The sequence below is a fragment of the Tursiops truncatus genome, chromosome 2 (genome assembly GCF_011762595.2).
Source record: "Tursiops truncatus isolate mTurTru1 chromosome 2, mTurTru1.mat.Y, whole genome shotgun sequence".
Taxonomy (NCBI): domain Eukaryota; kingdom Metazoa; phylum Chordata; class Mammalia; order Artiodactyla; family Delphinidae; genus Tursiops; species Tursiops truncatus.
The window spans coordinates 154,606,199-154,894,556 of record NC_047035.1 but is presented as its reverse complement, the minus strand read 5'-3'; the positions used below and the strand labels follow the sequence as shown (position 1 = coordinate 154,894,556).

Below are 288,358 nucleotides of genomic sequence, written 5' to 3'. Positions count from 1 at the left end.
TGACTTACTTCAGTCTGTATGACAGTAGGTCCTTCCACATCTCTACAAATGACCCAATTTCATTCCTTTTTATGGCTCAGTATTATTCCATTGTATATATGTACCACATCTTCTTTATCCATTCGTCTGTTGATGGACATTTAGGTTGCTTACATAACCTGGCTATTGTAAATAGTGCTGCAATGAACATTGAGGTGCATGTGTCTTTTTCAATTATGGTTTACTCTTGGTATATGCCCAGTAGTGGGATTGCTGGGTCATATGGTAATTCTATCTTTAGTTTTTTAAGGAACCTCCATACTGTTCCCCATAGTGGCTGTATCAATTTACATCCCTACCAACAGTGCAAGAGGGTTCCCTTTTTTCCACACCGTGTCCAGCATTTGTTGTTTGTAGATTTTCTGATGATGCCCATTCTAACCAGTGTGAGGTGATACCTCACTGTAGTTTTGATTTGCATTTCTCTGATAATTAGTGATGTTGAGCAGCTTTTCATGTGCCTCTTGTCCATCTGTGTGTCTTCTTTGAAGAAGTGTCTATTTAAGTCTTCTGCCCATTTTTTGATTGGGTTGTTTCTTTAATATTGAGCTGCATGAGCTGTTTATATATTTTGGAGATTAATCCTTTGTCTGTTGATTCGTTTGCAAATATTTTCTCCCATTCTTTTTTTTTTTAAGGGCATTTATGCATAGGATAAACTTACATTTATACTATTTATTTATACTAAATGAATATATTGCTCTGCAATATTTTCTCCCATTCCAAGGGTTGTCTTTTCGTCTTGTTTATAGTTTCCTTTGCTGTGCAAAAGCTTTTAAGCTTCATTAGGTTCCATTTGTTTATTTTTGTTTTTATTTCCATTACTCTAGGAGGTGGATCAAAAAAGATCTTGCTGTGATTATTGTCAGAGTGCTCCTCTTACGTTTTCCTCTAAGAGTTTTATAGTGTCCGGTCTTACATTTAGGTCTCAAATCCATTTTGAGTTTATTTTTGTGTATGGTGTTAGGGAGTGTTCTAATTTCATTCTTTTACATGCACCTGTCCAGTTTTCCCAGCACCACTTATTGAAGAGACTGTTCTCCGTTGTATATCCTTGCCTCCATTGTCATAGATTAGTTGACCATCGGTGTGTGGGTTTATCTCTGGACTTTCTATCCTGTTCCATTGATCTATATTCTGTTTTTGTGCCAGTACCATACTGTCTTGATTACCGTTGTTTTGTAGTATAGTCTGAAGTCAGGGAGCCTGATTCCTTCAGCTCCATTTTTTGGCCTCAAGATTGCTTTTGCTATTTGGGGTCTTTTGTATCTCCATACGCATTTTAAGATTTTTTTGTTCTAGTTCTGTAAAAAATGCCATTGGTAATTTGATAGGGATTGCATTGAATCTGTAGATTGCTTTGGTTATTTTAGGCATTTTCACAATATTGATTCTTCTAATCCAAGAACCTGGTATATCTCTCCATCTCTTCGTGTCATCTTTGATTTTTTTCATCAGTGTCTTAGTTTTCTGAGTACAGGTCTTTTACTTCCTTAGGTAGGTTTATTCCTAGGTATTTTATTCTTTTTGTTGCAGTGGTGAATGGGACTGTTTACTTAATTTCTCTTTCTGATCTTTCATCATTAGTGTATAGGAATGCAAGAGATGCCTGTGCCTTAATTTTGTATTCTGCAACTTTACCAAATTCATTGCTTAGCACTAGTAGTTTTCTGGTGGCATCTTCCAGATTTTCTATGTATAGTAACATGTCCTCTGAGAACAGTGACACTTTTACTTCTTTTCCAATTTGTATTCCTTTTTTCTTCTCCAACTGCCGTGGATAGGACTTCCAAAACTATGTTGAATAATAGTGGCAAGAGTGGACATCCTTGTCTTGTTCCTGATCTTAAAGGAAATGCTTTCAGTTTTTCATATTGAGAATGATGTTTGCCAGGGGGTTGTCATATATGGCCTTTATTATGTTGAGGTAGTTTCCCTCTATGCCCACTTTCTGGTGAGTTTTTATCATAAATGGGTGTTGAATTTTGTCAAAAGCTCTTTCTGCATCCATTGAGATGATCATATGGATTTTCTTGATCATTTTATTAATATGGTGTAACACATTGATTGATCTGCATATACTGAAGAATCCTTGCATCCCTGGGATAAATCCCACTTGATCATGGTATATGATGCTTTTAATTTGTTGTTGGATTCTGTTTGCTAGTATTTTATTGAGGATTTTTTGCATCTATGTTCATCTGTGATGTTGGTCTGTAATTCTCTTTTTTTGTAGTTATCTTTGTATGGTTTTGGTATCAGGGTGATGGTGCCCTCATAGAATGAGTTTGGGATTGTTCCTTTCTCTGCAGATTTTTGTAAGAGTTTGGGAAGGATGGGTGTTAGTTATTCTCTAAGTGTTTGATAGAATTCACCTGTGAAGCCATCTGGTCCTGGACTTCTGTTTGTTGGAAGATCTTTAATCACAGTTTCAATTTCATTACTTGTGATTGGTCTGTTCATATTTTCTATTTCTTCCTGGTTCACTCTTGGAAAGTTATACATTTCTAAGAATTTGTCCATTTCTTATAGGTTGTCCATTTTATTGGCATAGAGTTTCTTGTAATAGTCTCTTATGATGCTTTGCATTTCTGTGGTGTCCATTCTAACTTCTTTTTCATTTCTAATTTTATTGATTTGAGTCATCTCCTTCCTTTTCTTGATGAGTCTGGTTAAAGTTTCATCCATTTTATTTATCTTCTGAAAGAACCAGCTTTTAGTTTTATTGATCTTTGCTATTATTTTCTTTGTTTCTATTTCATTTATTTCTGCTCTGATCTTTATGATTTCTTTCCTTCTACTAACTTTGTGTTTTCTTTGTTCTTCTTTCTCTAGTTCCTTTAGGTGTAAGGTTAGATTGTTTACTTGAGATTTTTCTTCTTTCTTGAGGTAGGATTGTATTGCTATAAACTTCCTTCTTAGAACTGCTTTTGCTGTATCCCATAGGTTTTGGACCGTTGTGTTTTTGTTGTCATTTGTCTCTAGGTATTTTTGATTTCCTCTTTGATTTCTTCAGTGATCTCTTGGTTATTCAGTAGTGTATTGCTTAGCTTCCATGTGTTTTGGTTTGTTTTACTTTTTATTCCCTGCAATTTATTTCTAATCTCATAGCATTGTGGTCGGAAAAGAAGCTTGATACACTTTCAATTTTCTTAAATTCTTTGAGTCTTGATTTGTGACCCAAGATGTGATCTATCCTGGAGAATGTTCCATGTGCACTTGAGAAGAAAGTGTAATTTGCTGTTTTCAGTTGGAATGTCCTATAAATATCAATTAAATCTATCTGGTCTCTTGTGTCATTTAAAGCTTATTGTTTAAGCTTTCCTTATTAATTTTCTGTCTGGATAATCTGTCCATTGGTGTAAGTGAGGTGCTAAACTCCTTGTGTTACTGTCGATTTCCTCTTTTAAAGCTGTTAGCATTTGCCTTATGTATTGAGGTGTTCCTATGTTGGGTACATATATATTCATAATTGTTATACCTTCTTCTTGGATTGATCCCTTGATCACTATGTAACGTCCTTCCTTGTCTCTTGTAACTTCTTTATTTTAAAGTCTATTTTATCTGATATGAGTATTGCTGCTCCAGATTTCTTTTCATTTCCATTTACCTGGACTATCTTTTTCTATCCCCTCACTTTCAGTCTCTATGTGTCCCTGGGTCTGAAGTGGGTCTCTTGTAGACAGCATATATACAGGTCTTGTTTTTGTATCCATTCAGCCAGTCTGTGTCTTTTGGTTGGAGCATTTAATCCATTCACATTTATGGTAAATATTGATATATATGTTCCTATTACTATTTTATTAATTGTTTGGGGTTTGTTTTTGCAGGTCCTTTCCTTCTCTTGTATTTCCCACTTAGAGAAGTTCCTTTAGCATGTTGTAGAGCTGGTTTGGTGGTGCTGAATTCTCTTAGCTTTTGCTTGTCTGTAAAGCTTTTGATTTCTCCATTGAATCTGAATGAGATCCTTGCTGGGTAGAGTATTCTTGGTTGTAGGTTCTTCCCTTTCATCACTTTAAATATGTCCTGCCACTCCCTTTCGGCTTGCAGAGTTTCTGCTGAGAAATCAGCTGTTAACCTTATGGGAGTTCCCTCGTATGTTATTTGTCATTTTTCCCTTGTTGCTTTTAATAAGTTTTCTTTGTTGTTAATTTTTGTCAATTTGATTACTACGTGTCTCAGTGTGTTTCTCCTTGCATTTTTCCTGCCTGGGACTCTCTCCACTTCCTGGACTTGGGTCGCTATTTCCTTTCCCGTGTTAGGGAAGTTTTCAGCTATAATCTCTTCAAATAGTTTCTCGGGTCCTTTCTCTCTCTCTCTGCTCCTTCTGGGACCCCTATAATGCAAATGTTGGTGTGTTAAATGTTGTCCCAGAGGTCTCTTAGGCTGTCTTCATTTTTTTCATTCTTTTTTCTTTATTCTGTTCCATGGCAGTGATTTCCACCATTCTGTCTTCCAGGTCACTTATCTGTTCTTCTGCCTCAGTTATTCTGCTATTGATTCCTTCTAGTGTATTTTCCATTTCAGTTATTGTATTGTTCATCTCTGTTTGTTTGTTCCTTAATTCTTCTAGGTCTTTGTTAAACATTTTTTGCATATTCTCCATCCTTGCCTGCATTCTTTTTCCGGGGTCCTGAATCATCTTCACTATCATTATTCTGAATTTTTTCTCTGGAAGGTTGCCTATATCCACTTCACTTCGTTGTTTTTCTGTGGTTTTATCTTGTTCCTTCCTCTGGGACATAGTCCTCTGTCTTTTCATTTTGTCTACCTTTCTGTGATTGTGGTTTTCATTCCGAACGCTGCAGGATTGTAGTTCTTCTTGCTTCTCCTATCTGCCCTTTGGTGGATGATGCTATCTCAAGAGCTTTTAAATACATTTATTTAATTCATTTATTTTTCCTCTTTAGGAGAGAGATGCCAGATCCTATAACCTGCTTACATCCTGGTAGCAGGGCACTATATTTTCACCATACCTGCATGCCTAACACAAAGTTGTCTTTCAAATAATGCCAATAATTTTGATCAAAAGAACAAAAGGGTGGCTTCAGATATAGTATATAGGATATTGTGTTTTATAGGAAATACTGGGGTGGCGAAAAATTCATTTGGGTTTTTATGTAAGCTGTTATGGAAAAACACCAACAAACTTTTTGGCCAACCCAATATATATATGTATTGGGTTGGCCAAAAAGTTTGTTCTGGTACAGGACACAACCTGGACTTGGGTCTGGCATCTGAAGTAGAGTGCAGTCTCGTGGGACTGAGCCCTTTAGCTGTGGAATCTGATGCCATCTCCAGGTGTCTGAGAATTGCTTGTTGGTGAGGAGAAACCTACACACACACACCCACACAAACACACCCACGTATTGGAATTGGGCCCAGGAACCTAACTTAGTGTTCTTCTTGGGAATACAGATATATTAGTTTACTAGGGCTGCCATAACAAAGTACCACAAACTGAATGGCCTAAACAATAGAAATTCATTTTCTCATACCAAAAAAAAAGAATCAAGAAGCCCAAAATGGAGTCATTTGCTCCCAGGAGAGTAAACCAAGATTTCACTGCAGTTTCAACCTCTCCCAGGAATGTGACATTTAAACAAACAATCTGAAATTTCCTGATGAGCACCAGTGAAGTAATCCACATAATAAAACCCCTGCCGTTTCCTTTCCCCCAAAAGATGAGCTGGCCTGAAATAATTCTTTTTCTTTTGCTGATAATTCCCTTGCCCCATTCTCCCTCTGCCTATACAAACCGTCCTCTTTGTACAGCTCCTCAGAGTATTTCTCTACTTGTGTTGGGAAGCTATCCAATTCATGAATCATCAAATAAAGATAATTAGATCATCAAATTTACTTGGTTGATTTTTGTTTTTTAACACTCACAGTTACAGAGGATCAAAGTCCAATATAAAGGTATCAGCAGGGTTGGTTTCTTCTGAGACCTCTCTCCTTGGCTTGTAGACAGCCATCTTCTCTCTGTGTCTTCACATGGCCTTTTCTCTATGTATGTCTGTGTCCTAATTTTATCTTCTTATGAGGACACCAGTCATATTGGATTAGTGCCCATCCTAATATCCTCATTTTAATTATCTCTAAGCTCCCTTTCTCCAAATACAGTCACATTTGGAGATACGGGGGAGGGGTTGTTAGGACGTCAACATATGAATTTGAGGGACAGATACAACGAATTCTATAACATCAGGTTTTTGAGGAGGACTGTTGACTGATGCATAAGGTCCTTTTATTTCTTTTTGAAAGTGATGGAAATCCTACATCTACGAGAAAAGATGTTGCCTAGCAGAGCTAAGTATTATTTGGCCTTGCCTTTAAATGTCATCCTTGGAGACCAAAATCCTCTTGGAAGATTGCAAGAAGAGACATATATGTTTATTTAAATTTGTAGACAATTTCTGCAGGCCTCTTCTTTGTGTAAGAGATCTTTATGAAAGAACATCGATATTCCTGTTGACTCTCCTTCAACACAGCATTTGTGGAAGGCAGAGGCTTCCAGGAGAATGCAATTTACCTCATTCCCTGCTGGAACACACAGCAGGTGTTAATTACTTTGTTATTTCAATTGATCAAAATGCCCCTAATGCCACAATGATTCTGGGCACACTTACCAACGCTATTTTCCTCCCATTTATTTAAAAGGCCTGCCTTGAGTGTCTGTTCAGCCAAAACTGTGTTCCAAATTGGTACTGGCAAATTCTTACCAGAATATAAAATGAATTCCCAGAGGTGACCCTCAGTTATGAATTCCTGACACTAATTGCAGTGAGATTATAAGGAGGAGTTAATGTTGATTCTATCACAGGACAAAAATCATATCATTTGAGACCCTAGAATTTGCCCCTTGCACAAATTGGTGCCATTTTACCAGTCCATGAGAAAAGACATAAAGGTTTCAATTTCCTGAATAGTGAGTGAGTGAGTGAGTGAGTGAGTGAGTGAGTGTGTGTGTGTGTGTGTGTGTGTGTGTGTGTTCTGTTCAGGAGGCACTTACTAAATAGAACTAATTTAGGGCCCCTTGAAATTTCTGTGATTTAAATGCATGAACAACAGTTCATGGGGCCAGCCACTCACTCTAATAGGGGAGGCTATTGCTGCTGCTTCCTTTACCCAGTGAACAAAATGATTCTGGGTTGATATTTTATCCACTATAATCTTGGGAAAGATCAAAAGAAACTGTGCAAATTCTGTTCAAGTCCTTTGAAATTAAAGCAATTAAGGTTCAGGTCAAAAAAAGGTGGTCCTGGAAGTAATGAGTCGAGGTTTTCACAACCTTCTACTTGAGTGACACCTAGAATGTCCTGGTGTCACTCTGACCCTCGGCTGTCTCTGTTCCATGGTGATCAAGCACCACCTGATATCTACATAGTGCTTTATAGTTTAGAAAACACAGTGAACATTTGATGCTTCCAGCTAATCAGCACTGGAGACAGGGAAGGCTTGTTAGTACTACCATTTTTCATATGAAACTGCTGAGGCTCAGAGATGTGATTTGCTCATGGTTACACAGCCAATGACTAAGGAGACAACGCTTGTTTCCTGAAGGTAGAGGGGGAAACCAGATGTGCTTCTGATATCTCCTCCTGCTCCATGATCTGTGGTTTTATTTAAAACATAAAGGCCAACTTTTGGAAAATTTGCAATCACTAGCAAACAAATACTAAAGCCAAACAGCATTTAGCCATACTAAAGAGATCCAAAGATAACATACATAATTTATATCTCCAGACAATACAAATCCTATTTTGCTTCCTCATAAATTCATTTGAACAAACAAAATAATATGGTAAAACAATCTGAAGTGTTGAGTTTCTATTAGGTACTCAATATATGTTGGCTGAATATAAAACTAATAAACCTATTTTTTTCTCATAAAGTTTTTTGGTTTCTTTTTGGGGATTTTACTCTAGATTTTTGCTTGTCTGTTTTTCCTCCAGAACTGCTCTCCTTTTAGCATGCTCCATGAATCATTATTTGAGGATTTACAAGATCCCTGAAATGGACCAGCATTGGGTGAAACCGTTTTCAGGACTAGGAAAAGAAACAGCTTCCAGATCTACGTTTAGAACATTATCAATTTCCAAGAAACCTTATTGAAAACCTAGACAAACATCCGGGTTTCAGAATAAATATTATGTGAGTGGTAGCTTTAGATGAATTATCCTACCATATCTCAGTGCTTTTGGTCACTATATATATTAAATGGTATTTCTCTAAATATTACTCTGTAATTATGTGCATTCTTGTAAGCACTTTTAAGGCAAAATCCATTAATTCCTGGGTTTTTCACTCTTTCCCACTAAGGCATGTGGCAAGGGGCACTGCAGGGGGCAGTTTAAAGAAAGTGGGCTTTGGGAATGAAAAGAATTGAGGACAGTCTCAGAGAGACCTCTAAGAAAACATCAAACGCACAAACGTTCGAATTATAGGGGTTCTAGAAGAAGAAGAGAATAAGAAAGGGTCTGAGAAAATATTTGAAGAGATTATAGTTGAAAACTTCCCTAACATGGGAAAGGAAATAGTCAATCAAGTCCAGGAAGAACAGAGAGTACCATACAGGATAAAGCCAAAGAGAAACATGCCAAGACACATATTAATCAAACAATCAACAATTAAGTACAAAGAAAAATATTAAAAACAGCAAGGGAAAAGCAACAAATAACAAACAAGGGAATCCCCATAAGGTTAACAGCTGATCTTTCAGCAGAAACTCTGCAAGCCAGAAGGGAGTGGCAGCATATATTGAAGAGACGAAAAGGAAAAACCTACAACCAAGATTACTCTACCCAGCAAGGGTCTCATTCAGATTTGATGGAGAAATTAAAACCTTACAGACAAGCAAAAGTTAAGAGAATTCAGCACCACCAGGTCAGCTTTACAACAAATGCTAAAGGAACTTCTCTAGCAAGAAACACAAGAAGGAAAAGACCTACAAAAACAAACCCAAAACAATTAAGAAAATGGTAACGGGAACATACATATCAATAATTATCTTAAACATAAACGGATTAAATGCTCCAACCAAAAGACATAAACTGGCTGAATGGATAAAAAAACAAGACCCTTATATATGCTGTCTACAAGAGACCCACTTCAGACCTAGGGACACACACAGACTGAAAGTGAGTGAATGGAAAAAGATATTCCATGAAAAAAGGAAATCAAAAGAAAGCTGCAGTAGCAATTCTCCTATCAGAAAAAATAGACTCTTAAATAAAGACTATTACAAGAGACAAAGAAGGACACTACATAATGATCAAGTGATAAATCCAAGAAGATATAACAATTGTAAATATTTATGCATGCAAAATAGGAGCACCTCAATACATAAGGCAAAGGCTAACAGCCATAAAAGGGGAAATCGACAGTAACACAATAATAGTAGGGGACATGAACACCCCATGTTCACCAATGGACAGATCATCCAAAATGAAAATAAATAAGGAAACACAAGCTTTAAATGACATTAAACAAGATGGACTTAATTGATATTTATAGGACATTCCATTCAAAAACAACAGAATACACTTTCTTCTCAAGTGCTCATGGAACATTCTCCAGGTAGATCATATCTTGGGTCACAAATCAAGCCTTGGTAAACTTAAGAAAACTGAAATCGTATCAAGTATCTTTTCTGACCACAACGCTATGAGACTAGATATCAATTACTGGAAAAAAACTAAAAAATACAAACACAGGGACGCTAAACAATACACTACTAAATAACCAAGAGATTACTGAACAAATCAAAAAATACATAGAAACAAATGATAATGAAAACACGATGACCCAAACCTATGGGATGCAGCAAGAGCAGTTCTGAGATGGAAGTATATAGCAATAAATTCCTACCTCAAGAAACAAGAAATAACTCAAATAAACAACCTAAACTTACACCTAAAGCAATTAGAGAAAAAAGAACAAAACAACACAAAGTTAGCAGAATGAAAGAAATCATAAGGTCAGAAATAAATGAAAAAGAAATGAAGGAAACAATAGGAAACATCAATAAAACTAAAAGCTAGTTCTTTGAGAAGAGAAACAAAATTGATAAACCATTAGCCAGACTCATCAAGACAAAAAAAAAAGAAGACAAATCAACAGAATTAGAAATGAAAATGGAGAAGTAACAACTGACACTGCACAAATACAAAGGATCATGAATGATTACTAAAAGCAAATATATGCCAATAAAATGGACAACTGGGAAGAAATGGACAAATTTGTAGAAAACACAAACATCGGAGACTGAACCAGGAAGAAATAGAAAATATAAACAGACCAATCACAAACACTGAAATTGAAACTGTTATTTAAAATCTTCCAGCAAACAAAAGCCCAGGACCAGATGGCTTCACCAGTGAATTCTATCAAACATTTAGAGAAGAGCTAACAACTATCATTCTCAACCTCTTCCAAAATATACCAGAGGGAGTAACACTCCTAAACTCATTCTATGAGGCCACCATCACCCTGATACCAAAAGCAGACAAACATGTCACAAAAAAAGAAAACTACAGGCCAATATCACTGATGAACATAAATGCAACAATCCTCAACAAAATACTAGCAAACAAAATCCAACAGCACATTGAAAGATCATACACCATGATCAAGTGGGATTTATCGCAGGAATGCAAGGATTCTTCAATATATGCAAATCAATCATTGTGACACACCATATTAAAAAACTGAAGGATATAAACCATATGATCATCACAATAGATGCAGAAAAAGCTTTTGACAAAATTCAACACCCATTTATGATAAAAACTCTCTAGAATGTAGGCATAGAGGGGAACCTACCTCAACATAATAAAGGCCATATATGACAAACCCACAGCCAACATCATTCTCAATGGTGAAAAACTGAAACCATTTGCACTAAGACCAGGAATAAGACAAGGTTGCTCACTCCCACCGTTATTATTCAACACAGTTTTGGAAGTTTCAGCTACAGCAATAGAGAAGAAAAAGAAATAACAGGAATACAAATTGGAAAAGAAGTAAAACTGTCACTGTTTGCAGATGACATGATACTATACATAGAGGATCCTAAATATGCTACCAGAAAACTACTAGAGCTAATCAATGAATTTGGTAGAGTAGCAGGATACAAAATTAATGCACAGAAATCTCTTGCATTCCTATACACTAATGATGAACAATTTGAAAGAGAAATTAAGGAAACACTCCCACTTACCACTGCAACAAAAAGAATAAAATACCTAAGAATAAACCCACCTAAGGAGACAAAAGACCTATATGCAGAAAGCTATAAGACACTGATGAAAGAAATTAAAGATGATACAAAGAGATGGAGAGATATACTATGTTCTTGGATTGGAAGAATCAACATTGTGAAAATGACTATACTACCCAAAGCAATCTACAGATTCAATGCAATCCCTATCATACTACCAACTGCATTTTTCTAAGAACTAGAACAAAAAATTTCACAATTTGTGTGGAAACACAAAAGACCCCGAATAGCCAAAGGAATCTTGAGAAAGAAAAATAGAGCTGGAGGAATCAGGCTCCCAGGCTTCAGACTATACTACACAGCTATAGTAATCAATACAGTATGATACTGGCACAAAATTAGAAATATAGATCAACAGAACAAATTAGAGAGCCCAGAGATAAACCCACTCACATATGATCACCTTATTTTTGATAAAGGAGTCAAGAATATACAATGGAGAAAAGACAGCCTCTTCAATAAGTGGTGCTGAGAAAACGGGACAGCTACATGTAAAAGAATGAAGTTAGAACACTCCCTGACACCATACACAAAAATAAACTCAAAATGGATTAAAGACTTAAATGTAAGGCCAAACACTATTAAACTCTTAGAGGAAAACATAGGAAGAACACTCTATGAAATAAATCACAGCAAGATCCTTTTTGACCACCTCCTAGAGAAATGGAAATAAAAACAAAATAAACAAATGGGACCTATGAAACTTCAAAGCTTTTGCACAGCAAAGGAAACCATAAACAAGACGAAAAGAGAACCCTCAGAATGGGAGAAAATATTTGCAATTGAAGCAACTGACAAAGGATTAATGTCCAGAATTTACAAGCAGCTCATGCAGCTCAATATCAACAAAACAAACAACCCAATCCAAAATTCATCAGACCTAAATAGACATTTCTCCAAAGAAGATATACAGATTGCCAAAAAACACATGAAAGAATGCTCAACATCACTAATCGTTAGAGAAATACAAATCAAAACTACAATGAGATATCACCTCACACCAGTCAGAATGGCCATCATCAAAACATCTACAAGCAATAAATCCTGGAGAGTGTGTGGAGAAAAGGGGACCCTCTTGCACTGTTGGTGGGAATATAAATTGATACAGCCACTATGGAGAATAGTATGCAGGTTCCTTAAAAAACCTAAAAATAGAACTACCATATGACCCAGCAATCCCACTACTGGGCATACAGCCTGAGAAAACCATAATTCAAAAAGAGTCATGTACCACAATGTTCATTGCAGCTCTATTTACAATAGCCAGGACACAGAAGCAACCTAAGTGTCTATCGACAGATGAATGGATAGAGAAGATGTGGCATATATACAATGGAATATTACTCAGCCATAAAAAGAAACAAAATTGAGTTATTTGTAGTGAGGTGGATGGACCTAGAGACTGTCATACAGAATGAAGTAAGTCAGAAAGAGAAAAACAAATACCGTGTGCTAACACATATACATGGAATCTAAAAAAAAAAAAAAAAAAAAAGGCTCTATGAACCTAGGGGAAGGACAGGAATAAAAACAGATGTAGTGAATGGACTTGAGGACACGGGGAAGGGGAAGGGGAAGCTGGGACGAAGTAAGAGAGTGGAATGGACATATATACACTACCAAATGTAAAATAGATAGTTAGTGGGAAGCAGCTGCATAGCACAGAGAGATCAGCTCGGTGCTTTGCGACCACCTAGAGGGGTGGGATAAGGAAGGTGGGAGGGAGATGCAGGAGAGAGGGGATATGGGGATATACTTATGCATATAGCTGATTCACTTTGTTATACAAGAGAAACTAACACACCACTGTAAAGCAATTACACTCCAATAAAGATGTTAAAAAAGAAAAAAGAATGTGGGCTTTGGAGTTAAAATACTTGAATTTGAGTACTAGGTCCTCAAATTATCACATATGTGACCATGGGCAATTTGCATAACCACGGAACCCGTTTCTGTTTCCAAAAATAAGGGTGATGACTAAAATAATTCACAGGGTTTTGACTTATTTGTAATCCAATGACTCCAAGATGAAAGAGATCTATATGTACAAGACCTATACAAATGTTAGTTCCGATGTCAACAAACCCTAAGTATTTCATCTTTAAAAGTGTTTAGTTTTCCTTTTGGGTACATGGATTTGTTATATGTCAAAGCATCCTTCACAGCTTGGTATGGCTATATGACTAAGTTATGACTAATGGAATGGGCAGAAAGAGACAGACAGTACTTACAGGTCTAACTCATTAAAAATTTCCCATATAAGCCTCTTTCTATGTAGCTGCTTTGATATTGATGCCCGGAGTAAACTTGGAAGCTTTGTATTGAAAATGGTGGAGGCTTCAACAGCCTGGGTACCTGCATGCCTTCATGGGACAGAGACCCCATCTCATCCTGCTACCAACTGACTTCACAAAAGTAGGAATTAAATCTCTGTTTTGTTAATGCATTGGTACTTTTTAGTTTATCTGGTCCAGCAGCTATCATAGTCCTAACCAATACAGAATTAGTATTAAATGTTAGCCAATATCATTTTCTTCCAATATCTGTGATTATTTTCAGCTTATCAAATATGATAAGTCATCAATAATGATAGTACAATCACTCATGCAGTACAACAGTGTCCAGGTATCTATAAAATCTCCCATATAAATCTCTGGCTTAGCTGGTCATCCTTTTACCCTGTACAGTTATTTGTGCATCCTGGATGCTTCAGTGATCTTGCTTTCAGATTTGCTCATGAGGCAAATTGTTGCATGTTCTGGTTACAGTGTGAACCATCTCTTCACTCTTAGGCCAAGCGATTTGTACTGCATGTATCACAATGTCATAGGACCTCCATAGATGTTTCAAAAGATTTGCTATAAATCTATGGACTCTCAGTTACAGCAAAAATATAGCTTTCATATTAATAATAAGTTGGCCTCATACTTGCCCTCATGATTCTCACTAAGGGTCCAGGTCCTTTAAGGGTCCTTTAAGGAAACTCTTATTTAATTTTTGAAGCCCACAGGATACACACAGGGGAATCTGATGTGGAACTGACAGCCCCAGCAGCGCTGATTACTTCAAGGCGTGGACCACAACTGCAGCAAAGGTGATCAGCAAGGCTCTCCTAATTCATTCCACACCACACTGATCAAAAGATTATCTCTAGCACCCTCTCAGTGCTGCCAAGCTGTTTTCCTTTGCAATTGCTTTCATATTTTCTTTGAGCTGGTATCTTTTATCTTTTATCCTAGTTTTGTGCCTGTTTCTTTTATCTTGAACACTTAACTTATGGCTCCTGATTTATGTTTATCACTCCATCTTGCCTTGTACAGAACCTGAACAAATTAGGAACTCAACAAAGGGATATCGTTTATCTTCTGATGTGAATATAACAAGAATTGCTACACTTTGGCACCTGAGCCATGGTTTTCAAAGCACATTCACATACCTCATGCACCCTAACTCTGTGAAACCAGAGGGGCAAGATTTCCATGTACAGATGAGGGTGGCTTATATAAGCTAAGAAGGTCAATCACTCTTTATGCTTCCATGACAAATAAGTGGCAGATCTAAACCCAGCTCCATGCTTTCCTAGGTTTCCAATCTAGGTTTCTTTCTACGGAATCACACATAGCAACTACAACATTCAAGCCATCCTGGTGATGATAAGGAGATAGTCCTTATCCGGAAGGGGCCATGGTCATATTGGTGTCTTACAAATATCATCAAGAATAAAGATGGTCAATAAATGAGAGAGCTAAGTCTTGCCCCTAACAGCCTATTTTGAATATTTTTGAATGAGTACTTTTCCTGACTAAGCAAGATTTTCTGTGGTAACTTGATCAAACAAATGTAATAGTTGGCCCTGAGTAGGGCAGCCATGGTCACCTGAGTCAGAGTCACAATCTTTTAATCCAGATGTTGAAATGAGGTTTCATCTGTGTGCAGAAAGATGTCGGGACTCTTCTTCTAAAATGAAGAAGATTATGATGGAAGACAGTCCTAACTGAAAGAACCTGGAGTACTGAAGAGATTACAAGAACATTCTGTATGACTTGTCAGAGACTGCCAGCTCGATAGCCAAAACTTGTTGACCCCTCCTTTGGGCTTAAGGCTAGACTATATCTCTAAGTCTTCCAGGCAGTTAGATGTGTTCACATGAATTAGGGCCCTCAAATGGAATGTAAGCAAGAATACTGTGTGCCACTTCTAGGTCTGATCCATAACATCTCATCGACTGTGGACCACTATGAGTTTTCCCCATGAGTAGCCATGAGATGTAAGGAGCTTGGATCACATGGAGGAGAACATTTCGGTCAATCTGATTAATTCCATGTCTGGGTTTCTTTGTTATTTCACCCTACCTTATTTTAATGACCTAATATAAGTGGTCAACAGAGGTATATAAAATAGTAATGAAGAGAGAAAAACAAACAAACTATTATTGGTATTCCTGAAGGCAATGATTGGTACTCCTGAAGGATCAAGCCATAGAAAGAAGTTTTAAAAGGAAATTGGCTAATAGAATAAAGCATCAGGAGAGACCTCCAAGATGGCAGAAGAGGAAGACATGGAGATCACCTTCCTCCCCACAAATACATCAGAAATACATCTACATGCGGATCAACTCCTACAGAACACCTACTGAATGCTGGCAGAAGACCTCAGACTTCCCAAAAGGCAAGAAAATCCCCACATAACTGGGTAAGGCAAAAGAAAAAGACAAAACAGAGACAAAAGAGTAGGGATGGGACCTGCTCCTCGGGGAGGTAGCTGTGAAGGAGGAAAAGTTTCCACAAACTAGGAAGTCGTTTCACTGGTGGAGACAGGGGTGGCAGCGGGGGTGGGGGGAACTTCGGAGCCACAGAGGAGAGTGCAGCAACAGGGGTGCAGAGGGAAGTGGAGAGATTCCCACACAGAGGATCCATGCAGACCAGGATTCACCAGTCCCAGAGGCTTCTCTGCTCACCCACCGGCTGGGACAGGTCGGGGGTGGGACCTGAGGCTCTGGTTTCATCGAAGGTCACATCCCACAGAGACAACTGGGGTTGGCTGCGTAAACACAGCCTAAAGGGGGGTAAGGCACCACAGCTAGCCAGAAGGGAGTCCGGGAAAAAGGCTGGACCTGCCTTAGAGGCAACAGAACATTGTTTTGGGGTGTGTGAGGAGAGGAGATACAGAGCACTGCCTAAACAAGCTCCAGAGACGGGCACGAGTCATGGCTATCAGCGCGGACACCAGACAGGCATGAAATGCTAAGGCTGCTACTAAAGCCACCAAGAATCCTGTGTGCGAGCACAGGTCACTCTCCACACTTCCCCTCCTGGGAGGCTGTGCAGCCCACCACTGCCAGGGTCCCGTGATCCAGGGACAACTTTCTGGGGAGAACACATAGTGCGCCTCAGGCTGCTGCAAGGTCATGTTGGCCTCTGCTGCCGCAGGCTCACCCCGCATTCTGTACCCCACCCTGCCCCTGGCCTGAGTGAGCCAGAGCCCTCTAATCACCTGCTACTTTGATCCTGTGCTGTCTGGGAGGGGAACAGACGCCCTCAGGCGACCTACACGCAGAGGCAGAGCCAAATCCAAAGCTGAGCCCCGGAAGCTGTGCGAACAAAGAAGAAAAAGGTAAATCTCTCCCAGCAGCCTCAGGAGCAGCGGATTAAAGCTCCACAATCAACTTGATGTACCTGCATCTGTGGAACACATGAACAGACAATGGATCATCCCAAAATTCAGGTGGTGGACTTTGGGAGCAACAATATATTTTTTTCCTTTTTCTCTTTTTATGAGTGTGTATGTGTATGCTTCTTTGTGTGATTTTGTCTCTATAGCTTTGATTTTACCATTTGTCCTAGTGTTCTGTCTATCCATTTTTTTTCTTTGTTTGTTTACTATAGTTTTTAGTGCTTGTTATCATTGGTGGATTTGCTTTCTGGTTTCGATGCTCTCCTTTTTCTTTCTTTCTTTTCTTATTTCATTTTAATTTTATTTATTTATTTATTTTGTTTGTTTGTTTTGCGGTACGCAGGCCTCTCACTGCTGTGGCCTCTCCTGTTGCGAAGCACAGGCTCTGGATGCAGAGGCTCAGAGGCCATGGCTCACGGGCCCAGCTGCTCCGTGGCATGTGGGATCTTCCCGGACCGAGGCACGAACCCGTGTCCCATGCACCAGCAGGCAGACTCTCAACCACTGTGCCACCAGGGAAGCCCTATTTTTAATAATTATTTTTTATTTTAATCATTTTATTTCATTTTATTTTTTTCCTTCTCACTTTCTTCTTTTTGACCTTTTTTTTTTTTTTGCAGTATGCGGGCCTCTCACTGTCACGGCCCCTCCTGCTGCGGAGCACATGCTCCAGACACGCAGGCTCAGCGACCATGATTCACGGGCCTAGCCGCTCTGTGGCATGTGGGATCTTCCTGGACCGGGGCACAAACCCATCTCCCCTGCATCAGTAGGCGGACTCTCAAATACTGCACCACCAGGGAAGCCCTTTTCTCCCTTTTATTCTGAGCCATGTGGCTGACAGAGTCTTGGTGCTCTGGCCGGGTGTCAGGCCTATGCCCCTGAGGTGGGACAGCTGAGTTCAGGACATTGGTCCACCAGAGACTTGCCAGCTCCACGTAATATCAAACAGCAAAAGCTCTCCCAGAGATCTCCATCTCAAGGCTAAGACCCAGGTCCACTCAACAACCAGCAAGCTACAGTGCTGGACACCCTATGCCAAACAACTAGCAAGACAGGAACACAAACCCGTCCATTAGCAGAGAGGCTGCCTAAAATCATAAGTTCAAAGACACCCTAAAACAAACCAACGGACGCGGTCCTGCCCACCAGAAAGACAAAATCCAGCCTCATCAGACAGAACACAGGCACTAGTCTCCTCCAAAAGGAAGCCTACACAACCCACTGAACCAACCTTACCCACTGGGGGCAGACACCAAAAACAATGGGAACTACGAACCTGCAGCCTGCGAATAGGAAACCCAAAACAAAGTAAGTTAAGCAAAATGAGAAGGCAGAGAAACCGACAGCAGATGAAGGAGCAAGGTAAAAAACCACCAGACCAAACAAATGAAGATTGAAAATGAAACAAATACACAGTTTACCTGAAAAAGAATTCAGAGTAATGACAGGTAGGATGATCCAAAACCTTAGAAATAGAATGGAGAAAATACAAAAAATGTTTAACAGGACCTAGAAGAAATAAAGAGCAAACAAACAATGATGAACAACACAATAAAATAAATTTAAAATTCTCTAGAAGGAATCAATAGCAGAATAACTCAGGCAGAAGAACGGATAAGTGACCTGGAAGATAAAATAGTAGAAATAACTACTGCAGAGAAGAAAAGAAAAAAGAATGAAAAGAATTCAGGACAGTCTCAAAGACCTCTGGGACAACATTAAATGCACCAACATTCGAATTATAAGGGTCCCCGAAGAAGAAGAGAAAAAGAAAGGGACTGAGAATATATTTGAAGGGATTATAGTTGAAAACTTCCCTAATATGGGAAAAGAAATACTTAATCAAGTCTAGGAAGCACAGAGAGTCCCATAGAGGATAAATCCAAGGAGAGACAGGCCAAGACACATATTAATCAAACTATCAAAAATTAAGTACAAAGAAAAAGTATTAAAAGCTGCAAGGGAAAAATAACAAACAAGGGAATCCCCATAAGGTTAACAGCTGATCTTTCAGCAGAAACTCTGCAAGCCAGAAGGGAGTGGCAGGACATATTTAAAGTGATGAAAGGGAAAAAAAAACTATAACCAAGATGACTCTACCCAGCAAGGGTCTCATTCAGATTCAATGGAGAAATTAAAACCTTTACAGACAAGCAAAAGCTAAGAGAATTCAGCACCACCAAACCAGCTTTACAACAAATGCTAAAGGAACTTCTCTAGGCAGGAGACACAAGAGAAGGAAAAGACCTACAATAATAAACCCAAAACAACTAAGAAAATGGTTAATAGGGACATATATATTGATAATTACCTTAAATGTAAATGGATTAAATGCTCCAACCAAAAGACACAGACTGGCTCAATGGATACAAAAACAAGACCCATATATATGCTGTCTACAAGAGACCCACTTCAGACATAGGGGCACATACAAACTGAAAGTGAGGGGATGGAACAAGATATTCCATGCAAATGGAAATCAAAAGAAAGCTGGAGTAGCAATTCGCATATCAGACAAAATAGACTTTAAAATAAAGACTATTATGAGAGACAAAGAAGGACACTACATAATGATCAAGGGATCAATCCAAGAAGAATATATAACAATTGTAAATATTTATGCACCCAACATAGGAGCACCTCAGGACACAAGGCAAATGCTAACAGCCATAAAAGGGGAAATCGACAGTAAAACAGTCATAGTAGGGGACTTTAACACCCCACGTTCACCAATGGACAGATCATCCAAAATGAAAATAAATAAGGAAACACAAGCTTTAAATGATACATTAAACAAGATGGACTTAATTGATATTTATAAGACATTCCATCCAAAAACAACAGAATACACATTTTTCTCAAGTGCTCATGGAACATTCTCCAGGATAGATCATATCTTGGGTCACAAATCAAGCCTCTTAAATTTAAGAAAATTGAAATCATATTAAGTATCTTTTCCGACCACAACGCTATGATACTAAATATGAATTACAGGAAAAAATCTGTAAAAAATACAAACACATGGAGGCTAAACAATACACTACTTAAAAACCAGGAAATCACTGAGGAAATCAAAGAGGAAATCAAAAAATACCTAGAAAAGAATGACAATGAGAACACGATGACCCAAAACCTATGGGATGCAGCAAAAGCAGTTCTAAGAAGGAAGTACACAGCAATACAATCCTACCTCAAGAAACAAGAAACACCTCAAATGAACAACCTAAAAAATAATAATAATAACCTAACCTTACACCTAAAGCAATTAGAGAAAGAAAAACAAAAACCCCCAAAGTTAGCAGAAGGAAAGAAATCATAAAGATCAGATCAGAAATAAGTGAAAAACAAATGAAGGAAACAATAGCAAAGATCAATAAAACTAAAAGCTGGTTCTTTGAGCAGATAAACAAAATTGATAAACCATTAGCCAGACTCCTCAAGAAAAAAGGCAGAAGACTCAAAGCACCAGAATTAGAAATGAAAAAGGAGAAGTAACAACTGACACTGAAGAAATACAAAGCATCATGAGAGATTACTAGAAACAACTATATGCCAATAAAATGGACAACCTGGAAGAAATGGAGAAATTCATAGAAAAGCACAACCTTCTGAGTCCGAACCAGGAAGAAACCGAAAATATACACAAACCAATCACAAGCACTGAAATTGAAACTGTGATTAAATTCTTCCAACAAACAAAAGCCCAGGAGCACATGCCTTCACAGGTGAATTCTACCAAACATTTAGAGAAGAGCTCACACCTATCCTTCTCAAACCCTTCCAAAATATAGCAGAGGGAGGAATACTCCCAAACTCATTCTATGAGGCCACCATCATGCAGATACCAAAACCAGACAAAGATGGCACAAAAAAAGTACACTACAGACCAATATTACTGATGAACATAGAAGCAAATGTCCTCAACAAAATACTAGCAAACAAAATCCAACAGAACATTAAAAGGATCATTCACCATGATCAAGTGGGGTTTATTCCAGGAATGCAAGGATTCTTCAATATACACAAATCAATCAATGTGATACATCACATTAACAAATTGAAGGATAAAAACCATATGATCATCACAATAGATGCAGAAAAACTTTTGACAAAATTCAATATCCATTTATGATAAACACCCTCCAGAAAGTAGGCATAGAGGTAACTTACCTCAACATAATAAAGGCCATATATGACAAACCCACAGCCAACATTGTTCTTAATGGTGAAAAACTGAAACCTTTTCCACTAAGATCAGGAATAAGACAAGGTTGTCCACTCTCACCACTATTATTCAACATAGTTTTCGCCACAGCAATCAGAGAAGAAAAAGAAATAAAAGAATCCAAATTGGTAAAGAAGAAGTAAAACTGTCACTGTTTGCAGATGACATGATACTATACACAGAGAATCCTAAAGATGCTACCAGAAAACTACTAGACTAATCAATGAATTTGGTAAAGTAGCAGGATACAAAATCAATGCACAGAAATCTTTTGTATTCCTAGGCACTAATGATAAAAAATCTGAAAGAGAAATTAAGGAAACACTCTCATTTACCATTACAACAAAAAGAATAAAATGCCTAGGAATAAACCTACATAAGGAGACAAAAGACCTGTATGTAGAAAACACTGATGAAAGAAATTAAAGATGATACAAGCAGATGGAGAGATATACCATGTTCTTGGATTAGAAGAATCAACATTGAGAAAATGACTATACTACCCAAAGCAATCTACAGGTTCAATGCAATCCCTATCAAACTAGCAATGACATTTTTCACAGAACTAGGACAAAAAATTTCACAATTTGTATGGAAACACAAAAGACCGTGTGTTTCCACGGTCCAATGGATCCACAGATTGCCAACAAACACATGAAAGAATGCTCAACATTGCTAATCATTAGAGAATTGCAAATCAAAACTACAATGAGGTATCATCTCACACCAGTCAGAATGGCCATCATCAAAAAATCTACAAACAATAAATGCTGGAGAGGGTGTGGAGAAAAGGGGACCCTCTTGCACTGTTGGTGGGAATGTAAATTGATACAGCCATTCTGGAGAACAGTATGGAGGTTCCTTTAAAAACTAAAAATAGAACTACCATAGGACCCAGCAATCCCGCTACTGGGCATATATCCTGAGAAAACCATAATTCAAAAAGAGTCATGTACCACAATGTTCATTGCAGCTCTATTTACAATAGCCAGGACATGGAAGTAACCTAAGTGTCCATCGCCAGATGAGTGGATAAAGAAGATGTGGCACATATATACAATGGAATATTACTCAGCCATAAAAAGAAACAAAATTGAGTTATTTGTAGTGAGGTGGATGGACCTAGAGTCTGTCATACAGAGTGAAGTAAGTCAGAAAGAGAAAAACAAATACCGTTTGCTAACACATATATATGGAATCTAAAAAAAATAAAAACAAATAAAAACAAATGGTTATGAAGAACCTAGGGGCAGGACAGGAGTAAAGACGCAGTTGTAGAGAATGGACTTGAGGACAGGGGGAGGGCCTCAGGGTAAGCTGGGACGATGTGAGAGATTGGCATGGATTTACATATACTACCAAATGCAAAATAGATAGCTAGTGGGAAGCAGCCACATAGCACAGGGATATCAGCTCCGTGCTTTGTGTCCACCTAGATGGGTGGGATAGGGAAGGTGCGAGGGAGGCGCAAGAAGGAAGAGATATGGGGAGGTATGTGTATGTACAGCTGATTCCCTTTGTTATAAAGCAGAAACTAACCCACCATTGTAAAGCAATTATATTCCAACAAAGATGTTAAAAAAAAAGAATAAAGCATCATTTCAAGAGATTCCTATGTTTTCCATTTATTTGAATAATGAGATATTACCATTTATCATCCAGGCAAGTAGCTGATTTTAAATACAAGAAAAGGAGATTGAAGTTCTATTATCTTCGCAAATACCTCAACATTTGGTCTAAAGCTATCTGTATTGAAATGCGTGAGGTTCTCTCCTAAATAATGATCATGACTTCCTATGACTAATTTGAAATATTAAGAATGATTTATGACATTTATAAAAGGAACAGAATCACTCAAATGTTGAATTTGTTAACATTTTCCATCATATCTACACATCTACTTTGTTTCATAAATATTATAGCATAGCTAGCTATGCACCTACCTTCTTATACACCTACTTGTCATAGGCTCTCTAATCAGACTACTTGTGTTAAAATCCAACTATGTCACTCATTAGCTCTGTGATTTTAGGGAAGCTGTGTAACATTTCTTGTTTTTATCTGTCGTGACATTAAGTGAATTTTTGCATGTGGCAGTGATGGATATGCACTGCTCAGAAATCCCTCTTCAGGGAGCAAAACTGAGTGATGGTTCCAGCTGCTGATTTCCTAGATCCACTCCTGTGCTCAACAAAGGTACTAATGCAGATCCAATGCCTGCAAGATGAGGAACACCTTTGATGGGCAACTTTGGCTTAAGGGTTCCCCTCTTCCTGGCTGGAACGTTCCTAGAACTGCCCTACAGTTTGAGATTCTTCCTACCCAATCTCCTGCATTGCTGTCTAAAGGTTCCTCCTGTTTTCTTTAGCTACCTCCCCTTTAACCTTCACAGCTGTTTTCTAATAAATCTCTTGCATGTCTAATCCCATCTTGGAGGGTCTAGAGTAGCATAATGCATGTGAAGGGCTTAGCACAGAGTAAGTGCTTGATTCATATTGACTAGTATCATTCATATACTTTTATTCATCACATAGCATAAGCACAATGGTAAAATGGCAACCTCAAGGGTAGGGAGGACTCAGAGTACACATTCAAGATTAGGGAAAAACATGTACAATGTTAGATAATCTCATATCATAGTGTAATGACATTGTCACTTAAAATAATATGGAATATAAAAAGCAACAAACAATATACAAGGGCTGGTTTGGATTAGAGTATGATTTGGATTAATTTTTTAAATTTTACTTATGTAAATTTAAAATCATAAACTTAGAGATGTGGATTTATATTATCCCATATTTTTTGTGGGATCTGGGAAAAAAGGAGACAAGATAAAAATAGTATGAATGAAAAAACTCCTTCTTAAATAAACAAAGAAAATAGAGCATGTTATTCCATTTGTGAATTTTTAATATCAGACAGACACTCATTCTAATATTTAGGTTGACCCCAAGCACAGTCTAATGCTATGTGATTTGGGGGCAGGTATTAGGGGACAAGTCAAAGGATGAAGGTTTGTGATCCTGTTACTGGGCTACTTAAGGCTTAAGTGAATATATGTGAATATTTTATTAATGAACAATAATAAAGTACAACTCATGTACAGAAGTGCTATTAAAACTTGTTTAAGAAGACTAGTTCAATACTAAAAGCAATAATGGTAATTAGCACCATTTCTCAATTACCCACCATGTGTCAGGCATTTTATGTAAGTTATCCCATTAAATCCTCTCAACAACACTGTGAAGTCTGCTATATATTTATGGGTGATCAAGCTGGGACATAGGCTACATGAGAGACCCAGAGTTTTAACCTGGGTTTAACTGAGGCCAGGGCCTTTGTTCTCAATCACTGGGGCAGTGGGGGTCCACAGTGGATGCAGCCTGTAATCCAAGCAAATGACTTGTCAGGAAAGACAATGTTAAGGGAGAGAAATTTTGAGTAGTTACCATATGCTGTAGCTTCACTGAAGGAAATACAGAATCCAGGATTCCAAGTATGGACTAGAGAAGGGAGAGCAAAGACACAAAATAGAAAGAAAGCAAACCATGTGTATGAGAGAGAAAAGTAAACTGGCCTATCGGTATGAGAAGCTCTGTTTGGGGACTTAGGGAGAGATGAGGCGGTGGAAGTGGAGGGGAACGGAAAAGTGATGAACAGCCTGAAAAGCAGGAGGCAGATGCGACCCCTGCTGTTTAAGGGACTCTGCTCTGACAGTTATAGGTCCTGGTTTTGTTCATTTCCAGGGCCTGGAATTCTGGCATGAGGGCATGACACTGGTTGAGGGGCAAAACTCTGGAAATGGAAAGCATGGAGTGAATCAGAAAACAAAAAGTCTACAGAGGAAGCACTAGGTATAAGTGGGTGACATCATGTAAAGGACACGAGGAAGAAAGAAGTCAGTCCCTGTCCGCTATCACATACTGGTTCCATGCCAGACATAGGTATTACAATACTGGGAAGTCAGGAAATGTTGTCAATGGACAGAAGCAGTAACAACCAAACTTTACAGCCCTGCTTTCCCCGTTTGTCAAAGACGTTGGGTGGTTTATGGACGGTCTGCCTGGGAACAGGAGGCTGAGGTGGATGGTCTGAGAGGACACCATCCAGGTGTAGAATTACCTGCCTCCGTGAATATAGCAAACAAAGGGACCTCCGTTCAAATCAGAGCCAATCAGAATTCAACAATTAGGCACCTAAGAAGCCTGACAGAGGAGTTTTGCAGTTGCTCCACACCCCATCCTTTTCCAGAGCAATAGCTAATACCCCATGAAGAATATTGGGTGTGCAGCCATCTTCTCCTTGGGCACCACTGTGTTTTTCTGCAGCTCAAGTTGGCCTCCGTGCTCACAGCTAACAGTCAGAGGCGAGCACACTGCTGCCAGCCAAATGGCTGGCTAATCAGCGTCTATTATGTTCTAGAAAGCAACAATGATGTGCCTCTTAAAATTTTTCCACTGACACACCTACCATCTGACATCGTACAATTAGCCCTGCTCTCTTGGAGTCCATGGTAGCAGCAATATCACCACATCAGAGAAATCATTATTTGAGTTTCAGAGCAGCCCGTGTAAACACAGAGTTCCTCTGCCCTTCTAGGGCAAAGGATTGAGGGTGTTAGTCTTTATATTGTCCAAAAGTGTTAATTTTCCAGAGCATTTTCTCTTATGAAAACCATGGTGCTATATTGTCATCTGATCCCTTACAATTTACCCTACTGGGAAATGTTACCCCTTCAAGGAACTGAGGAAATGGTACCTTGCTGAGTATTTCTTTGTATGTTAAACCAGAGAAGAATATCTATTTGGGGAACTCTGTGACATTTCAGTTCACCAGACAGTCATACAGAAAACCTCCATGACATCTCCGAGTGTTCTACATTCTCACATCTTATCCCCAGGCTAATGTCTCCTACTCCCTGCTATAAACACACACACACACACACACACTCAGAACACAGAGACACAGACATGCACACAGATAAACAGATACACAGACACAGAGACACACAGAGGCACACACACACACAGACACACAGGCACACAAAGGCACACAGACACGCAGACACACACTAACAGACACTCACACACAAAGATGCCAGACCCAAGTCCAATTCAAAATAGGACAGAAAGGACAATACTACAAAGGTAAACTCCTAGAAAAAAGTGATAGATAAAGGTCTCAAGCATTCAAAGCAGGCAAGAAACTGGGTATAAATATTATGAATAAAATTCTAATAAATGAAAAAAATCAGGGCTCATGGTATACTATGTACAAATGTTGTTTTGAACAATGAAGACAGAGCATAAGAACGTGAGTTCTTAGACTATTCCAGATATATACTTGTCAGGGGCACGGAAAACAGCCAGTGGTGAGCAGGCTTAGATAAAAGCTTTCTTGAGCTGTGAACTAAACCACGGTGTTTCTCCAGCAGGATGTTTGTGGAGCAGGAGGCAATACATTTGGGGAGCCCTGTTCACACACCGTGTACTCCTAGTGGCGATGCAAAGCCACTGGTGAGGGGCAACTGGCAAGCACGGGGAGGGAATTAAAGGTTTTAGGATAATGTAAGATATTCCCTCTGGTGCTGGTTTTATAACCAGGGAATAAGAACATTTCCACCTTTCTCCAATCTGTGTTTATCCATCTGTAGTCTCAGGAACTTACACAAATCTCCTGCTGCAACTTCAAAACAAACGAAAAAAAAGCAAAAATCCCCTGAACCTTAGATACTAAATTATTTCAATAGCTGTTTTTGTTGTTGTTTTGGTGATGGTGGGTACTCATTTTTTTTCTACTTCAGCTGCTGCTCTGAAACCCGTCATATTTCTTGGGAGGTGCCAAGGGAACAGTTTCTGCTGAATTTCCAGCTGGAACTTTTAGGAATGAAAATGTCCCAGTATGCTATTTCTAGTCTTGTTTTGAATCAGAATTGACTAAGAATATGGACTTTCAGATTTTGGCAAAAAAAAAAAGGAAGACAGAAAGAAATCTTTACATTGAAATACTTTAAGGTTTTCCAAAGACTTACCTACTTGTTTGGGGTGGGAGATGGCGGCTCCTGGTCAGGCAAAAGGTCTGTTGACTCTTTTGTATGATAGAAATGTTTCAAATGGACTTGTTTCCTACATAAGTGATGCTTCTGAAATCACACCTCCTGATTTCCCACAGTCAATGGCTTACATTTATGTATTAGAGTATCTTAAAGCACAGGAGATTTCTTTTTTCTTTTATAATAGCACAGACTTTCTCAATGTAAAGGTAAACATGCTTGAAGAAAACAATGGAATGTGAAGACCTGACATCAATGTCAGCACATCTTCTAACGAGCTTTAACCATGGCGACTGCCATACCAATGAGACCACCTGCTCCAGGCAGACAGATGGAGGCCCTATGGGGGTCATGGCTCCCCTTGTAAAGAAAGCTGGAGTCACATACGTGCACGATTTTGGCAGGAAAAAAACCCACCAAGTCATTGACAGTTCACAGAAGATGGTAGTGACTTTGTTAAAGAAACATCAGCCATCCCAGCTTCCTGACTCCCTCTATTCCCCATCATTTCAGGGGCTGGGCAGCCACATCCTTAGCACATTTGCCTAAGAAGAATAGGATGAGAAATTAGCATTCTCAGAGGCTCTGGCAATCATGCGGATGGAATGTACACTGGGGAACGAAAATAAAACCCAGAGCAGTGCTTCTATTTGGATCCATACTCTACTAATCGCAGCCATATAGTAGTGATGGATTTTGGATGGTTGAAGACAGCACTGAAAGGGAGAAAAAATGTGACACCAAGAAAGAGCTTAGATGAGAAAAAAACGGGCACATTGGATAGAAATTCTATTTTTAGGACTGTGTATGGGTGAGCTATACTATTAGGAGATTCTTAGGAGATATACTTAAGGAAGAAAATTTGTAATTTTAGGGGAATAAAAATATGCTGTGTCCTAGCAAACATGTCAATAAAATTCACATTAAAATGTGAGTACAGAAGGTGGGAATGTAGATTACTCTTGGTCCTATACAAAGCATAGCTTTATTTTTATGTTAATGTTTGAGTTTCAAAGACTTTAAAATCCCTTTTCATTTGTTTTGGAAGCCATATTTTTGCTCATTAGAAAAGTTTTGACTGCATGTATCATATCAATAATGAATAGATAAATTCATTCACTAACTCGTTCATTCATGCATTCGTCCCTTCACTCATGTCTCCACTATGGTGCAGGATCCTGCAGACCGTTTAGAATTAATGGTTCCCACTGACTAAATACCTTGAACATTCCCCCCCAAAAAACGAAAATAAAAAACAAAGAACAAAAACCTCAACTCATTTCCAAACATTCTGGAGAAGGAAGAACACCCCCCTATCCCCACTTCCAGTTGAGAATTCTCAAAAGAGGCTGTGGGTATAAAACAAAAATATATGGTTCCTAACTCCCAGGAATGAAGAGTCAGGTGGGGAAATAGATGTGCATGTGTAATCATTTCATAGATGTGTCATGACTCAGTCTTCTTGTCCTTTTAAAAACTTCTGTGCAATAATCAGTTTAGAGCCCGGCTCTTCTCTTCCCTGAGCTCAGCCTGTGCTCCCAGAGCCTTGGTGTGAAGGTGGGTGGGGTATGTGCCAGACAGCTGGGGCAGCAGAGGGCCCCTTATGGCATTGACTTTGGGGGTCTGGCTGGTTCCATCTGGTGCTGATGGCCTCTACTGCAGGAAATGTGTCCAGGTAGGTGGTGTGTGTGAGTGATTTGGGGGCAAGCTATACCACCTCAGTCTGTATCTCCCTGGCTGAGGAATTCCTTGTCAGAGAAGCAGCACAGACTCTCTTCAGCCCTGCTAGCTGCTCACATTCCCAACCTCTCACCTAGGCTGGGTTTCCCAACCTTTGCCAGAGTAGTCATCCGAGCATCTACAGCTCATGCTCGTCTCTGTCTCCGGGCTCCTCCATGTGGAGCCATAGGAACAAAGGAGGCCCTCTCTCGAGACTAGAGTGACTAAGGAGATATGATGATACATGCCATGTCATATAGTAACCTGGACTGAATCCCAACAGAATGACATTAGATAAAAGCAAGTACGATCTGAATAAAATCTGGAATTGAGTCAATCAACACACACTGATCCGATGTTGGTTTCCTCATTTTTTTAACTACACCATGGTAATGAAAGATGTTTACCTTAGTGGAAACTGGGTGAGGGGTCTATGAGAACCTGCAGCACTATCATTGCAACTTTTATGTCAATCTAACATTATTCCAAAATAAATGCTCTAAAAAAATTAAGGAGAGCAAAGAACAAAGCTTAAGTCAATAGTGGGGTAATGGCCTTATCAGAAAGGATTTTATATGTCGTGTATGAGACACCTGAAGAATGTTGGTTGGAGGAGAAACATGGTCAGGTTTTTTAATCCCAGAAAGATTAAATCAGAAGCTGTGTGGAGGAAAGGATTAACAGGGAGCTGAGAGCCAGAGAAGGAAGGGTGGTGTGAACAGTTTAAATGCAGAGTTTCAACAAGAAGGTTACTGCAACAGTCTGAGAAAGAAATCATGTGAGCCTGTGTGGGAGAGTGTGTGTGAGTGAGTGAGTGAGTGAGTGAGTGAGTGAGTGAGTGAGTGTGTGTGTGTGTGTGTGTGTGTGTGTGTGAGAGAGAGAGAGAGAGACAGAGAGAGAGAGAGAGAGAGAGAGGGAGGGAGGGAGGGAGGGAGGGAGGGAGGGAGAATGTATACATGCATGGCAGGCCACATCAGAACAAAGACATTTCTTGTCAAATTCTGCAAAGAGCAGTATATATAATACACTTTATAATAAAAATGAAACGTAGATCATTGTTTCTATTTGGTTGTATTAGCTCTAATAGGATAAGTTCAGTTGTTTTAATGCTTTTTGAAGAAGCAGACAAAGGAAACAGCTTCATCTGATTTGGAAACAACATTGCAGATTTGGCATTAAAAAAAAACTAGATTCTTGTCTTCAATCAGCTCTTTGCTATGTAATCTTGATTTAATCACTTCAATAGGACAAGTTTTTTCCATTTCTAAAACAAGCAGATTGAAACAGAACGCCTTTGATTTCTGAGATAGCTATCAGAGATGTTGCAATGAAACAACTACATTTGGCAAATTATTGGATTAGAAGATGATTAATAAGTTTCCTCCCAGGCCTAAGGAGAGAATTAGTACTTGTCGAGTGCTTGCTAGGCTAAAAACGTTTTTTATCATTAATGATTTTTTTTTTTATCTTATGAAAGTAATTTTGGCCTAAACAACATAAAATTACCTCATTAACAAGAATTCATTTCAAACTTTGCTATCTTTTAAAATTTCTATGACTTTCAATATGAAGATCTAGGACTTCAGCATTTCCAAGCAACGAGACTTGTTTTGTACCTATGAAAGTGTTTGCAGTATTAAAATTGTTCATAAAATACTTTTAATGCTTTAAGACTTCTGAGAAAGAAATCAACCGTGAAAAAGTTAGACGGGCTCTTTTGCAATAGATGTTCACAGCCAAAATGTGGATGAAATTTTATAAGCCTGCATTAGTGGTGTGTGTGTGTGTGTGTGTGTGTGTGTGTGTGTGTGCGTGTGTGTGTGTGTGTGTGTGTGAACTACTTTATTACTAATACAAGTAAGACATTTATTTGATAAGGCAACAGTGAACAATTTGACACATTTAAGAAAATGTCCAAGCTGAGAAATTTGATGTAATTTTGGGGGGACAGGACACCAAGTAAATAAAACTTTTCTATTAGTTAAGTACACCCATGCATTTCTTTCCTGAAGCCAGCATGTTAATCACATGTTTACACTTCTCTGACACATCTATTTCCTATTGCTTCTAGTTCCTAAATATTTCAGATTAGCTTCTTTTGACATTACAAAACGACCTCTTTTATAATTAAAAAAATAGACTGAGCCTTATAAATATTTACTTTTTAAAATGTATAGTGTAGTTATTAATGAGCTCTCATTGGCAATTCAATCGTTTTTGTACAATGGAATTCTTCCCCACAGTGTATAACACTTGATGTTGCACCAGAAATCTTACTGTGGATCCTTTAAAATAAAAACTCATTATTAGCCCAGGACAGATAAACATACATGACTGCAATTAAGTTTAGTTATATTTTAGGGTCACAAAGGAGGCCCTCAGACATAACAGAAAGAAAATCTTTGCAAGATGTACATCGCAGGTTCGTAAGTGACTTCTACCACCTGCAGAAATTGTTGGAGGGAGAGAGTGCTTTGGCCTTGCCTTTTATATTAGAGGGGTAAATCTAATTCTGATCTGTCAGAAACCAGTGAAGCTCGTTTCTACTCAGCATTGATTTGGCTCTGTTTCAATTTGTGCCATTATTGAATAGCTTCTTCACTTTTAATTTTATGAGATTTAGAATGTTGAAAGCCCACATCAAACATGAAAGAGGAAAAATGTTGTATGATTACAGATATAACTCAGCAGAACACACTAAAATTTGCATATGACCTGAAAAGGGAACTTGATATTTGAATGACTTATTCTGACAGTTTTAGAGAAATAGAGAAGGCAACGGACACCTCAGTTGGGGCCATATCCTCATACCCCGTTTTAAATGAGTACTACAGAAATATTCCCACAGATTCAGTTTTGCCATAACCCAGTGCTTTAAGTGCAGCTTGCCGAGATTTCTTTCTTAATTGCATCCCATTCTGTTCTGTAAGTATTAAACCAATACTTACTTTTCAACTATTTTGGGAATCTTCCAGGTGTTCATCAAACAAGAAGGAAGGCGCTGTCTCTGTGAGATGCATCCCTACTTGTTCCTATGGTGGCTTTTAGTCACTGGGACAGCCTTGACTTTTACTTTTGTGTCCATGACCCATATGATAAATGCCACCTGAACAGAACAAAAAAAAAAAAAAAGGAAAGAATAAATGGAACACGATATTAAAGAAACATTTTAAAGGTATCTAAAAAGACCAAGCAACATTTTTGCTTTTTTTTTAAAAATATAACATCAGAACTCACAGTCCCTGATCTTCCAGCCTGTTATTTCAGACCACTGAGCCATGCTGCCTCTCGTAATAAGTGGACAAAGATTTAGAAATGCCTTTGCAGTGTGAGGTGACTTCGGAAAATATATTGTATCTAGAACAAAGAAGCAATGGTGCCTCTCTAATCGATCTTGTTACCACCACTCCTTCAATCTGAGGGCCACTCCTTTCATGTCATTGAAAGGCTATGCAGAGACTCCCTTCTAATGCTGGCAGAGCATAAATATATAGCTGGTTTCAAAAATAAAACATAAAATTCCTGATCTGATTTATACACATACCCTGAGTGTACAAGAAAGTTTCATTTCAAAATTAACACATTTTTAAATGACGGAGAAGGAATGTAGGTTGTGAATACAAAAAAAGAAGAAATTAACATAAAAGCATTACTCCTGATATATAATTATTATTTTTTTAAGATGTTGGGGGTAGGAGTTTTTATTAATTAATTTATTTATTTTTGCTGTGTTGGGTCTTCGTTTCTGTGCGAGGGCTTTCTCTAGTTGCGGCAAGCGGGGGCCACTCTTCATCGCGGTGCGCGGGCCTCTCACTATCGCGGCCTCTCTTGTTGCGGAGTACAGGCTCTAGACGTGCAGGCTCAGTAGCTGTGGCTCACGGGCCTACTTGCTCCGCGGCACGTGGGATCCTCCCAGACCAGGGCTCGAACCCGTGTCCCCTGCATTAGGAGGCGGATTCTCAATTGCTGCGCCACCAGGGAAGCCCTATAATTATTTTTAATATATTGAAAGATACTTGGCAAATATAGGTAGTTGCTCAAGTTTTCTCTCTGACATTCTAGAAATATTGGTTTCTTTCCTAGGATAAAAATTAAAGAATATTAACCATCAAACATAGTGGCTTTTCCTGAGTTTGAAACTAGTAACTGTGTCCTCAGAGTCAGCGTTTTCCAAAGGGTACACCAACTAGCCTTACCTACCCATGAATTCTTAGTAAATCAAGGCATCATCTCTTAGTTTCAATTTTCTGAGGTAGGTAGATGCAATTCTTCACTACCCTCAAAGCCTTCCTTTTACACATACCGACACTCAAACCAAAGCGTATACATTTGATTTTGTGGGAAAGAGGGATCACACTCATTCTACAGAGGATTTGATGTTATGCCTCTTATAAACAAATGTACATCTCAGATTTCATATTTATTTTCAAAGTCTATGATGTATAAACTACACGGTTAAACATTCAGGAGGAAATAATTTTATTAGCATTGCAAAAGTACACACTGTTATGAATAAGCCTGTGATTTACTTTCTTCTGCTTTCTACATGATTATAATATATTTAGTAATAAAATATGTATCCTCCATATAAGAAGCACTTATCTAAAGTAGATTCCTGTTAATTGAGTTGACCCGTAAAAGTTTTGGCAACATTTTTGTAAAGTTTGAGATTTATTTTTCTTCTGTCACTGTCCAAAGAATAGAATATCCAAAAATTAGAATATGCTTTGGTAATTTTTGATGTTTAATGTCAGTGGAGACTGAAAAAAAAGATTATAGGAATTTGTCCTAATAGTATCAATAGACAAATGTCCAGTGAACTTTCTCTCTGTGTTCCATTGCATAAATGTGATCTGCTAATTTGAATTGGAATTGAACAAAATTCAAAGTGTGAAAAAAACGGTAAGAATTATACTTAGAATCACTCAACTGAGCTTAATAAAATTTAAAAATTTCATTCATAAGACCTCCAGAATAAAAGATAAATAGTAATTTTGTTCAGAAGTCATTGCTAGATGAAACAAAGCATCACTTCAATTGAAATCACACCTAGAGATAAAGTGTTAAATATTACACAAATAACAGGTTTCTCTAATACTATGTTGCCTACTCTACTGGTCTGTGATGACACTGAAGATGCAAAACTGGTTAGACTGCAGTAATTGCCATGGTAGTTCTCAGTGCTACTCAGCAGGTTGGCTGGTTTTGTTCCTTGGGGACACACAAGATTGTGCTTCCCTGATCCTGTGAGGTGCAGTGACCATGTGACTTGTTTCCACAATGAAATGAGGGCACTGATGAATAATTCTCCAATTCCCTCTTCTCCTGGGTCAGAGATTGTACACTCCCGTGTTAATATGGAGGAATGACAGAGAGACCGGATGGAGGCTCTCAGTCCTGGAGACCAGGCATAAGATAGTAGAGGAGGAGAAAGAAATATACCTTCACTGTGTTAAGCCACTGAGATTTTGACTCCTTAATTAAGGTTCTTTAATAAAACATGCCTAGCTATTCCGATGGATATATATCTGCTGCCTTAAATAAATAGCTTTAAAAGGAAAGCAAGTTTGCACATTTTCTATTATACAGATCAAGCAAATCCCTATGTTGACCTATGAAGTTCATTCTCAAGGGGGAATGGCATATTTTTTCATCTTCTAGAATATCACCCAAAAGTATTTATGAGGACCTTGATGACAACTGAGAAATGGGTTTCTTTCTGGTTTACAGAGGCCATGAAACAATTTACTGTAATTATGGCACTAATTTACCTTTCTGAGACTTCTCAAAATCAGTGTTATGGTATATTATGGTAATTTCTCTGTTTTTCTCTTTCAGCCTTTCAATCTGCTCTCAGGAGCTTTACTGGACAAGCCTAAAGATATAGTGGGGTGTATTGCTATAACTTCGGAGATTTTATATATATATATATAATATATATATAATATATATATTATATATATATATGTGTGTGTGTTTCAAACATCCACTGGATCATTAGAAAACAAAAAACACAGGAAAAACTCTGATAGATTTTCCACATGATAAAAATCTACATAGATGAATATAATTTTAGAACCAAAAGGAAAGACTTTTCATTTGCAAATGAAAGCTTGCAGAAGTTGAATAAAATAACACAATGGATAAATTTCACAACTTTTAAAGCTTTGCCTCTACTGCATTTAATCCATCAGCACTCAAATCTAGAAATATTGCCTGCCTTTTTGCAGATGACAATAATGTGGCACAGAGTTTTTCTAACTAGTTTGTACTGGAAATAAACATCATATTTGGACTTCACATTCAAGGCAGACCCCAAACCTCCAAGTTATAAAAATAGAAGTGATCTTCTGTCTCTGCTCCCTGCCCAAAGAATACGGCTATGGTATGCGTGGGCTTAATGGAATCCCTGAGGGTTTCTAAATAACTTTTGAAAATTAATGAGCTTATAGAAACTCATATTTCAATAATTAACATAGAATTTTAGAGCTTATTCCACTATGCCTCATGAATGAAATTTTAGGTTAATGAACCTAATAGACTATTATCAATGGGTCAAATAGTTTCACAGATGGTTCAGTGGGAAAATCTATCAAGTGACTGTCATTTTCCTTATTGTTTGTTACATCAAAAATGGAATTTTTTTCTATAGTCAGATGCAAGTTATTTTGTGATGCGTTACCATTTAAAATAAGCAGTAGTGTCTTGTATTTTCACCAACTCTTTTCCCATAAAGCATCTTTACATGTAGCACCAGGCAGAAGAGTTGAGATCAGTGTGTAGATCCATCAACTGCTATATTATTTACACTGACTCCACCAAAGTCAGGTAGAAAAACAATGCATGAAGTCCCCAAGAAGCTCTAGAGAATGCAGATGTAATTTAAACCTTGTATTACTAACCCCAATTTTTCTCTTCATAACCTTAGCTGCTATCTGCAGGACAACCATGCCCACTTTCCCTAAAAACTAACACCAAACCAAAAATACCTCTTCCCAAGAACTTCCCTCAAGATGGATCAATCAGTCACAGTCCTGAATATATATTCCCCCTCTCTGGTTGAACCCTGACTGATCTGTCTGTCTTTATATCTATGTATTTATGTATCTATGTTTCTATCTATTGGTCCGTCTGTTTATCTATATCTCTAAATATGTATCTATACACATGCACACACACACATATAATACAATACACACACATATTTATGAGGGAGGGAGACAGACACACCCAAAAATACTCATTGCAAGAAATTTGCTTACACAACAATTGTGAGCATCTGAAATCTGTAGGCTAGGCCATGAGGAAAGAATTAAGGGAATAGCATGGGCAGGTTTGAACTCACAGGCATGGGTAGAAACTGCTGTCTACAGGCTGCATTTCTTCTTCTTGAGAAAGCTTTAGCCTTGCTTTGAAGGCCCTTTAACTGATTGAATCAGGCCCCACATAGTATCCAGGATAATCTTACTTACTTAAAATCAATTGATTAGAGATTTTAATCATATCTACAGCAACACCTACGTTAGCACTTTCTTGAATAACTGGGTACTGCAGCCTACCCAAGTGGACAGAGCAAAAAAGCAATCACAGTGCCCACAAACTGTTTGCTTTATATTTTCCTTTTTTATTAGCCTGACCGTAATTATTTATTGGTTATAGCGATGTTTAAAATGTAAGGAAGTCCAAACGTCAAGGCACAAACATTGAATCATGCTTTGAACAATCTCAGTTGGAACTTTTCTTCCATTTAGTTAAACATTAACTCTCTACTTTTTGTAATGACAAACATACTCAGGTTTTTCTATTTATTGTGTCTATTGATTTTAAGGATTTACAGACCTGTATATTTTTACTGACCTTTTCATATTAATTCACTTAATTTTTTCCCCCCTTTGGCTGCATTGGGTCTTCGCTGTTGTGTGTGGGCTTTCTCTAGTTGCAGCGAGCGGGGGCTACTCTTTGTTGCGGTGCATGAGCTTCTCATTGCAGTGGTTTCTCTTTTTGAGGAGCACGGTCTCTAGGCGCATGGCCTTCAGTAGTTGTGGCTCGTAGGCTCTAGAACATAGGCTCAGTAGTTGTGGCACACGGGCTTAACTGTTCCGCAGCATGTGGGATCTTCCTGGACCAGGGATGGAACCCGTGTCCCCTGCATTAGCAGGCAGATTCTTAACCACTACTGTGCCACCAGGGAAGTCCCTAATTCTCTTAATTTCTAACTTGCCTTTATAATTTTTATTTCCTCATATATGGTAAAGTTCCCTTCTGTTCAAAACTACACAGCCAGCTATAGGTAAAAGATAGACAGGAGAAGTCATCAGGTTGAAATAAAGAAGGAGCTGGAAAGGTATGCTGAAATTTGTAAGTAAATTAAAATGTCAATAGTATCATAAAGATTTATATGAAACATAGTTATTAACAAGACTGATTCATCAAAAAACTGAATCAGAATGTACAGAAAAGCAATGGTAGAGAAATAATGGTTATGAAAGGTAAAACATGCAGAACCAAACTATAAAGATTTTGTATTTGTTTGATATAAGGAAAAAAACATTTGAGAAGACGCAATAGTCAAAGAACTAATGGATTTAATATTACCTGTTTGTGTATAAAAATTGTCAAAGAAAGATTTGTGTATAAAAATTGATAGGATTTATCATCTGCCAAAAAAATCAATAAACTAATATGAACCCGATATAATTACAAAAATATTTAAAGAGGCAAAGAAAGAATGCTATCAATAGCTAAGTAGTAAAAACAGTTTACACCCAAAGAAACAAAATTAGGCAGGTCTCTCACACTTTTATACATCATTAAAACTTGAAAAGAAAATACAGAGGGAAATTATCTATAGTCTTTTTAGCAAAATAAATTGGAAATCACATTTTATACCTATTGGATTCCTTTTTCTATAAATGCATGGAAAAGAATACTGTAGATATAATACTGTCAACCGTTCCTTAAAATAAATAATCAAAATAAAAATTGGAAACTTCACATGGAAGATGGCAGAGACAACCCAGAGTACAAAGTCTCCATTTTTCAAACTGATAAAATTACACACACAGAAAGATATAATAAACTTGTAAAAATATACACCAGCAGTAACAGAGCAAACAAAGAATTAAAATCTAATGTCAGATTTCTGCAAGCATACTTGATAGAATAACTGGTACTAGGCTTTCTCTCAGTCTGGCAAAAAATATATGAAGTAACTATTTTCCGGCAGAGCAAGACTGTGATTCTGAGGAGAAGGAAAACATCTGAGATAAGTTTTGTATCTGACCTGGCTTTGTAACTGGGGTGCTTTCCTGACTACAGCAGAGGATGGCGGAGCCCCACCAGAACGTAGTGATCTCACTAGGCTGAGGAGGCAGTGATGAGAGTATAGGGTTCAGGTTGTTGGAAGTCTGTCATGGGATTAAATCAAGATTTGGTGGAACAATCTGGGGATGATGGAGGAGTGGAGATTTTGTGTAGGGTATATCAAGTCTGCTGACCCAGTGAAAATGATTGCCTGGGAAGTTATGATTGACCTGCAAGTCATGGGGGGTGGGTTTTCCTTTTTCATGTTGCCTCAGAGGATTAATGATATGAGTCATGGTCAGAACTGGCTGACCTCAAGTTTGTAGGAAAAAACCTACAGCAGTGGTTCTCAAAGGGTGGTCACCAGGACAGCGGTACTGTATCAACTGTGAAATGCTAGAAATGAAAATTAGTGGGTCCCAGCCCAGACTGACTGAAGCAGAAACTCTGGGGTTAGGACCCAGCAATCTGTGTTGTAACAAGCCCTCCAGGTGACTGTAATGCATGCTCAAGTTTGAGAACCACTGGTCTCTGCAACCTCAGGGTGTCTGGGAAGGGGACTCTGAGAGCTCTCGATTTATTTGTGGTTCTGAAAGGGACTCTGAGGGACAGTCTAGGAGATGACAGCTGTTGGCAGCAGGTCAGGAGACAAAGCAGTGGATTTTCTTATGATCTTCGAGCAGAAAGTATTAAAATACATTATGAGGGATCATCTATGTTAAAAAGCTTGCTGACATCCACATTTTGTTCAGCTGTATATATACACTCTCGTCTAATTAAAATATTGCTGTCACAGATTGAGGGCTGATAGCTGTGGCATACAAAACACTTCAGGTTGACATGGAATTTTCATTCATTTATTCAAAACATATTTGAGAACACACTGCATGTCAGATATTACAGGCAGTAAGCACTCAAAATTTAACAATAGGTCAATTAAAGAACCCCTTATGTTCTGGAGGACAAAAAAAAGAGTCAAACAAATTATTACAATGCAATAGCAGGGTTAACTACTATTTTAAAAAGACTGCAAGGTCTATAATAAGGAGAGAGCAATGTAAGGTACCTGGTTGAGTGATACAAGTTTTAATACAGTAGGGTACGATTGAGTTGAATCTTTTTTAAAAATTTTTTTTAAATTGAAATATAATTGATGTACAATATTATATGTTACAGTATAGTGTTTGAATCACAGTATAATACAGTGATTCAAAATTTGTTAAGATTATACGCCATTTACAGTTATTATAAAATATTGGCTATATTCTCCATGTTGTACAATATATCCTTGTAGCTTATTTGATACCTAATAGTTTTTACCTCTTACTCCCCTATCCCAATATTGCCCCTCTTCCCTTCCCTCTCCCCAGTGGTAACCACTAGTTTGTCCTATATATCTGTGAGTCTGCTTTTTTTTGTTATGTTCACTAGTTTGTTGTATTTTTTTTTAGCTTCCATATATAAGTGATATCATACAGTATTTGTCTTTCTCTGTCTGACTTATTGCACTTAGCATAACACCCTCCAAGTCCACCCATGTTGCTAAAAATGGTAAAATTTCCTTCTTTCTTATGCCTTAGTAGTATTCCATTGCTTTATATACCACATCTTCTTTATCCACTCATCTGTTGATGGACACTTAGGTGGCTTCCATATCTTGGCAATTGTAAATAATGCTGCTATGATCACTGGGGTGCATGTATCTTTTTGAACTGATATTTTTGTTTTTTTCAGATATATGCCCAGGAGTGGAATTGCTGGGTCATATGGTAGCTCTATTTTTAGTTTTTTGAGAAACCTCCTTACTGTTTTCTACCGTGGCTGCACCAATTTATGTTCCCACCAACAGTGCACTCTTGCACACCCTTGTTCCCTTTTCTCCACATCCTTGCCAACATTTGTTATTTGCATTCTTTTTGATAATAGCCATTCTGACAGGTGTGAGGTGGAATCTCATTGTGGTTTTGGTTTGCCTTTCCCTGATGATTAGTGATGCTGAGTATCTTTTGATATGCCTGTTGGCCATCTGCATTCCTCCTTGGAAATATGTCTATTCAGTTCTTCTGCCTATTTTTTTTAATTGGGTTATTTGTTTTTTTGATGTTGAGTTGTATGAGTTGTTTATGTATGTTTGGTATTAAGCCATTAACAGTTATATCATTTGCGAATATTTTAATATTTAATACTTAATTTTAATTGCAAATATTTACTGAGAAAACGTTTTCCAAGTAGAAAAGTTGAAGAAAATCAAGTAAAACTGCACGTGCAAAACAAAAGTTGTATTATAAGATATGTAATATGGGTTGGAAAGCAGGATGTGTGTTTTTGAAGTAAGTTTTAAAAAGTAAATTGGGTCAGTATATGTGCCTAACACATGCTTTAGAGACACTGAAAACCATCTTAGTTGGTGGTGGTGTTTCATTTCTAAATACTCTGGTTGTATTTCCTACAAGCAAGGACGTTCTCCTGAAAATACAACCAGAAAAATCAGGAAAGTAACAATCAATACAATACTACCATCTAATCCTCAGAACCCATCCAATTTTTTCCTTTACAGCAAACAGGCCATGGCCAGGAGTACGTGCTGCATTTAGTTGTCATTTCCTTTTAGATGCCTTCAATCTGGAAGAGTTCCTTAGTCTTCCCTTCATTTCCTTGACTTCTGAGGAGCATGGGCCAGTTATTGTATAGAATGTTTCTCAGCTAGGTTCTCCCTGATAGTTCAGTGTGACTATAGTCAGGTTATGCATCTTTGGTGGGAATTTTACTTAAGTTATATGGTTTTCTCATTCCATTTTATAATGTGGCACACATGATTTTTTTATATGTCTCCAAACTGCCAAACTTGATCTCTTCATGTAGGTGGCATCTTTTCTACTGTAAAGTTGCTTTTTCATCACTATGTAATTAATATTTTGTAGTAAGGTATTATTTATAGACATGTATATCTCCCATTCCTTATCAAATTTTAGTATGTTCCAGGAATACTATTTACTGCTGTTTTATTCTGTTGGTTATAATTTCTTCTTATTTATTTAGATGCTCAAGTGGTTCTAGATTTGACCAAAGGGAGCTCCTACAAGCTGGCCCTTGTGTCCTTTTACCTGTTCCTGACATTCTTTGAGCATGCACCTCTTTAGTTTTAGAAACAAGATATTCTGAGATTATCTTACAATTTCTCTTACCCATACCTGGAATCAACCTCGTTCCTTCAGGGGAAAATAATATCTATTACCCAAGATCCAAGCACTAGGTCTGCTAGTAGTTATTCAGGTATTGCTGCTCCCAGACCCTTTTAGTGGACAGAGTTAGAAAACACATGCGTAAATATATCTGTGTATGTATATGCATACATGCACACACATAATACTTTCACACATTTACATCTCTACTCTGGACCTACCCATATATCTTGAGATCACACCAACATCTCCAATTCCAAATTACCATCACAGGGCTCATTCCTTTTTTTGTTGTTTTTGTTCTTTTTCTCTCTTTTCCTCTTTATTTGTAATTCTCTTCTCTGGCACTGATGAATATGACTCTCATTATCCTTATTTACTTATTGGATTAATCTTCCTATAGGTACCAGTCTCTTTTTGCCATCAAGTTGTCCCCACTAACCCCACCAGTACCCTCTTTTAGCCTACTCTGGCTCCAGCGCCCTGCATGGACCACCACCACCCACGAGCACAAAGCCGTCTCACCCGGCCCTGGGCTCAGAAACACTGGGCCAGGCCGGTCCCTGAGAAGAAAGCCCCGATCACTCTTCCTGGGCTTCAAATCTCTGTGGTGGGCAGCCTTTCCCCAGGTCACTTTCCTCACCTTGCTCTGACATTGGGAAACAGGATCCCCTTCCTGGTCCTAGACCCATGCAGACTGGCTGGCACCTCTCACCCCTGGTCTGCCTCTGCACACCTTACACGTAAATGACTTATTCTTAACGCTGGGCTCTCACATCCTGTGGCTGGGCTGCCCCATACTGCCAACAAGCCCTCACCTGCTCACTCTCCAACACCCACCTCGGGGCCACACGGATCCTGCTTCCCACCCACACATCTTCAGGGCACCTCTGCCCGCCAGGCATCCTCACCTTGTTAGCTTTAGGAGTGAATTTTCAAGAAGAGAAATAGATAAATGGGAAGGGTAAGAGGAGGAATAAATAGGAAGAGAACGAGAACGAGCATTAATGTTTGTAAGTGGAGGAAATGATACAGTGGATTGAATTTCAGAGGGAAGAATCTGGTTGAGGATTTGGGGTTGGAAATAATTCAAGGATAAAGTAAACAATTCTTATTGCAATAAACTTTTAACATTCAAAAGATAGTTCCTGAATGCTAAAGAATCCCCAAATTAATAAATATGAAAATGTTTGCAGAGACTCCTACCTTCTCCTGCTGGACAGTATAGAACATTGCTTAAGTACCCTGGCTTTGGAGACAGGCTTGAGGAGAAATCCCCACTGCCACTTACTAACAGTGTGATCTTAGACAAGTCACATAAGTTCCCCAACTTTCAGTTTTCTCATCTGTAGAATGAAGATAACATCACCTATCTTATATAATTATTATAAGAACCAACTGAAATAACATCTGTAATGTATGCCAAAGCACTTTGCACAATCTTGGCATAAAAACTCAATAAATTTTAGCTGGTAAAAAAGAAAAAAGAGAGAGATGCATTTGGAAATAATAACAGGGCTGGTTCTGAAGCCATAAGGCTAATCAGGTCAGTTTTGACAAATCTGCGTTACTGTAGTACATCAGGTGACGCTGACAGGAGTCTGAAATATGACTGTGACAGCAGGATCATTAAAAAGGAAAAAAATAAATATTTTTGAGGTTGAAAGAAATTGATAATTAATTAGGTAATCTTTAAATAAGGGATATGAAAGGGTCACACTGACATTGAGTTTAAGCTCCAGTTTGGAATCAACAGAAGGTGATATTCAATCATTTGGGGATCTTCACCTACATAATCCTTTCTTTCACCCTTCTCCAATGTTCAGTCTAGCCTCTAACTTACCTAAGAGTATTCTTTTAGATTTGTGCTCTTTTTTAGATGCACACCTACCATGTGCATCTCAAATTTTAGTATGTCCTTTAAATTTCTCATTATAGAACTCTCAGATCAGTAAAAATTCATCAGATATCTATCTTCTCAAAAGATATAATCTTTTTTATAAGCCAAATCTTTCATTTTGTTCTTAGAGACCTTATCTGCTGTCATATCTTTTCTTCAATATCATAGTAATGATAAAACATATATAGTAATGATCTTGACAAAGTATGTGTCTACCTGACTTTATAGCACTATCAGAATCATGAATCACCAGTAGATCACAATATCAATAGAAATCAGGAAAAGTAACACCCCTAAAGTTATTTAAATTGCAGCAGAGTCAGCAATCATGAACTTGAATGTTATTTAAGCTACCAAACTAAGCATTTCTCTCAGAAATGGCTTCTATCCAAAAAAAAAAAAAAAAAAAAAAAAGGCTAAAGTGAACATCAAAGGGTGAAATAGAAAACAAAAAACAGACCCTGATTTTTAATCAAAGTTTTGAAACATGCAAGGGAAGACAAGTCTATACCACCAATTTCTTTTTAATTTCTTGTTCTTGTTACAATATCCATACATTATTATCAGCAGAGGCAAAGCCAAAACCTCTAAGTCATGGAGGACTCCTCCTCACTGGAAGTAATAAGACACATCCAATTCCTTCCCCAGTGACAGTGCCTTAAAAAAAAAATCAGTTAATACATTTTGGACAGAGGAATCTATAGAATCTAGGGAAAGCTTGGGGAAAAAAAATGAATATTTGGAACTTCTTGGGCTATAACATTGGCCTGAAATATCAATAGACATCTTTTCATATGGTTTCATCATTCCTTGCTTTATTTTCAATTTTCTGCCATTAAATTTTTATTTCCCAAGTCACATTAATACCTGACACATATGAAGTGCTCCTTAAGTGTTTGCAGCTTAAACAAATTTGGCATCCTTTCCTCTCTTTCCATAATTGTCATAAAGGCAGTACAAAATTCTGTTAATATAGAGATAGAAGGTTCTAATATGGTAGATCCCTCCTTATGAAGTCATTTATTCGTGAGCTTATTGAGGGTCTGCTGTCTTCAAAGAACTGGGCATAAATTTGGACAAGAATAAAATGATTGGTTATAAAGGGCTTTATTTTCAAAGAATATTTAATATCATGACAGTGATAAGACATGGAAATTCACCTGTGTATTAGAACTATGTAAATGTTAGAAATTTATGTTAGGATGTAGAGAAGGAAGAGAGGAATCAGTGTAAGTTAAACTGTCATGAAAAGAATCATTACTGAGTGATAATCACTTTAAAATACCTGCATTTGCTGATTTGGATTTCTAAAAGAAGAGATAATAGCCTCACATACTCATACGTTTCACATATTATTCTTTCTTAGACTTAGTTGTTACATGAAAAATTTTCTAGCAACCTTGAAATCATTACATAATGATTTAAGTCAACAATGTTGTGTGATGGGTAGAACCTATGTAGTGCAGCAGAAACAGAAATAGCAGAAATTCAGACTTGGCATTCAGGGCCTTCCATGAGTTCAATCCATCCTCCTTTTCTAGCTCTATCAGCCAGTATTCCTTGTGGCAGAGATAATGCTATGTGTTCAACACAACATTTGCTTTTACTCTTGCACACACAGGAAGATGTCATTTCCCTAACCTCCTGGCTTCTAGATGGTACCGTGTGTTAAGTCCTGGTCGACGGAATATGGTCAGAAATGATATACAGTGCATCCGGGCCTGCTCTCTAAGACCTTATGAATGATAATTTTTAATTTTAATCTCTGACTGTGGGCCAGCTGAACTCTTTGCAGAGACATTAGAAAAGGATGTCATATCAGAACTGAAGGACCCAGGTTTCCTGGGTCGTCATGTGTAATGCTGCCTGCAAAACAACTCATGGAACTGTGATGTGAACAAGAAATAAATTTTAGTTTGTTAGGCCACTGAGATTTGGAATTGTCTGCAAAAACTAACATTGATTACCGTTTTAAACACATCTATGTACGTACTGGACTTTTTCTGTTAATATGGCATGCCTCGTGTATTCCTATTCCCACATACTCTTCTGATGTTCAGCTGGGTTACGTTCCCCAACATATCCACTTCCCAATATTTTGCAGATACTTCAAGACCCAAATCAAATATTAGCTTCCCATAGATTCCTTCTCCCTCATTTCCAAAAAGATTAAATCTCACACTCCATTGAACTTCTGTAATCTTTCTTCTAGCACTTATAGTAAAATTTGTCATATGCTACTTATGTACACATTACCCGAGATTCTAGATCTGTTTGATGGTGTACATTCAGTGTCACATTATTATTCTGTATTTCCACAAATAGGTTCTAAAATGCAAATATTTGTTGAATTTGTACACAATGTTTTTTTGACTTAAAAGTATGACAGAATGGGTAGCCCTAGGGTTTTAGCCCTATTAAGCGAAGTTAAGATATTTAGGCTACTGTATAATTGTATTTCTGGTTGTACACATTATTAGAATATTTTCTAAAGCATCTCCCTATAACAAAAAGAGTGAAGCAAGACTATATCTAACTGGATACTTGAAGGTAAAATGAAGGATATGAAAACTATTATCATGATCAGAGAGCTACCACCATAAAGTTTATAGGGGGATCTGAAACAAACCCGAGGCAAATGCTAAGAGAATATTAAGTAATTCAAACACTAGCACCATGAGTGGTTAAGGCTGCAGTCTCCAAAAGTGTGAAACTGGAATTTTAAAATAACTTTGTAAAAAGAGAAAATGTTCTATTTTTAGATTAAAAAAATTTGGATAGTCACTTTCTGCAAACTGTTTCTTTTAGGTAAATCCTTGGTGCTGTCCTTAGATTCTTATCGTAAAGCACCTTCCCTGCCATTCAGGTCCTGATTTCTGTCTCCTGGCAAAACTTCAACTAGACCCAGGGACATTTCTGACTCATAACCATATGAGCATTTCTTTGTATAGTATCTATTAGTTAATAATTTTTCTTGGTAATCTCACTTGATCTTTTTCTCCTCGATAAATTTTGTCCTTGATTAATACAATGTTCTCAATACAATTAAAATTAATACAATGTTTAATACTAAATTCATCTGAAAGAAGTTATTATTTTCTAATTGACCTCTCAATTCAGAAAAAGGAAGTACACTGGATTTATTGTTTTTTTGTAACAGGAGTAATTCAGTCTCTTATAACTAAAGCAATGGGTCGAGGACTCCACATCCTCCTCGCTTTCCCAACAGACGCAAACACAGAAAGAAGACACATGTCTGAGATAAGAAAGCAACTTGGGACACTGGGTATATTTCTGAATAACTGGATGTACTGGGTTGGCCAAAAAATTCATTCCGGTTTTTCCATACCATCTTATGGAAAAACCCCAACGAACTTTTTGGCCAGCCCAATGTCTCTGCTTCCCACTTGCCATCACCCACTTACAACTTAGATGCAAATACACTGGGCGAGGTGGCACGTTCCTTTAAATGCACATTTTCCAAAAAAAAAAGGTAAAATGAAAGAATTTATGCTTGTCAAAAGAATTTCAGATAACAGTGAGGAGAGAGGTAAAGTGGGCAAAAAGATGCTGCTCTTGGAATTTCTGCCATTAGAACACAGGAAGCTCCCAATTTTTCAGACTCTCCATTTAATGCATATATTGGTTTCCAAAGTCTTATTTTACATGTTTACATAGTATAGAGAGTGCATAGCAGCACATATTAATAGCAAAGAATATGACAATGTACATGAGTTTTGTGATAGCATATTTGTATTAATTTTAGGTGCTATGTTTTTACTTTAGCTATGGAAAAATGTCTTCCCATACATAGTCTTAAATTTGTATTCTTGCATTCAGAAAATAACTTCAGGGGGCTTTCATTGCCCCTACATTGCCACTACAAGAGACATGCAACACCCTTTAAATTATACGATCTCTAAATCTTGACAATGAAAGGTTATAACATGAATATATTTTTTCCATTCAAAGACTGAAAATATGCTGCCATGGATTGATCTAAGTAACGCTATTTCAAACTCCTTACAATGGCATTAAATTCTATAAACCTTCTCCTCCTAAAGAATTTCAATTATGTTAGATTAAAAAAGCCCATTTCTATGTGGGATGAGAAGAGGCATAAAAAATTGTATTCATCTCTGAATTCTGGGGAAATGTGGAAATCAACACAAGATTCTTTGTCAGCAAAGAACACACTGTATATCCTTATGTTTAGGATTGTGAACACCAAGCATAACTAGTCTTCAGATGGATTCTTACCACAGATACAGTATTTTATTCTCTTCTATTTCTTTTCTTTTTTTTTTTTTTTTTTTTTTGCGGTATGCGGGCCTCTCATCGCTGTGGCCTCTCCCGCCGCGGAGCACAGGCTCTGGACGCGCAGGCCCAGCGGCCATGGCTCACGGGCCCAGCCGCTTCGCGACATGCGGGATCCTCCCGGACCGGGGCACAAACTCGCATCCCCTGCATCGGCAGGCGGACCCTCAACCACTGCGCCATCAGGGAAGCCCTTTCTTCTATTTCTTAATGCCAGGACCCACAAAGGCTTGGTTTGGTTATGAGGGACCTACTTTATTTCTAATTAGAATTCTATATCAAGAATGAAATACTAAAGAAATACACCCAAGTGCTTGAGAACCCAGATTCTGAAGTATCATTGATCTGGGCTGGAACTGAGACTTGTCCATCCTTCTGATAACCTTGATCAAGTTAACAGTGTGTCCTTCGGTAAGTCGTTTGATTTCTCTGAGGATATGTTCTCAGCCATAAATGTAAAGAACAACAGTATCTTTCTCTCAATTTACTGTCAGAATAAAATGGTATAACAGAACATTTACTTCTGGCTAGGATGTAGAATTTGGCAGGAGAACAACTCCCCCATTAGAAACAACTTGAAAAGCCAGATAATACACAGCAATCATCTGTAAAGTCACCACACACTGTGGAGGTAATGAGGACTAGAGGGATTAAGCTACAGAGTGGGGAAAACCTCTGAAGGCAAGCTGGGAGTATAGAGCTGATGTTCTCTTGGGGACATTTCCTGATTCTTTATGTGGACTAGAGTTTGAGAATCTACATTTCTTTGTACACAATGTCCAATATTTAATAATCACAAGATATACAAAGAACTCATACAACTCAACATCAAAAACAAAGCAAACCAAAACAAACAACCCAATTTAAAAACGGGCAGGGCTTCCCTGCTGGTGCAGTGGTTGAGATTTATCATGGTGATCTTTTTTTTTTTTTTGCGGTACGCGGGCCTCTCACTGTTGTGGCTTCTCCCATTGCGGAGCACAGGCTCCGGACGCGCAGGTTCAGCGGCCATGGCTCACGGGCCCAGCTGCTCTGCAGCATGTGGGATCCTCCCGGACCGGGGCAGGAACCCGTGTCCCCTGCATCAGCAGGCGGACTCTCAACCACTGCACCACCAGGGAAGACCCATGGTGATCATTTTGAAATCTATAGGAATATCAAATCACTATGTTGTGTACCAGAAACTAACATAGTGTTGTAGGTCAGTCATATGTCAAGAACAAACAGACAAGCAAGCAAGCTAATGGAAAAAGAGGTTAGATTTGTGGCTACCAGCTGCTGCTGCAGGGGCGTGGGAATTAGATGAAGGTGGTCAAAACGTACAAACTTCCAGTTATAAGATAAATAAGTACTAGAGATGTAATGTACAACATGATAAAGATAATTAACACTGCTGTGTGTTATAAATGAAAGTTATTAAAAGAGTGAGTTCTTACCTCAAGGAAAAAAATATCTTTTTCTTTCTATTTCTTTAATGTTGAATCTATATGAGAAAACGGATTGTGGTCATCATTTCAGGATGTATGTAAGTCATGTCATGTTATATACCTTAAACTTATACAGTGCTGTATGTCAATTATATCTCAACAAAACTGGAAAAAACCCACATGGTTTAAAAAAAAAAAGAAACAGGAAGGTAAATGGAGTTAATATGTTCTAAGGTTCTATCATTACAGAGATTGTAAAAATATTGTAATATTCTAAAAATATTTTTAAAGAATATATCAAAGATACATGTTGTAGGGCTTCCCTGGAGGCACAGTGGTCGAGAGTCCGCCTGCCGATGCAGGGGACACGGGTTCGTGCCCCGGTCCAGGAGGATCTCACATGCCGTGGAGCGGCTGGGCCCGTAAGCCATGGCCACTGAGCCTGCATGTCCGGAGCCTGTGCTCCGCAATGGGAGAGGCCACAGCAGAGGGAGGCCCGCGTACAGCAAAAAAAAAAAAAAAAAAAAAAAAAAAAAAAAAAATACATGTTGTAATCTCTAAGTAAGAACTAAGGAATGATTGAAAAATATTTACTGACCAAAGGGAAAATAAAATAATTATAAAAGTTTCATTAGCCCAAGGAAAGTAATGAAAGATAAAGTGAGTCTACAGCCAGTGGGTCAAATTTTGTAAAAAACAGTGAAATGACAGATATAAACTTAACTATGTCAGTAATTACATTAAATTAAATGGAATAAATTTTTCAAGAAAAAGACCAACATTTTCAGACTAGATTAAAAAGCAAAACTTAATTATATGTTGCTTACAATATACCAACCTTACATATAAAATACAGAAATGTTGAAAGTAAAAGGATAGAAGTAGAAGTATATAAACACTAACCAAAGAAAAACTGATATGTGCATATTTAGTAATATAAAACATAGTAGATGTTCAAGCAAAAAGAAAACAATACTAGAAATAAAGAGATACCTTTCACAATGATAAAGAATTTAGCCTACAGGGAGTATTTCAAAGTTCAAAATCATCATTCACCAGTAATTCTTTTAAAACATATTGAACAGATTTTGGTGAATTAAATTGAGAAACAGAAAAACTCACATTCAAATAAATCTCCCAATCATGGAGATTTGAATATATCTCCTACAAGGACTAGCAGGAAAAACAGAAAAACATCAGAAAGAATAGAGATCTGAGAAATACAATTCAAAGTGTCTATCTAATTGACATTTATGGAATCTTGCACCCAACAAATAGAGAATTTAATTCTTTTTTAGCATATGGAATACTTACTAAAAATTTATGAAAATTATATGCTAGATCATAAAACAAACCTTAACAAATGTTAAAAGACAAAAAATTTAGATTACATATTCTGTCTTTAGTGGAATTGAGCTAGAAATTGTTAACAAGAGAATGAATGAATGAATACAGATAATTCTCAATTGCTTGGAAATTAAACAATACACTTACATATAACTCATGGATTAAGAGAAAAATAAAGGAAATTCAGAAATATTTTGAACTAATGATAAAGAAAAATACATCAGTGCTCAGAGAGGAATTTATAGCCTTATATTCATATATTAGAAGCAGTGACAGTCTAAAAAAACCAATGATATAAGTTTATGTATCATGAAGTTAGATAAAAGAACAGCAAATAAACACCAAGGAAAGTAGAAGTAAGGAATAGGAGGAGAAATTAACAAAATAGAAACTAAATGTGTAATAGAGAAAACTAACAAAGCAAAAGTTAGTTGTAGGAAACTATAGAAAAAAAGCAATAGCCCCTTAGCAAAACTGACCAAATAGGGTGATGGGGGAAAATAACAGATTAGTGATTATAGGTTAAAAGGGGGAGGGGCATCTATAATGAGGAATGAAAAACTGAGCATCACTTCATCAGACATTAACTAGATAATAGAAATAATATTATAAACAATTTAATGTAAATTAACTTGAAAGTTTAGATAAAATTTATAAATTGTCTTAACAAACAGAACTTACCCTAGCTGAAACAAGTTTCAAGAAATTGAAATTCTGAATACTACAAAACCTATTAGAGGAATGGAATCTGTTACTTACGACTTTTCCATAATGAGAATCCCTACGCTAGTTGACTTCACTGGTCACTTATCCATCATATTTAAAGAAGAGGTAAGTCCAAACTTATCCCAGTTCTTTCAGAGAATAGATGTGTCAGTTTGGGTTCCCTTAAAAGCACTTTTGTGGATGATGGTCTGCTCTGTGAATGATGGATCTTAAAACAATTGTTGGTTTTCAGGGTTTTTTTGTTTTAGTTTTTTCTCTTGTTGTGAGAATGAGGGTGATGACTTCCATGTTCTTAACATGTCAGACCAGAATCTACAAGTTGTTGCTTTTTAAATTATGTAAACATATTACATAATACACATATGCGCATGTATTTAAGGTGTATATATAATAAAACAAAGACTTATTTTAAGAATTCTGAACCAATACAATTAAACCTAGGTATAAGTGAATCTTAACATCTCTTATTTTCGACATATGAAAACAAATTAATTCCATTTTTATAGTAATGTTTACATGATGAGTATTTCTTCCTAACTTACACTAAATACCTCTCCATGTTCATAATCAATCAAAGTCTTGGAGGGATAAATATATTTTTCCCTGGAATGTATAAGATATATATAATATTATGTACTTTGTTCTTCCTTAAGTCCATTATTCGCTCTGAGTTTACTAGCTTCTAATTGTGTTAGCTTGCTGTTCTTCTCCTCCACAAAATAAGGTTAGACACCTACCCTGCCAGACTCACTCTGCCCTCTCCAATAAAAGAAAGATAACTTCCTTCCAATATCTTTTCTGTCAACTCTGAAACTCCTGTTATCCAGCAACAACCCCACTTTTTCCATTCATATCAAGACCCTTATGGTTTCTAGGGAGCATCAGAGGGGTTTCCTTTCCTGCTGATTATAACTCAAAACCCTATACTATTTCTGGCTCTATGGAGACCCAGCAAAGTGTCTTTCCTTTGCGCATCTCAGGCCCTTTTGTATATTCTGTTGTTTTTGCTGTTAAAAAATATATCATGGTGTTATTTGTCTTTCTACATTTACACACATTCAGATATTTATGTGTCATGTAGCTGCAATGGGGAGACCATTTTACCCTAATTACATTGACAAGCCTCTGTCAACTAAATTAGCAGAGGCAGCTCAACTGATTGATTTGCCAGTAAGTAAATACACATACCAGTGTGGATGTTGACACAGGTAACCCCATTTCCTCAACATAGGGTGGTTATCAATGTGTTTTGGTGTAAATAAGCCTTAAGAAGTGGTTAATTTTCCGTATTTCTCTTGTGTTAAGTGCCCTTCTTAAGTCTGTTCTCCATAATATATTCTCTGTAACACAAGCGTCTTAAAATTTGCAACAGTGGAGGAGCAACCAAGATGGCAGAGTAGAAGGACGTGCTCTCACTCCCTCTTGAGAGAACACCAGAATCAAAACTAGCTGCTGAACAATCATCAACAGGAAGACACTGGAACTCAACAAAAAACATACCCCACATCCAAAGACAAAGGAGAAGCCACGATGAGACGGTTGGAGGGGTGCAATCACAGTAAAACCAAATCCCATAACTGCTGGGTGAGTGACTCACAGACTGGAGAACACTTATACCACAGAAGTCCACCCACTGGAGTAAAGGTTCTGAGCCCCACGTCAGGCTTCCCACCCTGAGGTTCCGGCAATGGGAGGAGGAATTCCTAGAGAATCAGACTTTGAAGCCTAGTGTGAAGTGACTGCAGACCTTCGACAAGACTGGGGGAAACAGAGGCTCCACTCCTGGAGCGCACACACTAAGTAGTATGTGCATCGGGACCCAGGGGAAGGAGCAGTGACCCCAGGGGAGACTGAACCAGACCTACCTGCTAGTGTTGGAGGGTCTCCTACAGAGGCTGGGGGGGAGGCTGCAGCTCACTGTGGGGACAAGGACACTGACAGCAGAAGTTCTGGGAAATACTACTTGGAGTGAGCCCTCCCAGAGTCTGTCATTAGCCCCAACAAAGAGCCCAGGTAGGCCCCAATGTTGCGTTGCCTCAGGCCAAACAACCAACAGGGAGGGAACTCAGCCCCACCCACCAACAGTCAAGTGGATTAAAGTTTTACTGACCTCTGCCCACCAAAGCAACAGTCAGCTATACAGACCACCAGTCCCTCCGATCCAGCCTCTTAGATAGCCTCATCCACCAGATGGCAGACAGCAGAAGCAAGAAGAACTACAATCCTGCAGCCTGTGGAACAAAAACCACATTCACAGAAAGATAGACAAGATGAAAAGGCAGACGGCTATATACCAGATGAGGGAACAAGATAAAACCCCAGAAAAACAACTAAATGAAGTGGAGATAGGCAACCTTCCAGAAAAAGAATTCAAAATACTGACAGTGAAGAGGATCCAGGATCTCGGAAAAACAATGGAAGCAAGGGTCGAGAAGATGCAAGAAATGTTTAACAAAGACCTAGAAGAATTAAAGGACAAACAAACAGAGATGAACAATACAATAACTAAAATGAAAACTACACTAGAAGGAATCAACAGCAGAATAACTGAGGCAGAAGAACAGATAAGTGACCTGAAACACAGAATGGTGGAATTCACTGCTGCAGAACAGAAAAGGAAAAAAGAATAAAAAGAAATGAAGACAGCCTAAGAGACCTCTGGGACAACATTAAACGCAACAACATTCGCATTATAGGGGTCCCAAAAGGAGAAGAGAGAGAGAAGGGACTAAAGAAAATATTTGAAGAGATTATAGTCGAAAACTTCCGTAACATGGGAAAAGAAATAGCCACCCAAGTCCAGGAAGCGCAAGAGTCCCAAACAGGATAAACCCAAGGAGAAACACACCAAGACACATAGTAATCAAATCGGCAAAAATTAAAGACAAATTATTGAAAGCAGCAAGGGAAAAACGAAAAATAACATACAAGGGAACTTCCATAAGGTTAACAGCTGATTTCTCAGTGGAAACTCTACAAGCCAGAAGGGAGTGGCATGATATATTTAAAGTGATGAAAGGGAAGAACCTACAACCAAGATTACTCTAACCAGCAAGGATCTCATTCAGATTCAATGGAGAAATCAAAAGCTTTACAGACAAGCAAAAGCTAAGAGAATTCAGCACCACCAAACCAGCTCTACAACAAATGCTAAAGGAACTTCTCTAACTGGGAAACACAAGAGAAGAAAAAGACCCACAAAAACAAACCAAAACAATTAAGAAAATGGTCATAGGAACATACATAGCGATAATTACCTTAAACGTGAATGGATTAAATGCTTCAACCAGAAGACACAGGCTTGCTGAATGGATATAAAAATAAGACCCATATATATGCTGTCTACAAGAGACCCACTTAAGACCTAGGGACACATAGAGACTGAAAGTGAGAAGATGGAAAAAGATATTCCATGCAAATGGAAATCAAAAGAAAGCTGGGGGCTTCCCTGGTAGCGCAGTTGTTGAGAGTCTGCCTGCTAATGCAGGGGACACAGGTTCGAGCCCTGGTCTGGGAAGATCCCACATGCCACAGAGCAACTAGGCCCGTGAGCCACAACTACTGAGCCTGCGCATCTGGAGCCTGTGCTCTGTAACAAGAGAGGCCGCAAGAGTGAGAGGCCCACGCACCACGATGAGGAGTGGCCCCTGCTTGCCACAACTAGAGAAAGCCCTCACACAGAAACGAAGACCCAACACAGCCAAAAGTAAATAAATAAATTAATTAATTAAAATGTGAAAAAAAAAAAGAAAGAAAGCTGGAGTACCAATACTCTTATCAGATAAAATAGACTTTAAAATAAAGCCTATTACAAGAGACAAGGAAGGACACTACATAATGATCAAGGGATCAATCCAAGAAGATATAACAATTATAAATATATATGCACCCAACATAGGAGCACCTCAATACATAAGGCAACTGCTAACAGCCATAAAAGAGGAAATTGACAGTAACACAATAATAGTGGGGGACTTTAACACCTCATTTATACCAGTGGACAGATCATGCAAAATGAAAATAAATAGGAAACACAAGCTTTAAATGACAAAATAGACCAGATAGATTTAGTTGACATTTATAGGACATTCCAACCAAAAACAGCAGATTACACTTTCTTCTCAAGTGTGCATGGAACATTCTCCAGGATGGATCACATATTGGGTCACAAATCAAGCCTCAGTAAGTTTAAGAAAACAGAAATCATATCAAGCATCTATTCTGACCACAATGCTACGAGATTAGAAATCAATTACAGGGAAAATAATGTAAAAAACACAAACACGTGGAAGCTAAAAAATATGTTAAAATAACCAAGAGATCACTGAAGAAATCAAAGAGGAAATCAAAAAATACCTAGAGACAAATGACAATGAAAACACAACGATCCAAAACCTATGGGATGCAGCAAAAGCAGTTCTAAGAGGGAAGTTTATAGCTATACGAGCCTGCCTGAAGAAACAAGAAAAACCTCAAGTAAACAATCTAACCTTACACCTAAAGGAACTAGAGAAAGAAGAACAAACAAAACCCAAAGTTAGCAGAAGGAAAGAAATCATAAAGATCAGAGCAGAAATAAATGAAATAGAAACACAGAAAACAATAGCAAAGATCACTAAAACTAAAAGCTGGTTCTTTGAGAAGATAAACAAAATAGATAAACCATTAGCCAGACTCAAGAAAAAGAGGGAGAAGAATCAAATCAACAGAATTAGGAATGAAAAAGGGGAAGTAACAACTGACACTGAAGAAATACAAAGCATCATGAGAGATTACTAGAAACAACAATATGCCAATAAAATGGACAACCGGGAAGAAATGGACAAATTCTTAGAAAGGTATAACCTTCCAAGACTGAAGCAAGAAGAAATAGAAAATATGAACAGACCAATCACAAGTAATGAAACTGAAACTGTGATTAAAAATCTTCCAACAAATGGAAGTCCAGGACCAGATGGCTTCACAGGTGAATTCTATCAATCACTTAGAGAACTGCTAACACTCATCCTTCTCAAACTCTTCCAAAAAACTGCAGAGGAAGGAACACTCCCAAACTCATTCTATGAGGCCACCATCACCCTGATACCAAAACCAGACAAAGATACTACAAAAACAAGAAAATTACAGACCAATATCACTGATGAATATAGATGCAAAAATCCTCAACAAAATAAGAGCAAACACAATCCAACAACACATTAAAAGGATCATACACCATGATCAAGTGGGATTTATCCCATGGATGCAAGGATTCTTCAATATACACAAATCAATCAATGTGATACACCATATTAACAAACTGAAGGAGAAAACAAAAAAGGATCATCTCAATAGATGCAGAAAAAGCTTTTGACAAAATTCAACACCCATTTATGATAAAAACTCTCCAGAATGTGGGCATAGAGGGAACCTACCTCCACATAATAAATGCCATATATGCCAAACCCACAGCAAACATCATTCTCAGTGGTGAAAAACTGAAAGCATTTCCTCTAAGATCAGGAACGAGACAAGGATGTCCACTCTCACCACTATTATTCAACATAGTTTTGGAAGTCCTAGCCATGGCAATCAGAGAAGAAAAAGAAATAAAAGGCATACAAATTGGAAAAGAAGAAGTAAAACTGTCACTGTTTGCAGATGACATGATACTATACATAGAGAATCCTAAAAAGCCACCAGAAAACTACTAGACCTAATCAACGAATTTGGTAAAGTTGCAGGATACAAAATTAATGCACAAAAATCTCTTGCATTCCTATACACTAATGATGAAAAAACTGAAAGAGAAATTATGGAAATACTGCCATTTACCATTGCAACAAAAAGAATAGAATACCTAGGAATAAACCTACCTAGGGAGACAAAAGACTTGTATGCAGAAAAGTATAAGACACTGATGAAAGAAATTAAAGATGCTACCAACAGATGGAGAGATATATCATGTTCTTGGATTGGAAGAATCAATATTATGAAAATGACTATACTACCCAAAGCAATATACAGATTCAATGCAATCCCTATCAAATTACCAATGGCATTTTTTATGGAACTAGAACAAATCATCTTAAAATTTGTATGGAAACACAAAAGACCCTGAATAGGCAAAGCAGTCTTGAGGGAAAAAAACAGAGCTGGAGGAATCAGACTCCCTGACTTCAGACTATACTATAAAGCTACAGTAATCAAGACAGTATGGTACTGGCACAAAAACAGAAACATAGATCAATGGAATAAGATAGAAAGCCCAGAGATAAACCCACGCACCTATGGTCAACTAATCTATGACAAAGGAGGTAAGGATATACAATGGAGAACAGATAGTCTCTTCAATAAGTGGTGTTGGGAAAACTGGACAGCTACATTTAAAAGAATGAAATTAGAACACTCCCTAACACCATACACAAAAATAAACTCAAAATGGATTCGAGACCTAAATGTAAGACCAGACACTATAAAACTCTTAGAGGAAAATATAGGAAGATCACCCTTTGACATAAATCATAGCAAGATCTTTTTTGATCCACCTCCTAGAGTAATGGAAATAAAAACAAAAATAAACAAATGGGACCTAATGAAACTTCAAAGATTTTGCACAGAAAATGAAACCATAAACAAGACAAAAAGACAACCCTCAGAATGGGAGAAAATATTCACAAACGAGTCAACGGACGAAGGATTAATCTCCAATATACATAAACATCACATGCAGCTCAATATTAAAGAAACAAATAACCCAATCCAAAAATGGGCAGAAGACCTAAATAGACATGTCTCCAAAGAAGACATACAGATGGCCAAGAAGCACATGAAAAACTGCTCAATATCACTAATTATTAGAGAAATGCAAATCAAAACTACAATGAGGTATCACCTCACACCAGTTAGAAAGGGCATCATCAGATAATCTACAAACAACAAATGCTGGAGAGGGTATGGAGAAAAGGAAACCCTCTTGCACTGTTGGTGGGAATGTAAATTGATACAGCCACTATGGAGAACAGTATGGAGTTTTCTTAAAAGACTAAAAATAGAATTACCATATGATCTAGCAATCACACTACTGGGCATATACCCAGAGAAAACCATAATTCAAAAAGACACATGCATCCCAATGTTCATTGCAGCACTATTTATAATAGCCAGGTCATGGAAGCAACCTAAATGCCCATCAACAGACGAATGAATAAAGAAGTTGTGGTACATATATACGATGGAATATTACTCAGCCATAAAAAGGAATGAAATTGAGTCATTTGTTCAGACGTGGATGGATCTAGAGACTGTCATACAGAGTGAAGTATGTCAGAAAGAGAAAAACAAATATTGTATATTAACGCATGTATGTGGAACCTAGAAAAATGGTACAGATGAACCGGTTTGCAGGGCAGAAGTTGAGACACTGATGTAGAGAACAAACATATGGACACCAAGGGGGGGAACTGTGGCAGGGTGGGGATGGTGGTGTGCTGAATTTGGCGATTGGGATTGACATGTATACACTGATGTGTATAAAACTGATGACTAATGAGAACCTGCCATATAAAAAAACAAACACACAAATAAAAAATAACAACTAATACTAAACTTTCTTTGGGTTATTTGTATGGAAATATGTTAATATAAATATTTCAGACATTACATGAAATTTCTAAAAATCTTATATGTTCTGGTATAATGTCATAATTCTAGTTATTACTTTAAAATGTGTATCTCAGAAACAACTAAATTTCCTTGTCAATTGCATTATTATGAACTTTCATCAAATCTTTAACCGTGGTCATTTTTAAGGCTTTTGTCATTACAGACAGTTCTGGGTGTACTCTGATGCTTTCGCAAAAATGTTCCTATAAAAGGGTTTCATCTTCAAGGAATTCATGGAAAAGACTCTTGACAAGTACAGGTTTCTGGTAACTGACTATACTGCTGAACTGAATGAATAAGCATTTTCAGAACTCTAATGGAAAACTGATGAATTCATAAAAGTGCTAACAAAAGATCAAGATGAAAAAAAATTAATTACATGGGACTGAGTGAACTGATGAGGATGATTATAATTTTTGTGACTTTGTTTGAATAAAAAAAAAATCCCACAAGGACTGAGAGGCAAAAAATATACAAATCACTTTTCACTGCAAAGTAAAGGAGCTGTTACAGTGGAGGATTACTGGACTGAATGTCAATATTATGACATAGTATGAGTGTGTTTCGTGTTTGGTAATTGCAATCATTGTTGCTTTTGTTGTGGTCTTCCATTTACAATGCTTGGTGTCAGTTTATTTACCTGTTGTAAAAATAAAATACAGTGTGTGTGTGTGTGTGTGTGTGTGTTGTGAAAAAAAAAGAAAAAGGAAACTTAAAAAAAAAATTTGAAACAGTACAAAAAGCCATCCGGTATTTAATGAGCCTGTGTTATATTGTGAGAGATTGTTGGTGAATGGAAGTTTACTACTCTGACTAAGGGAAAGAGTTGAGTTTCGGATGTCCATTTTAGCAGATGTGTAGGGTTTTTGAACAGATGTATAATTTTCAGATCTTTTTTTTCAGGACAGGTCAGGAATATGATACGAATGTCACAAGATCTATGTTTAACTGAATGTGTTTTATTTACTTCAATCTAAATCCTTCTCACATTGAAACATTTCAATTATCATAACTTTCAAAAAGAAAACAAACTTTATTTTTATGTACTGGGGAAAAAACCCTAGAACTAGAATAACGTTTTTTTCTTTTTATCACTTAATGTTTATAAATTCAAAATTGAAATAAGGTCAGAATACATGGAGAATAAAAAGGTAGAACATACTTTTTAATTTGGCAAGTTTTTTACAGACTGAGATAGTCAAAGACAGGGATTATGTCTTATTCATCTTTGAAACCCTCACCCAGGTTAGTTACAGCAGATAAAAGTTTCTAAATATATGTTAACCTAATCACTGCATTTGTATCTTTCCTCTGATTGAAATGAGGGCAAACACTGTAGTCCATTGATGTTCTATTATACATAGCAGCTAGACAAATGTTTTATGTAAAGGTTTAAACTTATTGTGGCCAGGGTTAAACACATCTTCTTTCCTCTATAACCTTTCCCATATCAGCACTTTCTTCTTATTGAGGGGCAGCGAGGATGGGGTACAAAGTGGAGGCTCTGGGATCAGATAGCCTGAGGTCAAGTCCCAGCCCTATTATTTACCCTGTGTGTGACTTTGGGTATATAGCTTATAATTGCTCTGCTTTAGTTCCTCATGTGTAAAATTGGAATTATACTAATAGTGCCTGTCTTATGTGGTGGCTGTAAAAAATTATATTTTTGGATGTAAATCACTTGGCACTCTGCCTGGCACATAAACGTAGTCCATAGGAATTAGCTATTATAAATTCCCATTTTGTTAAAATGATCCTAAGTCTCCCAGTTAGCCAAGAACCAAATGTTAATCATTTATTAGTAATTTGTCAATTGAGTATTAGCTATGTAACAGAAATCCTACTAAATCTGAATTAGTTAACATTAGGCTAGCTAAAAAGGCAATTAAGCAACAAAATGCAAGGAATTTTGTAAGAAAAATAATAGGAAGACATAGAAACAGAAAGTAGAAATACTTAACATGCAGGAAAGGTCAGGGAACTGTGTTCACTGAGAATTTTTATCATGAATAGATGCTAAATTTTGTCAAATTATTTTTCTGCTCCTATTAGGGTGATAACATTTTTATTAGACTTTTGGTATGGTGTATTACATTAATTGATTTTCAACATTGAACCACCATGAATTCCCTACTTAGTCATGATATATTATCCTTTCTTTATATGGTTTAATTTGCTAAAATTTTAGGAAAATCATGAAGGGAGTTGGTCTGTTGTTTTCTCTGAATGTCTTCATCTGATTTGGGTATCAAAGCAATGCTGGCCTGATAGAATGAGTTGGGAAGTGTTCTCTCCTTTTCAATTTTCATGAATAATTAGTGCAGAGTGGCTGTTACTTCTAATATCTGGTAGAATTTAAAGGTGAAGACTCTTAGCCCTGGAGTTGTTCTTGTAAGAAGCTTTTAAACTATAAATTCCATTTATTTAACAGATATAAGGTTTTTCAGTTATCTATCACCTTTTGCATGAACTTTGGTAGTTTGGATATTTCAAGGAATGTATCCATTGCATCTAAGTTGTTGAACTTACTGAAATTAAATTATTCATTATATTCCTGTACTAATTAAAAGGAAAACCATATTTCCTCTGCTCACAATACTTCAGACACCAAATATGTGGGATTTTTTTTCCCCCACATCAACCAATTCTTCAACTCTCTGGACACCAACTGAGTATCCTACCAAAACAGGAGAGAAGAGGGCAGGGCACAACCCCTAAAAGAATGACATAGCCCTTGAGTATAGACGTAAACTGGCTAGAACCAATTGGGTCCAAGATGGCAGAAGATTCCATTTCCAGTGGACCTTGAGCCTCATTATACACTCATTTTAATACATTAGCTAAATGACACGCTCATCGGCACCATGACAGTTCGGAGGCTTAGCATAAAAGGTCAAAAAGTGGGCAGTGGGGCTTCCCTGGTGGCGCAGTGGTTGAGAGTCTGCCTGCCGATGCAGGGGACACAGGTTCATACCCCGGTCCGGGAGGATCCCACATGCCGCGGAGCGGCTGGGCCCGTGAGCCATGGCCATTGGGCCTGCGCGTCCGGAGCCTGTGCTCTGCAACGGGAGAGGCCACAACAGTGAGAGGCCTGCGTACCGCAAAAAAAAAAAAAAAAAAAAAAAGTGGGCAGTGGCCCACTTGGAATTCCAGAATTCCCGGAAATCTCCACCCCCTTCCCCAAAATAGTTGGAATAATTCTCCCACTCATTAGCCTATGAAATTACCCAGCCCATAAAAACAAACCACCCCATATTTCAGGGCCTCTCACCTTCTGAGATGGCCCATACTCTGTCTGTGGAGTGTGATTCTTCCAAGGCTGTTCTCACCTTTTGAGATGGACTGCATTCTGTCTATGGAATGTGTATCTCTCTAAATAAATCCACTTCTTACCTATCACTTTGTCTCTCACAGAATTCTTTCTGTGACAAGATAGAAAGAACCTGAGCTTCTTTAAGTCCTGAGGCCAGGTGCGTGATCTCAATTAAAAGACTGTGGGTTCAAGTCCCAACCTGAATTTTGGCCAACTGGCTATAAATTGGGGGGTTCCAACAACCCACTCCTCAGGTTTGATAATTTGCTAAGAAGATTCTCAGATCTCAGGGAAACACTTACTTACATTTACCAGTTTATTATAAAGATATGATTAAGGATACAGATAACCAGCCAGATGAAGAGATACATAGGGCAAGGCCCAGAAGGGTCCTGAATTCAAGAGTTTCTGTCCCTGTGGAGTTGAGATGCGACCACACTCCCAGCATATAGATATGTTCACCATCCCAGATGCTCTCCAAACCCCACAGTTTAGGGATTTTTATGGAGGCTTTATCACATATGCCTGATTAATTAATAACTCAATATCCAGCCCTTCTCCCCTTCCTGGAAAATAGGAGTGGGGCTGAAAGTTACAAGCTTCTAATTGTGGCTTGGTTTTTCTGGTGACCAACCTCTGCCCTGAAGCTATCTGGAGGCTCCCAGCCTTGTCATCTTATTAGGATACAAAAAGACACTATTATTACTCCAGAGACCCCCAAGTGTCTTAGAAGTTTTTATGTCAGGGAACAGAATCAAAGATCAAATATTAGAACAAAACATACTCCTAGCACCCCTATTACTAAGGAAATTACAAGGGTTTTAGGAGATCTGTACCAGGAACTGGGGACAAGACCAAATATATTTCTTATTATAATACCATTTGGAGAATAAGTAGAAATATCACTTTTCTCATTCCTGGTACTGGTAATTTGTGTGTGTGTGTGTGTGTGTGTTTTCTTTTGGTCCTGATGAGTCTCACTAGACATTTATTAATTTTATTGATCTTCTCAAGAAAAAAAATATTAACTTTCCTACGTGTTCTCTATTTTCCATTTAATTTGTTTTCTCATATTTATTTCCTTTTAATATACTTACTCTGGATTTAATTTGCTTTTTTCTAGTTTTTTAATGTGGATGCTTAGGGCATTAATTTGAGACCTTTCGTCATATAAATTTCCCTATAAGTATTGCCTCAGCTTCATCTCCCAAATATTAATATGCTGTATTTTCATTTATTTCTGTTCAAAATATATCTGAATTTCCTTTTTTTTTCCTTTGACCCATGGATTATATAATAGTTTCCAAATATTTGGGAAGTTTTAAGATATCTTTCTGTTATTAATAACTAATATAATTTTGGTCATAGCACATAGTTTTATGGTGGAATTCTTTTAAGTTTATTGAGATGTTTTATGGCTCATAGAGTATGTTCTATGTGTGTACTTTAAAAGAATGAGTATTCTGCTGTTGTTGAGTAGAAATGTTCTAAAAAAATTCATTCCATTCAGTTGGTTGATAGTATTGTTCAGGTCTTCTGAATACTTACTGATTTTTCTGTCTAGTTGTTCTATCAATTATTGAGAGATTTTGTAATCACTGACAATAATTAAAAATGTCTCTATTTCTTCTATCAGTTCTATCAGTTTTTGCTTCATATGTTTTGAAGCTCTGTTATGGGATACATAAACATTTATGGTCATTATGCCCCTTGATGCCTCCTGTATCATTATGAAGTATCCCATTTATCCTGGTAACATTATTTTTTTGCTCTGAAATCTATTTTTTCTAAATATTAATACAGTTACTCTAGCTTTGTTTTATGTGTTAGTATTATATATAGTTTTCCATCCTTTTAAACTATTTGAGTTTTTATATCTGTAATAGATTTCTTACACATAGCATACAGTTGGGACTTGATTATTTTTTAAAATCCAATCTAAGAATCTCAACCTTTAATTTGGGGTATTTACAACATTACCATTTAATGTGATTATTAATATGGTTTGGCTTAAGTCTATCATCTTGTTATTGGTTTTCTATTTTTTCCTCAATCCTTAGGTCCCTTTAACTTCTTTTCTGCTTTGTTTTGAAGTGTTTTTATAATTACATCCTGTCCCTTTTGTTTATTTATTAGCTATATCTTTGTTTTTTTGATGGTTCATTAGGGTTTACATAATATATTTTTAACTTATTGTAGTCTACCTTCAGGTAACACCACACCGCTTCATGGTTAGTAGAAGAATATACAACAGTGTCCATTTCCTATCTGCCGATCTTTGTGCTATCTTAATTCTACATTGTACTCCAACATTTATTACAAGCTTAAAAAATATATTGCTATTACTTTGCATTATGTAATTCTTTTAAATTGATTTCAAAAACAGAAACTTTAAAAAAATATTTAGTGACAAATTTATCATATTCAGTATCTTTATCCCATTGTGTAGATGAGCATATCTCTATCTAGTATTAGTTTCCATATCTGAAGGAATTCCTTTATCATTTTTTGTAGTGCAAGTCTGATGATGACAAAATTTTTAGCTTTTCTATGTCTAACAATGTCATTTCATATTGATTATTGAAAGATAATTCCATGAACAGGAAATTTAGTTCGACAGCTTCTTCCTCTGGTATTTACAGACTCCCTTCTGTCTTTCAGAGGTTCCTAATAGAAGTCTATCCTCAGGCTCATCTTCTTTCATCACTTGTACATAATGATATTGTGCCTTTCTCCTCTGGCTGCTTTCACACTTTTCTCTTTAAAATTAGTTTCAACCAATTTCATTAACATATGCCTTGTTGTTTTGTTCATGCTTCTTTTGTTTGTGGCTTATTGAGCTTCTTGAATCTATGCACTGGTGGTTTTCACTAAATTTGGAAAATATTTGGCCATTAGTTTAAAAAATATTTTTCTCTCCATACCATCTCTTCTTTTTCTGAGAATTCAATTTGCATATGCATTTAGTAACTTGAAGTTGTACCACAGCTAAGTTCTGTCCTTTGTTTTGTTTTGTTGTTTCATTTTGGATAGTTTCTATTTATGTCTTCAAGTTCAACAGTGTTTTCTTTTGCAGTATCTAATTTTTTTGTTAATTCCATCTAGTATATTTGTTCATCTCAGGCATTGTATTTTATCTACAAAAGTTAAATTTAATTCTTTTTTATAACTTGCCATGTTTCTACTTGACAAAATCAATCTTTATGAACATATAAAATACAATTACAATATCTGTGTTAATCTTTTGTCTACTAATTCTGTCATCTGTGGTATTTCTGGGGCAGTTATTTAAAAATTAATAGACTACTTTTGGAGCAGTTTTTGATTTACAAAATATTGAGCAGGAAGTACAGAGAGTGTCCATATATATCCTTTCCACATAGATGCCTCTACTATTAACATCTTGCATTAGTGTGGTACATTTGTTACAACTGATGAGGCAATATCAATGCATTAATGTTAACTAAAGTTCATTTTTTTTCATTAGAGTTCACTCTTGTTTTGCACATTCTATGGGTTTTGACAAATGTAAAATGACAGGAATCTACCACTAGAGTGTGATGGAGAATATTTCACTGTCCTAAAAATCCCTTGTGCTCCATATCCCTCCCTCCCTTCCCAAATACCACTGGCAATCATTGATCTCTCTACTGTCTCTGTAGTTTTATCTGTTGCAGAATATCATATATCTAGAATTATACAGTAGGTAGCCTTCTCAGTGTCTTCTTTCACTTAGCAATATGCACCTAAGTTTCTATCATCTCTTTTTGTGGCTTGATAGCTCATTTCTTCTTAACACTGAATAATATTAAATTGAGTAGATGTACCACAGTTTGTTTACCCATTCACATATTAAAGAACATCTTGGGGCTTCCCTGGTGGCACAGTGGTTGAGAGTCCGCCTGCCGATACAGGGGACACGGGTTCATGCCCCAGTCTGGGAAGATCCCACATGCCATGGAGCAGCTGGGCCCATGAGCCATGGCCGCTGAGCCTGCACATCCGGAGCCTGTGCTCCGCAACGGGAGAGGCCCCAACAGTGAGAGGCCCGTGAACCGCAAAAAAAAAAATAAATAAATAATAAAGAACATCTTGGTTGATTTCAAGTTTTGGCAACTATGAATAAAGCTACTATAAACATTTGTGCTCATGTTTATGTGGACATAAATTTTCAACTTGGTGGGTAAATACCAAGGAACATGATTTCTGGGTTGTATGAAAATTTGTTTAATTTTGTAAGAACTCATCAAACTGTCTTCCAAAGTGGTTGTATTATTTTACATTCCTACTAACAACTAATAAGAGTTCCTGTTGCTCCAATTTCTCACCAGCATTTGGTATTGTCAGTATTATGCATTTAGCTATTCTAATAGGTGTGTAGTAGTATCTTATTATTGTTTTAATTTGTAATCCCTGATGGAATATGATGTTAAGCATCTTTTCATGTGCTTACTTGCCATCCGTATATCTTTGGTGATGTATCTCTACAGATGTTTATGCCATTTTTCACTTGTGTTGTTTGCTTTCCCCCTCCCCCCAGCCCTGGGCAACCACCATTCTATTCCATTCTATTTTCTGTTTCTGTGAAATCAACTTTAATTTTTTTTTTTTTTACATTCCACATGTAAGTGATACCATATAATATTTGTCTTTCTCTTTCTGGCTTAGTTCACTTAGCATCATGCCCTCTAGATTCACCCATGTTTTCATATATGGCAGGATTTCCTTCTTTTTTATGGCAGTCTATTCATTTACTTTTTTCTCTTTGCTTTTCAGTTTTGAAAGTTTCTGTTGACCTCTCTTCAAGTTCACTGATTCTTTCCTCAGCTGCTTGAAGTCCAGTGATGTGCCCATCAAAGACATTCTTCATTTGTGTTACTATGTTGATTCTTAGAGTTTCCATCTCTCTGCTTACATTACTCTGTTCTTTCACGTTGCTTACTTTTTAAAATTAGATGCCTTAACATATTAATCATAGTCATTTTTAAATCTTAATTTGATAATTTCAAGATCTCTGTCATATCTGGATCTGTAAATGGTGTTTTATCTTTAGTGTCTTGTAAGTTTTGTGGAAAGCTGGACATGTCTTGGGTAAAAGGAATCTGGTACTAGCTCTAGTGGTGGGCTTCTGTTCTGCAGTTCTGCTCTAATAAGCTTTAATTTTCTGTATTCACCTGTCTCTCAAATTTGGAGGCAGAAGTTTGCCAGTGACCTCAGTTCTCTAGTGGATCTAAGAAGAGTTATTGATTTTCACCTTCTTTAGCTCTTTTCTTGTTTTGAGGATTAGAATGACTTCCAAGATCATTACATATTAGACCAGAAAAAGGCTGGTTCAGTTTTCATCGATTTACTTTTCTCTTCATTTTGTATCTTTTTTTTTTCTTTCTTTTCTGCATGCTTAATTTTTGAATAGATGAGAGACATTGTGCATTTTTTACTATTGGGTTCCAGATAATTTTGTATTAAAAATATTCTTGGACATTGAAACCAGCTTGATATTTTTGATGTTTGCTTTTAATCTTCATCAGAGGAATCAGAGAAGATATTAGTCTATGGCTAGTTTTGCCCCACTACTGTGTCACTACTTAAAAGTACTCTACTTGGGGCCCTGTCTATTATGCAGTTTAACTCTTGCTGGTGGTTCAGTATAAACTCCTTTGTGAAAGCCTACTCCTTTCAGATGGTTCTTATCCTATTTTAATATGGTTTCTTTGCAACATACACCAACCACTACTTACCTGAACACTTGAGGGTGATCCTCTGCAGATCTCTTGAGCTTCTTCTGCAATTCTCTCTCTGTGACTCTGCCTTGCAATTTCCGGCTGCCTTGGCCAACATGATTCCCAATTTTATGTCTTCAGCTAAGGGAGGATGCTAAGATCTACTTCTGTTTCCCCTCCCCTGTGCTAATTCCAGGAAACTCTCTAGGCTGTAAGCTCATCTCATTTTTTCTTTTCTCATAGGAATTAATTATTAATTCTAGTAATTTCCCTAATGTTCCTCTTTAGGGAACTTGATTCATTGCTTCTGCCCTCTCAATCTGTCATCTTTTAAATGATTTTTCTTGTCCTATAGTGCTAGCTAGATTGTCCCAGTAAAATGTTGAAAAACAATCGTGATAGCAGGCACCTTTTTATTACCCAGTTTTTAAAGAGAATGTTTCTAATGTTTTACTGTTAAACATGATATTTGTTGTATACTCATCACATTGGTCATTCCCAATTTAAGCAATTATCTTTCCATTCTGTATTTTCCGAGAAATTTCAATACATACGAGTTGAGTTTTATATACAAGCTTGCATTAATAAGGTCATATAGTTTTTCTCCTTCAGTCTCTTAAGATTAACTCTTCCAATATTCCTTTGATGGACTCTACTTAGTTATATATAATATTGTTATTATTTGTACAGTGTTGACTGTAGTTAAGGATTTCATTATTCTTGTCTCCGCATACCCCATCATACCTATGCCTTGCAAAGAATGGATACCAAAGGAAGTTAATGAATTAAGTCTATCTGAATTTATGTTATTTGAAATCTCTGAAATAGCATGTAACAATTTAAAGCAATTTTTCAAATTCTTCTAATCTTTACTCTTTATCTTACTTAACAACAGTCTAGAGTATCTACCATATGTCAGAGAGGAAGAAAAGAACATTCTGAATGAAGGAAACTAAAAGGAGATAAATACTGTTCATGGAATCACTGAGGCATACACAAGATGGAATACCAGGGGCTAAATTTGGGTTTAACAAATGTAAGTTTCATGGGTCAGTATGTTGGGCTTAACTAGAAACTACTGTGACTACGGAATATTACATCAGTTTCATTGATGTTTTTTTATGGTGCTGCATGATGAGGCTTTTAAGCACTTAAGCTTTATACAATAACATTATTGCTTTCACAAGAGTTCAAACACACACACATACTCCACAGGTTTTCAAGAATAAGTAATTCCCATTACTCTAGGAAGTGGATCAAAAAAGATCTTGCTGTGATTTATGTCAAAGAGTGTTCTTCCTATGTTTTCCTCTAAGAGTTTTATAGTGTCCGGTCTTAAATTTAGGTCTCAAATCCATTTTGAGTTTATTTTTGTGTATGGTGTTAGGGAGTGTTCTAATTTCATTCTTTTACATGTAGCTGTCCAGTTTTCCCAGCACCACTTACTGAAGAGACTGTCTTTTCTCCATTGTATATCCTTGCCTCCTTTGTCATAGATTAGTTGACCACAGGTGTGTGGGTTTATCTCTGGGCTTTCTATCTTGTTCCATTGATCTATGTTTCTGTTTTTGTGCCAGTACCATATTGGTACAGATGAACCGGTTTGCAGGGCAGAAGTTGAGACACAGATGTAGAGAACAAACGTATGGACACCAAGGGGGGAAAGCTGTGGGGGGGTGGGGATGGTGGTGTGGTGAATTGGGCAATTGGGATTGACATGTATACACTGATGTGTATAAAATTGATGACTAATAAAAACCTGCTGTATAAAAAAATAAATAAAATAAAATTCAAAAAAAAAAAAAAAAAGAAGTAATTCATTGTGGTGTACAACTTCTATAGAGACCTGGAAAGCCAAAATTTGTCCTGGCTGATCTCTTTCTGCTTTATTTTGCTGTGTTGATTTTTTACCCTGGGTGGACTCTTCTGTATTCAGTTAGCACCACCTTCCGCCTGAATAATAAAGTATCTCTACATTCCTGACTAATTAATGGAAATATTGGGCAGTAGTGGTATGGGAGTTGGGATGGAGGGTGAGCATGGAAAACATCCTCAGAAAATGGAATAAATTGCTAAGGAAATCAGACCTTTACAATTTTATGAGACCTAGTCTCAAGCTTTGAGCTGAACTCAAGAAATCATGGAGAAAATCAGCTAGACAATAGCATATTCAATAACTTAACACACTGTTAAATATTCAATTAAAAATTCTCTTTACAAAGCATGGGTTAGAAGCATCATATACAAAGTGCCACACCATATAATAGAACTTACTGAAGGCTTACTTCTTGACAAGCTCTGAGCTTGATGTTACTCAATTCACCTTACGGATTCTCCAAGTACTATGATCAGTAGGTAGCATTACTCACATTTTACCAGCAAAGGCAATGAAAATATGGAAGTTTAAGAAACCTGCCTGTAATTACAAAGATAGAAGGTGACTGCGCTGTGATCAAAATAAAGATCAGTCTTATTCTAATATTAATGTCAATATATAATTGTTAAAAATAGATTCTTAAATACATTCTTGGCGACAACAACAAAATCTTCAAAAAATTATACTGTATAGTTGTGTTCTTTGGTCCCCAGAAGACTTGAAGAATTTTCACAGTGGAGATGCATATAATTTTAGCCTTTTAAAAAAACCATTCCTAGGATTTTGTTTTTCTAGGGCTATGGTTCTTGTCATTGTAAAGCTGTTCTTTTTTTTTTTTTTTCCCCCACAATAGTAGCTTAAGTCTATGGCTCTTACAATAACTTTGCCTCCTTATGCTGATGGTGGATGCCCTGTTGGCATTTCCTATTTCTTCTTCAACCTACAAAGGTCAGCATACTGAGATGACTGCTACAGATCTGAGGCTCACCCTTCATTCTGCAATGAATCATTTTCTATGTGTGATTGCTCACATTTTTATTAAGGGAACTTTACTTTTTGTAACTGCATATGATTTTTTCTCCTTTCATTCCCACGTACTTAAAAATGCTTTACTGTAAAATCACACGTTTCTCCCACTTGATTCATGTAATTTTTCTCTTTGAATCATTCCTCTTGCACCCACTTGCTTTCCACATATAATTCAAGCTTCTTGAGCTTACCCTTAGTAATTTACTTCACTTATTAATTTATTTCTATAAACATTTTTTCCTTTTTCCATATAGTCTATGACTTTAGTGCTACCTTACCTGCCCCCCACCAAATTTCCCTTAATGCTCCTCTCTTCGTGTAAATTCCCATCACAAAAATCATTAGTAAAGTCTTGATTGGCCTAAAACCTCAAAAAAATGTCTCTTTCCTCCCTGTGTTTTCCGGTGTAGTGTGAGACATCTGAAAAATATCAAAATAGGTGCCCCAAAATGTATGTCCTTGTATGTGAACAGAGTCAGTTTAACACTGTGTGTGTATGCACAAATAATAAAGATTTCTTTAATTCTCTTCTAATTGTTCATTCTGTTTCTTTAAAAATCTTGTGTATAACCAAGGCAACTCAAAAGCTATTATATACAAGAGTATATAATAGGGCTTCCCTGGTGGCACAGTGGTTGAGAGTCCGCCTGCCGATTCAGGGGACACGGGTTCGTGCCGCGGTCTGGGAAGATCCCACATGCCGCAGAGGGCTAGGCCCGTGAGCCATGGCCACTGAGCCTGCACGTCCGGAGCCTGTGCTCCGCAACGGGAGAGGCCACAACAGTGAGAGGCCCATGTACTGCAAAAAAAAAAAAAAGTATATAAGTTCTGTTCATATTAAATCACCAGTCTTTTGTTCCATAATAGGAGGAAGCCATATGCAGTGAGTTCTAATGGAATAGAGGAAATCAAGGTAGGTAGCTTGGTCTGTGCTATAAGATGTTTTCAGTTTAAAAGAAAGTAAAATGAGACTATGAAAATAAATACAATCCTGGGCTGTATATGAGTGCCAGTAAAAGAATGAACAAACTGAGATAAGCATTTAAGAGAGGGAAGTATCCCAAACAGCAGTGGGCATCAGGGAATATTTTATGTAGGTGGCGATGTTTGTGCTGTACCTGAAATATAAGTGAGATTCTGACTGGCAGAGAAAGCATGGAGTATACAAGCATGGTAAATGCACAGAGTCTGGGAAATATGGGGTATGTTCAGAGGACAGAGATGGAAGCCATATTTACTGGCGTACACAGTGCAGTGTGGGAGGTAAGTTTGAAAAGATAAGACAGAACCATAGGATAAGGGGTCTTAGACAAACAACCAAGTTTCTCATTTTAATTGGTAAATAATAGCTGTGACGTTTAATAAAATTGTTTGAAAATGTGAATGAACATTTATTGTGTCTTTTTTCATCTTTTCTCCTTCTGACATTAAAGAAGAGAAGGGTCGCTATAACAAGAACCACAAGGTGCCTGATTGTAATTTTTCAACTAAGAGGGAAAATGGAGGTCAACCTTTTTGACACATTCTGAGCTCTGAGAGCTGAGAGACACGAGAAACTGACACATGTGGACTGTACACCTTAGGTGGCCAGGATACAAAAGTGGATGTGTAGGAATAGAAAAGAGTGTCTCTTGCAACCTGAGTTGAGGATATCTTGAGTACTTCTGGAATTTAGAAGAGAAAGTAGCTAGATAAGAATCTGAAATTACATGTGTCTATGTTTTTGTAATTTTACTATTCATTCAAGTGTGTTTATGATTTACCATTTGGGAATGCTCAAACTATGCACCTCTGTGACTTTGTCACCACCTGGTGACAGGATGCTAAATTTTTAGATTTATTTATTAGATATTCATTTAAAAATTTGTGTATAGGGCTTCCCTGGTGGCACAGTGGTTGAAAGTCCGCCTGCCGATGCAGGGGACACGGGTTCGTGCCTGCACCTGCGCGTCCAGAGCCTGTGCTCCGCAACGGGAGAGGCCACAACAGTAAAAGGCCCACATACCAAAAAAAAAAAAAAAATTGTGTATAAAACTGAAAAACAGCATCACATATATGAGAATGAAATCTGAAATTGGTGGACCAGGCGTTCCTATTACCAATGGAACATGAAGGAAGAGAGAGCATAATTTAACGTGACACCCTTTCTGTATCCTCTGGATCCATTTTCCATTGTTTCCTTCCCTTCTATTGTTAAGAAATTTGCATGGCAAAAATCAGGGTTACAGTGAAGCAGAAGGTATTATTTCTTCTTGTAAGGAATTAATAATAAGTTTGTAAAGATCAGGTTTATACATAAAAGATAAACTCATGCAGAATAGAGTGATCTCAAAAACAACTGATTATTGTTGAAGAAAGGAAGAGATCACTATGGGTGACACAGGAAAGAAAAGTTTCATAGAAAGGAAGAGACGTCAGTTGGCACTTGAAGGAATAGAACTTAGACAAGTTTAGGCAATTTCCAGGGAGCATGAATAATAAAGTCACGGATGTGGAGGTGGACATGTATAACTGGACAAATGTGAGATAATTGAATAAGTTGTGTTAGCACGGCTGTTATCCATCGTGGAGGGAAAAGAATTCACATGTACAGCCCTCCAATGAACGCCTTCCTAAATCTTGTTTAAATCTTATTTAATGATACTCCATGACATAATTTAAGTATAAATATTATAGGATGGCTCCTTTTTACAATTGTTTTAACGTTTCTTTAATGACATAGTTTTATGTGTATTAGCTAATTGAGCAATATTTGTTAAATTCAAGAAGGAAGGTAGCACGGGAATGAAGAGGAATAAATGAAATGTGCCATATTTTAGAGGATCTGGACTAGCAAAGATAAAACAAAAATACTGACTCACCAATCCTTTCCTTCTCAGGGTGAATCTTGCTTTTGGTAATAAAGACAGATATAAGTTATGGTTAGGCCTTGGTTTAAATTTTAATGGCTATTAACTAGCACTAATTAAGTAATGCTAATTAAGTAACAGCCATTTTGATGGCTAGAAAGCCACTTGCAATTCTCCACTATTTGTATGTTCATTGATATATGTGATTGTGTCAATACTTCTCTGCAGAAACAACCCTACACATGTCCCACTCATGATATAATGCCCACCAAAAAAGGTCATCCATAAAAAGACCTTTTTATGGAGAAACTTCATAAAGTGCAATGGGTTTGCATGAACATGTTAGGACCAAGGGCGAATAAGACTAAGTTTCCTCTCAAAAATCATGCAAGTCAGAATGAAAGGAGTTTTTCCATTCCTCTCTTAAGCTCCACGTTGTAATAAGCCAGGCTGGGTGAGGCTGGAAGTAGCCAACAGGACTTTGCAAACATTCTAACAAATATTCTGAATCCTCGTTTTAAGGTTACAAGTAGTGAAGTCTTACTTTCACAGCTTAAATTTTAGTAAAGAGTAGTACTTATGAAAGAAGACACTCAGGGATGATTCCTGCATGAGGAAGGCATTTTATTTGTTTTGGTTAGTACCAAAAGGTCACTACCGCATCTCACAGCAGTCAGCCAGGACAGTCAGCCTTGTACGCCATCGGGGAGGACTCTACCAGACCTTCCAAGGCGAAGTCTGAAGGAAGATCTAATTACATGTCACCCTGCTCTCCTCCTCTTCCTTCCTCAGGAGTGGTGAGGATGACAAAAAGAGGCAAAACATGAACTTTATATAAACTGCATGGGCATGTGACATTCTTGAGGAGGAAAGATGTTCAGCTAATCAGTCCCCAGCTTTCCAGAACACCAACCTTCCAAGCGAAACACATGAATTTTTTCTGGCATTTTTATTTTTACCATAACAATTGAAAAAGAATTCCAACCACAAAGGGAAGAAAAGCCACCTGTTTGAAAATACTTTTGCCCTTCAACAGACTGTTCCTGCACACCCATTATTTGTACACTGAGGATTTGAAAGCCTTTATTAAGCTCAATTCACTGGGTCTCAAACCATTAAGTTGAAGCACAGTTGCTTATTTTAAAGTCCAAAGACAAGTTCAATCCCTACTCTTTTAGAAGTACTCTTCCACAGTGATATAAAATAGGACAAGGCAGTCTTTCAACTTTCAAAGTTGAGCTCTTAAAGTTATGTTTTTGTGCATTTTGCTTCACACTGGGACAGACTGTCTCATAAAATATCATTCTTTTCATAGAAAATAATTAGGAAGAATAATACAATTGTCTACAATTATTATCTGTTGAGGGGAAAACCAACATACTAGACTGCAAAACTAAATAGAAATAGTAGGTGGGACATTTTCTTTGGCATTTCCCATGAATCTACCATCTCTGCTAAACATGAAAAATAATCAAATTTGGTATCAGATATTGGATGTGTGACATTAAAAGTCACATATCATAACAATGTCTTTTTTTTTTTAAGTATAAACATTCCTTGTGTAAATCAGAGTCATTCACCAAGACGGAACAGTAATACCCTTGAATGGACAGTAAAAGACAGAAAGGTAGCCAAGAGCCTAGCAGATTGAGGTTTTTGGACACCCTAAACATGCGGACCAAGTCAAAAGACAAGTTAAGGGGTGTCCCATTACCAAGTTTTGCAAGAAACATTGTTATTAGGAATGAGGCCATGACTAATAATATAAATGACAATATCCTTCTACATTATTATTAATAGAATTCACATGCTAATTTCAGCTCATAATTAATGAGAAAAGAGGATAAAAAGCGTAACAGTGGTTCATGCAGATAAAGAGATTTCTGTTTCCTGTTGAGAATGACTCATTGGGAATACGAAGCAGAAACCATGCTATTTAAATAAATGTAGAGCCAATGCCTTCAATTCTTTTAAAATTCATTATTAAGTGTTTACTTCCATCTGTGGAATGGAAGACTTTCCAGAGAGCTCTGGGTATAACTTTTCAAACTATGGTTCTATTACACAACTTTATTTTTAAATAAAAATAATAATTAAATAATTACAAGAAGTCAAATATAATTCAGGCAGAACTTTGAAAAGCATATGCTGTGCAATATAATGGAAAGAAATAGACTTTTATAACATTAATGTAGAAATATAAAACCAGCCTCCATAAATAGATACTAATTAAAAACTTGAGAAATTGTTAATGAAAAGACACTTCATTTATTAAGACTCTATTATCTAATAATCTTAACTGTATTTCTCTTTAACATAAAATAAGCTATTCTTATCATTTGCTTTTTTTAAAATAAAAAACTATTTTTAACATCGTTATTGGAGTGTACTTGCTTTAAAATGGTGTGTTAGTTTCTGCTGTATAACAAAGTGAAACAGCTATACACATACATACTTCCCCATATCTCTTCCCTCTTGCATCTCCCTCCCACCATCCCTATCCTACCCCTCTAGGTGGTCACAAAGCACCGAGCTGATCTCCCTGTGCTATGCGGCTGCTTGCCACTAGCTATCTATTTTACATTTGGTAGTGTATATACATCCAAGCCACTCTCTCACTTGGTCCTAGCTTACCCTGCCCCCTCCCTGTGTCCTCAACTCCATTCTCTATGTCTGCATCTTTATTTCTGTCCTGCCCCTAGGTTCTTCAGAAACATTTCTTTTCTTCTTTTTTTTTTTTAGACTCCATATATATGTGTTAGCATACGATACTCGTTTTTCTCTTTCTGACTTACTTCACTCTGTATGACAGACTCTAGGTCCATCCAACTCACTACAAATAACTCAAATTCATTTCTTTCCATGGCTGAGGAATATTCCATTGCATATATGTGCCACATCTTCTTTATCCATTCATCTGTCGAAGGACACTTAGGTTGCTTCCATGTCCTGGCTACTGTAAATAGAGCTTCAATGAACATTGTGGTACATGACTCTTTATGAATTATAGTTTTGTCAGGGTATATGCCCAGTAGTGGGATTGCTGGGTCATATGGCATTTCTATTTTTAGTTTTTAGGGAACCTCCAGACTGTTCTCCATAGTGGCTGTATCGCTTGACATCCCGACGAACAATGCAAGGTGGTTCCCTTTTCTCCATACCCTCTCCAGCATTGTTTGTAGATTTTTTGATGATGGCCTTTCTGACTGGTGTGAGGTGATATCTCATTGTGGTTTGATTTGCATTTCTCTAATGATTAGGGATGTTGAACATCTTTTCACGTGTTTGTTGGCAATCTATATATCTTCTTTGGAGAAACGTCTATTAGGTCTTCGGCCCATATGTGGATTGGTTTGTTTATTTTTTTGATATTGAGCTGCTGGAGCTGCTTGTATATTTTGGAGATTAATTCTTTATCCATCGATTCAGTTGCAAATATTTCTCCCATTCTGAGGGTTGTCTTTTCACCTTGTTTATGGTTTCCTTTGCTGTGCAAAAGCTTGTAGATTTGATTAGGTCCCATCTGTTTATTTTTGTTTTTATTTCCATTTCTCTAGGAAATGAGTAAAAAGGATCTTGCTGTGATTTATGTCATAGAGTGTTCTGCCTATGTTTTCCTCTAAGAGTTTTATACTGTCTGGCCTTATATTTAGGTCTTTAAACCATTTTGAGTTTATTTTTGTGTATGGTATTAAGGAGTGTTCTGATTTCATTCTTTTACATGTAGCTGTCCAGTTTTCCCAGCACCACTTATTGAAGAGGCTTTCTTCATTGTGTATTCTTGCTTCCTTTATAAAAAATAAGGTGACCATATGTGCATGGGTTTATCTCTGGGCTTTCTATCCTGTTCCATTGATTTATCTTTCTGTTTTTGTGCCAGTACCATATTGTCTTGATTACTGTAGCTTTGTAGTATAGTCTGAAGTCAGGGAGCCTGATTCCTCCAGCTCCGTTTTTCGTTATCAAGATTGCTTTGGCTATTTGGGGTCTTTCGTGTTTCCATACAAATTGTGCAAGTTTTTGTTCTAGTTCTGTGAAAAATGCCAGTGGTAGTTTGATAGGTATTGCACTGAATCTGTAGATTGCTTTGGGTAGTATAGTCATTTTCACAATGTTGATTCTTCCAATCCAAGAACATGGTATATCTCTCCACCTCTTTGTATCATCTTTAATTTCTTTCATCAGTGTCTTATGGTTTTCTGCATAAAGGTCTCTTGTCTCCCTAGGTAGGTTTATTCCTAGGTATTTTATTTTTTTTGTTGCAATGGTAAATGGGAGTGTTTCCTTAATTTTTTTTCAGATTTTTCATCATTAGTGTATAGGAATGCAAGAGATTTCTGTGCATTAGTTTGTATCCTGCTACTTTACCAAATTCATTGATTAACTCTGGTAGTTTTCTGGTAGCATCTTTAGGATTCTCTATGTATATATATAGAATCAAGTCATCTGCAAACAGTGACAGTTTTACTTCTTCTTTTCCAATTTGCATTCCTTTTAATTATTTTTCTTCTCTGATTGCTGTGGCTAAAACTTCCAAAACTATTTTGAATAATAGTGGTGAGAGTGGGCATCCTTGTCTTGTTCCTGATTTTAGAGTAAATGGTTTCAGTTTCTCACCATTGAGAATGATGTTGGCTGTGGGTTTGTCATATATGACCTTTATTATGTTGACGTAAGTTCCCTCTATCCCTACTCTCTGGAGGGTTTTTATCATAAATGGATATTGAATTTTGTCAAAACCTTTTTCTGCATCCATTGAGGTGATCATATGGTTTCTCTCCTTCAATTTGTTAATATGGTTTATCACATTGATTGATTTGCATATATTGTAGTATCCTTGCATTCCTGGGATAAACCCCACTTGATCATGGTGTATGATCCTTTTAATGTGCTGTTGGATTCTGTTTGCTAGTAGTTTGCTGAGGATTTTTGCATCTATGTTCATCAGTGATATTCACCTGTGATTTTCTTTCTTTGTGGTATCTTTGTCTGGTTTTGGTATCAGGGTGATGGTGGCCTCGTAGAATGAGTTTGGGAGTGTTCCTGTCTCTGCTATATTTTGGAAGAGTTTGAAAAGTATAGGTGTTACCTCTTCTCTAAATGTTTAATAGAATTCGCCTGTGAAGCCATCTGGTTATAGGCTTTTGTTTGTTGGAAGATTTTTAATCACAGTTTCAATTTCAGTGCTTGTGATTGGTCTGTTTATATTTTCTATTTCTTCCTGGTTCAGTCTCAGAAGGTTGTGCTTTTCTAAGAATTTGTCCATTTCTTCCAGGTTGTCCATTTTATTGGCATATATTTGCTTTTAGTAATGTCTCATGATCCTTTGTAATTATGCAGTTTCAGTTGTTACTTCTCCTTGTTCATTTCTATTGATTTGAGTCTTCTCCATTTTTTTCTTGATGAGTCTGGCTAATGGTCTATCAATTTTGTTTATCTTCTCAAAGAACCAGCTTTTAGTTTTATTGATCTTTGCTATTGTTTCCTTCATTTCTTTTTCATTTATTTCTGATCTGATTTTTATGATTTCTTCTCTTCTGCTAACTTTGGGTTTATTTTTTTTTCTTGTTTCTCTAATTGCTTTAGGTGTAAGGTTAGGTTGTTTATTTGGGATGTCTCTTGTTTCCTGAGGTAAGACAGTATTGCTATAAACTTCCCTCTTAGAACTGCTTTTCCTGCATCTGATTTTGGGTCATCGTGTTTTCATTGTCATTTGTTTCTAGGTATTTTTTTATTTCCTCTTTGATTTCTTCAGTGATCTCTTGGTTATTTAGCAGTGTATGGTTTAGCCTCCATGTGTTTGTATTTTTTACAGATTTTTTCCTGTAATTGATATCTAGTCTCACAGCATTGTGATCAGAAGAGATACCTGATATGATTTCAATTTTCTTAAATTTACCAAGGCTTGATTTGTGACCCAAGATATGATCTGTCCTGGAGAATGTTCCATGAGCACTTGAGAAGAAAGTGTAATCTGCTGTTTTTGGATGGAATGTCCTATAAATATCAATTAAGTCCATCTTGTTTAATGTGTTATTTAAAGCTTGTGTTTATTTATTTATTTTCATTTTGGATGATCTATTGGTGAAAGTTGGGTGTTAAAGTCCCCTACTATTATTTTGTTACTGTCAATTTCCCCTTTTATGGTTGTCAGCATTTGCCTTATGTATTGAGGTGTTCCTATATTGGGTGCATAAATATCTATAGTTGTTATATCTTCTTCTTGGATCGATCCCTTGATCATTATGTAGTGTCCTTTCTCTTGTAATAGCCTTTAAAGTCTATTTTGTCTGAGATGAGAATTGCTACTACAGCTTTCTTCTGATATCCATTTGTATGGAGCATCTTTTTCCATCCCCTCACTTTCAGTCTGTATGCATCCCTAGGTCTGAAGTGGGTCTCTTGTAGACAGCATATACATGGGTCTTGTTTTTGTATCCATTCAGCCAGTCTATATCTTTTGGTTGCAGCATTTAATCCATTTACATTTAAGGTAGTTATCAATATGTATGTTCCCATTGCCATTTCCTTAATTGTTTGGGGTTTGTTGTTGTAAATCTTTTCCTTCTCTTGTGTTTCCTGCCAGAGAAGTTCCTTTAGCATTTGTTGTAGAGCTGGTTTGCTGATGCTGAATTTTCTTACCTTTTGCTTCTCTGTAAAGCTTTTAATTTCTCTGACAAATCTGAATGAGATCCTTGCTGGGTACAGTAATCTTGGGTGTAGGTTTTTCCCTTTCTTCACTTTAAATATGTCCTGCCACTCCCTTCTGGCTTGCAGAGTTTTTGCTGAAAGATCAGCTGTTAACCTTATGGGGATTCTTTTTTATGTTAATTGTTGCTTGTCTCTAGCTGCTTTTAATATTTTTTCTCTGTATGTAATTTTTGATGGTATGATTAATATGTGTCTTGGTGTGTTTCTCCTTGGATTTATCCTGTATGGGATTCTCTGCACTTCCTGCACTTGACTATTTCCTCACCCATATTAGGGATGTTTTCAACTATAATATCTTCAAATATTTCCTCAGTCCCTTTTTTTTTGTCTTCTTCTTCTGGGACCCCTATAATTCGAAAGTTGGTGCATTTAATGTTGTCACAGACGTCTCTGAGATTGTCCTCAAGTCTTTTCATTCTTTTTTCTTTATTCTGCTCTGCAATCATTATTTCCACTATTTTATCTTCTAGGTCAGTTTCCATTTTTCTGCCTCAGTTATTCTGCTATTGATTCCTTCTAGGGAATTTTTAATTTCATTTATTGTGTTTTTCATCATTCTTTGTTTGCTCTGTAGTCTTCTAGGTCCTTGTTAAATGTTTCTTTTATTTTCTCCATTGTATTTCCAAGATTTTGGATCATCTTCACTATCATTACTCTCTATTCTTTTTTAGGTAGATTGCCTATTTCCTCTTCATTTGTTTGGTGTGGTGGGTTTTTACCTTGCTCCTTCATGTGCTGTGTATTTCTCTGTCTTCTCATGTTAACTTACTGTGTTTGGGGGTCTCCATTTTGCAGGCTGCAGTTTCATAGTTTCTATCGTTTTTGGTGTCTGCTCCCAGTGGGTACGGTTGGTTCAGTCGGTTGTGTAGGTTTCCCGCTGGAGGGGACTGGTGCCCGTGTTCCGGTGGATGAGGCTGGATTTTGTCTTTCTGGTGGGCAGGACCACGTCCAGTGGTGTGTTTTGGGGTGTCTGTAAACTTATTATGCTTTTAGGCAGCCTCTCTGCTAATGGGTGGGGTTGTGTTCCTGTCATGCTAGTTGTTGCATACGGTGTCCAGCACTGTAGCTGGCTGGTTGCTGAGTGGAGCTGGGTTTTAGCATTGAGATGGAGATCTCTGGGAGAGCTTTTGCCATTTGATACTACATGGGACCGGGAGGTCTCTAGTGGATCAATGTCCTGAACTCAGCTCTCCCATCTCAGAGGCTCAGGCCTGACACCCAGCCACAGCACCAAGACACTGTCAGCCACGTGGTTCAGAAGAAAAGGCAGAAGGAAGGAAGGAAGGAAGGAAGGAAGGAAGGAAGGAAACAAAAAGTAAAGAAAGAATGAAAAAAGAAGTAAATAAAATAAAGTTATTAAAATAGAAAAAAGTTATTAAAATAAAAAAGTAATTTAAAAAAAAGAGAGAAAGAAAGAAGAGAGCAACCAAGTGCTTTAGTGCTTGTGATAACAAGCACTAAAAACTATACTAAAAAAAAAAAAAAAAAGACAGTCCGAACCCTAGGACAAATGGCAAAAGCGAAGCTATACACACAAAATCATACAAGAAGCATATACATACACACTCACAAAAAGTGAAAAAGAAAAATAAATGTATACATATATACATATATATATATATATAATAGAAAAAGGAAGAGACCAACCAAATCAATAAATCTACAAATGATAATAAGCTCTAGATACTAAACTAAGATAAACATGAAACCAGAAACAAATTAGATGCAGAAAGCAAACCCCAATTCTACAGTTGCTCCCAAAGTCCACTGCCTCAATTTTGGGATGATTCGTTGTCTATTCAGGTATTCCACAGATGCAGGGTACATCAAGTTGACTGTGGAGATTTAATCTGCTGCTCCTGAGGCTGCTGGGAGAAATTTCCCTTTCTCTTCTTTATTCGCACAGCTCCTGGGGTTCAGCTTTAGATTTGGCCGCATCTCTGTGTGCAGGTCACCTGAGGGCGTCTGTTCCCACCCAGACGGGACAGGGTTAAAGAAGTGGCTGATTAGGGGGCTCTGATTCACTCAGGCTGGGGGAGGGGAGGGTACAGAATGTGGGGCGAGTCTGTGGTGGCAGAGGCTGGCATGACGCTGCAACAGCCTGAGGCGCGCCGTGTGTTCTCCCAGGGAAGTTGTCCCTGGATCATGGGACTCTGGCAGTGGCGGGCTGCACAGGCTCCCAGGAGGGAAGGTGTGGATAGTGACCTGTGCTTGCACACAGGATTCTTGATAGCTGCAGCAGCAGCCTTAGCATTTCATGCCCATCTCTGGTGTCCGTGCTGATAACCGCGGCTCACGTCCTTCTCTGAAGCTCTTTCAGGCGGTGCTCTGAATCCCCTCTCCTTGCACACCCCAAAACAATGGTCTTTTGCCTCTTAGGCAGGTCCAGACATTTTCCCGTACTTCCCCACCGGATAGCTGTGGCACACTAGCCCGCTTCAGGCTGTGTTCACGCAGCCAACCTCCGTCCTCTCCCAGGGATATGAACTCTGAAGCCTGAGCCTCAGCTCCCAGCCCCTGCCCACCCCAGCAGGTGAGCAGACAAGTCTCTCAGGCTGGTGAGTGTTTATCAGCACCAATCCTCTGTGTGGGAATCTCTCCACTTTGCCCTCTGCACCCCTGTTGCTGTGGTCTCCTCTGTGGCTCCGAATCTTCCCCCCCGCCCATCCTCCATTCCCGCCAATGAAGGGGCTTCCTAGTGTGTGGAAACTTTTTCTCCTTCACAGCTCCCTCCCCGAGGTGCAGGTCCCATCCCTATTCTTTTGTCTCTGTTTTTTCTTTTTTCTTTTGCCCTACCCTGGTACGTGGGAAGTGTCTTGCCTTTTGGGAAGTCTGAGGTCTTCTGCCAGCATTCAGTAGGTGTTCTGTAGGAGTTGTTCCACATGTAGATGTAATTTTGATGTATTTGTGGGGAGGAAGGTGATCTCCACTTCTTACTCCTGTCCTATCTTGAAGGTACACACACCCCCGTTCTTATCATCTTCAAAAGCATATCCCACCCTATAAACAAATCCATCTACAGTGTCTGCTTTGTCACAATTATCATGAAAATGGATTAACAGAAATTTCCTCTTCTGATAGTAGGTAAAAGGAAACTGAATGAGCTGACTGTAACGTTAAAAGCACATAAATGGAAATGTTTGTTATGATTATGCATAAATCCAAAAAGACTAACAAACTCTACTGACCCAGTGTCTTGTCTGATGAACTTCCCCGAGTCCTTCCAATGCATTCATCTTTTTCTACAAAGACGTGCCTTTTGTCCTTTCCTCTCTTCCCATCGACGCACACCTAAAACTTCAGGTTTATCTTAGTTTACATAATCTATTTGGCCCTTGAAAAAGGGAATATAGACTCTAACCTTACAGTGAGGAACTGTCCATCAACATTTTTTGCTAAGTTCTTGCCCAGACTGATTCCAAGTCTATTGTGTTTTGTGACCTTTAACACTTCTCTGATTGCCTTGCAAGTGATAACCATGACCTAGAAGTAATGGCACCACTTCTTGCCTTTTTCCCTGGTCTTTTCAAAGTCTGCAGTCTGAGCTGGATCTCTACTACCTGATGCTAACTTTGGTTAGCTTTGCCTGTGCAACACAAGGACAGTGAATTATCTCCTATGTTATTAAACTCTGACACTGTCCATGGATCCTCCATCTGGGACCTTCACTCACATTCCTCTCACATCATACTTTTCCTTCTTCTTTGCTACTAATACTATTTTTTATAGCAGCATATGTTCTGCAAATCTCAGTGGGCCCTTTTTGTCCCCGGATCTTCAGTTTAACTTAATTTGGCACATTTACCTCTGATAAAATAGCTGTGCTAATGGCTAATATAATCATGGAATATGGCCAGAAACTGAAAACATTATGACAGTCTCTGAATTAATTCTTAATTAATTCTTTGACCAATTTTGTTTCAACAGCAATTACAAAGAACAGCCTATGTCATATTACTTAGGTGATCAGAATCTTGATATTCAACATGTCCTTAACTTTTCTTTCAGCAACAATATACTTAGCATTAATAATTTGGGTGGCATTTCTAAAAAATGTCAAGAGACATACTGAATCATTACACAGAAGTTGTGTTATAAATGTACTCTCCTGAATTTCAGATGAAGAAAATAAAAGGTTTTATATAAGACAGCATTAAATTTTTCAATCATACTAATGTAGTATGTTAATGAAGAAACCTAATTTTCATTATATGTGTATTAAAATTTTACTCCTTTCATTATGTCTATGGATGCAGCTATCATATCTATGGATGCTCCTTTTGTTATGGACCAGGGTTTAACTAAGGATAAAAAGGGGAAAAAAAATTCATCCACATAGACTTATGATGTACATACTTCTTGGAGCCACAAAGAATGATGTTTTAGGAGATGAGATGACTAATGAGGACATCAGGCTATGAGAAGCTTAATATATAAGAATGATACCAGAGTATTCCTAATAAAGAATATGTTTTTGATCATGACAATGTGATTTACTATATAAACTGAAAAATACTCCAATTACAGGGCAAAGAGAAATTCTGAATGAATATAAAAAACATTCATTAAGATGCACAGTTAAGCTCCTGTGGAATTAAGAGGAATCTTCTAAGGTAAAAAGAAAAATTAAAAGAAGAATAGCAAAATGGGTTGACAAAGAGGTTTTCATGGGAAGGCAGCCAGATCTTGATAACCAATGAGTTACAATTTTAATGGCCATGGGGAACAGAGATGAGTACAATTGATTCTTGAATAACTGACCCACAGGTTTGAATTTCACACGTTCACTTACACATGGATTTTTTTCAATAAATAATGACAGTACTACATAATCCAAGGTTAACTGAACCTGTGGATGTGGAACCATGGATACGGAGGGCCTACTGTAGTTCTGGAACATCCACAGATTTTGATATTTGGGGCAGATCCTGGAACCAATCCCCCACAGACACCCAGGGACGACTGTACTTGGTCCCAGGTAAGGTAAAGTTGACATTTAGACCCACCACAAAACGGCAGGGTTTTGATGGCTACAACCTCAATGAAGAGATAGACTAGAAAAGCTGTCCATCAGTCCAGCAGATAAAGACAAAAATGAAACTTGACTCTCTTGATCTGCTCTCTTGCTTGAAATAATATAGTCTATCTTGAGAATGTGTGGTCTTAGACCTACTATCACAAAGTTGGGGTTTCCAATGTGTGCTACCTAAAAGTTATACGAAACCTTGGGCTGGAAATTAACATTAAAAAGTGATCTCAGCCTGACAAGACCTCTGAATTAATTTGTAGAAGTCAATAAAAACTTTTTATAAGGTAAACACATTTAATCAAAACCTCATAGTTAGCTAAAACTGATCTCACACAAGAAACAACATGTATACCCCAAGAACTTCATATACACAACCATTAGATAAGGATTTTAAATATGAAGATTATAAATAAACATGTTAAATGGCAAAGACATGAAACATTACAATATGAGAAAAAACAAGGCACTTACCAAAAGGAGAAAATTACTTCAAAAGACCAAAATTACTTCAGAAAAGAACACACAGACACAAAGAAATGAAAATTTTAGTCAATAAAATTAAAACCTCGATGGATAGTTATATAAAAGACTTAAAATATTTTCAAAAACTTGAAAAATAGATCTGATAAAACTCTAGAATACATACAGTAACAGAGTTCTAGTATACAGAGGAAAAAAACGTAGAATTTACAGAAGGAACAGGAACACTTCTATTCATCAAAACTGTGGCCTATGTAGTGGCATCATCATACATATTGGTAAGTTCAAATGTCCTCAGCTCTAGAGTTTTCAGTATAATTTTCAGTATAAGGTGCTGAAACACAGACAGTATTAAATCTAAAACTATCTGACAGCAACATTAGCTCCTTAAGTGATGCTTAACTGGGGAGATAACTACTTAATGTAATTATCAATTATCACTCCAATTTTAATATATACAGCTAAGATTCTAGAGAGACACAAGAGGTGAGAAAAGACAATATATGAGAAGGGAAAGACCATTTCTTAGTACTTGGGATTGTTTTTCAACATAGGAAATAATGTGTAAGGCCTCTTGGAAGATGTGTCCATGAATATACAACTAAACAATGGACACGTTAGTCTACCTTAGTATTAATGCCACTGAATTTTTTTCACCAACAAAGTAAGCAAATATGTATGTTCTTACTTATCATAATGGCAGTCATGCTGAAGTAGCAAATCTCACCTTAGTATTATAATTTCTTTATTTTAAAAGGAAGGAAATGAACCCATGAAAATAAAACCATTATTCTTACCTCTTTGGCATAAATTACAATTCCCCAGAGGTGAAGTCACAAAGCCTGATGGGATAAAAAAGGATATAAGTAATTTGTTATAAATCTGTGATAAATGTGTTCTTTGACCCAGTTATTCTCTGAGACTTACATTGGTATACATTCCTTTACGTTTTCCATTAGAAAAGAGTAGACACTTGCCAAAAAGTAAGACCAAAGGCTGATATTTTCCTTAGTGCAATCATGGCTTTCATGTCAAAACATAAAGTTGCGTCTAGCTTCGGAGGAAGGTTTTAATTCCAAGGAAATACCCTGACACTCCCTACCCCTGATGATATATATAACCAAAGTAATGCTATCTGTCTCAATATTATGCACAAGCAAATAGTACATTGTCTTTTTTTCCAGATTTATTGAGGTATTATTGACAAAATTCTAAGACATTTAAAGTGTACATGTGATGATCTATGTATACGCTGTGAAAGGATTCCTTCCACAGGAGTTAATTAACACATCTATCATCTCCCATATTTACTTTTTTGGGGTGATAATATTTGAGTTCTACACTCTTAGTAAATGTCAATTATACAATACAGTATTATCAACTACAGTTGATATGAGTTCAACTTTTTAACTTATGTTTTTCAATTCCACATGTAAGTGCTAACATGGATTATTTGTCTTTCTCTGTCTGGCTTATTTCACTTAGCATATACTCCAATATCCTCCAGGTTCATCCATGTTGTTGCAAATGACACAATTTCTTCTGTTTTTTTAAGGTTAAATTATATTCAGTGGTGCCCAGTTTAAAAATGGGCAAAGGCCTGAATAGATATTTTTCTAAGTACAAATGACCAACAGGTACTTGAAAACATGCTCAATATCACTAGTCATCTGGAAAATGCAAATCAAAACCCCAGTGAGATCACCTCACACCTGTTAGGATGGCTATTATAAAAAAGAGAAGAGATAACAAATGCTGGTGAGAATGTGGAGAAAAGGGAACCCTTTTGCATTGTTGGTGGGATTGTAAATTGGTACAGCCACAGTGGAAAACAGTATGGAGATTCCTCAAGAAATTAAAAATAGTGCTACCATATGATCCAGCAATCCCATTTCTCAATCTATAGCCAAAGGAAATGAAATCATTATCTTGAAGAGATATTTGCACTCCCATGTTCATAGCAGCACCATTCACAATAACCAAGATATGGAAACAAGCTAAGTGTCTGTCGATGGATTTATGAATAAAGACAATTGTCCATTGTCTTGATAGAGGCACTTTATTTCAGGAATTCAGAGAAATGAATCAGTGACGTTATTATGATAAACTTTGTGAATTATGTTAGTATTTTGTAAGTCAAAAAACAAGTATAGAGATATTAAATGTCTTGCTTCATAAGGCTTCTCCTAATAAACGTGATAGGGTAAAAATTGTTAATATGGAGTCTAGAAGTTTAAGCTCCGCTCATCCAAAGTGAACTCTGATTCCTTAGTTTCTTCTCCTACCGCACCAGTTAATGTTCTTTGGGCTTGTGTCCCATAGAATTAAGAAACATTTATTTATATACAATAAAGAAAGCATTTGGAGAGAAATGACTTATTGAATAGGCTGGCAAGGGAGGATTTCAGTGAGTTAGAAGAGAGAGCTGAAATATATGAAGAGAGATTCCAGGGTGCTTGCTCTAGGTTATACAGTATTTTCTGAGTGTTAAAAAAAAACATGATTAAGGCATTTATGGAATTTTATCAAATCTGTGGTCCCTGATTAAAAGATATAACATTTTATGTCACTAAGAAAAGTAAATGCTGCCCTTTAAACTAAGACACACTATTAAGAGATGTAAAAGTGTGGGAAAATGTGTGTCTTAGAGTAAATGAAATTCAGTAAGTTAATCAAAAATTGTTTTTTGATTGTCATATTGTGTTTCTTCCACAAGAACTTCATTTTGAAAGTTGGCTTCCCAGGAAGCGGCTTCATTTTCTATACTCCATAAACTCTGGGAAATCCAGCCTCCTGAGAAGATGCAGAATTGCAATGGGAAGTGGTAAAATAAACTAAAGACACCCAGGAAGAATTCTCAGAAGAAAAACACACAAAATGAGGAACAGTCTCTAAGGAGCCACAGTCAGGAATATGGCAAGGCACGGTGGGAGAAGAGTATTTTTGCCACCATTCCTTGCCACTGCAAAGTAGGCAGTGGTGAATGGGAAAGAATACTGTGAGGATTTGGTGAGTCAGAGGGTCCATGGTATGTGGGGGTAAGGGGGGTGGGGATGAGAGAAATATTGCTAGGGGTTAGAACTTGGAACTCCTTAATATCATTCAAGAAAAAACAATGAATTGTGCATTCCTTTAAATTATTTTGTATGTGTTTTGGACTGTGCTTTTAAAACTGTGACCTGAATTTACAAAAAAAAAAAAAAAAGTAACCTACTGTATCTATATACAGATATAGATGTATTTTTTTAGCCTCAGAAATAAAATAAAGTCAAAGAGAGAAATATGGAAATCAAGGAGAATTTGTATAGTAAATTGTTTAGTTCCTTTTTTATTTTAACACCCTCTTTCTACCACACCAACTTCCCTTTTGTATTAGGAACTGTCCACGTTTGCAAGACAAACTCATTGGTTTCAGGTTCAGCCAGGCCGTCACATCTTGGTGATGTGATGGTTTTGTTGTTGTTTTATTTTGCCATCTGTATTGTTTTGTTTTAGATTTCCTGTGTGTGGTGGAAGCTGGGCTCCGTATAAAGGATCAGAAGGGAGTGAGAAGACTGGAGGGGTTGTATGAAAGGGGAGGAATCCTCTCCCACAGAAAAATAAAAGGCTGAATTTGCACAAGACCTGGGCCTGATCATCGTGGATTTCTGGACCCTGAAAGCTTTGTGCCCAGAAAACTCCCTCAGATAGCAACATCCTTCATTTGTTTTTCCTTCCTGTCCTCTCCTTCTTCTTCTCTGACCCCTCATACCCCTCCTTCTCCTTCTCCTTTTCAGGTTTTCTGAGATATAATTGATATATAATAAAATTCACCCTTTTTGTGTAAATTTTATGAATTTTGATAAACATACAATCATATGACCACTACCATCACAACAGCATTTCCACCATCCCCAAAAGTTCTACCTCATTCTTTGTATTTAATCTCTTCCTCCCAGGCCCAGCCCCAGGAAATCTCTAATTTGCTTTCTGTTCCCTTAGGTTTGTTTTTTCCAGAATGTCATATAAATGAAATCATACAGTATTTATACAACTTTTTGAATTTGGTTTCTTTATCTTAACATGATGCATTTGAGATGTATTCCCGTTATTGAAAGCAGAGGTAGTCAATTCATTCTTATTGCTGAATAGTATTTCATTATATGGATATTCTATTTACCAGCTCATGAACATTTTGATTGCTTCTAGTTTGGGGCAATTACGAATAAAGCCACTCTAAGTGTTTGCATGCATGTTTTTGTGTGGACATCTGTTTTATTTCTCTTGGGTAAATATCTAGCAGTGGAATTGCTGGACCATAGTAGGGTGCATGTTTAACTTTATAAGAAAGTTCCAAACTGTTTCCCAGAGCGGTTGCACCTTTTTGCATTTCCACCAGCAATCTATGAGAAGTCCACTTGCTTTGCATTTTTTCCAGTACGCATGTGCGATCTTCCCAGACCAGGGCTCGAACCCGTGTCCCCTGCATCAGCAGGCGGACTCTCAACCACTGCGCCACCAGGGAAGCCCTTCAATTTTCTTTTTAAGCCATTCTGGTAATTCTAACAGGTACGCATTGTCAACAGGTTTTTGATGATTATGTCTTGAGCAGAGTCACAGGAAAGTAAAATCTTATCAATAAATGTGTGTTCTGATGAAGTCTGTGCTATTGAGTTATATTACTTTATTATCATTGCAAAAGATTATAAAGGAGGAAGTCGAAATGAGATGAGACATATAGGTTATTATTGGATAATACTGAATAAGTGTTTCTGCAAAAGAAGGAGGAAAAAATTAAAGATTCTTTTGTATTTTCATTAGACCTATAAGATATCTGTGTATTCCATTGTGAACTTGGTTGCACTTTAAAAAAGACACTGAATTTAAAAATAATAATGACCTAAGAAAAATGTTTCTCCAGGAGAAAAAGAGTCATGTTGAAATTGACTCTAGTATACACTAGCAAAGGTGCCAAATAGAATAATTTACATTTCTCCCTATGTTTTGCATTTATTAACTGAATTTAGGAACTACCATACATATAGATTTCTCAGAATGGTGTTATATTTATGCCAAAATTCTCAGTTTTCAATAGCATTTATTTCCAAATAAGGGGAAAGGTCTAATTCCCTACTTGAACCTGAATATTATAATAGAATAAAATTCTACTTGCATAGAACAAAACATTATTGAATGGTCACAGAATATACTCTTAATACTGGCTAGTCATCTTGCAAATTGCAAATACTATTCTAACTGGAAAAAAAAAATTCACCATGAATTAATTAGCATCAAGATCAGGCTTGTCACAATTAAATTTTTTTTTAAATAATAATTTTTAAATGCAAACTAGGGGATGAGTTTGATAGATCAGAGACAGAAAACAGAAAGTGAGATAAGAAATACAAATTCCCAGAGTTAGGTTTTCAAGCCCCTGTCAAACACCAGATCAAGAGAAGTAAAAGAATGATTAGGCTCATGGGCTCACTGGCCCCACAGTAAGAAAGGCAAAGTGCTGTAAGAAAAAAGAATTCCTGGTGATCTTCAATCTGACTGTGATGTAGCTGAGAATCCACGAAAGAACAGGGTGTTTGAAACTGGATGGATCCAAGTTCAAATTCTGACTATATCACTTATCATTTATGTGACATTGGGCAAATCATGAAAATATTCCACGACTCAACAATGTCTTACTTCAGTAATAGGGTAATGCTGGCCTCATAGAGTGAGTTAGGAAGTGTTTTCTCTGCTTCTTTTAGAAGAGATTGCAGAATTGGTATAATTTCTTCCTTAAATGTCTGGTAGAATTCACCAGTGGACCCATCTGGGCCTAAATCATGTCTGCTCTGAAAGGTTATTATTAACGAGATTTATTTAATAGTTATGGGCCTATTTGGATTGTCTATTTCTTCATGTGTGATTTTTAGCAGATTGTGTCTTTTAAGGAATTGGTCCATTTCATCTAGGTGATCAACTTAGTGGGCATGGAGTTGTTCATGATACTCCTTTTTTTATCCTTTTGATGTCTGTGGGATTTGTAGTAATGTCCTTTCCTTCATTTCTGATATGAGTAATTTGTATCAATTCATATTTTCTTTAGTTTGCTTGGCTAAAGGCTTATTGATTTTACTGATCTTTTCAAGAGCCAGCTTTTCATTTTGTTGATTTTCTCTATTGATTTCATTGATTTTGACTCTAATTTTTATTTATTTTCTTCTGCTTATTTTAGATTTATTTTGTTCTTTTTTCCAGTGTCCTAAGGTGAAAGCATACATGTCCTAAGGTGAAAGCATACATACATAGATCTTTCTTTTTTAATATATGCATTCCATGCTATATTTCCCTCTAAATTTTTACATTCTATTTTCAATTTCATTTAGTTCAAGTTATTTCAAAAATTTCTTTTTGACTTGTGCATTACTTGGAAATGTGTTGTTTAATCTCCAAGTATTTGGGGGATTTCCCAACTATCTTAGTGTTATTGATTTCTGCTTTAATTCCACTGTGGTGTGAGAACAGACACTGCATAATTTCTATTCTTCTAAATTTATTAAGGTGTGTTTTAAGGTCCCAAATGTGGTCTACTGTGGTGAATGCTCCAAGCTGGAGAAATATGTGTATTCAGCTGTTGTTGGATGAAGTTGTTGATAGATGTCCATTGTATCCAGTTAATTGATGGTGCTTTGAGTTCTACTGTGTCCATACTGATTTTCTGCCTGCTAGATCCACCCATTTCTGATAGAGAGATGTTGAAGCCTCCAACTACAATAGTAGATTCACCTATGTCTCCTTGCACTTCAATCAGTTTCTACCTCAGGTATTTTGATGCTCTGTTTTTCGGTACATAACACATTAAGGACTGTTATATTCTCTTGGAGAACTGACTCCTTTATCAATATGTAATTCTCCTCTTTATCCTTGAGAACTTTCCTTGCTCTGACGTCTAAAGCAGCTACTCCTGCTTTCTTCTGATTACTGTTAGCATGATATATCTTATTCCATCCCTGTATTTTTAACCTATATGTGTCTTTATATTTCAAGTGGATTTCTTATAGACAGCATATTGTTGGGTCTTATTTTTGACCCACTCTGACAATCTCTGTCTTTTAACTGGTATTTTCAGACCACTGACATTCAAAGTAATTATTGATATAATTAGATAAATATCTACCATACTTGTCATTATTTTCTACTTTTTGCCCTTGTTTTTTGTTTTTTTGTCTTGCACACTTTTTTTTGCCTTTGTGATTTTAATTGAACATTTCATATGCTTCCATTTTCTCCTTTTTTAACTTTTTTAAGTGGCTGTCCTAGAATTTGTAATATACATTTACAGCTAATCCAAGTCCACTTTCAGATAACACTCTACTGATTTCCAAGTAGTGCAGGCACCTTATAATTATAAAATATTTCTAATTCCTCACTCACATCCACTGTTTCATTTATTACTTTGAGCATTAAAATTCTATTTAATTTGAAAGTTTTTCCAAATCCTTTAAATAAAATACTGTATCTGAAATTAAGTCTGTATCTATAATTAATTCTGTGGTGTTTCATCTTAGTTTTTTTTTTTTTTTTTTTTTTTTTCGGTACGCAAGCCTCTCACTGTTGTGGCCTCTCCCGTTGTGGAGCACAGGCTCCAGATGCACAGGCTCAGCGGCCATGGCTCACGGGCCCAGTCGCTCTGTGGCATGTGGGATCTTCCCAGACCAGGGCACGAACCCGTGTCCCCTGCATCGGCAGGTGGACTCTCAACCACTGCGCCACCAGGGAAGCCCCCTAGTATTTTTTTTTTTAATGTATTTGAAATTTTGGCTTAAAGATTTATTTTCAATGGAAAAAATTATGTTTTTAATTTTGTCTGTTTCTTTCTCACTATACCCTTTCTTATCTAAAGTTTTAGGTATTTCTTCCACATGATTGCTTGTAGCTCCCAGGCAGGAATGAGGTTTAGAGATCCTTCTCTGCAATTATCTTGGAATATTTAAACACCTCTTCATACAGTAGATGTTATTCTGTCCCAACTCCTTGGCATCAGAATTCATCTTTGTCTTCTGGCCTTCCTTGGCCCAGAGTTTCCTATGAAGTCATGGACCCATGCAGTGTAGTTGTTCCAGTCTTTCCTGTATATTGTTAAGGACCAATTTCTCCAATCCCTGGCTTTAAATGTAGGTATTCATCTTCTCAGCCCTTCTTGCATGAGCACTCTTAGGCTTTGTTCCCTGGCAGGAACCAAGACCCTAGGTACCACTGCCTGCCTCCCTTTTAGCTTTCAGTTTTCTGTACTCTTAGCATGGATGGAAATATCTATCTTGTTTATGAGGCTAGAGACAACCTATCAACTATCTCATTTACATTGTTATTATTATTCTATATTTATATCATTTGGATATAAATGATATACAAAGCATACATTTATTGTGCCATACTTATAAAGTATATTTCTTGCCAATTCATTAATCTTACAATATTCCCTACCTCTAAAAATGTTGTAAGCTGACAAATTGACTGATCTAAAACTCCCTTGCCACAAATTTATAGATTTTTTTCTTTATGGTTATCTTGCTAACACCCATGTGGCTTCCAGAAAGAATCTATTATCAATAAAAGAATTATAAATGCCATACTAGATGGCAATAAGTCTTATTCCTTAAAAAAAAAAAAAAAAGGAAAAAAAAACGAAAACAAAAAATGAAGAAAAAGTTCCAATTCCTAAATGTAGCAATTTTGAAGAACCATCCAGCCTGGTAAAATGGGATCATTGCATTGCTATTCATTTTCCAGATTTGTAACTTTTATTGTCACCCTCATTAAGTAGCATATAATTGAGTGTTCCTTTGGTATTTGGCACTGTTCTAGGTGTTGTAGTATTTAGCTAAGGAATTAATGAACAGTGGAAGCAAATCAGTATATGAGGTTTTTATCTCTCCAACAAATAGCCAAAATACACCCAGGGCAGCTTTTTGGAATTCAGATAGCCCAACAGAATGTAAAAGACTGTTAGCTCCGTCACCTCTGTGGTAATTATTCCAGCCCTCTAACAGTGTATTTTGCAATGTTGGATTGATCACTTATTGAATAATTATTTTAACAAATGCTTAGAGAGCACCTATTTTGGGACAAGCACTCTACCAGATGGAGAGACAAATTATTGCATATCAATATCTCTGATTTGTGTCTCTTTGCAATCACTCCTAATATTATGCCTAGCTTATGTTAAGTGCTTAGTGGATGTTTGTTGAAATTAACAAGGGAGTGAATCAATCCATGAATAAAATTAAATGCCTTTAGAGGATAAAAGTGATAGAATAGGCAGTTTAGTTCTTCTAATAAAATATATTAGCCCCTTAAATTTTTAGCACAAAGTCATCACACGTCCACTGGAATAAATTAATTTACCCATTAATTTTCTCATATAGCCCAGTCTGTTTACTGATCACTTTCTATGTTTCTAAGATGCAAACGCAACCATATTGCCAAACTTCCCTTATACTTTGGAAATTCCAGCTCAAGCAATGTGGGCAGAAACAATGTAGTGTGAAGAAGTGACCACCTACGCAAGATTTTACCTTTTCTTTTCCCACCCAGCTAGAATAGTGAAAAGGCGAACCTAGGAACCATGTATTGAAAAAGGAACCTTAAGATAGAGTGAGAGGGATCTCCAAATAACTCCTCGGAAGAGAACTGTTCAAGTAGAAAGGCTCGCATTGGTTTGATAAGTACACTAGAAACAGACTTTTATTGTGCTAAGCAACAGAAATGTTAGATTTGATCTGTTACAGCTGTTAGTAATACCTTAATGAATCGACTCTTCTCAAGAACAAGTTCACGTGACAGTGTAAGAATTAAACAATATGATCTCTTCATTATTATATGTAGATATTACATCCTTGCATAGTTTAGTAAATGAGGGTTAATATTTTTATAAATATTTTTCCTTATTTTTTTATAATAAATACCCACCAGAGATTGAATTCTGTAGAGAATCCAGAGGAAGGGTGCAAAAAGAGAAGAGACTGACAATTTTGCCAAGTTACATATATTGGTCATTTTGTGTTTTTTTTTTCTTTTTTAAAAAAATAAACTGAAGCATTACTAATAGCCCAGTCATAGAAAGGATTGTGGTATTACATAAGTGTTTGCCACCAAATCAAATCTGAGGACATTTTAGTCCATCAAATTGCCTGTCATCTCCATAAAGTTTGGTCATTGATTGAAGGAAACTTTAGCAACAGCGAATTGCTTATAGTTCATTAAACCCAGCATGGTGTTTCTTGTCTATTTCTTCTGTCTGGAATGACCTTTCCTGCTTCTTCACTTGGCTACTGACTCTTCATATTGCCTAAGGCATCACCATCTCAAAGGCTGACCCTCCAAGGCTGAACTAAGTGACCTTTATATACTGAAATTATCTTTTTCTGTCTCTTCCACACATCTATAGGCACATCAATGGCAGGGACTGTGTCTGACTCATTGTTCAATTCCTAATACCTAGTAAAGTGCTTGTTACAGGTGCCTGGGCCTTAGTAAAATCTGTGCATGACCAAAAGAGCTACAGGATAGGAGGGATCACTTTTGACTGGGGAGGAATCAGAAAGCATGACCAGAGCAATGTAACATATCACCTGGCTTTTAAAAGACGGGCTGGCTTTCCACTGTGCCGTGAAGAGGTACAGTATTCCAGACAGAGGGGGAGCTATAATTAAGGATGTGAAAGGAGCAATATAAATACTTAGGGAGACGCTGGAGAAATAAGATGTGAATGGATAAAATGTTTATGTATGTTAACAGGACAGTTAAGTCTAGAAAGATAAATTATGAAGAGATTGTGGGAGACTGAATTATTTGCCAAGTTAGGCCATTGGACCTTCATCGGATTAGACTGGAGAATTGTTTTAAAAGGTTTGAAGAGGAAATTGGCATCAATCATTTCACCAGGAATTATAGGTATCTAGGGGTTGTACTATGGTGTCGAGAATGAAATTGAAAAGGTAGGAGTGCATGGGACAGATAACAAAGGGCTCGATGACAGATTTCAGGTTTTGGTGAAGAGGAGGCAGTCAACAATGGCACCCAGGTTCCAAGTCTGGACACCAAGTTCCAAGTCTGGGAATAATGGCTTTGGTTCATCAGTTGGGAATATGTTCAGCTGCAAGTAACAGGAAACCTAATTTACAGAAGTTTATACAACAAGCAGATTATTTCACATATTACAAAAAGTCTGAAGTTGAGTGACCATTGACATTAACTTAGTAGCTTTACAAAGATAAACACACAGGATCTGTGTCATTCTCTTGGCCTTTCCTTCCCAGGCACAAGTTGGATGCTTAAGTGTCAGCAACATACGTGCATTGGAGACAAAAAGAAGTGGGGGAAGGGATTTTAGGAGCTGCAAGTGTCCTTTCCTCAGTAGGCTTCAGCCAAGTCTTATTGTCGAAAACGGTATTATTTGGGCCTATTGAGCTCCATGGGGAGACAGAGTAGAAGAGTTTTGTATATGTACAACTTTCAAAGTGTAAAGCATCATGGAAGAAAAGAGTTGAGAATGCAAGTTAAGTTAGATACTCTATAGTGTCTGCCATAGGTAGTAACTTAAGTAAAGGGATTCAGGTTCAAGATGTTTTCATGGAATGAAGATAATTTGAAATAAGACTTCTGTGGACTCTTGCAGGTTAATTAGAAATGCTGACAGGAAATCCAGGCCTAGACTAAAGTTATTTTTTTGTAAATTATCCTAGATGTTCCAATCAATCAGCTAGTAAGAGCATTAGTAAAGAGAGCAGAATACAGTGGCATTCCCAGGCTCTCCAAAGCATTGCTATCCAAAATAAGTATAATGTGAGCCACATAGGGGAATTTTATATTTTCTAGGACCCACATTAGGAAAAAGTAAAAAGCAATGGGAAAATAAATTTTAATAATATGTTTTCTGATATAGACATATACCAAATATAGTCATTTCAACATGTAATCCATACAAAAAAACAATAATATAGTTTTCATTATTTTTATCTTTGGTCTTCAACACCCTGTGTGTATTTTATATTCATAGCAAATATCAATTTGGACCAGCTATATTTCAAGGGCTCAATAGTCACTTGTGACTCATGGCTACTGCATTGAACACCACAGCTTTAGTCATTATAAAAAATCACAAGAAATCTCAATCAAAATACCAGCAAGTTATGTTATGGATGGCAACAAATTGTTTCTAAAGTTTACTTGGAGAGTCAAAAGACCCAGAATAGCCAACACAGTATTGAAGGAGAAGGACAAATTTGGAAGACTAATGTTACCTGACTTCAAGATTACTATGAAGCCATAGTAACCAAGAAAGTGTGGTATCAGTGAAAGAGTAGACAGATAGATCAGTGGAACAGAACAGAGAGCCAAGAAATAGACCCACATAAATATACTTAACTGTTCTTTGACAAAGGAACAAAGGTAATCTAATGGAGCGAAGATGATCTCTTCAACAAATGGTACTGGAACAAATGGACATCCACAGGTAAAAAATAATTTAGACACTGATCTTACACTCTTCACAAAAATTATCTCAAAGTGGACCATAGACCTAAATGTATAAAACTCCTAGAAGATAACATGGGAGAAAACCTAAATGACCTAGGGTATGGTAATGCTTTTGTAGATACAACACCAAAGACATGAGCCATAAAAGAAATAGTGGATAAGCTGGACTTCATTAAAATTAACAACTTTTGCTCTGTGAAAGCCAATAACAAGTGGATGAGAAGATAAGCCACAGACTGGGAGAAAATATTTGCAAAAGACACATAGAGGACTGTTATCAAAAATATACAAAAAAAAAAACCTCTTAAAATTTAACAATAAGAAAGCAAACAACTCAATTAAAAAAATTGACCATAGATCCTAACAGATACCTCACCAAAGAAGATATACAGATGGCAAATAAGCAAACAAAAAGATGCTCCACATTATATGTTGTCTGGGAAATGGAAATTAAAACAACAGTTAGATATCACTATATACCTGTTAGAATGGTCAAAATGCAGAACACTGACACCACCAAATGCCAACAAGGATGTAGAACAACAGGAACTCTTATTTATTGATGGTATGAATGCAAAATGGTACAGCCATTTTGGAAGACAGCTTGCTGATTTCTTACGGAACTACACATACTTTTACCCTATAATCCAGCAATACTACTCCTTAGTATTCACCTAAATGAATCTAAAACATGTCCAAGCAAAAACCTGCACATGGATGTTTATAGCAGCTTTATTCATCATCGCCAAAACTTGAAAGCAAGATGTCCTTCAGTAAGTGAATGGATAAATAAGCTGTAGTACATCCAGATAATAAAATATTATTCGCAATAAAAAGAAATCACCTATCAAGCCATGAAAAGACATGGAGGAAGCTTAAATACATATTACTAAATGAAAGAAGCCAATCTGAAAAGGCTATATACTCTGTGATTCCAACTATATGACATTCTGGAAAAGGCCAAATTATGGAGACAACAAAAAGATCTTCAGTTGGCAGGGACTGTGGTGGGGGAGGAAAGACGATTAGGAGAGCACAAAGGATTTGGGGTGCAGTGAAAATAATATATTTGATAGTATAATGACAGATATATATCATTATACCCAAAACCATAAAACACTAACAAGAGTTACCCTAAGGTAAACTACAGACTTTGGACTAAACTGACACATAATCATGATGTTCAATTTAGGTTTATCTTTGGCAAAAAATGTGCCTTTCTGGCAAGTGAGGTTGATAATAGGGGAAGCTATGCATGTGTGTGGGCAGGCGTTATATGGGAACTCTCTATATCTCCCTCCTAATTTTGTTATAAACCTAAAACTGTTGTAAAACATAATTTCTTTTTTAAAAAATCACAAGAAAACAAAAATTAGAGAGTGGATTGAGTCTACTTTAAAGAAATCCAATCTTAGCCTTTCTTATGCATTGATATCTCACAAAAACAGAAAGTCAGGAGGGTAGCAATGTTCATGATGTTTTTAAAAGAATTCCAGTCGGGTCTTCCTTTATTTCTGCTTCTTGGAGAAGGAAGAGTTGGACAACGCTTTGGAGACCATGAAGGGCAGGACGTTTCAGGGATAAACCTTCTCTTTAATAGGCAGCAGGATGGGCTATTGATAGTACTCTCTTGGATTATCAGGTAAATTCAAATATTTTAGGCTGAAGATGGATATTAAAGGTGCCTCACTGATATTAAGAAGGAAAGAATGGAAACTGACTAACTCCTGAAGAAGGCAATGCTTGATGGTCTTTAAAGTTTTTGCACACCGAACCTGTATGACAAGTGTTACATACTGTTTTGTTTGAGGTCACTGAGGTTACTCTCCCCACCTTGTTGTCGCTTGCTGGGACAGAAGTGAGCATAAGTATTTTTTCCTTGCAGCAAAGCATTAGAGGGGCTACAGAAATGAAAGTGGCTGTTCCCTTAAGTGATAGGGCTCTGTCTGCCCAGGACCACAAACCTAGTGCATTCATGGGGCCTTGAGAACACTATGATTGGGACACTAAGGGAGCAGGCTCTGAGGGTACATTTGGTCTCAGCATTTTCAGAGATGACAGGCATTATTTTAAGCAGATAGGATAGGGGGTTCCTGGAGAAAGAGAACCAGGAATGGCTTTCTGGACATAAGAGAACCCATTTTGGCCTAAGCCATTTTGTGATCTAAGCCTGGTTACAAAGCTTGCCCTTGAACAGGTCTTGGTAATGAAGGATCTTAAGGAAACAAAGGAATGCAGGAACAGAGAAAAGGCAGTCAAACAATAGTGCAGTGATAAAGCAGAGTCCTAGTTCCTCCTCAAGCGATACACATAATAATATATCTTTGAGTTCTGCAGGGACTAAGGCCCCCACCAGGTGGAGGATGGAATGATGATGTTGACTCTCCTGACTTCAATCAACTAAGGCTTGGACTCTGTCAACCTTTGCCCCAATTCTATGCTGAATTCTCCTCTACTCCAGCCCCTTCATGAATATGCATGTACCCTTAGCTTAAAACTTCCCCAATTTTGCTGTTAAGGAGACTGCCTTGGGAAAGATTGCTGGGGTCCTCTTTACTTGCTGCAAGTAATAATAAATCCTTCCTTCTCCTGATCTTTGGCTTGGTTGTACCTATTGGCTCAACAACCACCAAGAGGTGAACCCAGTTTTTGGGTTAATATTATTAACTGACGAGAATAGACTTGTTATGAGAAGAAATCTAGCTAGAAGTCACCAAACGTCCTCCTGGAATGCCATTGCTTCTTTCCTCTTCTAGAGCAATCTGACTTTTCCTTCAAAGGCCATCCAAAAATATCACCTCCTTTGTGAAGCCCTTCCTGATTTCCCCAGGCAGAAGTCCTTACTCTCTCTCCTATACCACCATAGCTATAGTAAACAACTTTTATAGCACATGGATTTTAATTAAATATCTGCTCACATTATGTATTCCTAATTAAGTATACAATTCTTAAGAGCCAAAACTACAGAATGGCTTCTTCAGCCATTATCTTTGGACTTTGAAGGTCATTCCTGACCAATTGTAGGCACTCAGTAAACATGAATATTGGTATAATTCTCCTTCTATCTAACATCATAGCTAACAGTTAGAAATATTAAGTTTTTCGTCAGTAAAAAGGGGCAAATTTATCTTTCCTACTAAGAGCACAGAGTTGTGGTACCAATGGAGAGAAACGTCTAATCATGATAGATATTATATAAAGTACTGATTTAAATGTCACTTCTGCCCCTAACGAGTAAAATGTTCATGTATCACATACTAATAATAGCAAACATGTATAGAATGCTTACCATGGGCCAGGCACTGTTCTAAAAACTTTGCTATTTTACCCCTTTAGTCCTCACTGCAGCTTTGAGATAGTTTCCATCATTATTCTGTCCATTTTGGACTTTAGAAAATTGCAACACAAAATATTCAAGTCTCCCTCCTGAGCTAGTAGGCAGTTGAATTACAGTCAAACCGGGCAACCAGAATTACACACAAAGCAATACCTACCACGATAGACCATCTTTCCATCAGCCTGATGGGATGAAGGGGAGGTGGCAAGCAGCCAGCCCTGCATGATATCACCACTAAATGCAGCTCCAGAAGGACCGTCCCACTCTGCCCCCAAACACAGGAAATGAGGATGGACTCTACATTCCCATCCCAGAGAAGTTGGCTTCTTGTAAACACAGAAGGGCCAACTCAGATGACTATCAGAAGAACAGTGACTTAAAAATGTAGATGACATATACGCACTACTATATATAAAGTAGATCACTAATAAAGACCTACTGTAGAGCACAGGGAACTCTACTCAGTACTCTGTAATGGCCTATATGGGAAAAGAAGCTAAAAAAAATGTGGCTGTATGTTTACGTATAACTGATTCACTTTGCTGTACACCTAAATCTAACACAACATTGTAAGTCAACTAGGCTCCAATACAAATGTTTTTAAAAATGCAGATGAGAAAGCATAGGACTGTCAGAGGCTTCCAGGGTGGGTGTGGCCTTCCTAAATGGGATGTGAGTCACCAGGAGTCACAGTGCCCAAGGTGAGTCAGTCTCCTTGAAGAATCTCTTGGGAGACTGGAGGGGACACCAAGAAGCCTGAGTTTTGTTTGTGTTTCCACAGGTAGCTGAATAGGATTTTTACATGACAGTCTGTTTTGTGGAGAAGCTGGATAATCAGAGAATACTAATGCCAGCTGCAACCTGAGGTTGGAGTCGAACAGCTTCGCCAAGAGTCCATGCCTGGGAGCTTCCCTGGTGGCGCAGTGGTTAAGAATCTGCCTGCCAATGCAGGGGACACGGGTTTGGGCCCTGGTCCGGGAAGATCCCACATGCCACAGAGGAACTAAGCCCGTGTGCCACAACTACTGAGCCTGCGAGCCACAACTACTGAGCCCACAAGCCACAACTACTGAGCCCACGTGCTACAACCACTGAAGTCCGCACGCCTAGAGCCAGTGCTCCACAACAAGAGAAGCCACTGCAATGAGAAGCCTGCACACCACAACGAAGAGTAGCCCCCACTCACCACAACTAAAAAAAGCCCACACACAGCAACGAAGACCCAATGCAGCCAAAAAAAAAAAAAAAGAGTCCATGCCTAGAGGGACAATGTATCTTTTCATGTCATTTAGGTTTTTATTTTTGCAATAACAGCATGTGGTAGAAATTTACAGTATCTCTGGGCCTCATAATTTTGAAAACTTTGCTGCATGCAAATTTACTGCAACAATGCTTTCCTCGATGCACCCTATTGAAATAGGCATTTGATACATATTCAGTGAAGTTGACAATTTAAAATAAATAATTATATATATTGGGAGCAGACATAAGGGGAATACAGGTCACAGCCCTCAGTGGAGTGGACAGGGGATGGAGCAGGAGAGATACAAGGGTCTCTGAGTGACCAATTTCACCCCCAGACATATTGCTATGGTTCTATCTTTATAATTTCCCTTTTGAGATCATGTGGATTTGGGGATAAAAATACCCTATGCCATATGTGAGAGACATGTTGTAATTTAGAAATATCAAGGGATATAGGTTTGCTTGTCAAGTGAATGATATAAGGAGTTCTAATTGGCACGAGAAAGAAGTCTTTCCTTAAATTTTCTTCTCTAACTTGAGCACATATGCTCAGAACTAGTCACATATGTCTTATGCCTTTCTCTGCCTTAGCAATTTTTGGGACTCTGAATTTTCTGCTTGGATGGTGCCCAGTTCTCTGCTCCTTATCAAGTTGGCAGCTGAGCACAGGTGCCTTCGCCTTAAAGCAAAACCAGAGGTGCTCTCACTGAACCCGGTGCCTCTCCTCCAGGAAGCTAATCAACCAAAGCTGATCAGGAGCTTCTTACAATGACATCAGGGGCTTACATCATAATCACTGATAGAGCAAAGTAATAAAAATGGAGATGATTTTCTGCAGAGCTAACAAAAAGAGAAGGAATTTCTAAAGATAACGGCAAGTCTCCCCTGTGTCAAAGCTAAATGAGGCAGCGAGCAGAAGGGGATTTCAAAAGTCATCGCCTGAGTTCATAACACTGGCTACTTAGAAACAGACCGAGGCAGTTCCAGAATGGAAATCTCAAATATTTACCTGGTTTTAGTTAATAGACAATACTCCTCTGAAGGGGGAAATCTAGAAAGAGATCACCTTTATAATTCACATGGGGGGAAATGAATGTCAAAAAATAGGATTGAGACATGATGTTTTTCAAAATCAAATCAAGTTTCATCTCAGATTCATGAAGAGGTTTCTACCTTCACCATACAGGTTAATTCCTAGAGCTCAAAGAACAGGGATATCAGTACTATGGGACTTAGAGATAATTTTATCTAATATTCTGTGGTTGATAGAGGTAAAGTGACTTCCCAAGATCATACATTTAGGTAATGGCAGAAATGAGAATCCATTTATGGATTCAGTCCTGGGTCTTTGAACAATACACTTTGTCTTTTGGTCGAATTGAGACTCCAAAGCCAAGATCTAACTGCTTCAAGCAAATCATCATTTACTCAGTGATATGGTGTAAGCTATATTTTATGCCATTTTAGAAGAAGGGTGTGAGAACCGTCCTACCCAGATACCCTTGGAAATTTTGCCTGGTGTCCCAGAATCACTGAAACTTGCCTTGAGGATGTTTTCATGTTTTTGGACCCTCTCAGAGACATCAGGAAATACTTTGAATTCCCTTACGGTAAATGGTAAAAACCCCAGACATTGACATTTGTAACGCTGCCCAGTGCATGTCAAAGGCACACACCATAGAGGCATGCAGAATGCATCATCTCAACAAAAAAATTGTCATAAATCTGTATATGCTGAAATGGTGATTTACTCAGTAGGACCTCTACATCACATATAATGTGCAGTTTGATTGGTCAGAAAGTGGTACCAGCAGAACAACCCACATACATTGAGAATACAGTTTAGAACTGATGTGGTCTTTTATATTTTCAAAGTCTTTCACAATCATGCGTTATTTAGATTCAGGCTGAGCTTGGGAGCTGACGCCCCCGTGCTGAGCACTCTTTTGGGAAAAATGAAAGCCAATAATAATACACACCAGAGTTATGGGAGGTCCCTGTATCCCAGCTCTGTCCAAGTCTCAGATTCCACAGAGGTCTTTGCCTACAACAGACTGGAATCTTGACTAATTTATTTTTTCCACAAATACTAATTGAACTCTGATATGTGACAGTCACTATTCTTGATGCTGGGGATTCAGTGGTGAAAGCAAAACAAATAAGGTCACAGTCGAGATCCTTGAGTTCATGATACTTACATTCTAGATGGGAAGGACAGGCAATAAGCACTTAAACACCTACATGAGATCATTTCAGACAGTGAGAAGGGATGCAGAAAGGAAATCTGAGTAATGGAGTAAAGAGTGATTGATGGAAATGGATGAGGCCAGCCACTTTAGGTAGGGTAGCTGAGGATGGCTATTTTAAGGAGATGGCGTTTATGGGAGATGTATTATGAGGAGAAGCTCGTCACAGGAAGATCCGGGGAAGAGAGTCCCCAGTAGGAGGATCTTAAAAAAAGAAGGTGCTTGGAACGTTCCATGAAATGAAGAAGGTGGCCAGCGTGGCTGGTGCAGAACATGGGGGTAAACATTGGCTGATTTTTGGCAGCCCTCTTCCCAATGTTTAGAGGATTCCTCACCTTTAACAGTCTGGCAGGAAGCAGAATTTGCCTCCTAGCATAGAAACTAACAAGCTGAGTCTCTTGCTTTTGCAGCTTCTCTATGCAAACACCAAACAAGGTGGGGGATGGAAGGCCATGAGCATGCGTCCTAGGTTAGACCAATTGGAGAGACCTAGAATTTGGAGCTAGAAATGCATGACAACAAGATATAGTAGTGGCAGGGGTGCCAACAGAGGCCTCCAAGGTCTAATCTGGGACCTCAGAGAGACAGAGAAAAGTCTGGTATCCCATACTTAGAGAAGGCAGCAGATGCATCCCATAAGAAGGGATCTGGAGGGGCTTCCCTGGTGGCACAGTGGTTGAGAGTCCGCCTGCCAATGCAGGGGACACAGGTTTGTGCCCTGGTCCGGGAAGATCCCACATGCCGCGGAGCGGCCTGGCCCGTGAGCCATGGCCCCTGAGCCTGCGCGTCCGGAGCCTGTGCTCCGCAATGGGAGAGGCCACGACAGTGAGAGGCCCACGTACCGCAAAAATAAGAAAAAAAGAAGGGATCTGGACATTATTTTCATCGAGTCCATTTCATCGAGTTCATTTGTTTTTTCCAGTTTTCTCTGTCTAGTTCTCCAGTGTCTCCAGTAAGTCTATGAACACCCTAATGCCTTCAAAACCTTTATTTTCTGCTTGAATCATTCAGAGTTTGTTTGGTTGCTAGCAACTCAAACTCTTTCAGATTGATACAGAAAGTGTCTCCGGGAGTGGATACACACAACAAACCATCAGGGGAGAGCTGGAATTGGTTTTCCAGTTTGCTTAGAGCTGAGGCAATAAAAATCAGCTGGTATTAGGGAATCTGACATCAGCACTTCATAGCAAGCAGTGGTGAAGAAACTAACCTAATTCTTACCTGTGGTCACCTGCTATTAAGTACCACTGAAGGCTAAGCTTTGGGGACCTGAGAGGACCCTTCTAGGAAGAGATGGCTGAATTTGAGGACTGTGATATGGGTGCCTATTTCTAACAAAATGCTGGGAAGCTAAAAAAAAAGGACTGCCAATCTGAAGTTCTTAAATCCTCCAAACAAGTTATAGACTGATTTTTTGTGACTGTGCTAAAAGGGATTTTTTTATGACTGTGTTCAGAGAAACTCTAATTTTAGCCTTCTCACGGAGGCTGAGAGAACTTTTTTCTTGCTGCACCAAGAGGGCTGATCCAATGGGTCCCATGATTGTGAGCTCACTTAAATTTACAGTCTAGGTCTCCCATGAGAATTTTAGGACATTTCCTAAAAAAGTGTATGACCTTGAGAATTGGAATGATAGCCTAAGGTAATCAAGAACATTCTGGGTTCCCTGAATGATTCCTGTCCCCTTAACTGGCAGCACCCAAACCTTCCTTAAGTCTCTTTGAGAAGTGAGCACCCTCCATTCTCTTATCTGGAGGGACTTATCTACCCTTCCAAAGACCCAGGAACAGCCTTACTCACTGTCACATGCAAGGGGATGGCGATTCCTCTCATGCTCTACCACCAGTGATCAGTTTCAAGACTGCTGATTATAACCAGATCCTCACAAACCTCAGGAAGATGCAAGTACAAACTTCGCCTTGGAAGGAGAAAGTTGACAAATCCCCCAAGTTGTAAAACTTTTATTCCTTTTTTATTTCAGTAAAAACCTGGGGAATAGATGTGGAAATAGATTCAAGCAAAGAGGGCAGAGAATTCTTTTGGATTAGGCTGAATTTTTTTCATAGATGTGTCTATCAGGGATCCTTGATTAAGTGTGCTAACTGGGGTGGACCAAGCTGATAGTACATTTTTGCATGGTTACTTGAATGAATCCTGGATGTAAAATGACTGTGTTTCTAAGGGCCAGGCTGAGGAATATCCCTAGAAAGGAAGCAAGGTTAAAGACAGAAGCAAATACATCAACTCTCTAGATGGGTGTCCTATCAATAGGGACCCAGAGGTAAGCACAGTTGTAGGTCTATTAGTCAAGTATGCTTGCTAATACTGAATCCCAGACTTGGAAAACATTCCTATAATCACAGGAGTGTTGGGTCAGGGAAGATCTCCACCAACTTCCCCCACCCACTTCTTCTCCCCAGGCCCAGAATTAGTCATTTACAACTACAACTCTACCCATATTCACTATGCCACCCACAATCTAGCCACATTAACTTAGAAATAGCAAATATTTTTATCATTCCTAATGCTTAAAAAGCATATAAAAACATTGTTTTCCCTACCATGGAACTCTTAACCAATGACATACCAAGAGCAGGGTGTGGCGGGTGTCAGTCTGCCTGGTTTCAAACATTAAGAAGATGCCTTAAGAAAATTAAGAACCATGGTAAAACTTATTAAAGTTGGTCTGCTTTTTATTATTACCATTTACCAGCAATTCTAAACAATGTCAGTGATAAAATAGTCCTTTCTGATAAAATCTTTTGTTGGTCTAAGTTCAAAACAATTGCCACCATTAAGTTTTAATAATGCATAAGCTTTAAATTCACACATTTTTACTTATCCTTTAATAAACATTGCATTTTACCTGGAAGGTAATTCTGAGCACCACCATGTAAATGGTTAATCCCTGACATATACAGACTCATCTACATACATTTGTTTCAAAAGCAAGTATGGCTTGGTGCTGCAGCCAGGAGTCAGTGCTGTGCCTCTGAGGTGGGAGAGCCAACTTCAGGACACTGGTCCACAAGAGGCCTCCCAGCTGCACATAATATCAAACAGCAAAAATCTCGAGAGATCTCCATCTCAACGCCAGCACCCAGCTTCACTCAACGACCAGCAAGCTACAGTGCTGGACATCCTATGCCAAACAACTAGCAAGACAGGAACACAACCCCACCCATTAGCAGAGAGGCTGCCCAAAATCATAGTAAGTCTACAGACACCCCAAAACACACCACCAGACGTGGAACTGCCCACCAGAAAGACAAGATCCAGCCTCATACACCAGAACACAGGCACTAGTACCCTCCACCAGGAAGCCTACACATCCCACTGAACCAACCTTAGCCACTGGGGACAGACACAAAAAACAACAGGAACTACGAACCTTCAGCCTGCAAAAAAGGAGACCCCAGACACAGTAAGATAAGCAAAATGAAAAGACAGAAAAACACACCGCAGATGAAGGAACAAGATAAAAACCCATCAGACCTAACAAATGAAGAGGAAATAGGCAGTCTACCTGAAAAAGAATTCAGAATAATGATAGTAAGGTTGATCCGAAATCTTGGAGATAGAATGGACAATAGAATGGACAAATTGCAAGAATCAGTTAACAAGGACCTAGAAGAACTAAAGATGAAGCAAGCAACGATGAACAACACAATAAATGAAATTAAAAGTACTCTAGATGGGATCAATAGCAGAATAACTGAGGCAGAAGAACGGATAAGTGACCTGGAAGATAAAAGAGTGGAAATAACTACTGCAGAGCAGAATAAAGAAAAAAGAATGAAAAGAACTGAGGACAGTCTCAGAGACCTCTGGGACAACATTAAACGCACCAACATTCGAATTATAGGGGTTCCAGAAGAAGAAGAGAAAAAGAAAGGGACTGAGAAAATATTTGAAGAGATTATAGTTGAAAACTTCCCTAATATGGGAGAAGAAATTGTTAATCAAGTCCAGGAAGCACAGAGAGTCCCATACAGGATAAATCCAAGGCGAAATACGCCAAGACACATATTAATCAAACTGTCAAAAATTAAATACAAAGAAAACATATTAAAAGCAGCAAGGGAAAAACAACAAATAACACACAAGGGAATCCCCATAAGGTTAACAGCTGATCTTTCAGCAGAAACTCTGCAAGCCAGAAGGGAGTGGCAGGACATAGTGAAAGTGTTGAAGGAGAAAAACCTGCAACCAAGATTACTCTACCCAGCAAGGATCTCATTCAGATTTGATGGAGAAATTAAAACCTTTACAGACAAGCAAAAGCTGAGAGAGTTCAGCACCACCAAACCAGCTCTACAACAACTGCTAAAGGAACTTCTCTAGGCAAGAAACACAAAAGAAGGAAAGGACCTACAATAACGAACCCAAAACAATTAAGAAAATGGGAATAGGAACACACATATCGATAATTACCTTAAATGTAAATGGACTAAATGCTCCCACCAAAAGACACAGATTGGATGAATGGATACAAAAACAAGACCCATATATTTGCTGTCTACAAGAGACCCACTTCAGACCTAGAGACACATACAGACTGAAAGTAAGGGGATGGAAAAAGGTATTTCATGCAAATGGAAACCAAAAGAAAGCTGGAGTAGCAATTCTCATATCAGACAAAATAGACTTTAGAACAAAGACTATTAGAAGAGACAAAGAAGGACACTACATAATGATCAAGGGATCGATCCAAGAGGAAGATATAACAATTGTAAATATTTATGCACCCAACATAGGTGCACCTCAATACATAAGGCAAATACTGACAACCATAAAAGGGGAAATCGACAGTAACACATTCATAGTAGGGGACTTTAACACCCCACTTTCACCAATGGACAGATCATCCAAAATGAAAATAAATAAGGAAACACAAGCTTTAAATGATACATTAAACGAGATGGAATTAATTGATATTTATAGGACATTCCATCCAAAAAAAAAAAAAAAAAAAAAAGCAAGTATGTAAATGTTGGAAACTGTTCAAGTTTGTTTCAGGTGCAGTTTGTATCCCCAAATGCCCCTGTGGTATTACATATTCTTGCATTTAAACTGTAGTTCGGATAAACAGGATGGCACAGTTATTGCAAAGGCAAAGAAACTAATTTTGTTTTCTTTCGTTCTGTCTTTGTATACACTGAAGTTTTTGTGTTTAACCTTTGCAAGAGTGAAACAGAATGCCAACTGTGAGATGTAGTATTTTTGTTTGTCAAGTCTAAATTTTAGTTCATACATGAAATATTTTATTGAATTTCAATAATACCTTTAAAACAAATTTATTCTTCCTTTTTGTTTTACAACTAAAGAACGAAAATAATGATAATACTGATTATTACATGGTTATTTTGAAAAATAATTTTATCATATAGAGGAGTGGGTATTAATAGAAGATCCAGTCTGGATACCAATACCTATTAGCTCTAACCATGTCTTCGTAGAGAAAACTAAGGCAATAAACTGAGGCAGCCTTCATCCTGAGTTCCTGACACTGAAGGAAACGTAAAGCTTGCTAATGATCCATGTGGCTAGCCTTTTCTTTCTAGGTCCCAATTTTTGGCCTTTCTAAGCCTTTTCTCACCTAAGTCTTTATAGAGGCATGTGGCTAAAACCACCACTACCCATTTGACTCTAGTTTCATTGGTACATGAATAAGTTCAGAATGACATAGAATTATGGTTCATTTAATCGAGTCATTATTCCAACCCTACATGCTTTTCCAGATATGTCTCTTCATTATAAGTCAAGAGACACCCTGGAATTTACTATGCAGTACTCATGTCAGGTCAGGTCAGGCTTTGCTGCCAAATAAGCTACAAAAACTTAATTTTTAGAAATTAAATTTGCAGATAAAAACTCTCTTCCAATTTATCCAGTTACCCGGTTACTTCTTCTCATCCTTAGTCAAAGACATGATCTCCTGCCTGGACCTTAAATGCTGTCATTCCCTACCGCCGAATTCGAAATCCATTTCTCTTCTAACTCAGTGCACTCCCCTTGGTTATTTTTATCCATTCCTCTGGATTCAATTTCTATCTGACTCATGAATTCAAGTCTGTATCTCCTGTCCAAGTATCTCCCATGAACACCAGTTCCATAGACCAGATGGAATTCCATTTAACTCTACCTCAGACAGGTCAGCCTCATCATATTCAAAATTAAGCCTGTAATCTTCTCCTCCAAACCTCCCTTATCTCAGTAAATAGCATGTATATTCACACCAAAACAGTTCCTTCAGCCAGAACACAGAGAGGCATGGCTGCCTGTTTGGGATAAGGAAGCCCAGGGTTCCGGTGCCTGCTCTGCCTCTAATTTTAGGCAGAGATCTTGTGCAAGTCACTGAACATTCTGGAGCCTAAATGGTATTACCTATAAAATGGGATATTTTTAATTGGAAGGCGGCCAAGGTTTGAAACCTGACTCTACCACTTCCTAACTACGTGACTTTGACCATTTTGTCATCTGTACAATGATAATAACAACACAAAGTTCATAAGGTTGTTGAGGGAAAAAGAACACCCCCCAAATCGAAGGAGATACAGATGAACGCATTCTGTAAAATGTACGACATTACACAAATACTTGCTATTACTATTATTATCTCTAAATTTTTTTAAAGTTCTAAATCAGGTTCTATGAGTGTAGAAAGGAACAGACCAGAATATGCTCTCGAATACAACAAACCAACTGGCTATGTTATAAAAATCAGGAAGTGGGAAGGTATCTGTTTCCGCTCTCTTTTTAATTTAAAATTTATTTATTTAAATTTATTTTTAAAATAAGAATTGTGTATATCTAGGGAACACAACATAATGTTTCTATATATATAATACAAAGATTACTATAGTCAAGCTAATTAACATACACATTTCCTCACATATTTACCTTTTATAAATTTTTCTGGTGCGAATAACTGAAATCTACTCTTTTAGACAATTTCCAGTATGGAAAACAGTATTATTCACTATAGTCATCATGCTATACATCAGATCTTAACAATCTTAAGACTTATGCTTCCTATATATCTGCAGCCTCCGTTCTGAATGAAAAGCTTGAAGAGGTCAGGAATTGTGACTGGCAGCTCAGAGGCCATGGCCATTCAGGCCTAAAGGAAAGAATCCTTGGGTCTTGAGTTTTTTTAGCCCACAGTGAAGCTTTGTTTGGACCCAGCTGAATTCAGCACCAGCTCCCTGGGCAAAGATCAGAGGCACTTCTGAAAGTCAAATGTGCAAGGAGAGATCTTCCTGAGCAGTGTAACCCCTTCATCTACCTCTTGCCTCCTCTTTAGGGCTTTCAAAGAGAAAGAGCCATTTCTTTTTCTTATTTCCTTAAAGTCTTTCATTTCATCTCCAGCACGTCTAACTCTTGTCTCATTATAATTTCACTTATTTCTATAAAAGAAACCTGACAGCTACAGAACATTTGCAGCGGGAGTGGAAGGAGGGTGGGGAGGTGGGGGAGTGAAGCAGGCAGAGAGAGAAAAAGGGATGTGCCCACGGCTCAGAGTCCTCTGCGAACTCCTCTGGGTGACACTTTCAGAAAGGCCTGCCTCTCAGCCATATGGCAGCACAGTCCCATGGTGTTATTTTCAGAAGCACCTAGAGCATTAGTAGAAAATGGGATGAAATCAGCGAAGCTTAAAAAGCAGAGAAGTAGCCTGATTTCCGCTTAACTAAGAACACTTAGTTCTTTTATAGGGGCCCTTAGCAAGGATGCTGGGCATGTATATCTCCATCTGTGTTCACAGCAACCATGATGTATGTTCTTGTTAGGAGCAGCAAGTCCTGACTCATTCATTCATTCATTGATTTGTTACCTCATTCCAAAAAGTGAATTGGAGGGTGTTATGGACTGCATGTCTGTGCCCCCCTCCCCCAATTCATGTGTTGGAATCTTAACCCCCAGTGTGTTGATATTTGGGGTTGGGGACTTTGGGAGATGATTAGGTCATGAGGGTTGGAGCCCTCCTGAATGGAACTAGTGCCCTTATAAGAATCCTTCCACAGTGTTAGAGTACAGTGCAAAGCCAGAAGTCTGGGACCATAAGAGGTCCCAGACTTGATCTCAGACTTCCAGCCTCGAGAATGATGAGAAATCAAGCTTGCTGTTTATAAGCCACCCAGTCTACGGTACTTTGTTGTAGGAACCTGAACCAAGCAAAAGGATATAAACTTCTACGGTTTATTACATACCTATCTGGTCTAATGATAGGTTTCTAGTATGGCAGATTTTGCAACTAATCTGAAAAGATTCGTTGTCTTCCTATGGAAACTGAGAGCAAAAGACAAGAAAAGACTTTCATTCCTGACAATGTATCTCACTGCTTCAATAAGCTTACAGACGTCATAATTTCTGTGATATACCCACCATTTAGACTCTAGGATTGTACTGGTTATATATGAATCTTTTTTGCAGACTTAATAGATTGTAAATTAAACCCTACTCTGTTTTGACCACCATAATTGACATGGAATATGTAGTATAATTTTGAAGTAAAAGACTGTCACTTACTGATTTATCAAATATTTGAGCAACAGACAAAAAGAAGAATCTAGATGATTTTCCTTGTTACTATTACTCATGCAGCAAAATACAAGTCTTCCCTGTGTTTAGAAGTAAAATAGAAAGAAATGTATGTTTATGTACATTTGTAGATAAAAGCATTAACCTATGACTCATGGTTATAAAAGCTGTAACTTTTACTAGCTTCCTAAAGATAAACCTCTTGAATGAACAATATATTTCCTTTTATAATTTTCATTTCCTTCAAGCTGCTGCTGATCATTTTTTTACATAAATTTTGGAGTGGGAAGAAGATAGAGTTTGACAGCTACAAACAGGAAGCTGGCAGTAGTCCCCATGTGTGGGAATAACTATGATGATACAAATGCTGGCTCACCCACCTCCAATAGATTGACTAGGGATAATTTGATCCTTTCATACATTTTTAATTATTATTCTTTCCAAAAGAAAAAGTCTATGCAGATTCAGGTTCATAACACTGGAAATCATTCTTTTTTTTTTTCTAACTTGCCTTTGTGAGTCTTATCTGTACTTTTGTCTCCTCGGTTCTTTTAAGAATCATAATTGGTGTGATTATCGTTGCTATGAGAATAATTAGCCATAGCTTTTTGACACTCTAAATTGGGAATACAGCATTTTCAAGCAGTGGGGACTGAACAGCTAAACCATATTCCACTTTGAAACTGCAAAGGGCCCCGCTGATTGAACTCAGGTGCCATGATTCTGAGTCTTTTGCAGTTTTTACTTAATAAGGCAGAGGGAAGAAATAAAGCAGCTCACATCTTCACATGAGAAACTGAATGGAAATCTTAATGGGCTAGTTGCCTGTTATGACCAATAAATAAAAAGAAGTGAGTGATCAGTATACTGAGAACCAGATTTTTCCTCACTGACTTACTCCATTGCCTTGGATAATGACTGCAATGTTTTAAAAATTCAGACAAGAAAGCTATAATCATGATAGCAGACTTGAACATTTGCCTCTCTCTTCCACCATTGAGAATGTTCTAATATCTGAATGAAATGGAATTTTTGTTCTGAGGATAGATAAGTTGAGGATGCTGTGAAATACCTAGAGGGGTAGCACATTCATTTACATAATCATAGGGTTATATTTCATGTTTATTTTGATAATCTAATGTAGTCAACTTTATTTTCTCCACCATTTAGATTGCTTTTTTATCTGAATCCAAAAATGATCCAGGAACATGGCAAAAATCATCAAACAATGAAGAACATATAAAGAGGAAAACAGAATTTCTCCGAAATTCTTCCTTCCAGAGATTACTGAAATTTGCACTGTGGTTAATATCCTTCCATAAATGAGGCCATGCTATACATGATTTATAAACTGTTTTTACATCCAGTAGTGAATGTCAGCTCATAAATACTGTAGTCACTAAAAATAACATGTTTAGTCCATCTTAATAATATGCCATAATTTATTTAGCCGATCTTCTATTGATGGATATTTAATATTTGCTTCTATGAACAATCCTTAAGGAACACATTCAGGGCACACTCTTTGGGGAATTTTCTGATTAGCCTCTTAACTTTTACAGTTAGATGGGAGCTTAGAGAAGATCTAATCCAACAAGGGTTCAAGAGTTTAAAATTTCTGCTCAAGGTTATAGACTTTATTAGTGACAGAGCCAAAATGATCTATTTGCTGAACGCAGAAGGTGAGCCTCGTATCGTGACAAGTACTGAGGTGAATAAAAATGTAAATTTCAATGCAAGAGCCTCCAACTTGCCATTGGGAAGCTATCAAAGCTGGAGCAAGTAAATTATGAGCCGTGTTAAAGGTGCCTAATAATTGTGTGGTTATAAAATTAGACAATCTCACTTGATACCAGAACTTTCACAACCTGTCCTAACTGCTTCTGCTCAGTTTCTCATTATGTCCATCCAACTTGCCTTCTGCTATGAGTAATCAGTTTAAGAACCAAAGCTCTTTATGTGATGTCCTAGTACAACCCTTTATCTTTGTAAATACTGCTGAAACTTGGCACAAAATTATCACTCCTTGCTGACAGAATGAGTAAATAGTTTAGATACAATTCAACAGAAAATTCAAAGCTGTTATTTTTATCGAATAGATTATTAATGAATTAGAATCCGTTTGCCCTTAGAGGTTATATATATGATGATTTATTGATACAAGGTAAAAAGGGAAGCAGTCTTGGACTTAGCTAACGGCTGTGGGACTGGTGAGGAAAGGCCAGTCGAGATAACGTGAGGGCCAACCAGAGAATCAAAGCATTGGGTGTGTGGGGACTCCCCTGGGGGGACAGGAAAAGGAAGTGTTTGAAGCAACACTACACGGATGATTCTGGGGACCTGAAAAATGAACATATTTTTATTTTACAAATATGAAAGCAGAATAGGAGAAGTGCTTAGAGTAAAAGTAGATGACTTCATGTTTTATGTGGGGAATCTGACTCCATCCTTTCTTAGTAACTCTAATTCAACCTGTTCATTGGGTAAGAATGCCTGGGCTTGGGCCAGTGAAGACAGGATGCCCTGAGAGTCTTTGGCAAGTACATGGATGAAATCCTGGTATCTTCTGCAATCCTAAGACTTCATTTTTTGTGACCATCAAAAATTGAAAAAAGTATTTGGCATTCATGGAAGTAAACACATATTTAGACTATTGGCTATTTAATAAATATTCACAATCTATTTGTTTAATAATTCATCTTAACATTTCACTGATGATGTGGTTGTGGATCACCAATCTGTAGTTTATTGTAGGGATTCTGTGTGGTATGACATAAAATATGTTTAGAACCAGATCTAGACTAGAGTAAGTGCTTGTATATTATAGCTATTTTTTTCAGGATAAAGAAGGATTTATTACTTGCAGCAAGTAAGGGGAATACCAGGGATCTTCCCCAAAACAGTGTCTCCATATTATAGCAGTTTTTAAATTCATTCAATAGATATTGAGTACCTATTATGGATCAAGTGAGCACACAGAGGAAGTGGCCAATATATTGTAGCTACATATGAATTCAATGTTCTCCTTTAAAAAAAGAAATTCCTTTCTCCTTCTCTTACTTTCTCCCTTTGATTTGGAGGTAATTTTGATTTGAACTCCAAGCTAGAAAGCACTGTCCAGCTTCAGGGCTTTTGTATCTTCGCTCCTATCCACCTGGACTGCTCTTCCCTGGACATCTGGGGAGCTCGCTCCCTCCCATGCCTCAGGTCTCTGCTTAATTGACACTGTCATGGAGAATACGTCTCTGACAATCCTACAAAAACAGCAATGAATCCCTCCCACCACTGCCTGATTCCTTCATTTTTGTTTCATAGTTTTTTGTTGTCATAGCATTTTCAGCACCTGACATATTATATGTATTTTCACTTATTTAGTTTACAGACCTACCCCTTTCCCACCAAGAGCATGGAACTTGTCTATTGTAATCCATGTCATTTGCCTGACACCCAACACCCAGCAGTAAGGAGACACTCAGTAATTATCTGTTGAAGGAATAAAGGAGAAGAAAAAGAATGACAGCCCTCTGTTAAATGTTGTGGTATGCCAGGCAGTATGCTAAGCACTCTGTATACCTGTTTCATTAATACTGAGAATAACCCTATGATAAAGGCTTTATTATTGCCACTTTAAAATGTGAGGAAATGACTGTTAGAGCTCCAAAAAGCATGGGGAGAGTACCCTACGGTCAGGAGGCAGGGATGAATTCTCACAGGAGGTGAGTTTCTTACTAAAAATCCAAACACTGAGAACTCTGTACAATTTGTATAGGTTTGATTTCAATGCAAAGAGATCCGTGCCACAGTCCCTGGGGATGCTTTTGTGCTGGAACCTACACAGTCTCCCCTGATGTGATTTGGTTTGAATTATGTACTTGTTAGTCAGTTGGAACTTTTACATTTCATCTGGTGCTTTGCCATATAAATAACCCTGTCTTTACTCAACACAAGATTATGTACTAGCCTGACTGTCCTTTTAAATTAAACATTACAAAATCAATGAGGTATCATTAAGGGTACGCTGCCTGAATGAAAAAACAAAAACACAAAACCCCAAAAATTCCTAAGCAAAATTCTTTCATGGCTCTTTTTGAGTAGGGACTGGGATGGGGACTAGATGTTGGGAACTACCAGATCACATAGGCTGTGTTTTTATTTCTCCCTACACTGATTTGACATATTGATGAATCACTCCAGAATGGCAAATAGTGAACTGATATGAATATCCCAACTTTCCCTATTACTATAAGAACATCCATTAAAATATATCAAAAGTCACCAAAGTTAGGGAAGTTAAGCAACAGTGGGAGAAGAAAGGAGGGAAAACACAAAAACACCACATTCACTTTACAACTGAAATATAAATAAACTCTAGATATAATATGCTTCTTCTGTAAATTATAAGCAGTTGAATTAGAGTCTCTTTGTCCATGTAGAAGTTTCTTTCCTAAGGTAGAAGTGAGAGAGGACAGCTCTTCCTCTACAGGGTTTGGCTATTTAGCTTTATATATATATGTTGGAAGGAAATCTCTGGTTAAAGCAAATTTCTATACAAATCCACTCTAGTGGAAAGACGCTCAGGAGCATATTGGGCCATCCAATAGGTATGACCAGAAAGCCCCTTGAGATTCTTTGTATGGTTGAAGAAGCACTGGACCATCAGTCAGTGGCAGATTTGAGATCGTAATCTAATTTCCTTACTGTGTGTCTTTGCACATCAGATTGCCTTTCTCTCAAATGAATAGTATTTTAGAAATAGGAACATCAACAGAAAGTCTACTCCCAACCATATAAATGAATGAATGAATGAGTGAATGAATAAATAAATGTTTATATATATATATGTTTATATGTATAATACATGCATACCTAGGCATATATACATGTGTATATACACACATACATGCATATATAGATGTACATACATCCATATGTATATACCATGAATGAGGAGGCTACATGCTGCTCTTCCTAATTCTAAAACAACATAGTACATGAAAATACATTAATTTCTCCTAATTCTGGGACTCTGTTTACACATTATATGATCACTCCCAAGGATCGCTGGCCAGGTGAGGAAAGAGATCATGATGTGAAAAACAAATCAGGAAACTAAGTTAACAGAAGTTTTTGAAATAGTAATGCCCTATAAATGGCCCAAGAGCAAATGAATTTGATTTTTTTTCTGATATAATTTACAAACAACTATCAACACCAACCAAAAAAGCTACAACCAACCATGGATAAAACATTTAATAAATGAGTGTTCGAAGATGTACCCTAAGAGATGTGAAGTTGTGCAAGAGTTGGGCAGACACAGACCTCTATGTGGACAGGCTTTTCAGATACCAGCTGGCTGGAGATTCCAAGACTGAAGTACCAGAATTAGTGGAGTTACAGCCAAGTGCTAGAAGTTTTATGTGCTTTTATAATTTCTGTGTTTCTGTAATAATTAAAAGTTTGTGACTTTTTTTATTGTTAAACTATGCGCTTGGTACATGCGGTTAAAAATATCATCAATCTGTCAGCTAAAATATCAAGTTTTCCACTGGCAATTCTGCCTACCAGTGGGACATATGCAATTTGTGAATTTACTCTCTTTGGCTCTAAGATGAGGGTAATCTCTAAAGACTCTTCCAGCTTTAACATTCTTTAATCCAATAATTCTATTTCTGTACACTTCATCTAGATGGGAGGTAAAGAGTGAGAAACATTATATGGGAGAGAAAAATGATGTGAATTAAGGAATCTTAAAACACAACATCCCAGGGAGAATATGGGTTAAAGGATCAATCATCATATTAATATTTTTTAAAAGCCTGGATCCAATCATATTCATCTCTAGCCCACTCTCACTATGTCCCTAGAACAGTGACTAATAAGACATGTTACCTCTACCCAGAAGGTTTTTTGGAGATTTTTTTACTGTTCCAATGTTTGTGGTGGATGCTAATTACATTGACTAGGCCATAGTGATGCTAGATGTCCTTAAATACATGGTTTTCCATATCACACAAGACTTTCTCATGTTCTCCTAGATAGTTATGAAGATGAAAAGCCCAATTACAGTTGAGAACCTAACTCCATTTTATGTGTAAATACGATAAAATTGTACATCTTTCATATACACTAAATTTTACAGGAATGCAACTAACATGTAAAATGAGGAAAAAAATATATGTTTTTCCTTTGGAACTTTTTCAAGAGTTGTTCTGCATTTTCAAAAAATTATGCCAACTATGACAATTATACTCAAGGCACTTAAGTAACCAATATAATGTGCCTGTATTTTCCTGCTTTCGAAGCTACCACATGTCTGTTTATTCTACAAATAGATGCAAACATTTGAGTACTGAGTCTTCTATAGTTGTCTGCCCAAGTATTTACATCTGGAAACATATATCATTTTATTATAAATTGTCTTCTTTTAATTGCTACTTTATATTATAGTTATAATAATTTTAAAATGTGTGTAGGTAGGTTCTACAATCTATAAATTTCATTTCAGGATAGTAAATAGGCACTACAAATAGTTGATTGGGCAGGATAGGATTGAGAATCACCCTTCTGGAATATTCTCTTTCCATCCACCTATCACAATATCTTCCTTCAATTATTTCTTCCAACTTCCAGGACCAATGTATAAATAATTACACTTGTAAGCCCTGCTGGCCTCTAAAATTTCCAAGTCAACTTGTGTAAAACTAAATGTTGGACCTCATCCTTCAACGAAATGTAGCTCTAACTTGCCTGTTTTGGGACTTCCCTTGCGGTCCAGTTGTTAAAACTCCACATTTCCACTGCAGGGGGTGTGGGTTCAATCCCTGGTCGGGAAACTAGGATCTTGCATGCTGTGTGGCGCAACCAAAAAAAAAAAAAAAAAAAAATTTTTTAAATCAGATAATTTGCCTGTTTCTCTCATTCTTATCTAGACTCAGACTTCTTGGTACACTTTGATAGGCCTTCCCCTTTGATTTCTATCCCTGAGTCCCTAACAGGGGTTGCACTTCAGACCCTCTGTACTGTCTGTATTTTGTGCTAGTAAATATGCTGCTGAGGAGGATGGATCTCATAGACTCGGATTAGGAATCTTTAAGAATAGAAGGAACAGTCAGTTAGGGAGTGTAGAGATCCTCATGTTGAAGGGACACTGTAGAAACACCTGGTATTAAAGTTCCCATTATGGCCATAAAGAACCAAAGTCACAAAAACTCTTAGACTTCAGTTCCTGAGGATCCATACTCTTGGATTGTCTTTGAACACTTAGACTAGGACAGAGGTCTTTGTTTTTCATCTTAGTCTTGCCACCTTCCCATCGCACATTTTTACTTTATGTAACAGCACCCCTGGAGTTCTGGATGCCTGACCTACCCTGACTGGTTATACCTTTCCCTTGGCCTTAGAGTCTAACTCCTTTTAAATAAAACTAGAAACTTTATTCTATGTGAGGCTTAATTAATATGGTAAATGCTGAAAGGGTTTTATGCTTTTTATATGTGTGTGCTCTCTTAGTTGGCACAGAAATGGCATTCATTTAATATTTGAATAAGTAAATCATTGCTAAAATGAATAATTTTTAAAAGTTTGAGAACTGAAAAAATAAACTCAATCTCTGATAAAATTAGGAAGTATTTCTAAAAACAAAGCCTAATACATGAAATAAAAATGGACTGAAAAACTGGGAAATGACTTTCCAAACAGGGGGGAAGTTGATATTTTTGACACAGGGAAAGGGTTAATAGAGGGACTTAGTAAGTAGTTCAAAATGTTTGGAAGTCTGAGAAAGTGAAGGTGTGGGAAGTCCATTACTAGCATTTAGGAAATCAGAAAGTTGCAACAATAATGGAAAATCAGGAATCAACGGCCTTCAGCACTGAAGTGTGTGATTGCAACAGAATTCCAGGGAACCACTGGCTAAACTTCATGTCTGCCATATGCAAATATCTGCATGTATCTGCAAATATCTCCATGTATCTGCAATGATGGCTTTTGCTTGTCTTCCAATTCCATGACTTGGATACTTGTCTCCTATGAATGGAGTCCAAATTAGAATGCTGCTACCACAGAATTCTGGAACATGTAGTTCCCAGGCAGCTTCCAGTCTCTAGTAGCAGAAAAGAGAAGGGAATCAGAAGGGAATGGAGATGAATGTTGGTTTCCCATATGTGTTTGGGTGCACGTGTGCATGAATCATGGCAGTTAAAAGAAGTATCTGCAGGTAGAGGACTGCAAAGGAGATGAAATAAACCTGTTTACCCTGAAATCAGCAAGAAGTGCTCAGGAAATTGAAAAATTAGAATATAATGAACTGAGTTGGGAAGCTAAAGAGAAGGAAATTAAAGTCTTTATAACTAGAAATGCAAAAATGAGGCAATTATTTATTTTACTACAGTAGAAATTATAAATGTCTAAGTAGTATAATATGGGAAGAAAATAGGGATATGTGACTTAGAGTATTCATCTGTGAAAAGAGGAAGTAAGTGGATATTTACTAAACATTGATTAAGATCTTAATATACCGATACTTAGAAACTTGGAAGTTTATTTTTTTCAGAAAAAAAATTGTTAAAGAGTTAAAAGTTTTGGTATCTGGGGAATGCAAAGATGGGATAGGAGGGTGGAAGTAAGAGTCTAATTTTTTTTTAATATAACCTTTTGGTGCTCAAGGTATTTCAACTTTTATTTAATATTACATTTGCATGAGATACTTTGATAAAATAAAAGTAAATTTAAAGTGATAAAATTAATGAAATAAGTCAAAATCATACCAAAATACAGAAAAAGATAAACAGTGGAATATAATTTCAGTTGAAGAGGGAACAAATAAGGAAAACATTATTTGAAGATATATTAGATAAATAGAAATTAACTTGTCAGGGAAGAGTAAGGACAGACCCAAGTTTCTGCAGATGACAGATTCTCCACACTTAATCCTTTCAGAATCTAATTAGCTACTCTATTGGAACTCCATTGAGAGTCATATTTCTCAAGGAATGGGGAGTAGGGTTAATCACGTATTTGTAACAGAATTTTGTTTAGAACACTCACGTTCTATAGCCCTCATGGAGCAATTCTGTAGTAACATTTACCAAGCCATCCTCTAACAAACAGTGAATATTGTGATTTTTCTTTTTTTTTTTTTTTTGGTCCTATGTCATTATTCACTTTACAGGAAGAGAAGAGCACTGTACTTCAAGACCAAATATATACTACTCTACCATGTTCAACTTTTAAATGTACAGCCAAAGGGAATATTTCCTCTTCTAGCTTGTGGGGTAGTTCAAGGGGAAAAAAATGTCTAAATATTTATTCAGGGGCAATAGGTGTAAACCTTCAATGGTTTCCCAATGGTCTCAAAATAGACTAAAAAAACAAAGAACAACCTCAAAGACCTATGTAATCTGGTCTCCCTCTATCTCTCTTGGTTCATCTCATGTCACTCTCTCTTTCCTTCTAAGCCAGCAATGCTCTTATTCACCTCAGGGGGCTTTGCTTGTACTGTTTCTTATTCTGAATTACTGTTTCCTTTCTTTTTTCTTTGCCTAATTAATTTTTACACATCCTTTTATATATCAATTTTAGCATCATTCTCAGGGAAGACTTCCCAAGCCAAATTCCCCATCCCACACCAGATCACATCAGGTCTCCTGATGTTATATTTCTAGAATACCCTGTCCTTTTTCTTCAAAGCACTTGACATCATTTATCAAAATGCACTTCTATCCTAATTTGATTAATATCTTCCAGGCCAACCCACTACAACCTACTGCTAAGGCTGTGTCTGTTTTGTTCTACCATTTTATTCTTAGAATCTAGCACCAGAAGTGGCATATGGTAGGTATTTAATAATATTTCATAAGTGAATGAATCAATGAAAATCTAGTTTGGGGACTTCCCTGGTGGTCTAGTGGTTAAGACTCCGCGCTTCCAATGCAGGGGGCACCGGTCCATTCCCTAGTCGGGGAACTAAGATCCTGAATGCCACAAGGCACGGCCAAAAAAAAAAAAATCAGTTCAAAAAAATCTAGTTTTAAGGTTGGAAATTACTGAATAAGATAGACCTGGGGAAATGTTTTATAATTATTTCATTATTTGAGAAAAATCATCCCTAAGACATGAATTTGATTCAAAAAGAAAAGGATCATAGAGTCATAAGATTCAAAAGAAATCAGTTCTTTTTTCTTTTCTTATAAGCGATAATATCTAATCTTCACATTCAAGGCACAAAAATAAGCATTTGAAATAGAGCTGCACCTTTAAGTAGTAAAAGCACTACTTATTAATGCAGTTAGCTGCCTTTATGGTCTAGTTTTGACCAAATTTCAAGAAGGTAATAACGGAATTCCAATTAAGGCACTCTAAAGAATATATTTTTTTTAAAAAAAGAAAATTATTTTACTAAAATCTCAGTGTTATGTCGCAATTGATGGTACACATATAAATGACATTTATTACCATAAACAACCGGTAAGCAAAGTGTCTTATTTGTTGATTCTGAAAATGCATGGCAATTTGTCAAACAAAGTGGTCTGAAAACTATTCTGAAATAAAATGGGTTTATGACTTCTGCTACCTAGGGTGCTTAACGACCATTACTATGAACTTTTACATTAGTTTTATTTTCTTACAATGATACATTATTAAATACTACAGAGCAAGAAAGGCAAACAGAGAAAAAGAATGGAAACACTTTAGGAAGAAACGTAGGGCTTCCCTGATTGGTGCAGTGGTTAAGAATCTGCCTACCAATGCAGGGGACATGGGTTTGATCCCTGGTCCGGGAAGATCCCACATGCTGAGGAGCAACTAAGCCCATGTGCCTACTGAGCCTGTGCTCTACAGCCCTCGAGGCACAACTCCTGAAGCCCGGGCACCTAGAGCCCATGTGCTGCAACAACAGAAGCCATGGCAATGAGAAGCCCGCGCACCACAACGAAGAGTAGCCCCTGCTCACCACAACTAGAGAAAAGCCCGTACGCAGCAACGAAGACCCAAGGCAGCCAAAAATAAATAAATAAGATAAATAAATTAAAAAGAAGAAGAAATGTATCTCTTCCTCTTGATGTTCAATTTATTCAACCATTATTTCATTTCATGCTGAATATGTGCTAGGGAATATCTGAATCCCTATTTTTACAACCTACCTAATTAAAGTTCTCATTTATAGTGTCACCCTCTACTACTTAACGGAGAGCATATTGTGTAATCAAAACAAAAACAAAAAAAGTTTGTTAGTAGAAAGTCCCAGTACAAATGTCAACTGTATACATTTGATCAATATACTGATTCTAATCAACTTTTAGTTTTCTCATTAGCAAAAGATTACCTACCTCATAAATTTTTGTTTGTTTTGTTGAAGATTAAATAATATAGTAAAGTACTAGACATATAGTGAATGGAAACATTTTGGAAAACTTTGAGATCACAGTTGTACTTTGAATGAGAAGGGTTAGGAATAGAATTACTGAACCTCTTCTAGTCCCGAGTGGTATAATTTTATAACATTTTTTTTCAGGGCTTAAATTTAAAGGTTTTTTTCAGAGGGTCAGATATAATAATTATGGTATTTCTTAATTAACTGCAATTTAAATTCAATAATAAAGCTAAGAATATCTGCATTTTTCTTCTATAAACAGTATCTTATTTTAAATGAAAGATACATATTGTACCCAATTTTTCTGATTTTCTAGGATGCTGTCTTGACAGCTGTTCTAAAGCTGTGGTCAATAACAGAAGAAATGGTTTGTCACCAGCTGTGTGCGATAGCTACAGGCCATTAAAATTCTCCTGATAAAATTCTCCTTTGGTGTATGAGGCAATACATTTGTCAGACTGATGGATATAGATATAATTTATAGATTTCTAAGGAAGCAAACAAGGAACATGCATAAATATAGCTTCCTGCAGAAAGACAACTATATAAGAACGAATGAGCAGATACATTTCCAATAGACGCTTGTAATATTCTGATGTCTTCTTTGCCACATTTAATTTGACAAAGTCTTTTAGCTTTTAGAGTTAATGCTTCACATTGACTTCTAAAATTAACATCAACTTGGAGAAGACAAAGATGTAATAAGCAGCATCTGTGTCACAAAGCTGCTTGGTAGATAAAAACTTGAAAGAAGTATAAGACTGGAGATTCTCTATTTAGATATATTAACACACACACACACTTATACCAAGTTTAGGGCTCATTAAATTCACAAGTCTGTTTCAGCTCAGCCATTATTCAAGTGGGAAAAGTTTTTTATTTGTAATTTGTCAAAGTTTATTTTAGTACCTGATAATTGTCTGGGTGTAAATATCTAAATTCAATTGTGAGATCACCAGTCAAATCAATTAGAAAACTTTAACCTGTCTGAAAGACCCCGGGAAACAATCAAGGTACATTTGTATGCAAAAAGCACAGTGCAAATAAGGCATAGCTCTAGATACTTGAAGCAAAAACAGTTTTGAACTATTTCTTTTTTATTAGCTTGAAATATCAGATGAAGTGAGAAGGCTAAGGCCTCAGTTATCTGAGTAATTGCTTTGAATTTTTTTCATTGTTGTATGTATTTGTGACACTTACATGTGCAGGAATCTAAAATTATTCCTTGTACTATCAACTGAAATAAAAAAGTGGAGAAAAGCATCTACAGTAAATTCTTTTCACTTTTATTTGTGTTAGAATTCAAATCTACTAGGTACCACTTTACCATTATTGCTTATCATTGTAACTCAGCACCACTATTCCAACATACCCCTAAGTAATAAGAATAAAGAAAGAAAAAAAGAAAGAAGAAAGGAAGGAAGGAAAAAAGGCAGGAAAGGAGGGAGGGATGGAGGGAGGGAGGGAGGCAGGGAGAGAGGGAGGGAGGGAGGAAGGGAGGGAGGAAGGAAGGAAGGAAGGAAGGAAGGAAGGAAGGAAGGAAGGAAAAGGAAAAATAATGAATTAGTGAAGCTGATTTGGTTGTAAGTGGAGCTGCCTGGCCATCAAAATACTCTTAATTAAGAGTCCATTAATATTCTGTATTAATTTAGCATCTATTAAATGAAAAGAGTGTTTTGGGTTGATTTTCATATTTTAATTATTGGGAGATAGTTTCAGACACTGACTTTACTGAACTCTCCTCTATCTTTACTGTATTTATAAGTCCAATAATAATGTAATATTGACAATGAAGTTTAACAATTTAAGGTAAAAATTTGGAATTACTGGTTTCATGCAGACCTTGACAAAACTTTAAAATGTATGAGAGTTGCTAAGGAAAAGAAAAATTATATGTGAGATTATGAAAATTAGCAATGAAAGCAAGTTCTAGTATTACACAGTGTGAAAGATCTTGGAAAGGACCTTAAAAATCATTCATTTATCTTGAGAAAGGATCTCATTAAGAATTTCCCATCCAAAGAAAGAGCAACTAACATATCTTTCAGTAAAACCTACAGCAGTTCACAACCTTATGGGAAATTATTTTTTCAAACGGTTACATATAAAAAGAGAAAGAAAAAAAAAAAACAGTGTTTGAATCTGGCTTTAAATAATTTTTTTAATGCACATATAAGTGCTCATTTGAAAAAGACTAGGTGACTGGATTGTGGCTATTACAATCCCAAAGTAAAGTATGTCTATATGTTGCATTTTTAGAATTTCAGTATTTTTCTGGTTACATCAATATTCAAATTCAATAAAACTCTAAATAAGATAATTAGCATGGGTCAGAAACACAAGTTGAACAGCTTTAAAATAACAGAGAAAAATTTATGTTTCCAACCCAGATGAAGTTCTCCCCAGAGTCAACTAAGAAAAACCCCCAGTAAAATATAAGAAAAATGATTTAAAAGAAATTGGACATCAGGCAACAGAGGACAATGATTTATAAGAGACAAGAAACAAATGAGATGAGCTCTTGCATCATCTTGTCACTCAGTTTATCATCAAGTGACAGTTTCCAGAGCACAGCATAAGATGGGGAACCAGAGCAGTGCCCAGAAGTCTCTTTGTGATGAAATAAAGCTTGAATTCTGTTAGGAAAGATGTCTAAAATTTACAGTACAGAGAGAGAGCTGTACACAGAAAGAGATCACTAAAGATCTGCAGACGACGCCCCCTCCCCAACCCCACCTTAAGTCTTCAGCTGAGTACTGATCAGTGAATGCATGAGAGAACGTGAACTGAAGCTGGGAAAAGTACCATTAAAAGGATTAGAAGGAAAAACTCCTAGGGTTCAAACCTGGCTGAGAATAATTCCTTTTCCTACAAAGCCAGAGTAATTCAGAGGGTAACACATAGAGCATGCAGAAAAGCTATGCTTCAGTAGTGGGACAAAGTTAACCTTAGATAAATACTGCTCTGTTCCACACTTGAAAAAGCAAGACCTAAAAAGATCAATTTCCTAACAGCTTTGCCAAATCTCCCTAAAAATTCTCAAGAATATTTATACGAATGTGAAAATATAAGGACATAATGAGTTAAAACCAGTACAAAACTACTAGAGATGCAAAGGAGCAGAAATATTTTTCATACTTAACAGAAATGACAGTCTGTAAAAACCAAATCAGAAATAGTACCAATGATAGATTAAGTAGACAAATACATCAAAATAGTTATAACTGTATTTAATACAGTCAAAAAACTAGGAGAATGATTGAGGACGTTAAATAGAGGCATGAAGGATAAGGGGGAGAAAAGACTGAAATTGGACTTCTAAAGATGAAAACCACAATGTCTGAGATGAAAAATACAAAGGAGGGGGTAACATATTAACAGTATATTATACAGTGCAGTAGATAGTGTTAGTAAACTTGACGATACAGCAATAAAAACCATACAAAATGAAATACAGAGCAGGGAAAATGGCTAAAAAGTAAACAGAACATCATGATTTGTGAGACAACTTCAAGCAGCTTAACTGGAGTCTGTAAAGGAAAAATATTTTAAGAAATAATGCCCCAAATTTCCAAATTTAACAAAAACAATCATCACACAGATGTTCCAAAAAATAAATATCAGAATAGCAGCAGACTTCTCATCAGAAGCAATGCATGCCAATTGACAGTGGAGAAAAAAATTCAAAGTGCTGAAATGATTAAAACAAACAAAAATACTGTCAACTTAGACTTCTATACCCAATCGATATATTTTTCAGAATTAAAGGCAAGATAAGTACTTTCTATACATAGGAATATTGAATGAGTTCAGTGCTAGCAGAGGTACACTGAAAGGTCAAAGATGGAAGGAAAATGATACAAGGTGAAAATATAGACCTAAACACAGGAACAAAGAGCATCAGAATTGGCAATTACATAAGTAAATATTAAAGACCACACTTATAATTATTTAATCTCTGTAAAGGGGAATGAATCAAGAGAAGGAGAAGACAAGCCACAGACTGAAAAAAAAAAAATTGGGGCAAAAGATCTGAACAGATATCTCACCAAGAAGATATACAGATGACAAATATCCATGTGAAAAGATGTTCCACATCATATGTCATCAGGGAAATGCAACAATGAGATACTACTACACACCTATGAGAATGGTAAATTCTAAAACACTAACAGCACCAAATTCTGGCAAGGGACTCTCATTCATTGCTGGTGGAAATACAAAATGGTACCGCCACCTTGGAAGACAATTTGACAGGTTTTTACAAAATTAAACATATTCTTATCATGTGATCCAGCAATCACTCTCCTTGGTATATACCCAAATGAGTTGAAAATTTATGTCCACACAAAGACTGGATATTTATAGATGGATATTTATAGAAGCTTCCTTTATTATTGCCAAAATTTGGAAACAATCAAGATGTTCCTCAGTAAGTGAATGGATATATAAACTGTGGTATATCTAGACAATGAAATATTATTCAGTGCTAAAAATAAATGAGTTATCAAACCATGAAAAAACATGGAGGAAGCTTAAATGCATATTACTAAGTGGAAGAAGCCAATCTGAAAAGGCTATGTGCTGCATGATTCCAATTTTATGACATTTTAGAAAAGGCAAAACTATGGAGACAATAAAAAGGATCAGTGATTTTTTTTTTTTAGGGGAAATGAGGAAGGATGAATAGGCAGAACAAAGATTTTTAGGACAGTAGAACTGTTCTGTATGATACTACAATGGTGGATACATGTCATCATACATTTGTCAAAACCCGCAGAATGTAAAATATCACAGAATGTAGAAAATCCATAGGACAACCCCAAGGTACACTATGTACTATGGGTAATAATGATGTATCAATATAGGTTCATTGATTGTAACAACCCTACCACTCTGGTGCAGGATGTTGATTGTGTGGTGAGCTGTACATGTGCAGAGGTAAAGGATATATGGGAACTCTGATCAATATTTCTATGCACTTAAAACTGCTCTAAAAAGCAAAGTCTATTTTAAAAAAAAAACAGAGAATGGACTGTTTAAGGTAAAAATAATAACTGTCTGATGTATAAGTAAAAGTATGACAACACCAGTTCAAGAAATGGGAAGACAAAAATAGACGTATATTGCCTGGGGATTCTTACATGTGAAGTGATTATAATGTCACTTGAATGTAGAATGTGATAAGTAAATGACATATAATACAAATCCAAAAGTAACTGCTAAACCAACACAACAAATAGTTATACCTAAGGTGGCAACAAATGAAATAAAATGCAATTATGAGAAATACTTGATTAAAAGAAAGCCAGAAAAAAGAGAGGAAATTGGGGGAAATTTTTAAACAGACAGATTTAAATCTAACTTTGTCAATAATCATAATGTATGATATTGTCTGGATATCCCAATTAAAAGGCATAGATGATCATTTTGCCTAAAAGAGCAAGATGTCTTTATATAAAGACAAAAATAGGTTAAACATAAAAGAGTAAGAAAAATATATACCAGGAAATCACTAACAAAAGAAAAGCAGGAATGGCTCTACTAATATCAGAGAAAGTAGATTTCAGAGTAAATAATATTACTAAGGATAAACTTGGGCATTTCAAAATGAGAAAGGAGTTAATTCATCCAAAGGACACAACAATCCTGAATGACCATGAACCTGATCACAGAGCTTCACAACTCATGAAGGGAAAACTGATAGAACTGCAAGAAGAAATGGCCAAATCCACAATTATACTGAGGAATTTCAATAACCTATTCTCAACTATCACTAAAATAAGTATGCAGGCCATAAGTAAGAATATGGAAGGCTTGAACAATACACAACTAAGTTGACCTAGTCGATGTTTTCAGCATATTCCACCTGAAAATAACAGACTCCATGAATACAAGTCAATGTACTTTTTCAAATGCATGTGGAACACTTACTAAAACCAAAATAGTCTGGCCCATAAGACAAGTCTCTGTAAACATAAAAGTAAACAAATCATATAAAATATGTCATCTGACCACAATGAAATTAAATTAGAAATAACAGAAAGAAAACTTGAAAATTGGAAATGTTTGGAACCTAAATAACTTCCTTCTAAATAATTAAGTTAAAAAAATCAAAATAGAAATTAGAAAATATTTTGAAGGTAACAAAAATTGAAACAAAACATATTTCATAAAAAAAAACAAAGTTTCAAAGCAATAGCCTCAGCATCTACCTGAAGGCAAATTAGAACCAAAAGTAAAGGTAAATTACATCTCAAGTAAGGAGAAGAAGCAAATAGTAAATACCAGGGCAGAAATCAATTAAATAGGGCTTCCCTTGTGGCACAGTGGTTAAGAATCCACCTGAGAATGCAGGAGACATGGGTTCGAGCCCTGGTCTGGGAAGATCCCACATGCCCCGGAGCAACTAAGCCCGTGTACCACAACTAACTGAGCCTGCGCTCTAGAGCCCGTGAGCCACAACTACTGAAGACCACGTGCCGCAACTACTGAAGCCTGCGTGCCTAGAGCCCATTCTCCACAACAAGAGAAGCCTGCACACTGCAAGGAAGAGTAGCCCCAGCTCACCGCAACTAGAGAAAGCCTGCGCACAGCAATGAAGACCCAACACAGCCAAAAATAAATAAATAAATAAATTTTTAAAAAGTCAATTAAATAGAAAAAAGAAAAATAATAGAGAAAATGAATGAAACCAAAAGCTGGTTCTCTGATCAATTCAATAAAAATAATCAACTTCTATGTGGGAAATGCAGAGAGAATAGACAAATTATCAGTATTAGGAGCGAGAGTGGTGACATCACAGCAAAATCTATAATACAAAAAAGATAATGATGAAATATTATAAAAATTTCATGTAATAAGTTTGATAATATAGATGAAATTAAAAAAATGTTCATTGCAGCTCTATTTACAATAGCCAGGAGATGGAAACAACCTAAGTGCCCATCATCGGATGAATGGATAAAGAAGATGTGGCACATATATACAATGGAATATTACTCAGCCATAAAAAGAAACGAAATTGAGCTATTTGTAATGAGGTGGATAGACCTGGAGTCTGTCATACAGAGTAAAGTAAGTCAGAAAGAAAAAGACAAATACTGTATGCTAACACATATATATGGAATTTAAGAAGAAAAGAAAATGTCATGAAGAACCTAGGGGTAAGACAGGAATAAAGACACAGACCTACTGGAGAACGGACTTGAGGATTTGGGGAGGGGGAAGGGTGAGCTGTGACAGGGCGAGAGAGAGGCATGGACATATATACACTAACAAACTTAAGGTAGATAGCTAGTGGGAAGCAGCCGCATGGCACAGGGATATTGGCTCCGTGCTTTGTGACCGCCTGGAGGGGTGGGAGGGAGGGAGACGAAAAAGGGAGGAGATATGGGAACATGTGTATACGTATAGCTGATTCACTTTGTTATAAACGCACCATTGTAAAGTAATTATACCCCAATAAAGATGTTAAAAAAAAAAAATCCTTGAAAGCCTTAAACTATAAAAGCTCAATCAAGAAGAAACAAACATCCACAGTAGCCCCATGTGTATTATAGGAGTTAATTTGTAGTTTAAAACCATTCCAAAAAAAAAAAATTGCAGACTCAGATAATTTCACTTTTGAGTTCTACTGAATTTTTAGGAAAAAATAATACCAGTTCTACATGACTACTTATTTAATGAAGCAAGCATTACTCTGATACCAAAACCATATAAATACATGACAAGAAAACAAATTACAGGCCAATATTTTTCATAAACCTAGATGCAAAAATTGTAAACAAAATCATAACATATCTAATCCAACAATATATAAAAATGATAATATAAAATACAAATTTGATATAACACTCAAAAATCTATCAATGTATTCACCATATTAGCAGATTATGAAACAAAATCCATTTTCTCAAGAAGTCAGAAAAAAAATTTGATAAAATCCAATGTCTATTGTTGATAAAAACTCTCAGCAAACTAGGAATAGTGGCAAATATCCTCAAACTAATATAGAGTGTCTAAAAATATATATACACTTAACAATATACTTTATGGTAAAAGACTGAATGTATTTACACTAACATTAAGAACAAGTCACTCTCACCACTTCTAGTTCTATTCAGTGCAAACTAGAAAATAAATTTAAAATATCCAGTTTAAAAAAGAAAAATTGAAGCTCTCTTTGTAGATGATATGCTCATCTATGTAGAAAAGTTCTGCAGAATCACACAAAGTCATAAAAACAAATAAATGTGTTTATCACGATTGCAAGATACAAGGTAAATATGTAAAATTTATTGTATTTCTACATACTAGCAACAAACATTTGGGAATCAAAATAAAAAATACTACTTAAAAGAGTGTTAAAAAATATGACACTCTTTGGAATAAATTTCATGAGGACACATAAGCCCTGTGCACTAAAATCTAAAAACCATGCTGAAAAATAATAAACATGACTTCAGTAAATAGAGAAAGAACGACTGTATTCACAGATCAGAAATTTTAATATGTTAATATATCGATTTTCTCTAAATTGATCTAAAGTTTCAATACAATGATACTCATAATCTCAGTAAATTTTTGTAGAATATTCAACAAATAATAAAATCCACATGGTAATGAAAATACCCTAGAAGAGCCAATACAAATGTGAAAAACAGTAACAATGTTGGAAGAAATATATTACCTGACTTCAGGCCTTATTATGAAGCTACAGTAATCAAGAGTGTGGGATTGGTAAACAGTAATAAACAGATCAGTGGAAAAGAGTAGAGCCTCTAGAAACACACCCACACATATACAGTCATTTTGAAAAAGGTGCAAATACAGTTCAGTGGTGAAAGGATAACATTTTCAACAACAACTAAAAAGGATAAATTGGAGTTTACCAAAATTAGAATATCTGTGTTTTGAATGTCATTCTTAAAGATAAATTATAGACTGGGAGAAAATACTTGCAAATCATAAGTGATAAAGATCCCGTAACAAGAATATATAGAAAGCTCTCAAACCTCAATAATAAGACCACCAACAATTCAATTAAGAAATGTAAAAAAGTCTTGTATAGACACTGCACCGCATAAGATGTTCAACTTGTAGGTCTTTGAGGAAATGCAAATTAAAACCACAATGAGATAACACTGCACACCTATCAGAAAGGCTAAAATTAAAACTGTGATTATACTAAATGTTAGTGAGGATTTGGAGGAACTAGGACTCTTATACATTACTGGTAGGAAGCAAAATGATACAATACTTTGGAAAATAGTCTGGCACTGACTTAAAATGTTAAACATACACCTACCATATGATTAGATCATTCTTCTCCTAGCTATTTACCCAAGAGAAATGAAAGCATATTCCATAAAAATGACTTTCACAAGAATGTGCGTAGCAGCTTTATTTAAAATAGGCTAACACTGATAATAATACAAGTGTCCATCAACAAGTCAACGGTGAAACAAACCGGTATAGCGATAAATGTCTTAAATGTCTACTCAGCTGTAGATATTAATTATTAGTATGCACATGAAACAACATGGATAACACTCAAAATAATGCTGAGTGAAAGAACCCCTTCTCCCCAGAAGTACATGCTTTTTTATTTCATTATATACAATTTTAGAAAATGCAAACCTATCTCTAGTTACAAAAAGCAGATCAATGGTTGGATGAGGACTGGGAGAAGTGGAGGAAAAGGATTACAAACAGGCATGAAGAAACTTCGAGAGTGACGGATATGTTAATTAACATCATTATATTGATGGTTTCAAAGATGTTTTCATATGTGTGATGTTATAATTTAAAATAAGACATATATACTTGGTCTCTGTCCCTGTTTCTGGCACAGAGTTCCTAAAACCCTTGGAATTTCCTGAGTGTTGAGAGTGATAAAGTTGTCTATTGTTATGTTAACAAGGTGACTTTTGGAAAGCACCTAAGGATGGAGGATGTGATTAGAGCCTAATTAATGCCTACAAGGAGCCAATCAATCTAGGCAGATAGAACTCAAATGTACAAGACACTTAGAGAAAATTAAGGGCCAACTGTGTGACAAGAATGATTTGTAGAGACTTTCCAAAAGGGTAGGGAATCCAGACCATAAAAAAGGCAAACAGAGAAAATAAGACATGAGTTATTAGCTGAAATATAAATTGAATTAGGTTTGAAATTTGAGTAGTATCTATACAAATAGGGGTTGAGAGAAAATAGTGCAGAAAAGTTAGAAATGAGGAGGAGGAGGAGAAGGAGGAGGACAGAGACAGAGAAAACTGAATAGACCCTTCTGGTTAAAATTAAGTTTTGACTATTGGGGAATGACAGACAATATTCTGGATAGGGAGCTTGAGACATGTTTTAAGTCAAATAGTAGCAGTTGGATTTTATCTGGTAGGTGAAGTCCTTCCAAATCCTTACAGAAGATGTCTAGCTGTAGCGAACAGAATATCCTAGAGAGATGAAAGGGTGGAGATCAGATTAGCTCAGTGGCTACAACAGGAATCTAGGAAGGAAAGCATTAATACAGGCCTGGTCTTTAGTGGAAGAACTGCAGATTCCCCCAAAAGACCATGGAAACTCTGGTGATAAAGCAAAGCTAAGTTTATTGCTGACTCTGATATGAGACCACTCCCTTGACAGGATTCTTAGTCACTTCTTAGAGGAGGGAAGGAAAAGGGAGGCTGTTAATGAAGTTTTGGTTGAGGAGGTCATCTGAAAAAGGGGTATTTATCAGTAGTTGGGGAGTTGCTGATAGGGCCTGAATACAGTTTATGATATAATTAGTGTGGGATTGACAGACAAAGCCCAGTGAGGGCTAAAGTAGCCTTTGATGATCTTAGTTGAAAAAATGTATTGGCCTGAGGGCTCCTCAAAGTCCTCTATTATTTGGATAAATGGATTTGCGGGAGATTTCTGAAACAAAGTTATTTGCGCCTCTTCATCTACCTGGGTAAGAGTTTCCTGAAATAAGAAAGGCATATTAATACATGTTGTTGGATAGTGTATTATGTTAATGTTCACAGTAAAATACATAATTACAAATGGTTTTGACTCTCAGTGGTGGCAATGGTTAAATAAAGGAAAGGATTAAGAAATGATAAGATTTGGCAGCCAATTATATATAGGGTACAAAAAATAAAAGAACAATTCAGGATGATCTGAGGGTTGATATTTTGAAAACACTGATTGAACTGTGACGTTAAAATCATAATTTAGAGGTAAAAGCGTTCACAATAAACACTGCAGACAGATGCTGTCGACAAATATTTAGTTTAGGTAATTATTAAACATTCATAATTCAATGTATATTCACTAACATAATTATAATACATTATAGTCACTTCAAATTATTTTGGAAATGAAGCAGGTATCTACGATGAAATAAAAATAAATGATTGTGATGCATTAAAATTCAAGTTAATTATATTGGTTATATGTTCATTGTAAGTGCTTGTATCCGTAATTACAAAGCAAAATCTCTTTTTTGAAGGCCTGGGTGACACTTTTTCTATACTAATTCATAAGACTCCTGTTTTGTATTAAATTAACTATATGCATGACTTACTCCTGTAGATTTTGTACTCCTTGGGGGTGCCAAAGAGAAACTGCAGTGGACAGAATTAAACAGGAAGAGCTTATTCAAGACTATGGCAATAAGGGATGGAGTTTGAATGCAAGTCCGCAGAAACAAAAGGCAGGAGGATTTTTAAGCACTGGTGAAAGCGTAAAGCGTGTACTAGAGACTGGTGCGGGGAAGTTGCTCTATGTGATTAGGCCATTTGTGTTTGCTAGTTGTCACTTACCAATGTTAGGCTCCTACCCTCCCAAAGAGACTGGGAAATAGGGGTGTGGTCTCTTTTGATGATGACATTTCCAAAAGATGGTTCCCATGTCCTTGAGAAGGGCATTTCTGGGTTATAAAAGTGAAAGAGGCTGGGAGAATATTTACATCTCAAAAGGACAGAGAAGGAATTTACAATTATAAGTTTTCTAAAGGAAATGCTCTAAGAAAAAGGAGGGCCTATAGACAAGAAGAAATCTGTCTCAAGTTTAGTCAAGCTGGGGGAACATTTAAGGACCTCTTGATCAAGGGCTGAAACATTTGTATCCACTTATTCCTCTTTACAAAGATAAATGCCTTGCACATACTTAGTGCACAGTAAGCATTTAATAGAACCACGAAATGTTAAAGATGGAAAAGAGCTTATGACACATCCAATCCAATCTCTTCATTATATATATTTTATATTATATATATAGCATAATATATATATAATATATAAATATACTTATATGAATTATAAATTACTACAAATAAATTATACATATCCTACAAAAAAAATGATGCAATCATTTCTAAGCAATGCCGCTGTGCTAAGAAAAGTCTGTTTCAGATATTTAAGAGTATTTTAAAAAATCAGAACATAGGCTTTGATCCTACTGGTTTTTCCTTAGATCTTGAAAGACTCAGTAGTTGCTAAAAGTATAAATCAGCTTGAAAGATAAACATCTTGAAGAGTCTGGCTCATCCCAGTGCTATCCCCAAGCTTACTGCACTTTATAACACAAAAATTCTTCCTTCTTTCTTAAATTCTGTCTTCTTTCAGAAAAGATATTTTCAGTCGGTTACATCTAAGATTAATCAATCTTTCCCTTTTAAGAATGGGGACATTGCAACAAGTTCTTTGAAAAAAGGAATATATAATATCCCTGGTTCCTTTTTCCAAATGGTACTTCCCCCAATCCGTGAATTCTAACCATTAAAATGTCTTGTCCTATGAACCTAACAATTGTGTGTTAAAAATTATTTCCAAATCTATACAAACCCTTCCGACCTATTCCGTTTATCAAGTATTTTTTAATGTGAAAAGATGTCAATATTATTTAAAAGACCAAATTTATGGCAGCCTTAAAAAAATTTTCCACCCTTATGATTTACATAAAAAATGACTCATGCAAACTACTCAAGTTTGCAATATTTGTAACACAAAGATTCTGTCAAAAAAACAGTTGGAAATAACATGCTTTTGCAATGTAATTGTTACTATTCACTAAAGCAGAAAAGGGAAATGTAGAGAGCTAAAAAGCTGACACCCTAGTCATTTAAAACTACAGGTTGTCTCAGGAATGACAATGGTTTTGAAATTCAGCTCAACCCATGCCGAGAAGTTGCTAGCTCTAGGTATTGGAGAATATTTAACACGTTAGTTGAATAAGTTTTTACTCTTTCTTTTTCTCCTCAGAACATTTCAACTAACCAAGGAAATCTTAGCCTTTTTATTTTAAACTGTATGAAATATTCAAATGGGCACTGGTCTTCTCTGCAGACAGCTTCTGGAATATGAATTTTTAATGAGGACATTTGTTTAAATGTGTATGATCAACAGAGCTGGAAAGACCACCAACGGTTTGGGGTTTTTTGCTAGGAAAAAAGGAAAAACAGAAAAACACATGCTAGATTTGCTGTGTGTAACTCTTAATAGACCCACATATTTGCTTATTTTTATTTTTTTAATTTTTAAAACAATTTCAGTCCAAAATTGGAAGTACCCTCATTGGTGTGTCTGACCTGAGTGATTCTTGTGCTCTGAGTGTTCTCTGTATGCACTGCTTGTCCCTGAAAAGTACTCTCTCCTGGACCAAGCTTTAAATAGGCTCCACTGAGCCGTTTCTTCAGGAGGTCTCGACGTTGGCCTGCAACCTGCTAGGCCAGAATAGCTCAGTTACAGCAAGAATTACATTAAGGCACTTTAGGGAGAATCCCCCACCCTTGATATCTGATCACCTTTGTTATGTCACCTACACATGGGCACTTGCCATCTACCTCTACAAGGATTAAATTATGAGCCATTGCAGCTGCTGACAAACACCCACTGAAAACAGTTCAGGGGGTAGATCAGGAATAAGGCTTTCTGTGCTCTGGGAAAAACTGGCAGAACAAGTCTTCAGATACTTAGATATTTTCAGGAGAAGATTTTATTAGCCCAATTCTTGCATCTGCTCATATCTAGAAAAGCACTAAAATCCTTCATGGTGACGTCTGCTCCTCATGACTAGCAGTAACCTTCATGAGACTAGCAGAAACCTCTGCAAAAAATATGTGCTTGATTGTATGTACTCCCCCTTCACCAAAATCACATATATACTGACCTTCCCGACCTGCCTCTTTGGAGCAGTTTTTCCGAGCTGTCTGTAATGCTGTCTCCCAGGTTATAGTCCTCATTTTGCCCCAAATAAAACTTAACTCACAACTCTCACGCTGAGCTTTTTTTTTTTTCAGTTGATAGTTATGTGATCAAATGTACCCCAGGTGATGTCTGATCACCCTGATGAGCCTTCAGCAAGAAACCTACTAGGTCAGTTCAGCAAGAATTCCCCTACCCTTGATTTCTCCTCTTAGTAATTTCCCATCCACTGATCCCCTCGCTCTGCTTCTTTGCTGTAAATCCCCACTTGTTCTTGTATTTGAAGTTGAGCCCAGTTCTATAGTGAAGTCTCTTTTCCCCTACTACAGTACTTCCTGAATGAAACCTGGTTTTGCCACTCTAACCACAGTCTGTCTGGTTTTCTCTAGCACCCCCACTGGCCCCATTACCTTGAGTGAAGCTGGCTCCTTTGATGCCCTGATTTATGTTGCAGCTGCCACACGGATCTTCACAAGCCAGAAGGTCTTAGTGGTTGGCCGCCAGCCCTCAGCACATCAGTTTCTGACTTTGTGGTCTTCTGATTGCACACAAGGGAAAGATCAATGTAGAATAGTGCCCTCTTTGTTTAACCTCCTCTTTCTGTGGCTCTTTTTCTTTTCTAAATTTGAGCTCACAGCTACTCAATGACCAGAGAGATAATACCTACCAACCACCACCCTCCCCAATAATTTACATTAGCCTGCATAATTTATCTTAGCCTGAACTGTATTTTAGACATCATCCAATTCACCTATCCAATCTACCACCAATGAGGAAACTGAGGCTCAAGACTCTGTATTTCTACTTAATGGCAAACTTAGTACTAGAGACCAACTCCCTCTAACTTCAATTCATGGTACTTTCTAGTAGAACACACTGTCTCATAAAATTGACATTTTCTAATGAGTTATACTCTTTTTTTGTTGTTGATATTTTATCTATTACCAGTGTACTGAACTGCCTTCAACAACATCACATTTCTCATGCCTGGTATTCCTTTTTCAGAGATGCTGAAATAGGAGGCATGTTATCAGACACTTGTGAGCTTAAGACCCGCTCTCCCACTTACATGTGACCTCTTACCCACTCCATTTGAAATATGTAAGAGAGAGATGGAAGATATTAATGGAATAGTATTTAATTATCATCACAAGTTATAAATGTGATATTGTAATATCCCTGCATGAGTTATAGAAATCTTTGAATTAATTGCTTTGTATGTTTGACTTCAGATCTCATCAAAACTACTTATAACACAAAATTTTTTAAAAACCCACCAATCTATATATTTTGGAGATGAGAGAGACCCTGAACAGCACAATTGGCTCCTTTGCTGATTGCTCCTAGGAAAATCAACCTCAAGTGATTGGATTTTTGAGTGTTGGAATTTGAAGCTAACAGAACAGGACACTGACAATTTCTGTAACACAAAAAAATGGCTCAGCATACTACTTATCAGATCAAAGACAATGCAAGTGGACTTTATCCTTGTTTTTTATACATACAATAGTTTTATACAGAACTGAATTTTGATCCATGACTAAGATGGGGTATTTTTGCATTTTGTAGTGACAGATTGTGTTATATGATGAAACTTTTGTTACCACTTTTTTTTTTCAGGAAAACCTGTCTTCAAATAACATTCAAAATGATTTGCATTGTTTTACAGATAACAAATGAGTAACTACTACCCTATGGAATTTATTTGAAAAGGAGAGTTTTTCTCTTATTGCAAGGGCTCTTACTTATTCCTTTTTATTCCCTTTTTATTTTTTTATTTTTTTGTATACATCTTCTTGCCTTCAGCTAGGAATCCTCCTTTGAAATACCATGGAAACAAGCAAATATGCCTCATTAAACTTTCCTTGCAGGAGAAAAATTGAAAGAATGTTTAAATTGTAGAGTAGATAAAAATAAAACACATTTTCTTTAGGAGTGATTAGACTGTGCTTTCAAATTCTTTAAGGAAAGGTATCAGAGTTGGCAGAAAAAAAAACAAAAGGACCAGGTGCTTTTATATTTGTGACAATTTAAAGAAAAGCTTATTGTATTTCTTGAATGAATACTGAAAATAAATATTCTCGATTATATTTCATATTTAGTACTAAATAACAGTTCAGATATATTGTGAAAGTACTATTTCTGATAATGCATACACATAATTATGAGTGACATTAGAGAACTTCTCAATTAACAAGCCATATTTGCATAATGCCTTTGGTTAAGGAGCAGGAATTAAGAGAAATAAAGCCTTATTTAATTTTGTTCTACAGTAACCCATGAGTTAGACAATGGACATGTTTTTTCGACAGATGAGACCAGAACCTGGTAGGGTCTTAAGCTGTTTCATACTGTAAATGAAGCTTCTAGTGAGTCAGGGGCTATTGAATTCTCTGGTCTTTTAATGGCCAAGTAATAAAGAAAATCGTTTTTTGTCTTACAGACATTTTTAGCTTCCCCCTCAAAACTGAAGCTAAAATTAACAAATTTATTTCATATGAAGGGTTGATACTATCATCACATAGCTTGGACCTTGGGAGTTGATGAAAAAGTTAGCTTTCAGTAGTGTTCACTTTATCTTTCCCTATCAGAATAAGTCTAATGAATGGATCTCAGAATGCACAAACATCACAGTTAGTTAGAATCTCCTCCTCTTTATTCTGCCAACTTTTATTGTGTATTCTTAACTAAGGCAGCAACTATTAGGAACATGTCCTGAATTAAACATCCCCTTTGTGAAAAAACTGAATGATGTTTTTTAAAGCACAATGGGAAGTGAAAGGAGTTATTGATTTTTGTTGAGTTAGTATTTTGTACATTGAAATCCACTTTAACAGCAGAAATCAATATATAACTCTTTCAAATCACTGTTTTGGAATTGTTACTGGTTTTTTGCTTTTTTTTTTCTTTTCTAAACCATGGATGTAATTCATTCAGTAACATGTTAATTTCCTATCCATCTGGATTGAAAGGTTTCTAGGTTAGTGATGTATTAATTGAGGTATCTAAAGGGTATCCTGAAACCTCCAACATATTAAGCAAACACAGTGCTTTGAGGTATAACATGACAGGCCCAAAATATGATTTGTGCACAGCAATTAATCTTCTAAATCTAGACAACACTGTTATGCTTCAGCAGTTGACGGCTATTTCCTGGCAACTGGGAATCTGAGTTTTATTCTATTTCTTCTAAAAAGAGCGTGAGGGAGGAGGGAGTCATTATTCGACTTCACCGAATTTAGGTATCAGATGACAACGGTCCCAGGCCACAAAGATTGCATCTGAGTCTCAATAACCTAAACTTCAACCTAGATTAAATCAAATAAGGTAATTGAAGGTGACTGATAATGCCTGGAATAAATAAGTCATTCCAATAATATTCAGATTTTTTCTTTCTCTTATCTAGTTTTCTTGTTTGCCTTGTCTAGTCATAGACTATATTCACTTGGGCTCTGAAATCCCTTTGCTTGGTTAGAGTGTTATAATGTTATAATAATGATATTAGATAGATTACATATATCATTATATATGATGAATATTTTTTCTTCCCTGATGATCAAATCCATATTGTTTTTTTTTCTTTTTTGTTTAAAATTCAGCAACAGAGTTCACTTCTTTTCAAGTCTTGATAACGGAAGAAAAAAATTTACTGACTCTGCTTGTTACTTATTTTAAACTTGTTGCACATTTTCGTCCTCAATTTTGCAGTCTAATGTCCATGAGAGAACAACAGTATTTTTTAAATTATTGTGTTGACATTGTAGATCTATGCTTTACCTTATGCATTTACTTACTTTCTTTCTTTTTTTCTTTCTGAAATCTGTAAATTTCACAAGAGGAAGAGACATTAGCAGTCTGCCAGGATTCCAAAAGAGGAAAAAAAAAATCTTCACACCTATGTGTGTATATCAAGGAAGTGTGACTTTATGTGGGGTTACTTGATCTACAAGTAGGAAGGTGGGCAGTTAGGTGATGAATAACATTGCTTCTATACTAATTTTGACATAACATTATTTACATAATTATCATCAGTTTTACAGAATTGTTCAGTTTCTTTCATTGGTCTTTCACTTTCCATATTTGTTCACTGAAACACATGCACATGCTGCTTGGGGAGTTTAGTCAATATCAATATTGACTAAAATATTATTATTGACTAAAGTATTATCAATATTTTACTGAGTTTATAAAAGAATCAATCTCTTTAATCCATTTTGATTCTGGATCTGAAGTAGTAGAATGACTTCCATAGGAAAAGAAGCATGAGGAACTAAGAAAGCTCAGAGAGAGCAAATAGAGGTCAGGAAAGGATTTATGAAGAAGGTGGTGCCCTAGCTAAGGGTAGAAGGAATTAGCCAAGCAAATAGGAAGAGAGAGACTGTGGGGTGAATGAAGGAATATATTAAGTAGAGGGAAACCGACTGGTACAAGGCAAAAAGGCATGAAAGATTACAACCTGGGAGAGGGTAGATGTTGGGGATTGATTATAGATGCAGTAGCAGGATTGACAGGGAAGACTGGAAAAGCAATTATAAGGAGTTTAGATTCACGGTACAACCTCTTCCTAGAAGTCCTATTCACTGCTTATCTGTCTGTCATATATTCACTCATATTTTAGCAATGGACTACACGGTCACGTCTTCTGCAGTTGTCTGGAGTTAAAATCCATCCTCTGAGTTCTGGTATTTTGGGGTTCATACTTCCAGTTTAATGTAATGGAAAAAAAATTTCACCCACAATATATTGAGTCTAACCTGTTATTGATTAAATGACTTGCCCTTGAGATCTTTTCATGTCTGTATATCTAGAACTACTTCACTCTTTAAAGCTCCTGCATAGCTTTCCATAATGTGGGTGCATTTACACAAAACTTCATTTACTTTGCATTTTTGCAAATGTTTATTTGAGACTTAATACTTTTTCTTTTCCTTGCATTTCCTTAGTAATTTGTTAGGTTTAAAATTATTTGGGGCATATTTATTACCTCGTCTGGTTTTTTGCTTTTATATATATTTACCCTATTTTGTATTGTCAACATTTTTATTAATGTATATATCTTTTACATATAATTAACCAATATAAACTTATTAATTTATATATTTACAATATTCTACCTCTGTTTTATATGTTGTAAATATTTTCTCCCATCTTGTTCCTTGTATTTTAATTCTTTTATGGCACATTTTATTTCAAAGCTGTTTATATTTTGATACTATCAAAAGCATCAGATTGATTAGGGATGACTAGGAATGAAAAAACTGTAGTTTTCCTTATGGATTTCAAGTTGTGGATATCCTATATTTTATTCATGATGATTTCATAGTTCTATTTTTTTCTTTAGTTTTACATTTACGTCTAACTGAAATTTCCCTAAAATAAACCATGAAATTAGATCTTTATCTCCCATCCATGATCAACTGTCTTAATACCCTTCATTGACTAGGCATTCTTCCTTAGTAATTTGTAATGCCATCATTTTCATATTCCAAATTGCCATATATGACTGCACCTACTTATGGATTACCTATTTTGGTCCAGTTGTATACTCGTCCATTTCTGTACAAATATTACATACTTCTATTACTATTAGTTTCATGATACATTTTCATATCTGATAGAGCAAGCATCACTGTACAGTTTTTCTTCTGTAAAATCTTCTTGGTTAGTTTTCTTGATATTACATATAAATTTTTGAGTTAGTTTTAACTCCATAAACTTTCTCTCTTCCCATGTATTCAGATATTTCATACCCTGTAGTCATATTATATAGGCATTTTTAATAAAGATCATGCACATTTCTTGATATGTTTATCCTTATGTATTTTATAATTTTGTTACTACTATTATATTTCTAATTGATTTTCTGGAACATAAAGAGCTATTGGTTATTTTATAGTGATCTCATATCCACTCACCTTATGGGATTCTCTTCGCAAATACTTTGATAGTGAATTTTCTATATGTATACAATCATAGTAATGCCAGTTTTATGTCTAACATTACCATTTAAAAATCTCATTTTCATGCTTTATAACACTTTGAGTAATTGTATGTATTATAGATAGTAACTACGTTGAAAACAGGCATCCTTTTCTTGTTCCTGACTATAATGTGAAAGCTATAGTTTCTGTTAAGAATCCTGTTTCCATAGGTTTCTGATAAGTATGTTTTGTTGTTGAATTTTTTGCTCCTCTCATTCTGCTGTATAGCTGAAGGCAAATATTTACACCCTTTAACCATTCTTCCTTAAATTAATGGGTACTTATTGGATGCTGGGATAAAAGGCCAGTTCCAGAGACTGAGGCTGATTTCTTTTATGGCTACTGTAGAAAGTTCAGGATGGTTTATAGTATATTAAAAGGTGGAAACTTCTGACTATTTTCAGCAGCTGATGCCATTAATACCTCCCTCTTTATAATGTGAAGCCCATTTAAGAGAGATGAGTTAATCGTTCAAAAGGTAGTGAACAGCCAGTATATTTTTAGACACTTTAACAGAAACTATGCTAAATGGGTTTTATTATATAGTGTAAAAAGGAAATAGGAAGGCCTCTATAATTGAAAAAAGAATCACTGAATTGTTTTTACTTCCAAATTCCTACTAGACACATTTATATAGCTCACTAAATGTAACATGGCCATAAATTTGAATTTTTTTACACCATTCAAGCTATCATTTGAATTCTAATCATTTTCTCCACAAACATGTTATCTGATATTCTTGAGTTGGATTCATTTTTGACAAATAATAAGAAAAATAATTGTGTATTTTACATCTAGTGTTAGAAGGGAAGAGGGAATGCATGTGGATCATTCCACTGCATGGAGAAATTCAGCTCTGCAGAAACTCTTTCTTTGGTTCCTGAGATGGTAGGAAGAAAGCCCAGAAAAGACTAATGCTAAAAGAGTGACAAAACTAACAATAGCAAAGCAAGGGCTTATGTAAGAAAAAGAAAAAAAATACTTTCAGAATTTCATTTAATGGCTAGAGTTGCTAGAGAATAAAATATCCAATTTTTGTGACACATGGCACAATGAAAACCCAGACTCCAGAGAAGCTGGAGCACACATTTTAGCTCATGGGCACCAGGAACTGGAGTAAGTGACCACCCCTGGTCAGGGGCCAGCACTCTGTTGAGAGAACATGCTTAAGAACTTATTTTTCGAAACCAACTGGTAAGTTAATAATATTTTAGATGAAATTTGACTTTAGAATTCTCCCAGAAAAATGAAGTGCGTGACTGGAAACAAAAGAAACCTGCTTTCTTAACTCCAAGAAACTATAAGTATTGTGTTTTCTACTCCAAGCATAAGTCTGACTGCTAAGAAAATAATTCAAAACAATGATTTTTCGTTGTTGTTGTTTTGGCCCAACATTAAATTAACATGACAAAATACTCTAGCAGAAAGGGCATGGAATTTTGATCTCATTTTCACGTAAGTTTGGCATAACAACTTGGATATTTTGTAATTACCTTTACTTCTGCCTTCAGTTTTTCTAAACTACAACATCCCTTAGGATGGCTACTATAAAAAAAAAAAAACAAAAAAAAACCCAGAAAATAACACCCCACTTACATCAATGGAGAGATAACACAGACAGAAAATCAACAAAGCAACAGTGGTCTTAAATGACACAATAGACCAGTTAGACTTAATAGACATCTACAGAACATTCCATCCAAAAACAGCGGAATACACATTCTTTTCAAGTGCACACAGAACTTTCTCCAGGATAGATCACATGCTAGGCCACAAAACAAGTGCTAATAAAATTAAGAGAATAGAAATTGTATCAAGCATTTTTTCCAACCACCATAGTATGAAACTAGAAATCAATTGCAGAAAGAAAAATGGGAAGAACAAAAACACGTGGAGACTAAACAATATGCTACTAAAACACCAATGGGTCAATGAAGAAATCAAAGAGGAAATCAGAAAATACCTTGAGACAAATGAAAATAGTAAAACATCTTTCCAAAATCTATCGAATGCAACTAAAGCAGTTCTAAGAGGGAAGTGTGTAGTGATATAGGCTACCTCACAAAACACCTCAAACAAATAACCTAACCTACCAACCAAAAGAATTAGAAAAAGAACAAAAAAGCCCAAAGTCATCAGAAAGAAGAAAATAATAAAGATCAGAGAGGAAATTTCAAAAATTGAGGGAAAAAAATAGAAAAGGTCAATGAAAATAAGAGCTAGTTTTTTTAAAAGATAAACAAAATTGATAAACTTTTAGTCAGGCTCATCAGAAAGAAAAGTGAGAGGATCCAAATAAACAATATGGAGGTTCCTCAAAAAACTAAATATAGAACTACCATATGATGCAGCAATTACACTCCTGGATATATATATATATATGAAAATAGGAAAAAACACTAATTCGATACATGCACCCCAATGTTTATAGAAGCACTATTTATTACAGCCAAGATATGGAAGCAACCCAAGTGTCCATCAACAGATGAAAGGATAAAGAAGATGCAGTATATAAATATATACACAGTGGAATATTATTCGACCATAAAAAATGAAATTCTGCCATTTGCAACAATGTGGATGAACTTAGAGAGTATTATGATTAGTGAAATAAGTCAGATAGAGAAAGACAAATATTGTTAGTTATTACTTATATGTGAAATCTAAAAGATAAAACAAATAAATGTATGAAATGAAACAGACTCACAGATGCAGAAAACAAACTAGGTTCCAGTGTGGCAAGGGAAGGAGGGAGGGGCAAGTTAGAGGTATGGGATAAAGAGATACAAACTATTATATATAAAATGGGTAAGGAACAAGGATAGATTATACAGTACAGGGAAATATAGCTATTATTTGTAATAACTTTAAATGGACTATAATCTATAAAAGTATTGAATCACTATGCTGTGCACCTGAAACTAATATAATACTGTAAATCAACTATAATTTAATAAATAAACAAACAAACAAATAAACAAGCAGAAAATAACAAGTGTTGGTGAGGATTTGGAAAAATTGGAATGTTTGCACACTGCTCATAGAACCATAAAATGATACAGCTGATGTGTATAAAACAGGATGGTGGTTCCTCAAAAAGTTAAACATAAAATTACCATATGATCCAGCAATTCCGTTTATGAGTATATATTCAAAATAATTAAAAACAAGGTCTCAAAGAGATATTTGCACACTCATGTTCATAATGCAATTATTCACAATAGCTAAAATGCGGAAGCAACACAAGTATCTATCGATGGATGACTGGATAAACAAAACACATTATAAACATACAGTGGAATATTATGCAGCCTTAAAGGGAAAGGAAATTCTGCAGTATGCTACATGGATGAATCTTGAGGACATTATGCTAGCTGAAATAAACCAGTCATAAAAAGATAAATATTGTATGTTTTCATTTACATGAGGTACTTGCGGTAGTCACATTCACAGAGACAGAAAGTAGAATCGTGGTTGTCAAGGGTTGGGGGGAGGAGAAACGGGAAGTTATTGCTTAATAAGTATAGAGTTTCAGTTTTACAAGATGAAAATAGTTATGGAGATGGATGGTGATGATGGTTGCACAAAATTCTGAATGTATTTAATACCACTGAACTGTGCATGTAAAAATGGTAAATTTTGTTATATTTATTATACCACAATAAAAACAAATCTAAAAAATTTTTACACTGCAGTGTGATTGATACTAAGATCAAGTTATTGGTGTTTGGAGAGCATATAAATAGGACATTTTAATCAAAAAGGAGGGGTAGGATGGGGTTGATCATAGGCCTTGGAGAATTCCAGAGAGAGGAGATGATGTCCTACACCCCACTGCAGGCTATGTCTGAGAAGGTTTCCCTTTGCTGTGTTTCTATGAAATACTATGTAACAATTGTTATTGCAGACTTCTGGAGGATGGTCAGTCAGAGAAGAATATGCTTCTAATCTTTATTTCATTGAGCAGAGATGTCTGCAACTTCAGAGAATAATGAAGTCACATCACATGTGACTTGCTTCATAGCCTTCATTGTGGGGGGGTTTCCTTCGAGAAAAGGAATAGCTGGAAGAAATCTTAGTGATCATTTAGTCTAACTCCCTCACTTTACAGAGGAAGGAATGAGCTCAGGAAAGTTAAATAACTTAGCTAAGGTCACAAGAACTATCTGACTTCTGGATGTGTAAGGCCAATCCTGTAGCCCTAGCCCTATACAGATTACACAGATATGACATACACAGCCCATTGACAGGCAGCAGGATGCTGCTTTTCATCACAAGCTCTTCTTGCAGATTATATCTGAGAGCAAATCTCGATGATATATGCAACTCTGCCATTGATATATCTGGGAATTATCAAATTAATGGTCAAGTCGAAAGTAAAATGTTGGTCTTGGTGGGGTAATGTTAAATAAGTGTAAGAGTTAAGTTACTGTGGTGAAAAATAAGGGTTCTCTCTGAACGTGACTTAGGACATTGACAGTGCACACGAAAACAAATTTTTCTACTCACTAGGCCACAGGTAGCTTCCTAATCTATCACTGAATGATACGTTCTGCTCTGTGATTTCATCTACTTCTCAAATGTTACTGACATCAAAGTAAGCCCCTACATTTGACAAGGGACCTCTACAAAAACTATCCTGTTTCACTCACATATGAGCAAATATTCTATTCTTCTAGAAGAGTCAAGTCATTTAAAAATCTTAAATAGATTCTGCCATAAAAATCAGAAATGCTGCTTTGGGATACATGAGTCTTTGATATTATTACTCATGTAGGGAATGCATTTTTCATGAAATACCATAGAATGGAGTTGGTTTTCATCTATCCCTGGAATAACAGACAGCATATGGGTTATAACTGTTATAACAACACCACATGTATTAATATGAGTGTATGGTATACTACAATATGCTTGATCAAAATGTAACCACCTATTCTTTAAAAGCCTGATCCAAGTAAATGTAAAGTAGGAATAAGGTAGAAAATAGAATAAGAGACAAAATAAATCTACCAAGAACATTGTTTCTGGATGGTTCTATCGGTTATTAAATATAGGAAAAAAATAGTATTTCCCTTTATCATATCATGTTTCATCTTTTCATTAATTCTCCATGTAATTTCTATAGCTTGTACATCCTGTTACTGCTGTATTCAGAGAGAGAGCATACTTGAATAAACCAGGCTTGAGGATTAAAGAAAGACATTGGTAAAAACCCAGGGAAAAATTTGGACAGAGCATACAAATAGGATGAATGGAAGGGGTTTGGTAGGGGGAGTGGGGAGAACAAGGAGGGAATAAGAGGAGGGAGGAACAGAGAAGAGAGAGAGAGAGAAAAGCGAATATGCAGTTGGTGATATTTATCTTCTGCCACGCAATCCCCAGTGTAGGTCTTAGAAGTGGGGAGAATCTTAATTACCAGAAACCAAGATGTATGGAGAAGGCTGAATGAATAAGCCAGGACTTCTGGCAACAGTGGAGTGGTTCCTTCCCCACTATAAACACAGAGAAATGATGGATAAATTATGACACACTGATTTTAAATACAAAGCCAAGATACAAGGAAAGGCAAAGACAAGAGCAAGCAAAGAGGGAACTCAAATATAATGTAATGAGCCTGAATTGAAGCTTTGAAAGTCTGGTGGTATATAAGATTTAGATACAGGTTGAAGGAGCTGGTGACTGGGGTGTTGGCACAAAGTCCTTAAGGACTCTTCAGTAGATAAAGAGTTGTATCTCAGCATTTCATAAAGCTGAATTGTCAAAGGTTCGACTTGGCCATGAAAAGCAAGTTAGAAAATATCTCCCATTTGCCTAGAGAAGCAGTAACAAAAGCTTCATATCTGTCGTTGGATTTACAAAAATAAAAATGAACAAATAATCATACAAAATGATTTCACATGAATTGAAACCCCCACCTATGGGGGATGCAATTATAACATCTTTGTAATATTTACATTGGCATGAGAATCCCAAGTCAACAGTTAATATACGATCAAGTCTGAAAAAATGTCACATGGAAAGCCCTATCAGAATAAGGGTTCAGTAAGCTTGCTAGGTAAAGATCAACCTACACAAGTCAATAATGTTCTAATAGAGCAGAACAACCAATTTAAACATGGAATTTAAGAAACCCCCTCACCAATCACAACAAAAAACCCTAAAGCATAAATCTAACCTAAATGTTCCAGATGTTTATGGAAAAAGCCCAAAATGTTATGTTCAAGGATGGAAAGATTCTACATCAAAAATATGATGATTCTTCCCAAATTCATAAGTATGATGCAATATCAATGAATACTGAATAGTTTTACTTTTTTAGAACTGGACAAATTGGTTAAAATGTTTGTGAAAAACTGGCCCATAAAAAAGTAAGGATAATTATGAGTTACCAGACATACAATTTATTGTAAAGCTATGGTATTTAAAACAGCTCCATGTTACTCCGGCGACAGACATATAGACTAGTGGGACAAAACAGTGAACTCAGAAACAGATCCAACCATTTAAGCTACCTTCAGTGTTTACTGCATTAGACATAAATCTTATTTGCATTCTCAGAATCCCTTGACGTTTCTCTTCTTTCTCTCCTGATTAGCCAGTTGGCACCTTCTTCCCATAAGTTTTCCTTTTTTGAACTGGGATAAGACACTCTCCTGTGGAGTATGAAATATATCTTCCTGAAAAGTGGCTGAGGGGTTGGAGATGTAACCCAGATATACAGAGGAGTTAGCTTCCTGTGCTTGTGAGCATTGACCAATGGACCAATAAGAAAGGTGAAGTAGACAGGCAGATATATCTCCTCACCATCCTCTCTCCTATGGACAATTCTAAGGTAACCCATGGTCAGCTTTGTCAGAGGAGCCTGGAGGAAGCTGTGTGTCTTAGAAGTTCATTTGGAGCACCATTTTTAACTGGAATGGCAATGCATTACATGGCCTTGCTTCTCATCTTTTCTTACCTCACTTTCATTTTTTCCTCACCCTCATCACGTAGGCTTGCATTTTGCAAATAAAGTGTTAGCCCCTAATCCTGGCCGAGTTTGCTTTCTAGAGAACCTTGGCTAAGAAGTTATTACAATAGTATTACAACACAGCATTTTAAGAATAGACAATTCAATAAATGTGTTTTTGAGGAAAAGTAGATCCTTATTTGACATCAAACAGAAAAATGTTCTAAATGGTTTAGAGACATAATTATGAAAAGCAAGCATTTAAAGTATGAAGAATAAAATACAGGAAAATATCTTTTATTAAATCAGATTAAGGAATATATCTCGAATAAGCCACAAAAGGCAAAGCTTAAAGGAAAATACAGACACATTTGAATCTATTAAAATTATATATGTAAATATAGATAGGTAGAGAGATGGATAGCTAAAAATCTTTGATAAAAGGTATTAGAAAAAGGACTGCTATTACATGAGATACAGAAATTCTCTAAATCAAACAAAAAATAAGTGCCCATCTAGCATGTTAGCATTGGAAACAGTGAGAAGAGGCCAGATTCTGATGTGTCCTAAAGGGTGGTTTGCGGTGTAAAATAAAGAGAAAAGTCAAAGATGACTGTGAGATTTTGGGCTTGAATCACTGAAAAGATGTAGTTAATGGCAATTGATTCAAAAGGCTCTCCGTGGAGCAAATGTGTGGGAGATCAAGATGGCAGGTTTAGACATGTCAACACATAGATGCTTATTAAACGTCTAAGAGGAGATGTCACACATCCTTTTGGATATATGAGTTGCAACTACGTGAACAGTGTGAGCTGTATCTATCCATCTGACATCTGTTAAATGATTGATATTTAGAAGTATGGGAGGGATGGGCTCATCAAACGTTTGAGTGTTTACAGTGGAAAAGAGGGACAAGGAAAAGGACTGATCATTACGATACGCCAACACCAAGAGGCTGGGAATAAGAGGAAAAAAGAGCTAAGGAGACTGAGGAGAAATGGACAGTTTGGTAGGCGGAACACAGAGAATGGTGTCCTGGAAGCTAAATTACAAAGCTGTATCCAGGAGGAAGTGATCGGCTATGTCAAATGCTGCTGGATTTTATTAAGGAAAAGGAAGAGTGAGAAACAATTCCTGGGCCCAGTGTGGAAATCATTGATGATCTTGACAAGGACATTTTCAGTGTAGTGATTGGCATGAAAGCCCGACTAGAGTGGATTTAAGAGTCAGAGAAGGAAAACTGGAGATAGAAAGAATAGACAACTCTTTCAGGAATTCTGCATTAAATGGGTAGCAAGAAATTGGAGGAAGTAGATGAAGATAAACACAGAGTCAAGAGAAAAAAAATTTAATATGAGGAAATAATAGTATGGTTGCAAGTATTAGAGTTCGAGAGAGAGATTTTTTAATGTGGTTTAATTTTTATGTGATGAGACATACAGATGAACAATTTTTCCTTTTTTTTAAATATGCATATCCAATTTTTCCAGGACTGTTTTAAAGACTCTCCTTACTCCACTAAATTGCTGTATCCCTTTGCCAAAATAAATCGAATCCATCTGTAGTTATATTTCTGGATTCAATTCTGTTTCCTTGATCTATTTATCAATCTTTATGTCTAGAGCACAGAATAACTCTTAATGTTAGATAGTGTCCTCTTTTGCAAAGTTGCTTGAGCTACTTTACGTTCTTTGCATTTGCATTTGAATATTAGAATAAGATTGTCAATTTGCATTTTTATTGGGAATGCATTGAATTTGTAGATCAATTTGGGGGGAATTGACATCTAAATAATATTGAACCTTTGAATCAATGACATCTTATATTGCTCAATTTACTTATATCTTCTTTAATTTCCTTCAGCAATGTTTCGTAATTTTCAGTGTATTGGTATTGCTTATCTTTTGCCAAATTTTTATCAAAATACTTCATATTCTTAATGCTAACAAAGTGGTTTTTGATGAAATATGAATTTTATTTTTAAAACGAATTCCTACCACTTGAAAAAGAATGCATAGATTTGTTTTTTAATGCAAAGGGAGGCCTACATCCTTTTCAAATAGATTTCAAGAAGTGCATTAGTCATTTAAAACATTTTTTGTGATAAGAATTCTTAACATGAGATCTACTCTTACAAGTGATAATATTTTTCAATTCAATTTCCAATTGTTCATTACTAGTATATAGCAATACAATTAGGTTTTATATATTGGTCTTGAATCCTGCATATGTTCTAAACCCACTAATTAGTTCTAGTACTATTTTACTAAGAGATTACACAGGATTTTCTACACAGACAATGTCTTTGAAAAAAATCTTTCCAATCTTAATACCTTTAATTTCTTCTTCTTGCCTTACTGCACATGCTAGAAACTTACTACAATGTTGAAAGAAGTGGTGAATGTAGGAATCTTTACCTTGATCCTCATGGTACGAGTAAGGCATTCAGTCTTCGGCCATTAAGTAGGTTCTTGGCTATAGATTTCTTGAAAGTACCTTTTATTGGGTTAAGTAAGTTCCTGTCTATTTCCAGTTTGCTGATATTTTATTAGGCATTAATGTTGCATTCTATCAAATGCAGTAAACTGCCCCCTTTGAGAGGCTCATATGCTTTTTTATCTTTTTTAGTCTCTTAATTATATTGATTAATGTTAAATAAACCTTGTACTTCTGGGATAAACTACACTTATTCATAATGTATTATTTTTTATATATTCTTGGATTCTATTTGCTAAAATTATGATAAGAATTTTTCTATTTTCCCTAGGGATAATGGCCTGAAGTTTTCTTTTCTTATAATGTCTTTGTCTCATTTTGGTCTCAGAGTAATATGGAACTCATCAAGTGAGTGGGGAAGGACTCTCTCCTCAATTTTCTGGAAGAATTTGTGTAGAACAGACATTATTTCTTCCCTATAAGTTTATTAGAATTTACCACTGATGCCCTCTGGGCCTGGAGATTTTGCTGTGGGAAGGCTTTTAAAAACAAATTAAATTCCTTATATAATAAGCGAAGGGCTAATCAGGTTAGCTACTTTTTCCTTCAGCGAATAGTCCACATCTTTCAAAGAATTTATTTTACCTAATCTTTGGAGTTTATTGGCAAAGCTGTTCATAATATTCCTCATTATTCTCTTAATCTCTGTAGAAATTTTTGACATCTCACCTAACTCCTAATATTAATAATCTGTATTTTCACCTTTATTGTCTTGATTAGTCTGGCAAGAGGTTCATCAATTTCTACTTTTTCAGAGAATCAACTTATCGTTTCATTTATCTTTCCTATTGTTTTCTATTTTCCATTTCATTGATTTCTCCTCTGATCTTCATTATTTCTGTTCTTCCGGTCTTTTGGGGATTCATTTGCCATATTGTTTTTTCTTCTAATTTTAAGGTGGAAATTGAGGTCATTGATTTGAGACCTTTCCTTTTTTTCTAATACAGGATTTTTAAGGTGATACATTTCCCTCTAAGTACTTCTGTAGCTGCATTCCACAAATTTTATGTTTTGCTTTCATTTTCCCTTAGTTTAAAATAATTTCTAATTTGCTTTTGATTTTTTTCTTTGATCTAGGAGTTACTTAGAAATGTGTGATTTAGTTATTTGGAGATTTTCCAAATATTTTCTGTAAGTTATTTCTAATTTATTTGTACTGTAGTCATAGAACATACATTTTATGACTTGAGTCTTCTTAAGTTTGAGATTTGTGTTATGGTCCAGAAAATGGTTGATCAGTATAAATTTTCCTTGTGCCCTTGAAAAAAGTATGTACTGTGATGTTGTAAGTTGAAGTCTTCTATGCATGTCAGTTAGGTTGAGTTGATTGATAGTGTTATTCAAGTCTTCTATATCCTTACTGATTTATTGTTGGCTCGTTCTACAAATTATTGAAAGAAGAGTTCAAATTTTTCCGATTGGTGCTCCATAATTTTTTTTTCTTCATGGGATTTTAAGCTTTATTATCAAGTTCATGCAAGTTTAGGATTATTATTTCTCCTTGGTGAATTAAAACTTCTATCACTATCAAATTATCCTCTTTTTTCCCTTTTTTAATATTCTTTGTTCTGAAATCTGATACTATAGTCACTTCTACTTTCTTTGGAACAGGGTGAGCTTAGTATATCTTTTTCTATCCTGCCCTTTTAACCTATTCTTGTCTTTAATTTTAAAATGAATTTCTTATAGACAGAATCTATTTGGGTCTGGCCTTTAAAAAAATTAATCCAATCTCTCAATATCTGGCTTTAATTGGGATATTTAGACTATTTACATTTAACGTGATTGCTGATATAGTTGGGTTAAATGTTCCATCTTGCTCTTTGACTTCTATTTTTGCCATCTGTCCTTTGTTCCTTTTTTTCTTTTTTTGGTTTCTTTTCTATCTCTCAAGTATTTTTAGTAAATTTTAAAATCTCCTTTGTTATCTTATTAGCTACAACTCTTCCTTTTGTGTTATATTACTAGTTGCTATAGGGTACATAGTAAGCATCTTTAACTTCTGAAAGTCCACTCACAATGATATTATACTACTTCACATATAGTAAAGAACCCTTCAGACACACATTTTTCTCTGTACTTAACTTTTGTTCTATTCTTATCCTATATTTTACTTGTACACATTTTTAAACTCCACAGCACATTATTATTGCTTCTGTTTTAAACAATTTTTTCTTTAAAACATTTACTTAATAAGAAAAAAAAAATATTCATATTTACCTTTGAATTTACCATTCTGGTTCTTTACATTCCTTTATGTGGATTATGTTTCCCTCTGGTATCATTTTCCTCCTGCCTAAAGGAATTCCTTTACTATTTCTTGTAATGCAAGAGCTGGTAATTAATTCTTTCAACTTTTCTATGTATGCGAAAGTTTGTATTTCATTTCCAAAAAAATATTCTTGCTGGATATAGAATTCTAGACTATTTGTTTTTAGTACTTTAAAGATGTTGTTCTACTGTTTTCCTATTTGCATTATTTCCAAGGAGAAGTCTGCTGTCATCTTTTTCTTTGTTTTTTGTACATAGTGTATACATTTTCTCTTGTTGCTTTTAGGTTTTTCTTTTTACCACTGGCTGTAAGTTATTTGATCATGTTGTGTCCTGTGGTCTTCTTTAAGTTTCAAGAAACTGAGGTTTGTTGAGCTTTTGAATCCATGATCTTCTATTTTTCTTTCTTTTCTTTTTGTCCGTTTTACTTTTCATTTTAAGTAAACTTATTATTTCAAATACACAGTAAGAATTAAAATACAGTAAATCTATTTCAATATTTTCTTCCTTCAGGTACTCAATCCCTCTAACAGTCTGCTGTATGTTTGGCTTCTTTTATACAAAATGATTCCCCTGAATAATAATTAATCCTTCAGTCCTACCCTTTTTATCTCTCCTCATACAAAAGCTTATAATATTCTCAACGAATATTTCCCAGAACAGAGAAAGTGACTCTCTTACTACTAATGTCATTTCATGCAAACTTTTGTTGTTAGGTGAAGTTAGTTTTATATTTTATGCCTATTAGCAACATTTGTAAATGAGCATGAGACGCCTAAACACAAAATGACAACCTATCATGCATAGGAAAATCCTAAGAATAGGATCATCAGGCAGAAAACATAGCTGATAAATGATATATCCATGGACAGAAAAGCTTCCATAACTTATGTGAATACCTAGGTCGACATATAAGACTGGCCCTATATAACATAACCGAATTATTCAAAAGTCTTCATTTATCAGGACATATTTCTAAAAGCAAGGAAGTGAAAACTCTTTGGATACTACCTGTTAAGTCTTTGTGGGCTTTGTGTGTCTGTGTGTGTGTGTGACTCGATGTTGGAACTGAATAGGGTATAAGAATGCCCGGTTGACGGGCTTCCCTGGTGGCGCAGTGGTTGAGAGTCCGCCTGCCGATGCAGGAGACACGGGTTCGTGCCCCGGTCCGGGAAGATCCCACATGCCGCGGAGCGGCTAGGCCCATGAGCCATGGCCGCTGAGCCTGCGCGTCGAGAGCCTGTGCTCCGCAACGGGAGAGGCCACAACAGTGAGAGGCCCGCATACCGCCCAAAAAAAAAAAAAAAAAAAAAAAAAGAATGCCCGGTTGAGAGATCTTCAAGACTGCGGAGGACTAAGATGAGAAGATCACATTCCTCCCCACAAACACATCAAAAATACTTCTATAAGTGGGCCAACTCCTGCAAAACAGCTACTGAACGCTGGCAGAAGACCTCAGACGTCCCAAAAGGCAAGAAACTCCCCACGTACCTGGCCATGTGGCTGACAGGGCCTCGGTGCTCCAGCTGGGTGTCAGGCCTGTGCCTCTAGGGTGGGAGAGCAGAGTTCAGGACCCTGGACCACCAGAGACCTCGCAGCTCCACATAATATCAAACGGCGAACGCTCTCCCAGAGATCTCCATCTCAACACTAAAACCCAGATCTGCTCAACAACCAGCAAGCTACAGTGCTGAACACCCTACACCTACCAACTAGCAAGGCAGGAACACAAACCCACCCATTAGCAGAAGGGCTGCCTAAAATTATAATAACGTCACACACACACCAAAACACACCACCAGATGCGGTCCTGAACACCAGAAAGACAAGATGCAGCCTCATCCACCAGAACACAGGCACAAGTCTCCTCCACGAGGAAGCCTACACAACCCACTGAACCAACTTCACCCACTGGGGGCAGACACCAAAAACAATGGGAACTATGAACTTGCAGCCTGCGAAAAGAAGACCCCAAACACAGTAAGTTAAGCAAGATTAGAAGACAGAGAAACACACAGGAGATGAAGGAGCAAGGTAAAAACCCCCCAGACCAAACAAATGAAGAGGAAACAGGCAGTCTACCTGAAAGAGAATTCAGAGTAATGAGAGTAAAGATGATCCAAAATCTTGGAAATAGAATGGAGAAAATACAAGAACCGTTAAACAAGGACCTAGAAGAAATAAAGAGCAAACAAACAATGATGAACAACACAATAAGTGAAATTAAAAATTCTCTAGAAGGAATCAATAGCAGAATAACTGAGGCAGAAGAATGGATAAGTAACCAGGGAGATTAAATAGTGGAAATAACTACTGCAGAGCAGGATAAAGAAAAAAGAATGAAAAGAATTGAGGACAGTCTTATAGACCTCTGGGGCAACATTAAATGCACGACCATTCGAATTACAGAGGTCCTAGAAGAAGAAGAGAAAAAGAAAGGGACTGAGAGAATACTTGAAGAGACTATAGTTGAAAACTTCCCTAATATGGGAAAGGAAATAGTCAATCAAGCCCAGGAAGCACAGAGTCCCATACAGGATAAATCCAAGGAGAAACACGCCAAGACACATATTAATCAAGCTATCAAAAAATAAATACAAAGAAAAAATATAAAAAGCAGCAAGGGAAAAACAACAAATAACATACAAGAGAATCCCCATACGGTTAACAGCGGATCTTGCAGCAGAAACTCTACAAGCCAGAAAGGAGTGGCAGGACATATTTAAAGTGATAAAAGGGAAAAACCTACAACCAGATTACTCTACCCAGCAAGGATCTCATTCAGATTCAACGGAGAAATTAAAACCCTTACAGACAAGCAAAACCTAAGAGAATTCAGCACCACCAAACCAGCTCTAAAAAAAACGCCAAAGGAACTTCTCTAGGCAGGAAACACAAGAGAAGGTAAGACCTACAATAACAAGCTCAAAACAATTTAGGAAAATGGTAATAGGAACATACATATCGATAATTACCCTACATGTAAATGGATTAAATGCTCCTACCAAAAGACACAGACTGGTTGAATGGATACAAAAACAAGACCTGTATATATGCTGTCTAGAAGGGACCCACTTCAGACCTAGGGACACATACAGAATGAAAGTGAGGGGATGGAAAAAGATATTCCATGAAAATGGAAATCAAAACAAAGCTGGCATAGCAATTCTCATATCAGACAAAATAGACTTTAAAATAAGGACTATTACAAGAGACAAAGATGGACATTTCATAATGATCAAGGGATCAATCCAAGAAGAGGATATAACAATTGTAAATATTTATGCACCCAACATAGGAGCACCTCAATACATAAGGCAAATGCTAACAGCCATAAAAGGGGAAACCGACAGTAACACAATAATAGTAAGGGACTTTAACACCCCAGTTTCACCAATAGTCAGATCATCCAAAATGAAAATAAAAAAGGAAACACAAGCTTTAACTGATACATTAAAAAAGATGGACTTAACTGATATTTATAGTACATTCCATCCAAAAACAACAGAATACACTTTCTTCTCAACTGCTCATGGAACATTCTCCAGGACAGATCATATCTTGGGTCACAAATCAAGCTTTGGTAAATTTAAGAAAATTAAAAGCGTATCAAATATCTTTTCTGATCACAATGATATGAGACTAGATATCAATTACAAGAAAGAATCTGTAAAAAATACAAACACATGGAGGGTAAACAATATACTACTAAATAACCAAGAGATCACTGAAGAAATCAAAGAGGAAATTAAAAATACCTAGAAACAAATGACAATGAAAACACGAAGACCCAAAACCTATGGGATTCAGGAAAAGTAGTTCTAGGAGGAAAGTGTAGCAACAGAATCCTACCTCAAGAAACAAGAAACATCTCAAATAAACAAACTAATCTTACACCTAAAGCAATTAGAGAAAGAAGAACAAAAAACCCCAAAGTTAGTAGAAGGAAAGAAATCATAAAGATCGGATCATATATAAATGAAAAAGAAATGAAGGAAATGATAGCAAAGATCAATAAAACTAAAAAGTGGGTTCTTTGAGAAGATAAACAAAATTGATAAACCATTAGCCAGACTCATCAAGAAAAAAAGGGAGAAGACTCAAATCAATAGAATTAGAAATGAAAAAGGAGAAGTAAGAACCAACATTGCAGAAATACAAAAGATCATGAGAGATTACTACAAGCAATTATATGCCAATAAAATGGAAAACTTGGAAGAAATGGACAAATTCTTAGAAAAGCACAACCGTCCAAGACTGAATCAGGAAGAAATGGAAAATATAAACAGACCAATCACAAGCACTGAAATTGAAACTGTGATTCAATATCTTCCAACAAACAAAAGCCCAGGACCAGATGGCTTCACAGGCGAATTCTATCAAACATTTAGACAAGAGCTAACACCTATCCTTCTCAAACTCTTCCATAATTTGGCAGAGGGAGGAACACTCCCAAACTCATTCTATGAGGGTACCATCACCCTGATACCAAAACCAGACAAAGATGTCACAAAGAAAGAAAATCACAGGTGAATATCACTGATGAACACAGATGCAAAAATTCTCAACAAAATACCAGCAAACAGAATCCAACAGCACATTAAAAGGATCATACACCATGATCAAGTGGGGTTTATCCCAGGAATGCAAGGATTCTTGAATATATGCAAATCAAACAATGTGATAAACCATATTAACAAATTGAAGAATAAAATCCATATGATCATCTCAATAGATTCAGAAAAAGCCTTTGACAAAATTTAACACCCATTTATGATAAAAACCCTCCAGAAAGTAGGCATAGAGGGAACTTACCTCAATATAATAAAGGCCATATATGACAAACCCTCAGCCCTCATCGTTCTCAATGTTGAAAAACTGAAACCACTTCCTCTAAGTTCAGGAACAAGACAAGATTGTCCACCCTCACCACTACTATTCAACACAGTTTTGGAGTTTTAGCCACAGCAATCAGAGAAGAAAAAAGAAATTAAAGGAACCCAAATTGGAAAAGAAGAAGTAAAATTGTTACTATTTGCACATTACATGGTAGTCTACACAGAGTATCCTAAAGATGCTACCAGAAAACTACTAGAGCTAATCAATGAATCTGGTAAAGGAGAAGGATACAAAATTAATGCACAGAAGTCTCGTGCATTCCTATACACTAATGATGAAAAATCTGAAAAAGAAGTTAAGGAAACACTCCCATTTACCACTGAAACAAAAAGAATAAAATATCTAGGAATAAACCTACCTAAGGAGACAAAAGACCTGTATACAGAAAAGTATAAGACACTGATGAAAGAAATTAAAGATGATACAAACAGATGGAGAGATACATACCATGTTCTTGGAGTGGAAGAATCAACACTGTGAAAATGACTATACTACCCAAAGCAATCTACAAATTCATTGCAGTCCCTATCAAACTACCAATGGCATTTTTCACAGAACTAGAATAAAAAAAATCACAATTTGTATGGCAACACAAAGACCCTGAACAGCCAAAGCAATCTTGAGAAAGAAAACTGGAACTGAAGGAATCAGGCTCCCTGACTTCACACTATACTACAAAGCTACAGTAATCAAGACAGTATGGAACTGGCACAAAAACAGAAATATACATCAATGGAACAGGATAGAAAGCCCAGAGATAAACCCATACACATATGGTCACCTTATTTTTATAAAGGAGGCACAAATATACAATGGAGAAAAGACAGCTTTTCAAATAAGTGGTGCTGGGAAAACTGGACAGCTACAAGTAAAAGAATGAAATTAGAACACTCCCTAACACCACACACAAAAATAAACTCCAAATGGATTAAAGACCTAAATGTAAGAACAGACACTATAAAACTCTTAGAGGGAAACACAGGAAAAACACTCTATGACATAAATCACAGCAAGATCCTTTTTGACCCACCTCCTAGAGAAATGGAAATAAAAAAAAAAATAAACAAATGGGACCTAATGAAACTTAAAAGCTTTTGCACAGCCAAGGAAACCATAAGTAAGATGAAAAGACAACCCTCACAATGGGAGAAAATATTTGCAAATGAAGCAACTGAGAAAGGATTTATCTCCAAAATTTACAAGCAGCTCATGCAGCTCAATATCAATAAAACAAACAACCCAATCCAAAAATGGGCAGAAGACCTTAATAGACATTTTTCCAAAGAAGTTATACAGATTGCCAACGAACACATGAAGGGATGCTCAAATCACTAATCATTAGAGAAATGCAAATCAAAACTACAATGAGGTATCACCTCACACCAGTCAGGATGGTCATCATCAAAAAATCTACAAATAATAAATACTGGAGAGGGTGTGGAGAGAAGGGAACCCTCTTGCACTGTTGGTGGGAATGTAAATTGATACAGCCACTATGGAGAACAGTATGGAGATTCCTTAAAAAACTAAAAATAGAATTACCATATGACCCAGCAATCCTACTACTGGGCATATACCCTGAGAAAACCATAATTCAAAAAGAGTCATGTACCACAGTGTTCAGTGCAGCTCTATTTACAATAGCCAGGACATGGAAGCAACCTAAGTGTCCTTCCTCAGGTTGAAACTGAGTTATGTGTAGTGAGGTGGATGGACCTAGAGACTGTCATACAGAGTGAAGTAGGTCAGAAAGAGAAAAATAAATTCTGTATGCTAACACATATATATGGAATCTAAGGGAAAAAAAACAGTTCTGAAGAACCTAAGGGCAGGACAGGAATAAAGATGCAGACATAGACTTGAGGACATGGGGAAGGGGTAGGGTAAGCTGGGACGAAGTTAAAGAGTGGCATGGACTTATATATATTACCAAATGTAAAACAGCTAGTGGGAAGCAGCCACATAGCACAGGGAGATCAGCTTGGTGCTTTGTGTCTACCTAGAAGGGTGGGATAGGAAGGATGGGGGGGGAGACACAAGAGGGAGGAGATATGGGGATATATGTGTATGTGTAGCTGATTCTCTGTTATAAAACAGAAACTAACACACCGTTGTAAAGCAATTATACTCCAATAAAGATGTTTAAAAAAAAAAAAAAAGAATGCCTGGCAATGGTCTGTAGAAACGGGTTCCATGAACCTATCTTTACCTTTAATGAAATCGCCTTGAGGGGCTTAGTAATAGTCTTTTAAGTTCCCAGTCCCTGAAAAAAGTGCTCATTTCATTCTCTTCCTTTTTTTTTTCTTCTTCTCATTTATGAACTCATCAGCAATGAGACTTAATTGAACACACCTTCTCTTAAAATGATAAGCATTCCCAAGTCTATTATTACTTTATCTCTAGGATTGATGGCCCAAAAGGATTCAGTGGAATGTACTGTTCACTTTAGTGAACAAAAACTAAAGTTCAGTGATATTTTCTCCTATTGAAAATGAATATGCTATCATTGCTCACTCATATTTTTACAATACCAATGCAAATTCTCAGATGACAATTCTATGCTTTTTTCCCCTCAAGCTTGTAATAATGGGTCTATAAAATGTAGCCTTTTGGCTCACATATGTACTTAGAGGTTAAATTATATCATCATCACACTATAATAAAGTCTTATAAACAGCTCTCATGGGATGTTAGACTGAACTCTTAGGTCAGAGCTCTAAAGGTGTTGAATAATTGTCTCATGTATTTAGATAGTAGAATCAGTATTCGAGCATCAAATCCATAGGAAATAACATTTAACTGTGCCCTTTCTATGTCTTTGTATTGTGGAATTCTTTGGTAAGTTTTTTTTTAACTCAGTTATTTTTTCCCTCAAAATGACCAACGATCTCTGCTATATGATGGCCCTGAATATAATGAGAGGTGATAGAGAATTTCGATATGTTTTCTATTTCTTTGCTGCTCAGTCCTTCTTACAATTGCTCACTTTGGGCTTCACTTAAATATACTTAATCTCAAAAGAGTGGATTCCACCAGATTCAACAAAGTGAGCCTGCTATATAGTAGTGTTCTGGCTGGACTATCTGAGAATGATTCTGATTCTAGTTATTATTTTATTGTTATTATTACCATTTACTCAGCAATAACTATCTATCTGATAAGGTGATATGCACTTCATAGTACTACCTCATTTAATTCTTAAACGAACATCAGATACTATTAACCCACACAAGAAATATAAGAGAACTGAAGTGTTTATAACTTTAGTATGTCTCCAGGCCTTAGATTTAAAATCATGGTCCTCAAAAATATATCATACTGCTTCTGATCAAATCTACTTCCATAAAATCTACTTTATAATAATATATAATACATAATCTAGGAGGTAGAAACTTCTATATATTTCGGCAGTTTCTATCAACTTGTGGAGTCATACATTCAGAGAGATATGCTGTCTTCTAAATCTGGGTTAACTCTTCAGATAATATATAGAGTGAAATTGTGTCAATTTTTTTCTCTTTTAAGACTCATAAGCAGTGTTGAGCCTACACATCTACACAATTATAATGACTCATTATATAATGAGGGGAAAAACCTTAGAGGATATTTTTTGTAATTGATTAGGACATGATTCATTTTGAGCTAACTTGGTTCCCAAACATGTGAAAACTTATCCGGAAGTTTGCAAAGGGACTTAATGTCAAGGGATAAACTAAACAGGTATGGGGGAGATAAAGAGAAAAGGAAACTTAATAATAAAATGCTGAGCATGAGTAAAATGAACATATTAGCCACAGTCTTCCTTATAGTGTTGGAAGGCAAATGAAAATGTATTGGTATAGACTTTACAATAGTGACTTTATGCAGAATTCATAATACACAGCAAAGTCTTTGTCACTGTATCCACCTGCTTCTGTCATAAGATTGATCTCTCTCTCTCATACACACACACACACACACACACCACAGAACCATTCCCAAGCAAAAGAAAATCTCACCTTATGGTTATAAAAATAATAGAGATTTCTTCTGAATATATGCAATTAGAATTAAATCTTTTGAGAAAAGGTGGGGGGAAAACAAAAAGAAAAAAGGTTAGCTGAAGAGGAAGAGAGTGGAAAGACATTTAAATTCAACTATAATCATTGTCAAAAATAAATAAATAAAGCTGTCATCCAGAACACTATCCATAAATCTTCCAACAAGCTGTACAGAACGAACAGTAGTTGCTTCAGGAACAATGCACATTTAGTGGGCCTATCAAGCTGACAGACCTGATACACATGAATGCCCAAGAAGACTGTCTCTGGATGTCAGCCCTGTGTATGTCAATGAAACAAGAGTACGAGAGTATCAAAGCACACTAACAAACCACTGGTAGGCTTGTTTCTGCTACAAATACAAAACCAAAGGCTAACTGTGATCTACTCTTTCAAACTTGTGCTGTAGTATTAGTGGCCCTTAAGGCACTGACCCACACATACTGGATATGGTAGGAAAAATAATAGCAACTGAGACATGAACAGGAGTTTGCATTGCATCTGAAAAATGGTAAAACTCATTTGAATGGTCACAGTTATCTAAATTTTGGCTTACTTTTTGTGTTTCTGCTCTCTATAAGCTCTAATGAATTGGTTATGATGGCCATTCTGCACTTAAATAACCCAAGTTTCAGAGCATTTTCTGACATTTAATCATCTTTAGGGTGAAGTCCCTCAAAAGACTGCACTGTCCATAGTGCTGATTTTCATAGGTATGAGCTAAATGCTTTAGGTTCACTAATTTACACTGGAATTAAACTTGGAATAGTTATTTTATGAAATCCTTTAGTTCACACAGAGAAAACAATCCCTTTGTGTCTTAGTTTTAAAAAAAATTATTAACTGATAAAAACCAGTGCTTCTGGGAAAGTAGTTTGTACTTTGTGACTACAAAATGAATGGGGTTTTCATCTCAATATCCTTCTTAGACACTCTATAACTAAAATATTATGCTTTACATTACAGACCAAACATAGTATTATATGATCCCATAGAATTTAAATATATCTATTCATTCTAAGATCAAAATGCTTCCTCTGAACCATAACAATTGCCTATATAAAAAAGTCTGCTGTAACACGGTCCACCTGCAAGATAGTTAGCATTATCCCTTTCCCGAATGCTAGTATTGAGAAAAGTTAATTGTTTTCTAGAAAGGATTGTAATTACCAATGCTAACATATAATTTATACACCTGGACTTCTGAGCAACAAATATTCAAACAATTTGTCAATGGTCTTAGTAGTATTAGGAATATACTGTTAGTGCCCACCCCCCAACCCCTGCCAAAAAAAAAAAACAACCCTGATATAAATCCTTAGGCTGTAGAGGGTCAGGGAAATTTATATGGCTCTTTCTCTGTTAAAGCCACATTTGTTCCTGAATAGTGGCTGAACTATTTGAATTGAATTACATCATATGCACCAGTGATTTGAGTGGAAATACCTCCCTCATTAGTAAATGCATAGTCTTTATTTTCCCCCCACTATATAAACCACTTGATTGTTATTTGCCTCTTTGAGAAATATATAAAATATTATAAGATACATAAAAATAATCGTATCTTTATGCTGATTATCCCACTTCTGAGAATTTTAAGAACATAAATCAGCCTAAGCAAAGCCCCATTTGTATAAAGGTCCTTATATACATTTATAGTGAAGATTGCATGTGTTCTAATAATGTTTAATAATAGAGGAATTTATGTAATTATTTAAGATGTATAAACCAGGTAAACAATAAACTATTAAACATCCATTAAAATTATTCTTATGAAGACTACAGAAATCTGAAGAATGCTTATGCCATTTTAATAAAAGACGGCAGAATGTCAAATGTTATGTGTAATACCTAGGCAAATACATATGCCCAAATATGTTTCTTTAAAACTATTGTGCTCTGAATTCAGCCTTCTTATATGTGAATCTTTTGTTGTAAATTTATTCCCTAAGGGATCTTGGACAAATTACCTATCCTCCCTGTGCTCGAGTTGCTTCAGATGTAAAAAGGAAACTAGTACTGTATAGTACAATATATTATTATCAGGGTTGAATAAAATAATACCTGTAAAGCACTTTGTAGATAACTATCGTATCACCAACATTTAATAAATATTTACTTACTACCTTTTCAGTAATGAGGAACATGCACAGAAATTGCTCTTCCATACCTCACTGAGATACCATGAGAGTAAATAAAAAGGAAAGAGTGACAGAGTTTGAATTCTGTACAGAGAAGGTGTCAAATGCATGACTGTTATCATCCTCATGGTCAAACTCATTGCTTTTACTCAGAAACTGTCTTTCATAGGGGCTGTGCTACTTGAAGGAAACAGGAATGGATAACTGAATGAGCTATGAAGTCGGAGCAAAAGAAAAAAACTAATTTGTGTCATTACAGTGAGAATATGACCCACATACACTCCCTTTAATTGTATAATGCTAGCATCCAGCAATAGAATTTATGTAGAAGGCACTATTAGTATTAACTCAAACATAAAAAGTTTAAAGGTAATAAACTAGCAATTGTCTATCCTGACTTTTGCTAAATGTCCACTGTAAACACAAGTGAATGCCATCTCTCACCCTGAAGAAGTACACATGGTTTCAAAGGTTAGGTGAGCAGGACAAAGAGAAAATATCAAAGTTTGGGATGCTTCCAAGAGATGCCAATAAATTTCCACATCTGCTCTTTTATCTCAATTGCACCAAGAAAAATTCTCCCAATTAGTTAATTAACTTTAAGAACAAACCAAATTAGTTTAAAATGCAACTTAAACTCAAGCCTATAAATTGTAATTAAAACTGCAGGCTGTTGGTATAAATTTTTCAAAATATTTAAGGAGGGTGAATTTCAAACAGACATACGTTTTATGGAAGACTGATACATAGAGGAAAATTTATTCAAATGATGGATTTTAAAAGTAATATTTTAATTAGACCTTTAGTCACAGTGATTTAGAATTTATAGATAAGGAAACAGTATTTACTCATTGTAGATGATTAATATGAGATTTTCTTTTGTATATCTCAATGGCCAGTTATTTTTCATAATAAAAAACTGATTCATTGATTAATAAAAATAAAATCCCAAATTGATTAAGAATGAAAGACTCTTAAAACTTGCTAACAACGCTAGATTATAAACTCCTATAAGGCTATTGTTAATGTGTTACGCTAACATCATTATCAATACCAATATTTTGCATTCATAAATAGCACTGTTAATGTTAAAATTTCTCCAGCTTGAACTTATTGTATATATAGAACAGAAGCTTTTTAAAATGTATTTATTAATTATAAATCAAGTTAATGGCTTTATTCTCTCTAGTCATCTGTCATTATCAAGTAAATGCCTCATTAATCAAATAAAACCTGAAAAAGTAGGCTTTTTTTTTTTTTCTTAAGATAAGGGTAATTCCAAAAGATGAGAGTATTTTTTAAAAATGTCTAGAGTGGAATGTTGATACTTTAAGGCAAAGCATGAACCAAATTGGATTCTTTCAACAATATGGTACTCTAGGTAGATCAAACTTTTTGACTGATCTCATCATTCTTTAGAGCTAGAAGGGACATTCAAAAGATTTACGGTACTGGTAGGATTGGATATTTAAAAATTATTTATTTTATCAAACTGTTCTTTCTCATGTCTTTAGTGAATCTCTTCTTTTTGCCACATAAATCTGTTTTTATTTCCTTTCTCGTCCTACTATCAACATCATTAGAGAACAGATAAAGATCAGCATACTCAATTTAGACTTGAAGGAATTTATTAAGTCATTCCTCAGATTTTCTTTCTTCAGATAAAATTTCTCTGCTTTTTTAAAAGATTAGTGAAAAGATTTCTAAGAGGCTGAATGTGATAAAATTCAGAAATCACTGAAACCTGTGGTTAATTCTCTCTTTTCAATTTTGTTCATTTGCTTTGTCATTACAAGGAATATAGTTCTCTTTAATCTGGTAGTTTTCATTAGAATTACTAGTATTAGTTTGCTCCTAGATAATTAATATTAAGTTTTATGTATGATACAAGTCACATGTTCCATTCAAAGAACATTAAAGAACTAATGGAAAGGGAGTTTCTTACAAGTAAAAAAAGAAAAAAAAGAGCAAAATGGTAAACATTTGAACATGATATGATAAAGCAAGAAGGTAAAGTTTTGCTTGGGATCTATTGGGTTCTTACTATTTAAGTATAAAACTGTTAAATACTGTATGTTGAATAAAATGTTCTGGGGAAGAAATAAAAATGAAGCAAAGAAAGTAATGACCGTATTATAGAAAAAACAATAATTATTCAAAAGAACAACTATTTCTTTTAAAAGATAGTTCCCATATGGTAAAGAAGTATCCCACTGTAATTCCTAGCCTCAAGAAGCTAGAGCAAAGAGCATGCACTATCAGTCAGCAAGAAGAAGGGTTATTAAATCCTCATAGCCTTTTTTTTTTGGACTATTTTCAGGGCTGTTTTAGTTTCACAGAAAAATTGAGAGCTAAGTACAGAGTTTTCGTATACCCCCTTCCCCAACACATGCATATCCTCCCTCATCATCAACATCCCCTACCAGATGGTACATTTGTTACAACCGATGAACTGACATTGATACGTCATCATCACCCAGAGTCATCGTTTACATTAGGGTTCACTTTTGGTGTTGCATACTCTATGGGTTTGGGTAAATGTATAATGCCATGCATTCACTGTTACATTACCACACAGAAGTTTCACTGCCCTAAAAATTCTCTGTGTTCCATCTATCCATCCCTGAACCTCCCTAATCATAGTCTTTTTCTAATTCCTGATTAATTGAGCTGAATTAGGTGTGAGACTAAAAGAAACCCTCCCCCTCCCCACCAGGCACTGACTGGAGTGAGTGCCCTTCACCATTCCTGTCCTGCGCTATGATAAGCAGAGGAAGTGTTGCTTCCCCTCACCCGCCACCCCAGAGTCACTGCCTAGCAGGCCTAGCTTTATGGGGCCCCTGCTTGCTGAGACATCTGATCAGATACCACAGACTCCTTAGAAAGTTACAGAGAATCTCCCTTTAATAGATACCCCCTAAACTTCTCTTATAATTACGGAGTCACCACCTCTGTCACTCCAACTAAATCTCTATTGGGTATTTTCTGCTGTAGGAATGTTTGTGTTTGGAATTATTCTGAAGGTTTTTCCAACTCATAATATTCGAGGTTCTTTCCTATTTGCTGCAATAGACACACACCTAGTTAGTTTAGTGATTAACATTTCTTTTTAAGAACATGCTAGAATGGGAGCTGTAGTTAGCTACTTTCTGCTTGATGTACAGACTGGATCTAATGAGAAGATACTTCTTTTCAGAAAAAAAAAGTCTAAACAAGTGCACTATTTCCGTAAATAATCAAGACATATCTAAAAAATATAAACTGGGAACACAGGCATTACACTTTAAAGGATGGAACACAGTGCTGAATAAAACCATGGCATGGACTTTTCATGCATCTCATTTTGACCAAAGTGTGAGTTATGAAGTGGGGAGGTGGGCAAATGGTAGCCCCAGAAAGGCTACCTATGGCCAAATTGCTCTCTTAAAGATTGTCACTTATACAAACTGCATATAAGGTGAGCCAATTCCCTGTTTGTTCTTTGTTCAGAATATCTCCCCTACTTATCTATACACCTAACTAATAGGTGTTTCTCAAAATCCAAAAGCTTTAAGTCTTCAAGAAAATCACCCCTTGGTAACTCATCCCAAATCACTCATAATGTTTCTTGCACTGTTTATTTTTAAACTTATCAATATTGCTTGGTTTTGCTTGGACTTGTTATTTATCCTGATATAGAACCTATTATATACATACATTAATACGTTTTTTAAAACACTGCATGCAACACTTCATACACTGGTTTTGCCTGTCCAGGGTAGATTTTCTTTCCTCTGATAACAGCATCTATGTCTTTCCTTGGGAAATTATCCAAAAGTCTGTTTGTATTATTTAAAAAATAAATCCTTTATGGAAGGATATTATGCATAAAAAAAGTTCACAAGTAATGAGTAGATAACGATACAGTTTCATGAATTAAACCCAAATATGGAACCAGAACCCAAAATAGGAAATAAAACATTGCAAGCACTTTACAGGCACTACCTTTCCCTCAGTTGTAAACACCATTCTGATTTCTGGGCCATGGAGTAGTTTTGTCTATTTTTTTTGAACCTTACATGAACAGAATCAAATGCAGAGTGTGCACATTTTTGTGTGGGGGGCTTCTTTCACTCTACCTTATACTTATGAAATTCATCTGTATTATTGCTCCTAGCAATACAATACAGTATTCCAATTCATGAACACACCTCAAGGTAAGCAGAACAATGACCTCCCAAAGACTTTTGTCTTAATCCTCCGGAAGCTGTGAATAGGTTAAGTTTGCATGGCAAATAGGGATTAAGGCTGCAGATGAAGTAAAAGTTGCTAATCAATGGATTTTGTAATAGAGAGAGGGTCCTGAATTAGCCAGGTGGGCCCTAATATAATCACAAGTGTCCTTAAATGCAGAGAAGGGAGGCAGAAGAATCAGTGTTAAAGGGATGGGATATGAGATATACTTGACTGGTCATTGTTGATTTTGAAGATGGAACAGGGCTAATAGCTAAGGAATGGGGGAAGCTTCTAAAAGCTGGAAAAGGCAAAACAACAGATTGTCCCTTGAAGTCTTCAGAAAGGAATGCAGCCCTGCCAAACATTCATTTTAACCCAGTGAGACCCATTTCAGACTTCTAATCTCCAGGACCGTAAGATAATAAATTTGGGTTGTTTTAAGCCACTGAGTTTGTGATAATTTGTTACAGCAGGAATAGGAAACTAAAACAATTTATATTTGTTGGTAATGTATACTTTGGGTTATGTTTAGTTTGACTACTATGAAAAATGCTTTCAATCAACATGTTTGAATTCTTTTTCTGTTGAAAAGGGGTACATATCTCTGTTAAGTATATGCAACATTTATAAGAGGAAGATGCTTAATATGACATGTATGTTTTCCTTTTTAGGAGATAGTGTCAAATAGGTTTCCAAATTGGTTTGACACATTTACACCTGCTCCAGTAACTCATGGAAGTTCGAATTGTTCCAAACACTTGTTATTTTGGTTAATTTTAATTATTCTGTGGATCTGTAGTGATACCTCATTGTGATTTTAACGTGTATTTCCATTTCCTTCTCATATTATATAGCTCATTTGATCTGGATAACCTTATTTTTGTGAAGTAACTGCTCAAGTCTTTTGCTCATTAAAAATTATTTTCATATTCTTATTGATTTTAATGAGGTTTTTGCATACAACCTTATAAAATCAATAAGAATCTGGATACAAATCCTTTAAAAATATATGTATAAAAATCTATTCCCACTTTGTGGTTTCTATTTTCTCTGCTAATGGTGTTGTTTCATGAACAGAAGTTCTGACCTTGAAATTAATACATTTTTTTCCTTCAGTTAGTGATTTCTTCTGTAATACTTCCTACTTCCAACCAATAAGTTTCCTCTAAGTGCTTTATTGCTTTATTTTTTACATTTAGAAGTCTGATATATCTGGAATTGACTATTTCATGTGCAGTGAGGTAGAGGTGAAAATTATTTACTATATAGATATCTAATTTATCCAGTATCATTTCTTGATAAGACCATTCTTACCCTCACTGTGTTGCAATGTCATCTTTTTAATGTACTTGACTACTGCTTGCAACAAGGCCACACCTCCCACTGGCTTCTTCCAGCCAATGACTGACTGACACACACAGATACTAATGCACACATAGGGCTCTTCTGACAGCTGTCTTTGGCTTGAAGATTCCTCTATATCTTTGCCCATCTCTCTTTCCTGAGACCACCTGCAATCTAGGACCCTTTCACCCAAGGTTTTCTCCCGCTCTCTTTCACTCTGGGTCAGAATTTCATCCTGGTCTGACAACTTTCCCATATTTCTCTGGCTCCCTCCCAGTTTCCCGCACACAAGCATTTTTCCTAATAAAATACTCACATGTTTAATTTCATCTCGGAGTCTGCTTCTCAGAGGATCTGGGCTAACATAAGTGGTGCCAAGAGTGGTCTGAGAAATCAGACAGTAAGACGGGTATTTGGAATTGACTCAAAGGTGGGATGGGGCATGGATATAGGCAGGATAAAGCAGCGACTTGACTGTGAAAGACTTCACCAGTGGTGACCTGGGAAATTATCCCAGTGGAGCAGGGATGCTGTTGCAGGTGCAGTGATATAGGCATGTGAAATACATAAAGCAAAGTCTGCAAATGCAGTGGAGTTGGCTAGTGCTTGCCAAGTTGTATTCACTCCCTGTAGAAGGATAATGAGAAACCAGGGGCTGTTAACAAGCAGCTGTTAATGGCTAAGTGTGAGAGCCAGAGAGCCTCAGTGGTACATATAAAGGGCTCTTATCACCTGTACTGAAAGGGCAGACACAGATGAACAGGAGGTTGAAGACTTAATTGTGTGAGCAGAACTCCAGAAATTCTTGAATTCTCAGCTAAGGCAGGTCTGTTATGTGAAGGTCAGGGTGTGGTAGAGGAAACCTGGGATCCTGGAAACTAGGATTAGGCCACCTGGATGACTGTCCCTGACTGTCTCCCTGGACTTTTGGGGTACGCAGAGGTGGCCCACCCTCCTCTAGTAATGGTTAGCACTTACACTGTGCTAGGAGACACTGCAGAAGTCTCTTTTCCCCAAAGCAACATATGTCCCCTCAGGGGCTGTCCCACATTCTATCCTAGAGGCTAGGCTGATATCAGGGGTTAAATCCTAGTATAAACTGCCCCTTCCCTCCACGCTGAGCCTGTAAAGAGAAGATATAAATAGAGAAGTATAAGAATTATGTGGCACATACCAACAAAAGCTATGGGGTTATGCCTGGGGTTGTATTTTAGGGTGCATCATCAAGAAGGCTGGAATTTAAGCCTGAATAAGCAAGAAGTGACTTAGGGGTGCTTCTTTAGGACACAAAATTTAACACCCTACAAAAACACTAGGGAATGTGGCAAATTTGCTGCTAGGGTGGCTCTTAGATACCTGGAAGAAACAATGGACAACTCTCAGCAAAGTAAAAAATTCCTGAATTACCCTAGAAGATGTAAATGAAGGAATAAAGAGCTTAAGGTAAGTGAATGTGATGGTTAACTTTATGTGTCAACCTGACCGTCAACTTGACAGCATGCCCAGATATTTGGTTGAACGTTATTTCTTGGTATGTTTCTGAGGGTGTTTCTGGGTGATTTTAATATTTAAGTCAATAGGCTGAATGAACCAGATGGCCCTTCCTAATATAGGTGGCCTTATCCAAACCTTTGAAGGCCTGAATAGAATAAAAGGCTGAGTAAGAATTTTCTCTCTCTCTCTCTCTCTCTCTCTCTGACTCAGAGAGACATTTCTCTCTGAAGGCTTGGACACAGACTGGAACTATAACCATCAACTCTCTTTTCAGATAAAAGAAAAATAAAACAAACAAAGTATTATTCAATTTTTTTCCCCCAGGAGTATTTCTTTGCACTGATGTTTTTTAGGGCCACACTACTACTGAAAGGCTGTAGTGCTGAATCTGTCCACTTTTGAAAAGGGCCAGCACGTTGTTCAGAGCTATCTATAAGTCAGACTGAATTTTTCTTCCCCAGTCAACTGCCACGGGAATCAGAGCCACTCGCTCACTACTTGCGCCTTTAGGATGTGCTCAAATAAAAACTTCTACAGAGTTTCATGTGATGATGGAGGGCTACTGCCCACGCCCAAAATTACGGTTCAGGCAACTCAGTTCATGGTGGTCAATTGGTGTCACATGGCACATTGAAAGCTTGTTGGGAAGACATTCAGCCTTCACTAAGGCCCAGGAGCAAGCCAGCAGTTGGTTTTCAAATAAATATCTGAAAAAGACAGAATAGCTTTTTCCCTGAAATCCCAGGGCTTTTTTGTGATTCATTTACGCAATCCTACAGGCTCCATAACGTATCACTGTCTTCCACAGACACTTGAAGTAACATTTGATATGCTTAGTCTCATGGTCTATTTGACAAGGTAGCTTTTGTGGCAGCAACTATTTCAGAGCCTTTTTTTTTTTTTCCAGAGGTCCACTAAAAACTGGCAACTCTATATGGATTAGAATACCTCACAAAAGTATACAATCCATCAAAAATTCAGAGTCTTATTAGGCACTGTGCTTCTTCTACAATGATAAGATATGCTAAATAAAATAATTTGTCCTTTACCTTGGAGAGGGCATCTTGACATAGCCTGGGCCACTGGACCTCTAGAAATTTCACCAAAGTGACAGGACCCTGAATTTTTGTTGTTTTATTTTATTCCTTGGAACCAATATTTCTTTACAAAGCATCTAGAATACTTCCTAGTTTTTGATCAACAGATATCATTGTATCAACAATCATCATGATATCATCAATGTTGTGGACCAGGCTGATTTCCTGTAGAATGTTTGGAAATCAAGTTTTCTGCAGATTAAATTATGATAGAGTATGGAATATTGGTGAGTTAAGACTGTGATGGTATATTGTTGTCCTTTTCAGGTGAAACCAAATTTCTTCTAAAATATATATAGGAAAAAAAATTGACAGATAAATACCTGCATACCAGGTACTTATATGATGTTATGCTTCCCCAAAAAAACCATATTTGCAATAGTAGCTGCATCTCTGCAACATTTCCAAGAATGTGGTATTGATTTTGACTTACTATTTTGGTAGATGGAGGCATTCTAGGTGTTTAAACTTGGTATTTCCTACCATAATGATCCTTATTTCATGAGAGGGAACCAATATAGAGACTTTACCAGTTGCTGAGTATGTCTATTTCAACCATATTTCAGAAATGCATAAATGATCATGGGGTTTGTTCTGGTATCCATCAGGCCTGCTGTGAGACAGACCAAAGTAAAAACTCAATTAATTACCTAATGCCACAAGTTCCCACTCTTAACAGATCACAATTGTTTTTTGGTTCATGAGGATTTAGCATATTAGTTCAGAGTTAGTGTTCAGTAATCCCCCCCCAAAACCTTAGTATTTTCCTTTCTCTAATACTATAGCTGTAGGTCCCTTTGAGGCAAGTCTACAGGGAAGATTTACAGTATACAGTTTAGGCACTGTTGTAGGGTTCTTCCTCAACAGGATTTCAGTCTTCATTAAGAATTCCTTTCATTCAAGGGATTCTGGGATTGTGAACTTACTAAAGTTTGGGAACCAGGGAGAGAGCCATGATTCTAAATAATGATTTATGTCAGAGATCCATGGCATCTAACCAATTCACTTGTATACGTACAACTACATGTATATATCTTTTGTCTCCACAAGATCATGAGGATATAAGGCAGAAAATATTTATTTCTTTTTCTATAACACATTTCTGAAGCTCGAATATTATCTTTACTAAATATGTAATGAATCAAATTGAATTTTATACTTTATATTTCAGATTAAAATAGCCAATATTAACAAAATATTATATCATCAAAAGTAAGCCTAAGCTGAAATTCAAATAAACCTGTAATGTAAACCATGAAAACAACAAATCAAAAACACTGACTTACTGTGCTCACTTATGGACATGATTATGATACATTCTAAAACATTGCCTTTCTGATACTAGTTGTCAAATCTAATTGTAATGTGAAGCATATACTAAATAGTCAGTGTGTATTCAAAATTATATTTTTACAAAAAAGAATGAATAAAGCAGGGAAAATAGAATGACCACTTTTACTTTAAGAATTAGTAGTAACTTGGAATTTAAAATTTGTTTCTAATGCTGTGTGTATTTCATGCACAAAGAACTAGAATCGACTGCCGAAATAAAAGTAGAGACTTCTATAAACATAATAGGCTGTATTAAGCCAGCCATTATGTTGGATACAATTTCCATCTAATGTCAGAAATTGGCTTCTAAAGATGGCACTCTAGAAATCAAAGCTTTCAATTTTTGCAGCTCCTAAATTGATTAAAGTTGAAAAAGAAGTAAGTGTCAAAGAAACATTTTGAGAATATAGTCATTGAAATCTCATTTTTTGAAGGGTTGGGGGCAGGTAGTGCTTTGTTTTTATTACATCAGGAAAGGAAAAGAGATGATTGAGACCAGCAATAAAAAGATAACTATGTCAGGGAAGAAAAAGTATTCACATCAGAGCTCTCTAGCCCTTCACTATTAGAATATAAATGCTACATCTTGAAATAAACTAGAAAATGAAGGAATATATCTTTCTCTTTAAAGTGCCAGATCAGAAGAGGTGAGCTCTTCTCTGAGATTGGGAAAGCTGCCTTCTAAGGTTTCTGTGATCAAAAATGGGGAAAGCAATGATGTGGAAAGACTGATATTTGAATCTCATAAAACTGGTTCTCAGCACCAGTAGTGTTAATAGAAAGAATAGCAGAGGCTCCAATACTGTCTCACCCATTCATACAATGAATTTTTGCATGGGCAGCTGGGGAAATCTAATTCCAAACTTACATAGGAAAACTATTCAGTAGTATTTTGGTACATGAATATGCTGTATTCATATAATATTTTTTGTTTTATTAAAGCAATAAGGGAGCATTGTTATTTGCAGCAAGTTGGAGGTGGGAAAAAAGGAACACTTTGTGCCCTGAATAAGCTCAGCTTATTTGTGGGGAGTTTTTTTTTTTTCTACTGGCATTATCATTATCTCTTTGTTTGTTTTTGTTTTTGTTATTTTTTAAACAGCACACACCATTATCTCTTAAAGACAACATCTCAGTGGTATGAACTCAGCTTTATTCCAACTAAGTCACTGAAAAAAAGAAACCAGGAACATAGATATTGGGCAAAAAAATTAGCAAAGCCCTTTCCTCCAAATTCTGATCCAGGTTTGACACATCTTTGGTGCTTTTTCATAAATGATTTCATCTGAACTGTGGTTGCCCCGATTACTTACAGAATTTTATTGAAACTGCTTTAGTCCCTGTTACATATATACTTTTCATTTAAGAAATCCTTAGTGACTAGTGCTTAGCATAAATTTCATGCTCAATAAATATTTATTAAATTAAGTAACCATTCTAGTCCACATCTGCTGGAATTCCAATAAACTGGCATAAATTAGGACTAGTTCCACAATTCTACAGATCAATTAGGAACATCATTTACCAGGTATATGACCTGTACATTGAACAATTTACTTAACTTCCCTTAATTTCAGTTTTATCTTCTATAAAACCGTAAGTGATTGTCCTGCAAATTATAACGTCACATCTATAAAGGGCCTTCCACAGAGCTTAACACATCAGTTAACACATCAGTTAAATAACCTGGTTATTATTTTTAATGTTATTATCAACATTCGCAAATGACAAATGAGCCTTCATCTCTGAGATTTGTGACACTGCTTCTTCTTTTCATTCAATATCTTAAAAATGATCATACACAGGAAGCCACATTTCAAAGTCCCAAATCATCATGGGTGAATTACAAACGGCACTTTGTTTCTTTGGTTATTTTTTTTTCCAGGACACACATAAGGCAGTTTTACAGAGTTTCCCGTAATTCCTGTTACAGATGCTACTCTTTCTCCTGTTATCTGTCTATCATAAAACTCTGAGGACAGGGACCTGATTTTCAATCTGCTTTCTTATTCACCAGGGCTCCTATTCACCCTCCTTAAACAGGGAACTCAAGTGCTCAAGAAAAGGCTCTGAATGTCATAATGGTGGTGGTTGTTGTTTTACTTTTTCCAGGAATTGTCAAGAGGGGCTATCTGAGAGAACATTTATTTATTTTTATTTATACCATTTTGCGGCAGCCACTAAATAAAAAGGAACAGGCGACTGAGACTCAATGAACTGATAAAGGGCAAGGCATCCCTATGAGTATGAACATCAGGACAGGGCTGTACTCAGTTTTGGATGATAATCTATTTGTTCAATGGAAAATATTATGGCTGGAAGATGCTCCTGCTGCAGTGAGAAAGGCACTGCACACATTCAGCCTATAAATGGAACAATGTTGGTTTCATCTATGAAGCAGAGTCAACAGGTAATTGCTCTAAACCACAATGTACAAATGAGTGGAAATGACTTGTTGGTCACAAAGTGAGGACAGCACGGCTCATGCATAGAAAAATAGCCAGAATGGGGTATTATTTGTCTTCAAATAATAGCTGTCACTAGCCTCTTCAACCTTTACCATTATGATCACTTATTGAAATGAAGCTATAGAAGATTCATGTTAAATTGGGAACACCATGAATTCTCACCTCTCTCTCTCCATTTTTAACCATCTGCCCCATCCTGTGATCTCTACCTACCAGAGTCCTCACCTCTGTCTACACTGACAGTGCATCATGACTGGCCTCCAGCCTGCCTTTGCTTCTGATTTTGTTCCATGCCACCCACTCTCCTAACTGCTGAGTGAACGTGCTAAACTAAAAGGCCTTTTTTTTTCCTTCCTGTTAAAATCCCTCAACCTTCCCCTATTTCCTTTGGGAAGATAGTCAAGTTTCTTTTACCACAGCCTCTCACAATTCCCCAATGTAACTTTTTTTTTCTCTTTCAGAGAACAAATGAAATCAATAAATTGTAACTTTCACTTTGAAAGCAAGATAAGCCAAAGGGTTTGTATACATCAGTACTGAGGAGGAGTTTTCAGGGTCTGAAGGCCTGACCATCCTCCATTAAAAGCTTCTTAACTAATAATGTGTCTGAAAGGTTCTTTGTCAATATCTCTCTTCATTTAGAAGTTATGACTGCTTTATTGTCTAATGAGATACATGTATTTATTGGGTGTGTGTGTATGTGTATTTCATTCACATTTCAGGTTTCACTCACACTAGGCTTTGGTGTCCTCTTGTTGAACAGAAACAATTTCACAGAGCAACATCAGACCAGGCTATCATGTTACTAAAATCAAGATCCTTTCATCTTTATGTCTAATCACAGATATTAACAAGCTCCCTGTACATCCCACAAAACAGTGAACACTCCCCAGCTCTTGGCTAATATGACTGACTGCTACTTCTTTAACAATTATGGCTTCAACCTCACTCTAGTTTGCCTTTTTTCTAGATAAGATTTATCAACATATCCAATCATAGAATTATCCCGTTTCCTGATGTCACCCAATGCAGAGAAAGTCCCTACTTCCTTGAATCTTCATCAGAATCACCAAACTAAAGCCCAGATTCTTTAAGAAGCCCTTTCTTAGATCCTCTTACTGAGATGCCCCCCAGTTTCTCACTTTGCATGTTCTCCCCAATTGCAACAAGAATGAAACCCAATTTATTCACCACTATGGGTGTGCTCCTACTAATCTTTGACTAGTATACACTCACGGATTGGTTGAAAGCATCCACCTTAAGACTGAGGAACCATAAACTCCTTTGCTCTTATTTTTCCTTATTTACCTGTTCAAGCACAAATGCAACCTATAAGTATTTCCTGCATTTGTTTGTTTTTGTGCTTTTTCCCACTTCCCCCCAAAAGACTAAAACTCCATTAGGGGAAGTGCCTGTAAAGCCTTTTCTATTTTTGATGCCCATTGCTTTACATATAGCAGATGTTCAATAAACTTCTGTTGAATGACTGAACTAAAAAGTATATCAGCAATAATTATTTAGGGGCTTCCCTGGTGGCACAGTGGTTGGGAGTCTGCCTGCCAACGCAGGGGACATGGGTTCGAGCCCTGGTCCAGGAAGATTCCCACATGCCACGGAACAACTAAGCCTGTGCACCACAACTACTGAGCCTGCACTCTAGAGCCCGCGAGCCACAACTACTGAAGCCCGCACACCTAGAGCCCGTGCTCTGCAACAAGAGAAGCCACTGCAGTGAGAAGCCTGCGCACCGCAACGAAGAGTGGCCTCTGCTCTCTGCAACTAGTGAAAAGCCGACACATAGCAACAAAGACCCAACACAGCCAAAAATAAATAAATAAATAAATAACAAGTAAATAAAAAGTGAATAAGAAACCCACCCTTCCTTGATTCCATTTTAAAAAAATGAAAATAATTATTTAGAAAAAATTCTATTGCAAATGATGACAAAATATATTCAAGAATAAACCAGCAAGATAACATCCAAAACCTAAAAGAAAATGATAAAAAAAAAAACCCAAGGAACATAAAGACAAAATTAAATTAAATAATGAAGAGTTTAAACATTTCTAGAACCAGAAGCCAAAACTATAAATATGTAAATTCTCCTTAAAAATGTATTAATTTGTGTTTAGAATCTTGAAAAATTAGATCAATAACTCAGTGCACAGTAAAACAAATTTCAAAGGATCCAAAATTTTAATGCCAAGGAAATGTCTCAATTCCATATCTTGAATAAATTGTACCGGATTGTAGGTACGACGATTTTTACACAATGTTGGATTAATTTGCTAATATTTTGTTGAGGATTTTTACAAGTATGTTCATGAGAGATACTGGTCTATAGTTTTCCATTTTTGTAATGTCTTTGTCTGGATTTAGTAGTGCTGGCCTCAGGGAGCAAGTTAAGAAATGCTCCCTGTGTTTATGTTTTCTGGAAAAGACTATAGAGAGTCAATATAATTTACTCTCTAAACATTTTGTAGAATTCACCTGTGAAACTATCTGTGCCTTGTACTTTCTTTTTGGAAGATTATTAATTATTCATTCAATTTTTTAATAGATATATGGCTCTTCAGTTGTTCTCTTTATCTTTGTGTGAGCTTTGGAAACTGTGTCTTTCAAAGAATTGGTCCACTTCATCTGTTTTAAAATTTGTGACAATCATAGACCCCACTAAAGTTTAGAAGTGGCAGAAATGACACTGAAGAATCCTCTCAGATTCAACATTGCAAGGACAAAGTCAAATAACAGAATTTACTGAATATCACCTAAAACCAAATTTTGGTACATCACTAGTCCTATCTTATTTTCTATTATATCTTCAGTGCCTGGAACATTATGGATATATAGATAATACATAAATAAACTCATGAATAGTAGGGGAATAAATTGTCATCTTTCTCAAGAGCTAATTGGCAATATATTTCATGATCCTTTGACTTTTCAACTTCATTGATTCCGATTTTCAGAATCTTATCTATGGATTTCTTAATACTGTGTTCAAAGATAAATATATAAGATGTTAACTATAAAATTATTTATAAGCATGAAACAATATAGACTAAATATGACAGAATAGGGAAATGGATATACATACCATTTCAGGTATATACTAAGTGATGAAATATTACACACCTTTCAAAATCATGATTTCAAATAATAATTAAATGGATGAATTTGTCTTCAAAATAAGGATTTCAGGGTACAATCTATAGAGGAAATAAGTCAATCTTTAGAAAATAGGACTAAAGGGAAATGCCAATTGTTTTTCTGAATTGTGTGATTACAGGTGATTTCATAAGAAAAAAATGCCCAGTTTGTGTTGGCTATTATTTTTTATTAATATTTTTAGCTTTCCCTTAATTAATCTCCTTTAATTTCTAAATGTCCTAAATTAAGCATGCTTTATTTTCATAATGAAAAAGATGTTCAGTAATATAAAGAAAGCATTTAATAATGTTCCTTTCTTACAAATTAATTTCTTTAGAAAACGAAAGAAAAAGAGTAATCGTTGAGTTTTTAAGGTACTTTAAATGCTCACGATTAGAAATGAAGAGTTACGAACTATATTTATTTATCCCACATGGAAAAAAAAAGCTTAGCCATACAGAAAAAATTGGCGAGGATTAAGAATTTTTCCATTTCATGTAAAATCTAACTGACCTATTCAGCACTGTCAGAAAGGAATCATTAATAATGAAATAAATTAGGCTTTATTGTAATAAACCCTCGAGCAGGCTTCATACAGTTATATTAAAAAATAGCTTAATGATAAAGCACTCTAGCCTTATCTATACTATGGCACCCACAAATTGGAGTGTCCATCCTTCTGACTTTTGATTTGCAGCTCTTATTTGAAGTTACTATTTACATTTTTGTCCCTGGTGTTTCTGTTGCTGACATTTAATAACGTCAAGGGCCACTCATTGCACCTCAGTTTCAGCTGCTCAAGAGGGAAATGCCTGTATCTTTGAGAACTGAGAGCCTTACAAGAAAAATTTTAAGTATATCCTAGAGTCTATAATTTATGGAAGAATATTCCAAATACAACTTCTTGGTATGGTGAAAAAATTACCACCATTTTAATATGTTACGGTAACAATCAAATACACAGAGCTTCATTTTATTTATGAAAATGTTATTTGTATGTTGGAAGTGAAATGGCACTTTGAGTGTTTGAAGAATCTCACTCTAAAATTCTAAGGACTTCATGGAAACAAACTATTATGATGTAAGAAAAATAGACTGCAATTGAAAAATAGCCTTCATCTATCTAAAGTCCTGTGGAACATTCATTATTTGTATTTCTTCTTTGATAATGTGATTATGAGGTTTGACCTTCCACTTAGAAATGAGAAAATCTAATCATGAGTTTATATCCCTTCATATTTCTAGTAGTCAGAGTATTGCCTGAAGAGGGGCACTATATAAGCATGTTCAAAATGATAAAAAATGACATTTTTTTAATTGCAGTGGTTGAATGCTGAGGCTGTACCCGTCTATCAATACTCAAAGTGCTGTTTTTGGGATAAATAGATGAGGCTGTTTCATGTCCATATCCATTAGTCAGGATTGGTTGAGTTTTCTTGTAATAATAAAGAATTCTAAAATCTCTAGACCTTGAAACAATGGTAGTTAATTACTGATACAGCCAAAGTTTGCTGTGGGCTGAGGTCAATCACCAGGATACATGTCCTTCACATGACAGCTCAACCTTACATCTCCATGTCACCAGAGGTGTTTACAATAGCCATGGCAAGAGAAAAGGAGAGGCTGAGAGTTGTGTACCAGCAAATGAAGTGCCTCTGCTCAAAATAACATGCGTCATTTCCACTCACACTTTTTGAACAAAGCTCATCCCATAGCTATGCCTCATGTCAAGGTCAGGACATGAGAGGGAATGTAGAAGTACAAACCTACAGTTTACTGGAAAGAAGTAAAGCAGAGATGAATGGTTGTAATATTTGTCATGCTATGCAACTGTGACTTGCCAAAGCCCAGAAGTATGCATCATTGGTAAATGAAAATAGGCTACCTGGATTCAAAGTTTGCATTCCATAGAAGTGAGGCATCTAGGTTCCACAGGTATGGTTTTATGTGTTCACATATCTAACTGAGATGGAGACAAATAGAATCAACATACAAGCACGCTAGATAATCCTCCACATGAAAATATCACTTAGACTTTTTCCCCGTGAAAAACACATAGAAAGACTTTGAAAAAGTGACTATTCCCTTCAACGACTTAGTATTGGGTGGGCCAAAACGTTTGTTCGTTTTTTTCCATAAGATGGCTCTAGTAGCACTTTAACTTCATTTGAAACAATTTTGTTAGATTGTATGTGACAACTGTCATATCAGCGTGCATTTATAAAAAGACCTACCAAAATTGGTGAATTTTTGTGTAGCCATTTTAATATTGAAGATGGAAGAAAAAAGCAACATTTTCAGCATCTTATGCTTTATTATTTTAAGAAAGGTAAAAACACAACTGAAACACAAAGAAAAGATTTGTGCAGTGTATGGAGAAGGTGTTGTGACTGATCGAACGTGTCAAAAGTGGTTTGCGAAGTTTCGTGCTGGAGTTTTCTTGCTGGACAATGCTCCACGGTTGGGTAGACCACTTGAAGTTGATAGCTATCAAATCGAAACAATAATTGAGGACGATCAACATTATACCACGTGGGAGATGGCCAACATACTCAAAATATCTGAATCAAGCATTGAAAATTATTTGCACCAGCTTAGTTATGTGAATCGCTTTGATGTTTGGGTTCCACGTTAAGCATAAAAAACCTTCTTGACCATATTTCCACATGAGATTCTCTACTGAAACGTAATGAAAATGTTCTGTTTTTAAAACAAGTTGCGATGGGCGATGAAAAGTGGATACTGTACAACAATGTGGAATGGAAGAGATCGTGGGGCAGCGAAATGAATCACCACCAACCACACCAAAGACCGGTCTTCATCCAAAGAAGGTGATGTTGTATATATAGTGGGATTGGAAGGGAGTCCTCTGTTATGAGCTCCTTCTGGAAAATCAAACGATTAATTCCAACAAGTACTGCTCCCAATTAGACCAACTGAAAGTGGCACTCGATGAAAAGTGTCCAGAATTAGTCAAGAGAAAACGCATAATCTTCCATCAAGATAACGCAAGACCACATGTCTCTTTGATGACCAGGCAAAAACTGTTACAGCATGGCTGGGAATTTCTGATTCATCTGTTGTATTCACCAGACATTGCACCTTCGGATTTCCATTTATTTTGGTCTTTACAAAATTCTCTTCATGGAAAAAATTTCAATTCCCTGGAAGACTGTAAAAGGTACCTGGAACAGTTCTTTGCTCAAAAAGATAAAAAGTTTTGGGAAGATGGAATTATGGAGTTGCCTGAAAAATGGCAGAAGGTAGGTAGTGGAACAAAAGAGTGAATACTTTGTACAATAAAGTTATTGGTGAAAATGAAAAATGTGTCTTTTATTTTTACTTATAACACCAAAGGCACTTTTTGGCCCACCCAATACAAGTGAAAGAGCACTGATTTTGGAGAGAAACAATCCTGAGTTTTAATTCTAGCCTTTTAGAGCGACAGGTAGTTTTCTTATAGAAAATACTGAAAATGGTCCCATTTTATTGATGGAGAAATTGAAGTGCCAAAGAGAGGATGTACAATGAGAAAGAAAATGGTAGAAATTAGAGCCCATATTAGCCTGTTTATCCATCTTTAATGGAGGCTTATCATTGTTTTTTAAACAGTTTGCTTTAAATTAATATCTCATCCTGTGAAATGAAATAATCCATGTAAAAATAATATATATTAATAATATTTTCTATAAAATACACTGTAAAAGTAGGAAACATGGACAATTTCATATTTTTTAGAAAACAGAATATTTTATGCAATAAAAGTATGTATCACAAAAGTATTAGAATAAAGCATATCTCTCAGATAACACCAACTTATAATTATGTATTGGCAGCAACTTCTATCATGAATGTGAAGGGACAACTCTTATCACAGCATATAAATTACACACCAAAATTATGAGGTATATTGGGCACAAATGAATATAGGTTTCCATCACCTAAAAAATCATTAAAGTTCTTGCTTTCAGACAATGCATTATCCACCTCTGTGATTCTGAACAAAACAGTTTTTCCACTGCCTACTTTTCTTCACAAGAGGTTAAATATTGTTTTGCAAAGTGATGATATAGGGTCAAAAGCTGCTCTCCCACCCAAAGAGTCACAGATTAGAAAAATAGCAGGTTTCACTTGTGTTAATGGTTCTAGACCTGGTATTTTTCTGAGCCTACCTTGAACTACATTTACAAATTACATGTATCTACCTCTCTTTTATTTCACATGAAATTGTCTTACCTATTAAGATTTTTAACTCTGGGTCATGGCATACTCTGCAGAGGCACAAATTTGTTCTCATATTCCCTGAGGCTAAAATTATTTTGGTGGATGAACTACCAGTAGATTTAAAAGACTGCCTCAGTAACATGGTCAAATGGTTTACAATATAGATGAAATTTTTTTAATTTTATTTTCATGCTAGAGTTATTGATACTTTTTTAAAATAATAATTTAAAAAACGTTTATAAGTTCTACGGATCACTCACCTTTGGGTGCACTTAAGCCAGAATGAAGAGAGATGAGGAAAAGGGAGTTCATATTTATTGAGCCTTTAGTTTTTATTCAGTTTCAAATATTTCTTGGTGTTTTGTAAGCATTTCTCAGCACATTTCTAACAAATGCTCGAATGTGCATAGAGGTAGAATTAAAAGTCAGGATTGTTTCTCTTCAAAATCCATGTTCTTTCCAATGCCTTCAGCAGTGAAAGGGACCAGCATACTTGTAGTACCACGATTAATACAACCATGGCTACCACCACTTCAACCACAACAACTATGTAAACATTATAATTAAATCTATTTCTTAATACTTACTATATTACAGGCAATAATCTTTAACATGGATTATTTCTTTTAATCCTCATGAGTCTATCTATGAGCTGGGTATCGCCATCATTTTACTCATTCTACAGATGAGAAAACAGTGATTTTGAGAGTTCTGAGTTACTTGCCCAAAGTTACACAGCAAGTAACTAAGTTAATGGTGGATCAGGAATCAAACCCTAAGTCCACTGGACATCCCAGTTAAAATTCTAAACCACTTCTTATCAAAACTCAGAATTATAAGTGACAAGTAGTCTTCATTTCTTCACTTTGATAATCACATGTGATTGAAAAAATATTTGTCCAATTGAACTGACACAGCTATTATGTGGGCATCTGTGATCAGAAAGAAGGTGCAACCCTAAATATTGACAATCCTAATGAGAAGGAGAAATTCCCAATCACTTAAAGTGATCTGTCATTTAAAGGGAAAAGGAGTGTCAGACTTATTTGCAGGCTGTGTCAGGATCTTTTATTGCTCATTAGCTTTTCCCATCCTTTTCATTTGTTTGACTTCTCTGTGAACATTTGTTCACGATTGATCAAGCTGTCCATCCAGTGGCAAGGACAGGGAGCACGCCTAGGTCGACACACACCCACCAGCTCTATTGTTAAAAATTATCTAATGCTCTCGTCCCGTGGTGAAGTAGGTTTGGAGAATCTCTGCTATACAAAAAGGCTGGCACTGTGCATTTCGGAATTCTGCACAGGGTTCTCTCTGCTGGAGCCTGACACTGCGGCAGAGACACAGAACTCATTACCTGTCTTCAGCCAGAGGACAGGAGGCCCAATTCCATCCTCTCAGTTTCACACTCTCCTGCACTTTTCTTTTTTCTTTCTTTTTTTTAATCAAAGTATAATTGACTAACATTTCAGGTGTACAGCAAAGCAATTCATTTTTTATATACTTTTTTCAGATTCTTTTCCATTTATAGATTATTACAAGATATTGAGTATAGTTCCCTGTGCTGTAACAGTAGGTCCTTGTTGTTTGTCTATTTTGTATACAGTAGTGCATATCTGTTAACCATATCTGGTTGCTCGCTGTGTTAATAACAAGCACCATCTACTGCACATTCTAGCAGATGTTGGCTGTGCCTCACTTCCCCCACACCCCATATTCCTCAGGTCCTACCAAGTCAGCGCCTTCTGGCTGATGTGAGACTAGAGTGTCTGCAAACTTGTGCCTGAGAAACTTCTTTCCATTCGTACAGATCCTTTTGCCCTCACATGCACTGCAGGCCAGAGGTGCCAGGGAACTGGGAATAGCCAGTTCCCACATACCCTGGGAATAGCCCTCAATTAACCACTAATGGGAATTGCTATATAAACTCCCGCTCACACACCTATGAGTATATATCCAAAGAAAATGAAAACAACTAGAAATGACATATATATATATATATATCCCTTGCTCAATGCAGCACTACTTACAATAGCTAAGATATGGAAAAAACTAAGTGTCCACTGATGGATGTGAGGAAAAGGATCAAGAAGATGTGATTATATTTATACAGAGACACACATATACATAAAGAATGAAATAGGGCTTCCCTGGTGGTGCAGTGGTTGAGAGTCTGCCTGCCGACGCACGGGACACGGGTTCGTGCCCCGGACTGGGAAGATTCCACATTCCGCGGAGCGGCTGGCCCGTGAGCCATGGCCGCTGAGCCTGCACGTCCGGAGCCTGTGCTCCGCAACGGGAGAGGCCACAACAGTGAGAGGCCTGCAAACGCCCGCCAAAAAATGAATGAAATAGATTAAATTAAAAAATAGTAAATAAAATTAATAATAATACTCATAAAGCATTTGGTAAAAAGAATAATTAAGTCCAAATGAAGCAGAAGAAAAAAATAATAAAAATTAAAGCTAAAATGATTGAAACTGAAAATCAATAACATTTTTAAAAACTTAAAGCTGATTTTTTGAAAAGATCAATAAAATATATAAGCCTGTAGTCATGCTAAGAAAAATAGAAGACACAAAATACTAATACCAGAAATGAAAGAGGGACATCACTACAGATGCCAGGGACACGAAAAGAATAAGGGAATATTATGAAAAACATTTTGCCCACAAATTTGATCACCTAGGAGAAATGGACCAATTCCTTGAAGGACACAATTTCCCTAAACTCGCACAAGAAAAAATAATCTAAAGAGACATTTATCCATTAAAGAAACTGAATCAATAATTCAATCAATAATAACCTTCCAAGATAGAAAGCAGCAGGCCTAGATGCATTCACCAGAGAATTGTACCAAACTTTTATGGAAGAAACTCTATTGATTCTCTAAAATCTCTTTCATAAAATAGAATTAGAGGAAATCTCACCTAACTCATTCTGTGAGGCCAGGATTACCCTAATAACAAAACCAGACATAGACATTAGAAGAAAACTACAGACTAATATCCTTCATGAACATATATACAAAAATCCACAGAAGAAATGAGCAACTTGAATCCAAAAAGATATACAAAGAATCATACTCAACAATCAAGTGAGATTTATCACAGGTACACAGGCTGGTTCAACACTGTAAAACCAATTAATGCAATCCATCACATCAACAGATTAAAAAGGAAAAATGGTATGATCTTAAGTGGTATATTTATTGACTGAGAAGGAAGAAATAAATTATTTTTGTTCATATTTACAAATCCATGAATAAAACCTTAAAGAGTTGACAAAAAGAAATGCCTAGAACTAATAAGCAATTATAACAAGGTTGCAGGATAAAAGGTTAATATAAAAAAGTCAATCATTTTACTATACAGCAGCAATGAACAGGTGGAATTTGAGATTAAAAACACAACACCGTTTACTTTGGCATCTCCAAAATTAAATGACTAGCTATAAATCTAACAAAATGTGTACAAGAGCTTTTTGAGAAGAACTACAAAACTCTGATGAAAGGTATCAAAATCGAACCAAATAAATGGAGAAATATTCCATGTTTATGGATTGGGAGACTCAGGATTGTCAAGATATCAGTTCTTCCCAACTCAGTCTATAGATTCAATGCAATTCCAGTTTGAATTCCACCAAGTTATTTTGTGGCAATTGAGAATTCTAAAGTTTGTAAGGAGAGATGAAAAAGCCAGAATAGGCAACCCAATATTGAAGGAGAAGAACAAAATCAGAGGACTGACACTACCTGACTTTAAGACTGACTATAAAGCTTCAGTAATAAGACAGCGTGGTATTGGGAAAAGAATAGGTAAGTCCACCTATGGAACAAAGTACAGAACTCAGAAATAACCCATATAAATATAGTCAACTCATCCTTGACAAAGGAACAAAAGCAATTCAATGGAGAAATGAAGACTGTATTTTCAATAAATGGCGCTTAAACAACTGGACATCAACATGCAAAAAAAGAAAGAAAGAAAGAAAGAAAGAATCTAAACACAGACCTTATACCCTTTACAAAAATTAACTCAAATTAAATCATAATGTAAAATGCAGAACTATAAAACTCATAGTAGATAACATAAGAGAAAATCTAGATGACATTGGGTATGGTGAAGATTTTTTAGATACAACACCAAAAACAAAGTTCAAGAAAGACATAGTTGATAAGCTGGACTTATTAAAATAAAGAATTCTGCTCTGTGAAAGACAATATTAAGAGAATGAGACAAGGACAAACTATAAGATGGGAGGAAATATTTGCAAAAGACACATCTAATAAAGGACTGTTATCCACAATATACAAACAACTCTTAAAACTCAACAATAAGGGGGACCTTCAAGATGGCAGAGGAGTAAGACGTGGAGATCACCTTCCTCCCCAAAAATACATCAAAATTACGTCTACATGTGGAACAACTCCTAAAGAACATCTACTGAACGCTGGCAGAAGACCTCAGACTTCCCAAAAGGCAAGAAAATCCCCACGTAACTGGGTACGACAAAAGAAAAAGACAAAACAGAGACAAAAGAGTAGAGATGGGACCTGCTCCTCGGGGAGGTAGCTGAGAAGGAGGAAAAGTTTCCACAAACTAGGAAGCTTCACTGGCAGAGACAGGGGTGGCGTGGGGGCGGGGGGGGGGAGCTTCGGAGCCACAGAGGAGAGTGCAGCAACAGGGGTGCAGAGGGCAAAGTGGAGAGATTCCCACACAGCGGATCCATGCAGACCAGGATTCACCAGTCCCAGAGGCTTCTCTGCTCACCCGCCGGCCGGGACATGTGGGGGATGGGACCTGAGGCTCCGGCTTCATCGGAGGTCACATCCCACAGAGACGACTGGGGTTGGCTGCGTGAACACAGCCTAAAGGGGGGTAATGCACCACAGCTAGCCAGGAGGGAGTCCGGGAAAAAGTCTGGACCTGCCTAAAAGGCAAGAGACCTTTGTTTCAGAGTGCACGAGGAGAGGGGATTCAGAGCACCGCCTAAAGGAGTTCCAGAGATGGGCGTGAGCCGTGGGTATCACCGCAGACACCAGAGACGGGCATGAGACGCTAAGGCTGCTGCTGCAGCCACCAAGAAGCTTGTGTACAAGCACAGGTCACTATCCACACCTCTCCTCCTGGGAGGCTGTGCAGCCCGCCACTGCCAGGGTCCCGTGATCCAGGCACAACTTCCCCAGGAGAACACACAGTGCACCTCAGGCTGTTGCAACGTCACTTTGGCCTATGCCACTGCAGGCTCGCCCTGCATTCTGTACCCCTCCCTGCCGCCAGCCTGAGTGATCCAGAGCCCCCTAATAAGCTGCTCCTTCAACTCCGTACTATCTGAGTGAAAAAGAGATGACCTCAGGTGACCTACATGCAGGGGCGAGGCCAAATCCAAAGCTGAACCCCAGGAGCTGGGCGAACAAAGAAGAGAAAGGGAAATCTCTCCAACCAGCCTCAGGAGCAGCTGATTAAATCTCCCCAATCAACTTGATGTACCCTGCATCTATATAATACCTCAATAGACAATGAATCATCCCAAAATTTGGGAGCAACAATATATGTTTTTTTCCTTTTTCTCTTTTTGTGAGTGTGTATGTGTATGCTTCTTTGTGTGATTTTGTCTCTATAGCTTTGCTTTTACCATTTGTACTAAGGTTCTGTCTGAACTATAGTTTTTAGTGCTTGGTATGATTGGTGGATTTGCTTTTTGATTTGGTTGCTCTCTTCTTCCTATCTTTTTTTAAATTACTTTTCAATTTTTTTTATTTTTAATAATTTTTTTTTATTTTAATAACTCTCTTCCTTCCTCCCTCCCTCCATCCCTCTCTCTCTCTTTCTTTCTTTCTTTCTTTCTCCCTTATCTTCTAAGCCATGTGGCTGACAGGGTCTTGGTGCTCCGGCCGAGTGTCAGGCCTGTGCCTCTGAGGTGGGAGAGCCGAATTCAGGACAATGATCAAACAAAGACCTCCCAGCTCCACATTAAATGGCGAAAGCTCTCCCAGAGGTCTCCATCTCAACACTAAGACGCATCACCACTCCACGACGAGCAAGCTATAGTTCTGGACACCCTATGACAAACAACTAGCAAGACAGGAACACAACACGACCCATTAGCAGAGAGGCTGCCTAAATTCATAATAAGATCACAGACAGCCCAAAACATCAGAAAGAAAAGATCCAGCCTCATCCACCAGAACACAGGCACTAGTCCCCTCCACCAGGAACCCTACACAACCCACTGAACCAAATTTAGGCACTGGGGGCAGACACGAAAAACAATGGGAACTACGAACCTACAGCTTGCGAAAAGCGGACCACAAAAACAGTAAATTAAGCACAATGAGAAAACAGAGAAACACACAGGAGATGAAGGAGCAAGGTAAAAATCCACCAGACCAAACAAATGAAGAGGAAAGAGGCAGTCTCCCTGAAAAAGAATTCAGAGTAATGACAGTAAAGATGATCCAAAATCTTGGAAATAGAATGGAGAAAATATAAGAAATGTTTAATAAGGACCTAGAAGAAATAAATAGAAAACAAACAATGATGAACAACACCATAAATGAAATTAAAAATTCTCTAGAAGGAATCAATAGCAGAATAACTGAGGCAGAAGAACGGATAAGCGAAGATATAAAAGTGGAAATAACTGCTGCAGAGCAGAATAAAGAAAAAAGAATGAAAAGAATTGAAGATACTCTCAGAGACCTCTGGGACAACATTAAATACACCAGCATTCGTATTATAGAGGTCCCGGAAGAAGAAGAGAAAAAGAAAGGGACTGAGAAAATATTTGAAGAGATTATAGTTGAAAACTTCCCTAATGTGGGAAAGGAAAGAGTTAAGCAAGTCCAGGAAGCGCAAGAGTCCCATACAGGATAAACCCAAGGAGAAATATGCCAAGACACATGTTAAACTATCAGAAATTAAATACAAAGAAAAAATATTAAAAGCAGCAAGAGAAATACAACAAATAACACACAAGGGAACCCCCATAAGGTTAACAGCGGATCTTTCAGCAGAAGCTCTGCAAGCCAGAAGGGAGTGGCAGGCCATATGTAAAGTGACGAAAGGGAAAACCCTACAATGAAGATTACTCTACCCACCAAGGATCTCATTCAGATTCAATGGAGATATTAAAACCTTTACAGACAAGCAAAAGCTAAGAGAATTCAGCACCACCAAACAAGCTTTACAACAACTGCTAAAGGAACTTCTCTAGGCAGGAAACACAAGAGAAGGAAAAGACCTACAATAACAAACCCAAAACAATTAAGAAAATGGTAATAGGAACATACCTATCAATAATTACTTTAAATGTAAATGGATTAAATGCTCCCACCAAAAGACGTAGACTGGCTGAATGGATACAAAAACAATACCCATATATATGCTGTCTGCAAGAGTCCCACCTCAGACATGGGATACGTACAGACTGAAAGTGAGGGGACGGAAAAAAATACCCCATGCAAATGGAAATCAAAGGAAAGCTGGAGTAGCAATTCTCATATCAGACAAAACAGACTTTAAAATAAAGACTATTACCAAAGAAAGGACACTACATAATGATCAAGGGATCAATCCAAGAAGAAGATATAACAATTGTAAATATTTATGCACCCAACACAGGAGCACCTCAGGACATAAGGCAAATGCTAGCAGCCATAAAAGGGGAAATCAACAGTAACACAATAATAGGAGGGGATTTTAACACCCCACGTTCACCAATGGACAGATCATCCAAAATAAAAATAAATAACACAAGCTTTAAAGGATACATGAAACAAGATGGACTTAATTGATATTTATAGGACATTCCATCCAAAAACAACAGAATACACTTTCTTCTCAAGTGGTCATAGAACACTCTCCAGGATAGATCATATCGTGGGTCACAAATCAAGCCTTGGTAAATTTAAGAAAATTGAAATCATATCAAGTATCTTTCCAAACACAATGCTATCAGACTAGATATCATTAACAGGAAAAAAATCTGTAAAAAATACAAACACATGGAGGATAAATAATATACTACTTAATAACCAAGAGATCACTGAAGAAATCAAAGAGGAAATCAGAAAATTCCTAGAAACAAATGACAATGAAAACACGACAACCCAAAACCTACAGGATGCAGCAAAAGCAGTTCTAAGAGGCAAGTTTACAGCAATACAATCCTACCTCAAGAAACAAGAAAAATCTCAAGTAAACAATCTAAACTTACACCTAAAAGAACCAGAGAAAGAAGAACAAACAAAACCCAAAGTTAGCAGGAGGAAAAAATCATAAAGATCAGAGCAGAAATAAATGAAATACAAACACAGAAAACAATAGCAAAGATCAATAAAACTAAAAGCTGTTTTTTTGAGAAGATACACAAAATTGATAAACCACTAGTGAGACTCATCAAGAAAAAAATGGAGAAGACACAAATCAATAGAATTAGAAATGAAAAAGAAGTAACAATGGACACTGCAGAAATACAAAGGATCATGAGAGATTACTGCAAGCAACTATATGCCAATAAAATGGACAACTGGGAGAAATGGACAAATTCTTAGAAAAGCACAACCTTCCAAGACTGAAACAGGAAGAAATAGAAAATATGAACAGACCAATCACAAGCACTGAAACTGAAACTGTGATTAAAAATCTTCCAACAAACAAAAGCCCAAGACCAGATGCCTTCACAGCTGAATTCTATCAAACATTTAGAGAAGAGCTAACACCTATCCTTCTCAAGCTCTTCCAAAATATAGCAGAGGGAGGAACACTCCCAGACTCATTCTACGAGACCACCATCACCATGATACCAAAACCAGACAAAGTTGTCACAAAAAAAGAAAACTACAGGCTAACATCACTGATGAATACAGATGCAAAAATCTTCATCAAAATACTAGCAAACAGAATCTAACAGCACATTAAAAGGATCATATACCGGGGCTTCCCTGGTGGCGCAGTAGTTGAGAGTCCACCTGCTGATGCAGGGGACATGGGTTCATGCCCCGGTCCGGGAAGATCCCACGTGCCACGGAGAGGCTGGGCCCGTGAGCCACGGCCGCTGAGCCTGCGCGCCCAGAGCCTGTGCTCCACAACAGGAGAGGCCACACCAGTGAGAGGCCCGCGTACAGCAAAAAAAAAAAAAAAAAAAAGGATCATATACCATGATCAAGTGGGGTTTATCCCAGCAATGCAAGGATTCTTTAATATAGTCAAATCAATCAATGTGATACACCATATTAACAAACTGAAGGATAGAAACCATATGATCATCTCAATAAATGCATGAAAAGCTTTCGACAAAATTCAGTCCCCTTAATGATAAAAACCCTCCAGAAAGTAGGCATAGAGGGAATTTATCTCAATATAATAAACACCATATATGACAAACCCACAGCCAACACCATTCTCAATGGTGAAAAACTAAAACCATTTTCACTAAGATCAGAAACAAGATAAGGCTGTTCACTCTCATTACTATTATTCAACGTAGTTTTGGAAGTTTTAGTCAGAGCAATCAGAGAAGAAAAAGGAATCCAAATCGGAAAAGAAGAAGTAAAGCTGTCACTGTTTGCAGATGATAAGATACTATACATAGAGAATCGTAAAGATGCTACCAGAAACTACTAGCACTAATCAATGAATTTGGTAAAGTAGCAGGATACAAAATTAATACAAAGAAATCTCTTGCATTCCTATACACTAATGATGAAAAATCTGAAAGAGAAATTAAGGAAACACTCCCATTTACCATTGCAACAAAAAGAATAAAATACCTAGGAATAATCCTACCTAAGGAGACAAAAGACCTGTATGCAGAAAACTATAAGACACTGATGAAAGAAATTAAAAATGATACAAACAAATGGAGAGATACACCATGTTCTTGGATTGGAAGAATCGACATCGTGAAAATGAATATACTATCCAAAGCAATCTACAGATTCAGTGAAATCCCTATCAAACTACCAATGGCATTTTTCACAAAAGTAAAATAAAAAATTTCACAACTTGTATGGAAACACAAAGGACACCAAATAGCCAAAGCAATCTTGAGAAAGAAACACGGAGCCGGAGGAATCAAGCTCCCAGACTTCAGAGTATACAACAAAGCTACAGTAATCAATACAGTATGGTACTGGCACAAAAACATAAATAGAGATCAATGTAACAGGATAGAAAGTCCAGAGATAAACCCACTCAAATTTGGTTACCTTATCTTTGATAAAGGAAGCAAGAATACACAATGGAGAAAAGACCATCTCTTCAATAAATGGTGCTGGGAAAACTGGACAGCTACATGTAAAAGAATGAAATTAGAATACTACCCAACACCATATACAGAATAAACCCCAAATGGATTAAAAACCTAAATGTAAGTTCAGACACTATAAAACTCTTCGAGGAAAACATAGGAAGAACACTCAATGAAATAAATCACAGCAAGATCCTTTTTGACCACCTCCTAGAGAAATGGAGATAAAAATAAACAAATGGGACCTAATGAAACTTAAAAGCTTTTGCACAGCAAAGGAAACCATAAACAAGACAAAAAGACAACCCTCAGAATGGGTGAAAATATTGCAAATGAAGCAACTGACAAAGGATTAATCTCCAAAATATACAAGCAGCTCATGCAGCTCAATATCAAAAAAACAAACAACCCAACCCATGGGCAGAAGACCTAAATAGACATTTCTCCAAAGAAGATACACAGACTGCCAACAAACACATGAAAAGATGTTCAACATCACTCATCATTAGAGAAATGCATATCAAAACTAAAATGAGGTATCACCTCACACTGGTCAGAATGGCCATTACCAAAATATCTACAAACAATAAATGCTGGAGAGGGTGATGGAGAAAAGGGAACCCTCTTGCACTGTTGGTGGGAATGTACATTGATATAGCCACTACGGAGAACAGGATGGAGGTTCCTTAAAAAACTAAAAATAGAATTACCATGTCATGAAGAACCTAGGGGTAAGATGGGAATAAAGACACAGACCTACTAGAGAATGGACTTGAGGATATGGGGAGGGGGAAGGGTAAGCTGTGACAAAGTGAGAGAGTGGCATGGTCATATATACACTACCAAACGTAAAATAGATAGCTAGTGGGAAGCAGCCACATAGCACAGGAAGATCAGCTCGGTGATTTGTGACCACCTAGAGGGGTGAGATAGGGAGGGTGGAAGGGAGGGAGATGCAAGAGGGAAGAGATATGGGAACATATGTATATGTATAACTGAGTCACTTTGTTATAAAGGAGAAACTAACACACCATTTTGAAGAAATTATACTCCAATAAAGATGTAAAAAAATAAAGAAATAAAGAAAAATTAAAAAAAAAAAAAAGAATTACCATATGACCCAGCAGCCTACGACTGGGCATATACTCTGAGAAAACCATAATTCAAAAATACTCATGTACCACAATGTTCATTGCAGCACTATTTACAATAGCCAGGACATGGAAGCAACCTATTGTCCATCAACAGATAAATGGATAAAGAAGATGTGGCACATATACACAATGGAATATTACTCAGCCATAAACAGAAACGAAATTGAGTTATTTGTAGTGAGGTGGATGGACCTAGAGTCTGTCATAGAGAGTGAAGTAAGTCAGAAAAAGAAAAAGAAATACCGTATGCTAACACATATATATGGAATCTAAAAAAAAAAAAAAAAAAATGGTTCTGAAGAACCTAGGGGCAGGACAGGAATAAAGATGCAGATGTAGAGAATAGACTTGAGGACATGGGAAGGGGGAAAGTCAAGCTGGGACGAAGTGAGAGAGTAGCACTGACGTATATACACTACCAAATGTAAAACAGATTGCTAGTGGGAAGCAGGTGCATCACACAGGGAGATCAGCTCAGTGCTTTATGACCACTTAGAGGTGTGGGGGGATAGGGAGGGTGGGAGGGAGAAGCAAGAGAGAGGGGATATGGAGATATATGTATACATATAGCTGATTCACTTTGTTATAAAGCAGAAACTAACACAACATTGTAAAGCAGTTATACTCCAATAAAGATGTTAAAATAAAAAACGCATCCATAAGAACACAACCTAAAAAATGGACAGAAGTGCTGAAAAGACACCTCACCACAGAAGATACAGAGATGGAAGTAAGCATATAAAGATATGTTCAACACCATAGGTCATTAGGGAACTGCAAATCAAAACAATAATGAGATACCACTATATATGTATTAGAATTGCCCAAATCCAAAAACTACCACCACCAAATGCTGTTGAGGAATCAGAACAACAGGAACTCTCATTTACTACTGGTGGGAATGTAAAATGGTACAGCTACTTTGGATGACAGTTTGGTGGTTTCTTATAAAACTAAGCATACTCTTACTATATGATCTAGCAACCATCCTCCTTTGTATTTACTCAAATGAGTTGAAAACAAAAAACCTGAACACAGATGTTTATAGCAGCTTTATTTATCTTTGCTAAACTTGGAAGCAATCAAGAGGTCCCTTGGTAGGTGAATGGATAAATAAACTGTGGTATGTTCATACAAGAGAATATTATTTAGCGCTAAAAAGAAATGAACTTTCAAGCCATAAAAATACATGGAAGACATTTAAATGAATACGGTAATTGAAAGAAGCTAATTTGGAAAGCTAAATACTGTACGATTCAACTATTTGACATTCTGGAAAAGGCAAAACTATGGGGACATTACAAAGGTTATAAGTTGCCAATATTTAGGAGGGAAAGGAGGAGAAACAGACAGAGCACAGAGGATTTTTGGGGCAGCGAAACTATTTTATACAACAATGGTGAAAGTGTGTCATTATACATTTGTCAAAACCCGTAGAATACACAACACTAAGAGAGAACCCTAATGCAAACTATGGACTTTGGGTGATTATGATGTATCACTGTAGGTTCATTGATTATAACAAATGTACTACTCTGGTGTGGGATGTTGATAATGAGGGAAGTTGTGCATGTGTGGTGGACAGGGCATATTATGGAAACTCTATACCTCCCAATCAATTTTACCATGACCTTCCTTAAAACTGCTCTATTATATTAATTTAAAAAAACATTCTTACATACAAAAATATTGCCATTAGTGATGAAACTAATTCCTTTGGTTTAAGTCTTTATACCTTCAAAATCTCTTAATAAAATGAAAACATATTTTCTGAGGTAAAAGTCACATCATAAAACAAACAACCTTCAACCTATAAACATATATATTTTTTATTACAGCATATGATTTAACTCCTAGATTTAAAGTATTAGGGATAATAACCAATAAAAAAATGGACTCTACTTTCTCCAACTGACAGAAGGAAGAACAGATAACAATTATAAGATTGCAATACAAGGCTGTCCAAACTTAAATTAGTAGTATTAACTAAAATTTTAAAAGTTATATAGAAAGTTTATGAAAATCCATAAATTCTCCATGTTTAGAATTCTATGTATCTCTTAGAGAGTGGGTGCTTTTAGTCTGATTATACACTGTTAAGTGACACGTCATGGTTTTAAATGTTACATATTTTAGCACAAGTCACTGAATAAAGGTGTTCGGAATCCACACTTCATATTTTCAAGTGTTAAAATGAGTTATTGTCTTAGATGTTCCAACAGTTCTATTAGGTTTCTTTTACATCAAAGGAGTGGAATTAGTTAAAATCAAAAATGGTTTCTAAGAAAAAGTCGTTCTTCTTCTACAGCTTAACTGGGATTGGACAATGGAATGATTCAAAGCAAATTTTTAAAATAAATGCTTTCATTTAAAATTTTCATTTCAGTGTGTGGTAGATTCACAGCTTCTTTAAAGTATGCATTTTCAGATGACCCTGCTTATAGGTATATACCTAATATGTATATCAGGTATAATTTTTTATGTGTACACTAAAATAGTATGATATTTTAAATGTGTTCAAATATTCAGTAAACAGATAAGTCTGTGCTGCTTTTATTATGTATATTTTTTTTATTATTCAAAGAATGCTGAACATAATTCACAGTTGTGGGTTTAAAGGACTGAAAAGTATGCCAGCAAAGAAATATTACTTTTAGAGTAGTATTTAAAAGGTTACCACCTGAGAAATCCCATGATATTTACATTGTCTAATACTGAAAATAAAGAATCCATTTCATTTCTCATCCAGTGAAAATTTAAGCTATACTATTGACCAAAAGGGCAGAATTTTTTCAAGATAACTTGACACATCAACATATCCTCTTTACTGATAACATGTTAGTGACTGAAAAAGTGAAGCTGTTTACTTAATTAGTGGAAGAAACAGAGGTGTTAGACGTAAGTCCAAAAAGTGTTGAAAGCCTGAGAAAACACATCCTTTTGAGGGAAAAATCGAAGTATGAGAAATCTGGTATGCAAAGGAGTCGAAAATAAAGTGGAAGAATACTAGAACTTGATAAAAATAGTAAAGAAAGCAAAAAAAAAAAAAAAAGTCTAAGATGCTACAAAGAACCTGACCCCAATTTCCTCTCAAATTACTGAATTGGTTCTTCCCTGGTGCAGCAGTGGTTAAGAATCCGCTTGCCAGTGCAGGAGACACGGGTTTGATCCCTGGTTCGGGAAGATCCCACATACCGCAGAGCAACCAAGCCCGTGTGCCACAGCTGCTAAGCCTGCACTCTAGAGCCTGTGAGCCACAACTACTGAGCCCGCATGCCACAACTACTGAAGCCTGTGCTCCATAACAACAGAAGCCACCGCAATGAGAAGCCTGTGCACCACAACGAAGAGTAGCCCCCGCTCTCTGCAACTAGACAAAGCCTGCGTGCAGCAATGAAGACCCAATGCAGCCAAAAATAAATAAATAAAATATAAATTTATTTTTAAAAAATAAAACAAATTTTAAAAAATTACTGAATTGTATCATTTCTGTAGCTCTGGATGACATACCCTAGGGTGTTAAGGGATTAACTAATGAAGTTACTGGAACACCAGCAACTGTTTTTGAGAAGTCTTCCAGAATTGGGAAGGTGATATGTTGAAGGACTACGCAAAAAATAGAAGCGATTTTATTTCTGGTATTCAGAAAGCACAAAAGCAATAATCCATAAACTCACTGGCTAGTTAGTCCAACCTCAATCTTATATATAAAAAAGAAACAAAGAAAAACCTTCCACCATGTATATTATTCTGCAACTTAAAAAAGAAAAAAAAATTCTGACAGTCAGCAATCTGGGTTCATGCAAGGAATTTTGTTTCCAAGTAAAAAGATAAGAACTTAATGATGTCAGAGTAGGGTCATGGGGAGGGATACTGAGCAGATGATATTTTATTATTATAATTTAAGGAGGATCTGGTGTCTTGACAGTATTGAAGTATTTAGAGTTCACATGTGTTTAGGTATGATCCTTGCTTCATGAGTCTAGAATTGGCAAGGCGTTTAGGATAAAGAAACATTATAAATGACATGACATCATTTCAAGTGGGGAGGGACCAGAGGGACTGTAAAGTTTGGTGTGAGGTCTTCTAGAATGTGATATATTTTCAAATGATCCAACAGTGTGTAGAAGCCAAATATCAATAACATCTGCAGATAATATATGAGAGGAAGGTGTTATAAACCCCAGTCAGAACTAAGGCAAAATAATAATTCTTTTAAGGACCACAGAGAATTGGAAAATAGGCAGGATATAACTAATGAGGTCCAACTTGGAAAATATGAGCTGATATATCAGGGGGAAAATATTCTTAAGCAGATACCTGCAGGAAGAACTCTTATCTGTATTCTCTGTTTTTACAGAATAATAAATATTCTTAAGCAGATACCTGCAGGAAAATATTCTTAAGCAGATACCTGCAATAGAGCTATAGAAAGGTATTTCCTCTAAAGAACATTTTAAAAAGCTACATACCTTCAAAGATGGCTTCTAGTTAGCCCAGTGGGAAAATCCCACTTTGTGTGCAGCCCATCTTATTCAAAACTTGACATTTTAACAGTTATTTCCAGAAGGGTTAAGAGGAAAGAGGTTAATCTTCATATTAAAGGTGAAGGTATTGTGTACAAATAATTGAATTGGTTGTTTTAGGGTTTGACCCCTCCCTTTCTGTTACCTGAAAGATGCCCTATGCTGTTAAGGACAATACATAACTAAAGAGTGGATGAGGTAACCCATCCAACACATAGCTAATGGAGTACATGTTATGTGACATGCACCATTCTAGTTGCTGACGACAGTAGATTACAACACAGTCCCTAACCACGACAGCTAAACAATCTACTAGTATGTAGTGGGAATGAGGATGGAAATAGAGGGCAGATATCAGAGACATTCATCAACCTATAGCATCTCTTTGCCAATTGGTGGCTGACTCTTCAAACTTAGATCCATGAATATGAAAGATCCTTACCGTATAGATGCATGAGTCAATTTATGCAATCTGTGAGCATGGAGTTAACCAAATACACAGTCCAAATTTAAACCAAAGCAGATAGTTCCATGTGACAATAAAACAGGTTAGGGTGAATATGTGCAGATCAGTCAAGGTAAAAAAAAAAAAAACGGGCTTTATTCCCAACTCCAAGTACCTTTAAAGTTTCTACAAATAGTTTCTACATATGATCACGAGTACCTTGGAAAGAATCATTATATATTCAATTTTCTTAAAACGGATTAAATGAAGAGGAAGTATTCAAAGCTCTACTCCTTGATAAGCTGTTGAGTAGTGAAAAGACAGGCAGACACCATAAGAGTCTTGTGTTTGAAGTTAAGAGGTTCCCTATGCAAAAGGGAGTCACTTGTGTTCATTTTTCCAGGCTCATGATTCTTCCTCTGCAAATAATTCTTGGGAATTTCCTGGAGGCAAAATCGCAAACTCTGGAAATCTGGCATTATCCAAACTATAGCAGTCAAAAAGGGTATCCCTTATTTTGTCAGCAAACTCCCCTTCCTTCTCAGGTCTGTTGAAACATATGTTTAGGTGGTGAATTTCTGCTTTCATTAAATTAACTCCTGACCATTTGGAAGTCAGGGTCAGATGACTCCATGGGGCAACCAGGCATTTTCCAGCAGTCAGCTGGGAACATTTCATGTGCTCAATCAAGCATAGAATGGATTTTGTATGTGTAAGTGTTCCTCGATTTCTGTACTATTAACAGAAGACATTGTGGGGAAACAGGTGTGAAGGGAATTAAGCCTTGGATATGTGTAGAGCCAGTATAATATGGTGTGTATGAAGTCAGAATGGTTAAGTACTGAACTTATGTCTCAACACTAGCAATGGTATGTTCAGTTTTCATGGATGTTATCAATTTGACTATTTTGACAAATGGTCAATTGACAATTTAACCATGTGCATTGTGGGACTTCTTTATTGTGTTGACATATATCTTTGAGGGTATCATTGTGAAAGCAGCTCTGTGTTAGGATGGAGAGGAAAAAATTGAAGACAAATAGAAACAGTCTATTTCTTAGCTCTTCATGCAGTGGGTAAGGTAGGCATTACAAATAACAACAAGAGTAATAATAATAATAGTATTAACCATATTTCTCTTAAGATGCATGACAGCTATTAGCAAAGTGTTACAGGTATACAGAGGAAGCAGGAATGCATCCAGCTGTGGATGCTGGAAGTGGAAGCATCTTAGCTGGACCCTTTCAGTAGTCAGGGTCCAAACAGGAGACAGAGACTGCTTATTATCTGAAAAGGAAAAGTTTAGTATAAAGAAATATTAAGTATAAAGAAATACAATAATAATATTATATATATTAAATATATATAAATAATATAGTAAAAAAAGAAATATTATCTAAGGCATAAAGAAAAATCCGAAGAATACGGGAATAACACATATAGGGAGCAGTCATTATCTCTGGGGCTCCAACAAATTACCTAAGACCGGAAGGAACACATCTATGAGAACCCCTCCCCCTGCCTTCCTTGTTGCCCCTGGACTGAGATACAGACCTTCTTCAAGAGGGTGCAGCTGTGGCCCTATGGGTGGCAGAGAAGTTCCCTGAGGTGCTACACGAGCAGGGATCATTGAAAAGCTGCCTCATGGAGTGCCAGGGTAAGCCATCCATGGGGAGATGCTGTGCACTGGATGTCATGGGAAAGCTGAAATGGATCTGAAATGCTACCACTGTTTCTATGTACAGAATGTAATCATAATGAAACTAGCACAGGGTTTGAAGTCACATTCACTCCCTAGTGACAAGAAGATGTTGCGTCCCCATTTACTAGCCCTTCTGTTCATTTCAGGAAGATCTCACTGCTTCCTGACTCGCTTCTCGCCCACCTCAGGGAGCCTCACACAGACTGTACAGCCACACCTGAGAAGTGGATGAATATTTCCCTGAGCTACATCCAATCTGAGAAGAAGCTCACAGCGGGTACTGGTCCTCCCATATGAGCAATAGTAGCTAGCATTTATTCAGCACTCACTATGTGTCATGAACTCTTATCTGTATTCTCTGTTTTTACAGATTTAATAATCACAAGAACCCTTGAAGAGAAGTATCACAGTCAGATTTGACTTCAGAGACCATGGCCTTCAACTGCCCCCAAACATGTCTCTCACATCCACTGTGAACCTGGCATACTCTCACTGACCTGTTTGCCTGTATCCTTGAACCTTGGACAGTTTTCTTGAGACATCCCCCAGCCCGTTAAAGCCAGACAATAGCTGACTACCTCCACAGGAGAAGTCACTCCATGCTGAGAGACTTGAATTTGTGCAGAGGTCAAACCTACGCCAGGAAGCCTCACTGTCCCCTACAAAACTTGAGGGCTATTTCTACAGTTCCAGTCTCCCAGGGACTTGATGTGATTGGGTATATCTTTAAGAGTGTTAAGTACAGCATGCCAGCATCTTTGTACTCTGGCCCAGTACATAAGGCAGCAACCCAGGATCCTCTGCCCAATCTCAAATTATTATCTCCACTGTGTTGTGTGTTTCTCCTCAATTCACTCAAACCTCCCCTATTCTTCTCCCTTTCCAGCTTTTCTTCTCCTGTGTTACATGGAATCTTCACTACATTCAATACATTCCTTTCCATCCTCTCTGCAAAGGGAGATTTTATATATATATATATATATATATATATATATATATATTTATATATATCTGAAGGTCTGGCTTAAGGATTTCTCCCTTTCTGCCTCCATTTCCAGATCATGTCTCCTCAATCCTCATGTAAAATTCCCTGCTCCTTTTCAGTACACATCTTTGATCCACGGTCCCCCATCCCTTTTGACTGCTACAATTTGAAGACTTTGGGCAATATTCCTGATTTTTAAAGACTTTGGTACCGGACTCTGGTTTCCCTTCTACCCTAAAGACTATCATTATCCCAAGACTGTCCAATGTCTATCCAATGCTTAGGGTCTTCAACAATGATCTCTTGCATTTGCTGTGGCCACTCTCTCCTACGGCCACATCTGCACTCACCTGAACCCAGTCATTACCTAGTACAGCCACATCTCCCAAGTCAGTGATTACTTCCACTGTGGAATGCTTAGCATCAAACATGAAAAGAAAAATAACTTCGGCACAATAGAACAGATGTTTCTTTCTTTGGAAGAAAGAAAATCTAATTGTCAAATAAAGGGTTACTAGAACATAGAAAGCTTTTCCCTTCTACCCAGTAACTTACTGGGAAGAGATTAAAGGAGTAGCATAATTATACCATTATACTGTCCCTTAAACAGGAAATTCAAAACAGCAACAACTTCTTACACTTACCAGGTTAAGTTTAAGCCTGCTTAGAAACATAGGCTTTCTAGAGCAAGCGCTCTCAAAGAATGGGAGATAACTTAAGATTCCATGTTTATGGGTATTATGCACAATGACCATGCCTTTTTCATTTAATCTGGGACAATTCTGAAACAGGGAGAGGATGCTAAGGATAGTTAATCTTCGACTACAGGTGTAAACTGGGAGTGTCCTAAAAAAATTGGGATATAAGGGCTAGGTGATTTTTTTTAAACGATAATAGTTTATATATCATGTCCCTGAAACGTCCCAAGGTGTGCACCCCTCCCAGTTGGGCCTCACTGGGACTGTGAACTTTGAAAATTTCTGCCACAATTGATTGGTCCATCTGAAAAATGCTCACATTATTCCCTTACTACAAATCAACCATGTTACTGCTTTCTTTAAAATCTTTCAATAGTTTCTCATTATCCCAGTAGTTAACATGGCTTACAAGGCCCCTCCCTAAATCCTAGGATTTATTAATATTATTATTATTATTACCCACAGCTTGACATACTCTACTCAATCCATACTAAACAGCCTTAATTTCTACAACCTTTATTCTCCTCTTTACCTCTTAGTTTATTTTCCATGTTTTTCCATCTACTTGGGACTCTCATAATTTCATCTTCTTCACTTGGTCAATTCACTATCTACCCAATCTCACGGTAAACATCCTTTCTGCCAGGAACTGCTCCTAGACCCCCATGTGAACTGCCCATTGCCCTGTCAATCATCCCCCCTACCCCCAGCACTGTGTGTCTTCTCTCAGAGAACCCGGAACTCTTTATTGATACTGCATACTTAAGGTTTTGTTGTCTTCTTCATTACAAAGAAAACTCCATTAGCTAACGTTTGTTTCTCCAGCACCAGGTACCAGGAGGCGGCTAGTGACAGACTGATTATGTAGATGGAACATACATTAGCTGAGCATTTACTATGTGTCAGGCATTTAATCCTCTAACTGGCTCAATAAAAGAAGTACTCTTATTATACCTATTTTAGAAGTGAGGAAATTAGAGTCAGAGTAATTTTTTAAAAATTACCCAACTTCACACAGCTAGTAAGCAGCAGAGCCAAAATTCAAACCCCAGAATGTCTTCAAATATTTGAGGGTTTCTATGTGCATTGAAGGTTTCTATGTGCATATGTATGTATTGCCTTAAATTGTGTCTGAAGAGGTTTAACTAGAACTCTAAGATACAACCAGTTTGGTGAGAGGCATAAGTAAACTAAGTTCAGTATAAAGCAGAATTTTCAAAAGGCTGATTGAAAAAGATTACTTGCCTTGTGAAGTAGTGAGCTCCCCATTACTCGGAAGAGTTTAAACAAAGACTGGTTAGCCTTTGTCAGGGATATTTAGAAGGCATTCCAGCACTTGTTAGAAAGACAGCAAGCTGACCTGGTAGGACTCTAAGAGTCCATGAAAATAACTCTGTGACACTTAAAGGGCAATTGAATGGCTACTCAGCTCAGAGATAAAGCCATCTCAGAGATGACCTGCAATTTTAGCACTTATCAAGAAATCTTCAGTCACTGTAAATCCTACCCAATCGACTGGCATCATAGAACTTCTTCCCAGTTAGTTTTGCCGACATCCAAACTTAATTGGACCCTAAATGTTTTCCCTGTAGAGCTCTTATCTTGTGAACCAACTGCTTAATCTATTTTGGCAGATTCAGGATTCATAGCTCTTCAGGGAGCTGTAAAATATCTTTTTCAAAAAAGTCAGCCTAGTCCAGTGGGACAGCCAAGTGACAGACTTCATTTTCTATTCTGAATTTCTCCTCTTGCATGGTTATTATATTATCGGGCAATACTTTATGTCTTGCAGTTTTAATGCCATTTTACGATGTTTGAATACTCAGGATATTTTGGTAATTGTCTAATTAGTCCAATCAACAAAGAGAGTATTAATGGCTCTTAAAAACTATACAATATAATACAACTGTAATTTTTTTTCAAATGAGATGAAAAATGTTAAGCCTTCAGCCTTGTGGGCTAATGGTAAAATTCCAGAGTGAGAAAAGACTTTCCTTAAATCTCACTTCCTGTCACAGATTCATTGGCTGGAAAGAAGTTCTTGGCAGGCCAAAGACTCTGTACTCTTCAGTGTGCCAGGACTGATTTCGCTAGAAATAACTTATTGCTCATCTGATAACATTTCTGCTTAGATTTAGTACTTTTTGTAAAGGAAGAGTTGTTTTTGTTATTCTTTGAGTTATGACTTTGGGATAGGAAACATATTCTTCTCTCCAGGTACTTAAATCTGTAGGGAGAGTATCATTCAGAGTTGAGTAGCTTTCTCTTTCAGAAAGAAACCACAAGAAGTTCAAACCTATGGGCAGGAAGTATGGAAAGTAACAAGAATTTGACACAAAACAAATGAAATATGATGAATTTTTTTAAAGGTTAGAAATTATACATATTTTTCTTGCTTTATTTATAAAAGCACTCATAAATTAGGAGTATGGAATTAACAGATACAAACTATTATATACAAAATAGATAAGCAACAAGGATTTACTGAATAGTACAGGGAACTATATTCAACATCTTATAATAACCTATAACAGAAAAGAATCTGAAAAAATGTATATAAAACTGAATCACTTTGGTGTTCTCCTAAAACTAACACAGTATTGTAAATCAACTATACTTCAATTTAAAAAATAAATATTTTTTAAAGAAGCACTTCATGATATGACTGTGTGGTATTGATAAATAGTATAAACTATATCCGAAATGCTAAGTTCATATAGCAAAATTATGATATAATCTACATTAAATACTTCTAATTAACCCTAGATTGGATCATACTTTACTGTTTACTAGTACTTCAGAAATAATTGGTGAATGAACAAATGATTGTCCTGTGTACTGAACATCAATCCCTTTGCTTTCGTCAGCAACTCAGATTTTAAAGATAGTACTGCTTAAGCATAATATAAATGCATTCCATAAAACAAAATATATGCAATTTTTATAAAATTTAGTGGTCACATATAGTTTCCAAAATAATTCCTCTGTTCTTCCTATTAGCATTGCTTATAAGAATAAGTTAAGGAGATAACTGAATAATGAAAAATAACTAAATATGGGGGAAAAGTATAATAGAATAAAAGTTGAATCAAGCATATTCTTACTATAATTATTAGTTAAAAAGAAAAACAGAGAAAAGTAATTAATCTGTACTCAGAGGTTTGTTCCTCCCAGCATCCAAAAACAAACAAAAAAAATGTGCTATTTGAATCCCAGGAGAGAAGTTCATATATTTATTTTCTCTCATTCTCCCAAACCTGACGTCTGCTAAAGAATCACTCTATTGGAGAGAACCACAGAAGTGGGATTTAGGGACAGGTCATAAAATCCCATCCTAAAGGGAAAACAAGATAATCACAAAGTGTTCAAAATTTCAGTCAGGATAACATATTTCAAAATCTAGAGACCACTGAGGGGGAGTAATAAAATAATAACTAGGATTTATAGCATCCCATAGCTCATGTCTGCTTCTTTCCTGTAAATGTTGTAGACCGACTATCTTTTCTGGACTCTTATCCAAACCAGAGTTTTATACACGAGCATTGGAAACAATTCCTTTACTGCAGAGCCATTTTTAAGCAATAATAAATCCATTTATTTGTACAATCAGCCAACATCAGGCTGAAAATTTTTAGCCTCCCAACTTCTATGAATCTCTGTTATGCAATCTGTTGCTGCGTAATGAAAATAAACAGTATTCTGCTAAAATTAAAAGGAAAGATCTTCTTTTAATTATTATGGAAAAAATAAACCAGACTCTTTTACATACTTCATTTTGGGTTTTAATGTAATAAATACTTGCTGTAAATACCTCCAAATCTTAAAATAGTTCAGAATTAAAAGAATTTTACGTAGGTATTCTTCAATCATCATGCAACACATGCTTTTATTTCCTGTGAACTTTCCTGTTGCCCTCAGAAGAGCAAAGTCACAGAAATTAAGAAAGAACTATTTGCCTAATTATTAGAAGAGTTTAAAAGTCAAAAATTCTTGCTTTAAATATTATTTATTACTTCTGTATATTTGTTGGGCTCAACACAGATGCCACTGATAACAGGAGCAGCCAACCTCCTTAAAAACACTTCTGGGTAGAGCTGTTACTTTTATTTTACAGCTTACAAAGTGAACAAAGTGAATTGCACAATTCTTAAGCAAACAAAGTGAATATCATAATTATCACAGCAATGACTCCAAAGGTCTACATTCTTATTATGACGCATTTTTACTTGGTCCCTATAGATCTTCACTAATTTAGTTCTGAAAATATTGTAGCCTGTCTCCTGTGAAGTGGTCCTCAACTACAGTGATTCAGATATGCCTTAGACTTGTGGGGTAGATTAAATATGCCTGGTTTGCCTGTCTATAGTGCCCAGGTTCCTTTCCACCTATGACTTTCCCAGGTACTAGAACAGTTCTGAACACATAATTGTCCACCTCCCTCCTTTCTTACATAGTTATATGTATGAAAACATGTAAGACATGGTTCTATTTTGTGTTTTTATGAAATTTAACTTATAGGGGCTTAATTTTCTTCTAGTTTGGCAAGAAATAGCATGGGTTGGAGGAGTGAAATGGTGCAAGAGAGGAGCCCTAATTTTGGCCCTTCACCAAATCATCTGTGGAAGAATTCATGTAGGATCAGTTTTTTTCCATTATTATCAGAAATAGATGATACCAGGAAAGAATTGAGAGGCCTCCGTTCTGCTTTCCGGCATATTTTAATGACCTCCAGATCTGACAGTTCCAGATTTCACTGCTCAGGGCCACACTACAGTTAGTGGGATGCTCTGAGGGAGGAACCATAAACACACAATTCTAGGGAATAAAACAGTTTGTCTGACTTGCAGTCCATAGGATTTCAAGAAAGCACTACAGTTGCCTTAAAGGCAGATGGAGGTACAGTGGGTGAGAGGAATCCAAACACTTGTTATCTTAGAAAGCAACTGGAGGGAACCTATGATACAGTATAAATGAATTTCATGTAAATACTATGCAAATATCTCTATAGAAGCTCCAAATCCTCTACTCATGCTACTAAACAAACAAACGAAAAAACAAAAAACAAAAATATAACATTCACTGCTTCCCATGTTGCTTGCCTAACCTAATTAGTCATAGTGCCCAGAGATCTGCCATTGATGAATCATCCCACTGGATTCTGAAAGACAGAAAAACGGGGCCATGGCAGTGGGTGTAAATTGTAGTTGTTTACATTCCAACTTGTTTTGTTGACTATGATTAATAAATTAATGTTTAATGAGACTGAATGACAAATTTATCTTTGAAGGAACTGGAAGACATTTATAGGGTAGAACTGATAGAAATGGCTGCTGAATACGTGGGATGAGACAGAGGGAGATGTCAAATCTAAATGCATCTTTCCAAAGTTGGGCATTTGGGTGAATGGTGATTGCACATAGGAGAGAAAGTGATGTACTGACTTCAACAACATAGTAAGAACTTCAAGCCTTCCTGAGGCTAGTCAATTTTTACCTGGTTCTCCTATCACGAAAGTTAGCCATAGTTGAGACACTTTATCACCTACTAAAAAGAAACTTTCCAAAATGTTAAGGAACACTCAGCATCTCCATTCCAGTGACTAGAAATCACTTATTAGTAATGACCTTTCACTGTATGTTGAGTGACCTTTCGCCTTATAGCCACTGTTATGGTCAAGTTTAGGTATAAAATGCCAGCCAGTCCTATTGCTTACTACCTGAGCTGTCACTCTTCTCACCATGCACGTGATCTGAGTAGCAAAAGAGTATCACTGATTAAAGCTAAACCCAAATGAGTAGGAATAACAATGAGACTCTATCAGCTACTAAGTTAACCAAGAAATTCCACTAGTGCCTTTATGGTCATGCTTTTATTATATATACTGAAAACACTTCATTTGGGGGACTCAAATCTGTTAGGTTTAACCTGCAATTATGGCACTGTATATTAACCCTGGAAATCTTGTTTAGTTACTCAGAATTGTCCAAATACTCCTTAAGAACATTAACCATGGCATTCTACCCAGTGCCTGTAACACTGGCCTCCAGTTTACATTTCTTTGCTGCAGGAATTTAGTTGTAGTTTTTCTGTTTCTTGTATGCAATTCTGTAAACCTCCAAAACTCCTTTGTGGGATTTAAAAAAAGTGTATAAGTAAACGAATATAAATTAACCCTTACTTTTGTCTTTGAGACCAAACCCAGAGCTAGAAACACAGCAAATATCTTTATCTTCATAATAAGATTTTTCTTTTCATTTTGAGTCCTCATGTGAAAACTTTATGCCCAGACAACAAACAGATGCTAAAACATCTGGAACCACTAGTTCTACTGGAAGATTTGATATTTGAAAGCCTCCCTACCTTAACCTACTACTGTAGGTGATTCCATCTCAATGTTGGAATTGTTATGAAGACTAGACTAAGATCACAAAGGAAATGTGGAAGGTGTTTCCAGTCCAGATTTGACTGATATAAATAAATTCCTGTACACTCTGTCAATGTGTCATTTGTTCATGAAGAATACAGTTTTAGGAGAAATTATACTGTTATTATAGAAGACAGAAATTGTATTGCTTTGCCATACTATATAGAACATACCTAGAAATGTCTACATGGAAACACTGACTTGATGCTTTCACATGTGTATATTAGGAATATATTATGCAAATAAACACACACACAGAGGAATATAACACTAACCATCTATTTAGCATAAATTTCTGAAGTTACCTAATTTTTAACAGGAAGACTTGAAAAACAACATATTTCAGAATAACTCCAAAGGAAAGGATTATTTTAGTTGTTTTCTTCTAAAATGTCTAAATGATCCTTTGTTAAATTAGTTCATTCAACAATTACACTCCTATTAGTTGTGCAAAATTAAATGGTAGCCATTTTTATGATAACGAATCTGTATTTACTTAAGTTTTAAAAATTTTTATGACAAAACACCTTATTTAAGCTCTCGCTATAGCCTCAAATAAATAGCCAATTTGAAACGAAGATAGAGATTATCAAGGATAAACATTAGTCACTTCTTTAGAAAATTAGACTACCCATATTTCTTATTACAGTCCATTGTTCCTGCCTAAACATAGGAATCAGGGCCTCTGTATAGTGCAATTCCAAGAAGCATCATTTATACTTCTGGCTAAGTGAATGGCACTCCCAGAAGTTGTGCAGTTCACAGCCTGAACAACCATACAGGGCTGTTCTGAAAGGAATCACTGCTGCTGAAGGAGATCTCTGAACTTTTCTCAAAAATGCCTATTCAAACGTCCGTATCTTTTATTATAATAAAAATTTTAAAATACAAAATCTATTTATTATATACTTTTGGTTAATTGTAGTTTAGGAGTCTGCTAAAGCCATAAAACTAAACTATCATGGATTCTTGGGGTTTGGGGATCAGAGGACAGATGGGCCAGTCAGGTATGCTCCGATTGACTAAGTGTCTCCCTCTTATGGGAAGTAAAATCATCAAAAATATGAAAAAAAAAAAAAACTTCTTTACAGCTATTTAGCATATACTCCTTTGACAATAACACCTGAGGTCATAAAGGAGATACAAAGTAAAGAAATCAATAATTCTGCTCTGGCAATTCTTAGAGTCACCTGACAGGGTTAATATAGTGGTTCTCAAACTGTGCATTTCAAAGAAATTTCCAGATAACACTGATGCTGTCAGTCTGGAGACGATACTTTGAGAAAGACTGCACTAGGATAATATAGAAATCATCTAACCAAAGGGAGAATGCATGTGTACCAAAATGTCTTAAACAACACTCACGTTAATATAGTAACACGGATAGGATAAAAGTTTTATGCAAGATACATTCCCAAACTTGTAATAACGTGAACATTACTGATGGAATAAAGATTGCTTGAAATGCATAAAGATGTTAATTTTTTTTTTTTTTTTTTCCCCTGAGGTACGCGGGCCTCTCACTGTTGTGGCCTCTCCCATTGCGGAGCCCAGGCTCCAGACGCGCAGGCTCAGCGGCCATGGCTCACGGGCCCAGCCGCTCCGCGGCATGTGGGGTCTTCCCGGACCGGAGCACGAACCCGTGTCCCCTGCATCGGCAGGCGGACTCTCAACCACTGCGCCACCAGGGAAGCCCAAAGATATTAATTTTATGGTTGTTGATATGGAGTCCCAAACAAACACTTCCCCAACAGAAATGGCCCTCAATGTAAGGCACACGTCAGAACCAACTGACAAAATGCCCAAATGACACTCAGTGCTCACATACGGTCCTCAAAGTCAGACAAATGTCAGAACCACCTGGCAAAATGCCCAAATAGCACTTCGTGCTCAAAAGGGAAGTTTGCCCGGGAAACACCGGTGACTTACTCGGTCTCGGAGCTCGTCAGGTCGTCCAGATGCATATTTCTGTTCCACTGAGGAATAAGCGTAATTCGGCAGCCAGTGCCCAGCAGGGGAGAAACAGGGAGGATTCCCCCAAACAAATGGTTTTGGCAGCTGCTAGGAATGTCCCCCCAAAACCCCCTCTTGGGGACTACAAGCCAGGAGCAACAGTTCCTCACAGCCAGGCCTGCGAGTTTTCATGGCCGCGGCTCTGCTCTCGTAAAACCCCGGGAGCCAGATGTCGCGAGAGCGCAGCAGCCTCACGTTGGACGCCAAAAGACTGACTGCAGTGGGGTTCTGGCTGCTCGCCGTTCTAAAGCCAATAACGAGGCAAGGCTGGCGTAAAGGAAAGTTTGGTTTATTTCAGAGGCCGGCAACCTGGTATGGGGGGAGGGGACTCCTGTCCAAAGGCCGACCCACCCACTATCCCCGCCCCGACAATCAGTGGGCAAGAGCTTTTACAGGCAGAGGGAGGGGGCTACATGCAGAAACAGCACAGTCAGCTCTGACCGTCATCTTGAAATTGGTCCTGCAGTGGTCTGACCAGTGTCATCTTGATTATTTTAAGTACACTTAGTCTTCAGTGCCAGGGTCGGTTTTTTTCCCATTTCTTTGAGGCCATTTCTCAGAATTGTGGCAGCTTATGTCATGGCTACAGTCTGGTCAACATGTAGTTAACTTCTTCCACCTGGTGGGGATTTCAGTATCTACAAGACAGCTCATAGGATATGGCTCAGAATGTGATCTATAGGCCTTGAGGAGGAACTAAAGGTCCTTGAATCTGCTTAATGACTATACTATTATTGTTTTGTCCTGTTTGCTTTCCTTTGTTTCTGCATTTTCTCACTTCTCTGATTAAACTTATTCTTTGGCTAAAGTTTTTCTACAGGCAAAAGGCAGGCGGAAGACTTCAGGGTTGGGGGGTGGGGTGGAAGGAACAGAGAGTCCTGCTCCGTTTTAATAATTTTCATTCAACTGACAGCTAATTCTGTCCTATCTTTAGACTTTCATCCATGGGCACCAGCCTTGGTTTACTCATCATTCCCTAAAGGAATTTTGAGGTATTCTAGCTCATTGCTTTTGTCCATATCATCATCCTCCCATAACATAGTCTTTCCTTCCTCTTCCCCATCTACAAATACTATCCAGCCTCAATACATATTGAAAAATATATCCATTTATAACAACCCAACCAGAAGTACTCGAAAGATTTCTTCCCACAAATTGCACATGAAACCTGTCACGTAAACTGTTTATCAAATTGTTCACCCCTTTGTGGAACCTAAAAATTGATTATAGTTTAGATGTTTTTAAAATGTATTTTACATTTAAAATGTAATTGCTTTTTTCTTACACTCACTTTGGTCACAAAGTAATTACTGTCATTTCATACATTTGATTGTCCTTTAAGTCATTCTCCCCCTTGAGGTGACTCCCAGGTAAGAGGAATTGGTAATTCCCTGTCCACTTTGGGAGACTCTATGCAGAATGGTTTGAGATAGGAGGCCCCTTTAATCTTCCCATTATTTTCTAAAGCTATCCCTAATTTTACATGTTTATAGAGCTGGGAACAGTATATATATATTATTATAATAAATTTTTAAAAATCACATTTATTATACATCATAGGAGTCAGCTAAAACCATGTAACCAAACTATAATGGGTTCTGCGGGTCTGGGGATAAGAGCACAGATGGAAGAGAAAAGGTATTGTACAAGTGTCTTCTTTTCAGAGAAAAATACGAAATAACAAAAATATGAAAGGTACCTTCATCACAGCTCTATCAAACTGTGGGTTGGCTTCTTCATGGTCCTTCCCCTCAGTGTATAATCTCCTAGACATTCAACTCATGTCAGGGTCTTTAGAAAATTGCAAGTGGCACCTTTTGCTCAAATACCCCAAATGGTGAGATGTTGAAAATCAAAATGCTTAAAATCAAAATGCTTAAGCAGTCTTCTTCATGGATTAACTAGGGAGCCCTAAAGAAGAAAATTCACAGTATTCTATTTGGCTAAAATTTGAGTCCATTCAGAGCACCCTGAATTAAGGGTGAGTTTTCACCACTTCGTTGGGACTTCACATAGTGTAAAGGTAGAGAAATTGCATCACTGCTTTCCTATAATGTCAACAAGTATTTATGTTGAGTAATAGGAAAAGGACTTTGCTCTCAGATTTATAATTAACACAATCACACAGGGCTAAAACCAAGAACACTTCTCTACTCTTGCCCTGACTCTGCCACTCCCTACTTGAATGACTTAAGCTCTCTCTCTTATGTTCTAAAATTAATGAGTTGCCCAGAGCAGTGGCTCCCAAATCTTCCTACCAGGGAAGCCCAACTTTTGGAAATTAGATTTGAGGGGATCACTGGTTCATATGATTTCTAGAGCCCCTTCAAAAATCTAAAAAATTTTTTGTGTTTCCACCCCCTCCATTTCCCAGCCATAATGAAAAATCCATTGTATGCACGAAGATGGTTATAGCACCTTTATTCATAATTGCCAAAACCTGGAAGTAACCAAGCTGTTCTTCAGTAAGTGAGGGGACAAACTGTGGTACATCCAGGCAATGGAATATTATCCAGCATCAAAAATAAATGTTATCAAGCCATCAAAAGACATGGGGGAAACTTAAATGCATATTACTAAGTGAAAAAAGCTAATCTCAAGGGGCTACATATTGTATAATTCCAAGAATATGACATGCTGGAAAAGGCAAAACTATGGTGACAGTAAAAAGACCAGTGGTTGCCAGAGGTTGGAGGGAGGAAGGGACAAATAGGTGGAGCACAGAGGACTTTTAGGGCAGTGAAACTAGTGCGTATGATACCATATCTTGTGTACATGTCATTATACATTTGTCCAAACCCAAAGAATGTACGACACCAAGAGTGAACCCTAATGTAAACTATGGACCTTGGGTTATAATGAGGTGTCAGTGCTGGTTCATCATTTGTAAAAAATATACCATTCTTGTGGGGGATGCAGATTATAGGAGTGGCTGTGCATATCTAGGGGATGAGGGATGAGGAGAAATCTCTTCACTTCCTGCTCAATTTTGTTGTAGACCTAAAACTGCTCTGAAAAAATATGGTCTATTAAAAATGCACTGTATGATACAACAGGAGTCAATTAATAGCCATTAATATTTCATTTTTTTTTAGGAAAAGATAAAAATGATATTGTAGGCAAAACCTTGGGTTTTATTTTTTCCATCATCAGTGTCAAAGTTAGGTTCTTCCCTTAATTTAGAGATAATAAATGTAGGGTTAAGGCAGTTGACTATGCCATTCTCTTCAATATAATGAAATCATTCCTTAATATTCAAAAATAATCAGCACACAATTTAAGGAAAGCTTTCAGTAGCTCAGGCAATATGAATGTGAGACAGAGGAAGAATAGAACTTCTTTTTCTTGAGTCAGTTTGTTTGTCACTGTAAAATTTAGGTGAAGGATGCTCACTGAGTACTCTACCATTCTCAATAGAAATCACATATATTACTCTTAATCAGTATGTAGAGAGAAAACACATCTCCCAAACTATGATATTTAAATTGTTCTTTTCTTAAAATGATGCTTTTTCAGTCACCTTGGAAATATGTGCAAATGCAAATCTAAATCCCACATGCAGTAATGATTTGGTTGAAACAAATACTATTCCCTCAAGCTATGTTGGTTTGGGGGGAAAAACTACTCTTCTAATAGGAAGATTGCAATGGCTCTGCTCCTAAGGGAAAAAGAGAGAAAAAAAAGCCATACAGATAAGATGCTCTTATTTATAACACGTAACAAGATACGTTGCAAGACACAAACATCTTTCTGATGACTTATCCTGCTGATCAGAGTACAAGAGAGTTTATTTTCATAATTACAACAGATGGAAAACAATAAAATTCTACTTTAGGCTAATGCACTCTCACCCTTATTATCTTTTTTTTTGTATGTGTGTCTCCCCTGAAGCTATTTTATAACAATATAAAAATTGCAGAAATATGGCACCGCAGAAGCCTGACCAGATTTCCTAATTATCTGTCATGACTCAAGACTGCAGCGAGAAATTAGCTCTCCTGGGAAAGAAAAAAATTGATGGAACTTAAAATAATAGAAAGAAACTTATGATGTCTCTCCTCAATAAGTTGAGAAAGAAATCTAACCATTTTTAGTAGGATTGCCTAACTAACTTTCTCATTTCATATATATATATATATATTTCAATATATAATTTCTGCTACAAAAAGGTGCATTAGTCATATTTCTTAAAATATGACATTGTCATGGGAAGATTCACTCTTGTTTCATTAATTAAATTATATTCACCACCCAATTCCAATCCATTCTTGTTTTCTTAATTAATGTACATAACAAATACAATAAATTAATATAAAAATGGATAAGATATATGCACTTGGAGGATATATCTCTATATTTATCTGTAACAGCATCTGTATCTATATCTATATATTTATCTATAACTGTATCTACATTTATATTTATCAGCATACTCACTTCCTTTACCTCCATATTTCCCAGCCTCCCTTATACTTAGATGTACCCATTGAGTGAATTCTGGCCAATAGAATGCAGGCAGAAGTAATATGCACCTGTCCCCAAACAGCTTCCATGTGTTAATTTTTTCTCTTTTTTGTCATCCTCTGGATGAATAGCAACACTCATGATGGCTAAAAAAGCCGCACTTTGAAGGTGACAAAACCTTCATCAGACTGGGTCCTTCAATGACTATGTGGATCTTAAAACTCATCACCCAATACATACCAATGATTTTACCCTTACAGGAGTAAGGAAAAGACTTCTGGTTTATTAAGCCACTGCAATTTTAAAGTTTATCTGTATTCCATTGAGGTCATCATTTATTTCACTATAAGGAACCATCTTTTGAGATTCACACGGTCTTTAGGTTGTCAAATCTTTCCTTCAATACTTGTCTTTTGTAATTCAAAGTGTCTAGAAAGCCAATCTATAGGGAAGATGACAATACGCCAACTGATTTCTCCTCTTACCCTGGCTCACTGTGACAGGGTTGGATGCTAGACTTCTTGGGCAGCTAGATATCATGTTTATCACTCAACCATCAACTCCATGGTCAGAGCATGGCACCTGCTTTAGTAGCTTAAGGCAAACTACCTTAACCAAACTAAATTGCGTCAATGTGGTGAGATCATGTGTTTTGAGTACACGGACAGTCATTAGGTAAAAACATTTGACAAGTACCTGTTTCAGCAGATTAAACGGCACCTTCTTGTTGGCAAAAAAACCCAAAAACCATCTCTAATAAAAACTATGCCCTCTATCACACTAAATCACAAAGGTTTCTGTCAGAGTACATCTACCCTACCCTAAATCCACAAATTGTGCCTGAGGACTCCTAGATCCATAGATGGTTTAGGAATGCGCAGAAATATTGGGCATGGTGGTATGAGGGTTCTCCATGACCTGGGCTGATAGGGTATTTATTTTTTAATTTTTTAATAAACTTTATTTATTTATTTATTTATTTGACTTTATTTATTTTTTGGTCACGCCATGCAGCTTGCGAGATCCTAGTTCCCCCGACCAGGGATTAAGCCTGGGCTCCCAGCAGCAAAAGCCCAGAATCCTAACCACTGGCCACCAGGGAATTCCCTAATAGACTTTATTTTTTAGAGCAGTTTTAGGTTTATACAAAAATTGAGCAGAAAGCATAGTGAGTTTCCATGAACCCCTTTCCCCCATATCTCCAGTTTTCCCTATTATTAACATCTTGCGTTCCTGTGGTACATTTGTTACAATTGGTGAACCAATACTGATACATTATTATTAACTAAAGAGCATAGTTTACATTTGGGTTCACTGTGTTGTACCTTTCTGTGGGCTTTGCCAAATGTCATGGATAGCGTATCCACCATTACCGTATCTAACAGAATAGTTTCATTGCCCTAAAAATGCCCTGTGCTTCACTCATTCATCCCTAACCCCGAACTCCTAGCAAACACTGACATATTTACCTCCTGTATACTTCTGTCTTTTCCAAAATCTCATATAGTGAGAATCATAGGGTACATAGCCTTTCAGACTTCCTTCCTAATTTCATTTAGCAACATGCAATTAAGTTTCCTCCATGTCTTTTTGTGGCTTGATAGACCATTTCTTTTTTTTTTGTAACATCTTTTTTTTTTTTTTTTCGGTACGCGGGCCTCTCACTGCTGTGGCCTCTCCCGTTTCGGATCACAGGCTCCGGACGCGCAGGCTCAGCGGCCACGGCTCACGGGCCCAGCTGCTCCGCGGCACGTGGGATCTTCCCGGACCAGGGCACGAACCTGTGTCCCCTGCATCGGCAGGCAGACTCTCAACCACTGCGCCACCAGGGAAGCCCTGTAACATCTTTATTGGAGCATAATTGCTTTACAATGGTGTGTTAGTGTCTGCTTTATAGCAAAGTGAATCAGCTATACATATACATATATCCCTATATCTTATCACTGGATGATTTTCCCTTGTAGGCATGTACTATTATTTGTTTATCCATTCACCTATTGAAGGATATCTAGATGGTTTCCAAGTTTTGGCAATTATGAAAAAAGCTGCTATAAGTATTGTGTATATTTTTCTATGGACATGTTTTCAACTCATTTGGGTAAATACTGAGGAGCACAGTTGCTGGATAGTGTGGTAAAATTATCTTAGTTTTGTAAGAAACTCTCATACAGTTTTCCATTAGTGGCTGTACCATTTGGCTTTCCTACCAGCAGCGAATGACACGGCTTCTGTTGCCCCACATTCTCACCAGCACTTGATGTTGTCAGTGCTGTGGTATCTCATTGCTTTAATTTGTAATCACTAATAACAAATGATGTTGAGCATCTTTTCATATGCTTATTTAGCATCTGTTCATCTTTATGAGTTCAGAGATTTGCCCATCTTTTATTTTAAATTTTTTAAAGATTCTTTTTTTGATGTGCACTATTTTTAAAGTCTTTATTAAATTTGTTACACTATTGCTTCTGTTTTATGTTTTGGTTTTTGGCTGCGAGGCATGTGGGATCTTAGCTCCCTGACCAGGGATTGAACCTGAACCCCCTGTAATGGAAGGCGAAGTCTCAACCACTGAACCGTCAGGGAAGTTCCTGCCCATCTTTTAATTAGGTGGTTTTCTTATTGTTGAGTTTTAAGAGCTTTGTATATTTTGAAATAAAATTCACTTATCAGATATAAGTTTTTCAAATATCTTCTCCCAGTCTGTGGCTTGTTTTTATTCTTTTCACAGTGTCTTTCACAGACCAGATGTTTTTTATCTTAATGAAGTCCAAACTATCAATTTTTTTTTCATGGAGTATGGTTTTGGTATTGTAAGGAAAAAGTCATTGCCAAATCCAAGATCATGTACATACTCTCTTTTGGTATTTATTTTTAATCTTAAAAAAAATTATACTTTTCATACCATTGGGGGGAAATAGAGCCATGAGTTTATGAGTTACTTACCAGACTTCATGTAATTTTGATTGGTTCATCGCAGTTCTAACATATACAGTATTTCCCTACTCTGAGAAATCATGATATATTTGTGGAGAAAGGATGCATGTTTTCTCTTGCTAGCCTAAATTTGTAATCTTTTTCTGAGTCCTTAAGTTCCCAAGAGGACATTTGTACTCTTAGGAAGAAAGGGATGAGTGTGCCTTGGAACCATGACATTGGTCACTATATTCCTATGAAGCCATGGCCATTATATACCTCATTTATTGAAAGCTTCCTTTTATAGGAGGGAAACATATTCTACCTGAATCAATTATTGACACCAGCTATGAATAAACTGCTGACACTTTCCCCAAGGAATAACTCAAAGACTATCAGCTAAAGCTGAAGAAAAGCAGGGTATACTTCTTCTCCAATATGACTCAAGAGAGGAAACAGATCAAGTTAAAGAGAGTGCTAACCCCTCTAGTGACAAAGTGGATTTTTAAAGAGCAGGTATTAGCAATTGGAAATTTTCAATTCCTGACAATTTTATGTTTATCTTTGAAAGTTGTGACTATATAATATGGCATAATAAGCTTAATTTTTTTGATTGTAGCATTCTGAAAGAATACTTATTTGTCTTAAAGATGCTGTCCTTGCTCAAGACACTCTCAGAACTATTCCTTGGAATTATGCTTTTCAAGGCATTTATAAGAAGTAGAAGAAAAACAATTCAACTTGCTTTTTAATCATGTGTCAAAATAATGATTATTGGAAAACAAAGTAATTAATAAGTTGCTATTAAAAAATAAAACCAACATTTAACTCGACCTTTTCAGATTCAAAAAAGAATCAAAGAATCTATAAATTTACAACAGCAAGAGCGAACTGTAACGTAAACTATGGACTCTGGGTGATGATGATGTGTCCATGTGGGTTCATCAGTTGTAACAAATGTACCTTCTGGTGGTGACGTTGTAATGGGGGACACTACACACGTATGGGGGCAAGAGGCACCCATTTGGAAAATTTCTGACCTTCCACTCAATTTGGCTGTGAAATTCAAACTGTTGTAAAAAATAAGGTCAATAATTTTTTTTTAAAAAAGGACCCATGTACAACAATATGACATGATCAGTGTTTAAAGAAATTAAGTTATTGCAAATATACATAAGAAAGTACCATTAATAGGTTTATTGAGTCTTACTCCTCACCAAATGAAATGATACATGAATTTTTCCTCTTGGTTCATCATACCTAGTACCTCATTCACTTAAATTTTCCTTTTTCACTAAAACTGACAAAACACTTTCACCTCACCAGTAACTGCTGTATAGGATAACATTTCTGGGCCTTATCCCTCCCTTAAATAATTACAAACAATCCAACATTCTGTGCAGTTACTTACTTTCATTACAACACTAAGCTATTCTCTCCTGATGGAGTCATTGCTATCAGAACTCATTTCCCTGAGGTTTATTTCTTGTTTTTACTTTTTCAGCAGAGTCTTAGTCTCCCTTTCTGATTTAGATTATAAACTCAGTGGAAGGGACTGTGTCTTACCCTATATCAACTAGGTGTTCAATAAACATTATTAATTATTATTATTAAAATTCATAATGATGTCAGGCTTGGCCTAATCAATTTTAATTCAGCTTAATCTAGTTCAATTAAGTTTAATTTAGGAGGTGCTGCCCTGATATTTTTTTTTAACCTAGATTTGCAGTTTAGCTCTGCAATAAGTTCCTCATTAATTTTTTTTTTTGGCCTCATACATTTCTTCTATAGGCAAGAAGTTTTCTTTATGCTATTGCTAATATGCATTTTATCTGACAAACACTTTTAAAATATTCTGATTTCCTTGCTCATTCAGAAATATTACCCACAGCTTTTCATGTTAAAGCTGATTTTTCTCCCAGTGAATTGAAAGAAAATAACTAAAACAAACTCACCTCTGGGAGTCACAGTGAATGTTAGGAAAGTGGGAAGAAGAGCAGGGTACGACCTAATTGTTTCTGTGCTTTTGAGAAAGCTCTCCTGTAGCATATGGTAGAAGATGGATTGAGCTGAGCAAGGGTGGAGACAAGATGCATTAGGAGACCACTGAATTTCTCCAAGTTAGTGATGATAAGGGATTTTGCTAAGCTCTGACAGTAAAGACATAGAGATTTGGGTGTAGACATTGAGAGGCGTAAGAAAAAGAGCAATTGATGATGGGCAGGAAGTGGACCTGAAGTTGAGAGAGGGGTCAAGGATGACCAAATGGCACATGGTTGTAGTAGGTGATACAAGAGGGGCAGCAAGTCTGGTGGGTGTGAGGGTGTGAGCAGTGAGTATGATCAATGCAAGCAATGAAGGTTTGCAAGAGTTGGGAGCCACCTCTCCTTAGGAAATGACAGTAGCTCTGAAAAGGCGGAGGGTGAGTAGAAATCAAAATGAAGAGGGTAGAGGTTGGGAATATAGAAAATGCCAATACTTGTGGAGACAAAGAAATACAAATCAAAGAAGTATACTGAGTGGGAGCAAACAGAAAAATAGGACAATGAGGAAAACATCAGGTTAGATAAACCATCTGTTATTTCATCATCAGAGGCTCTTGAAAAGGAGAACAGCACATGATTTTGACCCTCTGGGATGTGCTCTCTCTGAAGAGCCAGCCTAACTTACATGGCACTGTAAACAGAGATGACATGCAGCTGAGGGGGGTTATTTGGCTGCTAGGCACTGATACATGTCTATAGAAGTTTGAGGGTAGTATCTTTTCGGATAACTTAGCCTGTACAGTGTTCAACGTTTAGAATATCACCTAAAGTAGCTTTCTCTGCTTCCTCATATCTGTCTGTGCTACACTGAGTATTTCATTGTTCACTCCTTCATCCGTTTCAGCCGTTGTCTTCTTCCTCTTTAGGCAAATATACAGTGATGGCTCAACTGATGAAGTGTTGAAATAAACATCTGCTCAAACACATCCTGTTGAAATACAGACTAAAGCCTCAAGCATTTTTAGCTGACAAGTTCTCTGTACATATGCAGCACTTTACACTTACCAAGAAGAATTCTATGTGCTAAAAGCAGGCAAAAATGTGATCTTTTACACTATAATGTATAAAGATTTTCCTTTGGGTCCTATAATTTCCATGATATTATAACTATGTTTAGCTATGATGTTATCATCTAAATTATAAGGCTTTTGATCTTAACGTGATGGTCAAGATGAAGTTATTTTGATTTATTTTGAATATAGGAAAAAACAAAAATCTATGATTTCCAGACGTGCTAAATCTTCAGTTGGAGATGGAGTGGATGAGAAAACTCATAAAAGAAAATTTCAAACTAAGGATCCCACCAGGCTCATCTACAACAGATATGATGAGAGGTTGCACGCAATAGTGAATAGAGAACTAGATTGGTATTAAGAGTCACCGTGCTTTTCTCCTGACTCATGTGTAAAAAGTTGAATTAATGCTCTTGACTCCACTATCAATATCTCTACAATGTGGGTGCTTGTTATAAGAGCTCTAAAAGGAAGTCACCTAGAGACACATGGGCCATAAGAGGTAGGCGACAAATCCTAGCTGCCCATCTCAAATTATAATCTTAACATGCTATGATTTTAAAGCCGTTAGTCACATGAAAATGTGTTTTGGTCAACTCTACTAAAATGCATTTAAATAGCAACTTCATAGTAAATTGAACAGTTAACTCTTTACCCTCATTCCTTACCTAGTGTCTTTCATGGTAATAACTCTTCGAATGTAATGTTTTAGCTATGAGGGAAATTATCATATTATCTAAAGCCAGGTCAAGCTTTTCTTTCCCCCCATAACGTTGTGAGAAATAACAGTGTAGATGGTCTAATCAATAGTTTCCATACTGCAACCCACAAACACTTCAGGTCCATTATTAAATACTATAAAATATAAAGCAAACAACTACAAAATCATGCCCATACATTCATTTACACTTATGTTATGAGGACATATAATGTGCGAACTTTTGAGTAAGACAAAAGCTAGGCATAGAGTTTAAAAATGGCCTTCAAACAATGGCTGGCACAGGCTTTGTGTATGGCATAAACACCTGCTGTATTGAATTGGTTGAGATCAATTGAAATCACAGAACCAAGTCCTAGTACAACAGGCAGTAGAAAGTTTGGGTTGATGAGCCCATTATACCTTTAAAGTTCAAAGGGAGATGGTGGGTGAATGCGTTAAGGTTGATTGGTGGAGCAAAGCTGCAAGTCAGTCAACAAAGAAAAAAAGAAAACTTAATAACAACTGAAAAGTTAAATCAAAGGTAATGCCTTGACCTCAGCTTACAAAAGCCGGGAAACTCAGCAATGATGTTTTTCACTTCATCCATAACACACGCTGTTCTTCTCTGGTCCCGAAAATAGCATGTGACCTATGAAGCATCCTATTAGCTGTTTCAGGAAAGCACATTTTCTTCTGAAAAGAAGTCGGTTTAAGAATCAAAGAAACAAGTACAAACACAAAGCCAACACACTGGGGTCCACGTTGGGCACCCATTCAAAATGTCATGTCATTTGAACATGTCTCCCATTTTTAATGGTGCTTCACCTGGGTCTAATCACATTCAAACCCTGCTGGGTTGCATGCCATTAGATGCTTTAAAAATGTATAGCCAAGACACAACTAAAATAAAAAGCTCACACAAGCCAGCAGCTGAAGCACAGAAAGAAAAGTCCTCTGGGATTTTATTTCATCTGGTGCAACCGACTTACAAGGTCATCTCTGACTTGTTACCCACCTGTGCTCCATTCCCCCATTGTTAAAATAAGAGTGATCATTAGAAATGATTGATGACCTTGGGCTGTCATACTTATTTTCTTTAAATTACATTTAGGAGCCTGTTTTAGGAAACCATACCAACAGCCCTTACCATCTTGTTTCCTTTCCCATTACGACATGAATGTCATTGGGAAGACATTCCCAAACATACATTTCTACCAAAACACGAGCTGTGCTACTTCTATATTTTCCAGGAAGTCCATTGTTTGGAGAAGTTTCACATGAAAGGATGACATAAAACTTTCTTCCCAAATATTTCAAATGGTGAATTTTCTTGTTCTGATCATTTTAGCTTTTCAGAAGGTCATATTAAATTGTATGTGCACATCAAACGATATTGTGTATCTTTAGGGAGGTACACAGGAATAACTGGTCCTTTGATTATTTTCCCCTGAAGTTTGAACATTTGCTCATGAAGTTTTTGCTGTGTTTTTTACTTTTTTATTGTTGACATTCAAATGGAATTGAACCAAGAGTTTTCTGGTCAGAAGAAGAAAAAAGATCAAACTGATAGAAGCCAAAGGAGCTTGTGAGAGTGTGTGACAATCTCTCAATGTGGCTGCTTCCCCGTCCCAGCTGTCAGAGTGATGCAATCAGAAACAAAGTGCATTTTATGATAAATGCCTTGGGGTAAATGTAGCTCACAAAAGAGATTACACTTTTCCTCTCTTTGCTTCTTCAAAAAATATCTGTCTTGAATTGCCTTAATATTAGCTGGTTCTCAGAAAAGAAAACATATACACACCTATGCTCATCAAGTTTGGCTGATGTAGCTAAGAGGTGACTGCATTATGTTTTATTTTCCTAATCCCAGAACAACTACGTATTAACATGTTTTGCCCTGGATGTGACCAGAAATACGAAAGAACATATTGGAGGTGCAGGCAGCTCTTCCCAAAGTAAATTAAAATGACATAGGTTTAAAAAACACTCTTGGAGGAGGCTGCATTTCACCTGCAGAACTCGATCTCTGCCACTGACAAAATCATCAGACATCAAGAACAAAACCCTGGCCCAGGAGTGAGCTGGAGGCTGGAGTCCAGAGGTGTTGGGCTGAGTAGGTGGGGAGGCTAAGGGTACACCGCGGATCTGTGGGCACCAGATGGGCAGCTTGGGCACTTGTGGGAGCCGATAAGAGACTGCGTGGGAGTGACAGCATTTCAGCAGATCAAAGGGGCCTCTGTGGCCATAGTAGGCTGCTGAAGGGGTGGACACTGAGACGAGCAGTGTTGGGGTCACAACAAACACAGTGAATGGACATCATTCTCCGCCCTCGGTCCAAAGTGGGAAGCCCATCAGGTGGCAACAAACACCCCCCAATCAGACCAACAACCATTGAACAACATCTTTTCAACATCCTAAGCAGCACCTTAAAACTATAGAGTGACGTGATGTGTAATGGCAGGGCCACCTGACAGTCTTCTCCCAGCCAAAGTCTCCCTTCCCCAGGTTAATTCCAGGTTCAGGTGAGAGCCCAACAGGACTGGGCTGTTAGTTATAAAGCTATGTGAATAAAGTATTGATGACTAGATATGAAGGTAAGGTGATATCTGCTTGAAGACCCAACTCAAAGAGAGCAAGGGGTGATCAGACTGTACTTTACAAACTAACATTTAGTACCATGCTTAAATATTTTTTTTCCCAAATACCAGGGACTAGGGTCAGTGGTGAAGCATAAGTCCTGGCACCAAATGATCTCTAACCTTTACACAATCCTACCTTCTCACACAGAGGTGTCCTGCCCCAAGGGCTGCTGAGCTGTTCATCCCCTTCCCATCCACCTCTGCTGTCCCTTTCTGACCCTAGAATAAGTCTTCTTATTTAACTACCTCTACTGTGGCATTAGCAGTGTGAGATCGAAAGACTGAAGCACTCTCCTTACATGAGCGGTTCTCACCTGGAGCAGGCGTCACAATCCCCTGGAGGGTGTGTGAAAACTCAGTGCTGGGCTCCATCCACACCGTGTCTGAGTCTGTATGTCTGGGTGGGGCCAGGGCATGTGCATTTCTAACAAGTCCCAGGTAATGCTAATGCCTCTGCCTTACACGATCAGCACTCAGACTATAGTTGTCTCCTGCACTCCTCTCTCTATTAGGCAAAAATAAAATTCCAGAGCTGAGAAGATTGTAGAAAATATCTAGTTCAAATATCTCCTTTTAGAGGAAACTGAGTCCCAGACAGGTTAAAGGGTATGACCAACGCCACAACCCAGGGTGCCTGACTTCCAGTTCAGAGATGCTTTCGTGGTATTATCCTACCCCACAGCTTTTAATGTTTTCAATGAGCTTTAAAAGGGCTGCAAAGTTCTCCTTAATTTATATTGGTTGCATAGAACATTATGAGAGGCTTTAGAAAGGGAGTATGACTCCTCCATGCTAAGCACCAAATTAAGGATCAAACTCTTCTATTTATAATGATCATCTTTAGATGAATTTTTGAAAGGAAGTTCTTCACTTTTATATGAATTGGACTATTCTTGAGTATTTAGTAGAGACCAAAACCTTTGAATTTGCTGGGTCTGCTGGAATAAGGTTTACAATTTTGGTTTTTTGGTCAGCAGCCTGTATGTTCAATTTCAATATGAAAAAAAGCTAATACCTTTCTGAATAAAACTCTGAGACAACACATTTCTCTCTGCCAATGGTGAATTTCCAGTATGTTTTTGTGACATCTCTGAGTCATTCTGTGTGTGTTTGTGTGGTAGAGGTCGCCGAGGGGCCAGACGGATGCGGCAACACTGTCTCTTTTGTGGCTTCATTTTCGTTTTACAGTTGACTACTCTTGACAGACATTATTTCAAAACTATTTCAATTTTTCCAAGATGGAACTAGTTCTTTGGTTGTATTTGCAAACAAAATTTGAGCAAGACTCATGGGATAGTGGACAATGGATCACTTACAAAAATACAAACTCAAATTGCAGGGACAAACGTCTAGTGACCATCACCTACCTGAAACCAAGGTACAGGTAGGGACAGTCTCCCACGTCCTATTCCAGATGACTGAGAAGGACTTCCATGGAACTGTTCTTGGGAAGATATGAGTTTTCAAGGAAAACGTTTGAAATCATGAATTTTTGCTTGGTTTTACTGTATTGCTTTTTGTTATTCTTACTGCCAAATCCTCCAAAGATGGATCTGTCCCCATGGTAACAGAGAAATAGGACACAAACATCTTACCACTCTAAATGAATACCTGGGACAGGAGATGTGAGAAAGGCAGGCAACAGGAATTCTTCAGAAAACACACTTCTCCTGGAAAGCGGCAGGTGTTTCTTCCAGGATCTTAAGTACTTCCTTAGAGTTGCCAATTATTTTCAGTCCATCCAAACTACCGGCATCCTCAGTTACCTGGCAGCTGTGAATAGTATTCCTGGGAGGTTACCTACAGTTACAGGGATGCAGATGCTAATTCCTGAAGCTTCAATACCTCTCTTACAAGAAAATGTTTAAAAGAAGCAGCATGAGGACTTCACATGGTTTGTGATGTTACGGATTTTTAAATTCGGGCTTCTAAGAGACAAAGGGCTACAAATACTCTTCTTTACAGTGGAATCTCAGTGTGCAATTCAGTGTGAATGACCTTGACCACCAAAGACAAAAATCTATAGTCAGTTAGATTTCACATCTCTGAAATTGTCGGTGGGAACACAGCTTTGGAATAATGGAAAGCTGTGTTCCATTGATATATCATCTGGTTACAGACACCTTAGCTTATGAAAATAATATTTAAATAATCTGGGACAAATGTCCATTTTCTTTTTGAAAGATTATAAAAAGAATCGGTTCTTAGTTCTCTTTTAAAAACTAACAAAAGGAATATATCAGATGCACATTGACCCTTGTGCCAGGAAGCATATCATTTAGTAGGAGAAACAGCCATGTAACTAACTACTAATTTAAAGTAGAGGTAATAATTAAATAAATATCCCAGTATAAATAAAGTCAAAATGCTGTGGAAGAACAAAGGTAGGAGTGAGTAAATTTACCCAGGTACCACTGGAGGAAGGTGTCAGTAGAAGGTAGCATTTAAGCTGAATCTTTAAGGATGAAACCAACTTTGGTAGGTAAGGAGAGTTCTGGCAAAGTTTCCAAGAGCTAGGAACATGCACAGGTTTGTCTGGGAAAATGGTGAACGTAACTAGAGTGGAGAACTAGGCAGGGTGAAGAAGTGAGACTAAATGTATTGGAAAGTCCAGGTGGTACAAGACTTTGAACGCCACGTTAAAGAATCTGAAATTTATTCTTCAGGCAATTTCAACCCATTGAAGGCTTTGAGCAGAGGTGCACCTACCCTTCAGGTGATTGCGTTGGTGCTAACAAGCTGCCTGAACCCATCTCTTGCTACTTGCTCTCATTCCACTCTCCTTCCATGAGCTTCCCTGCTGTTCCACGAACCCACCAAGGCTGCTCTTACCTCTGGGCCTTTGAACTTGCTGTTCCTTCCTCCAGGAAATGTCTTTTCCCAGGTATTCACATGGCCCGCTCCTAACCCCGTCCTATCCTTCATTTCTCTGTGCAAATGCCGTTTTGGTGATCAGGCCTCCCTTCCTGACTCTAACAGTGTGCCCCCCCGCCACCCCTCTGAATTCCCACCTTTCCTTTTTGCTACATTTTTTTTTTTTTTTTCTATCGGGCATGTCACCGTCTAGCATACATTATATAACACCTCCCTACTCTACTCAACATGAGGACAGGATTTTTGTTTTGCTTCCTGCTTTGTTTACCGCCTATCACATGGCTTGGAGCACACTTGAGGCTCAACAAATTCTTGTTAAGTGAATGCAAACAAGATAGAGAAGGAGCATGGCTTAGTCAGCTCTGGCTGCCATAACAAATACTAAAGACTGAGCAGTTGAAAAAACAGAAATGTATTTCCTCATAGTTCTGGAGGCTGGAATCTGAGCTGTGCGTGCCAGCATCCACAGGCTCTGGTGAGAGCTCTCTGCCTGGCTTGCAGATGGCTGTCCTCTTGCAGCGTCCTCAGGGGACACAGAGACGGGGGAGAGAGAAGCTCTCTCACATCTCCTCCTAAAAGGACTCTAATCCCACTCGCATGACCTCATGTGAAGTTACTTCCCAAGGCCTCTCCTCCAAATACCATCACCTGGGGGTTAGGACTTCAGTGTATGAATTTGGTGGGGACACAAACATTCATTCCACAACAGAGCAATTAGAGAACAAAGAGGGGAAATGAATGGGGTGCTCTCTGATTTCAAGGGAGGAAATACTTCTGGGCAGCAATTAGCAGTCCACCCCCACCCTCAGCCCCTAGCTGTCTGGCAACTGACAGTCCCAGAGGAAAAGTGGGAATGACTATAACACAGGGATGACTGTAACAGGTCAGAAATTAAAATGCCTTTTTTTTTTTTTTTTTGCGGTACGTGGGCCTCTCATTGTTGTGGCCTCTCCCGTTGTGGAGCACAGGCTCCGGATGCGCAGGCTCAGCGGCCATGGCTCACGGGCCCAGCTGCTCCGCGGCATGTGGGATCTTCCCAGACCGGGGCACGAACCCGTGTCGCCTGCATCGGCAGGCAGACTCTCAACCACTGCGCCACCAGGGAAGCCCCTAAAATGCCTTTTAGATGGAGTAAAGATGGGAATGTAATGAAAGAGGTACAGAGGGCCAACAGGAAATAAATAGAGGTAACGGAGACAAAATCCCTACACTGTTCAAACACCACTACTTTGGAAGGATGAGAGACAGTGAGATAAGGGAGACAAGAAACTTTGTGCAAGAATGCACTGCTGGAAGGCCTGGCCAAGCTTCCTTCACCACCATGCACTAGATAGAGAGCACAGCCAACAGCATGATTCCTAGTGGGGGAGGTGACATTGCAGGCAGGGGGTCTGTAGGATGTCCCTCAGGACTAGGTGAGAATTTGGCACAAAGGTCAGAAAGGAGAGTACAGACTAGAGAGAATTCTTTTTTCTGGGAATAGTCTACTTTGAACAAAAACTAGTCCAGCTGTGCTTCCCACTACATGGAAAAACAGTAAATACCTATAAAACTATACAACTTTTATAAGTATAAAAATGTAACTGGGTCAAAACGAAGGGGCCATCTTTCTAAACAAGAGGAATTCAGCTCTCTGAGACACACCAGATAGGGCAGAAAATATAGATTAATTCAGAGGAGAGTTCTAAAGAAACTTGAGAAAATACATCAATCCAACTGCTTCGTCATCTTAAAGAAAAAAAAATTAAGATTTGTAAGAGAAGAGAAATAGGACTGCCAAATTGTAAAATGGGAAGGATACTACCACAGACAAAAGATTGAGGGAGGAAATGATTATTGATGTAGATGATACCAAGAACTCACAGGAAAAAAGATAAAATGTGAGAGACATGGGAAATAAAGCAGATCCAATTTATATATAAAAGAATTTATGGAGTTATAAAAATGTTATTTTAAAAGGAATGGAAGGTATACAATAAATAACTAAAGGGATGCATGTGCATACACAGTAGAGACACGAATTATATGTGGGTCATAGTGTACCACAACGCATACCCCAACACCCTTCCCTGCCCAGCACCCCAACTGCCACCATCTTGCCCTTTGACCTCCTCTTTCTTTGGAGACTTGCTCCTAGCCACTCACCTCAAAGTCTCTGACTCCTCATTCCTTCTCCTCCAGGAACTGTATTTTATCTCACGGGATGTTCAAATGTGCACAGCCTCACTGATGAAATAAGACGGAAGATGTGCAATGTTTTATTACCCTAGATTTATTATTTACATGTTAAACTAAAAATTAAGAGCTGTGCTTATTTTTTATATATATATATATATATATATATATATAAAACCAATGCTACCTTTCATTCAGTGTTTTGAAAAGTGACCTTGACTTTAGATAGAACTAGAAACTGCTCTTTGTCTAATGAAAATGACTCTGGGACACTAATGAGACTCCATGTCCTTCAGCCTGTGGGACAATGATCTGGGAGGTTTGATCACTGTGTTCAAACTATTTTTGGATTTAGTCACTTTTATTTTCTCTCCTAAGTTTCACTTTTCACCACCTGTCTGACTTAAGTAACTTTTAGACTTTGAAAACTGATATTGTGATCCTTGGATTAGAGACTACGACAGAAACAAGAAAAAGTGGTAATTCTCGAATTCATAAAGAAGGTCATATTTCAGGGCCATCCTGGACTTTGAGTACAGATGTCGACTTGACCTCTGACAGTCAGCGATGGGCCCTCGCCCAGCTCTGGGAAGAAGCTCTGTAGAATCCAGCTGCTGCCTATCCCTGTGATGACGCCAGAATGCTTTGGAGCCACAGAAGCCATCACGTCATTTGCATTCCTTGTTTCTCAAATGACTTGTATAGTTTATATTTATGGATCCTGTTATAATGGTACTAAATCTCTGATAAAACAAAACCACTATAGACAAGAGAAAACGTTCAAATGTACACCTAAGTGCAAGATGCGTGAAGGACCACCACGCTCCCTGGAAGAGCTCACCCAGCCCAGCCCAGCCCAACATCTCGAGGCTAACTGGGCACAGCACAGCTGTCTTCTGTCGAACTGAAATGCAACATTCCACTCTACCTGGAGCATGGGCAATCTTCTGTAAACTGCAAAGGGATTCCCATGGGCACCCTAACAGTCACTTCTTTGTTAAGAGAGATTCTTGTTGAGATAAGAATTTATCTATTTATATTTGCTCCAACATTCAGTGATCAGCTATTTATGGAATTTTAGTATAATAATCTTTGGTTTTGTTATTCTCATATTTTCCCTTTTTATCCTGCAAAAGAGGAGTGGATTAATACAGTGAACTTTTCTTAAGACCCCCCAAGCTGCATCTGTCAAAGGGAAAGTCAAAAGGAAGTCTCCATCCAGCAAATGTTAAGTCTTGACAGAGTCTATTACATAGTAAGTGATATATACAGGGTCATGGAATAGGGGAAGTATTCAATGCATGGGACCAGAGAAATCATACTGATCCAGTGTCCTTCTACCTGGTTTTACTAAAAAGAACATAAATGTGGTTAATATTTGCTTTTTCCTTTGGACTTCACTTTAGCATTATCATTGATAAGTAATACATATTGTATTTCCATACATAATCCCTTTAGGTCTCTGTAATAGTCAAGGGCATTAATCACTTATAACTACAGTGATTTCTTCTTAAATTAATAAACCAATTTAAAGTACTCTTTTATCCAAACAAAAAACTTAAGAATTGCCCTCTCCCCTCCCCCCCCCCCCACAAAAGATGATGAAGACAAAGAGAAGAATAGAAGGAACTAAACATAAAAGTCGCTCTGATTTTTACCTAGGGTCCTATATCTTTTGACTTCTGATTTCTTGGAAAACACAGGTGAAATCAAACAGCTGTTTGGAGTGAATCCTTTTAACATTTTCTAAACTTTGTTCTTTAGAATGAAAACGCATCTTGAAACATTAATGGATGTATTGTGAAAAAGAATGTTTCATGTCCCAATACATTTTGGAAATGTTTTATGCTATACCTCCTCTTGGAGGGAGAGTGTATTAGAAGCTCTGAGAAGTCCTAAAGAAATATGCTTTTGTTTGTGTAACCCAGAGTTACCGACTTGTATTTTACCATGGAAATACCCTCCCTCTTCACAATGAAGGTCTGGATTACGTGAATGAGTACAAATCGAATTGAAAGAGATAACTTAACAAACTCCTTTAAACTGTTGCTTATGATTTCTACAAGTAATAAAATTGCCAACTGGATGAAAGTAAAACAACCACACATGACCAACTCCCTTAAAGTAGGAATACTCCTTATCTGCTTATTTACGTCAAACTCAGGGCTGAAGTGATGATTTCACAACAGTAAATTTTTCTGCTGCAGTGCTATTAAAGTTTAAAGATAAACCTTTTTCCCTAATAGCATCTCTAGTGGTATTTTTATTTTCCCTGTGCTTCCCTGGTTCCCAGAATATGACCTTTGTCTATTTCTGTCTTTTGATGATTATGGGCATAAAGAGACTTAGATAAGGAGGGGAAAAGATAATTGCCCTGGGCCACACAAATAAGGAGTGACTAAGTGTATAGAGAAGATTATACATCCTGAAATCTAGTTTCCCCTGGAGCAATCATGACTGCTGCCATGTCCACCCCATGAGGTAAGGGAGCTCACTTATTTCTGAAACTAGTTAATAACAAAACAAAGCTCAAAGAAAAAAAAATTTAAATAACATACAAAACCCTACCCCATCCACCTTATTCTTTTCCTGGCTAAATACATTTGACACTACCAATTTGCACTCATTATATTTGATTTTTACACCTATGCCCAATCATCCAAATGTAACCTACTTAAGAACTTTGCCTACAGCAAAACAGTTAGATTTCATGCCCACAGCATCACTGTAGCCAGGGGTGACTTGGGTTCTGATAATGTCAACATACTTAAAATAGCATTGACTGTATTATAGGCAAGCCCAAATACCACACAGACAAAATACAGAAGCGAGAAATAACTTGAGAATGGTTGATAGTTTTTGCTTATTTGTTTGTTCACATATGTTAATGTTTTGTTTTGTTTTGTTTTGTTTTGATGGTAAGACTGTGTTGGAACGAGAAGTCTATACTTTTCAGAGATCACCACTTGAGGAGACTGGATATTGGGGGATGCGTTTTGCTCCCTTGTGAAGAAAATTGAATATTTTCAACTTCCTTTGCTTAATCAATATTTATCTGGCACATAGTTTGTTGTTATTGTTTTTTTTAAATTCGTGTAAATAAGCTGGCAAATACCCTATGAGGTGCAGCCCAAGCAAAAGCTGGAGACCCTTCACATTAAATATTATGGAGGGTGTGGAATGAGACAGGTTGGCCACAAGAGGTGGGAGGCATTAGGATAGTAGAATTCTCTTCCTCTGAAACAAAGCAATATATATTTCGGGGAGCTGACATCTAGTATGTATTTGCCTCGAAGCTTCCCAATCTCTCCTCTTACTCCTGATCTATTGATACACTGGAAGCATGTCTTCTCAGGAAATAGTGATTACACGTTTCCTACATTCCTGATCCAATCCCATGCAGGAGTGGCTCTTGGCTGGTTTATCAATGGTCATTTGTTTACAAGGACTACTGTCCTTGTAGCCCACACCTCTCAGGCAAAATTTTTTTCTTGTTTTGTTGGGTTTTGCTTCTTTGGGGCTGGGTCTTCAGGAGCTCTTTCCTGGGTTTTCTGACTTACTACTAGCTAAATCTGTAGACTTAGTCTAGGGAGAGTTGAAGACCTTCAGTAGACAAACACAAACACTTTTATTCAGCCATGGCAGCAGGAGGCTTACAAGTCACCTTGAACTTTACGACTCCAGCCCAGCCTCCAAGTCCAGGAAAGCCAAGAAAAACAAAAACAAAATAAAATAAATAAAAACAAAAAAAACCAATAAACCTGAATACTTGAATTCACCGGCATAGTGTCTGGCATTGAGTAAAGATCTGTGAACAAAAGGAAAATGCACAGACCAGTTTTAGAGCTGCTCCAAATCCTTCCAAACAGTTTCCTTAAGAAAACAGAAGTGGCACTCACATAAATACATGCACAAATTGAGTCACTTTGATTCATCATAGTGAAGTAAAAAGGCCCTCCCAGACGATTTCCAATAAAGAGAATGCCATTTATTTTGATGGGTTATTTTTTAAACACCTCTTCCCTTTTAAAGAAATAACCCTATTTAGTCGCAAACTGTATGAAATTAATTAGCTACCCCTTAGGTAGCATTCTGCTTGTTTATTTATAGATCTCCCACATAGTGATCCATGTCTTAAATAGTTTACTCTCTGGGTAAGTTCCAGGATTGTTACCATGGCTATACTTTTATATCATTTAAGGAGAGGAGAACAAGAAAAGGTCTGAAAAGTGAAATTCTAAATTATACCATGTGTTGAGGAGAAAGAAATCAACTAGTAGTTTCCAAAGCAGTGAAATGAGAATGATCTTAAGAATGGCAGCGTAAGGGGCTTCCCTGGTGGTCCAGTGGTTAAGACTGGAGCTTCCACTGCAGGGGACGCGAGTTCCATCCCTAGTCGGGGAACTAAGATCCCGCGTGCTGGCGGGGCAGCCAAAAAAAAAAACATTTCCTGAAGAATGGCAGCGTAAAGCTCTGGATTGGTTTCCAAGGTCTTCTGGTTGGAATCTTTAGAAGTAGCAAGGGGGAAGTGAAAAACAGTTGATTAAAAGGAAGGAACAAGAGCCCAGTCCCCCACGTGGATGGGTCAGTAAATATGTAGGAGCATCAGACTGAAGTGAATACCCATGGCTTTTGTACGTAGTCAATTGTGAATCCCCAGCACCTGAAATTTGGAAGTGAGGAGGAAAACAAACACTCGTGAAATGCCCAAGTCAGTCCTGAAATGCCATGACTGTCCTTGGAGTTGCTCATGAACACTTCTAGGAAGATAAGGCCTTCATTCAAAAGAGCATTACTATAAAATGGGGTCTAGTCAATTCTCGGCAGCAGCGTAAAGAACACAATATTAGCGCCATATCATTTTTTCCCATATTGTCTATGAAATATATGAAGTGGAAATTGTAAGGCCAACTGGCCCGAGGCAGGGGAACACAATCAGATTCACAGTTTGCATCAGAACAAAATTCTCTGGACCACCCAGTTCCAGAAACTGCTCTGGCGACATTCCGGACCACCCAGTTCCAGAAACTGCCCTGGAGACATTCCGGACCACCCAGTTCCAGGAACTGACCTGGGGACTTTGAAACCAGCCCAGCCTTCCCGCCTTTCGAGGGGTGGGACTAACGGTTCCCCAGGATATCCGAAAAGACCACCAAATAAGGAATACCCTGCGCCCTCCCAGATTCACCACACCCCTTTCCCTTCTTCCCCTATAAAATCTTGCCCAACCCTCGCCCGGGCGCGACTTCTCTGGCCCCCTTTCTCTCGGACCAGTGAACCTCGCCCGGGAGCGCTCCCTAATAAAGCTCACTTGAAGCTTTCCTCTGTTTCGCGGTGCCGTTTGTTAAGATCCGACCTTACAGAAATGGCTTCTTTCAACACCAGAGACCGTGTGGGAAATGACCTGTTCAGCAGATGAGTTGACAGGCATAGTGGGGAATTTCATTACACCTTAGAATTTGAGTGGCACGAACAGCTCACTCTGGGCCCTCCCTAACCTCTGGCAAGCGCTTGGAATTGAATCTGTAAATGTTAATCAATATTTCAGGCCTATTAAGTAAAGAAAGGCATTGTGAAAATCACAGGACTAATGGCCAGTCGGGCTCTGTGAAGGTCTGTTCAGCTGTCAAAAGCATAATATCCAGCAATGGAGAATATACTTTAAAAAAATTCTTTCAAATTTATATAAAACTCAATGTCTTTGTTCTACCACAAAACATATAATATCATCACTACCTCAGAATATTCAAACATCTTAAACAGGAGTATACGTATCTTTCCAAAAACAGTGGGAACTAACATCTTTTAAGCATAAAATACTGTCTAGAGGTAATCTTTGAATCATTTAAAATTTTAGGAAAGAATCCATATTATACTATTCATATACCAACTCCCCCCAGAAACAACAACATCCAGGCATATGTGAGAGCTAAATGTAAAACACAAAAGCATAAAAGCATTAAAAGAAAATATATCCCTGGAGCTGGGGATGCTTTCTTAAGGAAGATACAAAATTGAATCTATGAAGGAAGGAAAAAAAAATCTGAATAAATAAAAATCAGAAAGAAGCTGTCATAAAACTAAAATCATGCATTATTATGGAATAAAACATTTACAAATTTTGGGTACAAAGTATACCCAAAGATATGTAAGCAGTTCTAATAAATTAAAATTAAAATAAATAAAACTACCTGTAAATTTTTTAAAAAGGCAAAGAAGCAATTAATATAATATAGAGAAATGAATTAAAATATACATATAAGAAATTATTTCCTCATAAGTAATCAAAAATTTATTTCAACAAACATCACTTATATTAATTAAAAGAATTGATAATATCCATTATTGGCAAGGATATGAAGAAATAAACACTCATAACTATTGATGCAAATGTAATTGACATTGAACTGGAGGACCATCAGACTTCAAAATGCCCATGCTTTTCCTATTAATAATTTCACTACTGGGAATCAATTTTACAGACAAATGCACACATGTGAACAAAATTGGAGCATTAGAGAAATATTTATTGAATGAAAGCTATGGGCTAGGCATGTTTCTAGAGGAAATAGACACAGAAGAGATATAGCAGAAGTAAATCAGACATAAATCTCTGTCCCTGCCTAGATGGAACAGGCAATAAACAAGGCAAATAAGACAGACATATATATATCCGATTTATAAAGTAGTGAGTGTTCAGGAGAAAAATAAGGATGCAGGGATTGAGGTCACAAATGATTGGGGACATGTGTTGCAGTTTTAGAGAAGATGGCCAAGGAAGGCCTCACCTTGACACCATTTGAGAAAAGCTTCTGGAGGAAGAGAAAAAAAAAAGCCATGTACATATCAGATGACTGAGCATACCAGACAGAAAGCCTCATGGGTAAAGATGCTGAGGATGGAACATGCCTGCAGTGATGACTGAACATCAAAAACACCACTGTAGCTGAGTGAGGAGAAGGAAAGAAGGAGAGGAGGTCAGAGAGGCAATGCAAGTCCAGACAGTGCAGGGGCTGCCAGCCATCATCTCAGTGATGCAGGAAGTCTGTGCTCAGATAAGGCCCTTGCAGGGTCACCTGACTGCTGCATTACAGAGGCCTGGGGGTCAAGGGCAGACTCGGGGAGCCTAGTCAGGAAGAGTGTACAGCATCTTTGCATACCTAATGCAACACTGTAGCAGAGAAAGGAAAAAAAAAACATCTAAACCCATCAGTACTGTCTTACAGATTTAGCTGAATTACAATTCTATAGAATATTATGTAGCCATTAAAAAGAATGAGGTAGGGCTTCCCTGGTGGCGCAGTGGTTGAGAGTCCGCCTGCCGACGCAGAGGACACGGGTTCGTGCCCCGGTCCGGGAAGATCCCACATGCCGCGGAGCGGCTGGGCCCGTGAGCCATGGCCGCTGAGCCTGCGCGTCCGGAGCCTGTGCTCCGCAACGGGAGAGGCCACAACAGCGAGAGGCCCGCGTCCAGCAAAGAAAAAAAAAAAAAAAAGAGAGAAAAAGAATGGTAACTCACAAACTAAATCCCCAAGACATATTATTATTTTTTTTATTGGTAAGCGGGCCTCTCACTGTTGTGGCCTCTCCCGTTGCAGAGCACAGTCTTTGGATGCGCAGGCTCAGCGGCCATGGCTCACGGGCCCAGCCGCTCCGCGGCATGTGGGATCTTCCCGGACCGGGGCACGAACCCGTGTCCCCTGCGTCGGCAGGCGGACTCTCAACCACTGCGCCACCAGGGAAGCCCCCCCAAGACATATTATTGAACAAAAAAATATATTCACATTGATCTCATTCATGTAAAACAAAACAAAACAAAACCTCAATTAGTCATGAAGAACTTTCCAGTTACATATACAACCAAAGGGGGTGGGGTGGGGGGTGAGTGGGTGAGAGACTGGCCTTTTACATTCCACTCTATGCACAATCATAATCATTGCATCTTATACGAGCATTTATTATTATTATATAAAATATCATACCTTTTGAAGAGAATAGAGGAAATCGTGAATGCAACATGTCTTTCCAAGTGTGACTGCTACAAACATGCCATTTACATTGTACCCTTGAAATGATAATCTCTTTATTTGTCCCATGACAGGGGAAATACTCTTAAAAACATGTTCTCTTTTTTGTTATGATTTGGCTACTAAAAAAGGTAAGCTAAAGGAGACATGTGATCTCTAAAAGGACCAAGATTCTAAATATAATCAATTTTGGATACCCTTGTATATATTCTAAATTGCTAATAGATAACCAGAACAGAAAGAGAATATTCCAGGCAGCATGTTTCTTTAAACAGACGGGCAACTACAATCTAGGTCAACTTTCTAGGTATGTTTTTTTTTGAAGGGAAGTAATTTCAGTACTTCAATTGGGCTAAGAGAAGAAAAAGATTGTGAAGGAATATAAAGGCTGTACATTAAGAGTCAACTTTTCTTTAGTGGGAACTTCCAAAAGCATAAGTACATTCTCCACTTGAACACAGAAAAATCCAAAGTGACAATTCAGCTCAGCATTGTCATCATCTTTTAGACATTTCAAATAGAAGTTCAAAAATACGTAGTATTTGAATACTGGTTAAGCATTCATGGGAAAAAAATATATATAAGTAAGATTTCTGTCTCATACTTTGGAAGAATAAATACAAGTTGGATTCAAAAGACAAAAATAAAGTATTAAAATTATTAGGATAAGATATATGTGAATATTTGTATAATTTCTATGTAGGAAAAATGTTTCTTAGCTTGGCACCAAAATCAGAGACTAAAAAGGACAGAATGGATAGTCTTGGTTAAATGACATTTTAGGATTCACACAATATAAACAATACATGACAAAAAGTTTAAAAAAAGTAATATGAATAAATATAAACAAGTGGTTTTATATATAATGTGTTGTCACAAAACAATAAGAAAACATGAGTGCTCCAATAGAAAAAATACACAAAGGACATTATCAGGCAGCTTATACCCCAAAAAAGTAATGCAAATGGGTAATGGTATATTAAAAAGATTCAACTAAATGAGTAATAAAATGCAATTTCAATCAAGGTACCTTTTTGCATCATCAGAATTAATATGTGCGTGTGTGTGAAAGGAACAGAGAGAGAGCGACAGAGGGAGAGACAGAGAGAGAAAGAGAGAGAGAGAGAGATACAGAATGTAAAATTTCACGGGGTCCATGGTCCTTAACTCTCCCTCTAAATGGGATCAACATGCTTACTCCTCCAAAATGAATGAATGAATGAACAAATGAATGAATGAATCTCCCTCTCCTGCTACTACCCTATTCTATTTTCTCCATCATTTGATATATTTCTTGAAAAGTCTTCATCTTACTGGACATTTTTCTTCCCTTGAATTTCCAGGCACCACACACTCCTGGTTTTTTTTTTCCCCACATCTCTGGCAACGTGCCCTCTCTCCTTTGCTGGCTTGTCACTGTTATGTGGCTGCTAAATGTGGGAATTCATCTAGACTCAATCCTGAGTCCTTTTTATCTTCGTCCTTTAAATTCTCTCTCTAGGCCAACTCAGTTTCATGGCAACCAAATTCCAGGTGACTCCTGAATATACACATTCACTCTCCAAACATGCAGAGCGCTCAGCTTGTAAATCAAAACTGCATGCTTAATATCTGTATCTGAACCTCTCAAAGACATTGCAACGCCACTAGATCAAAACTAAATTCCACTATTATCTATTTCAGTGCGTGACAGCCGCAACCATCCAGTTATGAGAGCCAGAGATACAGGAGTCATCCTTTTTTCCTGTCTTCTCTAAACATCCATATACAATCCATCACAAAGTCCTGTGGTTAAAGGATGAGTCACAAAAACTTCTCTAACATGTACCTTTCTATCTTCCTCACTACGACTATAGTCCAAGTTACCATCAGCCCTTAACCCAGAGTGTTACAGTAGTCTCCTGATTTCTAGTACTGTCATTCATGTGCCATGCTAGTACTGGAATGAAGTGGAATGATACCACATCATATCAGCTAAAAGCACTTTAGTACTTCCCACCGCTTTTAAAAATTTATTTATTTATCTATTTATTTATGGCCGTGATGTGCAGCATGCAGGATCTTAGTTCCTTAACCAGGGATCGAACCTGTGCTCCCCGCATTGGGAGCAGGGAGTCTTAACCACTGGACCACCAGGGAAGTCCCCTTCCCACTGCTTTTAGAATGAAGAACTGATTTCTGAACATACCCGCTAAAGCTTTAAGTGGTGTTCTTCCTATTAAACCTCATGCCACAACATGTTTCCTCTAGATCAGTGGTTCCCTAAGTATGATTTCTAGACCAGCAGCATAGGCATCACTAGGGAACTTGTTAGAAATGCAAATTATCAAGCCACACCTTGAACCTACTGAATCAGAACCTCTGGTGGAAGACCCACAGTGTGTGTTTAACCAAGCCCTCCAGGAAATTCTGATGCATGATAGTTTGACAACCACTACTTCAGATGCCTGTGTTCCACCCACAGTGACCTTTTCTGCTCCTGGAATTGGCCATGTTCCCTCGTACCCCCATTTTTCACATGTTCTTTCCACTGTCTGACATTCTTTTTTCTCTGCCCTTTTCAATAGCTATCTCCTGTTCTTCTTCCAGATCACAGTACACTTGTCCTTCTCCACCAGTCAAATGCCCCTTTTGTACTCTTTCATAGCATGTCTCTTTTTCATGACATTCATGACAATTTTAATGTTAGGTATATTTTTAGGTGATTGTGTGATTATTTTCTGCCTCTCCCAATAAAATGTTACCTGGCGATGGCCAGAGAGTGTCTGCTAATGCTCACCATTGTACCCAAAGCATTTTCTACATGGCTTGGCACAAACTTAAATATTAACAAATTTTTTAATGATTGATTGACATGCCTATGGACTTAAATGTTCTTGGTATTATTCTCCAGGTGACTGGATTATTATCTTCTTTATATTTTTCTGTATTTATGTTAAGTGAGCATAAATATGTTTTATAAACAAGAAACAGACATATTCAAAGGGAAAAAAGAAAACAAAACATTATAGCTATATGCTAAATGTTCATAAAATTTAGACCCTCAGTTAATTTCTAGTTATAAAGAGAATGCCCATTTTTAACAGGAAATTTTCCTCACTGTGATGGTTAATGTTATGTGTCAACTTGACTGGGTCATGGGATGCCCGGATATCGGGTTAAACATTATTTCTGCATGTGTTTGTGAGGGTGACTTCAGAAGAGATGAGCATTTGAATTGTTGAACTGAGTAAAGCAGAGGATCCTCCCCAGTGTGGGTGGACATCATCCTATTTGCAGCTGAGGGCTCGAGTAGAGCAGAAAGGCCAGGAAGGCTGAATTCACTCTTTGCCTAACTACTGACTGAGATATCCATCTTCTCCTGCCCTCAGCACTGTGAGCTTTCCTGCCTCCACCTGCAGACAGCAGACTGTGGAATCTCTCATTCTCTAGAATCACGTGAGCCAGTTCCTTATAATAAACCTCATTCTACAGTATAGATATCCTATTGGTTCTGTTTCTTTGGAGAACCCTAACTCACCCACAGTTTGAATTTAATTTTCATGAAATGACTGTCAGCTACATATTTTTCAGCTGAATCTATTGTCTTCCCAGTGGCCACTAAAAGTTAAATGACTTAATAATATTTTGTAAAACTTTATTTTTATATTTATATATACACATATGTATATAATTAAGAATATATAATTAGGATCATATATTAAGTATGTAAAATGATATACATGTGTATATATAATTAAGGATATACATATTATATATCACACACACACGCGCACACACACACACACACACACACACACACACACACACACACACATTGCTATAACAGCACCAAAATAAAAGAACAAATTGTTACCAGCACCTGAGAAGATCCCTTCATGCTACTTCCAGTCAGTACCCACGGAGAATAACCACTATCCCTGATTTTTAACAGTGTAAATTGATTTTTCCTATTTTTGTATACTTTATATAAATGGAACCAAACATTATATGCCCTTTAGTGTCAAGTTTAAACAGATGTTTGTTAGATTCATTCATATTGTTGCATGCAATTGTAGGCCATTCACTCTCAATGCCAAATAATATTCCATTGCGTGAATGAACAGGATTTGTTTATCGATTCTACTGTTTTGGGGTATTTTGGGAGCTTCCAGTTAGGACCTATTAAAACTGGTGTCTCGGGACTTCCCTGGTGGCGCAGTGGTTGAGAGTCCGCTTGCCGATGCAGGGGACACGGGTTCGTGCCCCGGTCCAGGAAGATCCCACATGCCGTGGGGCGGCTGGGCCCGTGAGCCATGGCCGCTGACAGGCCTGCGCGTCCGGAGCCCGTGCTCCGCAAGGCGAGGGGCCGCAACAGTGAGAGGCCCGCATACTGCAAAGAAAAAAAAACAAATAAACAAAAAAAAACCTGCTGTCTCCTTGAACATTCTACACATGTTTTGATGAACATTTGCACTTATTTCTGTTGTGTGTATCTCTAGGATTCGAACTACGGAGTCATAGCATATACATATTCTAGTAGACCCCATCAAACAGTGTGGCAAAACAATTGTACCAATTTACACTATAGACTCACCAGCAATTTGAGTCCTGGCTACTCTACATCTTTGCCAACATTTGTATTTTCCAATTTTTAAATTTTGGCCACTGTTACAGTTAGTGGTACTATACTTCTGGTGTTTTTCTGATGGGTGATAAAGCCATGTATATTTTCAACATTTAATAGGATTTTAAATACTGAACTTAGCTTTCCAAGGTCTAAATTTACAACTGCAAACAATGAACTTAATACAAATAATACAAATTCCTTAAATCAGTTATAAAAAAAAGTACTAATTCCTTAAATGTGTATATAGAGAAAATATTGCTAATCTGAATATCTGCATATATGCATGTATACATACAAGCGCACACACACACACACACACACACACACACACACATTTGCTGGCATTTGAAAAATATCTTAAAATAGTCTATTTTTTAAACCAAAACCCCTTATGGTTCACCATTTCATTATTTCCAATAGTGTCAGGAGAGTATAATTATTTCCAACACTGAAATTCTCAATAACTTTGTCAATGACACTATCAGAAAAGACAGCATCTATTCATTTGAAAAATTCCCATAGAAAAGGAAAATCACTGCTGTCTTCTTGCTATAATTCTGGGAAGTCTGAGGTAGAGATTTCCTCTCATTTAGCCTTTTTTTAGACACCTCATCTTTTATGGCCCCTAGGCAAACTCCAAGATTACTTTTTTATTAGGCTACTGGAATTAAACTAATATTATAGGTTGGAATCATCTTCAAAATTATAATGGACACTAGTAAACCAAGGAGTACTGGATATTGAGAAAAACCAGGGCAGAACTATGTTTATATGACCCTAGGAACATCAGATTGGGGCTTAAGTTCATTCAGACTGGTTTCTTGGTTATCATTAAAATCTGTGCTTGGAGAATTACTATATAGATGGGCTAGTTTTTCTAATCTCTCCATGAGAAAATCAGAGCTTTCAGTATTCTACTTATTAAACTCAGAGCTGCAAATCTGCTTGGAAATTTTTTTCCAACTGTACTGCCTTAAAGAATTCAGTCTCCATTACCACCATTGCAGTCGGAGCCCTTACTCTTACCTGGAAAAGATGCAGGAGCTTTCTGATAGGTCTCCTTACTTCTGGTCACTCACAAGTCACATTTGCCCTACACATGTCTGCAAGATTAATTTTCTAGATCCACAATCCCTGTTTACGCTCTTCGAGGAATTTTCCATATATTGCAGAATCAATATCTGTTCCTCAGTCTAGTCTCCAAATATGACATCAATTGACTTTTCACTAATACTGTCAATTTTTCATTTTCTATTGGAAGATACTCTCAACGTCCCTCTGATGGTCAAGTTGAATCTTCCTTTAAGGACAATCTCTAATGTCATGTGTTCTAATAAACCTTACTGGACTCTTCCAAATGATTATACCTCACAATTTAAGTGGTATTGTGTATATTCCTCATGAAATTTATCATAATTAACTTAATGTCATGGTTATTTTCTAGAATCTTCAAGTTTCCTTAAAGTTCGTGTATTCCAACCACGTTTTTATTGGTTCAATGCATTCTAATAATCTATAAAATCCTCATCAAGAGTCTAGTACATTTCAAGATATATCACTATCATAGGCTTCCTATTCATTCTCAATACCTTAGTTTGTATTCTTGTTACTTATTAAAATATTGGTTTTAATATTTGTACATACAAAGGAATATGTGGAAGTCATAAAAGCATAGCAATAAAATGGGCACCTATGAACTTAACACACAGTTTAAAAAGTAGAGTATTGGGCTTCCCTGGTGGCGCAGTGGTTGAGAGTCCGCCTGCCAATGCAGGGTACACGGGTTCGTACCCCGGCCTGGGAAGATCCCACATGCCGCGGAGCAGCTAGGCCCGTGAGCCATGGCCGCTGAGCCTGCGTGTCCAGAGCCTGTGCTCCGCAACGGGAGAGGCCACAACAGTGAGAGGCCCGCGTACAGAAAGAAAAAAAAAAAAAAAAAAAAAAATTAGAGTATTATCAGTATCTTTCTTTTCCTACGTGATTCTCTCATCTTATAACCTGCTTTTCTTCCAGAGGTAAACAATATCCTGGTTTTTGTAAAAAAGTCATTCTTTTGTTCCTATTTTCAATTTCTTAATCATGAATCTATGCTTAAATAATATGATATTTAGTCTTGACACTTTTTGAGCTTAATGAAAATGGAATCAAACTTTATAAATCCTTCTGCAAAATGCATGGACCACTTCTGGTTCATTGTTTCATTATTCCACTCTTGTTTGGACTTTGGGGTCATTCCTAGTTTTCTGAAACTATGATTGATGCTGGTATGAGCATTCATTCATGGATGTCTCTTGATGTACACACATAAAATTAATTCTAGGATGTACATCTACACATAAGAGTGGAATTACTGAGTTAGGGAGTAGTGAGTGTCCAAATTTAGAGGATATGCCAAATTGTTTTCACAAGTGGCTGTACCAAGTTTATTCTTGACCTGCTGTGTATATGAGTTCACACTGAACCCATGCCCTCTCTAAAATATGATATTATTAAACGTTTTACCTTTTGCCAATTTAGTGGTATGTCTTTGTGGTTTGTATTTGCTTTTACCAGATTGCTTCAAATATTGCTTCGACTTTATTTTGTCTCTGTTATCTTTCTGACATCTATTATATGTTTGTTTATTGCTGTCTTTAGACCTAGAACAGCAGGATTTATGGTCTAAGTCTCATGCCTCAGGGAGCCCTGGGCTTTGGAATATCTTTCTTAAAATTTTCTAAATCCTTTCTGGCAGTGCTAACTGGGCAGAATGCCCTAAGCCTGGACTGGGACCTGCATGGACCCTGGACCTTGTTTCTTCCATTTGAAGCCCTCTCTGACCCTTTACACCACAGGTGGGTCAATCAGATCCCCCAAGTAGCTCCAGAACTTCTGCTTATAGACTTTTTCAGGGACCCTATGCCTGGACCTCAATTTCAGGAGGACAGCCGGGTGAAGAGATTGCTCCTTCTGGCTGGGGCAGTATTTTTTTTATGGGATCATGCCATATGGTGCTGCCAGAATAGTACTGACATAACTCTGAGGATTTTTATTCACATCAGACACAATACAAGTTCAGGGTTCTGAGCTGCCAATGGTCCACTGCCTGTGTATGTGGCTGAGAGCATCAGCCTACATCTATGCATGTTCTAACTGGGCTGCTACTTCTGATCTACCCAAGGCGAGAGGGCGTATTGGCAGGCATACTCTACCCCGTGCACACGATACCACCATATCCACAGAAGTCACCCACGTCCTTCACAGGCTCTGTGGCATGTCCAGGCAGTCCTCTGGTGATGGCTTTCTATCTTCTCTGAGGGCTTAGAAGACCGTCACTGCACAAAACCAATGGGCCCTTTTGATCGCTCTCTCTCTTGCCTCTGACAGTTGTAGTGATACTGTACTTTCCTTGGTATCTGTTTAAGCCATTCTGGATAAGGAATGAATGTTCTCGTGTGAATGAGAGGACTCTTCCTGCTTTGTGCGTGGGCCCCTTGCCTGTCATCTCCACAGGGCAGCGTGTGGAAGACAGGGGAGCAGTCAATATTTAGGGAAGGAATTTCTTGATTGTGACCTAGATTTTTGTATAAAATTCTGAACAGTAAATTTAACATAGCATAAAACAAATGATTGCTAACATTTCCTTCATATTCTGGGTAAGACTTGTGTTTGTAGTCATCATCAATGAAGCACAGTAATGAATTATGAGACAGTGAAAAATATTTATGGGAGGCATCATAAGTAATGAGTAATGATGCAACCAGCATTTAATAATTGGGATTAGAGAAATTTGGAGGCAAGAAAATCTGTATTGACTCAATACAATCAGTTTCCAAAGAGCCAAGACAAGTGAGTGTTACTAATGATTTCTCATAGTGGGAGATATAAAGTTAGCCAGGAACCACACATTTGATAAAAACAAACATTAGGGATGGTTCCCAGACCTGAATAGAAAGAGATGGTCCTGGGTGCTGTAAAACAACTTCACATATGCTGACTGGATGATAAATAAGTATGTAAGTGCCTCTTTTCTATTACTTACTCTAAATATATATCAGTAACTCACTATGGACTCATCAATTCTTTATTAAAATTTTAATCAAATTGCTTATATAAACAGGAGCCTCACAAACATATTCTAGGTAAGGCCCTGTTTAAATTATAAGTTTTTGCTCTCTTATGTTGTTGCTGTATATTTATGTCCCTCATCTTCTATTCTTCATTTTCCTTTATTTTTCTCACATGATTCTTTGTGGTTATTTTCTTCTTTGTTTCCAGATCGAGAATTCTCTTTTCAATGTGTTCAGTCTGATGTGAACGCTTTTCTTTGATATTCTAAATTGGGTTATTTCATTTTTCAGTTCAAGCATCTATTTATTTTTAGGAATCTTCCATGTCATTTTTTTTTTATAACGTTGAGCTTTTCTGAGATTCTCAACTTGCTTTTTTTTTTCTTAAGTATAGCAGACATATTATTTTATGAATGATTACATCTAATAATGACAAAATCTGGACGTGTATTGGTGTCTTTGTGCTATTTCTAGTTCATGGTTCACTTTGGTCAACTTTTCACGTACTTAGCTATTTTTCTTATTTTGACAGAACTCTTTACTTGAAACATTCACCTCTAGATATAATTTAAGGGTAATATTGGTAGATTTAGATTTACTACTCTCAGATGCTCGGGGGCACCAACAATTAGAGGTTACCCTCTCCACTTTTAGGAATGAACATTTCTGAAATTGGGTTGCAGTGCCTACTATTCTATTTCTGGTTTATTCTTTTTTCTATGGTGCAACTGTCAGGGTCCTAACACATAGTCCATGGGATTTATTATAACTTACACATTGACTAAATTTGTATTCAACGTTTCACTCTTGTAACACTGGGAATAAGTAAAAACAAAAACAAAAACAAAACTTCTTAGGTGCTCAGAAACTCACTGATCTTTTCCAGATTGGCAAACATCCCCAGGAGAAAAATCATCCCCAAATGTCAGACTCACTTCTTTGGATCTCAAATGTCTTCTAGATCTTGGCACTGAAAACACTTCCTAGGTTTCTTTAGCAGGAAAATTGTTCCAAGTTATGGCCAGCCATTATAGGAAGTAGAAATCATTATTTACTTTCTAGAAAAAAGCTTGGGAAGTTGGTTTTATTCTTCCCAGCGCAATCAATCAAAAACTGAAATTCAGAACTTCTAAGTTACTTGCCTGAGATCACCCAGTGGTAAGTGGCAAAGCCATGACTCAGACCAAGTTTTCGGATATTTATTCTGTGTGCTTTTCTCTAAACCTGACTTATTCCCACAGTACTATAGCTGCTCCTTCCTTTAGTTGTATATGTACAACTTTACCAGTAGACTTTTCTTGGTTTTTGAAATTGTAGTCACCCTATTACATATCTTTATTTCACATCTTATTTACCTTATTGCTTATTTGTTTACCCAATTTTTATTGTGTGCCCATTGTGAGGCTGGTAATGTACAAAAATACATCTAGTAAAGTGATAGGTCCACAATAATGCCAATAAATATGTTTTGAATGAATATGTTATTAAATATAAGGGATATAATAAGATGATGGAATCATTACTTTAGAGAATTATTCTGATTTTATGGATGGTTTTCCCAGCTATATCAATGTTGGGAGATCAGGGAGGGGAGTTAAGCAAGATGGAGGATTGGCCAGGAGGGACAATAATTAAATAAATTTATCTTAATCTCTCGATTTGTGAAATGACAAATTATAATGGAATACTTATTCCCATAGGTCTTATGAAGGATGGGAAAATTAATAAACTGATAAGACCAGATTACATATTCAGAAATTGTGTCAAATGATGTCAAATGGATTGGTTGATTTCTTCAGCTCTATCAACACGACTTATACCTCATAATAGACTGATTTACTTATTTTTTGTCTGCATTACTTCCAGCACCTGCATTGTACTTATGTGTTCAGAACTAAACTCTGTGTAATGTTCATAAGTGTATCCAATTTAAAAAATACATACAGAACATGAATTTTTAAAATTCAACTTTCACTAATTTTTATACTTTGTAAGATAAAACTTATGGGAAAATATATTTAAGCCAAATTTTTGTCATAAGACTCTTCCCTAACTTTCTTTTCCTGGTGAATTTTAACACTTTTCCCCCAAGGCATTTCAGAGGAATGTGTACTGTGTTAAGAATCAAGTTTTATCTAACTGCAGCTTTTTTTTTTTTTTTTTACATTATTTCAGTTTGGTATTGTTTTCTGTTCCACTCTTGTCTCTAACTTTTTTTTTTCTTTTTTAATCACACATTTTTCCTTCCAAGATTTACTTGCCAACACATTACTGCTTAATTCTTTATAAGTGTTCTTTGCTGTTTTATTGGACATTTTCACTAGTAGTTTCTTTCTAAGACAAAAATCAGAAATCCAGAAAGCTCTAAGAAGAAAGGATTTAAAATTTTACTATATGAGAGGTAGCAGCTTGTATATAGAGGTGATGAATTTCTCAATTAAGGGATACTCTATTTTTAGGAAATGCTAAAAATAGGAATAGTTCATTTAAAAAAACACTTCCTGGTTTTATGGTAAATTTAGACAAAGCTTTGAACGACCCAGATTTATATGACTTCTTATTTATCCATCTTTTCCACATTACTTGCAGTTAAGATATTCGAAGTGGAGGGTGTTCGTCCTGGTGTGCATACAAGGTGAGTCATTGGTGTGCAGAAGGCAAACATGAGAACATCTTTTCATATTTTTATCTTTCATCTCATCCTTTAAACTTTTGTATTTTCTCTATATTGAATACCAGTGAGTACTTTGTTCAATAGATGAAAAAACCCAAATATCATGAAAACCATTTCACTTGGGTAACCTTCAGAATGAAGGGGCCATTGTAGAATATTAATATATTTGGTGAAATTGTTTAAACACTGCAAGAGGTTTTGTGCTTATGTAGAAAGAATTTTTTTTTTGACTTCAAAAAGCTGTCAGTGGAACTCTGATAATGACACTTACTGTCAAACTTATCATGCCTCAATTATGTTAACACCTTCTTTCGAAGTTTCCTTTTTAACATGAAAAACACAATTTATTATAAAAGGTCTCTGCATAAGCTGAAAGAATTCAAAGGCCTCCAATAGGCTGCTCTTAAGAGAACTGTAGGCAGGGAAAACTTTATATTCATACTGTGAGCAACTTAGTTTCACTTTGCTGTGAGAATAAATCACAAGAAAAAGTGCAACTTGAAGTATGTGCAGCCATCATGTAAGAATTTTATAGCATCAGAACAAATCCTTCTGAGGCTCCTTGAGAGTCCCTTCAAAATCTCCAACAGTGGACTTCCCTGGCGGTCCAGTAGTTAGGACTCGGTGCTTTCACTGCAGGGGCCTGAGTTTGATCCCTGGTTGGGGAACTAAGATCCTCCAAGCCATGCAGTGCAGACCATCCCCCCACAAAATATCTCCAACAGAAGGTTCTCCCAGCTCCCCAGGCATGGGGTCACCATGCTGCTGTAGCTGTTTCACTTGTGTCTTCTCTGTTTTACATGTACCTAATCTTTGTTTTTCTATCTTTCTATTGCCACATGCCATTTGCTTTTTTTGTTCTCCAAGACATCAGCCAGATGTTGATGAACACAGACTCTTTTATCACTGCTGGATTTTAAAGTTTCTTCCTCCTCTGAATATTGATGGCCAAGAGGCTGAGACTGTTGGGTCCATTTAGGTCAGTGCATTTTCTGCAAATTATGTTCATCTGTAACCATTAATTACCCATGAGCCATGTTTTTTTCACCAGTCACTGCTGCTCATCTTATGTACCTATTTGGTATGGAGTGAATTCACGTGTGTGTGTTTGCACATTTTGTTACCCTTTTCTCAATGTAACCATGCTGAACAAGAAGATTGCATGCACTACCTTCCGTGCCTTTGCCCCCAACTATGATCCTACTTCCTATTCCTTAGACCACATTTATTATCATGCATGTTTCTTCCCTATGAAGCCTGTTTTCAATTTCTCTGGCAATTCTGTATTGTCCGCTTTGTTATCTGACTTTAAAAGAATGCAAATATATTCACTATAAGGAGACATTCCTCAATCAAAGAGCGTTATCCTCCTCATATTCTCCAAGTTTAGAGAACAAATATTGACAAAGAACACTGTATCATATATAACTGTGTTTATGCTACAGATCACAGAAATATGTTTGTCCTCCTGGTCCAATGTTTTGATATTCTCATTTTGAGTTGGGCGTTAAGTGAATGTACACTACTCTTCAAATTCAACTAAAGAGTATCACACTTTACAAATCTTCCCTTTGCCAGATCAAAATAATTAAAATTCCTGATACTCCAATAAGCATTTATAAAACATTTTCCTATTAGAATATCCATTCTTCCTGTTGGTTAACCCCATTAACTTCTTGCAGTTGATGACTTCTGTTTTCTATATGCCTAATTCAGGTGTTACTCTTATGGAACAGAAGTGAAAAATTCTTAGCACAGTTATCCCTCTTGTATCTATTGTAGACTCTTTCACACTAGCAAAGATAGGTCTACAACACAATCTTGCTGAAGCCACGATCCACTTATGAGAGTGGCATGTAAATTAAAATGTATTTGCGATCTTCGTCATAGACACTATATTTTCCAAAAATGCATCTCCTAAAATATATATTTACTAAATGCTAAAATATTATTTACATATTTGGGTAAGGACAACTTATATACCATATTAAGACTTTTTATTATTTTATGTTTTTGAAAATATGTTTTATATTCTAGGTTCGTAAGTAAGTAGAAAAGAGGAATCAAGAGTACAGTCTGGGCTTGCTTTACTCCTCATAGCCTTTTCTAAACTTTGTATCAGACTAGTTTGAGAAGATGCAAGATCTTTTTTTTTAAATTTTCCAACAGCAATTAGACCAGGGAGTGGACTACCAAGCCTGATTTTCATTTCAATTAATGCAATAATAAACAGAAAAAGAGTAAGCAGAGCATTGGATCTTTTCTTCTCAGTGTTCTTTCTTCCCCCATTCCTCTTCCTTCTTCCATGTATTCATTAATAAACAAAACAACAAAACTATAAAAATAATTTGACAGTCAGATATGAGTTTATGGTGACAAATGCTAATACTGTGTCAATTCTTTTCTCCAAAGTAGGTGTATTTACTTTAGGTTGTACAGCTAAGAAACTTAAAATACAGGAACATCTGATGGAAAAGGGTTACCACTGTGTCATCTGGGAATGCTTTTATTTCAGCTTTCAGGATAAATTATATTAGAGGAGACTAGAGAAATCCTTTAACTTCTGGTTTTCCCTTTTAGCGAGAGCAATCATGGAGAAAATTATTATCATTATCAAGGACACTCATTTAGATAACACAACTGCAGGAGGCAGCTCTGTGGCACATATTTTGCCTGAGAAAGAAAGGGCCAGGAGTACCCACCATGCAACACTTTATTCTCCTTCCAAAGAGAAACACAGACAATTAAAAAGATTTTCACAAGAAATTAAAGAAGTAGGGTCAGACTGACCCCAAAGGCCTTCAGAATGTGTCTGAGGCTTGAAGTGTGCCTGGAAAATTTTTTTCTCTCAGTTCTTCAAAATGGAGAAATGGGAGAGATTTTTGTTATGAATAAATCACCTAAGAACCATGATTATAGGCATAAACCATCCAAAAGTACAATTGATTTCCACCTTGTAAGGTTTTATGTTGTGTTTTCTTGTTGCTTTGCAACTTACTCATACTTGGTGGTGTTTGCAGCTTAGACGGTATGCAGTTATGCTCCTAACTGTCTTTGGAAGACCAATCTTGGGGACCAGCATCCTGAAAATATTCTTCCACGTGGGATTTGTTGGTGGTCTGTATCCGTTACCTATTGGTATGTAAAAACCCCAAAGCTCAGTGGCTTAAAACAAGATTTTTTTTTTCTTACGATTCTGTGGGATAGGAATTTGGGTAGGCTTCAGCTTCACACTACTTATGCCCCAGCTGGTGTCAGCTATGATCACTTACTCTGATACTTTCTACCTGGAAAGCTCTTTAACCAGATTCTCATGTTCCTTAGGTATATATTTTTTTATTTTTATTTTCTATGTTACTGCAGGGGTATGTCCTTTCTCTAACCTCCAAGAGAAATTTCCTCACTGTATTCCAATCCCACTAACAATCTCCTCACTTGTCCTCAGGCTCTTACCCTCCTTCCTACAAAGTCATTAGCGCATATTTTAGGATTTTCTTACGGTGACAACCTATTTCTGGTATCCATTTTTGTTTCAGTTATCTAATTCTGGGTAAAAAATAACCCCCAAACTTGGTGGTTTAAACAATACAACGATTTGTTATTTCTTACGAATCTTTGGCTTAGGAACTCAGGTAGGGTCTGCTGGGTGTTTCTCCAGCTTCACCTGGCAATGGCTGAGGGCCCTTCATCAGCTGCATTTAGATGCTGGTTGATCTAGGCTGGAAGATCCAAGACGGCTTTATTCATATGCCTGATGCCTCCATGCTTCTCCACGTGGGTTCTCCCTCTGTCTGCTTGCAGGTTCAACATTTAATAGTCTAGCTCAAGCTCCTTTACATCACGGCCACCCACTTCACCAAGAGTGCAAAAGCAGAAGCTGCCACACCACTTAAAAGCAAGGCACGGTGCCGAAGCAGGTCACAATTCCAGTCTGTGTTCAAGGCGAGGGAAATAGACTCCACTTCTTGATGGGAAGAGAGGCAGCAGGCATGTGCATACAGGGAAGGGAGGAATTGTTATGCCATATTCAGAATCTATCTACTGCATGATAAACTGTATTGTAAATTCTGTGTAAAAGACTCTAATTTCATGTCTTTTCAACTGAGAGACTAAATCCCTGTTAATTTACCCTATCAAAGAAAGGGAATATCTTTGGAAATCAATAGGACTGCCCAATATAGCAGATTTTCTAGCATCTAAATATTTCCATAGATCTGGGTAGTTTATGTGCAGAAGTATATCTGCATATTGTATATAAATTATATATATATGGTATGTTAATTAGAATATCATCCTATTTTAGAATTCCATTTCTTACAAAAGGGTTTGGCTTATATTTCCTTCTGAGTCAGTCCAATTTCAAGCCACACTGTTCTAGTTTGAATGATAGCTTTCAACTCTATGTTAAGGATTTTTTTATTTAACTATTGGTCACCAACTCAAATTCTTGGAACACTGCCATTCTCCCTTCAGTATTCTAAGTACCATTAACACTAGACTTCTAGTAAAGAAGGCTTAAGGGTAAAACAACAGTTAAAGATATTGGTAATTAAATTCCAATCTTACTGATGCTACAATTAAACCTGTTATTTGTTGCCACAAGAAATTTCTCACTAGCCATGTTCCATTTTTAAGCCCTAACCTCTAGACACATTATCAATGAACATACTTTTCTCTTCACAGAGACCCTACTTTTTCTTTTTTCTCAGCTTCACCACCTACGGTGACTCTGCAAACTTAAGTCCTGCTACTCTTTCTTTTTACAATAAAATCATACTTTTTAAGTTCTCTACAATGAGGAAAATGTTGTAGGGATAATGTTTCTTTTTTAATAGATAAATTTCCTCTTCTTTTCTCGTTTCTTTAATCTATGTTTGTCAAGGGCCTCCTACATTTAAAAACAAATAAAATTCATCAGTGGGTTCTCTGAAATAAGAATCAATCTTCCACAGTGGCTGCTTTTAATACTTCTGTTAAATGCCCCAAATTTCCTTCCCTATAAAGATATACATGCACAAGAGAGATATGGATTAGAAGGTATACACTTTTCAGAAGGATTATAAGTGATCTCATCTAGGGATGGGGTAGGAGGAACATATTAAATTCTCAAACAAAGACACCCAGCCTTACCCTTAGTTTTCCAGGTTTGGAGAGTGACAGGGATATGGGTCCATACTTCCCCCAGCATAAGGACCACTGTGCTAGTGACCCTGTTAGTGCTGGGTTACTGTTGGGTTTTCTCTCTTATGACTCAAGCATGGTTGGGTAGAAAGGTTTGAGTTCAGGGTGCAGTATATATGAATTTGTGTATAATTCAGAAGCCAAAAGAATTACTTAATTTTGTATTAGTTATAATTTTTATATTATAAGCCTCATAGCACTTCTCTTCTACAGATGAAGAAACTGTTGTAGTTTAATTCAGGCCATATGAACTGACAAGTGCATGTATCTTTGAAGGGATGTGCAAAGATTTGAACCCAGGTCTTTCTGATTTCAAAGTGCATGTTCTTTCGGTAACACCTAGCTGTTTTTTCTTAAAATATGTGCTTCTGTTCACTGTTTCCTGTGATGAGCTAGAGAAGAGGGTTGAGAAGCTGTTTTTTCAGCAGTTTGTGGTGTAGGTTTATGAAGACTGAAATCAGAAGAGAAAGTGTAAACTAAGGCAGGTTTCATCTGCTTCAGAGGCAATGGGGAAGTTGCCACAGAGAAAAGAAGGGCCAGAAGAAACCCAGGTTTGAAGTCCTCTCTTCAGTCTAAGATGAGAAATGAAATATTAGCTTTGCAATGATGTATTCCAGTGAGTGGCTATCATCTAGCCAATTGATAGTACTCCCTCTCTCCTTTCCTCCTTCTTTACAAAATTGAGATGAAATGTTTTTTGTGTAGTCACTGTGTTATATAACCATCACCACAATCTAACTGTAAAACATTTTCTTTTCGTCTCCCCTAAAGAAACCTCACACCCATTCATCCATACTGTAGCATAATTGTGTACTTTCTTTTAATTGTTAAATAGTATTCCACTGTATGGATATATTGTACATTTTATTTTTCTGTTCATCATTTGACGGACATTTGAGTAACTTTCCCTTTTTGCCTATTATGAATAATACTCCTGTAAATATTTATTTACAAGTTTTTATAAGAAAACATATTATCAGCTCTACTGAGTAAATACCTAGGAGTGGAATTGCTGATTCCACATTTTTGACTATCATGAACAATGTTGCTATATTCAAGTGTAAGATGTGTTTTCTTTTTTATAGAGTATGTACCTAGCAGTGCTTGATGAATCATGTAGCTCTATGCTGAAATTTTTGAAGAACTGTCAAGCTGTTCTCCACAGCAGCTGCATCAATTTACATTCCCACCAGCAAGGTATGAGGGTTCAAATTTCTCCACATCTTTGCCAAAACTTGTTATTATCCATTATTTGCTAATATCCATCCTAGTGGGTTAGTGATGCATTTTACATTAAAGTTAATTTTTTTCCTTTTGTCAAAAAATGAGTGAGATAGTTACTATTATGGTTCGATTAATTTCTGTAAGAGCTCCCGAAATAATTTTGGGTTAACAAAATAAAGGTTTATTTCTTGCTCACATCAGAGTGTAACGTGGGTGGTGGAATGGCAGCGTGAGCAAGAAATGGGATTTCAATTACCCAGGAAAGCTCCTTTATATTACTGGTTCTACCATCCTTTCTGCAGGAAGGCATACAGCTAGCATGGAGGGTTATTTGGGAAGCATTAGTTAACAGCCTATAAATACCATGCATCACCTAACCACATTTCATTCCTCAGAATTCAGTCATCTGTCTCACCTCATTGCAGGGGAAATTGGGAAATACAATCTCGTTGAGTACCCAAGAGATAAAGGAAATAAAGCTGAAGATCACATGAGATTTTCTCTGCCACCACACACATATTATAAATAAGAATTGAAGAATTTTACTTAAAAATGTTCTTGACAATAGGAACTTTTGTTTCTAATACTGACTGACAGAAGTTCACTGTGCCATCTTGGGATAGTTGTTAAACATTTCTGGTGACAGTTCTTTACCCTTAATTTAGCTCTGGTATTCACACGACTTATATTCCCAATTCTTTTACCGCCTTTTGGTATAAAAGAATCTTTAAAATCAACATTATTATAATGGAATTTGATGGCCTCTGGAATTATTTAAAAATCCACTGCACACGTTTTAAAAAATCTTTAAAAAATCTCCTGTGATATGTTTATTTTTTCTAAAATTCCCTCAATCTTCTACTTAAACTATTATTATATTGGAAAGTAAAATTATGTGCCCACATTTAAAGTTTATTGGTTATTTCATACTGAATTGCTATTTGCAATACAGATTGTAACCTGATTGTGTCCATAAATATATTTACCAAGCCTTTAAACTGGTCTTATGGATTTCATAAATAATGAAATCTTACATGGCATTATAACATTCTGTGGTGTAAAACTTGTATATTCAAATTTTATATGCATATATATTGTATGGATCATAATATTATTACCAGAAACATAGGCAGTAACTGTTGGATATAAATTTTACTCTTTATGTAAAAATTCAGATTTTAATTTTTGAAATTTAAGAAGCTTTTTATTTGTAGATACATAAGTTAAATTCTGTTTTAGAAAATATTCATACCCACACATAGGCTCAGAAGTATGTTGTACTTTTATTTTTTAAAGATATATTTTTATATTGGTATTTCTGCTAGATGGCCAGCACTTGTTTGCATATCTCTTTTGATTTCTATTTTTTTTTGTTCCTTTATTTAACCAGGAGATTTGCTTAAATTTTCATTACCTTTTCTTTCTATCTTGTTTTCTCAATTCCACTTTTCCCTGTGAGATTATACTCTCAGAACCTACCCAAATCGCTAAGTAGTGACTCATATAAATGTTGATAAATTATGCAGAATATATAATGATGTCACCAAAGACCAAAAAAAGGAAGAGGAATGTTGAGTTACTCTATAAACAAAAGTATCTGCTCCTGAATTACATATGATCTAGTCTAAAAAAAGCACAGAAGATTATACAGAACTGCAAGATGATCTCCGTAAAGTTTACTGAAAACAAAGTACCAAGCATTATTGTTCACAATTCTGTGGCTTCTACAACAGATCTCACACCTATCTATTATGTGAAAAAACGAAAACTATACGGGAATTCAGCTGTGACTTAATTTGCCATATAGTGTGTTGATAACATAATTTGCAACATTTTAATTGCTCCGGAGAGTTAAAATGTGAGGCAAGCCTTAACATCAAGTGTCATTCAAGACGATTCTGCTTATCTTTTTGTTAACTGATGTCCTATTAATGTAACATGGTTTGCATATTTTTTTCATTTACGATGATGAATACTAAGCAGAACTTGGGAACCCAGGAGTATATACATATGAGTTCTGGGGATGTGGGGGCATTATTTCTTTAAGGATTCCTTCTCATCTGTTTTCCATATCCTATCTTTCTATAACTCCTATTAATGGGATGCTTACCCCATTATTTAGATCTATGATGTTTTCATCCTTTTCTTATTTTCTATCTTTGTCTCTCTTATTTTCCAAGAACCCTCCTTAGAATTATGTTACCAGACTTTTCTTAAAAGTGAGGCACTAACTTCCTTAACTTTTATTTTGAAATATTTATACATTCAGAGAAGTTGCAAAGATAGTAGAGGGAGGTACTATTCACCTTGCTTCTCCCAATGGTTGCATCCTACCTAATTAAAATACAATATCAAAACTAGGAATTTAGCATTGATACAATGTGTGCATATAGTTCTATGTAATTTGATTACTTGTGTAAATTTGTGTAACTGCCACCACAATCAAGATATAGAATTATTCCACCATCAAAGATTCCTCTTGTGCTACCCACTTATAGCTATACTTACACACCCCCAACACACACACACATACACACACACACACACACACACACTAATGCCCTTCCCTCCCTATGCCTGGCAACCATTAATCTGTTTCCATCTATATAATTTTGTCATTTTGAGAATGTTATATAAATGGAATCATCCAGTATGTAACCTTTTGAGATTGGCAATTTTGGCTCAGCATGACAACCATCTAAGCTGTTGAGTGTATCAATAATTCATTCCTTGCAAACTGATACAGCCACTATGGAGAACAGTATGGAGTTTCCTCAAAAAAACTAAAAATAGAACTACCATATGACCCAGCAATCCCACTACTGGGCATATACCCTGAGAAAACCATCATTCAAAGAGTCATGTACCACAATGTTCATTGCAGCTCTATTTACAATAGCCAGGACATGGAAGCAACCTAAGTGTCCATTGACAGATGAATGGATAAAGAAGATGTGGCACATATATACAATGGAATAATACTCATCCATAAAAAGAAATGAAATTGAGTTATTTGTAGTGAGGTGGATGGACCTAGGGACTATCATACAGAGTAAAGTAAGTCAGAAAGAGAAAAACAAATATCATATATTAACGCATGTATGTGGAATCTAAAAAAAGAAAAAAAAAAGGTTCTGAAGAACATAGGGGCAGGATAGAAATAAAGACGCAGACATAGAGAATGGACTTGAGGACACGGGGAGGGGGAAGGGTAAGCTGGGACGAAGTGAGAGAGTGGCATGGACTTATATATACTACCAAATGTAAAATAGATAGCTAGTGGGAAGCAGCCGCATAGCACAGGGAGATCAGCTCAGTGCTTTGTGTCCACCTAGAGGGGTGGGATAGGGAGGGTGGGAGGGAGATGCAAGAAGGAGAAGATATGGGGATATATGTTTATGTATAGCTGATTCACTTTGTTACCCAGCAGAAACTAACACACCATCATAAAGCAATTATACTCCAATAAAGATGTTAAAAAATAATTTATTCCTTTCTTTAATTGCTGAACAATATTCGATGGTATGAGTATACCACCATTAGTTTAACCATACTCCTATTAAGAGACATTTTTATTGTTTCCAGTTTCTTTTTGCCGTTATAAATAAAGCTGCTAGGAACAATTTTGCACAGGTCTTTGTGTGCACGTAAGTTTTATTTCCTATGGGACAGTTCAAGAGTGAAATTGCTGGGTCATGAGGTAAGACCATGCTTAGTTTCTCAGGAAGCTGCCAAATTATTTTCCAGAGTGGCTGTATCATTTTACATTTCCACCAGCAATACATTATGGATCCCATTTCTCTGCATTTTTTCCAGATTTGATATTTTCATTATTTTTATTTTAGCTGTTCTAATATTGTATATTAACCCATATTCTTAATTTGCATGTCCTTAATAGCTACTGATGTTTTATATTTTTCACATACTTATGTGTCACCTTTATATCTTTTTATGTATGTGAAAGGTCTCTTCATGTTTTTGCCCATTTTCTAATTGCATTGAAGGTGTGTGGAGGGGGATGGGGCTTACTGTTGGGTTTTGAGAGCTCTTTCTATATTATAGATATGAGTCCTTTGTCAGATTTGTGGTTTACAAATATTTTATCCCAGTCCGGAACTTGTGTTTTCATTCTTTTAATAGACACTTCACAGAGAAAAGATTGTAATCTTGATGGGTTTCAATTTATTGATTTTATTCTTTTATGGTCCACGTTATGGTGACATGTCTACTAAATCTTCACCAAGTTCTAGGTCCCAAAGATTTTTCCCCTTATCATCTTCTAAAAATTTTATAATTTTGCATTTAAATCTAGGATCCATTTTGACTTAATTTTCATACAAGGTGTGAGGTTTATGTTGAAGTTCATTTTTATTGCCTATGGATGTCCAATTGCTCCAGCACCATTTATTGAAAAAACAATTCTTACTCCACTGAATTGCTTTGCTCCTTTGTCAAAAATCAGTTGCCTGTACTAGTGTGTAGCTAATTATGGGTTCTTTATTCTGTTCCATTGACCTATGTGTCTGTACTTCCACCAATATCACAGAATTTTATTTACTGTAGCTACCTAAGTCTTGAAATTGGTTCTTTATTTATCCTTTCCAGAATGTTACAGATATTCTATTTTGTTTGCATTTCCTTATAAATTTTAGTTTTCTAAATCTACCATAAACTATTTCTGGGGTTTGCCTGGAATTGCATTAAGCCTGCATACCAACTTGGGAGAGAATTTTCATCTATAATAGGTTGAGTCCTCCAATACATGAACATGGTATGTCTCTCCATTTATTGAAAATTTCTTTCATACCTTTCATTAGCTTTTAGTAGTTTTCAGCATGAGACCAGTAGATGTTTTGTTAGATTTACTTCTAAGTATTTCATTTTTTCAGTGATTTTAAATGTCATTAAATTTTTTTTTTCTACATGTTCATTGCTAGGATGTAGAAATTAATTTTTGTATGATGATCTTGTATTCTGTGACCTTGCTGCACTCACTTATTGGTCCCAGGAGGTTTTACATAAATGTATGTATAAATATATATATATATATATATATATATATATATATATATATATATATTTCTGAGGATTTTCTATGTAGACTACCATGTCACGTGCAAACAGGGACAGTTTTATTTATCCCTTTCTGATATTGTGCTGGCTATTACTTCTAGTTCTATCTCAAAGAGTAGTGGTGAGAGTGGACACAACTGTTCCTGATCTTATAGGGAAAGCATTCATCTTTCACCATTAAGGATAATATTAACTGTCAGTATCTTATCAAGTTAAGGAAGTTTTCTTCTATTTCTATTTTTCTCAGGTTTTTTTTTTTTAAATCATAAATGTGTTTTTAATTTCATGAAATGATTTTTCTGCATCAGTTGATGTGGTCATGCAACTTGTCTTCTTTAGCTGGTTAATATGGTAAATTACACTGATTGAGCTCTGAATATTCAGTCAGCCTGGAATAAATTCCACTTAATTTTGATGTATAACTCTTTGTATATATTTCTGAATTCTACTTTCTAGTATTTTGTTAATAATTTATTCATCTATATTCATGAGGAATATTGATATGAAGGTAATTCCAGCTTCATAAATCCACTGCAGAAGTAGTTACTCTTCTTCCATTTCCTGGAAGAGATTATATACTACTGATGTTACATCTTCCTTAAATGTTTGGTAGAATTCTCCATTAAAATCATATGATCTTAGAGATATCTTTTTCTGGGAGATTTTTTAACTACCAATTCAATTTCCTTAATAGTTACTGAGGCATTCAAATTAATATTTTATATCGGGTGAGTTGTGATAGGCTGTATTTTTTGAAGAACTGGTCCATATCATCTAAGCTATGAAATGTATAGAGTTGTATGCAGTATTCCCTTACTATTTTTTGTTATCTGCAGGGTCTGTAGTGATATCTCCTTTTTCATTCCTAGTATTAATCTGTGTTTTCTTTTTTCCTTATTCATCTTTCCAGAAGTTTATCAATTTTATTGATATTTTCAAAGAACTATATATTTTTTCAATTTCATTGATTTCTGCTCAAATCCTTATTATTTTCTTTCTTCTGCTTGGTTTCCATTTTTTCCTAGTTCCTTCAGTTGGGAGTTTAGATTATTTAATATTTTTCCTATTTTCAAATGCAAGCATAAATTGCTATAAATTTACCTAAACGCACCACTTTGGCTTCATCCCATAAAGATTTTGTGTTTTTATTTTAATCCAGGTCATTATATATTTTTTTTATTTTTTTAATTTCCTTTGAGACTTCCTCTTTGACCCATGAATTATTCAGAAGTGTGATGTTTTGTTTGGAATGCTCGTGTTATCTTTTGGTTATTGATTTCTAGTTTGATTTCCCTATGGTTAGAGAGCATACCCCATATGCTTTCAGTGTGTTTGTTAGCTAATGTTTGTTTAATGATCCAGGGTATGGTCTATGTTGGTATATGTCCCATGGTCACTTGAAAAAATAAATTGGTTTTTCCTATTGTTGGGTGCAGTATTCTATGAATGTTGATTAGATTATGTTGCTTAATTCTTAAAAGTATTTATTTATTTTATTTTTTTGGCTGTGTCCTAGTTGCAGCACTCGGGATCCTCACTGCTGCATGCAGGATCTTCATTGCCATGTGTAGGATCTTTTTTAGTTGCAGCAAGCAGGATCTTAGCCGCGGCATGTGGGACCTGACCAGGGATTGAACCTGGGCTCTCTGCATCGGGAGAACGGAGTCTTAACTGCTGGACTACCAGGGAAGTCCCAGCTTAATGTTTGATTGTATACTTTTTCTAACTTTTTACCTTTAACATACATATATCATTATATATGTGTTGACAACATATAGGTGTTTTTTTTTTAATCTGCTCTGCAAATGTATTTTAATTAACATATTTAGCTTATTTACATTTGATGTAATTGTTGATATATTAAGGCTTAAGTCTGTTTTCTGTTCACTCTGATTTTTCTTTCTCTATTTCCCTTTTCCAGGCTTCTAGTTAATTACTTGAACATTAAAAAGAATTCCATGTTGAAATATCTATGGCGTTTTTGAGTATATCTCTTTGTGTAGCTTTATAAAAGTTGTTCTAGATATTATACCATGTATTCATAACTTATCAAAGTCTTCTGGTGTTGACATTTTACCCACTCAAATGAAGCACAGAAACCTTATTTCCCTTTACCTTCCCCCATATAAAATGTAGTTTTCTTAAATATCACCTTAACGTACTTTGAGAACCACATTTGCCAGCTAAAATTTTTGTTTCAATCATCACACAAATTTAGAAAACTCAAGAGGATCAGGAAAATCTATTGTATTTACCCATTTTTTGCACTTTCTGTATTTAATCTTTCTTCCTGATGTTCCAAGATTTCTCACTTTATCATTTACTTTTTGCTTAGAGAACCTCCTTTGCCATTGTTTTAGGGTAGAATTGTTGGCAAAAAAAAAATTCTCTTAGTTTTCCTTCATCTGATAATGTCTTGATTTCCCCTTTATTCCTGAAGGAGGTTTTCACTAAGTATTGAATTCTCAGTTGATGGTTCTTTTTGTTCAGCTCTTGAAAAATATTGCAAGGCTTCCTTCTGGAAATCATGGTTTCTGATGAGAAACCCACAGTCATTGGTATGATCTTTCCTTTATAGGTAAAGCTTCATTTCTATGGCTTCTTTTAAGAGTTTTTCCTTTTCAGGAGTTCCACTATAAAGTGTTTTGGCATAGATTTCTTTGAGTTTCTTCTGTCTGCAGATTACTCAGCTTCTTGAATCTGTAGGTTTATACTTCTTGCCAAATTGGGGATGTTTTACATTATTATTTCTTTAAATATTTTTCAACCTCATTCATTTTATCCTCTCCTTCTGGGACTCCAATGAAACAACTCTTTCTTTTATAGTCCCAGACTTTCCTGAGATATTTTTTGTCTTCCTTTTGCTTGGTCTAAATTCTCTCTGTTTTTTAGATTGGTAGCTTCTATTGTTCTGGTTTATTTATTTATTTTATACAACAGGTTCTTATTAGTCATCAATTTTATACACTTCAGTGTATACAGGTCAATCCCAATCACCCAATTCATCACACCACCATCTCCACCCCCCACGGCTTTCCCCCCTTGGTGTCCATACGTTTGTTTTCTACATCTGTGTCTCAACTTCTGCCCTGCAAACCGGTTCATCTGTACCATTTTTCTAGATTCCACATACATGCGTTAATATATGATATTTGTTTTTCTCTTTCTGACTTACTTCACTCTGTATGACAGTCTCTAGATCCATCCACATCTCAAGAAATGACCCAATTTCGTTCCATTTTATGGCTGAGTAATATTCCATTGCTTATATGTATCACAACTTCTTTATCCATTCATCTGTTGATGGGCATTTAGGTTGCTTCCATGACGTGGCTATTGTAAATAGTGCTGCAATGAACATTGGGGTGTATGTGTCTTTTTGAATTATGGTTTTCTCTGGGTATATGCCCAGTAGTGGGATTGCTAGATCATATGGTAATTCTATTTTTTCATTTTTTAAGGAACCTCAATACTGTTCTCAATAGTGGAGTAACAATTTACATTCCCACCAACAGTGCATGAGGGTTCCCTTTTCTCCACACCCTCTTCAGCATTTGTTGTTTGCAGATTTTCTGACGATGCCCATTCTAACTGGTGTGAGGTGATACCTCATTGTAGTTTTGATTTGCATTTCTCTAATAATTAATGATGTTGAGCAGCTTTTCATGTGCTTCTTGGCCATCTGTATGTCTTCTTTGGAGAAATGTCTATTTAGGTCTTCTGCCCATTTTTGGATTGGGTTCTTTGTTTTTTTAATATTGAGCTGTTTATATATTTTGGAGATTAATCCTTTGTCCATTGACTCATCTGCAAATATTTTCTCCCATTCTGATGGTTCTCTTTTTGTCTTGTTTATGGTTTCCTTTGCTGTGCAAAAGCTTTTAAGTTTCATTAGGTCCCATTTGTTTATTTTTGTTTTTATTTCCATTACTCTAGGAGGTGGATCAAAAAGATCTTGCTGTGATTTACGTCAAAGAGTATTCTTCCTATGTTTTCCTCTAAGAATTTTATAGTGTCCTGTCTTAAATTTAGGTCTCGAATCCATTTTGAGTTTATTTTTGTGTATGGTGTTAGGGAGTGTTCTAATTTCCTTCTTTTACATGTAACTGTCCAGTTTTCCCAGCACCACTTATTGAAGAGACTGTCTTTTCTCCATTGTATATCCTTGCCTCCTTTGTCATAGATTAGTTGACCATAGGTGCATGGGTTTATCTCTGGGCTTTCTATCTTGTTCCATTGATCTTTGTTTCTGTTTTTGTGCCAGTATCATATTGTCTTGATTACTGTAGCTTTGTAGTATAGTCTGAAGTCAGGGAGTCTGATTCCTCTAGCTCCATTTTTTTCCCTCAAGACTGCTTTGGCTATTTGGGGTCTTCTGTGTCTCCATACAAATTTTAAGATTTTTTGTTCTAGTTCTGTAAAAATGCCATTGGTAATTTCATAGGGATTGCAATGATTCTGTAGATTGCTTTGGGTAGTATAGTCATTTTCACAATATTGATTCTTCCAATCCAAGAACATGGTATATCTCTCCATCTGTTGGTATCATCTTTAATTTCTTTCATCAGTGTCTTATACTTTTCTGCATACAGTCTGCAAAAGTCTCCCTAGGTAGGTTTATTCCTAGGTATTTTATTGTTTTTGTTGCAATGGTAAATGGGAGTGTTTCCTTAATTTCTCGTTCAGATTTTTCCTCATTAGTGTATACGAATACAAGAGATTCCTGTGCATTAATTTTGTATCCTGCAAGTTTACCAAATTCATTGATTAGCTCTAGTAGTTTTCTGGTGGGATTTTTAGGATTCTCTACGTATAGTAACATGTCATCTGCAAACAGTGACAGTTTTACTTCTTCTTTTCCAATTTGTATTCCTTTCATTTCTTTTTCTTCTCTGATTGCCATGGCTAGAACTTCCAAAACTATGTTGAATAATAGTGGTGAGAGGGGACATCCTTGTCTTGTTCCTCATCTAAGAGGAAATGCTTTCAGTTTTTCACCATTGAGAATGATGTTTGCTGTGGGTTTGTCGTATATGGCCTTTATTATGTTGAGGTAGGTTCCCTCTATGCCCACTTTCTGGAGAGTTTTTATCATAAATGGTGTTGAATTTTGTCAAAAGCTTTTTCTGCATCTATTGAGATGATCATATGGTTTTTATTCTTCAATTTGTTAATATGGTGTATCACATTGATTGATTTGAATATATTGAAGAATCCTTGCATCCCTGGGATAGACCCCACTTGATCATGGTGTATGATCCTTTTAATGTGTTGTTGGATTCTGTTTGGTAGTATTTTGTTGAGGATTCTTGCATCTATATTCATCAGTGATAGTGGCCTGTAATTTTCCTTTTTTGTAGTATCTTTGTCTGGTTTTGGTATCAGGGTGATGGTGGCCTCATAGAATGAGTTTGGGAGTGTTCCTTCCTCTGCAATTTTTTGGAAAAGTTTGAGAAGGATGGGTGTTAGCTCTTCTCTAAATGTTTCATAGAATTCACCTGTGAAGCCATCTGGTCCTGGACTTTTGTTTGTTGGGAGATTTTTTTTTTTTTTTTTGCGGTACATGGGCCTCTCACTGTTGTGACCTCTCCCGTTGCGGAGCACAGGCTCCGGACGCACAGGTTCAGCGGCCATGGCTCACGGGCCCAGCCGCTCCGCAGCATGTGGGATCTTCGCCGACCGGGGCACAAACCCGTGTCCCCTGCATCGGCAGGCGGACTCCCAACCACTGCGCTGCCAGGGAAGCCCTTGTTGGGAGATTTTTAATCATAGTTTCCATTTCATTACTTATGATTGGTCTGTTCATATTTTCTGTTTCTTCCTGGTCCAGTCTTGGAAGGTTACACCTTTTTAAGGATTTGTCCATTTCTTCCAGGTTGTCCATTTTACTGGCAGAGAGTTGCTTGTAGTAGTCTCTTAGGATGTTTTGTATTTCTTTGGTGTCTGTTGTAACTTCTTATATTCCATTTCTAATTTTATTGATTGGAGTCCTCTCCCTCTTTTTCGTGATGAGTCTGGCTAATGGTTTATCAATTTTGTTTATCTTCTCAAAGAACCAGCTTTTAGTTTTATTGATCTTTGCTATTGTTTTCTTTGTTTCTATTTCATTTATTTTGGCCCTGGTGGTTATGATTTCTTTCTTTCTGCTAACTATGGGTTTTGTCTGTTCTTCTTTCTCTAGTTCCTTTAGGTGTAAGGTTAGATTGTTTACTTGAGATTTTTCTTGTTTCTTTAGGTAGGCTTGTATAGCTAAAAACTTCCTCTTGGAACTGCTTTTGCTGCATCCCATAGGTTTTGGATTGTCGTGTTTTCATTGTCATTTGTCTCTAAGTATTTTTTGATTTCCTCTTTGATTTCTTCAGTGATCTCTTGGTTATTTAATAACGTATTGTTTAACCTCCACGTGTTTGTGTGTTTTCGGTTTTTTCCCTGTAATTGATTTCTAATTTCATAGCATTGTGGTCAGAAAAGATGCTTGATATGATTTCAATTTTGTTAAATTTACTGAGGCTTGATTTGTGACCCAGTATGTGATCTATCCTGGAGAAGTGTAATCTGCTGTTTTTGTATGGAACGTCCTATAAATATCAATTAAATCTATCTGGTCTATTGTGTCATTAAAAGCTTGTGTTTCCTTATTTATTTTCATTTTGGATGATCTGTCCATTGGTGTAAGTGAGGTGTTAAAGTCCCCCACTATTATTTTGTTACTGTCAATTTCCTCTTTTATAGCTGTTAGCAGTTGCCTTATTTATTGAGGTGCTCCTCTGTTGGGTGCATATAGATTCATAATTGTTACATCTTCTTCTTGGATTGGTCCCTTGATCATAATGTAATGTCCTTCCTTGTCTCTTGTAACATTCTTTATTTTAAAGTCTACTTTATCTGATATAAGTATAGCTACTCCAGCTTTCTTTTGATTTCCATTTGCATGGAATATCTTTTTGCATCCCCTCACTTTCAGTCTGTATGTGTCCGTGGGTCTGAAGTGGGTCTCTTGTAGACAGCATATATATGGGTCTTGTTTTTGTATCCATTCAGCAAGCCTGTGTCTTTTGGTTGGAGCATTTAATCCATTCACGTTTAAGGTAATTATTGCTATGTATGTTCCTATGACCATTTTCTTAATTGTTTTGGGTTTGTTTTCTAGGTCCTTTTCTTCTCTTGTGTTTCCCACTTAGAGAAGTTCCTTTAGCATTTGTCGTAGAGTTGGTTTGGTGGTGCTGAATCTCTTAGCTTTTGCTTGTCTGTAAAGCTTTTGATTTCTCCATCGAATCTCAATGAAATCCTTGCTGGGTAGAGTAATCTTGGTTGTAGGTTCTTCCCTTTCATCGCTTTAAATATATTGTGCCACTCCCTTCTGGCTTGTAGAGTTTCTGCTGAGAAATCAGCTGTTAACCTTATGGGAGTTTCCTTGTATGTTATTTGTCATGTTTCCCTTGCTGCTTTCAATAATTTTTCTTTGTCTTTAATTTTTGCTAGTTTGATTTCTATGTGTCTCAGCGTGTTTCTCCTTGGGTTTATCCTTTATGGGACTCACTGCGCTTCCTGGATTTGGGTGGCTATTTCCTTTCCCATGTTAGGGAAGTTTTCAACTATAATCTCTTCAAATATTTTCTCTGGTCCTTTCTCTCTCTCTTCTCCTTCTGGGACTCCTATAATGCGAATGTTGTTGTGTTTAATGTTGTCCCAGATGTCTCTTAGGCTGTCTTCATTTCTTTTCATTCTTTTTTCTTTAGTCTGTTCTGCAGCATTGAATTCCACCATTCTGTCTTCCAGGTCACTTATCCATTCTTCTGCCTCAGTTATTCTGCTATTTTTTCCTTCTAGTGTAGTTTTCATTTCAGTTATTGTATTGTTCATCTCTGTTCTTTAATTCTTCTAGGTCTTTGTTAAACATTTATTGCATCTTCTTGATCTTTGCCTCCATTCTTTTTCCGAGGTCCTGCAACATATTCACTATCATTATTCTGAATTCTTTTCCTGGAAGGTTGCTTATCTCCACTTCATTTAGTTTTCTTTGTGAGGTTTTATCTTGTTCCTTCATGTGGTGCATAGCCCTCTGCCTTTTTATCTTGTCTATCTTTCTGTGAATGTGGTTTTTGTTCCACAGGCTGCAGGATTGTAGTTCTTTTTGCTTCTACTGTCTGCCCTCTGTTGGATGAGGCTATCTAAGAGGCTTGTGTAAGTTTCCTGATGGGAGGGGCTGGTGGTGGGTAGAGCTCTATTGTTCTGTTTTAACGTCACAGATTCTTTCCTCCTTCCTCTTTATTTTGCTGTTGAGTTGATCAATTTTTTTTTTAATTTGATTTTTGTGTGTTTTTCAAATAATTTCCATTTGGTTCTTTTTTATATCTTTATATATTTTTCTGACACTTTGTGTGTTTTTTTTGCCAAGACTTCCTATTTTTTCATTTGCCCAATTACATTTGTAAATATTCACTGAAGCATTTGTATTATGGCTGCTTTTAAAAACTTTGTCAGATAATTCTAATATCTTGCTAATATCGATGTCATCTTAATATTGGTATCTGTTCATAATCTTTTCTCAGTGTTAAATCTCGGTTCTTTGTTTTGCTCCTGCTGAGGGGTGGTGAAAGTTCTGAGTCTCCACTACCCCTCCTCTGACACTACCCCAGCAGGGAAAGGAAGGGTACTGCATTACCACTGAATGGGAGGTGGAGGTCCAATCTCCCTGTGATCCTCACTGACACTATGGAGGTCCAGTGTACTTTGTTACTGCTTGACAAGGGTGGATGTCTAGGCTCCAGGTAGCCTTTGCTGGCAAGTGTGGGGTTAGGACTACGTTAATTCTTTTGGTGTTTGTCTGGAGTAGGGTAGTTATTACCTGAAAGTTTTCTGTTAGGCACCCTGTTTCCCATCCTTTGGCTAGAAAGAAAAAGGTTTATTTGGTGTTTTCCTTCTGCACCCGTTGACATTTCCCAGTTGCCAATTTCTCTAGCATGTAGTCTGGGGTATATGAGACAAAACAAAATAAAACAAAAGCAGGAGTCTCATCACTGTGCTGTTCCTTGGTTTCCAAGTTACCTAGCCAGTCTGTCTTCTTTCTCCACCTTCCAGATCCTTCTTTCATTTGTTTAATATACCACATCCAGGACATTTAGTTGTACTTAGTGGAGGAACAAGTAAAAGTACATCTATTGCATCATCCTGGAACCAGAACACTCAAGTGTTCTAATTACCAAGAGTTCATTTTTGTTCTTTGATTGTTTCTTTTATTCAGAGCATCTTAATTCATATTTTGCCTTTCTCATGCCAACAATTAGAGCTGACTATTTTTTGGAAGTTTTTCCTTCTTCCTACCATTTAATCTATTTATTCTAGTTTCTTTAATTTATGCTTCTGGTTTTCTACACTAAAAAAAATGTGGGAATCCTTTGTTTTGTAATTTTTTTTCACATTAAGTCATAAGCGTTTTCCATGTTACTGCACATATTTCATAATTTTAACTTAATACCAATTCTTCTAGTTGTTCATTGCTAATTCCCATAAATATTTTACACCTTACCCAATTCTTTAAAAAAAAATACTTATTTTTTAGAGCAGTTTTAGATTCACTGAAAAATTCAAAGAAAGGTAGATTACTCATATGTCCCCTGTCCCCACACATGTCTCCTCCCATTATCCACATCACTCAGCAGTATGGTACATTTGTTACCAGGGGTAAACCTACATTGACATCATAATCACTCAAAGTCTAAAGTTTACATTAGGATTCACTTTTGGTGTTGTGCATTCTATGGGTTTGGACAAATGTATAGCGACATACTTTCATCATTATAATATCATACAGCGTATTTTTACTGCCCTAAAGTTCTTCTGTGATCTGCATATTCATCCCTCTCCATGCCCCTAAACCCTGGAAACTGAACTTTTTATTTTCCCCATAGTTGTGCCTTTTCCAGAGTGTCATATAATCGGGATCATTCAGCATGTTGGCTTCTTCTACTTGGTAATATGCATTTAAGACTCTTTCATGTCTTTTCACGTCTTGAAAGCTCATTTATTTTTAGCACTGAATAATATTCTATTGTCTACATGCAATGCAGTTTATTCATTTATCTACTGGTGAACATATTGGTTGCCTCCAAGTTTGTATAATTATGAATAAAGCTGCTATAAATATCTGTGTGCAGGTTTTTTTTTTTTTTTTTTGGCAGTACGTGGGCCTCTCACTGTTGTGGCCTCTCCCGTTGCGGAGCACAGGCTCCGGATGCGCAGGCTCAGCGGCCATGGCTCACGGGCCCAGCCGCTCCACGGCATGTGGGATATTCCTAGACCGGGGCACGAACCCGTGTCCCCTGTATTGGCAGGCGGACTCCCAACCACTGCACCACCAGGGAAGCCCTGTGTGCAGGTTTTTGTATGAATATAGTTTTCAGCTCCTTTGGGTAAGTACCAAGGACCATGACTGCTGGATCATATGGGAAGAGTAAGTTGAGTTTTTTAAGAAATTGCCAAGCTGTCTTGCAAAGTGGCTGCACCATTTTGCATTCTTATCAGTAATGAATGAGAATTCCCATTTCTCCACACCCTCACCAGCATTTGGTGTTGTCAATGTTTCCAGATTTTGGCCTTTCTAATAGGGGTACAGTTGTAGCTTATTAGTTTTTAATTTGCATTTCCCCATAACATATGATGTGGATAATCTTTTCATGTTTATTTGCCATCTGTACTTATATTTTCTTTGGTGAGGTGTTTGGTAAGGTCTTTGGTCTATTTTTTAGTTGAGTTTTTTTTTTTTTTCTTATTGCTGAGTTTTAATAATTCTTTGTATATTTTGAATAATCATGCTTTATCAGATGTGTCTTTTGCAGATATTTTCTCCCAGTCTAAGTCTTATCTTCTAATTCTCTTGACGTCTGTCATGGAGCAGAAGTTTTTTGTTTGTTTGTTTTTTAACAAATCTAGCTTATCAATGATTTCTTTCATGGACCCTGTCTTTGGTGCTATATCTAAAAAGGCATCACCATAGCCAAGGTCATACAGGTTTTCTTCTATGTTATCTTCTAGGAGTTTTATAAGTGGAATCCCTTTTTTAAGAGTAAGACATTATAAATTTGATTGGCATTTCTGTGTGAGTGGCCAAGGCTTATTGATTGTTGGGTTTACTGTAGTGTGAAATGTGTGATCAGGTGGCTTTTTTTTTTTTTTTTTTTTTTTTTTTTTTTTTTTTTTTTGTGGTACACGGGCCTCTCATTGTTGTGGCCTCTCCCGTTGCGGAGCACAGGCTCCGGATGCGCAGGCTCAGCGGCCATGGCTCACGGGCCCAGCCGCTCCGCAGCATGTGGGATCTTCCCGGACCGGGGCACGAACCCGCGTCCCCTGCATCGGCAGGCGGACTCCCAACCACTGCGCCACCAGGGAAGCCCCAGGTGGCTTTTTTAATGAGGATAAAACATAATTATTAATTATAAAAGTCCTTTTCTCTGGGGTGGTTTAGTTTCTCTAGTCCTCAGATGCTATGCCATAGTTAAGATGAGGTATAATTCCAGCCAATTCCATTCTAGAAGTGGGTAGAGTAAGAGAGCTGAGTGCCCAACTGTCTATTTAGATTTTCACTTAATATTTATATTTAACATGTGTCTCTTCCTCTCCATGTTTTCTCCCATGTTTCCTCACTATCCTGTCATATCACCAAAGTCCCAGAGTCTGTTTGCTCAGTTTTGCCAGTTTCCCACTAACGGAAGGGCTAGTTGTCTAGTCTAATCATTCCATATCCATATTTTCAACCAATTCCCATGTCTTCAATTTAGCACCTGACCTACTGCTCCTGAGATAAACTGGGTCTCCAATTCCTAAGCATTGGCGATTCTATAGGGAAAGGTAGCTTTGCTTCTTTTTGGTATAAACCTCTGTAGTCACCTAAGTTATAACTTTCTCCTCCAATCAAGCATCTTATTTACATCCTGAAAATTATTAAAATCACTTGTCTGCTGTTATCTCTTCTCCTTTTCTCTTTGCCCTTGTGAATCTATGCCTTTATTATCTTACCGTCATTTTAATGAAATTTAGAGGAGAGTCAGTATGCTGTATTAAGAAGTCTTACATTGCTGCCATTTGCATCTATAAGAGTCACACTATTAAAGATGTTGTTAAAGATTACTATTGGGCCACTAAATAGTTGATACTATATGCTAAGTGAAGTTGATTAGCTGTGGTTTTCCTCACTTATCTGAACGCCTCACTATATTTTCTCAATAGTCCATGCTTGAAACCATTGTACTTTAATCATATTTTAAACTATGTATTCCAAGCCTCATGAATCACATAATGTAATCATGGACAAATAATTGCATTTTACCTTCAAAGAACGAAGTGAACTTCAAATAGACACAGGTAGGATAGGACCATAATTCACTTAAGAATACATTTATTAAAATGAGGAAAGAAACACCATGATATGCTAGTCGATTTAAAATTTTTCTTGGTTGTCATGAAGTATAGTGAAGCATCACTAAAAACTTTTTTAGATTTTCATTTTTATTACTAGTTTGACTTACTGAATTCACATATTCATAACACATAAGGTGCCTAAGCACACTCATTTTAAATGATAGTTCATTGATTTGCACATAACACTGTTTTTCCTACTTCTCACTAGCCTATGGATTCAAATGAGCCTATTTCAATTTTAAAACCCAGATCTTGCTGTTTGATTTCCCCTACTTACCTACTCAGGACTGAATCCCTCTTTAGACTAACTTATCCCACCTCTTTACATACTGCTGGGCTATTTCAAGGAGCAGAATCACCTGCCCTTACTATCAATGGGAACAGAGGCTCCTTACCCCCCTTGCCACTGCTTCTCTTACAAATTATGCCTTCTGATTGAAGTTCAGTTTGGAATCACAGCTCACTTTGGTCATTTTAAGATCTGACCAGCCACTATTAGGCACTATGTGCCTTAGAAACTTAGCTTTAGGTACCTTATGTCTTTATGTCTGTGTGTTAGTTGCTGTATCCCTGTGTCACTATTAATGCTTGCTCCTGTAACTTCTGACTCACTGCTGATGATGACCACTGCTGTAACTGGTCCAAGGTTTGCCCTGAGCCACCACTCCCTTCTGCTGTCCTGACGATCCACTTCTGCTGACCACTGTGTCAACTGGAATTGTTCTCAGTCTGTGGTGAAATAAAAGGAAAATGGATGTTTCCCCTGTGTGCTGAGCACTTTAAGACTCTGAGGGGAATCTTGTTTGGTTTCTAAGATATGACAGAGTTTAATAAACAGCTTTCTCATTTCGCTCATAGGCATTTTCTCTCTGTGACTAGAATGTACCTTTTAGATGGCAGTTTCACAATGGACTCAAGACCTAGAACCATCATTTCCTTTTGATCCTAATTGTCATATAGCAATGGCTTTCACCTGGTGATAATTTTGCCTCCCAGTAGACATTTGTCAATGTCTGGAAACACTTTTAGTTGTGACAACTAAGCAGGTACTAGTGGCATTTAGCGGTAGAGGCCAGGAATGCTGCTAATATTCTACAAAGCACAGGACAGCTCAGCTCTCCATAACAGGAAATTACCCATCTCTCTCAAATGTCAACTGTATCCAGATTGAGGAAGCCTGTAATAGAGCAATGGAATGGAATGGGCAGGCACAACACAGTCAAGACAAAGAAATCTTGAGAATTCTAAACTGTAGATGATACAGATTATTTTCCTGAAGAAATTAAATCTTGTGGAAGTGGTCCAAAATCTACTCACTGTACACCTAATTCTGCTTTAAGCATAAGAATATATTTCCCATGGGATAACGGCTGCAGAATTTGTAAAATAACATGAGGGAACACAATGATCCAAGTCCTAACTTTTTAGCAGACCTTATTTCATATAAATTTCTGCCATGGACAAAAATTCTTTTCCCCTTGATTTTAAAATAAATTCAATAAAATAATAAAATAAAAATAAATCCCTTTCAGTTTTCCATGAGGGTGCACGTTTTCTAAAAGGATGGAAATGTATTGGGCTGGCCAGGAAGTTCATTTGGGTTTTTCTGAAAGATGTTACAGAAAAACCCGAAGGAACTTTTTGGCCAACCCAATACAGGCGTGCTAGGAACAAAGTCTAATGAGAGCCCTCATGGAAACATCTGAAATGATTTCTTCTAATTGGAACTGGATTGAGATCAAAAGCAGTAGCATCTGTGATAGAAGACCCCAGCTGATAGGGAATGACTTAAATAAGCCTCTGGCTTTCTTTCACTGTTTGGCACAATTCTGGAGCACAGTGGTTACATTAAACAGAAATCCAAGAATTCCCACAACACTTCTGTCCATCTCCGTGAGGTGAAAAACAAACTGTGAAACAGCCAAAATATGTCTCTTTTCTACAGTCTCATATCCACATACTTCAGCCTTTCTTAACTCCTTTCCATCCATAACTCTCAGAATGAAGCACTGGAAGAGGAAGATGGGGGTGGGGTCATAGCACTCTGTATCCTGAAACATATATACAACCATGCAAAATACTAAAGATAGAGGCAGACCTACAGGGGGAGTCCTACAAGCAATGCATACTTCTAAATCTACCATATATTGCACCTGGACAAAGCAGTACGTGAGACTGACTCCTTGGCAAAGAATTTGTCCATCCAAACCTTAGCAGACTTTAATTCTACTCAAAAGTATCACACTCAGTGGGTTCCTACTTGGTCATACAGATTGTATTTAGGGTTGTGAAGAGCAATCTTCTACCTGTCTTAGATGTTAGAAGGAGAATCATGAGACCTCTGAGTGCCAGTGAAGAAGGCTGAGGACATTACATCTACTGACATGCCCTGGAATAGGGTAGGTTGATTGTGTTAGTTTCCTACTGTTTCTTACCACAAACTTAGTGGCTTAAACAAACACACAGTATCATACAATCTTGAGGCCAGAAGTATAAAATGCGTTTCACTTAGCTAATGTCAGGTTTGGCAGGGCTGTCTGTCCTCTGGCGTCTCTGGGGAATAATTCATTTTCTTGCCTTTTCTAGTTTCTAGAGGCTGCCCATATTCCTTAGGTCATGGCTCCATCGCTCTAGAGCCAGGGGTGACTGGTCAAGTTGTCATTGGCCAGGTGTCATTGTTCTCCCCCTTGACTTTGGTTTCTCTGACCAAGATGCTTTCCCAGCTTGCTCCTTTAGCTCTTGTTCCTCTTTAAAAAATACCACTGTTTTTGAGAACCTACATTTTGCCAAGTATTCCTCCAAATATTTTTAATGTACTATCTGAGTTAAACCTCTTAAAAATAGTACAAGGTAGGTATTCTTATCAGACACAGGTAGCGACACTGTACTTCCCACTCTGCCATCCCCTGTGGATTAGCCTAGAAGAAACTGCAATTTCCTGGCTTGTGTCTAACAGGGAAAAGCAGAATCAGATACTAGGCACAGTGCAGATATCTAATATGTGTTAAATAAACTAAATGGGGCACTAAAGTTCTATTTTTTCCCTGATAAGACCGGGATGGTGAGGCAGAGCTGAGTATTTCTATTTCAGTTAAAATTCTTATCAGTTTAAAATCCTATCAGTAGATGCCATTTAATGAGAACTGAAAAACATTGTGACTACTCTTAAGAATCATCATGAAGCTTACATCTTTGTCATTTTAATTGGAATTTGTCAGTATATACAAACACATACCTATTAGAGTTCGGAACCCCAAGCAGAACATGGAAAGTCATTGCAAGACAGAAAGAAAAGATTCCTATTTTAGAAAAAGAAACCATTAACTTTTTCCTATTGCTATTCTTTGTGCCCACTTATCCTTCTACTTTTATTGACTTCCTTGTCTTTTGATTCTACTTGTCTATCTATACTCCTGGTGTGCGTCTGAAGAAAGGCAGAGCAAAACCCACTATTAGCATCAGACAAACCTGGGTTCAAGTCTTGCCCTTGCCATGTACTGGGTATATCTCTGTGATTTCATGCAAGGACCTTCTCTATGCATCAGTTTCCCCGTTTGTAAAATGGAAAGAAACTGCCTGTCTTCAGGGGTGATTTTTGAAGTTCGGTTTTATTACAGAGCAGATGGTCAATAAATGCTAAATCCTTTTGCTGATATTATTTTTAATATTATTATATTGATATTCAGCTCTGAGGATTTATTGAGTGAATATGTTGAGAGTTTTTGGAGCAATGTCAAGCAAACAAAAAGTCATTTCATATAAATGTTAGCTATTGGTACATTTTTAAAGCAATTATTATTTTATTAATATCAGCTTATCTTTGATTCATGGATTTTCCCTTTTTTTTTTTTTTAAGCCAAAGTTTTCCCATTTCTTTTCTAAGCAAATACCCAGACTTAATATTCAATCTCCCTGCTTTGTGGTACTGGCTTGCTTCTCCTGATAATATTTAAAACCCTTGACCTGATCAATTCCATCTAAGCTGATAATATCTAAAAACACCCTTCCAGCTAAATAGCCTCCTGGAATTAGCTTGACCTCTGCTGACTCTCCTTTGTTCCACCATAATGAACACCCCACTATGACAACACCCTAGGTCCTATGAATATTATGAAATCATAACCAAAATATTATTTGATAACTTGTCACTCTGTGAACTAAAACACTTCTCTACATCTAATTCTCAGTCCCAGTGCTCTAAAGCTGGGCATGACAAATCTTTTCTGTAAAGGGCCAGATAATAAATATTTCAGGTTTTGTGGGCTAGACAGTCTCTGTGACAACTACTCAACCCTGTAGATATAGCCCAGAAGCAGCCATAAAACTATGCAGATGAATGGGTGTGGCTATGTGCCAATAAAACTCTTTACAAAAGTAAGTGATCAGCCAGATTTAACCCTCAGAACATACTTTGCTTACCCCTGTCTTAAAGCATGCAATTTTCATCAAGGGTTATATCACCCCCCAAGGGGTTGTAAATTAGACCTTGGCAGGAAGGGTGGCAAAAAATCTTACTCTTTGTACAAAGCACAGATATGGTACAAAAAAAGATTGTTCTGGGTTGAATCGTGTCTCCAAAAGTTGATGTCTACCCAGAACTTCAGAATGTGACTTTATCTGGAAATAGTGCCTTTGCAGGTATAATTAAAGGAAGATGGGGTCATATTGGATTTGGGGTGGGCCCTAATCCAATAACTGGTGTCTTTATAAGAAGAGGGAAGTTTGGCCACAGTGACACGCACAGAGGAGACACTGGAAAGATACACAGGGAAAGTGCCACATGATTGAAGTGATGCTTCTGCCAGCCAAAGAATACCAGGATTGACAGCAACAATGAGAAATGAGGAAGAGGCAAGGAAGGATCCTCCCTATAGGCTTTAGAGAAAGCATGGCCCTGCCAGCATCTTGATATCAGACTTCAAGTCTGCAGAATTATGAGACAACAAATTTCTGTTGCTTTCACAGAAAGCAAGGTGTTAGACAAGAACCAACATTTATTTTGAAAACATTTTCTGCTTTTCTAAATCTGGCTTCCCCTTTAAACACTGGTGATTGGGTTTCATCCTCAATCTTTCTCTAGAGTTGCTCCACCTCTTAGAAATGATGACTTTGTACTTGGTCAGATGAACCGACCTTTGCCCTGATATCTTTATCTTCAGGGATGAAGACATGGAGCAATCATAATTGAACTGCAGACCCAACATCCGAGCAGCTTTCCGCTGTCTAATATGCCAAAGAATTGAGTTGTTCCAACTCTAACTTTCAACAGTAGGTGGAATCAGAGATAAAAGAACTAAAACAACCTCCAAATTCCAGAGCACAACTAAATTTGCATTCTTACTATGGACCAGATTACAAACTAATTATTGTGAGCTCAATATTTTTAAGCCTGACTTAGAATAAAACAAAAGCTTAGACATGCTAAGAAACACTCCCCAGGTCACAAATGTCTGAGTTGTCAGGTCCAGTTTAATGCAAGGTGTCATATTCTTCACAGTGTGTTACTTTGTATCTGAGACCTACATGAGAGAAGATTTAGGGGAGCCCCATAAAAATCTGCAATCAGAGGTGTTATGATTCCTTTAATTAGATGCTCAGACCAGAACAGATGATCCTCAGAGACTGAACAACAGAGCTTCCTTAGCCAGAAATTGTCCTGTTGGGTCAGCCAGGAAATAATTGAAGGCCAGTCTCCCACGCGACTGGGAAATGCCTCACTCCTAACATCCTAGGTTGAGCTATTTTGGGCCAAACTCTTGAGAGTTCACATCTCCAATGTCAGTTTCCTATACCCCAAAAGAAGCAGCACGATTTATTCAATAAATGTGGATTAAGAGTCCTTAATATGCTAGGCCCTGGAAAAAGGCAGGGAATCAAAGAAAAGAAAGACAAAAATCTGTTCTCATGGAGTTGATATTATAGTCAGAGAAGAATAAACCGACAAAAAATAAAATAAGTAAAAATAGATAGCATATCATATGCTGGTACTAATGTACATGGTTAAGAGCACAGAACAGATTGCATGTCTCACCACATATGAAGTGTGTGACCTTGGCCTAGTCACCTTTCTGTACCTCAGTTTCTGCATCTGTAAATGAAGAGAATAACAGAGGCTGTCATACAGGATTGTTAGAAGGATTGAGAGAAAGCACTTAGATATCAGCCTGACACATATATTATTAGCTCTTATTATATGAAGAAAAATAAAATTAGCACTGAAGCTAGAGAGTGAAGTTGGTGGCTGTGGAGATGACTGAGGACAATAAGGCTTAGATTTGGAAAACCATGATTTTTGACTCTTGTCTCTGCCGCCTACTCTGTTATCTTAGAAAAAATATGTAACCTCTCTGATTCTCAGTTTTTGTGTTTTTGGTTTTGTCAGTCTGTAAAATAGAGATAATCCTACCAACCATGTGGGTTTGAGATAGAGTGAGTTGGACAGAATGAAATAGCACTGGTAAAGCTCACAGTGGTCCTGCACAGAGAATATGTAATTCACAACTCTGTTTCTTCTTAATCCCTAAACTGTGGTTGACAGAGAGGCCTCTCCTAATCTCCTAGACAGGAATACATTGCTCTGCCATCCCTTATCCATGGGGGATACATTTGTTCCAAGACCCCCAATGGATGCCTGAAACTACAGATGTACTGAATCCTATAGTTTTTCCATATACATACATACTATGATAAAGTTTAGTTTACACGTTAGGCACAGTAAGAGAATATACAGGTTACCAGCATCACTACTCTGGTGCTTTGGGGACATTATTAAGTAAAATAAAGGTTATTTGAACACAAATACTGTTGATACTGGGAGAGTCGGTCTGATAGGTAGCAAATGTAGCGTGGACAAAGGGATGATTCACATCCCAGGCAGGATGGGGCGGCAAGGTGTGAGATTTTATCAGGCTTCTCAGAACAGCATACAATTTAAAACTTATGAGTTGTTTATTTCTGGAATTTTCCATGTAACATTTTCAGACCATGGTTGACCACAGGTATCTGTAATCACAGAAAATGAAACCCTGGATCAGGAGGGACTACTGTATTGAGAAGGCTGTGGGCATTCCCATACGGCCCAAGTCTCTCCAAAGACATGTCCAAAGAGTTGATATCAGCAGCAGTCTTTTACTTTTGTCATTAAACAGAGTTTTCCTCCCCAAATAAGACTCTCTAGGAGTAAAAAGAAACAAAACTATTTTTATTATTACTATTATTATCCCCATTTAAAGATGAAAAACGTAAGTCACAGAGAGATTAACTGGCACAAAGTCATAGAGACAGAATTCTTTGGACATAGGGTTTGAACCAGACAGTATGGCATTTGTTCCATATGTTGTGCTGCCTATTATGTGTCTGGCACATCATAGTCACTCAATAAATACTTGTGTAAATGAATGCATCAAAGTAGAGGCAATGAATAATTAAATCTAGACTACCACATGAATGTAAGTGTGGTACATATCATTACGGAGATGGGTACATAGGGAAAGAATGGGGGAAGCCACCTACATCAGTTTGAAATACAAATTAGGGCTTGAGGACTAAAAATAATTTTCAGTAGCCAGAATGCCCTTTTGATTCCTTTCTTTGATGATTTGAAATACTGACAATTGACCTTTAGAAACAAAAGGGTTTACAGTTGTACACAATAAAAACCATATCTCATATCAAAGACCTTACAATATGGAGATGCTCAAGAACTGCATTTATTCATGGGGTCCTCCTATATAATATATATTCAGGACTTACAGTATTCTGAGTATTATTTTAGGAGAAGGAATAACAAAGCTAAGGCATTATTCCTTCTGATAAAGCAATAGAAGGGAATTTGAAGCCAAAGAATAGCATAAGTAAAGCAAAAATATATGAATAAACAACATAAAAATGCAAGAATTTTGAAATGACTGAGTGTGGAAACACTGATGTCACTCTTACAGAGTTCAGAGCAGCACCTAGGGACCAGTTACCATGGACCTGCTTTCAGTTTAAGCAGCTCCAGCTCTTCAGTTGTTTTCTCCATTCTGCTCTCAACGAGACGAGCTACCGAATAAGAGAAACTGTTGGAGGCATGGGGCACGGCATATTTTCTCCAGCCCTTGAAGTAAACATTCATCCTTGCCAAGCAGAGAAACACTGGACCTAGTGTTCATGTCAAAAATGTATTATATAATAAGTCAGTTCTTGGCTTTCTACAACAGCCTTTTAGGCCATCATCAATGCTTATGGTACAAATTTAAATAGAGATTATGCAAATACCTACAATACAAGGATGCCAACATAAATTCTATGGTGTTTCTCAAAGCACAGCAGTACCAGAAAAGGCATGGCTTTCAATTTAATTGCATTAAAATTGGTCTCTTTTGGCATATTTTCTTGGAAATGAAAGGGAAATAAAATTGTATTTTCTTTTTTGTGTTTTTTTTTTTTCTCAGAATTGCATGATATTATAGAAACAACTCACCACTTGTGAAAAAAGACCCAAACCAATTTCAAAATATTTCATAGATATTAAATATCAGAAATTGAATCTAAGTTCCATAAAATGGTCAGTGAAGAATACACAGAAGAACATAAAATTATCACCTATATTGGATAGGAAATGAGTCCTAGTAATTAAATCTGTGTTGATGGCAAAAGCATTTTGTTCTTTTGAAACATATAAATGACAACTAGTCAACATCTACTGACCATTCTTAATTTTTCTCTTCCAGTATGGTTGTCTCAGGAAATAGGTTTTACAGATATAATGGTTTACATAGTTATACGTTACCACCTGAACACAGCCATGCACACAGACTTGCCAGTATGCATCAAAATGACATTTCAGTTCTTATTTCTTAGGGTCTCTTCCTGCAATCAAACGTAAGTACATTCTTCATCTGTCTTTAGGAAAGCATTTAGCTATAAAAGTCCAGACTCAGCAAGGAATTTCACAATAGAATGATAAAAATATCAAAAGGTATCAAAAGGTAAGAACCTAGTTTTTCATAATACCCTCAGAAAGATTTTCTTCATCTAAAAAATACCATCTCATAAAGAAAGCAAGCTCAATGGTTCAAGCAATAGGTTGAGTTCTTGTATCGCTTTCAAAATATGAGGAACTAGCAGACAAATGTAGTAGCAATAATTTATTTTTGAAGCATGGATAATGTGATTTTCCTACTTTTTTTTCCAAAAGAGAAAACAATCAGCTGAGATTTCAGGACATATAATTGAAAGCTTTTTTCTCCTATAGGCAATATAAAGTAGAAATTGAGACAAACCTATACTAACTAGGATATACTCCACCGCTTTGTAAAAAGTTTCCTTCCTTTTACAAGGCCAGATGGTAAAATGCAAGCACCTACTACACACACAAACACACACACACGCACACGCACATATTTTTTGCCAGTGCTACTAAAGATGGCTGTTATGTTATTTCATAAAAGTGCCTGATTTATTCTCTTTCTGAAGGGTAAGGTGTCCCTTTTGGTTGAATGACTCCAATTTGTGTTGACTCATTCAGCAGAAGAGTTAAATAAAAGAAAACTTTACTCATGATGCCACTGACTTCAAAATCCATTTTATAATCCTTAAAATTTCATTGAAAAACATTCTTTCTCTTTTGTGCTGTCAGAGAAACCTTGCTGCAGTTAGTTACATTTCTAACATCTAGTGCTGCTTCAGTGACAGGGTCTTGCTGATGGAGCCATTCCAACTGGACTGGAAGGCATGGTGCCTGAGCCTCTGTGCTCGTTTGCATGGTGACCTCCTCACTGAAGGTTGATGAGTTGTTTTTTATTTTTCATGTTTCTCAGAGACAGAATGAATACCATAAGCTCTCAGGAGATGATTTTAATTTAAATTATTTAAAATCATTATCACTGGTGAGTTTTACATAACTGTATCCTTCGATGGTATACCAGCATGTGTGATTTTTCTAACTGGAGAGTTAATATATGTGTACACACACACACATACAGCTTTGCTTTAATAAAGCTTGGTAGAGTTACTTCAAAGAGGAACAAACATAATGGAGATAATAATTTTGTGACAATTCTTTCCAACTGGTAACACAGGTAATTTATTTTAGGAACAGTGTATCACAGCCACTATACTGTACCTCCTCACTAGAATTAAAGCCCCAAATCATGATGTAACTTACAAGAAATCAGAGATTGTTCTGTCTTGTTTACCATTGCACCAGCTGCACCTAGAACAGCAACTGGCACACAGTTATTATATGTTTTTTTTCCCAGTCATTAATTCAGTGAGTATTTATTGTTTTGCCTACATGTACAAAATACTGCATACAGAGGTGATAATTAGTAGTGAAGAGACAAAAATGATCTGAGTTTACCATGAGGCAATGGCAGATAGGAACAAAAAAAATCAATTAAAATAAAATGTGATAAGTAATCTGATTGAGAATAGTTATTATAATGTGAATCAATGATTTCACAATTCCTTTAACATATTGCAAAATCCTCTATTAAACTATTCAGGCATGTTTTTGGTATTACGTGATTTATTTTTCTTCCTATGACTTTAGCAAATTCACCTACAAGGTGAATTTCTCATGGTCAATTATGGCCTTGAAAAATATTTTTCTCTCTTCTGGTTTTCTGATTATTATTAAAATTCTTATTAAAATACATGCTTATTCTAAGAACAAGATATAACATTCATAAACATATTTGTACC

General features: G+C 36.9%; 2 long non-coding RNA genes across 3 annotated transcripts in view; both read right to left on the bottom strand.

Annotated features, from left to right (window-relative positions):
• Positions 1–120,489: 120,489 nt before the first annotated feature.
• On the bottom strand, positions 120,490–231,127 carry LOC141277889 (uncharacterized). Its single transcript, XR_012329761.1, has 3 exons — positions 230,978–231,127; positions 139,698–139,825; positions 120,490–120,575 (listed from the first exon to the last, which is right to left on the bottom strand). It is a non-coding gene; the product is annotated as an uncharacterized lncRNA (long non-coding RNA).
• Positions 231,128–283,701: 52,574 nt separating this feature from the next.
• LOC141277888 (uncharacterized) overlaps positions 283,702–288,358 on the bottom strand; it is a 9,308-nt gene continuing 4,651 nt past the window's right edge. Inside the window, exons 3-4 of one of the 2 annotated variants that reach the window (XR_012329759.1) lie at positions 287,820–287,879; positions 283,702–283,757 (exon numbers count right to left, since the gene is read on the bottom strand). This is a non-coding gene — a long non-coding RNA (uncharacterized lncRNA). The remainder of the gene's footprint in view (positions 283,758–287,819; positions 287,880–288,358) is intronic. The other variant, XR_012329760.1, reaches the window with a different exon arrangement.